The following is a 288,358-nucleotide window of genomic DNA, read 5'->3' as shown; positions in this document are numbered from 1 at the left end:
CTTATTTTCAAGGTACAAATACACTTGACACGAGCAGTTTTTATTGTATTGGTCAACAGAGATTTGCTCACCAACTCTGGCATAGCTTGGACACTAAAATCTGACATTTGTGGCTGAAAATTGCTTCTCCCTTAGAACAAGATAGGATTTTATGAACTATTCAATATTACATTGTCTTTAGGCACCAGAACAGTACTTTCTCAGCAGCACTTTCCATCTCACATAAAACTGACCTTGCTACCCTAATAGCTCCTGAGACCCAAAAGAAAGAGACATAAAGTTTTGAATTTAACAAAAATGCATAGTATTAAAGTTGCACAAATGTTTACATTCTGTGATCATCAGGTATGTGATATTTTAAATTCCACAGATATTGCAGCTATCAAAGGAACATAATTTCAGATCATAACCTAGGATAGTGGCACTGATCTAGGGTCAACAATCCCAACAAATCCATCAAAGCAGTCAGTTGGTTAAAATCCTCTTTTATGGGGAAACTGTTCCTAAAGCTCATTCCTCTGACAGTTAACAACTTTTTCATATTTTCACAGTGTCTATTCACCATGGTATTACATCCAGTCATCTGTGTGCCAACACTGGTCCCAGTATTTCTTTTCTTTTCCAGATGTCTACTGCTTCATTGTCCCTTTCAACATCCCTTTTGTGAACTGATGAAAAGAAGCTCTTTCAGCCTGCTCTTGCAGGAGCAGCTCTCCATTCTACACTTCACCCCAATCATCCTTCTCTGCACCTCTTCCATTTGAATCCATTTTTCTTCTTAAGAATTGTAAAAAATATTTCAGAAGATACCTTTTCAGTGCTCTGTTTGGCAGCAATAGCACTTTCTCCTTTCAGTATACCCTACTTGATGCATTCAATGAGCATTGCAGCTTTCCCAGCTGTACAGAAGAAATTCAGACTCATCCTGCAACTGGCTCTTCTGTTTGTGTGTTCCCACTTCTCTCAGGTCTGAGGATATCGCAATTTCAGCAGTGGCACCTCATTTTCCACTAGCAGTGATTTTCAGGAGTTAACTACTTTTTGTTCCAAAGCTAAGGCAAAATAGTGAGAGTATCCAAGGTTCCACTGATGAACCTTGAAGAGCTCACCTGGTTGCCTTCCAGCAGCCCACTGGTTGCCTTTCAGTGTCCTCACTGTTATTTTCCTTTGTAAATGTCCTCCTTCATATTAGATACATTGTATTAATTCTCAAAGTCTAGCTTAATGAATTGTCAGCACTTGAAAGCATCCTATTAAATGCTTTACTAAGGTCCAGACAAGTGGAACCTACTGCATTTCACTTGGCTAGAGAACTGATTATCAATAAAAGCTATTAAGTAGTCCTACTACAATATACCTTTATAAACTCAACTTCCTTTTTGCTCTATTTTCCATTTGTTTCCACACTTCTAAGTATTCTTCCCACCAGAGGTTGTTCTAAAGCTTTGCACTCCAATACGACAATTAAAGCACTAGCAACTCGTGTTACTCATTTCAGATGTGGCTGTGCATTTGCATTCAATAGTCACACAACTTTGTCCTGATTTTGACAGATCTATTAAAACTTAACTATTTCGAGGCTTAACACAGTCCTTTCAGAATATGATGGAGCCGATAGGGTTCTTCTGATCTTCTTGAGCTTTGCTTCCACATCCAGCAGAGCAGCTTCCATTTCCATATACTCATTCATTCTCATTCATATTGGGTATCTTTGTCTTTGTCCACCTATTCAACACCTTCAATGTTTTCAAAAGGTGAGAAAAATCTATAATTAGTTTCTCCCCTCAGCTGGATTATATCACTCCTACTGTCTTTAGATCATTTGTAGGTCTATATCCAAGCAGCAAAGGAGGGTTGACAGGCTACATCATGAAAACCAAGTATTCTACTTTTCACTAAAATGCATTTAGAAATCTTTCTATCACTGACCTGTAAGATACATGTTGAAAACAGATCAAGTCTTTCTTAATTCCTAAGTGCATGTTGACAAATTCCAGAAATTGAACAGTCTCTTTCCAGATGAAGTAAAATGTTAGGTATTTTGCATTGAACGTGATGCTAAAGTGCTTTCTGAGTGTTTTTCAGTTTTAAACCACACAGCAATCAAACCTTCCCAAAAGATATTATTTTGGTGGAATAAATGTTATCAAGCAACTTTGCTTTAATATCTTCTTTGTTTAGAAAAGAAGAGGGAATAAAAAACACAGCTTTCAAACCACAGAGAAACCGTTGAAAACTTAAAACCACAATACCTAAGAACAGACTGAGCATATGATTACCTAACTCAAAATGTGGTTTAAACTGGGCATCCTACCAAGTTTTTCACAGAAAACCACAGGGAAAATGGAGTATAAGTATCCATGGTTACAATGACCCCACTTGGCACTTGAAGAGATCTTTCTAGAAAGAGCCAGGTAGAAACATTTGTCAGGGTCCTCAGAAGTAGCAAGACTTCTTCCTGTTTTTATACGTTAAAAAAAAAAAAAAGGAAAGATCGAATATAATTTGGTACAGACTGTCCTGAACACAGACTGTGAGATAGAAGTATTTTTAGAATTCCCCTCTTGTATGTTTTTCACAATATTCACTCACTACTGAAAAATAACCTCAGAAATATAGAACCATCTGCTTAAAATAGTGGCAAATTCCTAGAATAGCAAATTCATCTATAAATTGAGTATTTAAGGATTAACATTTTTCTTCCCATGTTCAATTGCACTGAACTCATGAATGGAGAAACAGGATTGTAGACTACAGTTTTAAATGGAAAAGGTTCAAAGTGTAAATTAAGCTAAATTGGAACCATCACTTTTAAGTATTGGACTTCCTATACTCCCATTCTTGTGTTCAGGTGTACCTTGGGGGTGATAATAAACCTACATGCAGACACGGTTTGTTTGGATGGTGCTTTTTCTTTCTTCTCCACTGACACTCGCCTGTTCTCTGTTTGTATGTAGGTTTGGGGAAGATGGTTTTTTCTATGTATCCTGATGCATAACTATGCATACTGAAGCGTGAACAACTGAGCACACATGACCAAATATATTCATGACAACTCAGCTTCTAGATGCTTCTGTGATGTGTACAATAGTCTGGCGAGACAGTGGCAAAAGAGCTGATGTGAGCTCAAATAGTAAATTCTCCTCTCCCTGGCAGGGAGGAACAAAGCAGTTTCACCTTAAGGTCCATGTACAAGCCAAATGCAGTTCTCCTTCTTGTGCAAAAGGAAAAGGTGGGAAGAGATTTTTAATGCCTTTAGTTTTCTAGGGTGCTCATCTTCTACTCTTCATGCTCCTTAAGGATTCTGCCTCAACTTCCCTTGTAGAGGTGAGAGCTCCACAGTTCCTCATTTTGTTGCTGAATTCCCAATTGCCTATGGATCTGACCTGGATCTGGCACTAGCATGCTGCCACTTTTCTGTAGAATTAACCAGAGCACATGCCATGATGTTCATAAAGCCTTTGTTCCAGCCATTATGGAAATCATGGAGATGATGCCTCATTCAGCATAAAGTTTGTCTGAAGTTGCCTGTTCCAATTCCTAAAAATTAATCTAAACCAGCAAGAGGAAAGTATAGCAAGTTCAGTTGTAAGAGATCAGCTCTTTGTATCATGTGACTTTACGTGGTAAGAGATAACCTGAAAATTGGATTTACCTCCCCATTAAATCAGAAAAAAAGGTTCAACATGCCAATAATTTCTTCAAGCAGTTCTCTTCCTTTCAAAAGGCTGGTCACCTAATGACTGAGAAGAAATCCCACTATGTGACTTCAGTGATTATTTACGAAGATTAGGCCCCAAATCCTACCTACTAAATTTTCAAACCAGCAAGAGCAAATATCACTATTTGTAACAAATCAGCTCAAAATAATGAGTGTGTAATATCATGCTCATTTCACTGGCAATTAATGAACAGAGAAAGGAATGTACCTTCCATAAATATTCCTACAGCTTTCCATCTACATCCTTATGTTTGGCTATAAATAAATGGATAGAGCAGGCTGTATATGGGTATTTACTCATGGTATTTCGCCAAGTACTGTATATAGAGGACTTGACAGCAGGACCAAAAGTTTGGTATCATCTAATGGAGATTTTTTTGACTGTTTTAGAAATGTTTGTCATGTTTTCAACAGACATCCCAGCTACTGAGCCAATGCTGTCAATTATATTACCTAAGTGGGAAGGACTGACTCAAAAACATAAGGCGAGTTTCACTCCCGCACATATCTCAATTGCATATGACAAACTTGGTTCCTAACAGTAAAAAAAAAAAAAAAAAAAAATGTTTGGAATTCTAAAGTGAATTTTCAGGGAAATAGTGGCAGGAGAGATCCAAAAGAAACAATGGGAATGCTCATCACTGAATTTGGGTGACTTTCCTACTTGCTGAACCAGGAGAAATTCTGAATTCTAAAACAAGTATTTGAGCTGACATTCAGCACCCACATGTCCAGAATTTACTTCAAAGCTGATGCAATAAAACTAAAACATTTGTGAGCTTCAGATGCCAAACTGAGCTAAACAGGAAGAGTGGTTGCTCCTGCTCTGCTTTCAGTGCCACTTTGTAGACAAGTGGGCGAATGAGGTAAGTAAATTATTTCGACAGGCTCAGGAGCTCACAACATGTGAAAAATAAATGCCTACTATGGCATCCAAAGAAAATAAGTAGAAGAAATGTGAGAAAATGATAAAGAAAACATGGCACATGCTACATCCCAAGCACACAATTCCACAGGCACCATTTCAACAAAATATTGATCAAAAATTGTCAGGGCGGAAACTCAACATCAAAATGTCATTTCCATTGTGTAGCACGAACAGGTTTAATGTAATTAAATATAAAGAGATGTGCTTTGATCCAGATAACTCTGGGCACTGTTAGTAGCAGAGGCATGAGGACATGGTCTGATGGAGGCATTTTGAGTCACAGAATAATTCAGGCTGGAAGGAACCTGTGGATCCCAAGCTAGACCAGGATGCTCAGGACCCTGATCAGTTTATTTGTCTCCAAGTAGCTGAGTCCTGTGTTCACAGGCAGGAGCAGCAATGGCCAGTCCCAAATATAACTGTTTCTAAAGCTATCTACAAGAAAGCATGAAATTTGGCAAATAGTCATGTATGCATGAATAGCTGGACAGGTGTTCTAATTTATCCATACGCTTTTAAGATATAGCATGCTCTTAGCATGGGTTTCCAGAAGCAAATCCTATCCTACCCAAACTGAACTGGAAGTTTATAATGGAAACTTCCTAATGGTTCTTTACAGCATAAAAGAACATAAGAAGCACATCTCATAGCTAAACAGAAATCTATCTAAATACTCTTGAAAGTCAAAATCCTGTCTGGTTATAGGAAAGAAACTGCTTATGATATAATTAGGGAGGCTTTCCTTTGTTTTCATAATTTTGATCTCATTGCAATTCTGGAAAAAACCCCTTCAGCATGTCTCCAGAAATGTTCTGCTATAGAATCATCAAAGATAAACCCTTCAGCTCCAGTGATATGCAAATGATGACATGTTTTTTAAAAGCATTAACGAAGTTGTTCAAAGCATCTTTTTAGTCTACTCTGCTTCCAAACAAACCATAAACTGTCCACATGCAGTGAGATTCGCTAACCCATAAACATAGCCAAATGGAGGAAGATCAGAACCTTAATGAGTTTGGTCCCCTTTGAATTCTAGCTGATCAGTGTCACCAATAATTTCAACAGGCTCTAAATTAAGCACTTTCTGTCTTCAAAGTGCCTTGCAAACATCAACCAATTAATCCCTGCAGGTCTTCTCTGAGGTAGGTAAGTAGGTATTGTTATCCCCATTTTACAGTTGGCTGAACACAGTCAGAGGGTTAAGTGATTTGCTGCAGGCCACAGATGGAGGTGGGATTAAAACACAAGAGTCACTATGATTCTTTTTAGACGATAGCACTTCTTTTTTTTCCCTGCTGACTTTTCTGTGCTGACTTTAGACATATTGGCCTTGTGGTAATACTTAAAGGAAACAAAATAAATTGTCCTTGTTAAAAGCAAGGAAACAGAGAGAAATCTGGGGTTTGTGCTGATAACACTTTTGTTGCCTTATACTGATGTTTTTTCCTACAATTTTTTTCTGATATTTAAGTATCATTCCTTTCATAGGGGGACTTATTTCTGTGGCAATGTAGCATGCTACTAATTGAAAGATATGTCCTGCTCCTTTACAGGTTTTATTTTGTCTTTGTGCTTTCAAATTAGTAAGTTTAGGTGGCACCCTGCCCATAAATTGGGCAGACACTTTCCTTCCAGGATCAGGGTAACAGTTGGTAGGCTTGATCCACTGCAGCACAGGCAGGAAGAAATGGAGAAAGGCAGCTTTGAGAACCAAGAGCAAAGAAAGCCATTAACTGAAACCCAACCCCAGCAAACCGCTTGTAACCATTCTAACAGGCGTAAGATTGATACCTTTCCCACTTCAACAGAAAGATCAGATGGAAAAGGGAGAGTATATCCTTTTCCTCTCTATGTATACAACTTCAGGCCACTTGAAGACCCATTTGTCATTAAGTCAATCCAGTGTATTGTAATAAACTTCTGAGTTTTATCAGGAAACCGCTTTTCATCTAGCAGCCAATCCACAGCATCAGTTCCCTGGAATTCTTTTTAGAATAGAAAAATCCACTACTCAAAGTTGATGCCTTGCAACTCCTGAGCACCTTCTCTGTTAATTTTTCAGATGACACTCCACTTTCAGAAGCCTTCCAGTACAGGAATTGACATGCACAGAGAAAATCAGTAAATATTTGAAAATTATTATTCACTTCCTACTATATAGTACAGTTATTTCAGCCATATTGCTGGTTATGTGTTTTTATTATACACCTTCCCTGAGTCCTGAAAGTATAGCTCCATTAATGCTAAAAAAACCCCAACCAATTTATTAATACATCACTGTAATTAATACATGGTGGTATTCATATATTACACAAAGCAAGGATCATACCTCCTTTGTGTTAGGTGTTGCCCACAGGTAATGGTCTCATCAAAGTTTTATCAGCTGAAAGTTTACTTTATTAAAGGTACTTGTGAAGCCTTCAGATAAAGTAAATCATTTAACATAGGATCATGGTTAAATAAAATGCAATTTACTTTTCTATTTCTGTGGATACTGAATCAAAAGAGTATTTTTACCCTTAGAAACGTTTGTTAGTAACTACCTTGCTCTCACGTGACAATCACTTATGTCACTTTTTAGAAGAAAAATATAGGTTAATGATTCACAACCTGAGGAATTGCAGTCTTAGTACAAGAGTGTAAGAACACGTAGGATTTTGACTCTTAGAAGGCATGTTTTCAGTAATAAAAACATGTATTACACGGGTTAGGAAGAGTCTGATTTTCACAGTAATTCTGTGACCAGAGAAACATGTAACGCAAAACACAAGCTTGGAAATTGCTATTTGCTAGCTCTGTCTCAAGAAGATTTGTAGCTGACTCTGAATTATATGCTCTGCAGAAACAGCTCCCTTCTTTTATCACTTTGTAATCATTAACTTGTCCTCTGTGCAACAATCATTAACTGGTCCTCTGTGCAACAAAGGAAGTTTTCACATGGATTTTCTGATAGGGGAAACAAAAGAGATCATAGATAACAAAGCAGCAGTGTGAATGACAGTTTTAGAGGACCTTCATCCAAACAAGCCTCAGTAACATCTCATCAGATCGGTATCATCCCCAAATTTCCCTCCACTCAGCACTACCATGCTTCAGGGCTAATCCAGTGAACCATTCCTCAGTTCCAAATTTCTTAGGCTACCTATGAACACAAATAACTGAGTGATTGTCCCATATGCCATTGATTAACATAATCAATCTCTACATCATGTATTTTGCTGTTACAGGTCTATCTGTACAGTAAAATTGAGCTGTGGGAACATTTGTCTGCTTGGGGTGTAACTACACTCACAGTTCTGTGCATCCCTCCCCACATGTCAACACACTCCATGCTATCCACCCCAATAAAGAGCAACTCTCAAACTTGTCAAACAGCTCAAGAACTCGCATACAAATAATCTATTCTATTCTATTCTACTTTATTACATGTCTTTTGCTCATCTGCATGCACTGCCACAAATCACCTGCACTGTGAGCATATTTTAATGTCCTGCACTGCACACTTAGAGAAGGAGCAATGTTTAATCATCTATGCCGCTCCAAGATGAGAATACTTCTCCAAAAAAGCACATCTGTCACCCATATGAATTTCTGGCAAGGTAGAAACCAATCTTTTCTTAAAGCTCACCTCCCCTATGTGCGGCTCCGTGTCCTGATTAGTTTTTTAGAGCCTGTTCAATATGCATATTTCTGAAAATGTGGTTCACAGGTTTGCATGTTTAGCAGGCTGGAGAGCCTTTCCAGCACCATATCCCTGCTGAAAACTGCACAGCAATTGCTGGTGCCATGAGCTGGGCATCCTCCATAAGTGAAAAAGATGATTATTTAAACATGATTCTACTCATTTGTATACAAAAATCCCTCATCGGCTCATTTATCTGCCTAATCATCTCATGTTTTGCTGCACATTCTGTGATGACTTGGGGAATCTGTTTGCCTATTTATGTGTCTAAAAAGTAGTGAACGTATGACAGATTCTATATGAAATGAGGAATGAATTGCAATAATTACAATTTTGTTTTAAAAGAAGATTTATGGTATCATAAGGCTAGGGTTAGCATCTAAATATGGAGATTCAGGAGAAGATTTTTTATTTCTATAGAATTTGGTATCCCTCAGATTTTTCTGGATAGAACCACAAAGTAGATACTGAATTTGCTGAACACTGGTATTTCCTGAGTTATAATCAATTACAGTTTGCTTTTAATGCAACTTCTATGTGATATTCCAGACCAGTATATTCATATACTGCTAACAGTATATGAATTACTATCATATCTTACCTACCATGTTTTTAAAGATAAACATTATTTGGCTATTAATCATAACCAAACTCATACTCTCTGTAGTGTGTGTGAAAGAGTTCTAGAGCTGTTAGGGGAAGAGTAAGATAGTAACTCTTGTCAAATACTTGAAAATAATATTTGCATTTGAAACTGGTGTTTTAACTAACTCGGAGCATGTAAACTGGTAACAGGAGCATTTTAGAATAAAACTTTTGTCAGACTTTCACCTTTATCATCCCTTGGGGCTACCGGGGCAATCTGAGCACATTGTTATTACATAAAGAATATTCTCTCCCTTCTTCTTTCTAGTTCAAATTTCAAGTGAAAGAGTAAATCTATATAACTGAATTAATTATTCCCAATATAGTTACTCACTATAACTTTTTGTCGTGAGTTGTGAAATTGAGGGGAGACACACATGACACACTATGCTAATCAAAATCTTTTCTGCAAATTAATTTGCCTGCATGAATATTAACAGTACTGAGACCCCAGAGGTAACCATAAATAAAATCAATTATTCTGTTTTGTTTGTCTCTATATTTGGGTTGATTTTCTCTTGCAAACCTATCCTATGATTGCTATGTATATTCTACATTTATAATCTCAGGGTTTGGGGGTTTATTTGTTGGTTGGGGACTTTTTTTTTTTTTTCCTTTTTTTGCTTTGTTTTTTGTGTTGGTTTTTGTATTTGGTTGGGGGGGGGTTGTAGAGTTTGTTGTTGTTGTTGTTGTTGTTTTCTTTTTATATTATCCAGCTACCTGAAACAGATCATCATCAGACCTCTCAGCCAAACCCACAGGTGCCAGAAAAGTTCAGAGGGCAACCTGCAGCCCACTCACGTTGCAGCCCCTGAAAGGTTGGTGGAACATCTCATCCCTCAGTAGGGACCAGCCCTTGCTTCCTGCCTCATCCAGGAGCCTCTCTCCTCAGCAAGGGGAAAGAGACAACTCTGAGGACAGAGTTGCCTGCATTTTGAATGGTATACAGGACCTCTGCTCTTCCTCCTCCACCACGACTCCGGGACCAGTGACTTCATTCGGAGCCCGCCTGGGTACCCATGGCAACACAGGGCTCTACAACACACTTCAAAGAATGTTCTTGAGGGGAAATTCAAAAGCCCGCTTGTATGAACACATCAGTCAGAGGGGGGCAAATGCCCCCGTGAGGAGCGTGGCCCCCGCGGGCGCGCCGGGCAAGTGCAATTCCCATGCCCGGGGCGGCAGACAAAGAGCGGCCCGAGGCGCCCGCCCGGAGCCCGAGAGCGCGGCGACACCGCCGGGGAGGAGCCAGGCGCGGCTGCCCCGGGGGCGGGGGGGCAGCGCGGCAACTTATAAAAGGCGCGGCCCGCCAGAAGAGCTGGGCGCGTTTGGAGCAGCGGCGAGTGGTGTGACTGAGAGAGGCGCGGCTGCGGCAGCGGCAACAGCCCGAGAGCGCGGAGCCGTCCGATGGCTCTGAGCATGGACAGCAGCCTCGACAGCCTGGATGTAAGTGCCGGGAGCGCGGCCGGCTGCCCATGTGCGCGCTGTTTGCAAACAAAGGTGCCCTCGGCGGAGGCTGCGGGCGGCGGGGGTCGGGACAGCGGAGGGGTCTGCGGGGCGCGGACGGGCAGGGCTCGGCTCTGAGCCCCGGCCGCTGCTGCCTCTGCCTGCAGCGCTTCGGACCTTGGCACAGCTGCGGCCACTGCAAATTCCAGCTGCAGGAGTCTGCTCCTTCCCTGGGGCTCTGCTGCTCTGCCGTCAGTTCAAGTGACATGTGGCACCTTTGTGGACTGAAAAACGCCGGTAGAGCAATTAGCACTACGGGAATGATGAGAGGGGAAGAGGCGATGAAGTTTGGAGCGATCTGACTTCAGAGAATGGCATCCCTTTGCCCTGGTGTGCGCCCAGACCTCGGGCTGCCGGCGGGACTGGGAGCGGCGGCAGCGCCCGCCCGTCCCGCCCGCTCCCCGGGAGAAACTAAGTGGCGTCCCACTCTTCCGGGGGCAGCTCCTCTACCTCGGTTTTGAGGGTAGTTAGGACCAAAAAGGAGATCTCTGGCAAGTTCCAGCTTTAGGCCCGCAGTTAATCCCCGCGTGGAGCCGGTGCCTCCGCGTGTGAAGCGCGGCGGGACCCTCGGGCGCGCCCTGCGCGGAGCTCGGGGGTCCGTGGGACACAGGGCATGATAACAAAAATCTGAAGACCTGAGGAACTGCACATAACCAGATGGCACTCGCCCGCCAGCATTGGTTTTAGCGCGGTGGCCCAAACCGTTGGTGGTTTCCTGACGCGCTTTCATGCCCTCACCAAATTTCGCTTCCTTTTTTCCACCGCTATGCTCACTTGGTCCGTCTGGCTGCAGCCCCGCGCCGGCCGCGCTCACCCCCTGCCCCGCAACCGCAGAGGGTGGGGAACAAAGGGAGGGAACGTGGCCCATCGTGGTGACCCTCCACGGGCTTTTGAGTTCCCCTGATTAAGGTCACCTCTCTCTTTCTTTCTGTCTTTATGGGCTTTGGGGTTTTTTCCCTTGTCTGAGTGTGTGGAGCTGTCAATTGCTTCTCAGCAGGGAATTCTTGCTATTATTTATCCTTTATTACATCAGCCGAGGGTACCTTCTCTATTTCCCCTTGACCCCATCCTCTTAATGAGAAGGGACTTCGGAGCAGCAGCATTTCTAAGTAATTTTTTTTTTTTTATGGTTCTCTATTGTAAGAGTTAAATATGATAGGTCATGCTCTGTGTGGACAGACCTCTCACATCTGGCACTTTCTGGGCTCTCCCATTTGTAGTGTCCATCTGATTGGAGCACTGAAGTGTCCAGAACCTACAATATTTCTGGGAATAGCCATTATCTTTCTTTGCTCTTTCATGCCCTACTCTTAGCAAGATCTTACGCCTCAGAGAAAGACAAAGGAAGTTGTAAAACTTATTCTTATTTGCTGTGTATTTTATATATGCATATGTAAACACTGTATTGGTTTTCAAAAGTTTGCCCATTTGTGATGGTGGAGACTGTTCAGGCAACTTTTCACATATTGTCATATAGAATAAGTTTTTGCAGAGGAGCTAACATCTAATTTTATTTCTTTTTTTTAGCTGTCATCTGGGTTATTAATTGAATTTTCTGAAAATGGCACGGATGAGATTGGTTCGGGTGACTATGGAGACTATGAAGAGCCATGCTTTCAGCATGAGAATGCCGATTTCAACCGGATCTTCTTGCCAACAATCTACTCCATCATCTTCCTAACGGGAATAATCGGCAATGGATTGGTTATTATTGTTATGGGCTACCAGAAGAAGCAAAGAAGCATGACTGATAAATACAGGCTCCACCTCTCTGTGGCTGACCTCCTTTTTGTCATCACCTTGCCATTCTGGTCTGTGGATGCAGCCATAAGCTGGTACTTTGGGAATGTTCTGTGCAAGGCGGTTCATGTCATTTACACAGTCAACCTCTATAGCAGTGTCTTGATTTTGGCCTTCATAAGTTTAGATCGTTACCTGGCGATAGTCCACGCTACCAACAGCCAGCGCCCACGAAAGCTGTTGGCTGAGAAGGTGGTATATGTAGGTGTGTGGCTGCCAGCTTTGCTACTGACAGTGCCCGATATAATCTTTGCCAGTACCAGTGAAGTAGAAGGAAAGTATCTCTGTGATCGCATGTACCCTCATGAAAACTGGCTGATCTCTTTCAGATTCCAGCATATCTTGGTAGGACTTGTCTTGCCTGGTCTAATAATTCTGACTTGCTACTGTATTATCATATCCAAGCTGTCACACTCCAAAGGCCACCAGAAGCGCAAAGCCTTGAAGACCACGGTTATCCTCATCCTTGCCTTCTTTGCCTGCTGGCTGCCATATTATATCGGCATCAGCATCGACACCTTCATCTTGCTGGGAGTCATCAGACACCGCTGCAGCTTGGAGACCATAGTGCATAAATGGATCTCCATTACGGAAGCCCTGGCATTCTTCCACTGCTGCCTGAATCCAATTCTGTATGCCTTCTTGGGTGCCAAATTCAAAACATCAGCTCAAAATGCCTTGACATCAGTAAGCAGAGGATCAAGCCTCAAGATTCTTTCAAAGGGCAAACGTGCAGGACATTCTTCTGTTTCTACAGAGTCTGAGTCTTCGAGTTTCCATTCCAGCTAACGCTGCTCCTTGCCATCATTTTATAAAGAGACACTTTAAAGTTGCGCAAGATTTCAGACAAATAAGACTGACCATAATGTACAGATTTATTTACAGTTGGGATTTTATATTGTTTCTTTTAGTCTCTGTGGAGTTTAATTGACTTATTTATATAAAAAAACCTTTCGTATTGATGACAAACTGTCTAGGCAGGTCCTGTGGACAAGTGGTTGGTTCACAAAACTTTTAGTGACTGTCTGTATGTATAGATGTGTGAACTAAACACTTTGGATTTTAGCAAAGTGACTGTTAAAAGTTTAGAAAATATTTCTCTGTTGTTTATATGTAAATGTTTTTGGTGTTGCTGTTATTCTTAAAAGTTTGGCTGGACATTTTTACCTTACTACAAGCTGTTTGGTTTACAATAGCTTAACTCTGCTGTAGAAATGGCACTTATAACCAAAGCCTCCTCTGTTACATGCTAGGGTTTTTCCCTCCATTCTCAGTAATTGATGGTTTGCAAAATTTTCTGTTCAAGGTAAAATAAAAGTATATGAAAAAAAGTTATTCTGAGTGGTATTTTCATTTCTGGTTGAATTTTTCCCAGTGCTTTTATTTACCATTCTAAATACACAATAATGTCTTAGAAAATTGTAATGCCTTGTGAAAAGCAGGAAAATTAGTTTCAGTAACATTGATTATTCAGCTGACACCTACCTCTGAGTTCCATGTCATGTTTTTTCACCAGAATACATTTATTCCAGTTAACATTATGTTTAGAATTACTTAAACTATCACTTGGAGAACTTTTTTGAGGCAGAATATCTGCAAGTGAAAACGAATCTATTCAAGCAATTGCTAAAGTTTACAGCCCCAGGAGTCAAACTCAGATTGATGCCATGAAGATTTTTTGCCTTTTCTTTTATACCCCTGTTATACCTTTTTTACAACTTCTGTATTCTTAGTGCTTTTTGCCTACATTCTTGGACGTGTTTGTCAAGCTGAGAGACTAAACATTTTAGAAGCTTTGTTAGGTAGAGGATAGTGGGCCCCAGACCCCAAGGTCCTCTCCAGAACACATCTTGTAAACTAAGAACCATCCAGGGGAAGGTTCCTTGGGGAGGGGGGCTCATTCAAGCCTCTCATTGGGGAATTTTTGATTGATATGCTAATTAGTAAAACCTATAATGTTATAACAGATCTTTTGGGGGGGAATTGTGGTGTGCATTTTGGTGCATTTGACCTGGACCTGTGCATCTAAGGATCCTTAAAATAAATACCAAGGTAAAGTCCCTTTTTCCCTTCTAACTGTGTTTGACTCTTGATTTTAAGACCAGGAAAAGGCATCAGGATTACTGCAAGTGCCTAACCTTTATGCCATGCATATAAAGTCAATCAACATTTCTTCTGCCTTTTTCTGTTCTTCTAAATTTAGTTTCACATGTTAATAGTAATCAAAAGTAGTAGAATCAAAGTGATTTTTGACTAGAAATAAAGTTATTCTATTAAAGTGTATTTGCTCTGAAGGAGGTAAGTGGTTTTCCCCTATGGAGCTTTCCCTATCCTGTCTACATCCAGATTTTCTTAAGGTAATATTACAATCTTCATGTTCTTTTTAAAAACACAGAATGTGGGCCAGTTCTTGAAAATATTTTTAGTAGGAATCAGCCAGACTATAGAATTTCCAACGATTAATGCTGAAATCTTAATTGTCTAGTTAGTCATGTCTTCACATTAGCAGAGTGCATTCACAAGTAATGGGATAGCCAAGAGAACAGAGCCATTGAGAGTATTTGTATGTTCTCACATTAAAAAAACAGACACAACGGTTACTTAAATAAAAAAATACATGATAAACAACTTGGAAGTCAAAAAGAGCAAAAAAATAACATCTACTAGTCAGACAGAGCTGAAATAGGCAACATGGATATGGCAGGGGTATTATCCAAATTTTTCACAGGCACAGCACCCTAGTGATTTTGTGGAGCAAGTACCACTATGCTAAACTATACATTAAATTCCATGTTTTATATTAGATATTTTCATAAATACAAGACCCTTCTGTTTTCAACTTCCCTTCTCTCCAGTGAGGAGGCTGCAACCTTGGCTACATCCTGCACTCCTTCCCTTGCAATGACAGTAGTAATCATCTGATTCTGTGTTGAGCTGATTCAGTGCTGAACCAGCACAAAATCTGGCAGAAAAATAGGTAATTTTCCAGCAATTTAGTGAATTGAATGCTTTCTATGAGGAATCCAACAAGTATTACAAAAAGGCAAGATTTTGTAACCTGGAGCCAGCAATGGGAGAGAAAAGGGAGAGAAAAGGGAGAGAAAAGGGAGAGAAAATGAAAAAGACACAGATTTCCCCCCCCACTTCTAGCAACTAAACTTTTAGATCAGTTAACTCTGAGTTTTCATTCAACATAAATTAACAGCAGAAAAGATGCATTCTCAAGAAACAAAAGGTCTCACTTTGATCAAGTTGCTCTTCCTAAACAGGGCTGAGAAATGAGGAAAAGGTGGTATAGGAGCAGAACTCCTTAAATGGTTTATTTTTGTTGTTCATTTGTGTGTTTTCTTAATTTAGTGAGGGTTTCCCTGTGAAGAATTTGCTGTTCTAAATGATTCTGATTTTCAGCCCAGCCCAATCAATCACTGTGATTTAACTGCACTTATACTTACAGGCTATCAACACGCTGCTGCTTATTTGTTGAGGAAATGTTTACAGCCCCCAGCATTAAATTAGATGATTCCCATTATGCTTCAGTCAACCAACTTCTACCTCAAGCAGAGTTAACAGGAAAGAGGGTGCAAGAGAGAATAAACTCAGCAGCCATGTTACTGCCAAAGACCACTGAAAGGACACTAAACAAACAACAGAAAGAATTTGTGTAGAAAATTAATTAGCAAAATTTTAAAAAACTTAAACCCATGCCCCAGAGGGATGATTTTTATAGAACTGCCGTTGTTCTCAGTGGAATTAATGAACCTGTGGATGGAAGATTGTCTTGAAAAGGAGTTGTAAATTCTTTGGGGTTTTGCCTCAGCGAGAAAAATGAGTCAAAAGCCACATGTATATATTTCTAAATAATTTTATATACCTATAAATATGAATATAATATATATTTGCACTGTTTACAGAGCAAATATTTGCAAATTGAATGAAGTTGTCATGAGGAAACATAAAGAAATTATGAATCCAGTTCTGTCTTTTTATGTATGAGTAAGTCAGAGAAAATAAGGCAAATTTCTCTTAAATCCACTGAGCTATTCCAAATATACCATGTTGGTAAAAAATATTAATTTACTCCATTTCAAAACAAAATCACCTTTAAGCTGATTTTTTTATTGAGGCTGTGACTTCTTTGCATCTTTGTGAAGCAAAAGTGGTCCCAGTAAATGCATTTGTCAAAGCCTAAATTCAGTGGAAAAGGTGAATGAACCTAATATTGTAATTTATACATTGGACAAGTCCACACAGATCAAGAATTTTCCAAAGTTTTCAAAGGGACTTTCGAAGTCTTTTTCCAGATTGTTCCTCTCTAGTATACAAAATAATCATGACATTCCTCAAGATACACACAATGCATAGTCTCGGCACTTTCTCGAAGTCATAAAATAATAGCTGTGTCCAAGTAATTTAAAATATGCAACTCAAGACACAGAAGAGAGCACAAATATGAGTTTGGTTACAAATCATTGAGTATTGGTTACAAACCAGTTTAAAATGTTAGTTTAAAATGTAGTTTAAAAGATTTATAATGTATCTACAAAGACTCTTTCCACTGAATTCAGGTGCTATGTATTTTGCTATGGTTGTTGCAATGTGCCAACAGCAATGCTGGACTAAAATATGGATATTCACCTAATACTCTAATGCACACATTTTGAGTGCCTAAGATTATCTGGAAATCCTTTGGATCGTGCAAGGCTAAACCAAGAATAGAACACGTACACAAACTTTTGCTTCCTCTGAAATGTTTTTTGGAAGTAAAGTCAGAACACTTAAAGCAGTGGGGTAAAATGCCATTGTAACCCATTATTTGTGTGGTAATCCATTATTTGTAGGTGTGTTTTTACTCTCATCAGGTGGTACCAAACCCACATCAGAGGAGCAAGTGAAAAGCCTGGGGGGTGCAGTGAGGCTGCCCAAGCGAATGTACAGAGGGCTGTGAGCAGGGGGTAGTTACTGCTCCTTTCTTGGCCAGTTTTATGACATAATCATTATGCAGGGGCTTGAACTTCTATGCATATACATAAATCAAAACAAAATCACCATGAAAATAAAAAGGAAGTAGCAGTAATAACATGGAGCCATTCATGCAAGTGAATGGTTTATCTTACGATGGCTGTGCTGTAGTTGGACAATGTACAAAGTGACCACTTCTAGATGTTTGGTTGAAAAGGCCATTTTTTACATTGTTTGGGAAAGGAAACAGCATGACGAGGAAGTACTTCCTTGATCCAGGCATGCCTTCAAAATTCCCTAACAATGGAGTATTCTCATATTCTCATAGTGCTGAAACTTAGGAAACACTTAAGCAGATAGAGCCCCAGAGGTTTTTGCTCAAAGGATGCCACTCCCTCACTTTATGTTTTGAAAGAGCTATACAGACTCCTTTTCACAGCCATAAATCACATGTCAATTGAAATTACATGAGCACTGGGATTATTGCTTATAAAGAAGGAGCAGATTTCTTAAAATCTTTTCTCTTTAGGAAAAATTTTTCTGTCATTCTTTTAATTTTCTCTGAAAATCTTTGATCTTCAACAGGGTGAAGTGTAAAGAGAATTTGTTTTAACAACAATTCTCTTACTATCTTCCCACCATCCTAGTTCTAACAGGACATACAATAAAACAATGCTATACTTATTGGTTTTGACAGCATATTTTAATAGAAGTTGATTATAAGCATACTTTGTGTTTGCTTATTTATATATATGTAACATAAATATATCTACATGTATATGATGATGTAGATTATAAGCACCATTTTCAGTTGCTGATTCAAGTGATCCAGGCTCCAGCACAGCTACCACTGACTTCAGAGGAGTCAGGGTTCATTACACATGTAGCAGGTATTGATTAAAGCTACTATTTTCTTGAAGGACAGATGGCTTCAGTGACAAACTCCAACTGAATTCAGAGACAGCGGGGTACCTAAAGAATTATGCTTCCTAAAGGGTACAACCTTATAGCCCAAATCAATTACAAATAAAGATTACCAGGTGCTGATTTCAGTTCAGTCAGAGATGTACATGAAATTAAATCTTTCAGTATGGAGCAGGTGGAATTGTTCTGCTGAACATAACAGAAATAAATTTTCAGCAAAATGGTTCTCTCTTACTGAAGGCTTGCAAGCTTTGCACACCCAGCTATCAACAGTCTTGCAGTAATTTGTCTTCAGTAGCACAGTGTTTGAAAGAAATAGGTCAACATTTAAAATAGCCTTGTCTTTTGGAATTCACACCAGGAGCAGATTCTCACCACACAAACATGTCAGAGTAATCAGTAATTATGAGGGATTTTTGAAGGTTTACACTGCAATGAGTTCTTTGGCTTCTGTTCTGGTTTGGTTTTGACTTGGATTTTTTTGCTGTTGGTGCTGCCTTTTGTTCCTCCTGCCCTCTTCTCACAGCTTCTATTCTACTTAACTTTTCCTTTAAAAATATATCTTTATAGAATTGTTAATGGCTCTGTTCTGTTAAGACTACACACAATATCCAGGACAAACAAGAAAAAGTATAAAGAAAGTCTTTGAATAAAAGAAATTACAGCTTTCACAACTGTTTCTATGTCTATGTGTTTCTATGTTTTGGTTTTTTTCCCTTGGGGAAAATATCTAGAATTTAAAATGTGTTTAAAACCACTGATTCTAACAAGCCTGAACATGAGCTCACCAAACAGAGAAATTTTGGTATGCTTTATAGTAGAACACGAAACTGAGACCTGAGTGTCCACAGATCAACTCCACCTCTAAAATTTGTGGGAAGCAAGAGACTAATTCTGGTGTTTTTATAGACATGTTGACATGTTTTATTGTGATAGCAATAGATGTGTCTTGTCAATATTAGGTTCATTGCAAGCCTAAAATCTATTATTCCTGCTCTTTGTGGGAGGAATTACATCTCATAAAAGTGCTAAGGTCACTGTTGGAACTCAGTACAGAATGCATTGATAAGAGAAGCAAGAGTCTAACAAGGATTCAAGAGAAGAAGGGATTATTGTACAAGGGCAAGGTTCATGTTAGATTTAATTTGACAGCAATGGAAATGTAGAGTTCCTGTCCTCCCCTGCCCCTTGGTGTTCACCACCTTCCTTTCCAAGGCCTTTCAGGTCATGCCCTCACTCTGCTTTGCTTGCTCTCTTTCTCTCCAACTCCATGGAGGTGATCCCCTAACAGAGCTTTCCCGCATGGAACTGGGCACTAATAATGCACTGACACAAGGTAACTGAGCTCATTTACTAATCAACAGGACAAAAAGGAGTCCCACACCTCACAGTCCCCTTCCTTCTCTCCTTTACTCTTACCTATGCAGACCCCTCAGCCTCTGCTCTTGTGACTCCTTGGCAAACCAGTTCAGCTCTTGAAGATTGGAGTTTCACAGGAATTTGAAGCAATCTGACTTCCTCTATTAGGAAGATCTTCAGACTCCCTCCCTCCTTTCTTTCCTCCCTCCCTGCTTCTTCTAATCTTTTCACTTGATATCTTCAATACTCTGATTCTAAATCCTGTGGACCTGTTGCCTGCTGTGCATTATCTATTGAATAAGTCACACTTGACTTAATTGATTAAATAGACAGTATCTTGTTTTAAAAATGTATTTTATACCATTTTAATGGAGTTAGCTCAGAAACAGGGCTCATTACACTCAAGATAAAAAAGAAAGCAATCAGATACATGGCTAAGCAAAGAAAGAAAAGTTGTTATTTTTTTCACTTTTTATTTCAGCAGCAATAAGCTCTTAGTTTGAGTCCTGTTTTGTGAAGCCCACCAGCCACAGAAAATGCACAGGAGGAAGTGAATGGATCTCAGCCAGCACAGTGAACTGAATTGTCTCACCAAGAAGTCAAAAATCGGAGCAATTGCAAGACTGAGGGCAGATTCATGCACCTGGGAGCTGTCAGGGGAGCAAAGAAGTGGGACCCCTGCTTTTGAGACCAGTGAGTTGTTAGACCAGCTTCGCTATCTTGTCAAAACTTCCTTAAGTAAACAGCCAAACTGTTAAACAAACACACGAGTTCTCAGGTAGGGGGCAAGAGGTTGAAAAAGTATGGAAAGGACAGATGCCCCTCATTAAGGGAAGTGAGCCCTGTTTGCTCCTTAGGTAAAATACCACTACGTGGCCATGGTCCTGCAGAGCACTTTTCCCTGAAACAAAGCTCAAGAAAGAGGTCTTGAATCAGTGTTTTGAACTAAAGAGATCTGTAATAGATCTCAATGATCAGCCATGTTCTTGACTATATTGCTCATCAGATTTAATGTAGCTATTTAAGACACACAGCAATTTTACATTCATACATAGAGTCCACAGGACTTTTGAATGAGGTGGGTGCTAGTGCGATTTTTAAAAGCAGAATACTTGAAAAGCACAGAGCAGGTCTTTTCCCATTTAACAATCACCAAACAAAAGCCAAAAAACCCACAACAAAGCACTTAGTTAGAGTTTTATGCTGTGATTCTCTCCTTAACCCACCACCTAAGGAAAGCAGCTGCCTCTTAGCATGAAAACTGCTTAGGAAAAAACATTAGATCCCTGCTTCAAAGGCAAACTTAGTTTCACTGAAGAAATGTAGTCAGCCCGGTCATGTTGAAGACTAAATATGCTCGGATTGTATAGTCTGAATGTATGGAGCTATATGGCTCTCCTAATATTCTGCAATAAAGGGGAGAGCCTGGCAACTGCATGAATATTCAGTGTAGAGTATTCACCCGTCCAACAGTTTAGCCATACCCAGCCCAGAGAATAAACAGTCAATGGAGCCACGGATCCTTGAATCTACTCACTCTTTCTTCTTCCTACAAGCTAATATGGAAGGAGGACTAAGAAACTTTGCCCCCTCTTTAAGTACTTTGTGGGGACTCTGTAATAAAAACTGTAACAGATGAAGGATGCAAGATCCTTGGTCTGTGATATTCAAGATGACTCTGCTACCCAGGTGTTTGAAAGAGATCTCATTCATTCATTCATCCAGTTTCAGTAACAATTTTAAAATGAGAACAAATTTTTGTACTCTTCAGAATCCTTTTTTAAATCCTCTGTTCTTAGTAGCACACACTTTACATGTATTCTTTCAGTCGCCAGCCAAACTGGGGCGCATTATGCCCTCTACAAGCCACGTCCTGAGAGGAACATGGGATTGAACTGCTGAGGTGACACTGACTGAGCCCACAGTGGTGCTGTTGGGTGATATTAGCCGAGGTAATATCAATGCAGCCAGGGAAGCAGCTGTGATTACCTGTCCCTTTATCCATCCCGGCTGTCCTGACCACTGGGCTACAGAATTAGTCTCTCTCCGACTTGGTGAATATTTATTTATGTAAAGTTCAACATTTTCAAAAGGACTCACAAGACAAAAGCACCCCATCAAATACAACAGCATGGTGATTAAGCACCTCCCGAGAGACAGTGGCTCTCAGACTGCGAGGAAACCCGAGCTTTTGCCCCGATGTCCCTTGACAAGGGACATTGTTTTTGCAAGAGGGCTCCTCCTCCTGCTCTTCAGTGTTTTGTGTAGGATGAAAATAGCACCTATAGGAGTAAGCACTGTCCTCGGAAAAAGCTGAGAAGTGCTTTGTTTATGACTTCTGCCGGAGGTTAGGCAGATCTACTTTGTCAAGCGGCACTATCCAGTCTGAAATGGTTCTGTGCATTAGCAGCAACAGATATCTGGGTATCAGATCTGCTAGGAATACACAAAAGCTTCTTAAGGTTTATGTTTACATTTAAGTGTCCAAATCATTTGTAGAAACATAATGTGTTGCAGTCTAGCTGTCAGTAAGTGGAGTCTAGAACACTACAGAACTCTGCACCACCTAAAAACCGAGCTGTAGAGGATATTCACACACCAGACAGAAACAGCTACAACGCGTTTTCCTCCACAGTCTTTTCACAAACCACATCAGCGAACGGACAGCTCATCCTAATGAGCTCCTCAGCCACTGAGGTACACTTAATCCTGAATCAGCAAAACCTGATACTAATGCTCAGCTGCTTGAAATGGAATTATTTTCTGATGACTGGACTTAATCCAACCAAAGGTCAGTACAAATAAAAAAATGCTGTCAGCTCAGGACTTAATGATATATTCTTACCTCTGTAGACCTATAATTTCTCTAGATACCTAAGAGGTCATGTCAATCCTAATGTCTCCCAGTTTTATGAATGCAACCATAAGCACCTTTTAAATCAGATTACAAATGATTATTATAACTCTAAATCAAGGGAAAGGCTCACCATTTTCTCTAATTGGAAAGACTAATTTAATTAGAATTATTTTCTTTCCAGATGCTTTGTGGTTGTTCCATTACATTACAATAGATGGTCTGGGTTCATGGAAAAGAAACAGTTAATTGTTTATGACTTGGAAAGGATGAGAAATTGGTTCACATCTGCTGGTGTAGCCACACTTCAGCCACACTCCTATTGTTTCTGAATTGTAGGTATCTTCATATACACTACATGGTGGCTTCATTTCTAATTTAAAGTAGATGAAAAGATGGTGTAAACAGAAAACTTATGCTGTTCTGACATGTTTAAAAGATCTTCCTCGATCTAAAATAGGTAATTGATAAAACCATCAGAAGTGAAAAGTTAATAATTCAAGATTTACAAGTCAGTGGGCACAAAGTAGAAAATGGTAATGTATTCAATATCCTAGCCTGATTTTGTACTGAATTAACATAAATTGACATAGCCTCCAAAGCAAATCTTGTCAACAACCTCACTTTGCCTTATTAAAATCATCATGGTATCTATATTATTTTTGATTTTCAGATTTCCAGATACGAAATAGGCCAAACCTATATTCTGTGTAGCTTTGCTGAATCTAATGTTTAATTATTTATTAGATATCAAATGCATAACATCTGCATAAGAAGGCTGACATATGTTAGGACCTTTGACTTTGATATATTAAAAACTGTCTGCTGAGTTAGGAATCTCTCTATAAATTAATTAGGTAAACATGAATACAGCATTTGTATTCTTCTAAGTCTTTGCTTCCCTAGAGATGAGGATGATGCTTATACAAAGCACACAAGAGTGAATGTATGAGTGGATCCCTTTTGTCTTTGAATTAACAAGGTTCCGCTTTATGCTTTCTTAACTTTTTGGCGGATGGCTTTCACAGTTTAAGGATTTCACAGTCTAAAGGTTAATTCTTTTCTCTTCTCTTAAGTAGTTTCTGAGACTCTGCCAATATTACAGAAAACTACACAGTATAACTTCCTAGATTTTTTTCACTGGTGTAAATTTTGTAGGCGAGGCCTCAAGTAAGAACATACTTCTGGAAACATATGTTTGTCTTCTTAATACATCCATGCAAGCACACAGACACACACCCACAAATCAGACTGATTATACTTTGGGTCATAATCTCTTATTTTGATAGGAAACTTTAATTTCATTTATCTCCACAGCTGTACTTTTGAGTTGGCACCCATCTAAAACTTGCTCCTCCAGCTGTTTGTTATTCTACTATATAATAACAAATAGTTTTTCCTAACATTCTTTAGGAAGCAGAGACTACTGCCTGTACAAAGGTATTTCCTTTTTCTCAGCTAGATAAAAAATGTAGCATTTTTTATAAAATAAGGCAAAGGTCACAGTTGATCTTCTGGTGAAAGTGCAGGTCCATGACAAAGTGTTTTTCTTCCAGAGATCCCTCAGTAGAGAACCAGGGGGGTTTATGATTTTTGTTACAACTTTGCAATAGAACAGGAGTAGTTTCTAGGCAAGTATACAAGGTTGTGCTCATTCTCACCACTCAGAAGTTATAATCTTCTTCCAAATAAGGCTGCCTATAGCAGTTATATCCAAGGAAACTGTGCCAAGAGCATCAAACAGCGTTCTTTGCCTGAGTAGTGCCCATAGTGACATGCATGCAAAAGAACTCTTGCTTTTTCAAAAAGCAATCCTGAATAAAAACTCTTCTCATTCAAGATAGAGGCCTTAAGGAACATCCTGCATGTTAACAAACATCTTCAGATAATGCTGAGTTTGATGCTCATTTCCTAGTTATTCACAGACTCTCTTAAATGGAGCTCTTTCACTTCTGTGGCTTAGCCTAAGGAAATCCTGCAAGAACAATGTGTGACTGAAACACACACAGGTTTCCCAAATGGTAGCAAGACCCATTGATGCTGCTTCAGATAGCACCAAGACAGCAAGTTATAATACAAGCTAAACAAGAAAGGGTCTTGTTTGTATAGGATTGATTTGGGTTCAAGCTTTTTTCCTTTCAATTTGCAGTATATTATGCAAAGTGTCCTTCAGTGAAGAAGTTATTTAGCTGCCAAACTACATTACTTTTCCTCAAGTATTTCAGTAGACAGAATTTCAAAACCACCAATTGCTTACTCCCAAAAAAAGCACTCCCACTTACTCTTTTTAGTAAAGTAGCCTGGAATACACTTGCAGATGCTGAAGATCTGGTAATAGAAAGAGAAATTTTAAATACTCTATCTCTGAAATCAGACACCAGGGTAATGTAACAGTTTTATTAATTAAGGTTGATTCATGCTGTAGAAGATGCCTGGTTTGATGCTCCTGGAATTTGTACAACCTCTAAACACTTACAAAAAGACAACTATACCAAATATTTTACAATTTTCCTGGGACTGCCTCTGTAAACAAAGGAAAATCCTTAGGACCCCTGGATTATCCAGCTTTCCTGCTGAAGTCATCAACAGGGTAGAATTGATTCCATTACATGGACATCCTTCCATTGTACAATAGATTCAGACCATTAAAAATAAATAAAATCTAAAATCTAAATCTACAGCCTTCTTCTTTATTTCTATGGCATTATCCAGTCTCTTCTCCAGTCACAGTCTCATTGGGGCTGTTGCAGGGACCTTCTCTAGCATCCCTACTGGTATTTTATGCTATTGTGTTTCCTGTTTTGTTATTGCCCTTATTGTGCAGTTTCCTTAACAAAGAGGGCACATAACCTTTTTGTGTTCACAGCAGGCATTACACAGCACACAGCACTACCTATGCGTTAGTGGATATTCCTGATGATCTGTCTTCCCCAGAAGATCATTTTGATCAGCCAAGCAACTCCTAAAACACCTTAAAGTCTTGATTATTTTTTCCATTTAATTTGTGAATACACACTATTTCTCCGTTGAGATTATTGAGTCACATGGTTCTAGGAAAGCTGTCTAGGTAGTTCTGACTAATTTTTGCTTCAGATAGATGGGGCTTTTCAGCAGAGTGACTACAGTGGGCCCTGTGTGGTTAACTGATGTGCTGAGCAAGAGTGGTATATTGCAGAGTGAAGTATTGAGCAGGACAGCTAAAACAATGAGTTACTCAGAAAATAGCTGGAATCCACCATGTTTGTTCTTTGCCTTTTTATACATAAAAATTCTCTGGAGGTTATTTGTTCAAACATTAAAACGTATCCACCTTTTAATTCAACTTCACAATCTCACATCTTTAGTTATAAGCCAGTTCTACTTAGAAAGAGCAATGCTCATTTACCCATCAGGCACTTCTAAGCACATCTTTGGATGTTGTTGCTGTTGTATAGCTGAGCTATTTGTCTTAAGTAAAAAAGTGGCATCTGTATGCAATTTCCACTTGGCACCAGTATCTCCTTTTGATGACAGTCTGTACTGTTTCCCTTTCTTCTTCCAGTCACTCCAGCTGCAGGACCCAGATGTCAAACTCAGGAATGTATTTTTTCCCCAGCAGTGTTATCTGATTCTGTTGTTGGCACCTCTGCTCGTGGCTGCTCTGAAGCCGCCTGTGTGCACTTCTTAAGCTTAAAATGCAGACAGTGTTTCTTTATTTATATGCTAAAAGCTTTTCAGTTGCCTTAATTATGGGAACTGAATATTATATATTCATCAGATACACAAACATACAGATTCCATTATTTATGATATTGGTTTCATGACAACTGTTACGCTTCTGTAACCAGAAACAGAGAGGCAAGAAGAAAGCTTCAAAAAGTGCTAATGAGACATCAAAAGTAGTTGCTTACTTTCAATAACTGATCCAAACAAAGAAAGGTAAATATAAAGCTATCAAAGGGTAATTGATGGGAATAAAAAGTAAGGTAGAAAGGAAAAGGCGAAAAAAGAAATGCATTAAAAAGAAGTGAACAGCAAAGAAATGAGGGGAGAATAAAATATGTTAGAACTGTCTAAAAACATTCTGCTACATGTCTCCAAAAAGTGAAGATCTTTAGAAAAGAAGCAAGGCAAAAACTTATTCCAATTAATACCTTTCCGTAATTTCATATTTTTTCTTTCTCCCAGTTTCATGTTTTCCTCTTGGGGATGTTTTGCTGCAGTACTTGATTCTCCATCACAAAGACAAGGTATTTGTCTCCCAGGGGCTTTGCTGTAGCTCACTGCCCTACAGTGACTGGTCAGAAACCAAATGTGTCAGGCAGCTCACATCCTCCTGCAGGCACCTGACAGCACCTGTGTGCTCACTCTGCTGTACTCTATGTGACAAAGGAATTTTCCTGTCCACAGAGCCCTCAAAGAACTAATTTCTCTACCCCTGCATGAATTTTCTCATCTAATGTAATAAATGTAAAAATTTGAGATGGCTTCCACCTTACACAAATAAATAGTACCAATTCCTCTACATTGATGCACGTATAGTCACAAAAACAGCTTATGAAGACAAAAGAATGGTATTTTAACAAACTCCTAGTCAAGAAACTAAGCATTGCTAGGTTAAAAGAACTAACTTGAAAGAAAAGAGAACAGATGCTAAGGGCTAAGATCCTAAGTGGTGAGTAACCCCAGTCAGGTAGATAGACAGACTGAAAAGTTCAGAGATAAGAAAATATTAATATATTTTTATAAATATATATAACTACATAAATATTAATACAGAATTCTATTATTTTGACAGCCCACCTGATTTCTATCTCAATATATCTGTTGGACATTGAACACCGAAGTGATAAACTGCATCCAATTCATGTTTTACAAATTAAAGAACCATGACCAGAAGTATAAGGATTCAAATACCAAGAGAGAACTAGCTTGAAATCCAGGAATATGAAATGTTTACCAGGACTCATCCATTTAAACAATTAATAGATTATATTTTTGTTGCCATTCTGTCTGGCAAAATGCCAACACATGATTCCTTTTCACAACTTATGTGTGTTTATGTGCACCACAGGTGTGGAATGGGTTCTGTATGAGGAACAGAAACCTACACGGGATTCTACAGCTGTAGATAGATAGACAGATAGACCAATCAATTATTGCAGTACACAGAAAATAATAGATGAGAGAGTGTACAACCAGGCTGACATAAAAATGAGGGGGCATCAGGTTCAAGCAGGTACTGCTTCACAGTACATAGCTAAACTGTAGAACTAAAAGATGCTAGAAGTTCATAGGGACACAAAAAGTGGTATCATAAAATTAGTGGAAGAAAATCCAGCCTGGACAATTAAATGCAAAGAGACCATATCTGGCTTCAGAAGTTCTTGCTCTGAAAACTACTGGATGCTGGAGAGCATTCTGGGGAAATAGTACTATATACTTACTGTCTTCTGATGTGCTTTCCTGTACTCTGGTGCTGTCAATGCCAGACAAGACAAACCTTTAGTCTGACCAAGAGAAGTGGGTCTTACATTCAGTTTTTGGAATTTGAAAAGTCCTACTGAAATCAGTTGGATGTCTAAATTCTCATACACTGCAGATCTGAATACCCAGCTTTTTGTAGGAACAATCAAGAGAAAGCGTAACTTACTAAAAGACAGAAAGAGACTTGCTTCTTTTTTTTTTTTTTTTAACAGCTTTAAAGAAAGGTAGTAGTGGAGGGACTGAGCTTGTGAGTTCTGTGGGAGAGGATGAAGCAGTATCATGAGAAAACACAGGAAGCAGGAAGATAATTCTGCTACATTTGGCACTAGACAGAAAGCTAATGAAGCTGAGGCTGATGGCAGAACCACATTCCTGGAATGAGACTGTGGCATGATTGTTGCCCTCCTGCATGGGATAATAGGAGTCAGGGTTTTTTAGTTGAATTCACTTGGACTGTCCAGATTCAGTAACCATGTCACACTTTCAGAATCAATAATTCCAGTGCTCTTACAGAAATGTCCACCTATGCACCCTCAATCACCAGCCCTTTCTGAAAATGTATTCTCAGTGATGTTAGGAACATGCAAAAGCCTCAATTACAGATGAGTTAACTCAAGAGTTATCACAGCTGAGACTAAAACATAGCTGCAGACTGCAGGAGCAGTGTCCATAACTTACAGCATGGAGATCATGACAGGCAGAGGGTTCAACAAGAAGAGGAATGAAAAAATGGTGTATGAAAAAACTGGTGCGTGAAGGTAAATTCTGATATTTTGGTCCTGAAGGTGAAAACAAAGAACAATATTAAGAGTACTGTCAAGCACAGAATACACCAACAGAATACATTTTACCCCAAGAGAAAAAGGACTTCAGTCACAAGTACGTTATCCTTACATCAAAAATATTTGACTTCAGCAGCATGATAATTTCTAATTATTCTTATAGTTCTTCCTACAAATAAACTTACAGACGTGAGGCGCTCCTTGGAGTTTGTGATCGAAGTGTCAGAAACAGCCAGCTACATTTGTAAATGTGGAAACTGAATATGTTGTCATACAGATTGAAAAGGAAAGCATGTATTTTATTACCTATTTTGCATTTAACAGACAAAACTGTGACACCTAATCACAGGTAATAGGGATGGAAGACAAACAAAGACAATGCATTTAGAATGTCTAAGGAAATTGTCACATTCTTCTGTTCACCATAATTTTTTAATACAGCAAGATTTTATACAAGAGGGAGACAAGGTGTCACGTGCCTTCTCTAAGAGCTGGAACAAATTCAGGAAGAGATCAGCTTTGGCCAGCCCTAGGTTATTGTAATTACCTTGTTTGCATTGTGCTTCATCTTCCAGAGGACCATCAGGCAGAGCTGAAGATATGAGAAACTTTCCCCTCAGCAGCTGGAATATACATAACAAGAAACCAGAAGACAAACTGCCAAAGAAAGAGTGGCTTTTCTTTTAGGTCCTGAAGGGAAGATTACTTTCAAGGTACCCACAAATCCTGGAAGGGGATTGCTCCACAGTTATCATTTGTAATTCATCAGACTCGAGCAGCACAGGTTGTACCGTAATGTGTCTGGGATTCCTGAGAGGTAGAGAAGAGTCAAGGCAACTTGATATTGAACAAGCCAGTCTCAGTGTCAGAACATTTACAGGCAGAGAAAGGGAACCCCATGCTAGTTTTGTACGTTAATACAAAATGTATCAGTGCTAATATCTGTCATTACTATTACAACCCTTGGTAAAAGAAGAAATGCATTACAAATTTCATTAACCTGTATGGAGATTGCTGATCTCAGGACAGACCTTGTGTCCAAATGCCAGAGCCTAGAGATGTGTACACAACTGATGACCTAGACAGTGACTGAGGATAACAGAACATTCCCTTGCTAACACTATGTGGGTTTTTCCAGTATGTAATGAAAAATTTGACTCCTAGAGACTTTGTGTTCATCATATTCACTGGAGGTGCACAGCTCAAAGTCACATTTATATTCTTAGAATTAAAATTCTCAAGGGAAGGAATGATTCCCTAAGCTAAGTAGGTCTTCTGTGACATGAAAGAACAAGTCTCCACCTCTTGAAGGATAGATCCTACATATGGAATTGATTTCAGGCACGTAAGATCTGTTAGAAATAAAATCAACATGGGTTGCTTCATGTTCATCATGGTCTGCACTTCAGAGGAGACTGTGACATATTGACTGTGAGTCTTAAAGGGTTAATAAGCAAAGAGGACTGTGGAGTTTGTAAAACATTTTACTTGCCATCTACCAAGATATAAGGATAGAAAATAAGTTAACATGAGCAGTGGCCACTGCAAGAACCTTTGGTATTGACCCCCAAGGTAACAGAAAGATTGAACTCCACAATCTGTACAGTGACACTGGGCTGTAACAAAGTGATGACATTTCCTATGGAATGGATTACAATGTGCAAATAAATTAAGACTTAGAGAGAAAAGTGTGTTAACCCTTTGAGACAATGGTATTATTACTGTCATAATCATCCTGAGCTTGAATTGGACAATAAAAACATTCAATGAAATGAAAGTCTGAGATGGCTCCCAAGCCTCCTTTCTTCTTTTGATAATAGAAAATAAGTACTTTAAAACAGATTTTCTCTGATATATAAGAGAAGACAATCTGTGGCTTCTAGATTATATAAGCAGCTATTTTATTTGGAAGGTCTACCATGAAGGCAACAGCTGTGGACTACACAGATTCAAGTAAATATAGTGAAAAAAGTGGCCTATATTTTAAGAATCTTATATGAGACAGTAGAAGAAGCCACAAGATTTCAGGATCAGACAATAAATGTATTCTTTCAAAATTCTATAAAGGCTTTTTTCTTAGAATTTGAACTCTCATGTGATCATTCCAGTAAAAGCAGTTTGGCATGGGAAACTCTTAGTGGGTACAGCAAAATGGAGAAGTATTTTAGCATAAGGTTTAAAAAAATGGAAACAACCTGAAGTGCCTAAAAGGGAAACATCACTATCATGCAGACAGCATAAGGACCAAAAAAAGCCCCACTATTGCTGTTTTTCTCTTTGCATTTTTTATTATGTTCTTGGAAAACATTACCCAAGCACTTTTTCTGCTGACAGCCAAGCATGATATAATTAGACATAGTCAAGTCAATTTGATATGAGAAAATACAATGAGATTTTCTTCCCCTTTCAGCAACTTCTTCCAGCAATTGAATACCCACATGGAGGAAGGAATACTGCAGATTGCTAATATGCACAGATTTCACGTCAGAGTGTCTACTTCAGCCACTAATTTGGAACTCTGAAGAGACTTACATTTCTCTGACTCCAAAACTGGATTTGTTATGCCATATAATTCCTAACAGGATATTTGATTTTTTTTTTTTTTTTTTGCAGTAGATAGTAAAAGCAATGATTTTAAACGAAAGCAGAACCAAAAAGCTAACACTGTTTCATACAGCTTTCAAATTCACCAGTATACCAGCATTCTGCAGAATAGAAATACGAAGTTATTATATGAGCAATCTTCAGCTGGTCAGTATCCAGCAAATGAAGGAATATTCTTTACCACCAGTATTCAGAATTGATGTTTTCTCAAAACATCTTTGTGATAATGTCCTTTTGCCAATGTTAGAGAAACAGCATCTTTAGGAGCCATGATGTAGGGATGAGTTGCACATGGCAAAATATAAAACTGATAGAGAATGAAGAAAAATAAGCACTTCTTAACTTGAGTGAAATTTAAGGGAACTTGATGTAATTTATAGTTTTAGCTAAACTAGCTCTTCAAAGGTCACAAGCTAAACATTATGGAATCCACAAAGTGACTTGTGTTCACTGAGACTTTGTCTGTAGTCTGTTCTCTAGCTGAGACTAACTCAGGTTTTCTAGAATTTTTTGGCAATGAAAACGATGTCTGTAGGGCAGATGTCTTGAGGAAATAGAGACAAAAGCAATGTGATAGAAGTAATAACAGCAGATGTCCAGAGCAAGCAATTATCCAAAATAAAATTAATTGATTGGAGATCCAGATCTTAAGGCACTGGTTACCTTTAGCCACTTATACCCTGGGAATACTGACAGGTGAGACAAGTATGAATTTTAAAAGTAAACCCTACTATGTAGGTCAGTAGTTTTCCTCTCATAAAAGGTATCTTACACCAATCAATTGAAAGGTTGCTGTTACTCGGTGGCAGCTGACCAAAAAAACATTTCTGCAGAGAAATTTTCAGATTTTTCCTCAAACTGTCAAACTTTTCTACAAAAGTAATTTTACGCTTAATCCTCAACATTATATAAGACAGTGTAGGTACTTTATACCTTTTATAAAACCGATCTTGTTAAGGAACTAATAGGATATGCACCATCTGATCTAGAAGAATCCAGTTTGTTCAGAAGAAATTATGTTATAAACATGCACTCAAATAGCTTTCCATCCTTGAATATCTACTGTAAATTAAGTGCACACAATATGCAATCTTATGAGTCAATTAAACAATCCTTTTATTTTCACAGAAACACTTCTCACAGAAACACTTAATGAATTAATACTACACAATTCTTACTGTCCTCACCCCCTGCTGATATTAGAAGTACTTTCAAATTATCTACTTTCATATTTGCATATGAAAACCTCTTTTGCAGGTACAGGTATGATGACAACACACAAATTTCTGGTTTTACATATGCAAGTATGAGAGCAAACACCGGCATTTACACACAAGTGCCACTCTGAAAACTAGCTTAGGTATTTGGATTTTTGTTATGACATACACTGGCAAATCAGACCAAGGCTTGTCATTCTATCAATTTCATAATTAAAGTATATAGTATTAGTCATGTAACTTATAATTTCTTAAATGCAGATTTTCAGTGGGATTTTTGCAGTAACTAGTGACCAATGCTAATCATAAATCTTGTCTCTGCTTCACAGAACTGTATTTCATTTTGGTAGGATACTTCAGAGGCAAAAAAAAAAGCTTTGCAAACATCTACATTTATCATTGCTAAAAATAAAATATATACACTAACAAAGATATTTAATGATCAAGACTTGCTAAGAATTGTTACAGTGGGGATAATACAGGTGTTGCAGTATCCCCACTGTAACAAAGAATCATATTGTTACAGAAAGCACTTCAGCAGGACTCACACCACGTCTTCTTTTGAAATTGTTTAAGTTATCTTTCTTTGAAAGTATTTCAGACACATTTGTTCTGGAAGAAGTATTGATAATACCAAACAACAAACTTTCTACCAAGTTCACATAACTGAGTCTTTAGATCATGTGCCTTCCATATGATATGAGTCACTGAATTTTTGGATGATGTAAATGCAATCAGAGCATGTTTAATTTCATTTTGGTTTGTTAGAACTACAAAAGAAGAAGGAAGAAACAGCAATTTGCAAGGAGATGGAAAACAAGGCAATATAAATAGAGAAAATAGTTACACTTAATGAGATTTGTTTTCATTGGAACCGCTGCTGGGTTTCACTTTCAAACTACAGAGTTATCTACTTTCATTTGATTAGAAACAATGCTATGCAATCTGAGCTGCTTTGATTCTCTCACCAAATAAAAGAACAAGTGCCTTCACAGTTAAAAAGAGAAAACATTCAATTTAAGGAAATGAAAGAACAAAGAAAGAACCTAGTTACTTTAAATACGAACACGAATACAATTACATCACAGATAGTAAATCACAGTCTGGCAAGGATGCTGGTGTTCTAACACAACCCACAAGAATTTAATAAAATTCACAGGATTACTTTGGAAGAATATAGTTGTGGGGATTTTTTGTAGTAACATCCCTATCTCAATACACTTTTTTTCTTTTTAGTAATTGCTTCTAAACTTTCCTTTTATTGTAGTTTTCCATCATCATCCTTCAGTCTTGCAGTGACTAATGACTTTTCCATCTCTCCCATTGCTGCAGCAGTCCTTGCCATCTTTTTTCCTTCAAACTGTTTCATGTAATTAAGTAATTTAAATTATCAAAGCAATTACTCCCAAATGGAATACAGGTTGACATTTGTTGCTTCTACACCGTGTCTCTTTCCGTCTTGCATTCTCAAAAGCTTATTCCTTTCTCCAGCTGAAAACTCATATAAATAAGATTTTGCTCTTCCTAGAAGCCTTTCCTTGCTTGTACTTCTGTGTTCTCAGATAACCATAGGTACAGCACTATGTCATGGATGCGCTTACACCACCCATATGTCAAACCATGCTATTACATCCCTAAATGTGCATTCCTTCGCCACCTAATTATTACCTTCATCTCCCATTCAAAAACCATTCTAAAAGAGTTACTGCATTTACATGCTTTAAATATCTTAGTAAGCCTAAAGCACCCCCAGAGAGTGAGCCAGAATGCCAAACTGTGCAGACAGCACGGCCCACTGGATTCCATGATTCAACACAACTGCTCATTCAGCCTGAATGAGGGACTCAATCCTCTGCCAGGATACACCATTATCTTAGCAATGGAAGGAAATAAAATTTAAGAACTTACTAAGGACTTCAGAACAGGTTTCAAAATACCAAGTATTAGTTACAATTGAAGTTTTCCCTGTGTGAAGTCTACAAGTTGGGAATTAAAACTGTATCAAGTTATGACAGGTTCAGCCTTGAAGAGTAAATGCTCGGCTGCAGGCTATGGAAGCAGAGTGTCTAGAAGCAGTCTCTAGCAGTCACTGTGGCCACAAATTTGGACCGTATCTAATGGAATCTGATGACAATTCCATACAAACTGTATCTAAGGATCTGTATCTCAAGCATACCACTTCTCACTGGGATTGCATGGTACGTGGCGCTGACTCTGTACTTCTAGTGTATCTGACTTCCCTCCCAAAAAGCAGGAGAATCACTTTGTGAAGCAAAATGGAGGATAACTAGGAAAAAAAAATTGTTTTCACAAATATGTTTCACAAATCATGGCTTAGTAGCAATGACCTGCAACTATGACAGAGTGTGCATATAAATGATTTAAGCTGTCTAGGGATAGTTAATGTTTTTACTAGACAAAATATTCAGTGGTTGCTTTAGTTCAGGCCTAAAGAAGACCTTATACCCTAGAAAGTCCAGCTGTTATTTCACTTAAGTCATTTGTCTACTACATGACATTACTTCTTCATACGAGCCTTGACTTATTTTATGTTCTCTTATTTGCTGTTTCCAACTGTTGTAGATTAACAGAGATCACATGTTAAGTGTGTGGTTACTTTTTATGCACTAAAAGTTAAGTTGTTACTTCATCTTTTACTGGACTTTGAATATATTATTTTTTACACGAATGCTTCAAGCTCTTTGCTAACAAAGTAAGTCTACTGTCAGCGGTAACATGTTAATTCAAGTATATGTATTAACAGGATTCCCAGGCCCTAATAACCATTACTTCCTGCATTCATAATAAAAACAGTGTGAGAAGGCTGTGTTCTCACACATCAAACAAAACTTCAGGACAGCCCAGATTTGCCAACATACTATTTGATACAGCACTAGCACTTTTCTGAGCCTTTCTCAATTATGCACAGAGCTGTTTAGGACACACCAGGTTAAATGCTCATCAGCACTGCTAAACTGTTTGATTTAAATTATTTGTTCCATGTCTTGAGATAACTTTGGAAGTCTTAAAATAAGAGGTTGAACGATGCAAAGTATCTTTTTAAACAGTTTGCCAAACCTTAATGTGTTTCTTTACAACATATGGTATAGCCATTGTTTAAAGGCAGGTTCTCAGCAGTGCACATCTTTCACTACAGGGATCAAAATTGGGGACCCATCTGCTCAGATCTATTAAATTCTCAGTACAGTTTCAAACATTTGCTGAACTGATGACACCTTCAAATATGGCAAGATTTGTATAACATAGGTGAATAACAGGAATATGGTTTCACTTTAAACAAAAACATCTTAAATTGTTGTCAGAGAAAAGAAGAAAGGGAATAAACAGCTGCAGTACTGAATCATGTTAAACACAATGCCAGGGCTGTGTGATACAAGCTCCAAGTTATAAAGCTTTCTTTTTTCCTTTAAACTAAGGAATGTGAAAATAGTAATCACACTGGCTCAACAGAAAAGCACGTTATAGCACAACGAAAAACGTGGAGGTGATCTCTTTTATTAGGGCAACTAAAAATATAAAGAAGTAGTCTTTGAGAAATTTTATTTTAACTTGTTTTATCAGAGATTGTGAGCAGTAAAAAGGAAAATCAAAGGGTTGCCCTGTGTGGTTCCTCTCGGTGAAATAATCAGCTTTGAAGTTATTCTTTGGATAACACAAGACACTGGGTTAAGTCAGGGGCACCTCCTCAGGATTTACTCCCATTTCACACAGCACTGCCAAACATATGTAAATTTTATACCAAACTAAATGTGAAAACATTTATTATACTAAAAACACTATGATTGTTCCCTAAATAACCACACAGCTGAGAAAAAGACAGAGGAAAACACAGGAGAGTAAAATCAAGGAAAATCTAGGGGAAAAGTGTAAAATGAAAGAAAAACTGAACCACTGATTCATCAATATTCTTACACTGGCCCCTCCCTAGCTGGAGTAACATATCACAGTTCACCAAGTCATCAGTTATGACAACTTAGACAGCAAAGGATCTGTACCTATACAGAGAATAAATGAAATCAGATTTGTTGTCAATCTGATAGCCATCGTATTTTGACAGTTATTTATGTTCCTTTAAAGAACATCCCTACTAATGATAATTAAAATGCCCACTATAAGTGAAAATCTTTTTATTTCTTATCTTACATGTTTTTCCTGTTAATTTACTAAATTTATTCTCTAACACAAGGAAAAGAAAAAGTAACAGCTAAGAGAAAGAAACAGAAAAACAAAACAAAAAAGATACAGAGTAAAATGAGAAAAAATACAGATCTCCTCACAGCAGCAGTATCTTGAGCACAGGATTACAAGCATACATACAAGTTCAGACTTTTCTATAGAATTTTTAAACTGAATATATTCTACCTTGTCCCACAGCTTTCCATAGCATCTTGCAACAAAAATCTGCATAGACTGGAATAGCGTGTTGATAAAAGCTAAGGCCTTGCCTAAACTTGCTCATCCAAGTAAGACGAAATACAAATACACATTCAAAGTAGAACAACTACTTTAAAAAAATTCCAAAAATCTAAGCTCTCTCCAAATGGACATTTTTATTCCATAATAAAAACATCCAAGGGTGACAGTAACAAGAAAAACCACAGAAATTGTTTTAATACATGATTTGTCTCCTGTACACAATCTTGGAATCATAGAATGGCTTGGTTTGGAAGGGATCTTAAAGCTCATCTTATTCCAACCCCCTGCCATGGGCTGGGACATTTTTCACTAGACCAGATCACCCATGGCCCCATCCAGCCTGGCCTTGAACACTTCCAGGGATGGGGCATCCACAGCTTCTCTGGGCAACCTGTGCCTGGGCCTCCCCATCATCATAGGGAAGAATTTCTTCAGAACATCTAATCTAAAATCTACCCTCTTCTGGTTTAAAGCCATTCCCCCTTGACCTATCCCTCCAGGCCCTTGTAAGAAGTCCCTCTCTGGTTCTCTTGTAGCCCCTTTAGGTACTGGAAGGGTATCTAAGATCTTCCTAGAACCTTTTCTTCTCAACCCCTTCCTTCCAGTGTGTCCACCACAACACACAGGTTAGTGTCATCAGCAAAATTGCTGGGGGTGCACTCAGTCCCATTATCCATGCTGAACAGCCCCAGTCCTGATGCCAGCCCTGAGGAACAGTGCTCATCACTGGTCTCCACTTGGACATTGAGCCATTGACTGCAACCCTTTGAGTGCAACCAGCCAGCCAATTCCTTATCCACCAAGTGGTCCAGCCATCAGATCCATCTCTCTCCAGTTTAGAGATAAGGATGCTGTGTGGGACAGTGTCCAACTGAGCTTTGCACAAGTTCAGTAGATGACATCAGTTGCTCTGCCTTTATCCACCAAGGCTGTAACCCCGCTGTAGAAGGCCAGCAAATTTGTCAGGCACAGTTTGCCTTTAACGAAAAAAGATCACAGCTCCTCCTCTTTCAGATGGTTCAATGAACACCATATATTTTTGTTCATTGTTCATTTGAGGGCACAAAATATCTGCAAAAGGTGTGAGTTTTTGATGTTGGTACTGTCATTACAGTTTCACCATTGTACTTCCATACAACCTCATTATTAGCAATTGTGGCTTTTGCTAGATGTATATTTATTATCAGGTGACTATTTTAGCATCAAAGTATACTTACTGGATGATTATATTAAATTAATTGAAAAATTATGTTTCTTGATAGCAAATACAATAGGAAAAATATATTGAAAGTTATTATTTACATTTTTAATAATATTTTGCCACTGGCATATGATATAGCAGCTCAGATATGCTGTGGCTTTCCAGTAAAGTAAGCTCAGACAAAACAGCACAAAATTTCTCAAAATAATCTAGGTGAGTGTTAAATGATATGTAGGAATAATACCATGCCAAAATGAAGACACGTATAGGGGGAAGTCAATAAAGAAAAAAATCTAGGTGTCAAATCATATTTGTGGAGTCTATGGAAACCTCATCAAAGTGAACGAGATTTGTATCAAAGGCAGTTTTTGTGATGTCCAAGTGAAATTGAGTGAATGTGCCTGGAAATCTGTGTCTCAACAAGACTAAATAGCTCCATGTGGGGCTGTAAAAGAACAACAATTGACAGCACAGGCTTCAAATCAGGTACTGCAGCTGCCATTTCAGAGCTTGACATGCAGAACAGGATGACCAGTGGATGTCTCTGAAAGGCAGAGAAATTCAGAATGGAACACAGTCTCTCAGTTTTGAATGCTGTCTCTGGATATCAAAAAAAACCCCACTGATGCATAAAAAATACCACAGTAAGTATCCATCTCTGCAACTAATCTAGTGCAATAACTTTTCATGCATTTTGATAGTGGATGGGAGTATCAAGATGGGTCAGATCACTGAAGAATCCTTTTGTCCAATAAAGATCATACCACAGTAGTAAAGAATTTAGGATGCCTTGAGTGCTCAGCCACAGACCCTTCATCTTTCGTAATGTTCTGCTTGTTGAGTGAAGATTTTAATGAAAACAGTATTTCAGAACTTCCTTCCTTTGTGAGTATATGTCCACACCTTAACTTATTTTAACATTGTTTTTGTGTGGGCATTTATTGTATTGCAGAGTATTGCAAATCTGATAGGAGAAAAGCAACGACTGAGCCCAGTATTACTGTATCAGAATGGCTGAAATAATCACACATCCTGGAAAACCTGGGAACTTCTGATCCTACTTTCAGACACAGAATGGATACACAGTTTTTGATTACAGAAAATACTCTTGCAGTCCAACACAAAGCTAAACTTCAGTTGTATTCTCTGATGGACAATCAACATGGCTCATTTCCTGGGCTTTGGGAGAAAAACTGTTTCTTGCACAACCCAGTGAACTGAGAATAATAGGAATTATATGCTTGATGACAGCAGCAACATAGAATCTAAAAAATATCTCAGAAGACTGCACTTTTGAATTAAAGTATGAATGTCATAGGGAGAGCACACAGGATGTTTGATCCCAAAAGGTTTCTTTTAGTACCCTATAAGCTACAGCTGTAGCTGTCACAACCACCCATTACTTGGATAGTTAATTCTCCCCATTCTTACTTCTTTCTCAAAAGATCCCAACAGTTATTAAAAGACAACAAAATTCAGCAATTTATGTTCCAGTCTCCAAAGGAAACAAAGTTATTTTCTTTATCTAAACTTTATTTTATTACAGCTTCTTCTCACGCCTTGTGATGCAAAAAAAAAAAGTGTAATTCATTGGGTTTGTTACTTCATAGGGCATAATTTTTTAGATATAAGGGAAGTACTCCCATTTCTTGGTGTATCTTTTTGAGAAGAGATTTTCTTCTGCTGTCACCATAAACCAAATTATTTAATTGATAAATGATCCATGCTGATTCTACCTCAGTCTGTTAGTACCAGTCCTGAAGTTCAAAAGTGGCTGGCTGCAGCAGAATGGTGGCCTTCACACAACAGGACAGTATGACAACAAATCCATATTCTTGGAAGGTATATTCAATCCCTAACACCTCACCAGCCTCACGTACAAAAACATCTGTCTAATAACTTTGAACTTATTAAGCACTTTCATACTGCTAGCTGGATTCCCATGCATACCTACAGGAAAAACAAAGAAGATTCGACAACTGAGTGTGAGCACAGTTCCTGGCAGCACGCAGCATAGAAGTTGTTCACTCTGAAAAAAGACTTCAAACTTACAATATATACAGTTGTCTGTAGGGACTTACAGTCCTTCCAGAGTTCTTAAAATGACCAATCATATTGACATATATTTTCTTTAACGTTTGCATTTAAAAAAGTAATCCTACCACCAAGAGATTACAGTTTAAGGCATACCCTTTACAGGCAATCCTTTTCAAAATTATTCTTAATATACTTTCCTGTGCTTCTGGTAACTGCAAAAATTGGCTTCATATCAAATGGAATATTGGTCTGATTTAATACAGCATTTCCTGTTTGAATATTTAACTAATTCCATTATTTTCTCCAGGGCTTGAGTTTTCACTGGGAAAGCATGATGCAAGAGCCTCCAGTGAAGGCTGTTTTCGTGCTCATTTCCTGAGTCTGATCTTGACTTCTGAGAGAATTAACCATTTAGTTTAGAGAGCTGCTAACTCTTAAAGTGGTCAAGACATCTGTCTTCACAACTATTTGCTTCACAACCCTCACAGTAGAATTTAGCTGGAATCGTTTGAAAGGTTGTTCCATAAAAGCAAGGACTCCAAATTTCCAAATTATTACAACTGAAATTTCTGACAAATGTTTCTGCATGTAAAAATGAACACTCTGTAAGTATATATGAAAGGAGAAAGAGACTTGGACAACAAACAATACATTTAGCTCTTTAGAAAACAGCAAGGCTCCTTAGGACTGAGCTCATTAATTTTCCCGGAGAGATATGCAATTAAAATGCAGTGAAAGTTAAACACTTCACTCCCTTAGGATCTTTAAAATCCCGGATGAAGCGATATTTAACTAATTCCCACATAAACAGAAATCAGTCATTTGGCAGAACGATGCAATCCGATTGTTGGTCACCAGAATAGATTCGGTCCCCAGCACAGCATTTAATGACGTCATTAGAGAGCTCCCATGTCCCGTCGCTGGGCACACAGGAGCACAGACATCCCCTGGTGTGCGGTTCGAGGGAAGGGGTGCAGTTGGAGGAGCCTCTCACTACCTGCAGCAAGGTTGTGAGGGTGCATTCAGCTTCCAACAAGCACCTTTTGTTTCTCAGAAGCTTGAATATTCTACATATTAGAAACAATATATTCTTTGGGTGTGACCGTCCTCACACATCCTATAAAATCAACGAAATCAGATCCCTCTCTCTGACTTGTATGAAATAAAATTAGACTTGTATGGAAAGATTTACTCTGGAATACCAAGAGTTTTTCTCCCCTTTCCCTGTCTCATTCTTGGTGTCCTGGCTTTGCTGACAGAAATTTCTAAACTGGTGAGCTCACTCTCCCCCTCCTCCTTCCCTTCCTCCTTTCTCCCCCTGCCCTGCCCGTCGGACGGTTTCAATGGGCTCCTGCAGTCATTCGGGCGGACAGCATTCCGTTGCCAGGCAACTCCCTGAAAAGAAGCACATGCTGCTGCGGTGCAGACAGAGCGTGCCCGTCTGCTCCAGTGATGCTGTGGCCTAATTTCTACCTCTCTTGTGCTGGATACAAAAGGGAACATCTCCAGAGTTGAGGGTTAGGGAGTACTGAATTATCTGCACTTTTTTTTGTTGTTTGTTTTTTCCCCACTCTCCTGATCGGGTGCATCCCTTTCCATCTGAGGGCCCCCAGAAGTCATGCATGTCTAATCTGCATGCATGCGTTTGGGACTGCTCCCTGGGCTTGCAGAGTACTGACAACTTTCTGTTAGCTTTTGGCTGAGTTAATAGTACTTATGGAGATCTGTTAAGCTTCCCTGTAGCTCTCCCACAAGGGCAGTTTTGCATGTAAATTCTCAAGGCCATTCATCTTTTCCTACCTGACTCTTTATTGCCTGGTTGGTTGGGTTTTTTTAAAGGCCTCTTTAGGGAATGCAAGTATAGCCTTTCTTATTTTCCCTCCTTTCACCATGCTTTCCTGGGAACAAAGAACAGCAAACTAAGAAATTCCTCTGGTTTGTCCACAGCCTGAAGAAAGATCACTGCTTTATCCGTGGATTTAGTTTTGAACCGCCTAATCTTCTCAAAAGGCAGGCCCATACGTATTCAGATTTGGTGGTTTGAGCTCAGCCCTACAATCACAATCCTCCACTGTCTGTTACAGACAGTATTATCATTAGGTAAAAACTAATGTCAGATAAGAGACAAATTTCCTTACATCTCCTGCTAGCTTCCTTAAATTTCCTGTACCATGTTTTTCATAGGAAGGTTACTTACGCTAGCTGCCTTTTGTCAGTTGTGGTACGAACTCAGCAGCTCACTCAACCTGCAAGCAAACCTGAACCTTAGAGAGAAGCTGCACTGTATTCAGCCTGACAGAATCTAATATTGCTCTGTTGCTCTGGGTATTCCACCAGTCCTCCCCTCACTTCTGGATCAAGTCTGAAGTCCCAGTCCTAATTTACAAATCCCTAATTTGGTTAGTGCACATCTACTTTAAGGGCAGCCAAGAACCCTCATCCACTGATCCCTGGAGTCAGCACTGTACTACAGATTTCTTCTAGCATAGCTACATCAACACAACTGTGACAAAGCATAACCTCCAGCTGACACTGCTGCACCAGTAAATGCCTGGTTCACCCTCCTTTATGCCACCAGGATGCCACATTTGTCAGCTTAGTTTGTGCCTTCAGAAGTGTCCTGGAATTAAACAGGCAAAACCCAGTGGCATGGGAAAACACGGAAAGCACGGATGCCCTGTAACAGATAAGGCCAGGGTTGCTGCCACTGAGCACATTATAAGAGAGGCCCTGTAAGACACAGAGATCCAATAACTCTGTAGAAGAAAGGTTCCAGCCCAAATGTTCCAATTTTTCCTGATGGCACAGTACTTACAGGATAGCAGACACTCTTCACTCCAGTGTACTTAATGTGTGTAGTGCTGTGGATAAGACTCTGCCTATTTTTTTTCTTATATTTTGCTTATCTCCTACACAAAAAATCAGAACTGTTCAACTGTGTGGCAGCAGCAGTAAGCTGAAATGTACTGGCAAAGTCTCGTCCTTTTGGAATAGAAGAGCCCTTTCTTCAGTCCCTGAGAGTGTCACAAACTAGGAAATCACCACATTATTTACAAAATGTTTTGAGACCGTCTGGAAAGAAAGGTGCTATATGCAGGCACAACAATAGTGCGTGAGTCACACACACACAACTTTCAGTATTACACAACTCCTCAAACATCCCTCTTCCCCAAAGCTCTGTATAAGATGAAACACGTGGGACTTTTTCCCTCAAAAACACAACAGCAGTTAAGAAACAACAAAGTGTCTTAATATTACACTAAAAATTCAGACTCCCATTTGAAGTCAATCTGAAGGGGAAAATAATTGCTTCTGCCTATGGCAAAGCTAATGAAAAAATAATAATAAAAATAATTAGGTGATCCCTTGCCAAACAGGTAATGAACTAAAGAATAAAAACACAAGCCAATTTGCCATACAGACACCAACTTCTCACTTATTGTCCAGAGGCAGTCCATGTGTTTTTCTATGTATTTTTGGATCCTGCATCAATTCAAGACGATACTACAGTTTGGCCCACGGCCAGAAACTGGCAAGTGAAATAATGTTCCAGTACATGCACTGTGAACACACAGCTGGCTTCAAAGGGAAATGGACTAATCCTACTTCATTTCCCTTCTTCAGTATGTGTTTAAAGAGCTTTGGTGCGCTGAAGGAAATCGACCAGAATTCATTAGTTCCCTTCTGATTCAGCTCATTGCTGCTGGAAAGGGAAACAAGTCGGAATTGCAGGATCCTACTCAATTTCCTTTTGGAGCAGACTTTAAGCCAATTCTGGTCTCAGTTGTACACACACAGATCTTCACTAATGATGCGTAAGTTCAAATGCAATACCCCTCCAAGCTGGCTAAACATATGAAGACTATGAAGGGAAGAAGAAAAACTAAATTGGAATTCGTACCATGAAGAACTTCTGGCTGAGAATATTCCTGAGAAAGAAACTCAGAAAATTGGGAGAACTTCTAGAAAGAAACATACGAGTAAGGAGAGATAGAAAAACCCAGCTGAGACTAGGAAAAGATCACAATGAAGGAAAAAAGAATAATAATTTTATAAATACATCACATACATTTTCTGCTATCCAATAAAAACTTACAGCAAAATAAAACACTGACTCTAATAGCTAAAGCAAATCCTAGGGATGATTTTGATCCTGTTTGGAGGTGGTTTTGGAAATGGAGACATTTCCAAATGATAAAGAGAAGACAAACCATTTGCTCTGGACAGAAAGTTTTTCCTCCCACTCATCATCAGCTCTCTCAATTTGTCTCTTCAGAGTTCATGTCATATTTTATGAGCCTTCTTAAGGTTCTGGGAAGCAATAGGATTTCAATTATTCCAGACTATATTCCACTCAGTTTAAGGCCACTGCTTTTGAGACAAGATGCCAGAACCAATACTCTTCCAAAGCAAACCTACAATTAACCACCTAAGCAGAAATTGCCTTGTGACAAACAAAGCAGAACAGAAGAAAACTACAGGGTCCATGATGGCACCATGGCTTCACTCGAGTCAAATAAGCACAACATGTAAAAAATCACTTTTTGTAACTGCAGTGAAGACAAAGAAGTATTATTGCTGTAATGAACTGTCTCTTAAGCTTGAATGGTGATACTTTAAATAGTGAGCAGCCTTATGAATTTGGCTTCCCCACTAATTACAAATCCATTAGCTTGAAGCAGTATACTGCAAAGAAAATGGGTCCTGGAATTGAAATTGGCCAAAAAGCCTTTAAATTATCAACACTGTCTCTCATATGGGTGACTCCAAACTCCTTAGGTTTAAGCACATCTTATTGTCTGAAGTTCTAGGGGTGTTTGGGGAGCTCTGTGTGACAAATAAAAAATTTGACTCCTTACCAGTTAGCTGCAGAAATCCAGTACAGATACAATTTATATCCTGCACTAATGGCTTCTCAGCACAGGAAAATGAAGGACAATTAGAGAGCAAGTAATGGCTCAGTGATTCTGTAGAACACTGTATCACCTACAGAGCCAGTTAAAATGAGATTATTTTCCTTTGTGATTCTGTGTCAACCTCGGTTTACAGCTTTAACTTCTATCATTAGACCACAATTTAAGATGTTATTCAACCCACTCTAGAAAAAGCTATATGACATTTATAATTAACAAAGGCTGACAGCTTCATATAGACCCACTGGGATAGACACAGCAATAACAGACAATCTGTTCTCTTTGCATGTACAATTTATTTTCTCACTCCACAGACAAAAGTTGAATGTCCCATCCCTCTTTAGTTGTAGTGAATAGATATTGTGTAGGAAAAAACCAGTCACCACTTATAGATATCATCAAAAACAAATAAATACTTGAAAAAAGACATTTCACAGCTCAAAGTCAAAACCAGTTTATTAGGCATTTCCCTCATTTTTACTGTTTAATCTGCTTTAAAGTACACACCAGTAGATCATACAAAGGCAATTCTAGCTCAATCAGTTCAGCCAGTATTATTTTTTAATCCTTCCTTGTTTGCCACATTCATGTTTCTGTTATTATTATTCTTGTTTGCTAAACTGATTACACTAAATGTTTTCTTTTGCATTGCCTTTGCAAAACCAGCATTCTCCTTCTTCCTACCTGCCCAGTTTTGCTGTCTCTCATAAAGAACCATTTCCTTTTGTTCATGCTCTGCATACATATGACTTAAAGTTCATTTAGTATCACTTCGGAATTCAAATTTCCCTCCATACTGAGTAAATTGTTCTGGAAAAAAAACTATATTGTAAATGTAACTAAGCTCTTAACAGAGATGAGAATTTTGTTTTTACTGTCGGAAATATTTCAGCTTGCAAAACACATTCCAAAAAACCTTCCCTTGATTCCTAATGTAAAGAGCCATGGATTGCTTTTGTGAAAATTAAATTGAAGGGCAGAATGAGAAATGTAGTTCAATAACCCACCCAAGCACAGAGACAGACTTACTATTTACAAATTGGAGTTAGTGTATGCAAGGAGAATTGGGCTCTTGGAGACATAACAGGAAAAGAAATCTTCCTTTGATTTACTTCAGAGATGTCTCTTAGACTTCATCTGGGAGGCAGTGAAATACTGAGGGAGAGAGATTAAATCCAGTGGCAAGAGGTAGAACACAGTGACAGAGGAACACCCATCCCTACTGCCATTCCTTGACAGGTACCAAACGACCATGTTTGTCTGCAAGCAGGATTTAACACACTGTGGAGGCTGACACAGGCTATCCAGTGGAGGAAAAAAGGGAAAGGAAAGCAATCAGGGAGCCAGGAAATATCAAGTCTTCCCACTGTGCACTGCACACAGTGCAAATGCTTGTGCAGACCACCCTGGCCACTGCATGTTGTTTTAGCAACTCATCCTTCTACTTATCCACAATTAGAAAGGAAGGAACAGAGATTGTGGATATCACATGGCCTTACAGTGACCTTGGTAATGGGTTCTCTGGAAATACACGATGGTTACTTCAAGTTACAGACATGGATAGATCTCCTGCATTCATCAACCATACATCCTAGTGCCAATACCTTTTTTTAGACATCACAAACTAAGAAGAGCTAGATGATTCCAGCATAAGAGATTTGCTATCCACAAACTTACTCTCACTAAGAAGCTTAACCTATGACTTTGTCAGTATTATCCCATCCCTTGATTCTTCAAATATAAAATATCACAAACCACTAGCAACATTCCCTCTAAACAATACAGTCTCCTAAGCATGAGGTTTAGAATTTTGACATTTCTAAAAAACCCACATATTTCTCAACTAATTGCCAAATGCATGCTTTAGTAATTGTGCCCAAACCAAGAAAAATGAGTCTTTTAACAGAAAGTCTAGTAACTAAACTCTAAATGAAAAAAGAATGTCTTAAAATTTTCCTCTTCTCTTCAACCTTGGATTAAGCAGGTGTCTATTTACCAGGGATTTAGGAAGACTCCAAATAGAATGCAGCCTATTGTTATGCATTAAAAAAGTGAACTTTCTGTATGAGAATATCCTCACTTGCTTCACTGTACTGTTCAAAATACGTGATATGTATCTACTGAGAAATATGGAGAAATCAACCCACCACAGCTATTAGAAAATGTTGTGCTTGACACTAACCAGTCCAGCTGGCTTCTTTGTTTTCTCAATAGCCTTTGTAGCTTCCTTGAGTTGTTTTCTAAGGTCTTCCTTTGGCTTGTCATGTTTACAGCACTAGGAGAGGAAGAAACAAAGCAATTTTAAAGCTTGTTAAGAAGTACTTAATGTGCTATTAACAGTGACCTTCCCACTCCCAAATCCATTCCTCTTCCTCTACAAAGGGGGTCAAATCTTTCAATTTAAAATCTGAGCACTCTTCGATAGTCAGGTAAGTCACTGAGAAAAGCATTCAAAACTAAGTCCCGAGATGTCATGATCTTCTGGAAAGCTTAGAGCCACATTCTAAGAAAGCAACGAAGAGTCACTCCTTAGCAGGTTGAAATCTACTGATGTATTAGAGTACAACACAACTCTGAGCACTTTCACATCGGCTACAGAAAGTGTTAATCACAGCATTTCCAGTCTCCAATTGCAGAAAGCCCAAGGGCACATCTTCTCAGGATGATTCACCCTATAGACAAACATGCCTTGGCAAACAGCTGTGCCCTACAGGCAACTGCCCACTGGCTCTTCCTCAGCTCTTCATCAGGCTCACTTCAGAGGGAAACCCTTATCAGAGGAAATCACTAACCTTTATCTCTGCTCTATGTTCACCTGAGCATTTCTCACTGTGTTTCAAGTAAGGTCACCAGGTAAACAAACACCAGAGCTTGGTGACCTGGATGACTTTGTCTGGAATGGACAGTGGTGCCTTATAGGAGCAGTTTAGTCTGAGAATGTGGTTTCACACTGAACTTTGGTGTAAATGCAGGTGACCACAGAAGCTGACCTGTCAGACAGTTCTGGGAACAGTCAGTCTCTCCTAGCTCAGTGGCAGAAAAGACTTGTCCCTGGCTCATTGTTAGGTATTCACAAGGGGAAATTTGCAGATCCTCAGATTCTTCATCCACCTGATCTTCTGGGGGTTTTTTCCTATATCTTGATCCTTCAAGTGATAAAAACTGGTACTCAGTTATTGAATCTAATGCTCAGTTTTGCTAACTCTTCCTCCTCAAGGAAGGCAGCTGAAGTTTTAGCTTTGTGCTAGTGTCTGTCTTAAGTTGACAGCAAAAAAAAAAAACCAGCACGCCAGTCTTTGTTAACTGAATAACTGCAACAAAGGAAAAAGTACTGCAAACCTGGAAAACTGACACAGCAAATTGAAAGGTGGACATTTTAAGTATATTTCACAAGGTGTAACTTAGTATCTTTCATATTTTATTTTCCAGTTAGATGGGTTCAAGTGTATAGATCATGAAATCTGGAATGTAACTACAAAAATTTGAAAATCTAACAGACAGACCTTGACAGTCACACAGTCAAATCATATACAGCCGCCAAGGAAAAATAGGAATATCCTCTGCAATACAGTAAAAAGAGTAATCTATCAAGACCTGAGAAACAGAATCTTAAGAAAAAAGCAACCACCACTGCTGTCAGGTAACGTATTTAGTCATTCTGAATGAAGGACAGTTAAAACAAAAACCTGTTATTATGTAGATTTGCATTTTCATTTGTTAAAAGGAGATGGGAGATGCCAGGTTAATCACTATTTTTCTGTTTCTCTGGTACCAGCTGTTAACCATATAATCATAATTTTAGGTCTTGAAAAAACAACAAAATGGGGAGGGGAAAGGCCCACAGTAGCACTACAGAACTACACTGCCAGTTCCGTGTGCACCCCCCACAATTCTGAACACCATGAAGTTTATAAATAGCTGCAAGTTTTGCTCAACAGACAAGAGGAGAGAGGAGGCACAGCAGTGAAGAGTAGCTGCAGTCTGAGTAGAGTGCAGGTCATACTGGTGTCCCCAGCACGGGACAAGGCCACATGTAGGCTGCATATTTTTTAATTACACTAGTTGCTCAGAGATGAAAATTGGGATCATATTCTTCTTACTGTCTCTAGAAGAAAATAAAACCCCACACATTTCCAGAACTCAGGATTGCATCACATAAAACCCTGACACATACGGTTTGCAAAGTGAGGTGTTCAGAATGAAAGCCCAGATCTTACGGAGATGTGAGGAACTTGGTAGTCTGTAAACCCACTGCCTGAAAATTAGAGGAACTTGAATTTCTAGTTATTTAGACCATTCTGAAAATCTCATTTCAATTCTGTAGAAGCTAAGCAACTTCAATCTCAAAAGCTAAATTTATCAGTCTGTTCTGATCAAACTTTAGATTTATCCTATTTCTTACTGACATGTGGGAGCCATCCATAAAGGACCACCAGTACAGACATTTGAATGATAAAAGCTTGTTTTGATTTTTTCCCCAAAATGAAAATGACCATCCTCCCTTTGTACAAAATTCATGAGAAATATCTATAAGTTGAGAACAAATATAAGCAAAGAAAAAAATCTCCCCAAATGAAATGTCAGCAATTAAAAGTAATGTAGAAGAAAGAGTATGACCTTTACAGATATTCAGAATTTTACAGAGTATATAAATTGTATAATATATAACAGATACTCAGAATTTGCTGAATACCTTTGCCAAAATCTTTGTCAAAATAAAATTTGATTTTTCTTATGGTGGTGAATGCAAAGGCTGAAGTCACAGTCTTACAGACCTCTTCTGTAAGCTGAGATAATTTCATTCACTAGAGTGATGTGATTTGAATTAGGTGTGACTTCAGCCTTTGCATTCACCACCATAAAAGGCTTGAACTTCAGCCTTTGCATTCACCACCATAAAAAGCTTGAACTCTACTGACAGAGTGTGCAGAATGACCCACATTACCTTCTGGCTAAGCACAACTTTTAGAAAGCTTTAGCAATTTATCATCACTATATGGTAATGATGACTTTTCTCAGACACAAAAAATTATGGTTTTTATCAATGGTTCATGCCAAACCCAAGTCTTAAAAGAAATCGGCCCAAAGCAGGTGCACCGAGCTGTCAGACCTTGAAATTTGTTTTGAAACCAACCACCTGTTAGTGTAATTGTGTAGCTGTTTTTCCTGGCTTATGGGATTTCAGTTCAGCTGCTGTTCTCATGCTAACGCTTATTTCCTCTAGGAATCAGTCTGTCCATTTACACAAACCTCCAAACTTCTGTGTGACTGTCTTCCCGGTCTGAGCCAATGGGTATATGCAGAATGTCTGATGGAGCACCCTTGACCAATAACACACTTTGTTTACAAAATAGCTCACAATTGCTGTAGGAAAATGCCTCAAAAATAGCATTTAACATCCTCTGTGACACATTTAATCACTTAGTTGACTCGTCTCTGCTCCTTGTTTGTTTCAGACAGCAACAAAGAACACTTACTTTTAACTGGCAATCTCAAAGATCAGACTTAGTGCTGATGCCTGACTCACATCTACTGATAACAGAGCACTGTTCCTGCTGCTGAAACCAAGTCTGAGTCAGGATTCCCATCAAAACTTTCTGTTTCTAAAGGTTTATAACTTCACCAGAAGCTGACTCTGGGTTAGAGGTTAGCAAGGATATGGAACACTTAGCTGACAAAATCTAGAAGAAAAAAATCTGCCCACATGAGAGATAAAAGTGCAAAAATTATCATCAGAAGGACAAGAGCTTCAGATGGTTTTTGTAAATGAGGAATTTCATGTAAGAAAGAACAATGTCCTTGCACTTAAGGGCCCAGCCAGAACTGCATCCCTTTATGCTCCACTTTGCTGTTTTCAGCACCCTTTGGACACCAGCCACCCCAGAAAAAGAACTGGACACTTGAGTGAGAACAATAGATGAGCTGTTCATGAAAAATCTCCTGTGCCAGCCAGTCCCACTCATCTGGCAGCTCCACACTGCCCTCCAGGGAGGGCCATCATGAAACTTAACCATGTTTTCCTCAGTTTCCCACTGGCAGGAGAGAATTCCTTGGGAGTAAACACATAAAGCAAGTAAGAGAAATATAGCTGACATAAACATGAAAACGTGTATATTTCATGACATAAAAAAGAGTACAAAATAAATTACAAAGATTAAATATTCTCTGTGTTCTTATTCATGCACAGATAACTGCTATCCTAATGCCTTTTTCAAGCGCCATATAAAGGAAACAACAAACAATTTATGGATAATAGTTCATAAATATATGCAGCACTGCATGTCCAATGCACACAGATATTTCATCATGTAAGACATGACTACTGGGTTTATGCATTATATTAAATGTGAGCTGTTTGCAGCTATTTAAAATAATTTTGGGACACAAAAACTGTTGACAAGATATCTCCTATTTAAATGTATTGCCCATCCCTGACTGCAGAGCATGTTGTCTTGTGTTTATCAGAAGGAACACTTTCAAAATGCTTTGAGAAACTCAATTGTTATAATTGTCTTAACTTAAAAAGACTACACCTTTGTATAGAGTTCTGTCAAAAGAAATCCTGCTGCTTATCATAAGCACGTACTTCCCCAAAGTTCCTGTTTTTTTAGAAGTTTTATTAATTGCAAATGTTGTTTACTAGAGGAAAACCGTGACTGAAGCTCTAAAACAAAGAGAATAGTTGCAACTTTAATCCTTTCAATAAGCCTTTGTTTCCCATTGACTAAAAACTTCCTAAAGGAAGTAGAGCTGCGAAAATCCAGGAAGGAATTAGATTTGCCAAATTCTGTTCCTACTTGGATCTAGATGCAAAGCCTTTGTTATTCATGGTACAAATGTTTTAGCAAAAAAAGAATGATCAATTACAAAAATACACTTTTGCCAAGGTTGAAATTGTTAATAGTAGAGCTTTTCCTATCACAGAAGGCATACTATGAACTGATATAACTCACAAAATAAATAATATATTAATATTTTAGCTGGTCCTGCATTTTTTTTTCAGCGGGATGTTTTTTTCTTTTTGTTATCTAAGTCAAACTTGGATACTGGCCTTACAATCATACCTAGATAAATAAACAAATATGGAAAGGAAAAAATCAAAGGCAACCTCTTAATTAAATTAAGCATGCTTTGCAGCATCCAAAATAGGAGAAATCTTCAAAATCCATTCCCATGACAACAAGTAATTGCACACAGAAAAGTGTGCTATTGTGGCAATAAAGCTGAATTCCCTGAAGACCTTTCAGAGACACTACCAATTTGTTTTGTATTTTTTTCCCCACATGCTCTTTTTATCTCTGTACCACTTCATGCTCTCTAGATTTTAACTTGCCAAACAAGTAGAGACTAGGTAAATATGTTCTGATTTATTCCATAGGGCAGAGGTCCTTTTAATTTCTTCTCCTGAAATAATTTAAAGGCAATTCTTATCTCCTTCCCACCAACACAGAGCATATTGCAACTTTTGATTTCCTGGCCAATAGTACAGTGGAAGATTAAAGAATATTTGAGCCACCATTTTTGTAAGATACTATGTAAGGACAGGTTGTGGAAAGTGCTGAATACTTTCATCTTCTTGTGGTTTCAGTGAAAATGTTGTTTAGCGTATTTACGTAAAATCAGCTCAGTATTTTGACAGGTCAAAGGTTTGGCCAAGCTTAGCTGGACGGCTGAGTTGGAAAGGCTACATGGTTTCAGTAGCCATCAGCAAGTGTTGTGGTTTAACATCACACCCAGCTCTGTGTGCTGCCGGCTCCCAGCATCCTGACACAGGCTGGGCCTGAGCTTCAGCCTGAGCAGCAGCAAATGCCTCCAGATTCCTAACGAGACAAATTTATGGCTCTGCTTTGGAAACGCCCCCATAACGTTTGTAACTTGAAACACATATAACTAAATCTTGGAATTGCTTTGGTTTAGGATATTACAGGTGCTAAGTCTCAAGGATATATTGGATATAATTATTCACAATGTCTTAAACCTCCCTTTAGGGTTTTCCTTCATATAATAGAGATATGTGGGGTACATCTCCAAAATCACTGAAAAGTGTTTTGATAAGATCAAATTGTAACAGGAGAAAGAAGTGAAGCGAAGAGAAAAAAGAGATTTCTGCATTCCATTTTTCATCACAACAGTTGACAACCCCCTCCCGCCCTTGAAGATAGAAAAGCCAATTTTAATTTAAACTACAAACTGTTGACCAGGCCTCAGCTTGGCTTTGCAATTCACTATATGCCTGAGGGATAAATTATTTAGCATTAGCACATGGTATGTCATGTCTTGTTACTTAAGTGGAGTATGGCCTCCATCCAGCTGCACCCCCGGGGCCCCCCGATTGGCTGTGGGTGATGTCATTTCCATGTGCTAATCCTGGGCCAGGCCCCGGGGGACAGCGCTGGCCGCTCCCCCCAGCCCCTCCGCCCCCCACCCGGGCTCGGCTCCGGCTCTGCTCCCACTCATCGCTCCCAGGTTCACCGCAGGTACTGCCCCCATCGCACGACTGTCGATACCAGTGCAGTGAAACAGAAGGTGTGGCAGATGAGCTGCATCGCCTGCACGTGGTGTTTTGTGTTCTTCAGAGAGGATTTGTAATAAATTTAGTGAGATGGAAATGGGAAATAAATTTTTGCTGCAGATCCAAGCTAAGTGGAGAATTTTGAGAGGTTTATTTATTCAAATATTATTCTTAATTTATTTTTCTATTTTCAGTGTATTACAGATTTTTGCTGAAAAAAACCGTTTCCACACTGCAAGACAAAGGAATCCTGGACAAATGACCTGAGAGCATGAACTCTGCAAAATGCTTCTTCTGGAAGTTTGGCAATGGAATAATTAGCCACAGTGCCCTTTAAATGGCCATATTTTGGGTTCAGTTAACACCCTCATTATATTAAAAGGGCTTTTCCTTCAGAACCACCTTCAGGTTATTTGCCCCAGAGGAAATACTCATGCTATTCACCATTGGAAGGCTCCCAGCACAGAAACAAGGGTCACAGGGCTGGTTTCTTTTGATTTAATTTTACAGCAGTGCCGGCGAAATGCCAAGAATTACAGAGCACTGTGTCGTGCAGATGGTACCGTCTGCTCTCCGTGGTGAGGCGCAAGATTTGCATCTGTCTGTTGGTTCAGGTTAAGGTTGAGCAGTGGTTCTACGTGACAGGTAACAAGAGACACAACTGACACTCTGAGAGAAATCCACGTGCTTTGTTACTGTTACATTAGCATTTAAGCACAGTACACAATACCCCACCATTCGTTTCTTGTGGTAACAATGAAAACTGACAGTGATTTGCCTTCTCTGTCACTGAATCTTAATTCTTTGCAACAGTGCATGAGAAGAAAGGATTTTGTGAAAGCCGTGCGGTCTCATGGTGAAGTGATAATTCTCTGAGACAGAGGAAGAAGGGGAACTTTGCAAGGGGATTCCCACGAGAAGAGATGTTGAACCAGTGCAGTACAAAGCGCTGCAAAATAAACAACTGTAGGACAGGAAATGAAGAACTCTAATCGATACCACAAAAGGGATTAGTTAGTCAAATGTGAAAATTCAAAACTGCAGTTTAAATCAGGACCGCTAACTCTTTCTTGCCCTGCACAAAATAAACAATCTATGACTCTATAGATTCACCAGCTGCATCCAGCTTTGATTTCTGTCATTTCAAAGCTGGCACCTGCAGCCAGCCCTGGCTCAGAACTGTAGCATTGCTTCAAGCACTCAGCTGGAGGGAAACACCTGCATTTGCACTATTGCTCATCCTCTCAAAACTACCAGACCTACTTGTAGCTAACTAATAAACAGCTAATTATAAACAGGGCGATTGGGCAAGGGCTCAGAACTGCTACCAGCGTAAGCACTGGGAAGCCACATTTGCTGGCATAATAGAACAAAAGTGCATTTCGATTTGGCTCCACACTCATTAGCTGGCCACCTCACAGTCCAACATATTTATATGCATATAAATATCTTCAAGGCAGGTGCCAAGAGAATGGTGCCAGTCTCTTTTCAGTGGTGCCCAGCAGCAGGACGAGGAGCACTAGCCATAAACTAAAAAATGAAGTTTCACCTCAACACAAGGTATAATATAACTTCTTTAGGTTGAGGGCGGCAGAGCACTGGAACGGCTGCCCAGGGAGCGTGTGGAGTCTCCCTCTCTGGAGACATTCCACACCCACCTGGACACGTTCCTGTGTCACTGCTCCAGGTAAACCCTGCGTTGGCGGGAGCTTGGACTGAGTGATCTCCAGAGGTCCCTTTCAACCCTAATAATTCTGTGATTCTCGGATATTACCTCTGGCCACACCGTGATGGACTGCGGAGCAGGGCGAGCGAGGACGAAACGCACCCTGCATCAGCCCTGCCCAGCTCCGCAGCGTTCGCCTCAGCATCAGCGCGGGGTTGGAGGCGCCGACACTTGCCAGGACGGCGGCGGCTCCGTGAAAGAACAATTTCTGAGGGGAGCGGGGAGCCGCCGACACTGTCCCAGCCCCGGGGGCAGAGCGGGAAACCGACACGGCCCTCAGCCTGCCCTGAGGGCACCTCGGCAGAGCGCGCGCGGCGAGAGCAGGGCAGCGCGTGCCGGGGGCAGCTCTCGCGATACGCTCGGCCGGTGCCGGGCGGGGCAGGGGCAGGCGCGGAGCTCTCGCGAGAGCCGGGCGCGCGGAAGCGGCGTGGCGTGCGCGGGGCCGTGTCGTGAGGGGCCGTGAGGGACCGCGAGGGCCGTGCCGGCCGCTGCAGGATGCCGAGCGCTGCCGGCCGCGGGCAGGGCCAGGACCGCCGCCCGGAGAACGAGGACTCGTCGGCGGCTGATGTGGGTCTCCGCAGGGAACGTGGCGGGCGCGCTGTCGAGGCTCTCCGGGTGGGGGGGGCTGGGCCCAGGCGGGGTTTGGCCGGCCCGGGGGCACAGCTGCCTTTGGCTTTACTGTGCCGCTCCCCCCTTCGCCAGGCCCAGCCTGTGATTCCCTGAAGAGCTCTGCACCCCCCCCCGAAACACCTGGGCTGCTCCTCCACAGTAGGGAGGGGGCTCCTGCTGGCCTAGCAGGTGCTTCTCCCTTGTACTTGAAGATCACACAGCGGTGCTGAAAGATTGTAGGCCAGTGTTTATTCAAGAAGAAAAAAGTACTAACAATGAGCATCAGTTCATTTTGTTAATGAAGTAGTTTTTGCTTATTATTGCATCAGCAGTAAGGAATTCCAAGTACTGGTGGCTTCCCTAAAGTTACAAATACGCCACGATTCATCAAAAGGAGACAAGCAAAGACCTTCCCCAAATAAAGTATTTAGTAGGAGCTTTGGTTCACGTATTGAATAGAATAAAATAAATAAACCAAGGGGTTTTTATTTGGAAATGCGTGGGTTTAGTTGGGAAAGAAGAACTGTGACATTTTTGGTGAAAATGCTGCCTTTTCCTGTGCCTTACCTGGCAGATTTTGTTAACAGTCAAGCTCCACCGGGCTGTGATGATTACATGTGATCTGCTCGTGTTTGAATATGGGAAGGAAATAGTTAATGTATATACTTACATAGGACTCAGGTCAGGAGTAGGGTCTTTGTAGAGATAATCACACTAACTTTCTGTGAAACAAGTAATGGTCTTCATGCATGGTTGCTGTTGTTGGAATTATTTTTTTCTTTCAGGGAACAATTGTCTTCTCTCTCTTCTGTATCTCTTGTAAGTCCAAAATGCAGGTTTTTAAATATAGCTAATTATTTTGTATTCCCTCAGTTAACTCTGTGACAATTTTGTTCAGGTTTTTTGTGTGTGCTTCTTTGATACGTGTTTCTCACCTCCATTTTAGGATTATGCTAAGGAAAGATACGGAGTGTCATCAATGATACAATCCCAAGAGAAACCAGGTCAGTTGAAAAATGAAAAAAGTTTTTGCAAAAGAGATGGGGTGGGAAAGAAGGAAAAAAGAAGTTATGTGCCAAATACTGTCAGTATTTCCTTGAGAAATCTTTACCAAGCTTTCTTGTTCAAATGCCAGTGGAATTTTTTCGTTTTCTAGGATACATTTGGTACTTGTGAGACACTTGCATTTGGGCTCCATGGCCAGTTTTGGGCTCTACAGAGCAAGGAAGACATAAAAATTTTGGAGCCAGTCCACTGGAGAGCTACCAGATTGCTCAGGGGACTGGAGCACAGGATCTGAGGGAGCTAGGCTTGTTCAGCTTGGAGACAAGGAAGCTGTGGGATGATCTTCTTATAGTTAAAATCTACTTAATGGGAGGGTGTAGGAAAGATAAAGCCAGGCTTTGAAGGTGTGTAGTAATTGGACTGGAGGTCATAGACACGAATCAGAACAGGAAATTGAGATTAGAGGGAAGAAAAAAAAAAATCATGAGTGTGGTTGCATATTGGAGCTGGCTTCCAGATTGAGAGGAATCTCAAGCTTTGCCCTTGCCTGGACCGTGCCTTACACAGCTTGTCAGTTTTGTGTCTGTCCATCACTGCAGACTTTTTTAATTACTAAATTATTATTATTTGTAATGTACTGAGTCCTGAGATGTCAGGCTTTTTCCGTTTTTGGAGTAAGTTCTGCTGTGACTTACTACAGCAGTGCTCTCTCTCTGCGTATGGTCTCCCTGCTTATGCAGCCTTCCATTTCTCCTGTATATGAGCACCAAATCCATTAATACTGGATATTAATATTTATGGCTTTTATCAGTCATACCACTCTGAATTCAGGAAGTCCTGATTTTCTCCTGATGGGGAATTGGGATTCGGAAAAACTTAGTGGCTAGAGAACAAGCTCCCAGGCCAATATCCCAAGAAATATTAATCTTTGTATTAAATTCAGTGCATGAAATGGGAATGAGGGAAAATAACAGACTGGCTTCTTGTAAATTCTTCATAGTAAAATGTAAAACAGCAACATCATCTGTGATTAGGTGATTTTTTTTTCTTCTTTGAATATTTGTTTTGGTTGATCCCCCTTTAGGAAGGGAAATGCAGAATGTAGGGAAGAGGAGCAGTCAACAGAGCACTCACAGGTTGAAAGCAACTGAAGGGGAGCTTTATATAAACAATGTAAAGGGACAGAAAAATCAGCAGAGACTGCATTAACAGTCACTGTTGAATAAAATACATTCTAGCTGCTAGAGAAAGGGAATGGGAGTTGAAATCACATTGGAAGCAGCCCAGCTCCTGTGTTTCCTCTCCCAGATTTGCACCCCAGAGCAAACAACTGTGTGGGGGACCCAAGCTGGCAGATTGAGAGGGCAGATCATGTCCTGCTTTCATGGAGAAATGCCAACTGTCTCATATTCAAAAGAAACACTCAAAAGTACTGGAGAAAAAAATATATTGAGAAGGGAAATTGTGAAAGCAGCAGCAAATTATATGAAAAAGGCTGTGTGTCATATTTAGTTGTGTTGTCCCCTTGACTTTTGATCCTTGTTTAAAAAAAACTTCTCAGTGTATGGACAATGTTGAGTGGGTTTTCCATGGGGCTTAAAATGCAACCTACAGCACTCCTGCTATTCTGTAGTTGTAGAAGGTGGTTATCCAGAACACCAAAATTGGGTAACAATAAAGAACAAAATGCCTATAACAAAGAAACCGAAGATCAGCCTAGTCCCTTCCTTGAGACTAATGCACTTTTATTTACAGATTCAGTAGTTTCTGCCAGGGAGAGCTCTTGCCAAAGGCTTCATGGGAGGGTGAGATGATCGCTTGTCATCAGTAGCTGCACTTGCCTTGGGTGTCTTGGAGTAGCTGCTGCTTGGGACAGGGGGTGGAGGGGGAAGCAGAAATGTTCCTGGCTATCTGAAGTGTATTAAATTTGGTTTTGAAGTCTGTGTGGCTACCTGCCATTTCTAAATCACAGTAACTAATGGTGGTATGAGGTGTGCAGCCCACGCAGCTTCTGGTGACCAGAGCCATCAGACAGCGCAGCACAACCTCAGGTGGGAGCTCAGGGGGAGCTGCTGCAGTGGTGCTGTTCAGCTCACTTGAGCCACACTGTCCAGAGGACACTGGCTGCACCTGGGAACTCACACAGCTTACAGTGATCAGAACAAGTTATTCTTCCTTTCCGAGGAATAACCATATTGTCCTTTTGCCATGCTGATAGATTCTTGTATCTCTGCAGGCAAATTAAATCTCTTTTCTCAGGTTCATAACTTTGTTTCTTCACCCTGCTCTGCTGAGCTCACACATACCTGTGCCTTCTTTCTTGGCCCACGTAAGTCCTCCTTCTGATTATGTTGGCTGCCCTGGCTATCTGATGTTCTTGATTCCCATCATGTCAGGTTTTAAGGTCCTTCCTGCCTGATAGTAAAACTCCATTTTTTGCCATTCCTTTTTTCTCCCTTCAGTCCCGTTATCTCATCTACCTTCCCTGGAAGCTGCTTTCTAATGCTGCTTTTCTAATGCTGCTTTTGATTTTCAGGTTTTTATGTCAAACTTGCCTTCTCTTTTTCAAAATTTTCTGGTATTGTAAAGATACTGGCACTTCACAGAGGCAACAGAAATATTGGTCATAATGTTCAAAATTCCATGATGCAGGATAAATTATCTTAGTAAACAGCTGATGTGACAGGCAGGGAATGGGGTCTGGAGGTGAAAAAGTGTTGTTTTATGTATCCCACACAGCTTTTTGGACTTTTACCCTCTTTTCCCCTGTTTAGAAGAGGTTAGAGTTCTGAGAGAAAAATAAGGGTATTTAGTATGTTGGAAAGAAGAGATTGGGCTGTACATTAAGGAAAAAAAATTACAGCTTCCCCATAAACATGACTCCAAGTGGCAGTAAAGGTGAGATAGCCTGAATACTGAATTGGGGCAGAAAGCGTAATTTCACATTTACAGAGTGTTGTGTTTGAACTTTGTTTAAAATCTTTGTTCCCTTGTCTTCACTGCAACTGTAGCAAAATTAAAAACATCTTTTATTTTTGCACTTAATTTATTGGCAAGAGGGCAGAAAGTGTGAGTACAGCTTGCATTTGCGAAAGAACAAGTAGATGATCATCTGAGAAGTGTTGGAAGGACCTTAAAGGTGAAAGCAAGAAGTTTCATTTCTGTTATGGAAGCGATAAAAATGAACTGAAAGGAATTCAGGTGAAATGGTATACCAAGAGTGCAGAGGGAATATACAGTGCGTTGGTTGGACAAGAGGAAACGAGTGACAAAGACAAATGGTTGCTTACACTCACAAATACAGGCAACATCATGACCTACTGGCATTTTAGAAATGAGAGAGAAAGAAGATGAGATTTGGGAAATGTGGGAGGAGGGAAACGAAGTGGTGTAGTTGCTATATCCAGCTCATTGCAGTGGAGCACATTGACAGGAACAGACGTAGTGGGCACAATGAACATCAGGAAACTCTTTTTTACTGTGAGGGTGACCAAGGATTGGTACAGGTTTGCCCAGGAAGAGTTTCCTGTCTTGGAAATACTAAAAAACCATCAGAACATGATCTTGGACAGCTGGTACTATGTCACCCTGCTTGTGAACGGGGTTCAGTGGGGTGACTTCCAGAGGCTCCTCCTAGCCTCAGTCCATGCTGTGATTCTGTGATCTGCTACTGGAAAAAAAGGCTTTATGATGTCTTCTTGTGGATATTGTTTATTACCCTTTTTATGAAAGGTGAAATGTTTTTTAATAATTAATACAATATAACAACTTTTGTGTTAAATGTGTCTTGTTTACTCTTGGTGAAACATGAACCACTAGGTATCCAAAAGACTTAAAAAAATATTTATCTAATACAAATGGTTCCTGAAACACTAAGGATCCACAAAAGGTGTAACACCTCATTCTGTCTTTATGCTTGTGCCTAGAAAATGTTTTAACGTTTGTAACAATACAGTTTCAAGTTGACTGAGATAAAATTTTAACTGTCTGAATATCACTCTTGGAAATACTGAAGGTTGTGGATTGTGATGGTTGCATGTTTCCTATAGTACAACACTGTTAAAGTTTGAATATCAGTTGCTGGCAAATGATAACATCTTTATTCCCCTTTCTCCCTTCCCCCCCCCACACGTATACACACTTCATGAATATATTTGAGTCAATTTCCTATCCCATTTCTCTGTGCACTTCATTCTGTTCTGGATTTGATATGTGTCTGTGAAGAAAGAACTGCACTGCCCTGACATAAGCTAATAAAAGTTTTAAATCCCCTAAAATCCTCAGTGCAGAATAACAGGCTTGCAGGGCAAGCTGTGACTGGTATTCAGAGACAGAAGGAAGGAGTCCAGAACAGCAGATGGTAACCTGGAGTGGGCAAAAGAGTTTTTTTCCGGAAACTTTGGAAAAGTTCTGGCAGGAGAAGTTTACAGTGGAAGTGTCTTAGCAAATTTAATGTTAATTTGAAACGAGAGAGAAGTCTCTGAGGAAAGAATCATACAACAGAATCATACAAGGAATAGTGGCATGCACCAGCATATTGTCAGTTCATAATGGTTGTGTACAATTTTTAAAGTCCTGATTTATTTAAAAATATTTTCCTTGATTACTTTTTTTTTCCATTTGCTATCCAAAGTCTGTCCTTTCCAAGCCATGCATTCCTGTTGTTATTTAGCTTTGTAGCTTCATTGGATTTGAAGGGTTCTAATCAGTCCTCGCTTTGACAGTGATAGTAGTGCTTGATCAGGTTGTCAAAGAGATTTTCCTAAAATAAATGTTACCCGTTTTACACAGTAATACTCTCGTTGTTCCAAAATGCTGTTGTTTTAATCAAAATAAAACTTTTAAAAGTTATAATGCACATTTATATGTGGTTTCTTTCTGTTCTTTATTTTAAATAATAGTTATTTTATGGTTATATTCATCCTACTTATATAAGGTAGATACAGAGAACAGTCATGTCACCTCTGAGCCTTTGTTTTTCTGGGTTCAACATGGCAGCTTTCACCCTGAAAGTGCAGCAGGGCAGACGTCCCTTAGGCAGCAGAAATTCAGACTAGTAAGTGCGGGTAGTACAGTGAAGTCCTATCAAAACCAGTGTAGTCATTATGGGTTCTGCCATCCGTGAACTACAGTGAGTCTTGCTGTTGGTAAAGTGCAGTTTGACCCTGCTGTATAAGTCAAAAATAAGCTTGAAGTAATTTAAAGCTACTGGATCAAGTACAAGTCACTAAGAAAGGAAATGGGATCTTGTGTGTTTTCAGTAAGTCAATTATGCTGTTGATACAAAAAGTGATGTTTTGGATTTATTATCAATTTTATCAATAGCCATGATAGAAAGTGTATTTGGAGTTTAAAGTGAAAAATGTTTTGCTTTGAAAAAAACAAAACTGTTTTAAAATGTGTGGTTTTTTCTGTAATTCAGATAGAGTTTTGGTTCGCATAAAAGACTTGACAGTGGAGAAGGCTGATGAAGAGGTTTGGGTTCGTGGCAGAATTCACACCAGCAGAGCTAAAGGTGAGAGGCCTCCAGGGTTTTTGGTTTTATTTCCTCATGTCATTAGTACAACCTTAATGTTTGTTGTGCTTTCATGACCTGTTGCTTATGTCTTGCATTCAAGAAAACTTTGCCACCTGGTTACTCAGGGTTGCCTCAATGTTACTTTGACTGGTTATTTTCTTTTTCTACCTCTCTTTTTCCCAAGAGGGAAAAGGAGATTTTGGGTTTAGCTGTGTGGAAATCAGTTATTGTAGTAAAAGTAAATTTTTGTTTTACTGTGTTGCTAAATACCAGATAGACAATTGTAAATAATAGTAATTTTAAAATGTAATTATTCTCTTTAAGGTGTTCATAGTTGTGAGATAAAGCACTTCTAAGCTTCTACACTAAAACATGCTTGTATTATAAATGTATCAGTTGTTACCATATTTCTTCTGCTGCACATGACTATTTTCACCACACCTTTTCTTTGACAGGAAACAAAAATCTGTGTTAAAATTTCAGAATTCTTACTTTCGAATACTGGTATCTAATTATATCAATTTGAACTTCAAATAAGAAGCATCATCTTTCTTTAGCAAGACAAAGGGGAAAAACCCTTTCATAGGTTCTCAGCAGTGTGGGCTGTCACACTTGGCTGTCTGACAGCCATATTTCTTCCCTGGAATCAGAAGTTCCCCCTGGAGACCAGGTTGCCATATGCAAACTTCAATAGGCTTTGGCCTTTGCAGTTGACATCAGATGCTGACAACTGTTGTGCTGGTTTCGGTTATGTTTGGCAGCTCTGTAGATATAAATAACTTGTCTTTCCAAGAACTGAAAAAAAAAAAAAGCATAAAGAAATTATCTTCACAAATGAAACTTAACAGTAGTCTTAAAATTGGGAATGATGCAAATTAGGGGCGAGAATCCAGTACCAAGTATTGTTGAAGATACCAGATTCATATCTCTTTTTGAGAATTCATGTTCTTAAAACATGTCCCTCTTAATGAGTAGTGTCTGTGCTGCAGTTGGTTAAAATAAGGAGCTGCATTCAAATATATACATATGATGCATATTTTAATTTATATTAGAATCTTTAAACTTAAGGAGTCCTCAATAGTTTTGTAATGGAAATGGAAATCTCTCTATTATTTAAAGAAATTGTCAACTCCAAAAGCTGTGAAAGCCTTGGTCATTACGACATGAAGTTGTTCAGACAGGAGACACTCCATCTGCTTTAAATGTTACTAATGTTACTGTCAGGATATGAATTAGAGTATCCTTATGGCTTTTCTTTTGCAATTATTGGAAGAGTTCAGGCTATTAACAGAATTCAGGATATTATAGGCAGGTGTCTATGCGGACCTGGAAAGCAGTGTAAAGTTCTATGGTTGTTGATTGCTGTCTGTGTATGACATTGGTTCATGGTATCTTGCATGATATATATGTTTACTTCAAACACAGTAATATCTCTGTAACAAGGCAGTATTAACTTAAAAGAAGCTGTTGTAATCCTTCACTTTGACCTCACTATTGTTTTTGATGAAACAACACTGCTTATTTTCAAAACTCTTTAACACAACCTGAAGAATGAAAGCAGAAGGAGTTGATCATGGGCATGAATGTCCTGAATTTATTGATGGTGTCTCTTGTTACCGCTTGGTCTGACAACACAGAACAATTCTGACATTCAGGGAGCGCTGCTAGGGAATGCCATATGCTTGTTTACTTAAGCTTTGGGGAAAGAATCTTACAAGAAAAGCAAATGTTTAAGAGTAAAAAGTAATCTTAGTCTTTCCCACACACAACATGGCACTATTCCTACCACTGTGGAAAGGAAAGCCTTGCAGGAAACAGGAGAATCTTTCATAAAAACAAGCTTTAGTTTTTCTCAGAAACTTGAGTTTGACTCCTAAGTAACCAACGTAGCCTTTATTTAACCCTGTCTGGTTCTGACCAATAAACCAAAAAAAATTAATGGGAACAACTGCAGATTCCAGCTGTCTCATATAGCGAGTCACTCATGGAGTCTGATGGAAATTAACTGAAGGATGTGTAAAGAATGGGGTGTTGGGAAATTCTGTGTGTTGTACCAGAATTAAAGTGCACAGGGCCCTGTGGCTTGTATCATAGATTGAATAAATGTTATTTCTGGCCTTATTTTAAAGCCAGCCTAATCTACTGATCACGATTATCGTTGAAAACCCCTTGGGAAGTTGTCTGGGTTTGGCCAGGCAGCTGGGGCTTGTGCAGAATGTTAGACCTGAACTAGATTTTGGGTTATGAATGCATAGGTCTATGAAACATCTGAAAATAAGAATTCCATCAAGATAAATTTAAATACTGGGCCAAGTTTTATAATAAACTGTGTAAAGTCTTCTCTTTGCTGGCAAATGTATGTAACCATCATTTAATTTATATGACCAAAATGTTCTCCTCTTTATACACATTACTTCCTTATATCCTTTTCTTTCATAAGGTTTTGTGTGATTTGGTACTTTTATCCAAGACGAACGATCGATTACTGGTTGTTCTGTGTGCTTACTTTTGATGGAATTCTCCTTTCGGTGTCTTCTCTTACTTGTTCAGGGTCTGAACATTCTATGCATTATACTGTGTCAGATAATTTTAACCAAATTTCTCTTGAAACTTTCATCTTTTGGGCATTCTTGTGGGACATGATATTGTTTTTTTTTTTAATAGGAACTTAGTGTAGTTTACTTTTGAATGTGACTCAAGTTGGTGCTATACTTTTCACCTGAACACCACATAAATGTTTGGAAACACATGGAGAAGATCCCATTGTCCAAATTTTTTCTCACTCAGATGCTTCCTTTTTCCCATCTCTTGATCTGGAAAGGCTTCTAAGCATGAGCTGGATTTGATTATGGCTGGTCTTTTTGATACTTTATTTTGAATGGCTTCAGCTCTCTCAGGAAAAGTTCCCGTCCCTCTTTTAATCTTTGTGACTGTGATATTTTAGCCAGTCCTGAGTGAACTCCATTTGATCACTTATCTTCTGTGTGATTAGAAGTGTTTGTGTCCTGCAAAACATACTCTTCCTTCATGAAAACAGCTACTGTTACTCATGGCAAACACATTTGAGTCCTTTTATAATGCAGATAATGATCAGACTTCCAGTGTTTGGGATTGAGTACAACTGCCAGACTTTTGGATGAGGATCTGAGCAAGCTGGTCTTGGTGAAGATGTCCCTGCTCATTGCCGGGGGGTTGGACTCAATGGCCTTTAAAGGTCTCTTCCAACCCAAACTATTCTATGATCCTATGACAGCAGGTCCCTTCATTATTTCACTGTTTTATAGCTGAGAGATGTCGTAGCAGTCTTCAACTGTGCGGTTTTTGTTTGAACACCTAGTACATCATTGCTGAAACTTTGATCATGTTTTGCTAAATTGTTTGTCACTAAACTCATGGAGACAAATACTATCTTCTAGGAAATACTATATCCAACAGCTCTGTAAGAAATACTGAGATGTCAAAGATGTGAGATATGACTGCCTTATCTGAAGAAACTCAGCCTATCATGTCCTGTGGAAAAATTGTCCTTTCTTTGTTGACTTGCTGAATCTGAAACACAGCCTATATTTTTCTAATTTAAATCTGTTGTTTAATGTTTGCCTGCAAGAAATACATGCATCTGTACCATATTGGATATTGCAGCCTCTGGAATACAGAAATAGTTGTACTCTGTTTTCTGAAAATACGTAATTAATCTTGTTGCATTGTTGTTTGTCGTAGGACAAGATCAGTTATTTCCAATAATTATAATTAATATTTAATAACATTTTGTACTAGTTTCCCATGTTTGCTTTTATTTCCATGAGATTGTGTGTCAAGGGTTCTGCATTTATTTTCTGATACTCTTGAATTATCTGTAGCTATGTGTCAGGAACGGTAATCTGCTTAATTACAAACTGCAGAAAACTGCAACTGGCTTTTTAGTGCCAGTTTTCGAGTTAGGCATGTTTTGGCTTATTGGTTTAGAGTTTGAGTCAACAACAGGGAAGTAACTGTCTATAACAAAACTTCTGGCTTCTTCCTATTCTCACCATTTCAATGGAAATGTTACGGCATTCTGAGTCAGAACTTGGAGTTAAAGTGATCATGGTGCCTTTATCAGATACTGGTACACCAGTTATATGTTTGTTGCTAATTTTTGTCTAGGAAGAAGCATCTAAAATCACCATATTTCCTTAAAACTAAGTTAAGGAATAAATTAGAGATGTGAGAAGCGGTATGAAATGATTGTAACTGTCAGCTAAATAGATTAGAAAGAGCTTTGTTGACTTGGAAACACCCATTTTAAAAGTCAACAAAATGCACTAAGTTCTTTGTACATTATTACTAATTCCTATTAACTTCTTTTTCCCTAAGCTGTTCATGAATAAATTGCTCTTACAGGAATTTTTAATTGGGTCTTTTAGGTTCTTGTCATTCACTAGAATCAATACTCCTTTTGTTCCCCTTCATTCTGAATGTGTGGTGTATTATAGAATGAACATTGTTGGTTTAGTCCTTGTGGTACAAAATCAAGCCTATTTCTCTCAGAGCAGCTTTGTAAAGTGAACTCTGCAGCTTTGATTTGAGAAGATGAGAAAAAACATCTTTAAAAATAATTTAGACTTGAACTTGTTGTGAGCAAAGAAACAAGGAAAAGTATGATACATTTCTTGCAGTTGAAGAAAAAGATACTTTAAAAGTTATGGTTTGTTGTTTTTCTTTTGTCTAAAGACTCTTTATCTTGGAAGGCTTACTGTTATTTTTAGAAAATGTCCATTCAAGTGTTTATAGATGTAAGGCATGATTATTTAATTTATCTCAGTGTTTGTGTGTGTGTGTGTACATGTGCAGCTGAGAAGTTAGAAGCAGCTTTAAGGAGGGGGGGCAGCGATGAATGAGAGAGAGACGCACACTCTTAAGAGCTCTGTTTGTATTTAAGTAGTAAAGTATTTTTTCTCATTCACAAAGACCTCGAGTAACTTGTCCTTAATACACCTGTGTTGTTTCTCTTTGTATTCAGGGAAGCAGTGTTTCTTAGTCCTGCGTCAGCAGCAGTTTAATATCCAGGCTCTTGTGGCTGTGGGACAGCATGCAAGCAAGCAGATGGTAAAGTTTGCTGCCAAGTAAGTAAGCAATTATATCCTGTTGTCAGAGTAAACAATGGTGGGAACCAGGACTCCCAGGGGTTGGGACCATTTTCACACATTAACATCAATGCTTCGTTTGTTTTAAAATGTAGTTATTTAAATTGTCAGCTCTCTATTGCGTTGAATACATTATACTGACAAAAGATAAAATAGAGAACAGGCTTGAAATTCATTCTGAACTGCTGAAGCAGCATTCTCGTGCCATAGACAACCTACATTTTCTTCCAAGCTGGCTAACAAAAAGTCTGGCAAGCTGAGCTTAGTGGGACACTTCATTTGGTGTGTGGTGGTGGTGTGTGTCTGCACATGTTCAGGGTTTTTCTTCTACCAGACATATACAGTGTAGTAATACATTCTACACTTAGAACTGCTGTGAAGAAGTCCCATATTGCAAGTGGCTTACTGAGTTGAAGAAATTAAAAGTAGCTTCCGTGCACTGGGTTACACTTATCTACACTTTATTTTTGGCACTAGAATGTTAATTTTAATTTAAAAAAAATTTGGCAGGGGTGATAGACTTGCCAGTTGAAAAACTGTTTGTTGAAGCAATTTGAATTCAATTATTTGGTTTGTTTTGTTCCTGAAGATAAAGAATTACCTTTCCCTTCTACTTGCCCCAAGATTGTGCTTTCAGGTTGTCCTGTGATAAATATGCTTGTGTGACAAATGTGCTTTATAGTAGAGCTTTTAATAATGTGTATCTACTTGTTCACAAATAGAAATGTGGATCAATTCTGTGCAGTTTATTCGGTGCAGAATATGTTTAACATGTGGCACTTGAGTTGCTTCTGTGTAGTTCTTGGCACTACTCTCATGCCTGGGAAGGGAGCCCCCACTAATTAGCTGCAAAAGTGCTACAGCCTTCAACCTTCAATATGTCAGGGAGGGGAAGGATTCATTATAGTAGAGACTTCCAGAAGCCAAGTTAAGAAGGTTGGGATAATGCTTCTGCTTATGGGGTTCAAGGCAACGGGAAAACAGAACCAGCAGTGTTTGTTGTTTGGCGGTGCTCAGTGCTGGCAGTGCCAGTGTGAAACATGCTGTTCACAGGTGTTTATGAGCCAAAGTGAAGTGTTCTGTTTCTTCATGAAATGATTTGTACTCTCCAGCGCTTGGAATCTTTGAAAAGAATTAAGTGTATAATGTACTTGTTCCCTAATTCATCTCGCTCTAAACTCCCAACAGTCAGTGCCTGTACTTCCTCGAAAAACTTGTGCTACAGAACAGTGGAATAACTCTCAGAGTTGTGATGCACGCTCTTCTATTCTCCAGTTCTCTCCAATATATCTCTCTTTTTTAGTTTTCTTCATGGTTCTTTCCTCCACAGCTGAATTTCTTACACTTCATGATTGGTAGATCTCTTAGTGGTTAGGAGTTCATGAGGTGGAAGTTGATCTTTACTCTTTTTTTCCATATGCTGACTGCCACTTGTAAACCTGCTGTGGTTTTTTATAATTCACTGATCTTTTTTTACTCAATTAGTTTTCTGCCAGATTAGTGATTTAAATTAGGTTATGGAGGTCCAGAGCTAACAAGGAGTGGTAAACGGTAGAAGAGGATATCTGGAAAGAGTAGAGGGTAAAGCTCCTTTCTCTCTGGCAGCAGTGACCTGTTAAACCAGGCAGAAACCTCATCCTTAGGTTCTTCCCAACTCCCTGTCATCTCCCCACTTTCTTGATGAGGCAGACCTGAATTCCTCAGAACAGCCAGACTGATGATATTTATAGTGTTTTGAATTTTCGTTCTGCTTCTTTTTTGGGATAGCATTTGCTAGCTGAATCCTGGTACTTCAGCCTTACTTGCTTTGTAGCATTCGTGTTTTCCTTATTATTTGTGCTTCTGAAATGCTTGCATGCTCATCATCATGTTCTCTGAATGGCGTAACTGTCTCTGTTACAGCCTTCTGGATTTTCTTTTGGGGGTTTGCTTTTGGTTTTTTTAACACCAGTAGCGCAGCCATCTTCTCAGGATTCCTTCCCACCAACAAACCTATTTTATTAATATCCTGCCATGCTCTCACTTTTTCCAGTGTTTGATCTCCTACAATTCTGTCTGCTGTTGTCACTGCAGCTGCCTCTTGTCCTTCAGAGGCTGCTGCTGTTCCTGGCTCCTGAGTGCACGTGGGGTCACTGTGTCAGCAGCACCTGAAGCAGAGTCCCAGTACGTGCCTGTCCTCAGTCGCTTTCCTGCCTCCTTTCACCTGCTTTGGAATGATCTCGTTATTTCTAGCAGATGAGGCTGCGCTTAGGTGTCTAAAAATAACTATCCTGTTTCCCTGCCTTTCTCAGTGTCTTTTTTTATCATCTCATTTCCTACACGTTAAATGAGGAAATACACATTATTGAAGAAAACATTTAACTTAAATATCTTAAATTTCAATTAAATTTTTAAATATTTTCACTGATAGTGCATAAACTATATTTTCCACATGCTATTTTCTCATATTTTCATACTGTGTCCACAACTTTCTTTAAAATGTTTTGTGAAATTCTGGATCTTGAATTTTTAATGTCAGTTGATTAAATAATGAGCATTTTTTTGGTACAGATTTTCATAAATGATAAACAAACCAGTTCCTCTTGTAGATATTGGCACATGGAAACCAAGAACTTTCATAATGTTCTGTGGTCAACAACATTCATAGAATAATTACTTCCATTATCATTAGAATATGAGTTCTTTATAGTGAAAGATACTTTATAGTAGTTTCACTCAGGCTTATAAAGAAATTTCTTTGTGTTAAACCCTGGAAAGTTTCTAGTTGAACTTGCAAAACAAACATAGCGCAGAGCCAGTTGAGATACTGGATTGGCAGCTGTGGAACTGTTCTTCTGTCTTTTATCAGAAAAAAAAAATACAGCCCAGCAAGGGATGCTGCAGAAGAGAAACAGTTAATTGTCTCTTTTAGACAGCAGAGGTGCCAGTTAGTAATTTATCTTAGTAATTTATCAACCTGCTTTTTTCCATCAAGCATTGGGTGTGGCTGGTTTTGGTTTTCTTTCTCCTTTTCCGCATCAGCATTGAGCCTTTCCTGACACCCCACTGCCAGAGCTGATAGAGCACTTGGGAGAGGTGGTTAACAGATTCTAATTTAGCCGCTCAAAAAATTTGCCCTTGCACAGGAAGTAACTTGATGGCTCTTCATAGTAGACTAGAGAGTAAAAATGCAGGAAAGAGATTAAAATGGAGAGGGAAAAAAATATTAACTTGTATGAAAATAATTCACAATGTAGAAAAATATATGTAGTTCTTTAGCTAGATAAATTGGTAATACCAGGAAAACTGCTGAATATTGCAGAATATTTTCTTTATACATTTCTGTTTAATTTTTATATCAGAAGACTGGAAGAAAATGTCAAATTGCAGCTAAGTTTGCTGGTGACACAGAAATTGGACTGGTAAATAGGGATTCAGGAGTGTATAGTAAGCAGGATTCTTTTAGAATAATCACTTCAATGTTCTTCAGTGTGAATTTGTGCCTTTGTGATCATTTGGTCAGATTTTGTGTGTGCTCAGAATTAAAAAATATAAAAGTACAGAGAGAAATGTGAGATTGGGATAGATAACTGACATGACAGGAGCCCATGCAGTTCTCTCAGTTTTGGAAAAGAGGAATAAAATGCCATTAATATAACATGTGCCTGGTTTTAGGCAATTCTGGAATTTTTTGTCCACTTTTGTTGTTTTTCTGTCTGAATACATGTCAAATTGGAAAAGGTTGATGGTGAAGTTGCAAGATGAAATGATACATGGTCAGGCAAATCTGCCTTCTGTGAGACTAAAGAAAACTCTGTTCTCTCCTAAAGAAGCTAGTAAATAATTTAAATCCCAGTCTGATGGTGCCTATGCAGGAAGATTTTCTGCCAGTGGGGTTCTTTACATTGCAGATACAAAGGTATGACAGGATGCAATAAACAGAGGATGAAGTCAGGGGAATTTAGAAGGAAAATAAAGTGTAGGTTTTTTTGTGAAGATTATTAAAAATACATTGTGGATTTTGTTACTTAAAATCTTTAAAAGCAATTTGGCTTCTTTTTTCCCCGGAAGATATCTGGGTTTAACCAAGTGTTAGAATGTTGGTATAGGAAACTGATCATTATATTTTTAGGATGAAGAGAATAAGAATAGGTGTTTGCCTGGCTTTCTTGTATACAATGTCAGTTAATTTCCTTTTAGGGGGCTCCTTGCATACTTGCTATATTTGTGCAGACAGGATTACAGTTGTTCTTGTTGGGTATAAAATGTTTATGTTCTTAATTACTTACAAAATGCACTCATTTTTTGAAAGTAAACCAGTGCCTTCACTTTCACTGGCATTCAGATAAAGGATCATTGATTATTATGTTTTATTACAACTATTTAATATTTTTAATACTGTATTAATATAATTTATGCAGTCTGCTTACAGAAAGGTGTTGAAGAAAAAAACAAGAAGATACCACAATAAGTATAGATGCTATAGAAGAAGTAAAACATTTTCTATTTAAAGTCTATAAATAATCAAGTTTCTTCCTATTCTTCAGACTTTTGACCAAGAAAGTGTTGATTGTGATTCACTTTGGGAGGCCACCGTAGGGTTCAGCTTGCAACATGAAGGTGTTGATGAAAGATGTTGTCATAAAATCTACAAGAATGCAATCCTGTGGTTAAAAGAGAAAGTCTTGGCTAATAGACATGCAGCTAATTAAGAGGGACATAAGGCATGTAGTGGACACTTCAGTAAATATAATGTTGATTTTTTTGAATGTTACACATAAAGTAGTTTTTTATACAGGAAAATGTTTTATTGTTGGATTTTATGAATCTATATACTAAAATAGTTTCTTCTTGGATTAAACAATGTAAAGGTGTCATCTGTCTTTTCTTAATGCCTTATGCATCCTAATTTAGTTTCTACTCTGTGGTAATATTAATTACAGGTATAAATGTTATCCTTAATGGAAATGGTGGTACTTTGCCATGTTTTTCTGCTACTTGTTCACTTTTATTGGTGTTTGGGGGATTTTTGTTACCCAGGGGAATTTTATCAAAAATCACCCAGATTACTTATTCCTGCTGCTGTGGTGAATGTTTTGCTGTAGTTACTGGCATTTTGTTAAAACATCTTGTTTCTTGTTGTGACTTGAACTGAAAATGCTATTTCAGTTACATCCCAGGAACTACCTGTTGGGATCAAAGCAGAACCTTCCAGGTTTCTGTAGTTTATGTTTGATGCAGTGTTAGGCACTTCAGACACTTCCAGCTCTAGGTCTTGCTGAGTATGATTCAAACAGAGCTCAAAACACAAGCTTTTATTTCCATACCAGATTAAATGTGGAGTTTAAATGAGGAAAAGCACATTTTTAAATTATCAAATGAAAGTTTAGAGGAGATGAGGGATGTTTATAAATACAAAGATGGTCACACGCAGTGGGAACCTTCCTAGTGCTTTTGTGTGCCCAGGCAATTACTCGAATATTTGGTTACAGGGACCTACACAGTTAGGAACTCAGTTAAAATACATCTTAAAATTATGGCAAATGTGACGACTAAGGAATGCTACATTTTTAAATATGTTCCAGATCAAGAAACATGTTTTATTTGCAACTCCAGCATAGAGATGGAGAGAAAGCTCATTTTATCCTACGTGCGAAGTTTTAAAGTTGTTATGCAAGTTTGCAAAGCAATATTGCAGTTACAGTGATGTAAAAGTCAGTTTCTTCCTGTATTTTTCATCTGATACCATTTTCCATGTCTTGAATTCCTTGCATGTTCTGATCAGAGCTCTGTACAGACTTCGCTAGCACTTCTTCTTCACGGGTCTACTAATCTTAATTATGAATCCATCATACAACACATTTATATTTAACTATTATTTTCTTTTTCACTGTGCAAGGAGTTTCCTTCGATAAGTTTGAAACATTATTTGCCGTTATTAGTGAGAGGGCTTTTATTCAGGAGAGTAGAAACTGGTATTTTCAGTGAAGACACTGCTAGTCATATCATTAGTGGTGTCTTCTGAACATTTGCCAAAATGTTGACATGGAAAAGGAAGTGGGAAAAACAGATAGAGGAGAACTGTTTAGGGGAAAAAAGTTCACATAAGAGTAAAACTTTAATTCTTTTAAACATTCACACATTGGAAAAGCAAAAGGAATTTATAGTTGTACTTAATGCTGATTTAGCATGATATATTCTCATAGATGATCATGTTCTCTTGCATCCAAAGTGCTGTATTGGTTCCACAGTCTTTTTAAGGACTTCTAAACAGAATCATTTGTTACAGAACGTACTTGGAAGTACTTGGTGTCATTTCAGTTATCCTTTCTCATATTTGTTGCCTCTGCTAAAATAATGGAGACGGAGGCTCACCCATAACTAAGTGGATTCTTATTTAAAGCTTGCTCTCAACCTCTGCTTTGTACAAATTTAGTTGTGATTTGAGCAACTGTAGCTCTTCTAAAGTGTGAATGCACCAGAAGAACACACTGTTCACCAACTTAATGCAGTATATGGAATTACCTAATGGTTAAGTAAGTCAAGCATATGAAGCACCTTGGTCTGTATTAACTTTAGAGCAGCTAATAAGTTCTACCACCTGAAAATATTACCATCAAAAAATAGCGTAACCAGCTAAAATACTCAAATTTGGCTTTTTATTTTTTAGTTAATTGGAATTTACTTATAGTGCCACTGTTAGGTTTTGAGAATTTGATGCTTGAATGTTCCACTGTTACTTGAATATCATCAGATTTTTCAGGATTTTTACTGCCAAGTTAAAAAAGCGCTGGCTTTTTAAAGTTGAGGGTTGTTAATGGCTCTTTGCTTTGCTGGTTTCAGCAATGGCTAACTTGTCTGATGACATCCTCACTCACCTCTTATTATTTGCAGTTAAATTGTGGACCTGATACTTTCCTGCTGTCTAAGGGCTTAGGTGGTCAAGTGATGTACAGAAAGTGCTTTTCAGCTTTCTCAAGGCGGCCTCACAAGTGAAAGATTGGTTGGAACATTAGTTTTCCTAAAAAGTAACATTTTTAGATATTTGGCCTCTTGTAAGCTAAAAGAGAGACAGAGTGAAAATATATTTCCAGTGAGGGTGAGATTATCTGTAGAAAAGTGCTGGTTTGAAGTCCAGTCCCTTAAATGCGTAAATAAAAACTGCTCATCCAAATTCTTTTCTCACCTCTGACTCTTGGGCCTTTTGTTTCTGTTTGCTTATAGCACACATACTTTATATCAAATATTTGAAAGACTTTCAGGATGGTGTGTGGTGTTTTAATGTACTATTAGTGACTGTTAGTGGAGAGCAATTAGGATGTCCCCTGTCACAGAGAAATGACTTTGGAGCATCTTGCATCTTTCAGTAACAAGTCATGTAGTTTAAACAAGCCGAATCAGTTTTGATTTTCCCCTTCAGTTCTAGGCCTTCCCTTCAGTTTGTTGTTGTGCTGGTGAAGACACATCTTGCAGATAATTGCATCAGCTGACACATGGAAGAGTGTCTGTGGCCTACAAAAAGGGCTCTGTCACTTGTCAGTTTATGTATAAACACAGACACACACAGAGAATGGGCAAGCACTGAACTTAATCATAATTCTTTCCCTCACAAGTTTTCCATCCCAGTTTGAATTTATTGTGGCTGGGGATATTTTAGCAAACTCCTTCATTATTCAGTTATTAGATTTAAAAGTAACTCCAGATCCTTAGCTCTGTTCTGTTGTTCAGCAGTCCATACAGTAGATGAATGTCCTGGTGCTCAGTGTGATGTGCTGCAGTGTGCAATGGAACTTACTGAGCTTTCTGCCCTCTCTTTATTGCTAGCATCACCAAAGAGAGCATTGTGGACATAGAAGGCGTTGTGAGGAAAGCATATCAGAAAATCGGAAGTTGTACTCAGCAAGACGTTGAGCTTCATGTTCAAAGGGTAAATTTCTGAGCAAATGGAGCACTGGTTAATTGTTTGATAGATTATCTGTTTAGACTGTCTGTCTGTCTACACATACGAACTTTGTCAGTAAGGAATCCCATGCCAGAGAAATAAACTGCTTTAAACTACAAATTTCAGCATATTATATGTAAAAATTAAACACGTCTGGTTTTAAGATATTTGGAGTTTATATTTTCCTATTTTTATCTGCCATTTGAATTATGAAAATAAAGTATCTCACTAGAACAATTTGGCTAGGAAAGCTTGTAATTCTAGTTTTTGATTCTTAACTGCAGCAGATACTGGAATAAAATGTGCTGCTTTTTAAGTGCAAGTCAGAAGTTTCTTCTTTATCAGAGTTACAATCTTCCCCTCAATACAATGGACTGGAATACATAATTCTCACAGAAATAAACTCTCACTGGCTTACATGGAAGCTTTTGAAATCTAAAGTTCCTGGAGCTTGTGCTGTAGGGGTGGAGGAAGTGTAACTTTATAATTTGTTTAAATAGAAAGCATATTTAAACCTTTATGTAATATCCTTTTTTTTGTAAAGGTTTTTGACTAAACTGTATGCTTACAATACAGCTGAAACACCGTCGCCTCAGGAGGAGAGCACAATGGCTATTATGGCAGTGAGATAAATTTTAGCTAACAGCATTGGGGAAAACCTGCAGATTTTGAAGAAACATTTTTTAGTATGTGTGCAGATTATCCTATGCTTGATTTTTCTGAAAGAACATCAAATTCACTGCTGCTCTATGAGCAATACTAGACCGTAAGGCACAGCAAGGTGGTTTTCATTCTCTGATTGTATTTTAGGTATCTCATAAATTTTTGAATCTGAAACAGCTCTTTCAGCTATATTCAGATGATAAGTAAATAATACATTAACAAGGAGAAGAACAGGATGATCTTGCTGGAACCAGAACCTAAAACTCAGTGAGATTTGGTATATTCGGAGCTGGCATTCAAAAGGCTTGTCCCTCAGGCTCGATTGAACTTGCTCAATTTGGTGCTTCCCAGTAGAAAAAAAAATATACTTTAAATCTTTCAAAGGGAAAGCAAGAACTAAGCACTTCAGTATTGTCAGGAGAATGCACCATGTATCTATCTCAAGTACTGGAATAAAATCACAGCCTTAGAGCGAGCAGCCTATGCAAACACTGTTTCAAGTCTCTGCTAGAAATATCCTTTTGTAAATCACACCTCCTTTTGAGCAGAACCCCATGCTATTTCTGTTCTTTCTCAATTTCAGATCTATGTGATCAGCTCAGCTGAACCCCGACTGCCCTTACAGCTGGATGATGCTGTTCGACCAGAAGTGGAAGGAGAGGAGGTGAAAACTTTGCATCCTCAAGTGCTTTTTATTGTCTTTGTAGCTGAACAAAAGCACGAAAGCCAGGCAACTTCCTTAATGCGGTGATTCTGGGGGTTTGTTAGGCTTGCATTTTACTTCCTTTGTGTATCCAGAAGCGTGTTCAACATCTCTATAGCTTTGATGTCTGCTGAACTGCAGTAGAAGGTCAAAACCAGAGACTTTCCAGTCTTGTGTGTGTCTGCTGCATCCTCATAGTTGGGTTCTGCCTCTGACCTGTGGGGGAAGTTACACCTTAAACTTTGCTATGCTGCCAGTTTGCTGTATGTTCTCTCTAGAATGATATAGAAGTTCTGCTGAACACAGAATTAACCTTTGGTTTTTAGCCAGAGGGTGGTTTTTGTTTTGTTGAAGTTTTGGTTTTGTTTATTTTTTGGATGTATGTGTATTCACCATGTGCTTTTGCACAGGATGGAAGAGCTACTGTAAACCAAGATACAAGACTGGACAACAGAATCATTGATCTGAGGGTAAGGAACATGCAGTGTTGCAGGCTTGGCTTCAAGTGTTTATTCTTCATATTTCTAATCCATGGAACAACAAAAGTCAAGGATTTGATGGAATTGTATTGTTGGCCAGAAGAAAAATGAACATGTTTTGTGGTTTTGCGTGGTATTATGAAAGCACAGGATTTTTGAATCCTAAATGTTCGCCTTTGCTGACATTAATTAAAGAGCATATATTGGTAGTTCAAAGGCAAACACTGACGATTTGACATGTGGCCATGTACATCCAGGCTTTTATCTGCAAAAGTCAAAGGTGACTGAATAGGGACAATTTAGAGACGTTTTTTCTCAGATGTAGTTTTTGTTATCCAAAGCCTGTAAAGAGCTTGGTTTTGAAGTATAAGATGGAAGTTCTGAGTTCTAATGGGCAGTTGAGGTGCTCTAATGCATGTCTTGACAGAGAAATTGTACCAGGCCACGATACCAATCTCATTCTCTTTGTTTCTTCCACAGCAGTCATGTATTTTCCTTTTTTTTTTACATGAAACACCTTTCTTTATCCAGGTCATAGAGACCCAGCCTTCTGTGACCTTCACAGACCTCCCAAATATTTACCATTTCTGATCAGCAGCAAAATACTGTCTACTAAATTACTTACAGAACTTTGATTCTTTTTTAATGAAACAGCAGCTAACACTTAAGTGTGTAAGTAACTAACCATTACTGACTTGAGGCATCCTGGCCTTTTCCCAGGCTTTTTAGCCGTTTCAGGCTCTCCACAATAAAGTTTTAGTCAACATTGACTGAAGACTGTGCTTAGCTCTTTTTTTTTCTTTTTCTTGATATCTAGTACTGCCTTCTAGTTCTTGATAATGGCAGTTTGGCAGTAAATCAATCTTTGCACCTGAGAAATGAAACAAAAAAGTCATTTATTGGAAAATTTGGAAAGGTTCTGGCACTGAGATATTTAAAGCATTTCAACATCTGATCTCCATGTTTCAGCAACTAAAACTACTTGTGCCAATTGTTTTACTTGTACCAAAATTAATTGCTTTTCACTTGACCTTATGTACCATACTGAGTAACTTCAGTTTGTGATTACCTTTGAGGATACTCAGTATCTCATCATATTGGTCTCTTCATCTGTCTTAAATTAAGCTGTTAATGAAAAGAATTCTATACTAATGATTGAAAGTGAAAATCATTTGAAGGATCATCATGTAGTGCTAAGGCAGTGTACTGAATTGAAGGGAGAAATCTGGGATGCTTGAAGTGCAAGCTTTATTTGAACATCTGGTGATGAATAAAAATAACCAGCAGCACTCCAGAGAAACCTAAGAAAATCCATTAAATTGAAGAAACACCTGTATAATAAACTGGAAGGAGCCATGAGCCCCAAAGAGATCAGAGAAATTATACAAAGGGAAATAACATTTAAAAATACTGGGTGAAAATGGCTTGGAGGGTATCCTTGGCTGTAATGTAGTTGAGGGTATCTGCAGAGCAAAGCCTAAGAAGGTAAATAGTAATGGAAAAAGAAGGAAGACTCATGCTAGAATAAACACAAGAGATGGAATGGAAAGGGCTGGACTAAAGTTCTTCTGTCCCTGTACACATCCAGTAGTCTGGCATGACCCTACCAATACTCCTGAAATATCTTTGTCAGTACAGCAACAGGGCATTAGTTGTCAGTATTCTGCCTGGAGGGTGCAGCTGGTGACCTAAGTGGATGTTGCTGTAACCTCTTCTAACTGGTGTGTCCCAACCATTGTTGGGACATCATTTCTTCAGCAATGTCTAGCACCTTGTTTTGAGCTCTGAACCTTAACTCTGTGTTAAGGAGCTGTTTTTCTCCTTAGTTCCAACAGCTGCTGCAGTGTGGTGCTAAACAGCTGTGTCATGCTGAACAGGAATTCAGGTTAGCTTTTGATGGAATTGGTGGAAGGATGAAATGCCCGATCTCAGTACTTCATCCTCTGCATACACCTGTGGCTGGGTGTGATCTGGTCACAGCTTGCCTGTGGTCAGGCTTGGGTATCTGTCTTGCCTTCCTCCTCTGCACAGGAAGAGTTTCTGTCTCAGACTGTGTCACATTTCTGTCTGTCTTTTCTGTTGCACCTTTCATTATTTGTTTCAGAACAAAAGCAGATTCTAAATATGTGTTATTTTAATCTGTTTTCTAAAGGGAGTGCTGAATAAGCAGAAAAGGTATTTAGTGAAGAAAGGGGAAATTTCAGTGAGAACATGTGCATGTAAATATACACATATATAGATGTATATATCCTAAGCATTGTATGTAATGGAATCACAAGAGTAGGAATACAAAGAAACTGAGATAGTAGTAATGGATTTTCAGTGATTTGGTTCCGTAGACTGAAGCTACTGGAGTACAAATGGGGCTTCAAAGAGCCTTTAGTGTTTCAAATGCACAGCATAAGGAGGCATGTCCTAAGGAGGATTGGAAAACATGACGTGTTATCTGAAACCATTGTTCCCATAGCTGTTCCTTCTAGGAAAACCAAGTCACAGGCAACAGGGAAGAAATTTTAACGGAATAGTTCTAACAGATGATGTGATGATCTGTTCCTACTAGTGTGGGAGGGAGTCCAGCCACAGATAAAAGTATCATCTAGTTCTGGTTTCCTCAGTGCCCCAGTTTTTTAAGGAAGAAGGAGGTCACTGAACATCAAAAATAGGGACACTGTTATTTTGAGAAAGATTTAACAAACTAAACGCACAGATCTTGGTTAGGCTCAGACTAAAAAAAGTCCTTTGTATGCAACTAGAATTATTTTTGTCCATAAATGCAGTATGTAAAGTAGTTAAGTAATTAGCTAATTTTAAGTAGTTATTAACGAAGGAGTTAATTGGATGGGGCCAAGTCGTGATAAAGTGGAGCTGTGAAACTCAGTTATTACATGAATGAAAAAAGCTGGATTTCTGAAAATAGCATCACTCCACCCAGCTATGATGTATACCAAGGAAGGTTTGATTGTGATGCAATACAAGGAGTGTAATTAATAATAAGGAAATTACATTAGTGGAGATGAAAGATGCAAAGTATGTTGCAAAGATTGCAAGACTTCCACTCTTGTGTACATGTGAAAGTAGACTGAGTATTGCAGTGAATTATTAACAGTCTTGCATTTTGTTTGCTGAGAAAGATCTCTCAGAAGTGTCTGGTAGTTCGGGGTTTTTTAAGGTTAGGTATGGGAAGTACTTAAATGCCAAGATGCCAAGCTACTGCAGTAGTTGTTATTGTGATGTATGGAGAGAAAATGGTGTTTATTTAGGGCTGAGGGGTTTTGAAAATCATTTCCAAAGAATGATTGCTGGGGAAGAATGAACTTGTTCTTGGTGGGTTAACTCATAAAATACAGATCACACACTTGGAGTAGAAAAGTTGGTGTTTTAGAGAAAAGAGAGCTGGTAAGAAGAAAGAAAAGTCCTTGTATAGACTAGATTTTCTTTCACAAAACCACAGGTGACTGTGAGGAAACCACTGTTGACCTAAGTATCTGTTTTTCACGATGGCTTAATTAAAGTCAAACCACTTGATCGTAGAGATGTTTGATTTACCATTAACTTACCAAAACAGTTTAAAAAGGCAAAGTAGAACCCTGATTCTGTTTTTAAATCTCTACTTTTCTGCTGTTCTTGAGTTTCACTGAAGTATTCGGTGGTGTGTAGACTTCCCATGTCTGTAAAAAGACCTGCAGAAACTGTTATTTCATGAAGTTCTGTGGTAGATGAAAAGCAGTGAAGAAAAGACCTGTGAAACACTGATTTTTGTAGTTTGCTTCTTTGAAATACTGGTTCAGGTTTATCAAGTTTTACATTGTTTAAAATAAACAATGAAGAAACGACCAGTGAAAGAAACACTAATTCTTGGGTTTTACTTCTCAGATTGTCTTTGAAAAAGTCTGAAGAAAAAATCAATTCAGATTCACCCAGGTTTACAATGGACCTGACTGATGTCCTTGCTCTGGCTTATTTTTTATGTTCAGCAGGACTTTTATCTTAATGGTATCTGTCCAAATGTGACTTGAATTATATGCCGTTTGCAGTCCTGTTGCTGCAGTTCTGTCTGCTAATGCCCACCTCATTGAGACCAAAGCAAAGCCATTTTAGGGTCAATATTATTCTGTTTATACTGCTCAGGGTAGAGCATTAACATTAAACTGTATTTTTAGTAGTTTATGGATGTCAGACTGTGTTACGTGATAATCCAGCTGTACACTGATCTTAATGCACTTTTTTTCCAAATACTTGATTACTTCAAGCTTGATTTCATTGTGTTGGATTCAATTTCCTCATTGCAAAAACTGTGTTTTTCCTGACTGGTTCCAAGCGGTAATGAACAAGCAAATGTACAATTTATTTTCTTGTGGGAAGTGATTTGGCAGTGAGTACAGACACAGTCCCAGTCATTTAGACAACAAACTCCATGTTCATATATTCTTATACTGTAAGTAATATTGAAATTTGAATAAAAGCTGACTTCAGTCACTTTGGGGTTAAAAAAATGTTATTTAACAGAAATTCTATTTTCTAGCAAAACCTTCATTTGTCCTATATATAGTAGAGGAATTGCAAAATTAGTTACATTATTTAATGTATGTTACTTAAAAGAATATAGATTACATTATTTAGCCAATTATGTATTTAGTGGTTGCTCCTGGTGGAAGATAGGTAGCTACAGCAGGCAAACAGGAAAGCAAAAATGAGGGGAGAGCAGAACAAATCCTCTAGCTAATGTGTGAGTAAAGAGAACGTTCATAACTCCTCATATCTCTGCGTCGGTCTCACCTCTCTGAGATACAATCACGGTGGTTTGAACTGCCCTCAATTCCACTGAGACACATTTGGTAGCACACGTGCCTGTTGTTCTGACACTGCATCTTGTGCCAAATGAAAAATTATAATTGTTTTTATAATCTTACAGTGCTCAGTTTTATCATTAATATCTTCCTTTGTGGCATCTGAATAATAAACACGCAGGTGAAATTAGAGTTAGGTTATGACTGAAACTTGTACTTCAGCATTGTTCTCCAAACTTTTCTTCTGTTGTCTGTAACAAAGGTGATTATTGAAAATAATGAGTTTTTCTGTAAAATTAATTTTGCGGACTGAGTTAAAACATTAACATTGTTAATGGCAACAGCATTTAAGTCTCATAAGTTTGTTTCTGTTTCTCCTTAACTCTTGAAGGAATATTAACTATCTTTGCCATAGTCTCAGGTAAGATAGTTTGTCAATATGTATGTGGAAGGGTTCATATTGGAGTAAACACTACACAAAAAGAATGCCATGTCAAAATCTTTTTTTAAGACAAAGGTAAAACTCAATTAATTTTGGCAGCTGTCTCTAGTTTGCTGTATTTTACCTAAGTGTGGAAGCTCAATTTGTGACTGTGTTACTTACCGTTGTACCAAACATGCTGCTATATATACCAGCATCTCAGTTACTGAATTATTTTCTTCAAATTAATTTGTTCTCTTTGTGTTCTGAACATCACACCAGTGCAAAGAATGTTACTATATCTGAAAAGTTTTTTCTCCATTTTTAAAATACTTGGAAACTGTAGTGGCACGTAAAACTTTTGAGGCCATTGATACAACTCCATTGCACATTGTCAGATGCAGTTCTTTAGGAGCTTATCTCAGATGTCTTGGTGGTCTGTTTAATTCTTACAAGGGGGCTGCAGTATCACAGATTCCAACAGTTATCCATGTTGGCAGTCTCTGAATGAATGGACACTGAAACTCAGCCACCTTTGGTGAAAGAAGAGTGGTCTTGTCAGATCTAATTTGAGGTATGGAGAATTGCAGCTTGTTCTTGGGCTGTAGTTAAATAAAAGCTTCAGTCTCCAGTTCTGTGAATTTGGCTGGTTTCATAAATGCTGTTTCTAAGTGGCTTAGGAAGACAGAGTCCTTGCCCTGCATCTTCACAAAGGACAGGAGGAGTTGCTGCCTGATGATCCTTTGTTACTGGAGAGCTGTGTTAGGTGTTGACTGGCTGTGTTTCTTGCGCAGTTTTAGGTCAGACCATGTAATTGCTTTCAGACCGGGTTTAGCAACCAGTTTTCTTTTTCCCGGGACTGTTTGACTTAGGACTGTGTTCTCACCTGCTCTGGCATGAAACTACTGTTGGTTCACACCAAATGTAGAAGAGGCACTGTTTCTATCCTGCTTTATGTAAATGTTACGCATCTTCTCTCAGCAATTTTAGATGTGTCTAGTTCATCAAAAACTTTATTGGGAAACTCAAATGTGACTGTTAAAGTTGTCAACTCTATCACCTTTCAAGTAGGAGATGGTTAAGAAAAAAAATCCCTTTGAATCATCCTGGTACTTGGATGTAACACTACCAAATTTTGCCTGTAACTCAGGCAGTCTTGCCATAGGTCTGATTCTGGGAGGCCAATGTGGAAAAAGTGAAAAGGTGAAAAACTTTTAGGGTACTTTTGTAACTGTTGCTCAAAACCTCATTTCCTTCATTTTGAACATTTGGAGTAGCGGCTGTGGTCTATCAGACATGTGGTTTATCAGACAGTGAGAACTGCTATTATTTACTAGTCTCAACCACTTACATGCCTGAAATATTTCATTGGTCAGCTAAAATGGCAAATAACTCCAAACAGCTACAGATCTGCAGTATTATTGCAGTTTTCTCTTTGGGTTTGTTGGTGAAGGGCTATCTTTATCTTGCAGAGATGATGGATGTGGCTTTATTTCAGCGTTTCTACTGACAGTCTGTCTAAATTTGGCTGCTTATATAATTTGTTTTGGTTGGGGGTTTTTTGTTTTGTGGTTTGGTAGGAGTCATGTGAAAAAGCCCACAAAGCCTTTCTTACCCTAACTGAAAAGCTGGGTGAAAGAGAAGTAAACAGTGCTGTGACGCAGGTTGTCGTAAAGAGCTGTTCTCTTGGTCGTTTGCAGGAACTCGTTGGTCTTTCTGTACCCTTTTAGGTTACTCACTGTCACGTTTGAGATGCTGAAAAGCACAAAATCAGATATGGGTTCAGAGCTGATGCCTTGCAGTCTTTGCAGCAGTCACTAAGGTGGCTGTTTATTCTTCATGCCAGAAGTGTTCAGGAACGTTTAGTGTAGCAGCTCAATTGTGTCACATGCATAAACAAAATGATCAATTCAGCTAAATCTGCTTCTGTTTTCAGCTAAATGTACTTTTAAAGTAACGTGAAAAAAAGAACTGCAGTTCATACCAACAGGTGTTATGTGGGCTGCTTAAATGTTGGGAGTTCAAACCTTGGGGTTTGGATGTTTTTGTGGCAGTGTTGTACGTGGTTAACGTGTGGCTGTGTTTTTACATGAAAAATGTTGCATTTGGTAGCCTTTAACAGACAGACATTTCTACCTTACGTAAGTTATTAATGGCTTTGCTTTTATCATGCACTGTGTATTCTGCAGCTGTTCTAGTTTAGTGTGCTGAAAGCTTTTTAATAGATTTAGTGCTTTTATTCAATTTCTTACTATAAAACCTTTATTTGCAGAAGCACATCTCATAAATCAGTTATTTTTTTAAAATGTAGAATTGACCATAGTGCCTCGTTTGTAACTGAATATGCTATAAATTGAAATTAATAATTTCTTTGGTTTCCTTTGCTGTTTCCTTCTGTGTAATAAACAATTAGTGATTTGGACTTTTTGCTGTTTAGGCAGATACAATAATCAGGTATTCTTGAGGGAAGAGATTCATCCTTCCAGCTGTTCAAAAGAAGTAATAGAGTCAGGAAAAACTAACTTAGGATTCATTATTTTATCTTCTTCTTATAGACCTCCACTAGTCAGGCAGTCTTCTGCCTTCAGTCTGGTATTTGTCAGCTTTTCCGAGAAACTCTTATTCGCAAGGGATTTGTGGAAATTCAGACTCCCAAAATCATTTCAGGTATTGTATATGTGATCCGGCTGTTAGAGGTGTGCTTCTTTTCCAGTTGCTCAGTGTACCTATCTGACAAAAATGTAGTAAGTTTTTATTTAAAAAACATAAAGTTTTCTTTCTATCTTAGATACAACGTAGCAAACTTCTAGCAGGTGTTGAGTTGTTCTTTACTCTTCTCCTGACTTGGGCTGTTAAAAGAATGGCAAGAAAAATACTATATATACCTCGTTTATGTAATTGGCAATTAATTGTTTAATCCTGATCACATGCATTATTCTTCCAGTCAGTGTTCTCAGTGTTGAGCACTGCCTTTTCCATTCTCAGTATAAAAAAATACCACTCTAATTTAGATTAAAAGCGGATTCCATCATAAAGATGTAGCAAAAAACATGGTATAAAATATGATGCCATTATATGGCACAATTTGTCACTTCTTTAGCAATGAGAATGTGGCAAAATACAAGGTGGTAGACCTTTTTCTTTTTGACAGTGTGGAATAACAGCTTCAGCCTTAAAGTCTGGAAATGTAGATTTTGCTTCTAGTTCTTTTGGTTTGCTGTATTGTTTTCAAAAGTCCAATGCCTTGATTTACTGACGGGGGTTTTTCTTCTATCTTATTGGTGCTCTTTGAGGTTTTATTGATGCCACTAAGATACATGGCATGGAAAATTAGAGCAGAACATTTGTGTTATTGTGTTATTGTTTGTACATTTATAAAGTGCACACATTTTGCTTACTGAATTTAATGCTTCTGTATTTATATTTTGGAAGGCAGTTCTTGATTGAGATAAAAAATGAGCTTTTTTACAAAATGCATGTAAGCAACTATTCTTTCAACATGAAAATTGTCATTGAACTAGAAGATTGGATGACTTTTTCCTATGGAGACAGTTATATAGTATGAAGTACTAAAAGGCTCCCAAGTAGTTTATTTATGTAGGACCTTTGAGGAAGTGTGCAGTTTGCCTTTGAAAGCAAGCAAGCTTTCAATCATCAAAGGTTGGATGAGACCATATTTTGTAAAATCAGCTAAGTTAAGTCAATGCAATCCTTATTAAACTTACAATTTAAACATCATAACTGTTTTAAGATTGGAGGGTTTAAAAGTTACCTGTGTTAGGCCACTGCACCTGTCATGTCACACGCTGGGAACTGGCAAGGTAAAGTGGTGCAGTTTTGGTAGGTGCTTTGCAGTAAGGAATACAAATGCATGTGATCCTTGTTCCTGTAGCTTTCTGTGAAAATTGCCTCAAACTGAGAAGAAGCTTTATGGCTTTGGCTCATGCCCTCTTGTAAGGCTGGTATTGGCTGTGAGAGATATTTATGCCTTCAGTTAGAGAGGATGGTCCTGGCGAAACAGGATATGCACTTTGATCTTAAGCTCTGCAGTGAACCCCTGGCAGCCTGAGCAGCTGGCAGAGACTGGTTTCCACAAAAATATGGGGGTGCTGGTAGATGTGTTGATACAGACATGTATTCTCTGCTGTTCTCACTCTAAGGTGAAGGTCAGCTGGAACAGTAACGTTTTAAACTACCCCAACTAAATTTGCAGATTTGCAAGGTGTGACAGTCCTGAGCTGCAAAATTTACGTTGGCATGAGTAGATGGATGCAAATATATCCTTTTCCTCTTATATGCTTTGAAGAAAAATCTCTTTCTGATCTTTAAATGTAAGACCAATCATCTATCATTCTACCTCTGTTTTATTTTTTACACGTTTATTTTAATAATTGTTTAATTTTATTTCAATAATTCCTTATTAAAGCACTTGCTTTCCAGCTGCCAGTGAAGGAGGAGCCAATGTGTTTACTGTATCTTACTTCAAAACCAGTGCCTACCTGGCTCAGTCCCCACAGCTGTACAAGCAGATGTGTATATGTGCTGACTTTGAAAAGGTTTTCTGCGTTGGGCCAGGTAAGAAAAGTTTTGCTTTATGCGATGTGTGAAGTGTGCCCTGGTGGCTTTTAGCAGCTGTGGTACAAGTAAGATAACACACACACACACTAAAGCTCTGAATGGTTTCACTTGGTGTAGTTTTACTTGCCAAACACGAATTTCAGCTGAGCCAACTGATGACAGTAAAGTTGACAGAGAAGTTGCTGTACATGTACCAAACAACATTACTTAGAACAAGCTTACTTTTAACTGGGCTGTTAGTTAATAATAAAAAAAATGAATGATTTCTAGTCCCATGCTCTTTCTCAGAAGCTGATAGGACATAGCCTCTTTAGGTGGCAATACAACAGGTTTTCTTCGAAGACCTCAAATGGTTTAAAGATACATAGCCTCTAAATGCTGGAAAACAAGTAAATAACAGTGTATAAAACAAAAAAAAAAATTCCAAGTAATTCAGAAGATCTTAAATTTCATGGTAATCACTAACAGATGAGTCATGGTTTATGGGAAGACGTGTTTATATTAGACTCATGTACCCATCCCAGAAGACACACATGTGTAGAAGTCCATTTCCTGTGAAAAAGGTGGTTTTCAAATCTGAAAGTTCTTGTGTGCTTGCAGACTTGTCTGTTTTTTCCACTTGTGTCTGTGGGTCTAACTGGAAATCCTCTCTATGGGTTGTGTCTGTCTTGTATCCTTTGAGTACTACAGCTGCAGTAATGCTGTCACTGTTATAAATGATGCTCTGAGGCTGCTGGTTTCATTTGTGTCTTTCAGTGAGAATTTTCACGTCTAAAGTCATCATGTCTATCTAATCCAAATGCTAATGATTGCTATTTTTGCAACTGGAATGATAATTTCAGGTCAGTTAGGATTTCTGTTGTTTACTTTTACAGTATTTAGAGCTGAGGACTCCAATACACACAGACACCTGACTGAGTTTGTTGGTCTGGATATTGAAATGGCTTTTAATTATCACTATCATGAAGTGGTAGATGAGATTGCAGATACCTTGGTGCAGATATTCAAGGGGCTTCAGGAAAGGTAATAAGAGCACTTCCTTCTTTTAATGAGCAACTTTCTTTATTTGACATCTCTTGCACTGTGGTATGAAGTAGGCAAGCCTTTTATCCTCAGTTTGTCAGATGATCATTGGCGATCTGATTTACAGCACAACTTCAAAACATATTTTTGCTTTGCTCTCAACTATTTCTTTGTGCCTGACTTTGAAAGTTCACTCAAGCCATAGGCCAGTAAACTACTTTTAGCATCTCCTGGAGTATGCTGGCTTGCACTAAGAAGCTTGCTGTCTGCTGTTGAAAGGACTTCCTAAGAGTAGTGATGCGTCAGTAATTTAGAATGTCCTTCTTTTTGTGCCACTACTGGTGGATTTTTCTATTTCAAAAATTATTTTAATATTTACTATATAAGAAAGTTTTCCTGAATAAAAATTACTGTACCAGCCTGCATTTGTTCCATGATAACACCAAGGATTATTTTCCATTATTCACAGTCTAACTCATTAAAAAGCCAGGCTAGAAGTTTAGAAAGTGGTTTCCATTTGCTTACAAATTAGACTCTTTTGCCAGCAGAAATGCAAATCTTTATCTGTCCAGAGGGAAATTTCTTGTATATATTTGATTATTACTCAGATCAGAAAAGAACCCAGGTAAATACTACAAATCAAAGGTATGATTTCTCAGTGCCTTTACTGTGAAAATTTGACCTAGTCGATTATTTCTTACAAAAGGAATTAAACTGAATAGTGAAATATCAGCATCCTTGAAGTAGATGCATTAACTTTGTTGAAACAATTCATTACAGAATTTCTCCAGAAGTGGCTTTAATACAGTTTTTATATTGCAAGAGGGACCTCTTGTGGCAAAATCACAAAATCATTATTAGGTGCAAGTTCTTGACTATTTTGTATTTGGCTTCTGTTCTTGTTTCTTCATCTATAGATTCCAGACTGAAATTCAGACAGTGAGCAAACAGTTCCCATGTGAGCCATTTAAGTTTTTGGAGCCAACTCTGAGGCTGGAATACCGTGAAGGTGTGGCCATGCTGCGAGAGGCTGGTGTGGAGATGGGTGATGAAGAGGATCTGAGGTACTTGGCAGTACCTTGACTGTGTCAGAGTCTTGGGAAAGTGGTAGTGAAGTGTCATTTTGTACTGTGCACCTGACAGCCCTCAACAAGGAATCACAGCTGTTAGAGGAATAAACAGCGCTTCTGTCCAGATCTCTTGACAAGTAAATGAGTGGATGTGAAAATAGTCCTTTCTTTTAATGTAGGCTATGGGTACAAACTCTGAAATCTGAAAGAAAATAACCGACAACATAAAGTGACAGCAACTTGAACCTTCTAAGGAAAAGAAGTGTTTGTTTGTCCAGCAATTGCAGTCCTTCACGTGAATTGTCACATGTCTTTGAATAGGATTAAACAAAAAAATTCTGCTGCCTTAAGGTCTTTCTTTTAGGTAACACCTTTCCATTTCTTCCTTCCACCTCTCAGGAAAATGATTAAACAATCTTGATAAATTCCCATTAATTTACTGAGAGATGGTTTAATTAGCAGTTTATATATAAACTTTACTAAAGACATTTAATGAATTAAAACATTTCTGTTCTACCCCATAATATATCCAGCATCATTAGGGTAGTGTGTGATTTTAAATTAAATGATCTGTGCATCAAATAAAGTTTCAATCATAAGAGTTTGATGGAGGAAAATTGTTTGCTCAACAACTGTTCATGGTGTTTCTCACTGTGTCATACACAAGATGTATGGCAATAGGAAATAGAGTACACAGTTCTTCCGTAATCACAGTATGGTGACTAGGAAGAAGTTATATTAAGAGCAAGAATATTTTTAGGTACCAGTTACTTTAAGGGATTTCTAGGACCTTAGGTACCAGTTAATTTAAGGGATTTCTAGGACCAATACAAAATATTTAGAAACAAATAAATAGACTTTATTTCTGCAATTTCTGTGTGCACAACCCAGAAAAGTCAGAAACAAGTACTAGATTTTTAAGGGTCAGGGTGCAGCAGCTCTGTAGCTTGTAGTCTTTTGGGCTTTATGAAGTATATAAGCAGTACAAGTTTAAATTACTTCATTTTAATGTTGATAATCTTTTTCAGCACACCTAATGAAAAACTCCTGGGACGCCTGGTAAAGGAAAAGGTAACAATTATTTTAGAATAAATAAATTTGTCACTGAATCTGAAACCTAATGTTGTAGAGTTATGGGATTGATGTAAATACCTACATGTAGACAGTATCTCAGAACACGCAGAAGTTGTGAAGAGTTGGTGATTACCGTTTTTTAATTGTCTGACTGCATTCCCATTTTGGTGCTGTGTATTTCATCTACTGTCAGTTTTGTCTTTGTCATTAATAAGCTGTTTCAAACCATTTTCAATCTTTTATATTTATTTCTATCATATGTTATACTGAGGACACCAAACAGGGTAGTGTGTTCCAAAGCCAGTTCTTAGGAGAATTAAAAAAAATAAAAAGGCAAACCAAATTCTAACAAAATCTATGAGAAGATGAGACCTTTGGGAGGAAAAAAGAAAGTACCTGTTAGAGCAACACATTTTACTGCTCAACATTTGTAAGTTTACACTAGAAGTAGTATTGAAAAACTGAGAAAGAATGCACCACTTTTATTGATAACTTAGACAATATTGTGGGAAGTTATTGGGGAATTCTTAAAAATTTTATTTCAAAGATTCACTGGTTCTGTCTTTCTCTTGTAATTTGTTCTTTGTGTAGTTTTCTCTTGTACTAATTGTTCTAAATTACCTTCTTTCAGTATGACACAGACTTCTATATTCTTGACAAATATCCTCTTGCTGTGAGGCCTTTTTATACAATGCCAGATCCAGCCAACCCTGTAAGTAAAATGCCTTCTTGTTGTCAATGGGGTTTTTTTCCTTTTTTTTTCCTTTTTTTTTTTTTTATTATTCCCTGTAGGGATAACTTGACAATGCAGATAAAGTATATTTATATGACCATAGAATTATTGAATGGTTTAGGTTGGAAGGGACCTTAAAGATCATCTAGTTCCAGCCCCCCTATGATCTGCTGTTACAATTAAAATTCTGATAACAAGATCAGGTCAGGGTTACATGATTTGTCAGATGTTTTCAGTTACTCTTTACTGGTGAAAACATACCAGAAAGAAATGAGCAAAAGCTGCGAGAGCTTTATGAAGAGATCTCCATGGTCAAACACTGCTGTCATCACTGAAAAGTGGCAAAAACATTCTTCCAGGGCAGCAGACACTTTAAGCAGACACTTTAGCAGAAAATAGTCATTTTTAGAGCTTTGGATATCGTAAGTGAAGTTATTGAGAGGTGAATATTTGCAACGTATGCAGTAACTGTAGGTAGGAATTAAACTCCTTTTTGTGTTTCCAGAAAACCTCTAACTCGTATGATATGTTCATGAGAGGGGAGGAGATCTTGTCTGGAGCTCAGAGAATTCATGACCCCCAGCTGCTGACAGAAAGAGCAAAGCATCATGGCATTGGTAACAAGACAGTTTAAAAGAACATAAGTCATGGTTGGATTTGTGTCCTTTAGAGGAAGAATTTGGGGCAGAATTTGTTATATGAGTGGTAAAATCACAGTACTGTCTCATTCTTAATCCATCTAATTCTGTTTAACCATATAGAGTGGGGTATTAAGAAGCTAGTGAGTCTCCCAGCAACACCTTGCTGAATAGTTATTAACAATATTATATAACAGAACTGTTACAGTCATAATTTCTAGATAGCCCTGGACAATTTATATGTTCAGTGAGTAAAACCTCACTGTTAGTTTGTAAATTTTTTGTTATGTTTGTAGTCCTGCAGTCACTTGTCTGTTTGGCTTGGGATTTATTAAGCAGGTGAGAAACCAGTATTTTTCCTTTCTAGATTTGGAGAAAATAAAGGCTTATATTGACTCCTTTCGGTTTGGTGCACCTCCTCACGCAGGTGGTGGAATAGGTAAGTGTCTGGTTTTTATTTAGCCTAACTTATACTGCTCAGTCTCAAGGAGAGCTCAGTATAAAATTCAGAATAGTGACCTTGTTAGGTAAATTAGTGGGGCTGTTTATCCTGGAGAATTTAAGGAGAGAAGCTCAAATGTAAGGATCATCATAAAATAAATAGGCAAAATATTAATGGCACAGTCTGGCAAGTTTAAAAAGGAGGTGATCACAAGCAAGGGTGCCACCTCACTAGCCAGGCACATCACTTTCAAATCTGACCAATGAGGAAAATTTAAGGAAGCAAGAAAAGTGTATTATGTATGGATTTATCAAAGTCACCATCATACCAGCAGCCACTGGTCTCTGTGTATTTGACAAAGCTGTTTTGTAGTGAGGAGAAATAAGTGATTGCTTCTTCTCTTTGGGAGCATGCAACATTTGCAGGTAATCCAATATAATTTAGGCCAGTTAGAAGTGACACCAAGGAAGCTGAAGCTACATCTTTTCTTCAGAGTAGATGGTCCTCGTGGCAAGGTACCAGCCAAACAGGAGATATCACAAGAATTAACCCTGGGTTCAAGCTGTTCCTGGTGGAAACCTTAACGTAGGAGGTGTATGGAAGAACAAGTGTGCATCTGGTTCCACCCCATCATGGCTGGGGTGCTTATAGCCCCATGGATTAGGAAGTTCCATAATGGGAACAGCTCACGCTGTGCTCACACTGCTGTGTGAGGCTAGCTTCAGCTGGGAAGCACCTGCAGCTCCTTAAGGGTTTTGAACAAAGACTGACTGTGTTGCTGGGCTGTTTTCCTCTGTTGTAGGGCTGGAGAGAGTAACCATGCTGTACCTGGGGCTACACAACGTCCGTCAGACCTCCATGTTCCCGAGGGATCCCAAACGCCTGACGCCCTGACAGAAGCTGCTCTGAGAGTTGGGAATGCTCTGCCAGGCAAATAGGATCTGGCTGCAGGCATAGCCCCTGCTGCTGATGAACGTGTATTGATTGATTTGAGCATTATGATATGCAATTAAAAACAAAATTCTCCTTTATTAAGTGCCACAGTAATTTTTTTTATCCTTAGTTGTTTATTTAAAGTAAACTATTTTAATGGATCAAGACTCTTTGTATTGGCAACTGCACATTTTTAATGAAAATGGAATACTTTGAATTAGCATTTTAGTGTCACATTAAATCGTATCATTTTTCTAAACATTTTAATAAATTATGCAATAACCATTTTGCATTTTTAACTTACATCAGCAAGATTGAATATTCTGAAGTACTGGCTCCAAGATAAAGTGACTGGATGCTTGCAGTTTAAAAATCTGGAGAGACCAGGCAGTTGATCATTTACGTGAGTGTCAGGTAGGGAAGCAGGTGAGAACATTCTTAACAAGAAGTCTTCATAAGAAGTTGTTAAAACAGGTTGAAATAAAGCTCACAAAGTAAATTAGATACAAATCTGTCTGGTTTTTTGCTTTGTTTCCTCACAAGATAATAATGAATCAATAAGGCTTTTTTGGTTTGTTTTTTTTTACAGATGTAATAACTGTCTAAAGTTTAAATTTATTTTCTTTCTATCTCCTCCCCCCTTTTTTTTTTTTTTTTTTGAAAGCTGTATAAAATCCATAGGCATGGTCTTTATTTTATGTTACTATTTGAGAATGGTTGCAAGTTTGCACATGCTCATGGAATACATAAGGGAAATACAATATTCTCAGAAAATAAATGGATAGTGAGTTTGAGAGCAGGTCATGTGTTTTCCTGCCTGACCCACCCTCTGGGCTAACAAACAAAACAAGGATTTCATGCACCAAGGAAACAAAACCCAAATTATGTAAGCCACCCTATTTCAGAGGTTTTTTTAATCTATAAATGCTGTGAACAGCCCATATTTGTGCACGTAGAGAAACTGAATGTTTCTGTAAGGCAGAGTACTTCTGAAATTCTTTGTAGACATACTTTTTCTTAGATTATTCACTTACTTGAACTCCTCAATTTGCAGCAGTGCACAAAGCTACTTCTCATCGTCCTCTTCCTCTCAACCCAGAGGATGTTCCTTACATTTGCAGAGGCACCAGTGTATCTGAAACTTCCTTTTGTGGACTGCATCTGAGAGTTGGTTTTCAAATTTAAAACATTTTGTAAGTGTTGCTGCCAAAGACCAAAGGATTAAATTCCTGACTTGGGTACTGCAATAGTTACTCTAATACTCATACATATTTGTAATTCCTGACTTAATTTTTGTTTAACATTTTACATGATCAAGCTTTCAGTAGGAGGTACGGTTTGGATGATTCTGTGTTATTGTTGCTACCTTGATTTTTAAATGTCAGAGAAGTCACATATTGGTTCTGCTACAGAAAGGTCAGTGAGGCTGTGTATAAATTGTATAGAGTTTCACAAAAGGGCAAATCATCTTTGCAGCTGCCATTGAACAAGACTTAATTTTAATGTCTTATGACAAGAGTTCTCCATTAGAAAACAATCATACTAAAGGTCAGGTAAAGTACTGGAAATGTAGAAGTTAAACTTTGTTTAGAAGTCACACAATTCAAGGAATAACACTTTGGAGCTTTGTTTATGAGTCTGTTGTAATTAATTTACTGTGGAATCCTCCCCAAATTATTAACTTGAAAATCTTACATTGTACCCAGTTGTACTTTGCAAAGCTAAGTGGATTATAAACACAGCTCATTGTCACAGACTTAGTACTGATGGATCCAAGTTTCAAAACTGTTGTTTATTTAGCTAAGCCAACTGGAATGAATTTTATTTAATTACTTTTGTTCATACAGAACTGGTAATATATTCCACTTCGGATGTGCATTCTTCTAACCAGGAGCAAAATTACTGACTTAAATTTCCTGTCCACAAAAAAATATCCTGGGTGCTGTTTTTTGCTCTTGATTTGGCAGCAAGTTTTGTGCATACATGCCTGTAACAACTGTGCTTACACCAATTCTGTTAGGAGCTATTTAAACTTAGGCTGTAGCTTGATTTATTCACAGTAACTGCACAAGAACAAGAATTCGGATGGAGGCCCCGATTCTTTTGTATGCTGAATCCTTTCATGCAGCCTTTCTTAGCTAACAGAAAATAATTATGATCATAAATCAAAATGCAAAATGCATTTGTCCTGAATGTCATCTTAACAGGATACTTTAGCGGGAGCTGCACAGTGTTAGAACGTAGTTTGAAACCCTGCAAATAATAATTCCAGACCTTTATGGTGTTTTGATAGGTAGCAACTCTGGTGTAATAGTTCTGGAAAAGTAAAACCTGTACTGTTCTTTATTTCCAGTAACTTGCAGGAAGTTTAGCAGCTTACAACGAGTTCATTGCTGCTGCCTCTCCACCAGGTAAAATGTTTTTGGTTTTGTTTTCTTTCATAATATACAGATGGTAAATACAGTAGTGCAATTTTCTAAACTGGTTTTAAGGAACGTTAAAGCATATTGGTTAGGAGTGGCCAGGGAGTCTGCTCAAAACAAAGCTTCAGTTTGCTTCTGAAGTTGAACTGCACCATTTTCCTGTGAAAACCCATCTGTGTTTGCTGAGCTGTCTGAATCTGCCCAGTGGGAAAGAGGACTCGGGCTGTTCCTTTGGCAGCCGAGTGCATGCCTGGCTCCCCATGGCTGCCCACACCTGCTGGGTAACCCTGGGCAGCACCACACAGATGTTTGCTCCCTGCCCAGTGGGCCAGGGGAGAAGGAAAGGAAAAGCAGGAAAGCTTTGTGCTCTCACCCAGTGCCTGTCAATTCCAGGCATATTGGACACCACTCCATGCAAAATAAAGGGATGGAGGAGAATGCCTTGACAATATCTGTTGTGGAACACCATATGGCTGCCTTGGACTGGTTCATACTGGGGTTCCAGAAACTTCGCTAAATAGATTTTATTTACTGTTTCTTCTTTGGGTAATAGTAGATTTTTTTTTTTTTTTGAGAGAGAGAAATTACCTAGGATGGATTATTTCTTTTAAAACAAGCCTCACAACCAACTTGTGCACATTTTTGCTAGTACGGTCTCAGAAAATATGCAATTTCCTCACCAGAAGCGTTTTAAAAATTACCAAGTTAGTTCTACAAGTCTCTTATTTTCTTTACCATTTTGCAGTTAAGTCTCTGTTCACGGTATGGCAAGCACACCATAACATGAACTAACACTTCTTCAGGAGGCTGCTGGTACTGGTACTTCTGAAAGGGTTTCAAAACTGAAAAAGAGCCCTTAGCTGCTTTAATTACAGCAAAATTCCCAGTTTAGGCAGAGATGAATGACTTTGCAGGTGGCAGAGCAATTCTAAGCAATTTTTCATAGATGTTGAAGTGGTTCCTGCTGGCAGGTGCTGTGTGCCAGCAGCTGCCATTCGGGAATGGCTGTCAGCCATGGCACCGCTTGGCAAATGTTGTCTTCAACCATCCTACAGCGGTGCCAGTGAGGAGCCAAGTGTCCAGACTGTGGCCTAATCCTCACCTAGCTTAATTTACACCCTTACCACCTGGGCCAGTTCTTCAGAAGCCAGAGATGCTGCATGGCGTGGGTCTCCTCAGCGAGCAGCTGCTTAAGTGCCTCCTGCACACAGTGTGGGGATTGCGTCCCTCGGGAATTCCTCAGCAGTGCCCTGGCCACACCAGAGTAGTTTTAACTCCAGCTACCATAGCTGATTTCTTCCTGGGGAAAGCAGTGCCTTGTGGAATCTTCACTGCAGCTACTGTGCTGAAGATGCCCACAGCTGACACCTCCACGCCTATTGTGTTGGTGTCGCCAATATAAGAAGGGCATGTAAGTGTTGGAGCAAGTCTAGAGGAGGGCCATGAAGTTAATGAAAGGAGTAGTGCACCTCACCTGCAAAGACCGGCTGAGAAAGTTGGGGCTGTTCAGCCTGGAGAAGAAAAGGTTGTGTGAGCAACCTATGCAACTCATAGCAACCTTTCAGTATCTGAAGGGGCTACAGAGAAGGTGGAGATGGACTCCTTGTCAAGAGCTGTAGTGACAGGACAAGGGGAATGGAGACAAGCTGAAAAAGGGGAGATTTAAATGAGATATTAGGAAGATATTCTTTATTGTGAGTGTGGTGAGACACTGGAACAGGTTGCTCAGGGAGATTTTGGATTCCCCATCCCTGACAGGGTTCAAGACCAGGTTGGGTGTAAGTCCCTGAGCAACATGGTCTAGTGGGGGGTGTCCCTCACATGGCAGGTGGGTTGAGACTAGATGATCTTTAGGGTCCCTTACAACCCCTTAGCATTCTATGCCTCTGTTTCTCAATGGGAGACGTGGTGCTGCTCTGGCACAGCTCTAAGCCCTCAGCAGCCCTCAGCAGCACTGAGCAGCTCGCTGAGCAGCCCACCAGCCGGTCCCGTTCGCTGTCGCTGAGAGCGCAGTTCAGGGCGGGGCGCTGGTAGCCGCCCTCAGTCCCGCCCGCCCCTCGCCTTTGGCGCGAAAACGGCCGCGGGGGGCGGGGCTCTGCGGCACGGCTGCCGCCGGTTGGCCGGCGCTGTGGGCGCGCGGCCCACGTGGTGCGCGGCGTGGCGCGAACCGCTGCGGGGCCGGCCCGGGACAGCGGCAGCGGCCGGGATGGATTTGGCAGTGGCGGCGGCGGCGGGGGGCGCGGGCGCAGCGTCGCAGCACCAGCAGATCCGCGATGAAGTGGCCGAGAAGTGCCAGAAGTTGTTCCTGGACTTCCTAGAGGAGTGAGTGCCGGGGGCCGAGCCTGGCGGCGGGCGGGCAGGGCCGGCAGCGGGTGGCGGGCCGGCAGCGCCTCACGGAGGGGCCGCCATTTGGTGAGATCCTGTCAGGGCCTGGAGCCCTCTCCCCTTGGCGTTCGGTCAGAAAAGCTCTGCTGTGGTCTGAGGCTCTGCCGGGAGGAACCTGTAGGAAGGCAGCACGGTGTTCTCTTGGTAGGTAAAACCCTTCTTGGAGAGTTTCCGCGGGAGCGTTGCCCAGAGAAGTTGGGATGTCCCATCCCTAGAAGTGTCCAAGGCCAGGTTGGATGAGGCTTTGGGCAACCTGGCCTAGTGGAAGGTGTCCCTGCCCATGGCAGGAGGTTGAAACGAGATGATCTTAAAATCCCTTCTAAACCAAACCATTCTATGATTATTGCTTTTTTAGCTACGTTTGGTCCCTTTTAACAATGTTGTGTCACAGCTGTGTTGAAAACCCTTTCCACGGCTTGGGTGTTACACATTAATACATCTGGCTCACTGCTTTTTGCTTCCTATGGGGCCCATCCGCATCAAATAAGGAAACCATTAGCATCACCCGGAGGAAACAAAACCTTGTTTGCTGGTGCAGAGCCATTGTTAAACCTTAAATAAAATTTTGTCTGGCACTGGGACAACTCTCCTGCTGTATGAAATGTAAACCTGGTGTGTCTGCGCTGGGGTGTGGATAGAGCAGATGTAGCAAGGGGGTGGAAGAAGAAATATTGTTGTAAAAGGGCTTTGCAAGGGGCTGCGGGATGCCTGAATGTGAGTGATCTTTTTCTCTGCCTTTTCTCCTGAATTCAGAAGTATTCAGTTGCTGCCTGGTGACTGTGAAACGTTTTCCTGAATCACTTCTAGGTTCCAGAACAGCGATGGGGAGGTCAAGTACTTGCGAGATGCTGAAGAACTGATCCGGCCGGAGCGGAACACACTGATCGTCAGCTTTGCAGATTTGGAGCAGTTCAATCAGCAACTCTCTACCACTATTCAGGAGGAGTTTTACAGGTAAAATGTAGAGCGGGGTTTTTCCAGGTAAAGCTGAGCTCTCCTGGAGTCTCAGGCTTATAATGTCTTGCTTTTTATGTAAAAAATGAGAGGCATATCTTCTTTCTGCATCCTGAAAACACTTACATGTAGGATTATTCTTTTTTAACTGGCTAAAACCATTTCTCAGTGGATTCCTCTCTGGAAACTATGAGTTAACCAGCTAATTGCATTTATTGTCATAAAGAAGTAAGTGGTCAGTATGAGAATACAGAATAAACTCTAAAATTTCATGCTCTGAAAATGCTTTCTTGAGTTGGTCACTTATTTTGAAGATACATTTCTTAATATAAGTGTAAAGGTGTCATAAAATGAGACTTTAAAAAGTCTATTATCAAACAGTAGTGCAAATAACATTATTGTGTAGTGATCTTACCTTTAGCATATTTAGAGTGGCTTTTTTGGGTTATGAGACATAGCATTAAAAGCCAGAACCTGGAAATCTGATACAAGCCTTTGATGTAATGTAAAGCAGAGAAGGCATTTTGATAGCTTCTGTAAAATTTGAACTTTTTTCCCATATTTCAGGGTTTATCCATACCTCTGTCGAGCAACAAAGACTTTTGCCAGAGACCATGGAAATGTTCCTGCAAACAAGGACTTTTATGTTGCATTCCAGGACCTGCCTACCAGACACAAGTAAGATGATTATTAATTCCAGAAACTTGTGCTGTTTTACTACTGGGCAAAAACATGTCAAAGCACGCTGAAAATGTTTTGGTTGTGTAGTGTGAAATGTGCAGCTGGCCAGTAGAGTTGTGACAAAGTTTCCCGATCTTGTGCAGGATATTTTTTGAAATGGTTTTTCATTTGTGCATCACACTCAGATACTTAGATTCATCATATTTCACAAACAAATGTAACTTCTCTAGTTTAAAAACAACAAAAGAATTAGTATGTGTTGCTTTTGAAGTACCACTGATGTAACTTTTGCATTGGTTTGACCTTTAGTAATAATCTAAAAGTTTACATAAAATCATACAATGAGAGTATATTGCAACGTTTGTTTCTTTTGTTTGTTACAGCAGTTCCTTAGTCAGAGACAGAATGAAAATATATTGTATCTTAGTACCCTGGGCCTAGAATTGTTAATGCAGTAATTTAATCCTTGTGAATTTCTGTTTTAAACAGAATTCGAGAACTGACTTCAGCAAAAATTGGCTCCCTGCTGCGCATCAGTGGGCAGGTGGTTCGTACCCACCCTGTCCATCCAGAGCTGGTCAGTGGAACCTTCCTGTGCCTCGACTGCCAGACAGTGATCAAAGATGTGGAACAGCAATTCAAATACACCCAGCCAAACATCTGCAGGAACCCAGTCTGTGCCAACAGAAGGAGATTCCTGCTGGACACAAACAAATCAATATTTGTTGATTTCCAAAAGGTACAGGGGTGATGTTGGGGGGTGATGACAATCAATGATGTTCCTATGGTGGTTGGAAGGTGTTGTTTGTACTGCTACACATTGAAGACAGTTAATTTTTGTTCTGTCAACATCAAGAAAAGACCTCAAGAAAAGGCAGAATTTCTGCAAAAGGTTTCTTCCTGTCTCTGGAAGACTTATGTTTAAGAATGGGAAATTATTAATAGTATCAAACCAGTTTTGTTGTGCGACATTAATTGTCTTAAGTAATCCACTGACGCCCCACATATACAAGCCAGAGTTAGTCTCATGTTGCCAGTACATCATGTGTAGTTGTTTTGTACAAGAACAAAAAGAGGTGTCTGTTGGTATCTGCGGCATTTTACTCTTCCGGGTTGATTTACTCTCCCACATCCTCAGCACTTTACATCCCACAATTGTATTTTATGTGAGCCATAATAACTGAAATTCGCTTTTCAGAATTGTCATTGTGGCCCTTGTACATCCTCTTAAGTTGCACCAAGACTCCTTAGATGCTGATTAGGGAAGGGATTTTTGGTTGTTTGTCATGTTGTAAGAGGGATTGACATGGATGGCAGCAATCAGATGCTATTTAACCCATCTTTTGAAGTAGTTTCAGCTCTGGTGACATTTGCTCAGTGTTGAACCTTCTCTCCCTGCCAGGTGCGCATTCAGGAGACGCAGGGTGAGCTGCCGCGCGGCAGCATTCCGCGGAGTGTGGAGGTGATCCTGCGCGCAGAGGCCGTGGAATCTGCTCAGGCAGGTGACAAATGTGACTTCACCGGCTCACTGATTGTCGTGCCTGATGTGTCCCAGCTCTCTACACCAGGTTTGTTGCTACACATGACCTTGATGAGATGTCCTTCCCACTCGTGCTGGGAGCTGCTGTCCTGACTCCTGTTTCACTGGCAGGGTTGCGCGCAGAAACCAGCTCCCGGTTGACAGGGACGGAGGGCTATGAAACCGAAGGTATCCGGGGACTGCGCGCCCTCGGAGTACGGGAGCTCTCCTATAAGCTCGTCTTTCTGGCTTGTTATGTTGCACCAACAAATCCACGGGTGAGTCTGGAGAGAAAGATTTAAAGGTGTTGGTGATTTCTGTTCTGGGTGGTTTCCCCTCCAGTTAGGGAGCAGGAATGGGTAAAGCTTTAAATGTCCGTGTGTGCAACCTTCCTGTGTGTGTTTGACTGTCTTTGTATTTTCATTGAATTTACATAGCAAGATTCTTTTCTTGTCTTTGTCACTCATAGCATTTTTCACAGATGTGATTATTCGCCAATGTTACAATTTGTTCTAAACAGCTGACTGGCCCTTGTATTTCCATTCAGCTTACATTCATTTCTGCAGCATTTCCTTTCCTTCCAGGAAATCCCATTGCTGTGTTTTGTCACAGGCAAAACAGGGATCCTTTTTGTTCCCTCTAGTTTATCAAGTGACATTGTGGGATGTTACTGCAACACAATGAGTAATACTGACTGTGTCTGGGTTTTGGCATGGTGAGGCACTGTAGTCTATCATTCTGCTAACAGCTTCACTATCACATAGGATAAAAAGAGTATCTGTTATGTTCTGGGAGTAGAAATTTCTGGCCCCTATTTCAGAGCCGCAAAAGACTTTGGAAGTTCCAGTTAATGTAAGAATGCTTACGAAGACAATTTTAGTCAAAGGAAGTCATATTGGTTTTACTCTTTTTAATCTCTGTACAAGCAACTCACTTGGGATTTTCTCACTAACTGAAGTTACACCATTGGTTTTGCCTGCTAGGAAATTGGCTATTGTTTTTTGAAAGGTATAAAGTGATGAGCTTACTTAGCCTAAGGGCAGCTTTTTAGAATGTGTTCCTCCCATCCAGCTTACAGAGCAAGTTTTTGTGACCTGTCTGCAGTGCTCACATTCATTAGTGATCCTGTTATTACTTTTATTACTGTTTTACTTCCTTTGTTCAGTTTGGTGGGAAAGAGCTCCGAGATGAAGAACAGACTGCAGAAAGCATTAAAAACCAAATGTCTGTGAAAGAGTGGGAAAAGGTTTTTGAAATGAGCCAAGATAAGAACCTTTACCATAATCTGTGCACCAGCCTCTTCCCCACTATCCATGGTAAGAATCCGTTTGCGGCCTCAGAGAGGGGAAATTTCACTTGTGTAAATATTAATTCCTTTTGCTGTCTCTGTAGTGTCATTTTGGGAAAGGTTGAAAGCCCTGTGCCAACTACTATAAACTTTCCTCCTCAGCACTGGTTGTGCTAAAAAAAGAGAATCTGTTCCCTGACTGTTTGTGGTGTTTAATCATTAAGGCCTGCAAGCCCAGTCAGAAGGGTTGGGTTTGATGTCGGGTGTTCTGCTACTGAACTCTACAGGTTTTGGTGGATGTTTAGCAAATAGGTGAATTCTGAGCAGATGTGCCCAAGTGCTCAAAAATTCTAGTAGGGTGAAGTTTTTTTAATAGGAAAAATGTGGTGTTTTCTTTGGATGTTTAGTTTAATGTCTTTTCTGGGGCAGGTAACGATGAAGTAAAACGTGGGGTCCTGCTGATGCTCTTTGGAGGAGTTCCCAAGACCACTTCAGAAGGCACTTCTTTGCGTGGGGACATCAATGTTTGTGTTGTTGGTGATCCAAGTACAGCCAAGAGTCAGTTTCTAAAGTAAGATTAAAACCCAGTATTTAAATATTGTCCAGTGTGACTAGAGCTATAAATGTGCACTCTGCCTTTTGCTGTATTAAACAGAGGAAAAGGAAGTAAAATATTTGAGAATAATTCCCAGAGCTTGTGTGGATGTGGTTGAAGTATTTGAACAGGGCTGAAGCAAACTCAACATAGGAATTTCCAAATACTTTCAAAATACATTGATATTAAAAATACAAATTAATTGCTCCTTTTAAAATATCAGAGATAGATAAAATACTGGGGTTTTTATTACTCTTTTCCACAGGCATGTGGATGAGTTCAGTCCCCGTGCTGTGTACACCAGTGGCAAAGCCTCCAGTGCCGCGGGTCTGACGGCGGCTGTGGTGAAAGATGAGGAGTCCCACGAATTTGTCATTGAAGCTGGAGCACTGATGCTGGCAGATAACGTGAGTCTGGGAAGGGGAGAGTTTCCTGCATCACAAGAATGGGTTGGATTAATGACAGAGAGTCCTAAATTGTCTTAATGATCTTTATTTGTTCCAAATTGAATCTGGGTCACTTATTTTCATTCTTCTGCTGCAGGGGGTTTGTTGCATTGATGAATTTGACAAGATGGATGTGCGGGATCAAGTAGCCATTCATGAGGCGATGGAACAGCAGACAATATCCATTACTAAAGCTGGAGTGAAGGTAGCTTGCACTACACCTCTGTGTAGTCTGTAGCATCACCTGACTGTTTGTTACATGTACTGATGTAGCCTCACCTGGCAGATTTTCATGTCACCTCTGCAGCTGCCTCACTGTGGCAGGACAGAAATCACTTGTTGCAAAGTTTTTGTGGCACATACCCAAAAAAGGCCAGAAATGTTACTGAGAGTTAAAAAGAGATAGTAGTGGACAGGAAACAGAAAATGGGAAAAACCTAACCTTGAAGCAACCCCAAAAAAGGTTACAGAATTGTGTGTGTTTGTAGAAGTGTGTGTTTGTGCTGCTAAAAACAGGATATTGTGAAAAGCAGTTTTAAGGGCTTGTTTCAGTATTGTTGGCAAGAATGGGACAATGTTAAAATATTGATCATCAGATTGTGTCTTGGAGCAGAGACCTGGTTAGAAAGGGTTTGTTAGTGGAGTTTGGGTGCTTTTGAGGAGCAATTGTTGTAATACCTCCATTGAAGTCTATCTAAAAGATGTTATGCTGACCTGTTTGGATTGCAATGAGTTGGTTTAGGAAGTGGTCGCAGTTACAATTTTTTTTAATTTATTTTTTCCCTTTGTCAGGCTACTCTGAATGCCAGGACCTCCATTTTGGCTGCAGCAAACCCAGTTGGTGGCCGCTATGACAGATCCAAGTCACTGAAACAGAACATCAACCTGTCAGCTCCCATCATGTCCCGCTTTGATCTCTTCTTCATCCTTGTAGATGAATGTAATGAGGTAACTTCAAGGAATTATAGAATAGTTTGTGTAGAAAAGATGCCTGGAGGTCTCTAGTCTAACCTCATGCTCAGACAGATTTGCAACAGTTTGCCAAGCCTTGGCCTGGTGAGTTTTGCATTTCTCCAAGGACGAAGATTCTGCAGTCTCTCCAGGCCCCTGCAATGCTTGACAACTCTCATATGTTCAAATAATAATAACTTCTATATCTAATCAGAATTTCTCATGGTCCAGTTCACGTGGGTTGCCTCTTATCTGAGAACTGTTTGGCTCCGTCACATCTATGCTGGCCATTGAAGCAGTTGCTTTCCTTTCAAGCTGAACAGACCTGGCTCTTCCAGCCTTTCATACATCATGTTCTCCTGCCCTCTGACCATCTTGGTGGCCCTCTGCAATTATAAGTGAAGCAAATCTCATGAGAGTGTCTTGCTTCTGCTTTTTTGCACTGTCTGTGCAGCTAAAAGCTGGCAGTACAAATTTGAACATGCTCTGTTGAATACGAGGACACTGCCTTTTCATCCTGCAGTGGTTTGACCTGCAAACTTAACACCATTAGTCATTTTTACAAATGGCTGGTCACTAAGGCTGAGACTGCTGCCACCTGTCTATGTGGCATTTGCCTTGGGAGCGCATGAGATCCAGAGGTTATTGTTGGTTCAGCCACTGTTCTGCTCAGAGTGATTATCTAATTGAGAATGGGCTGGTGAGAGAGACAGAGCAGGCTGAAAAGGAAGAAAGCAGTTCCCACGCTACAAAGTGGTGCTTTCTGCCTGTTCTGTGGCTAACTTGTAACCCAGGAGAGTTCCAAGAGGTCATAAATCCTAAAACTGCCTTTTATCCCTGCTCTGCTGTGTTTCCTTGTATTAAAAACCCCCAGGGCATTCTCCTGGGCCTTCTGGCAGAACGTTGGGCTTCTGGAAAGACTAGCTCTGCCATGAGGATCACAAGTGAGCAAGGGGAATGGGAAGGAAGAATAGAACTGTTGTTTTGCTCTTTGGCTGATGCTGTGCAAGTGATCTGACAGAGCCCCAATATCCAGGTGATAGATTACGCCATCGCCAGGCGCATCGTGGATCTGCATTCCAGAGTGGAGGAGTCTGTTGATCGCGTCTATTCCTTGGATGATATCCGAAGGTATCTGCTGTTTGCACGGCAGTTTAAACCAAAGGTAATTTTAAGTAGACTGTGGAACAGTTGTTCTGTCTAAGCCAAAGGAACAGTCACTCTGCCGTAGGCTTTTCTCCAGCAAATGTCAAAACACTTGGGGTAGTGTTCTCTCAAGGAAGGAGCCATAAACTCATGTTACTACCTAGAAACAGAGCGTATTTTGGAGCCTGGTACTCTTAAACTCCAGAAACGCAGAAGCTGAGACTGTTGTAATCAGTGGCAGTTCTTAACCTTTGTCTAGAACAACTGAGGGGCCATTTCATAGCTTTGTCATACCTCATGGGCATGAGTTATTTGACATGGCTGCTGCAGTTTTTTGTATTTTATAGACTTACGACTTAATCAGTTTTTGTATCTTTTTTTTGAAAGGGTATTGTGCCTCAATATTTCTTTGCTTTTTGGTAAAATACAGAACATGGGAAACTGGTCTTACTACAGATTTTGTTGGGGTCTATCCAAGTAGCAGCTTGGATGGGCTGTGTGTTGGATTTTTCAGAAGTCTATAACAGAGCAATCTAGTAGGGACAGACATGGATTATGCCTGGAAACAAGCCAGTGGAACAGAAAAATAGAAATTGTTTAAAAATCTGCTGTAAAATAATTAATGCAGCTATATACTTATTGTAATATCATTATCCTTGGTAAGTGTGATCATTATTACAACATAATTTCAACATAATGTGATTGTCATTATACTTATGTAGAGTACGTGTTATTCCACATAAGCATAGAATATTTCAGATAAAAGCAGTAACCAGTACAGAAAAGGCTGGGACCTGCCAATCTAATGCAAGAAGAGAAAACTTTAGTACTCTGACCACTGAAACTACTTTTTGCTGCCACACAGATATCCAAGGAGTCTGAGGACTTCATAGTGGAGCAGTACAAGCGGCTGCGGCAGCGCGATGGCTCTGGAGTGACCAAGTCATCTTGGAGGATCACAGTGAGGCAGCTGGAGAGCATGATCCGCCTGTCTGAGGCCATGGCCAGGATGCACTGCTGTGATGAGGTAGCAGGGTCTTGATGGAAGTTTGTGTAAATGTTTATGGAAATGTGTGGGAGTTCTGCATTTGCTGTTTGACTCTGGTATTGGACATAGTCTTGTGGGTGAGGAGGAGAGCTTGGGTCATGGCCGTACTCAGTCTGAATTTGTATGCCAGAAACACTATTTTTAAGAGATGACTTGTAAAACTGAGGTCATCTGGTCCAAACTGGGAACTTGCATAATTTTATATCACAGTTGTGTCAGCACTCTCAGCCTCCTACCTATCAAATCATGATAGTCACCTACTACTGTTAGCCAGGGCTGTCAGCAGTCTCTTTCCTGATCTTTCATAGTTTGTAATCTCTTGGCTCTCTTCCATTTGCAGTCTAAAAAGCCAAAGTTCATCAAAGTATCTGGACCACCCCAGGAGTATCTGTGTGTATGATCTGGGCTCCTACTCATATGAGCCACTGCTGAAAAGCACATTGTGTTCTGGCTGTTGACTGTAGTGTGATTACTGCCTGTCTAGTCCCTGCTTTAAAACCCAGCAGCCTTTTGAAATGTTGATTAGAGGCTGTGTGACATGTGCAGGGATGGAACCTTGCTCACTGGTTGTGTAAGGACACCCTTTGGGTTCTTTTAAATTAAATTTAGCTTATAAAGAAACAAGATAGCTTTTAGCTTATGGCTCAGGTACAGATGATTTTTCCAGTTTTTGCTTTTCAGTTCTGGAGGAGAGTATCATTAATTACATCTCTCTTTCTTTCATATTGTCTCTGTTCAGACCCATTTCTTTCATGTTTCTTGCTCCACTGATCTTTCTCCCAAATGTTCTTGGCTTAGTAAAAATTTTATCGACTCCACATGATTGCTAAACCCTGAAAGATTAATCAGCCTGCTTTTCCCTCCATAACCTTGCATGACCTTGGAATGCTTGTAGTGGGATATAATTTAACTTGCCCAGTCTTTACTGCTTAGGATTCATCAGGTGAGATGTGTAGAAAAGCCCTTTATCAGGGTTAGAGATGAGTTTCTGGAGCTGATGGAAAACTAGAAGAGCCCCTGTGCCTATTTAACTGTGCCTAAGTATTTTCAAATCTTCCTCAGGTTCACCCAAAACATGTGAAGGAAGCTTTCAGGCTTTTAAATAAGTCCATCATTAGAGTTGAGACTCCTGACATCAATTTAGACCAAGATGATGAACAGCAAATGGAGGATCAAGAGGACCAAGATGGAGTCAATGGTAAATTATTTACGGAGTATTTTTTCAAAGGGGAAAGTCCTTCCAGCCTTTACAGCTTACCTTGTTGGAGTTTGTGCTTCTCTTCCGTTTCTCGCCTGTCTCATCTAATGAGCTCTAGAAATCTTGGCTCCTGTTCTTAACTCTCTTGCTTCTTCAGCCTCCTTCACCAGCTCACCTGGTTGGTCAATGCAAGGCTTTTCAGTGGCTCAGAGTATTAAATAGCTAAAAGATGTTGCAGCTTTAAACCTGGGCATGTGTCCAAACAGGTGAGGCAGAAGCTCCAGCTGGGGTCAATGGTCTTGTGAATGGGATCAATGGCCATTCTGAGGATGTGAACAAGGATGCTGCACCCAAAGCTTCTCTCAAGCTGGGCTTCTCTGAGTACCGACGAATTTCTAATCTCCTGGTGCTGCACCTCAGGAAAGCAGAAGAAGGTAAGAATTTGTTTATTAAAAAGAAGGCAAACCCCAAGTTCAGGGAGCAATTGTTACTGCATCTCTTGCTGTTGCACATGGGATTTTCACTTCTGTGAGACAACAAACTTGTGAGGTCAGGTGTGGACCTGTGCTCATGTGACAATACTACATCTGCTGATGCAAGTATGACTTCTCGGAGTTTCTAGTTCTGTTATCTAAATCATTTGTCAAAACCCGTTAAGCTGGGGAGGAAGTCAACAGAGCAGAGCCAGAAGAGGATTTGTAGCACACAATGGTGTAACCAAGCTACAAGAGTCTGCAACAGTGAAAACTGGAGCAGGAGCTTTAATGCATGCCAGCAACCACATCCTGTCTTAAGCAAATGGCTGGATTAGTTCTTCAGAAGCTAAAATATTTCAGTTGCAATGAGGCTACTCCTGCAATGAAAGGCAGCAGTTGTCTCTTAGCAGATACTAAAGCTACAAAGCTTTTGGAAGGGTGTGGGGATGACAGTGTCTGTTCAAATGCTGACTACATGTAGAAGGATGACTCCTCTGGCTTTGTGTGACAGTGATTTTTCTTTAGCCCTTAGAGGAAGGTATGTGAGTCCTTGCCACTGGTTTTCTTGAAGCTGAAAGCTGATGGGATTTGGAAGCCACTTGGGTGCATAGAACTGAAAGCTTCCATTCTCAATCTAATTATCTCCAATTAAACCATGACCCAACACCCTCCTGTGAAAAATATGGTGCTTTAAGAAAAAAACCCCTAAAGTCTGATGTTTCCTAAATATTTTAAAAAGCATGTTTCTCTCTTCAGCATTGTAAATGTTAATGTATAAATCCTTTTCTTGTTTGGTTTAAGTGCTATTTTACTGCTGCTGAGTTTATGCAAATTATTTTCTCTGCAGAAGAGGACGATGCAGCACTAAAGAGGAGTGAACTTATTAATTGGTATCTGAAGGAAATTGAATCTGAAATTGAATCTGAAGAAGAACTAATAAATAAAAAGAAGATCATAGAGAGGGTCATTCACCGACTTACACATTATGTATGTATGGAGATGTGTGGATAGTGAAAAAGGGTTTTAACTTACATAGGGCAATGTTTCATTTTTAATGGAATATATTCCTGTTTGGAGAAATCGGTTTTGTTCTTCCATGATATTGACTGATGCAGTATAAATGCCTTCTTTGTGTTACTGTAATTGCAGAAAAAACACTGAAATAAATTAGAGATGTGTATAAGTAAAAGGTCAAAGTTCTATACTATGTCACTATAGAAGTGTGATATTTTTCTGTATTTCTATAATGTTAGTTATACATTAGGATACAGAAATACAATTAACACTTGTATTCAATTGTTAGCCTTGAGTCAGAGGGGTATGAGGGCGTTTTGGAGGAAAAACTATGACAAAATAAACTACTTTACACTTTTAAAGACACAAACCCACTAGATTGGAAAGCACGAGGCTGGAAAGTTCCCAGAAAGGATACAACATAGAAGAGATTTCCTCTGAATGCTGTTGTTAAGAATCTGTTAGAGGGAGTTCACAGTTGAAAGGGTTAAGTAATTAATAAGAGGTCCTACCAATATAAAAATGCCTTTCAAAGAGTAGAAACAAACCTCTCTGCCCTTGTTTTAACACAAATCTTTGTCTGTTACAGGACCACATTCTGATTGAACTGTCCCAGTCAGGACTGAGAGGATCCAGTGAAGAGGAGACTTTTGATGATGATCCATACCTGGTTGTCAACCCAAACTATCTGCTGGAAGACTGAGGGCTGAGAATGGGATTCTGGAACTGACTGGTTACAAGTTGGAAAATGGATTCTTTTCTTGCAGGGGTTGCTGTATGGCTAATTGCTTAAATTCCTATGAACGTTCCAGAGAGTGGTCAGTAATGTGTGATTTCTCATTTACACTGAATATACCTGGAAAGCTTTTGAAGACATGACACACAGATATTAGTTTCACTGTTAACTCTGAATTTCAGTGCCATCATCTGGATGCAGAGGAGAATCATCCAATAGCTTTTTTCACCATCAGGCTATGTAGATGTTTCTGTTTTAAATAAGATTAATTTTAATTGTTCTTCTGTTGCATTTAATAGACATTTTATGCTACAGCTTTTTACTGTTTTTCTTCTTAACATAAAAGCTCACTAAACATAAATAAAAGCACATTAATATTTGGAGATGTTTGAGGGTGGATTTGTTGTTACTCACGTGTGAGATTGCTGTTTTCTATGCCTGTAATTTGAGGCTGAAAAAAATAGTGATCTAAATGCTTAATGTCTTAAGGAAGATCAAATTTCCTGGATGACAGATGCTCTTTTTCAAGAAGTTTTTTTAACTTTCAGTAATAGACAATGAGAAACTGATTGCTTCTCTTTCTTTTTAGATGGGCTAAAGATGCGCAGGCTCCTGTTGCATATGTAAAGTAGAAAATTGCAAATAGCCAAGCCCAAAGCAAAGCTTTAAGTCAGCAGGGCAGAAACCCCAACCTTGATGAAGGTCTTGACTTGTAAGTGAATTGAAAACTGCCACTATTTTGGAGGGATTTTTAAGACTATATTTGTAAACCTGTTTGTAGATTTTTCTATATGACAACTTGGCTTAGATTTCTGTTCTCAATTTTTTACTGTAAACTCTGGGATTATTAAATAATCTATTAAGAATTGAAAATACCTGAATATTTGTCTTGTTGACTTGACGCTAGCACCTAAGAAACATTTGTAATAGCATGAAAGATGGCAAAGTTACATATTTTAATTAGAAATAGTGTGAAATAACTATTTCTGAAGGAGGCTCAGAAATGGAGCTGGTTTGTAAGACAGTATTCTTTTTCCTGTTAGTCTCTCCCAGCTTTGGAGAGATACACCTTGGTCTTACTAAGCATATCATTAAAGATAACACTTGTATTTAAGGAGTGGAGGGAATCATAAATATTTGTCATCAGCACTACCCCGTCACTGGGCACTAACTCCAACTGCAGTTCCTTCTCCACTCATTTCTTTCCTAAACCACATTTTGGCAAATAACTGCATTTCATTATTTCATTTTAAAAAGCCACCCAGCTGCAACAACATTTTCATGTTATTCTATATTGCTCCTTTACTTTCAAAATTAGGATAGGAAGATGTTGGGCCTTCATTATGCGTTTCCCCCTCCCCTCCTCTGAATCTTTGTTTGAAAATAAATACACTTCATGTAGGAGAAAGTATGTTTTCTGCTTCTTTCCCCAGTTCTGTAGGCTGAGAGGGGTTTTCTCTGAGTTAATGCAGCTGTACTGAAAAGTAAGCACCAGGTGGTGCTCTAGGGTTCCTGTTCAGACTTGCTATTCAGACATCAGAGTGAAAGGAACTTCTTTGGAGCAGTCAGCACAATGTTACGGCGAGCTGTTTAGGGCTTCCTGAAAAAAAAATCATCTGGGAATGAAATAACATCAAAGTACACAAATTACAATCTCTATATAAGGTTTGAGTAACAGCAAATGTTGAGAGATGTCTTCTGCTGTAACTTAAAGATCAGTATTGCTTGACAGCAAGAACTTGCCCAGATGATTCCAGGTACACTTTAGACAAAATTCTAGTTATTAAAGGAAATGAACTCTGAGATGGACCCACCATTTCACTGTAGGTATGTAGGATTTTGTATTTAGTTGATTTAAAAATGTTCTCAGCTCTTCAGTTTTGCTGTATTGAAATGTAGAAGAGCTGAGTTACCTCTGCCCTGCAGCAGTTCAGGTGGGTCACCTGAATGTGTCCACCCAGCCAGGAGAGCAGTGTTTTCAGGGCTGAAGGAGGGAGTGCTTTGGAAAGCAAAGAAATGAGACTCAGATTCCTGGGATGTTATTAGGTAGGAGGAAGCTCACTGTTGCTGCTGCCTGAATTCACCTAAGAGTCACTTTTCCAGCTGGGTGAGGTACCACATCTCAGATTTCCTTTATCCACTCAGGAATTAGAGAGCAAACGTGCCTCCTGCTGCCCTCCATGCCCTAAGCCGTGGACCCAGCCCCAGCCATGCAGATAACTCTGCTATGGTTGTTTTTTGCACCCAGAGCTGTGCTGGGATTCTTCTAAAGCTGAAAAAGGCCAAAAGGAGAAGGAAAGTTTATCTCCTTATTTCATCTTCCTCTAAATGGAAGGCAATATTAGCAAATGTCAACTGATATTTAAGCCTAAAGGGAAACGTGAGCATCTCAGAAAATGTTTTCACGTTACCTTTCTCTAACTGAGTGAGAGTGTTTTTTGTGTTCATCCATTTGCCTGTTTATCTACTGATTGGAAGTCCTGGTCTGTTATTCCCATGTCAGCTAGTTCAGGGAACCTTATCTGTGGAGCAGACAATTTCAGTTAAATATTACTTCTGCTAGAGTATAAGTAGTGTGGAATAACTGTTTCTGAAGCCAGGTTCAGAAATGGACCTGATTTGTAAGACAGTCATCTTTCTCTTGGCGTCTCTCAGCCTTGGGATAGATGGGGAATTTGCTCGGAATTTTATCACCATTGCTGGGCCTCTACCCAGTGAGCTGGCAGAGAGATTGGGTCTGCAGGACCAGGTCCTGCCCAAGGACCAGCAGGGCCCTGGCATGGCTGCAGCACAGTGCCAGCCAGACCTTGTGGCTTCCGAGCTGCCCCGGTACTTCTCCCCGCTCCGTGAGCTCGGGGTGACGCACTACAAAGTCCTCCTGCCGTGGGCTCGCCTTCTTCCCGAGGGGAACGCCACGAAGGCGGATGGAGCCCAGGTGTGGTGCTACCGGCAGCTGCTGGAGGCCCTGGCTGCTGCAGGCCTCAGAGCCGTGCTGGTTCTGCACCAGGGGCGAGTGCCCGGCGCCGTGGCCGCGCAGGCCAGCGGGAGGAATGGCAGGGCTTTTAACAAGCTTTTTGTGGAGTATGCAGAGTTCAGCTTCCATGCCTTTGGGGACCTGGTGGATGCATGGCTCTCCTTCAGTGATCTGCCAGAGGTCCTTCAAAGCCTGCCCTACAATGACCCCCAGGAACAAGTCCAGGCTGTGGCTGCTGCTCATGAAGGATTTTACACTACTCTCCATGAGATGATCTCACCAGTGGGTAAGGAGAGCAGGGAGAGGGGTTTTTCAATATGACTCATAAATATTTCATGATGGAATTAAATGGCAACTGCTACATGCAGTCTCTGTGTAGATATTTTTGTGTTCCTTTTTCTGACCTGCAGAGGAAGGACTAAAACCTTTCTGAAATGTACCTGAAAGTGTGAAAAAACAAGGCACAAGAAGTCTTCTATGCGATAATAACTGTGAGGAAGTCTGCAATGTCCTTTGTTTGACTTTCCTTGTTGCAGATCCTGGGGTTTACAGTAATTAAATCCCAAATCTACTGGTGTTACACAGAGCAACAGAATTTCACCTCTTCCATGATGGGTACCTGGGATTTTCCGAGCAGCTGTCACCTTGGGTCTGCCTTCTTTGGCCTTGGAATTGTTCTGTCCCAGACAGACAACCAGTAGAGCTGGCTGAGTCACCATTTCTTTTCCCAAATTTTTAATTCTTGCATTTGTCAGGAATACTTTGTTGTACAGTTCACACTATCTGGTGATAGCCCTTGGAAGTTGCCCATCTTCCCTCCTGCATCTCCTGTCCCTCCAAGTTCCTGCCACCCCAGCATCTCAGAAGCATTCAGTATAGAATGGATTTAAAAAATTTGAAAACTGTAGAACCATCACAAAGGCATGAAAATTTGAATGGTGCCTTTGAATTTCTACCTTCTTCAGCTCTCCATTGAAACCACAATGGGTATTCTAAAATCAACTACCTGGAGCACTGTCTGATGTTCCACAGCTTCAACAATTTAAAACTGGTTTTAAAATAACTTCAGTAAACTGAAATTTTATTTGTCCTTAATATGTTACTAGCAGACTGCCTCTTTCTCTCTCAAGGTGGAAAGCTGTCCATTGCTTTGGAAATAAGCACTGTCCAAGACATGACTCCATCAGAATTGCTTTCAGTTTCTCTTCAGGTGACACCTTGAGGAAATATTTCCAAAATTATATAAATTTGCCTTGATGTATGGGATCAAATGACTTGTTGCAAGTTAAATAAGATTTTAGCAGGTTGATCAGTTGAACAGTTTGGTAAGCTTTAATTATTGGATTAGTCTGATTATGTGAAACTTGCTGATTTAAAAATTGTTTCAGCATCCTTTCTTGGCTGGTAGGCACTGATTAAGCTACATGGAGACAAATTTGTTCTCATAATTGACAATTTTAGCAATATACTTGCTAAATGACAAGGCGTCTCCAAAAAGTGTACCTGTTACCATTTTCTTTGCAGGTGTACTTAATGCACCACCAAATATATCAATACTTTATCTTAATTAGCTGCTATTTAAAACATCTGCTGATTTTGTTAAATCCCAGTCTGAGCTGTGCTAAAAGTGATGCAGTTTCACAGAGATGGCACAACACGAGGAGAATATAATCTCTACAAAGGCAATGACATCCTTTCTTAAAGATCCAGTTCCCTGTTCATAGCTGTCCTCACCCAGAGGATGTTGATGTAGGATACAGTGCACAGATGACACTGTGGGGTTTTTTGCTTAATCCTTCAAACCTTAGAACCAGGTCAAGCAACATTGTAGGTGTGACATTGCAAGGATTTAAGCAAGGTGTGGTTTGTAGAGAGAGCAAAGAAGTTGTTTTAGATGAGCTGATGAAACTAGAAGAGAACCTTGGACTGAAAAACAAACTGAAATCTTATCAGTTTTCTTCCAACTTCATCAGCTGGTTTAATAAGAGAATGCAGTCTGTTCCTTTAAGGTTGTTGACTTCTAGTGGGAAAACCCTCGTGATATGGAATGATTAAAGATTTCTGAAGTGGACTTTCAACCAAGGGTTATTGATAAAGCCTACCTGAACCACACAGTTTAAAAGGTTTCTCTGATTAATCATAAACATAATCTTACTAATTAAGAAATTAACTGTAAATCATTAATATTAAATTCATAAAATAGAATTTAATTTAGTTTAACTTCTTCTTTTTTTAGTAAGAGACACGCAAAACACATCTTCCCATACAGTATCCAGTTTGGGCTCATTATATTGTCCAGGGCTCCCATGCAGCTGTATGGCTTCTTACTCCCGAAATATGTCTTTATCAAACCTTACACAGTTTTATGTATTTTTAATGTAGTACTTCAAAAAAAACCCCATTTTCCTCCAGCATGATTCTTTTCTTTTTCTTGTTTCCAGGATTCAGTAGACTTTGTGTCTCTTAGCCTTCAGTACCATTGTGGAAATGAAACAGATTTCTACAAGAAATTGAGTGAATTCCAGGTAATGTTATGCACAGCATTAGAATTATAGCAGCAAACAACAGGACATAAATAGGAGCAGAATTTCATGTGCTGTGATGCATGTCTAAACAGTTCTGACTTTCTGTGAGCTACACTAGGAAGCAGCTGCAAAGTGCTCATTTCTCTGTTGTTACTCTGACTTAAAAACAGTTGATGGAAAGTGCTGGAAAGGATTATCTTGGTCAATGCTTATTATTGCTGCATTAACAACTGGAATGGCAGAATTCTTTTGTCCAGGACTGAAAAACCTTCTCTCTCGCATGCTAAGTGTTTGATAAGCTGTTAGGCCAATACCTGTACACTGAAAGATATTAAACTCTAGCATGGGCTCTACAACGGTGCTACCAAACTTCACATTCCTCATCAGCAGAGGCAGTGCTAGAAATGTTGCTGAGGGTGAGTTTATTAACGGATTAGATCTCATGGCAGCACCAACATCAGTGATGCTGTAGGCTGGTACCTATTATTACATAAATTAACCTCTGATAGTTTTTTGCATTCTTAAAATCCATAAGCACAGAGTCTTCCAGCATCTGGGTAGCAGGATAAGGAGCTGCCCATGTAAAATGCAAAAAATGCCAAGAACGTGGTTTTACTAGATGGCTGATGCTTCTCTTCATACTGCTCCCTGATTTCTGGTTTTGCAGAGTGTCTGGAAGGACAAAGACATCTTGGTTTTTAGTCTAAAGGTCCTTGATTGTGCTTCCGTGGAAGAGAATCCTTTCATACCAGCAGCTGCCATTGTCACAGGTGAGTGATGTTTCAAGAAGGAGGAGAGTTTTTTATTTAAAATCTGCATGATAACTTATGGCGGAAATTCCAAATCATCCAATCTAGGCTGCTGCTATTAGATAAAATAACTTTATGGTTTTTTATAGCCTTATTGGAAAATTAAGGGTGGATGGTGAACGTTGAGGGAGCAGAAGCAGGAAATCTTCCCCAAATCTTTTTGTCATTTTCATCAGCCTCAAGTTGCAGTGGGAGAGGTTTAGGTTGGATATTAGGAAAAATTTCTTCACTGAAAGGGTTGTCAAGCACTGTTACAGGCTGCCCAGGAAAGTGGGGGAGTCACCATCCCCTGTAGGAACTTAAAACACATGCAGATGTGTCACTTGGGGACATGGTTTAGTGTTGGATTGGCATGGTTGGCAATTCTGGAGTCACCATCCCCATAGGGCTTTAAAAGAAACATAGATGTGGCACTTAGGGACATGGTTTAGTGTTGTTTGGCAGTGCTGGGTTATCAGTTGGACTTGATGATCTTAGAGGTATTTTCCAACCTAAGTGATTCTATGATGCTGTGATTATTTTTTAATATGCATTTTTAAGTTTAATTAAAAACTCAATACATTTGACCTGAGAAAAATAGCTATTAGTTATGAAGTGCACCTTGTTTCTCAAGGTGTAATTGCACAAACAGGGTCATGCAGTCCATGACATCTAAGTTATGACTACACCCCTCACTTACCATTTGTTTGTTTTCAGCTATTAATAAAGAAGAAGCACGTATGGTTGGGTGTGATGTTAATGATTTCTTGGACTACTTCTCTGAGGTTTTGAGGTACTACAATCAAATACCGTAATACTATATAACACTACAAAAATGTACAGTAATAAACAGCATCCTCTAGAAACCTATGTGCAGGGAGAGACAAGACATTTTAGTGGTAAAGTCTGCTGTTAGTTGCTGAAGGGGCTGCAAAGGGCTGTCTTTCTGCTGAGCCAGTCTCTTCCAATTACTTGCAATCCTCTATCCTGCTACTAATCCTATAATGTAATCCTCTCTACTCTCTCATCCTTGGTTACCCAAATTGCACCTTCAAGCCAATAATTACAAGTACATATTTCAAGCCTTCTGCTTTTTTCAAGAGCAAAGTGGTTATAAATAAACAAATCCAATAGAGAATTTCCTAGGGGAGAAGCCAACTGAGCTTATGGAAACGTGGGAGATCTCATTGTGCAGGGAGATGCTAAGGATTACAGTAGCAGGATTGACTAGTTTTAGCTTATCCTATGGAAACTCATGAAGCAGTTGTAGCAAGGGAAATTGCTGCTCACTGCAAGGATTTTGTTGGCACCTCTGGCCTAACTAATAAATTATGAGACTCTCTGTGCAAAGAGCTGTTCTGCGGTTACACCACTGCCCTCCACCTTCGTGTCCCAGCTGGGAGACAGCAGGGTTGGATTGATCAGATGTCAAAGGAGCTATAGGTGACTAATGTGACCTGAATGGGAACCACATGATTCCTTTATACTCCATGTTTGCAAGTTCTATGGCACATGCATCTACCTTGGAGATTTTAACTTCTATTTATTCTATTTCCAGCGAAACAAATACTTTGCAGGAAAATCTAGATGCTGTTCTTGCCCCTCGGTCCTCCTATCAAACAGTCTGGGAAATGTTTGCTGAACAGTCTGAATCGGAGAGGGATTCTTTCCTGCAAGATGTTTTCCCACGTGGTTTCCTCTGGGGCATATCCACAGGTGCCTTTAACATCGAAGGAGCTTGGGCAGAGGATGGGAAAGGAGAAAGCATCTGGGATCAGTTTGGGCATGGGGGCCATGTCCACATGAACCAAACAGCAGACGTGGCATGTGACAGCTACTATAAAACCAGCTATGACATTTACCTGCTTAGGGGTCTTCACCCCCAGCTGTACAAATTTTCTTTATCCTGGTCTAGAATTTTCCCTGCTGGCACCAACGAGACCATCAATTCCAAGGGTGTTGATTATTACAGCCGATTAATTGACCAGTTGTTAGACTCTAACATTGAGCCCATGGTGACTCTCTTCCACTGGGACCTGCCCCAAGCTCTGCAGGCTCTTGGTGGCTGGCAGAATGAAAGTATCATAGATGCTTTTGTGAGCTACGCAGACTTCTGCTTTTCCACGTTCGGGGATCGGGTCAAGCTCTGGATTACATTCCATGAGCCCTGGGTTATCAGCTACGCTGGCTATGGCACTGGAGAGCATCCTCCAGGAATCACTGACCCGGGAGCAGCATCTTACAAGGTAGGGGCACAGGAATAATTGGGATCCTGCAGCTACTCTTGGTGGGTTGTTTTCCTCTGATGGTTCTGTGCTTTAACTATGTTCAAGCCTAAAGTGGTCTCTGAGACAACAATGTGGTTGTTGGATCTACGATACTTGTTAAAAATGGGTTAGTTAACAGAGGCTAGGTGTTATTACTTCATTTTTCTATTCTGAAAGCTGGTGTTGATGGATAGTTAGATTCTTTTGCTTATTCCAAAACTTCCTACACTCCTTGTCTATCATTGTTTTGTCAAGGTGTTTTCTTTTGGATGGAGAGGACATTTTCACGTGGCAATAAACCCAATGCTTAAGAGTTTCTATGCAATGCAGTCTGACACATTTTCCTCTGCTTTCTGCTCCCAGGTTGCTCACACAATTCTCAAGGCTCATGCCAAGGTCTGGCACCTGTATAACAGCAAATACCGTTCTCAGCAACTGGGAAAGGTGGGGCTGGTGCTGAACTCGGACTGGGCTGAACCCAAGACTCCAACCAGCTCCGAGGATGTGAGGGCATCTGAGAGGTACCTGCAGTTCATGCTTGGCTGGTTTGCTCACCCCATATTTGTTAATGGTGATTACCCAGATATGCTGAAGGCTCAGATCCAGGAAGTGAACCAGCAGTGCTCCACAACAGTCGCACAGCTGCCTGTGTTTACGGAGGAGGAGAAGTCCTGGGTGAAAGGGACTGCAGATTTCTTTGGCCTTTCCCATTACACTTCCCGCCTGGTCAGTGCCGGGGCTAATGGGATGTGCACACCAGGCTATGAGAGCATTGGGAACTTCTCCTTGCATGTAGATCCTTCCTGGCCACAGGCTGCCTCTTCTTGGATCCATGTGGTCCCTTGGGGATTAAGAAGGCTGCTGAAGTTCGTATCCCAGGAATACACCGGGTCAAAGATCCCAATATACATAGCAGGGAGTGGTGTGCCGACAGGAGACACCGGGGATCTTCTCAACGACACCCTGCGAGTGGATTATTTCCGCCAGTACATCGATGAGGCCCTGAAGGGTATGGAGAAATCAAATTATTTTATTTTTTTTTAATCATGGCAAGTAGTTATTCTAGCCCTTCCATGGTGGTTAACTTTAAAACGTCACCACTTGCACAGTGATGTGATGTCAGCTGCCTGTTGTGTAGGTAATGAGTGTGACTTTATATACTTAAGCCTCTCTGGTGTCCAGATACGGAACTCTCCATTCTCTTTAGATGTTGGAATGCATTTTTCATATTTATGGATTAATGTAGCCTGGACCCTAAGGTCAGTCCCTCTGTGAGAACACTGGTTTTTTATATACTCCTGCTCCCCTGGAGATGATTGGCCTGCAGGCTCTTGCATGAAGACATCTCATAAATTGGGGCTGAACTGCCTCTACCGATTAATCGGATCTAACTGGCAGCAAGCACTTCAGACTGAAAATATCTCCATAAAATTTCTACCTCAATCATTTTGAGAATGTTTAAGTTATGCTTGTAGAATGTTCAAGTTACGCTTGTATCTTTGCAAGATGTGTATTGTTTGACATAAAAATAGTGTTAGTGGCAAGTTCTGGACAAGCATAGAGAGCTGAGATTTCAAATAGAGATTTGACTGATGCTCTCTAGATAGACTAAACAATACTGTCGGGAAAACATTAAATATGATGCATTAAATATGTTGGTGATCAGTGTGTACTGAAGATCAGCATTTGATCTTCTTGATGTAGATCTCAACATACTGCTAGAAGTGTTGAAAGAGCTACAGAAAACACAATTTAGCATTGCTGTTATGTCTCATCAGAAGTAAAGAGGATGGACTGCACATAGGAGTGAACTTTTTTTGAATGAGAGAGATTTCGTGCGTTTTTTTGTAGGCAATGTGAGGAGGGATGCTGGACTTGCCTCTGCTGGTATTGGGTACACTGTTCTGCTAAAAGAAGCTCTCCTGTGCTCAGGGAATATAGACAAGCTCTAAATACCTGCAATGTTTCACTTCAATTACAGTGTTAAATCTAAAAGTGCACCATACATCTAAATTGATGAAATCTGCTTGAAAACAAGAACACAGGGAAGGGATACCAGTGGCACAAGTGTCCTGTACTCAGATACCTCTTGAGTAATACTTCTTTTCTCACACATTTCTATCACTAAGCATATCACCAGCTCCTATTACTGTGCTGACTGCTTTTTCTGCCAGATATTCTTAATTGTTTGGGAGGTTTTTCTAGCCTTTAAAACCGTTTGTAAGTGCTTGGCTTGTCATACATATCCTTGGCTGTGCTGCTTCTGTTGTGCTGAGCTGTGTTCAGGAAATGTTCAGGTGGGTAATTACAGTGTCTCGTTGTTTCTGTGGCAGCGGTGAAGCTGGATGCTGTTGATGTTCGGTCCTACATTGCTCGATCCCTGCTTGATGGCTTTGAGGGCCCAGTGGGATACAGCCTAAAATTTGGGCTGCATCACGTGAACTTTGAAGATAGCAACAGACCAAGGACTCCCAAGGCATCTGCTTACTTCTATTCCAGTGTTATTGAAAAGAATGGTTTTCCATCCAAAGCCTTGGGCAGATCTTCTGCACCAGTGGTGTTTGACCGACCTGTGCCATCAAAGCTGCCTAATTTACCAGCATCAGAAGTTCCCTCCAAAGCAAAGGTTGTCTGGCAGAAGTTTTCATCCCAGACTGCTCATGAAAGAGACATGTACTTTTATGGGACATTCCCAGAGGATTTTACATGGGGTGTGTCTTCCTCTGCCTACCAGATAGAGGGAGGTTGGGATGCCGATGGCAAAGGACCCAGCATTTGGGATAACTTCACCCATGTCCCAGGGAATATAAACAATAATGATACTGGAGATATAGCTTGTGATAGCTACAACAAGGTGGAGGAAGATATTTACCTGCTGAGAGCCTTAGGGGTAAAGAATTACCGTTTTTCCCTGTCCTGGCCTCGAATTTTCCCCACTGGAAGGAACAACTCAATCAACAGCCACGGAGTTGACTACTACAACCGTCTCATTGATGGACTGGTTGCAAACAACATCACTCCAATTGTCACTCTCTACCACTGGGACCTGCCACAAGCTCTTCAGGACATTGGTGGCTGGGAGAGTGATGAGCTGATTGACCTGTTTGACAGCTTTGCTGACTTCTGTTTCCGGACCTTTGGGGACAGGGTGAAGTTCTGGATTACGTTCAATGAACCCAACATCATTGCCTGGCTGGGCTATGGCCTCGGGACATTCCCACCCAGTGTCAAGGACCCTGGCAGTGCTCCCTACAGGGTTGCCCACATCTTACTGAAAGCTCATGCCAGGGCCTACCACACCTACGATGACAAATACAGAGCAAGTCAGGCAGGGGTCATTGCCCTGTGCCCCTTCATTAGCTGGGCTGAGCCGAAGACACCAAGCGACCCCAGGGACATTGAAGCTGCTGACAGGTACCTGCAGTTTTTGGTGGGTTGGTTCACACACCCAATTTTCAAAAATGGGGACTACCCCGAGGTCATGAAGTGGAAAGTTGGGAACAGGAGTGAGCTCCAGAACCTGCCGTCGTCGCGCCTGCCGGTTTTCACCGAGGAGGAGCGTGAATACATCCGGGGCACAGCAGATGTCTTTTGCTTCAACACATACTCCTCCAAAATTGTAACCCATTCAACAACACGTCTGAAGCCCTTCTCTTACGAGTATGACCAGGAGCTTTCAAAAACAGTTGACAGCTCCTGGCCTTCCTCAGCTCTCAGTGACCATCGGGCTGTGGCCTGGGGTCTGAGGAGGCTACTGAACTGGATCAAAGAGGAATATGGAAACCCCCCAATATATATCATTGAGAATGGAGTGGGGGTAAAGACCAAATCGGATGTTAATGACAATGCCAGGATATTTTACTACAAAACATACATTGATGAAGCTTTAAAAGGTACCAGAATTTTCTTTTGTTCTGTTGGTGTTGTGTGTCTCCTCTCTAGATTTCTGGTTATTTTAGTTCTTTGAAGAGTACTTTTTAAAAGCGATTGATATCAGTTTTTAAATAGTCTGAACACAATATAAGCATAGTGCTTGTTTTTATTATCTCCTTTGCATGGTTGTGCTTTGTTTCCTCCAACAAGAAGATACTCTTAATGATCTTAGTTGACCAGTGCCACCTGTATGTAACTAGGAGCCTGTATGTGCTTGTGTGTGAATTCTGTAGGATTCATTTAAAGTGTGATTATGCCACTGATGCTCCTCCATTTATTTTCTGGTCTTTCAGCTTACAAGGTAGATGGTGTTAATCTGAAAGGATACAATGTTTGGTCTCTGATGGATAACTTTGAATGGGTGGATGGTTATGATCCAAAATTTGGATTGCACCAGATTGATTTTGACAACCCCAACAGGCCAAGAACGCCAAAGCGCTCTGCTGTGTACTATGCAGAAATCATCCGCAATAACGGCATCCCACTGCCCAAGGAAGAGGAATTTTTGTATGGAGAGTTTCCAGACAACTTCTGGTGGAGCGTAGCAACTGCAGCTTACCAGGTCAGGAAACTGATATGGGCTCCTGAAGTATCTGTGGAGAGTTAACTCATTGTGTGGCACCACAAAGAATAACAGGCTGAATTCTTTGCTAGGCCAAGACATAAATTTGGGTTTGCTAACAATATCTCCCCCATTTTCAATTACAGATTGAAGGAGGATGGAGAGCAGATGGGAAAGGACTTAGCATTTGGGACAAATATTCCCACACTCCCTTGAGAATTGGCAATGATGCAACTGGAGATGTAGCTTGTGACAGCTACCACAAGATTGAGGAGGATGTGGAAATGCTGAAAAGCCTCAAGGTGTCTCACTATCGTTTTTCAATCTCCTGGTCCCGTGTCCTCCCAGATGGGACCACCAGATACATCAATGAAATGGGACTGAACTACTATGAAAGGCTGATCGATGCCCTTCTGGCAGCCAACATTATGCCTCAGGTAACTAAACCCAGTAACTTTCAGGTAACTAAAAAACAGTAAACCCCAAATCTGATGCTCGGAGTAACATGTGTGTTTCCTCAGAGCAACATGTGTGTTTCTGTCCATACCCTTCTCCACACAGAAATTGTTTTTCATGGTTTTTCATTTCATTTTGTGAAGAAACATGGGTTATTGAATAAGCAAAAGGAACTTGGAATGTAGGGATATGTTGAAATTACTCCCCAGAAAGACCACAGTAACCTTATTGTTGGCTGTTTCCAATTGCCTTCTCATCCCTCATGTGCTTGGAAATAGATTCCACAGGAACCTATGCAGGGTTCTTTCCAGACACTGAGGTGAGACTGACTAACATAGTTCCCAGGATCTTCCTTCTTGCCTTTCTTAGAGATGGATGTAACTTTGTTCTTTTCCTGGGAGTCAGGAAGCTCCACTGGTCGGTGTTGTTTGTCACATACAATGGATGGTGACCTCACCCCTGCATCAATCAGCTCTTCTAGCACTGTTGAGTGACTATGAGCTGTCCTCATACCTCTGCACCAGCCCAGACAGGTGTTCTAGTGGATTGTATTGCACCTGAGAATCAGTGCAGGTGCAGCAGTCCTTGACTGATGAGTTCTTGCTGTCACAAGGTGGTTTTTGGTAAAAGGTTCCATCTTCATTAGGCAGTCCCTAAAGAAACTGGCAAAAAGGTATTTTACTGAGTGCATGAGTGATTGCTACAACATCAAACTACGTTAGGAACAGGTAACTGTAGATCAAAGCACAGTTTATTTGTGTTCATGAATGAGTCTGAGTTACTGCAAGAATGACTGGTGGAGTCCCTTGTCCTGCTGTCTTTCCACACAGGTAACTCTTTATCACTGGGACCTCCCACAGGCGCTGCAGGACGTCGGTGGGTGGGAGAATGATACTATAGTTCAGAGGTTTAAGGAATATGCTGAGGTCCTTTTCCAGAGGCTGGGAGATAAAGTGAAATTTTGGATAACCCTCAATGAACCCTACAACACTGCATATCTTGGCTATGGTGTTGGCACAGCTGCTCCAGGTAAGACTGCTGGGCACAACCTCACAGCCTTCACAGCACTGTCAGCACAATTGTTTTATGCTGCAGCAGAGAAGCTGCTTGGGGCTTGCAAAGGTAGAACAAGGAAGACGGTGTGGTGTGGACAGATTGGATTGCTGTGGTCCTTTCTCTCTGCCTGTCACCTCCAAGACCCATCCTCCTTCTTCCACTCTTCTACTCCACCCCTCCTCTGCAGCCTCTAGATTACACTTGTTGCCCAGAGTAGACCTCATTTCCAAAACACCTCTGGGGACTGTGGAGAAGAGTTAGGGCTGGAGGAGGACACAGCTTAGCAGCAGGGTAGAACCAAGAGCAGGGGATGTGAGCTAACCTGAACACACAGCTTTCTGCTCTCCATAGTGGCAGCAGCAGCCTGTTGCCAGGACTGGCAGCCCATGTCCCGCTCCTGAGGGAGGAGGGGGCGATGCAGGGTCCTCCTTGCACAGCCTTCCCATGGCAGCTGCTCCTTCAGCTGCCTGTGCCAAGCACTGATCCCAGCCCAGGGCTGGGCTCGGGGCACCAGGTGTTGCATGTTCATTCCTTTACCAGGGGCAGTTCTGGGTGCCCCGAGGTTGTGTTAACCTGGGAGGCAGCCATGAGAGGGCTGGGAAGTGCTGTCCACTGCCTGTGCTGTCCCTGTCCCTGCAGGCATCTCCGTTCGGCCAGGGCGCGCTCCCTACGTGGTGGGACACAACCTGATCAAGGCACATGCAGAGGTCTGGCACCTCTACAACGAGACCTACCGGGCCAAGCAGGGAGGGCTCATCTCCATCACCATCAACTCTGACTGGGCAGAACCACGCAACCCGCACAACCAGGAGGATGTGGAAGCTGCCAGACGATTCTTGCAGGTACAGAGACCCCTGGTCATAGCTCTCTCCCTGCTGCTCCTGGTCACACCCCCTCTCCAGGTGCTGGATGTGCCCAGAGCCTAGGTCAGCATCTCATTGAAATAAAAGGATGAGGCAGAGGCATCACTGCATGGAAATGTATGTAGCCTCTTATGAGGGCTGATCAAGAATGCAACAGAAATGAGACAAAATATGGTTGCAGTGACAAAAGCTTATTAAATTTACTCCTGTTATATTGGCATCCATCCTTGGGTATCTCCGTGTGCCTGTTCGTTATAAATTCAGGTATCACCTATAAAGCAGCACATGACAGAGGAATGGCTAAATCCCATGTTTTGATATATGATTTATCCTCCCTTATTTCCTGGTTTAGTTTTTTCTAGGGTGGTTTGCTCATCCCATTTTCAAAAATGGTGATTATAATGAAGTGATGAAAAGAAGGATTCGGGAACGAAGTCTGGCTCAGGGCCTGAGCAAGTCCCGGTAAGAGCCCAGGCACACACCTGCTTTTGTTTCACTAACTGTGCTGAAACCTGCTTTTCTTATAGAAATGATACATTTCAATGATTCTATTCCAATGTTACTGTACAAAAGCTTATTATATCCTCACAGAAAAATTCTAGTGTACATTTTCATAGAACCACAGAATGGTTTGTGTTGGAACCTTAAAAATCACTTCATTCCAATCTAGGCAGGGGGGCTTTGCCTATTCCCTGTCTTTACCTCTTTTGCAAACTAAATTTACTAATGTAATGTATCTTTGGGGTAATAAATTGTCAGCTCAGTGACACAGTAACTGCCCTGCATTAGACACAGTACTTTACCTGATGCCTGTGGTAAATTTGTTTAACTTTTCTTAAAACTATGTAGTAAACTCATTGGTCCCTCTCAATTACATTCTAATTTTCCATTCCCAGTTCCCACTTTCTCTCCTTGTGCTTGTGGTGCTGGTACCAGGGATCCCAGCAGTACCCATGGAGTGTGTGCAAAGTGTATTCTCTGTTTTCTCTTGCAGACTTCCAGAATTTACTGAGAGTGAAAAACAAAGAATTAAAGGCACATATGACTACTTTGGTCTAAATCATTATACCACAGTTTTAACATACAACCTAAACTATCCTAAGGGTGTTATATCATATGACTCTGATAGGTAAGAGATGAATGTAAATTATTGGTCAAGTAAAATCTGCACACCTGGAGCCTGGGTCAACTGACAAGTATAAAATTTATAGCAAATAAAGCTCTGAGATAGGTGTTTTAAGCTGTTATAACCAATACCAGGAAAAATATATCCAAACAGTACCTGTGGTGCTTTTATTTTCACAAAAGTCCAGCAATAGCCCTTTTTTTTTACAGACATGAGATGATAAACAATATTTATCATATTTCCTGCCCCCAGTCTGCAGTTTGAACTGTGTTATCCTGGTTTATGGATATTGATCCATTTGCTGTTTAACAGATTTAGGTCCCCCACTGCACTGGATAAATGTAAGTTCAAACCCTAAATCACTTCATGGTTAAGTATGCCTAAGTCAAGATTTTAAATTTATATACTAATTTCTTTCCCCAGCTTCAAAAGATAAACAGTAGGCGTTTACTAGTGTTTCTAATGACAATTCAGGTAATGGTGGGACCACACAGAGGTGAAATTATCTAATGTTTAGCCCTTTAGGACAGTGGGTTGTCTTTCATTCCTGCACATAGGTGTAAAGGGCAATTTTGTGTGCTCAAGCACTCTATTATGTCTTGAAAAGTAGAAATGGTGTTGTAGCATACAAAGGTTTGGAACCAACAGCACATCCTCAGCCACAGCTGATTTACACAGCGTATAACTGTAAAGCAAAGCATGAGAAGTGGTTTTCAGGCTTGTGAGCACCAGCAGCACCTCAGCCCTGGGCATGGAGGTGCCTGGCACATGGGACTGGCCCTGAGCAGTGTCCTTCTCCACAGGGGCACAGCCACAGTGACCGACCGCAGCTGGCTGAACTCTGGTTCCATCTGGCTGAAGGTGACACCCTTTGGATTCAGGAAGATCCTCAGGTGGATAAAGGAAGAGTACAACAACCCTCCCATTTATGTGACCGAAAATGGGGTCTCGGAAAGGGGAGCCTTTCAATTCAATGACACTTGGAGAATGCATTACTATCGGACCTACATTAATGAGGCACTGAAAGGTAAGAGTGATTATTGACATCTGGTCAACCAAAGCTCTAGAGAGCAGCAGTGGCTTTGCCATAAGACTGATGTGTGTAAAGCAAGTTTTGAAGAGCTGAAAGGCCACTGCCATCACACTTGCAAGTTACACAGTCACATGGGCTTACCGAATCCACTACCAACAGCCTTTGGGTTTACCAAAAACTGCCCCATGGATAGTCACAACTGTGCCAGGAAAGATGATCTAAAGGAAGAACAAACTGTGGGTTTAGTGGGGTAACCTGCAGGTTCTTTGATTTGCTGCACCTGGTGAGACAAGGTACTACTACCTGATAAACTCCTATTTTAGCTTCTAGTCTGACTACTGCTGTGTCTAAAAACTGCATCTTTGTTAAAAAACCGTAAAAACCCAACCCCCAAACTGGTTTCAGTTACAGCAGTGGTCAAACAACTTCAGGAAAGGGCTTTTTCAGTTTGCTTTTCTGACATACTGGGAACTGCCAGCCAGGTGTTCAGGAAGTGCTCATTTACTGCCTTGTAGCAGCAAGGCCCCACATACAGTAGTTTAAGCAATGGTTGCATTTTGATGGCTTTTCTTCTCTGTTCCTAAACCTTTGTTTCTTGAACAAAAACTTTGATTTTTGAAGCAGAGAAAAGCAGCGCCCACTCCTGGGCACTGAGTGAACTACCCTGGCTGCTTGTTGGCTGTAACTTGGCAGCTGAGCTACCTCAAAGCCGCTGAGCCAAGTCAACACAGGAAAGAGATGGGAATAGGGAGAACAAAACCAATGAGGCTAAAGTGGCAATAACCTCACTGGGGGCTAAGTGTGGATGTGCTGGAGCACCTTCCTGCCCTGGCTGGCTGAGGGGTGACCACCAATCTGCTCTCTCTTCTCTCTTCTCTGCCTGCAGCCGTTGCACTCGACGGTGTCGACTTACGGGGCTACACTGCGTGGACACTGATGGATAACTTCGAGTGGGCAGTGGGGTATCAGGAAAAGTTTGGGCTCTACCACGTAAATTTCTCAGACCCTGCCTTGCCACGGCGCCCCAAGGCCTCAGCCAAGTATTACTCACAGATCATAAACTGCAATGGGTTTCCAGACCCAGCAACAGGCCCACATCCCTGTCTGGAACAGGAGCCAGAAGGTAAGTGACGCAGCAGAAATGATGCTTTTGTGTTCGCATCTGATCCTAAAAGAGTTCCATAATCTTAAGGTCTTTAGAGACACCACCATTTTCTGCAATATTATTTTTAAGGACTCCAATCAATGTCACTTCCCTATGCAACACCAGACCAACAACACAATCTTGTGCAAGAGCACCTTAACACGCCGGTCTCCAAAATGTAGCAAAAGCTATTCCATTAGACTTTTCTCTAACAGAACTGCCCAAGATGCTTTCCAAACTGCACACATTCAATACTCCCACAAGATTGTTTAGAAAAAGTTTTGAATGCTTTATACAAATCCTTGTTTTGGGTAAGGCTTTGGAAATACCGATTCTTTTGTGATTTGTGTCTTCTCAACTGGAGCAGTACAATGAACAGCCACCAGTGTTAGTGTGGGGGTTTGGGAATGAGAATACTCACCTGTACTACCAGGAATTACACTATCAGCCTCAGCTGTGCATTTACTCTGAGCTGAAATTGGTTCAACCCCTGATTCCCCAGAATTACGGCCCCTGCCAGAATACTGGACAGCACTGCTGAAAGCCTGGTGGAGGCAGGAAGCAGCAGTGCCCACACCTGCATGGAACAGGTCCCCCAGGCTCTGTCCTAACACTTTCTCATTGTTTTCCTGTTCAGTGACACCAACAGAGCCCACTCCGGGAGCAGCTGACAGCGTGAGCTTTTTGGGATTGGAATTGACATCCCAGAATGCAGAAATAGCACTCTATGTGCTTTTTGCTCTTTCTGCAGTTGGAGCATTGGGCTTCGCTCTTTTTGCATACAAATATGGAAAATCATCCAAAAGATCCCATAAACAATCACATATGGAACTTAGTAATAAAATGTAACATTTCCACCTGATAAAATGTTTGTTTGGTTTGTTTTTTCTTAAAAAAAAAGGTCTATACCACCAGGAAACCAGTGCTTGCAGTATTGCAGCTATCTTGCCTCAGAGATGGCTCCCCAGCATTTTGTTGTTTGCTTTCCAATTTAAAAAGGGGGAGGAAAATTATTTTTCTATGTTAACTGTCTCTTTTGTCCATGGGCATTATTGATTTGATTTCTTAAAGACCAAAGTAAAATTGCTTGTTGCTATCTGCATATAAGGATTCTCAACTTCAGCTGGCATCTGTCCTTGCTTCATCATCATCAATCAACAGTTCTGAAAGGAACCTGTGGAAGTTCTCTGCTTCTTAGACTTTACAGATTGGATTTTCACCCCTCTTTTCCTTTACTTCATGTACAACAAAGTCATTTTAACTGGAACAAAATGTTTGTCTGCTGTATTTTAAATTTCAGTGCATGGCCCTGCTTGCTTCCTTGTGACACCAGAACGTCAGAGGAACTTCACAAGACACTTACGTTTTCTGGAAAATAGTTTATTGAGTGCTTAGGGAATTAAAAACTACAAGGTTTTGCTTGCAGTTGCAGAAGCAAGAAGAAAGTTAAACATAAATTAGTTATCTGATTTGCTACTTATAGTGCTTCTGAAACCCTCATTTTAAACAGTCATTGTCTACCATGACCTTTATATTAATATATCTGGCCCTTAAATTCATATAGCAGAATATTTATAGATTAAAAAGTGCCTTTCTATGGCAGAGGGCAATATTTACGAAAGCTGATGGAGATTTTCAGTCTTTTTACTAGGTTTCACCTACACCCACTTGATTTTTCTGACATAGGTGACTTTATTCCATAATCCACCACAGGAATGAGAATTAAGTAATTCTGTCAGTGTAGAGTAAGCCCCACTTGTCCAGAAGCTTTAGTTGACTTAGATCAAATAAGAGAAGAAAAAAAAAAAAAAAAGCAGCCAAATAGTAACTGCAGTTACCCAAAACTACATTTGTTGCGTAGAATTTCCATTCCAAGTATTGTTTTCATCTTCTCCATCATCTTGAGTCCTCAGTCTGTATATTTTGCCTTCTTTTTTGAAGTCTTCCCCCCGCTTTTCCACGACTCGTTTCCTCACTGCTTGCCTAGGGCACAAAGAACAGTGAGGTTTGACAGTTTCCTCAGTAATAATTACACAAGAGAAGCAGCAAATGCAATAAACACAAATCATGCATCCTTCCTTCTCTTATCCTCAATAATAGTTTTCTTCAGCCTTTTGTTTCCTTGGAAAGCAATACCCGGGTGAAAATTTGTCACTTAGAAGTCAGACAGAGTTGGCAGACTCTCATTTTCCCTGTCATTGAAGCAATATGTTGCTGCTTCACCAGAAACAGCTGAGCAGCTCTCCTGGTACATGGGAGATCTCATTCTTTAGGCAACACAAAACCTGTCAAAACCAGACTTCATCTGCTTGTGTTTCTTGTACAACCATACTGACACAGTTTGGTATCTCATTTTCAACATTTTTATCTTCCAAACAGGATCAGCTGAAGTGAAGCTCACCTTTGTAGTTACAGCTAAATTCCCTATTCATAAATGACTGCAAGACAATGCTTTCTCTACTGTGTAATTACAAGTTCAGTTCCCCACCACAAGATTAGAGCAATTGCAGCAAGTAGCTTGAGAAATAGCTGCATTAAACAGTTTGCCTTACCTGCTTTGCTCCACGCTGCCTGACGCTGAGGGAGCTGAGTGGTCTTGCTGATGAGCTGATCTCCCAGAGGGCTGTGAGGGGGGTGGGCTCGTAAACAGAAAGTTGCTAATGAATCTCCAAACCGCTAAAAGGGGGTAAAGGATTGTGCCCAAGAACTTCCACAGATCACTGCCTGAAGCCTGAACGACAGAAGTAGCAGGTCTTCCTGCCTGTCATGAACACACAAAGCAAACTTGTTAGGCATTAAAGTTGTGCTCTTGTAGACAGAGTATTTCACACATAATTTTGAAGTAGCTCAGCAGACAAAAAAGAACAACTTTGGTTACACATTAGACAAGTGTCACCATTTACCTACTTCAGAAAAACTTCTCCAAATCAGTCTTGACAAAAACTAAAGTAGTTTTGCCATCTGTTTAGACAAAATTCCCAAATTCAAACCAAATACTATAATGGCTGACTGACAGCAAATATCCAGCTACTGTACTGCTGTTTGCAAGACAAAGAAAAATCAAACAAACCAAAACCCAACACCTACCGGCAGCAATACTACTGAAGCACTGGGTGCTAACTCCAGTTCCAGTAACTTCTTTGCATAATCTTCTTTGGTAAACTCCCTCCTGGGAAACATTGTTGCCAGTGAAAAATTGCCATAAGTGTTACCAACCGTCTGTCAAACACATAAAGAAAACATTTTATTTATATTATAACTGTTCATTTTCAAACTACTGCAGATTTGCCAGCTGAATATACCTTAACAAGAGTTCTATATCAAACTATCAATCATCCTCAGAGTAGGATATGAAAAATCCCTCATTTCTATCTCTTACTAACGATACACTGCAGCAACACAAAGGCAGTTGGTGGCACTGGAGAAGGCTGCTACAAAATTCCCTTCAAACAACAAGGAAAGGAGTTGATGACAACTGCCACAATCAACAACTACTTGATGTTCACCAAGTCATAATCTGCACATAGCTGAGAAACAAAATGCCCATTTACCTGTGCAGCAAACTGCCTGGCTTCTTCTAGCCGTGCTTCAGATGGGAACTGGTTAGTGAAGGAAGATCCATCGGGGAGGCGGAACTGGATCCTGGCTATTGCACTGCAGGACAGGTACTGGGGTCAGTCAGGACATGAACACTTACAGACAAAGGCTCTGGGCCTTTAGCTTGGTCGTACTGAAATGTGGGAGAGAGAGACAGTCATCCTGCTCAGGGCAGTGCAGATGGGTTGTAAGATTGAATTCACAGTGGATAACCACCTGCTAGCTTCTCACAATGCATCTCTTCCATAACTCCATATAAGGACTCCATAGGTTCGGACAATTCTTGAACCAGCAGTGCTGGGCAAAGCAGGAGACAGCTCTGACATGGGCAGCTGATGGCCCCAGCCCAGCCTTGCTGAATCCAAGCCATCCACACGAACAGCCCTGCAGCTGCATCAGCACCGCTCCCCACTAGTGCTGACATTGTTCTGCCCAGGCATTATCTTTCACATTCTCACCTTATCTAGTCCCCCACCAAGCTCCATTATACTGGTATTTAAATCAAAGTTCAGACACAAAAAGCTCTTATCTAACTAAAATAACACAGGAGAAAAGGTGGTTAGTGTTTCATGATCAGGAATGTCAAAAGGATAAAAGCTATCAAAGAACACAGTGGTCATGTAAATAGCTACTTTTAATGTCACTATTTAAACAGCTCAACACAGCAACACGTTGTCAAGAGATTAGGAGATATATTAACTCTCTTTAAAAAGTTTCTTTACCTCTCTCCCCCAAAATACACACTTGTGTCTCTACTGCAACTCACCTTCTCTCCCTTTGAGCTGCCTCTTTTCTGGCCTCTATTTCAGCCTGTTTAGCCTGAAGAGCTGCAGCTTTTGCAGCTTCTGCTTCTTCCTTCGATTTTGCAAAGCGAGCTGCCCTCTCAGCACGATCCTGTGGAAGGATCAAAGGGAAACCTTAATTGTTAACATATCTTGTTGCTTAACAGTCATTAAAACAGACAGCTATGATCCATACTCATGAACCAACTGCACAGATACAAGCAGACCATATGGAGAAAAAGACAGTAGAACTGCAAAGAATTATTCACTGCCAAACTGCACAGTCTCGTGTCATTAGCCAAGATGGCTCTTCTCACTGAGTCACTTCCCACAACTAGTTGTTAATAGATGATCTTCCCATGCAAGCTTAACACTCCAGGGAAGATAAAGGCAAAAATCTTCTGACAAGTTACATGACTGCAATTCTAAGAGTTCTACACCAAAACTTAATAATGAGGAAGAATTTCACTTGTTATCAACCATTTACATCCATATACAGGCACACATATATACAAACTTAGAAAATAATCCTCCTCACCATTTTGAGAGCAGTCCTCTTGTGTACGTTCTACAGTTAAATACTCCCTGTGCTTCTCCTTTAGTACCATGCCTAAATTGCAATTATTTTTATGTCTATATGATAATTCTCAACTAGGCTCAAGCAATATGACAGAAATGTTTGTTCAGATAGAAAAGAATTGTGAAAATGAAAGCAGAAGTTTCATCTTATACATAGAAAATGCTACATAAACCCCAAACTAAAATTGTTACTATACAAGGCCACAGGATTCCAAATGGAAAAGTGAACAATCTTTCAAAGCTTCGTCAAATGAGAAAATTTATCATTTTTGTACACTGTGTGAGAGAGAAGCAGCAAGCTCTCTTCCAAAGTGCAAAATTTACCATTGCAATCTGTTGCCTTATGCGCTCTCTAGCAGCCTTCTCTTCTGCTTTTTCTCTGTTCCTTTCCTCCAACATACGTTTGGTCAATTCTTCTTCCTGTCGCCTTTTGTACTCCAACATTTCTTTACCAGTTTTCCTTCTTTCAATTTCTTTCTTAATTTCTTTCTGAATAGAGAGAGATAAAAATTGGACCACAAAATTGTCTTGGGCAAGAGAGAAGACTGAAGTATATTTGTTTAAGAAGCAATTAAACATTTATTCAAATAAGGGCATAAAGAAAAAACCTGCAAGGGGTTTTACATTTTTGTGTTACCTGTTCTTCTTCTTTCCTTTTCTCTTCTCGTCTTTCTTCAAGCTTTTTTGTTAACCTAAATTTAAGAATGTAGTGAGAAGTGTTATAATTGCAGTATTTTCAAATGTTAATGAAGCATTTGCAAACCCAGAAGAAGAGAACACATGAAAATGAGCTGTAGCACACTGCTAATACCTTGTGTACCAGCAGTGATTCATTCACATGTGGGTGCACCATCCATGCAAAGGGCAGTGGTGACTTCACCACCTCCTTTCCCATTCAATAGTTGTTCTAACATGTTCCTTTTGTCCTTTTTCCACCCAGTAAATGAAGAATCCTACATATTCTTACTGTTGAACCAACTTATGAAGACGTACAATAATGTATGATCTGTGGTAACAGAAACACTAAATCTCAATCTCTTAGCTATTTAAGCCATCTGGTTTCTTCTGCACATCACTTCCTAAAATGGAACACAAGTAATATATAGCCCTGACATAGATGCACATGCATCTGTTCCAACTATCTAGAAAAAATGCCTCAGAATAAGGACTGACTTAAAAGAACAGAACTTAAATTTGTAAATACAGATTGACAATAAAATCACAACATATTTGAAGTCTGGGGAAAGGGCAGGCATGACCCAACATGAAAAGTCAGATAATCAGAAAAATGTTTGTATGGCAGCTGTTTTCTTAAAAAGAAAGTGGTAATTACCACAGAGCTTGGTCTCTTTTTCCCCCTTGCAAAAAATGCTGCAGATAAATTATGCCATGTTTGTATGTAAGATGAATGCATTTTTAAAAAAGGAACAATGATAATTATATTAAAATATTGACTGTATTGTCTTATCAGTGATAAGTAAAAATTATCCCTCTTGTCCCATAACTTCAGAAGAAAACTGAAATAAAGCATGAAAAGGCTTTAAAATATATTTTAGCAGTATAAATATTCCTATTTGCTAAATATGTGTTACAGTTTAAGACAGGATATTTCAAATAGTATCAGTCTTACTAAAAACAAGTTTATAAACAATATCCTGTATTTAAAGACAATGAATGAAAGGAATTAATCATGTTTTGAACCTGGTGTTTCTGATCATCATACTTCAAAAAACTAAACTCAACTCATTACTGTTCACAGATCAAAGCACGAGTCTCAGAATAGGATTCCTTTGACGTTTCCAATATCCCCAAACTACAGCCATCAAATCAATCAGAAGAAGAAGAAATAAGATGATCTCTAGACAAAACCTAGGTTGGCATTTTATTACACCAATTTCCAGTGCTTTCCGTTCAATGTTTCAATTCATTCAAGAACTTGCAGCAAACATATAATCTCTAGTGAAGTTATATCAAAGGTGAACATATACAGTTTTCCAAATTACCTATTTCTTTCAAAGTACATGAAAAATGAGATGAATTAAAAACCTCATTTAGTATCAGCCCTAGAATTGTCACAGACATCTAATAAAAAATAAGACCACATAAATCTTTGCCAGATGACAACAGATTAAGCACCAAAATCCTGTAATTATACATGTTTCTTAAGAAAACTCAAAACCAACCCAAAACCCAACAAAACTGCCTCCTGAGAAACAAATACAACACATTAAGAAGTCTGCAAAACAAGACTTGCCTTTCTACTTTGAGTGTAAGATCATTCACAGGCTGAGCATCATTCACTTGCTCATCTGCAGAATTAGTTGCTTCCTGGCTTGCTTGACCTGAATTTGCTTCATCTTCAAGGGATTTACAAGAAAGCAATGCATAAGAAAAAAAGAAAAGGTGTATTTCTTGTCATAAGAATTATTAGGCTCATTGTTAGTCAAAATTTACAGCAACTGGGATATTTCAAGGAGATATGAGGTTCTGCTACATAGATTCCCCCCTTCAACTATTTGGTTTCAGGTTACTAACCCAAAAGAACTTTTTAATTTAATCCTTTTTCAGGAAAGCATACACAATTTTTATTGAGTTATAAACCATAGATTCCTCACTTATGAAAACTAAGTAGAACGACAAGTTATCTTTCCCTCTAGACTTGAACAAAGCATTCTCGAATATCCAAGTTTTTCCTCAATGAGTCTGCTCAATATATTGCCTTTTATGTACCATCATGTAACAACTTAAGAAAAACCAGTTCCAAAGCAAATGAGGTGGCATTTGTGTCAAAACACTAACCATTACCAGCAGAAAATGTTATTGTCTCAGGCGTAACAGACTGAGGAGAGTCACAAACCCCTGCTGCTCTGGGTTCTGCACTTTCTGGAGCACCATCAGACTGAGGGGAGGGACAGGGAACAGATGACTGACTGCCATTTTCCAAAGGCCGCCCTTTCCCTGTGTGCATCTAAGAAATTGGGAACAGAAACAATGGAGCCTATGAAAGTTCAAATTTTTTCCACAGGTTCAAATATCAAGACTGAATTATTATTGAGGAATCAGTCCTATTGAAAACATAAAACTAGAATTACCACATGTTGTTGAGTACGGTGCAGTCATGCATTTCATTTTTCTAATTTTAGTCTTCCACTTGAAATCAAAGTGATAAAGCTATCTACACTTATTTTATATTCTATAGCATAATTTTATAAATCTACATTACAGAACAATATTCCAAAACCACATATGAGCTTAAGAGTAAACCCCTTAAAGGTGAGTTGTCACATTTTGTCATTTCAGTTTAGAGTTCTTGACACATTTCTTCAATGCTGTGGGTTTACACAGACAACCTAAACCAAACAAAAATGAATGCAGCACTTGTGCACAGTGCTTCCAACCTGTGTACCGAATTCAAGGCAGCAGATTTTATTGTTGGAAGGACAGAACCCGTAACTCACACTTCCCAAAGGCACAAGCTAAGGGCCAGGGCCATCACTGTCCTGAGCACACCCAAGTCCATCTGGAAGATCCAGTGTGTCAGCAAGCATTACCTGTTTGACTTTATGGATTCTGGTAACCAGCTCTTCCACAGAAACGCTGCCAGCAATAACTTCCAAAGGGATTCCATTGTCTCCTATAAAAAAACTGGATGGGACGCACACTACGGGATCTGCACAGCGACAGTTAAGGGCAATGAATGACAGAGGCTGACAGAGTAACTGTACAGGCCAAAGCAGACATGCTTCCTACAGGAGCTTCTAGCCCAATACTCTTATCTCCAACTGGTCACCAGTAGTCAGGGCCAAGAGAGGAAGGAAAAAAAAAAAAGATGCTGGCAAATCTTACATGCAACTGGATAGTATTTCTTCTTTTCTCTGTACTGATTTCAGTCAAAATATTTTTCCTCAACTCTTCTGGCAACTGATTATGCTTTGATTTGAGAATGATTTTGTTTTAGTGTCAGACATCTTAAATAGACAGTAATGAAATCTCCACAGCATGATGGAAATCCAAGTTAAGATACCGAATTCCCAGCATCACACAGAATTAAGGACCTGTAAGCAGTGACCTACTTAAGGAAGGCAGGGGTTTGCCTGACTTCACACCTGTGTATGTGACAGAACCCAGGCCACTCTGCTTGTTCCTCCTCCTCTGCACCTGTGAGCCCCAGCTCATAATTGAAAGCATTTTTTGTTTGTTTTCTAATGCTGATTAGTAGGACCAACAGGTTATTTTCATTACATAAAGATTGAGATAATTTTCTATTTAGAGAATTACATAGGATTAACATAAAAAAAACCTAGTTTGTTCACTTTCTCTAATAACTGAAAGCAAGTTGAATACACAGATGGTATCTATTAACTACACAGTTCATTGCATGGTTTTGTGCCAAAATAAGTATTTTCAGTAACATTGCTTGTAAGTATTTGTCTTAAGAACGGTATTAACTTGTAAAGAGCAATTATCTGTAATCATAATGTAGCATGTAAACGGATCTCAAAGGATACAAATTTGAGAAAACTGCAGGCATGCTTCACTGTTTAAAAGAAAAGATTCATTTAGGAGGAGCAATCATTTTGCAACAACTTCAGATTAAGTCTTTCATCATAAAAATAACTGTCCTACAAAACTATTTAAATACTTGAGAGAACACTAAAAGCAAATTTGCATTGCATCTTATCATTAACATTCTGCAAAAGTGTTGACATGGTGACAATCCTTGGTTATCACAGTTGACTACATAAGAATTAGGAAAGCAGTGCTAAGAGGCAATTCAGGAAAAAGAAATCTAGTCTATTGAGCACAAATAATGTAGTAAAACTAATAAAAAGTCTATAGAGCATTTCAAAATAATACCATTTGGGGAAATGTCAATGCACTCTGTGCACATGGACTGGAACACAAACATAACAAAAATAGCTGAGTAATTTACCCAGGAACTTAAATGCTTCTCTATTCTATGTGTTACAATGGAGGCAAACACAATTTCTCTGGGGCTTTACAGATTTTTATCTTTCTAAATTCATGAAAGGTTTAAAATTCATTATGTAACTTGGCAAATCAAGAACTGCCTCTAGCAGTTGCATTTTTATTCCAGCATTTTTAATAGCATTTTTGTGTCTCTTCCTGTTGAGAAAGGGCAACTTCAAGGATTCTATTAGTAGTACTGGAATACAGTCTGAAATACACAGTGAGTAGGTGCAGAACACAACAATAATTTTTGACATTTTCTCAGGCTCTGGTGACTTCAGGACTACTGAATTCACTTCTATTCTGGAACCCTGTGTTTAGACTATCTCCTAATCAGGGTGAGGACTTCAAAAGCCTTTTACTCTCATTATCATCAATGAAAGATTGTATAAGGGATAGAATTAGAATCAAACCTTTTGGTGTCGATTTTAATAGCAACAAAACCATCTGATGCAGCTTCAGTCACCTTCTCATCTTCCCACCTTGCAGCCATCTCAGTAGATTGTTCATCTTCTCCTGCAAGACACAGCACACATGAGTTAAACCCACCATGAATTGCTGTTTCTGTCCTGAAACTGATTGCTTCAATCACTTGGAATCACTTTTGTAAGACACTCTGGGGATTATTTTCAAGTCAATTTATAATGGGCTTTTTTTGTCATCTGGAGACAATTCACTCCAGCTTGTTCACCTCGATAACATGTCAAAACTATCCTCTGTTTGCCCCTCGTTATAAATTTAATTACGTATTAGTACATCAGCTGCTAGTAGGTAAACTATGTTCTCCACTTCTTGTAACACATAATTCGGCAGGTAAGGTTTCACAGTTTGACAGTGTTAAAAAGATGCCCAAACCAAGAGACATTTATTTGCAGATTATTTGTAACTTAGTTTTGTATGCCAGTTCCTGACATGAACAGTAACAGGAGGGGAGGAAAAAGAGTGAGGAGCACAGAGGAACAAGAATAACAAGACCAGAGGAACTACTTGGGTAAGAGAAGCTGAGAAGGTGTTCAGGAGCCACAGATTCAGAGGTGTTATTTTAATCAGATGAAACATATCAATCATACATTTATCTTCCAAAGCACCAGTTTAGTGAGCATCTGGGTTAATAAATAGATTCTGATGAGTATTAACCATCTTTCAACAAGTACACTGGCCTGCAACCATTTCTTTATCTTCAATCTGTATTACTTCCTAGCAGCTTGGAATAGACTGCAGTCTTGATGAAGAATCTGAGTCACAAGTATAGAAGTATAGTAGTCCATTATTCAGTGACAACAACAAACCACTTGTTTGTTTCATCCCAATTGCCATTCCATGCAATATTTTTGACTTGTTAAAGATCAGGAATTATATGTGGAATCTCCCAGTGAAGTGCTACTGTCTGGTCACAAGGACCCTCACAGGGGCGTGTATCAAAAATACAATTTTGAAAAAGTGTTTTTCAACCGTATGTCTCAATTTTTCCCTGGAATTACTGGAGCAAGTAAGAAAGTACCTACCTCTATTATTATTATTCTGCGTAAGCAAGCAAATATTTATGCTATTTTATGTGGGAACCTTTCCTCTTGCTTTAAGTGCAGTGCTTCCAAGTGTGGTCAATGGATGCAGCTGTTGTGCCCAGAGCAGCTCGGCCTCCTCTCGTTTCCAAACGCTCACAGGCAGACAGCTGCTTCACCACACACTTTTTCAAAAGGACATGTGCTCATCCGATTAGGCTACTAAAAATATCTAAATTATTGCCTAACACTAACTTTTCCACACAAACAACTGCTGGAGAAAAAAGAATGCTGAAAGACACAAACAGGTCAGAGACTGCTCACAGTACACTCTGAGAGATGACTGAATGAAAATGCTGATAGCTCACATTTTATAAAGCTCTGTGCCATGATGCACTGATTAATATTGTGACTACCCACTGAACAGTTGCTTATTCTCATACATTTTTTGTTTTGATAACCCTTTCTCATTTAGAGGCTACGGTTCATTTATTACAGTTTTGTAGTAGTAATTATATCCTGAAATCAAAACTGCCTGGTCACAAGAAAAACATCAGAAAAGTCAAGAGGTCAAGCACAGCAGAACTTGACATAATTCATAATTCTGCTAAACACTGAGCCAGCACAACAGCCTCAAAATTCTAGTTCCCAAAACTCTCGGATTTCTTGTTTCTCAAACAAAAATATCACTTTATTTCACTTAGTGGAATGATCTATAAACAATTCACAGTCACACTTCCTCATCTCTTAAAGCTGATCAGGTAAATTTATATAGGGAAAATATCAATAATTTCTCAAGTGATTCATACACTGGACAAGACTCTTTTTCTGCAATAATTTCTTTCCTGTACAAGGAACTTACTCAAAACCATCACAAGTTGTCAGAAGACTTTAATTCCCTTATTCCTCAGCACGCAGTCATCAGGGAAGTGTTTTCCTTTCAGAAGGAGACAGATAAGAGCAACTGACTTTTCCATGTCCAACATTTCATAACTACTCAGTAAGAATAGGACTGCCATTATGGAAATGCCAGGAAGCCAGGACATTAAACCGTTCGCCTCCTCCTCCTCCTTTGCGTCATTTCCCTTATTTAACTTGAAAAGTGCCTTGATACATCTTGGCTACAAATAACTAACAGCTTATGAGTGCAAACAGCTTATGAGTGCAAATCACCATTTTGTAAAAAAATTATTAAGTTAATAAAGTCATAAACAAAGGGAGGAGGATTGCTACAAACGTTATTAAAAAGAAACAAACATTTTTGCTTAAAGCTTTTTATTGTCACACATACACCCCTTCATTTTTTCACTCTGCAAAGCACTTTTTATGAGTGGCCTGGTATTTTCATGATCAGAACATGTCTAACTTTCTTATAGAACTCAGTCAGAATAGAGGAGGTTTCGTATCAAATGAACTATTAACTTTAGTTTAGTGCCTCAAAAACAAAAGGCTTTTTTTAACTCTGTAGGCTACAAAATCATCTAGAGAACAGCTACCAACAAGATACCAGAGAATCATAACATATGCTGGGTTGGAAGGGACCCACCAGGATCATCAAGTCCAACTCCTGGCCCTGCACATGACACCCCAAAAATCCCACCCTGTGCTGAGAGTGTTTTCCAAATTCTCCCTAAACTCCTCCCTGAGGAGCCTGTTCCATTGCCCAACACGCTCTGGGGAAAGAACCTTTTCCTGATATCCAGCCTACACCTCCCCTGACACAACTTCACACCACTCCCTGGGGCACCTGCATTGCCAGTCCTGTTTCACTATCAGGAATGGTCTCCCTGTGCAGCAACACAGGGAAATTGCTGCTGGCAATTAATTGATGCCACAAAGTAACTCGTCTGTTCCCTAAACACAGCTCCTTCTCCTGGTGCATTCAGAGGCCTCTAACATCTCACCTTAACACTTCAAACCAGTTTCCTAAGGCAGACACGCTTCGCCTCATGCTCTCTGAAGAGAATGGAGCAATCCCTTTTATTGTAACTTCCCATGAGTTCAAGGGGATCTTTGATACACTTACACCATCCCATCACCAGAATGTGCCATGAAGGTTTTAAACACTAAGCTCAAAAATGCTGGGATTATACCTGCAAGCAAAAACGCTTAAGGAGAAACCTGCTTGAACAATGTGCACTTACAGTCACAAACGCCACCTCATTTTTAAGATAAATAACCACATTATTCCTTGCTTGACTAGAAAATATTTCTGGAAGCAGAAAGAATAATCCACTTCTTCATTTTCTAGTGAAAATGTCAGTGAAGTGCAGAGGAGAGGGAAAGAAGGACAGGCAGATGGTGGCAGAAACCAAACACAGATGGACATATCAGAATTTCCTAATTTTTGTCAACTGTACCTAATAGCTATCCTCCACAATGGCCACCCCAAAATGATAGTTAACTTATATTTTCAATTTCTCTCACTAATTTTTTTTCCTTTAGTCATTTTTTGTCCCCTAGATGTTATTAGATGGAGTGTACAGAACCAAACACTGCAGAAAGCCTGTTCTCCAGCTGCTTTCAAATGCCTGTCTCCAATGGGAACTGTGGAGTGTAAAGGCTCAAAGTTACCATCATGGTGCAGTTTGAAACATATTTCTGCCCAAACAACAAACCCAGTCTCTGCTAACACAAAACCAGACTATTCTTTCAGCACTCCACATCCTTCAAACACGGCTGCTTCCACACACAGCAAGAAAGTTCTTGGGCTTCCCAACTCCCTTTCCCAGCACATGTAATAGAACTGTTTCATGATCAGCTCTGCCACAGGTCAGCTGCCCTGATCCCACGGTGCCCATGGTGGACCAGATGTTGGCAGAACTCTCCAACTCTTCCACTTCAGAGATGTGGCTGGCTAAAGTCACACTCTCCCTTTTCCAGGACTTGTAAGAACAAACAAAACAAATCCTCACAGCACACCACAATGACAAAACTAGGTTACATCCCTGCAACCATAAATATACCTCCCCTGTATATCTACATATTCCAATATCCACAAGATCAACATCAGCATCTAACAGGCCCCATTTTGTGCACAATTTTTGTTTCATAAAAAATACTGGACATGAGTTACAACATGCATTTCTCAGCCCCTGATATATGTATCAAGTTGAAACTACGCAGAGGCCCACCAAAGTCCCTCTGTCACTGCCCTCCTCAGCTGGGCAGGGGAGAGTATGTAATGGAAGGCTCATAGGAAGAGATAAGGGCAAGGAGAGATCACTCACCTGCTACCATCGCAGGCAAAACAGATCTGACTTGGGGAAAAATTTATTTAACTTATTACCAATCAAAAGTCAGAGCAGGATCATGAGAAATAAAAAAAAAAAAATCTTCTCCCCACCCTTCCTGCAATCAGTTCCTCACACCTTGTCTCTGTTGCTCCTTCCTCCTAAGGGGTTGAACTCCTCACACTCCTCCAGCGTGGGGTCCCTCCCAAATTCTGCAAGGTGACTCTTTCCCACGGGCTGTGGTTCTTCATGAACTGCTCCACCCCATCCCTTACTCCAACACCAACACAGCTCAGTCTGTGGTCTGACAAGACCTTGATTTCTCTCAGTATGTTTACTATCCAGCAGAAAATGCTGTTCTCCAAGTACATAGAGAGTTGTGTCAGCAAAGGAATTTAACTGCACTTTTCTGTTTACATCCCCTTTGGGAGTGAACTTCTTGAAGCCACGCAAGTCCCACAGTTCAACAGTTCTTAAGAGAACAACACTAAGCCACACGTTTAACATTGCTGTTGCTTCATGAGACACCCGAAAAACTTCAAGCCACGAGAACTTGAAACAGTAAAAGCTTAAGAAACAACACACACTGAGATACACAAAACCCCAAAAATAAGTTAAAGAGCCTGTCTAATCACAGATTATCACAGTTTCAGTCATGTTGGAAAAGACTCGATGTGAGACCATCGAGTCCAACCTATGACCAAACACCACCGTGTCAACCAGACCACGGCACAGAGTGCCACGTCCAGGCTTTCCTGGAACACCCCCAGGAACCTCACCGCCTCCCTGGGCAGCCCGTCCCAATGTCTAATCACCCGTTCTGGGAAGAAATTCCTCCCAGTGCCCAACCTAAGCCTCCTCTGGCGCAGTTTAACACTATGTCCTCCTTCCCATCTCTTTTTCAGACAGAAAGGCAGTGTACATGAGACGATGTGAATTCCTACAGGTTCCAATTACATTGTTATGAAACACGCACTGTCGGTACGAGGAAAGGAAACAAAACACACCAAACAGCCCCGAGAGCTGCACGGGCGACAACCCAGTACAGAAGGGCAGAACGAAGGGGAAAGCGACACATCGGACGGGCGATTCCGCTCCACTACACGGGCGGGCGGGGGCCGGACACCGATACCGCGGGCTGGGGCTGACACAGCACAAATCCCGCTCGGCGGGAGGGGCAGCGGGCGGGACACAGTTGGGAAGGCGCTGCTGGGGCCTGCCCGCGGGAGCAGCGGGCGGCCCCGGGACGTACCGTACCTGCCACGAACACGACGAAGACGGAGCTTCGCTCCTTGGCGGCGGCGATGGCGGCGGGGACGGAGCCGCCGAACCACATCGTGGGACCGCCGGCACCCGCCGCCCTCAGCGACAGCGGCACTGCGCCTGCGCCGCCGCCGCGCCAACCGCCCCCCGCGCGCCTGCGCGCGCCGCCCGGCGCCACCCCCCTGATTGGCGGCCGCCCGCGGCACGCGCCCCTCCTGCCCCCCCTCCCCGATCGTGCGCGGGGGGGTGGTGGCGGGTCCCGCCCCCCCCTCAGCCCGGCGCCATCTTGGTGCCTCAGCGAATGCTCCGCGTCCTTCCGCAGCTGGGCATCGTCCCGTGAGCTGTCCCGCTGGGAAACGGGCTCGGGGCGTCAGGAGAGGCGGTGGGAGCTGCGACTGCTTAGCCTAGAGAAGAGAGGGCTGAGAGGGGATCTCGTTAATACAAGTCCTGCGAGGAGCGGCTGAGGGGGCGGCTCAGCCTGGAGAAAAGCAGGCTCGGGGAACCTTATCGCTCTCTACAACACCCTGGCAGGAAGGTGTAGCCAGGTGTGCGTCGGGCTCTTCTCCCACGGAATCAGCGACAGAACGATAGGACACAGTCTTAAGCTGTGTCAGGGCAGCTTCAGGTTGAACATCAGGAAGAGTCTCTTCACAGAAGGGATGGCTGGGCATTGGAACAGCCTGCCCAGGGAGGTGGTGGAGTCACCGTCCCTTGAGGTGTTCAAGGAAAGACTGGAGGTGGCACCCAGTGCCATGGTCTGGTTGACAAGTTTGACTCGATGATCTCGGAGGTCTTTTCTAACCCAGTTGACTCTGTGATTCCGTATTGCAGAACAAATACCTCATATAGAATATAAGTATCTCATAGGCAGGTGCCAAGAGGATGGTGCCAGACTCTTTTCAGGGGTGCCCAGCAACAGGATGAGAAGTAATGGCCATAAACTAAAGCACGAGGAGTTTCACCTCAACATGAGGAAGACCTTCTTTGCATCGAGGGTGCTGGAAACACTGGAACAGGCTGCCCAGGGAGGGTGTGGAGTCACCCTCTTTGGAGATTAAATTCCAAATCCACCTGGACATGTTCCTGTATCACTTGCTCCAGGTGACCATGCCTTGGCAGGGGGCTTGTACTGGGTGATCTCCACAGATCCCTTCCAACCCAAAAGATTCCATGATTCTGTGAGGCAGCTGCCAGAGAAAGGGGCACCTCTTGCACCCGGGGCTGTGGGGACAGATGGCCACAGCCACCCCTGCCCCAGCGCCCACCCTGGGGGAGGCAAGGGTGTGACTGGGGGAAAAGTGATGGAGGAAATGACAGAAATCCATGTTAAATAGGACAAAACTAGAGTGTGGTGTGCAGAGATCCTTAATGAGAGGCAGGAGGTGAAGCCAGGACATCCTCTGTGCTCGCAGGCTTTGTCAGGGACTGGCACAGCACAGCCAGCAAGGCAGAAGGACTCTTTGACAGACATTTCACAGCAAGGAGGACAGGACAGTTTATGTCAAGCGCTCTGATGATAACATTTTGGACAGAACACTGCACTTGAGCTTTTTTAAAACACCATTAGGACTGCGACTGTGTGTCCTGGGTAACTTGCTGAGGCAGGTACCCAAACACTGAAAGGCTGAAAACCACACAGTCTCTCAGTCTGGAAAGCTTTCACTGTTGAACCTTGTATAATAACAACTAAAAGACCCTACAAACTTACAATGAAAAGGAAGCAAATCAGTGTTGACAACAGTATACAAAATCTGTATATATAAAATATATATATTTATATATATATAAAATATATATTTATATATATATAAAATAAAATACCTCTCCCAAGATGCAGCATGTGGAAATCGTGTCGCAGTAATGCTCACTGGGTAAGCTTTGCATGTGTGTTGTGCCTCTGCAAGTCTCTTAAAGAAATACCATCACAACATGATTCTGAGATGTTGGGGTTTTGTGTTTTGGTTTTTTTTTTTTGTATATTTTTGTATTTTGTTCCTTCATGATACAAAACAGATTTAAGGGCAATGCCAAAGGTTGGATAGTATCAAACTATGAATTTGTTTTTGGAGATGAACACACATCTCTGTTACATGAGTGCATGTGTAGAGGAGGAGGTTAGGTTTTAAGGTGTATCGTAAACTCCCTGATAAATTTGAATGTGCTGCACTAATTGTCTTGGTATTTCCAGCAACTGTAGTTTGCATTTATTGCATTGGATTTGGAATCCTAAGTTGGAAGCTGAGCTTCATGAGAAGGGTGAGTGAAATGTTGAACACTGTATATTTTGAAAATTGTTTTGCAAATACAATTTTCAAACTCTCTGACACCACTTGAAGCAAGGAAGAAAAAGGGCCTACTATTGACTGGATATGTACTTTTTGTGAAGGTGTATAATCCTTTATGTCCTCAGGAACTATTTATATTACATTCTCAAATGTGGAATTATCCCGCTGTAGGGTCACTGAGTTGCTGCTTTTGGATGTGCCTTTGCTGTTAATATGAGAGCCTTTAGCACAGGTGTGTCTGGAGACAGCAAAGGTCTGCAGTTTGTGGGCCTAGGAAAAAGGAGGGTGACTAGTAAGTTTAAAGTTTTATTGAGAAATAAGAAAAAATAATTTGACAGCTGGAGCACCACCTGGGATTCCGTTCTTTGAAGGGGGTTGTCTTGTGTGTTTTCAGTTGTTGGCATGGGAAACAAAGTAATTCACATTCTAAGAGAATAATTTTTTATCCCCAAAACCAGGACACATCCATCTGGATTAAAATGGAAAGTGTCTTTATTAGGGAGTTCCTATTTTAAATTGCACTGTTGCTTCACCCTAAATCAGTGGTTCATTAACAAATCAAAGTTAACAATTTAAGCCAAGTAAAAAGTCAAAAAATCTGAGCAATTGTGGAATCAAAGTCTGGTGTATTTCCCAGTTGTATAAATCAGTGTGATAGACTATCAGAGCACACTTAGTAATGGTGTTTCTTAGAGTAACTACTTTGGAAAACCAAAGAAGGGCAAAGCTAATTAACCCTACAACTAGGGCAAAAGTTAGGATATTAGAAAAAAGCAGAATGCCTGTTGTCTCCCTCTCAAGTTCAAACTGAGGCCTCTGTAATTCAAGTATGATGTACAATATTGCTTGTAAATAATCTTTTTCAACTGTCAGGTAATTTTGGAAGATCAAATGTAACAGATCCCTTGGTGTTGAAGTCAGTCCATACCCCAGCCAGTGCTGAGCGTGCATTCCACCTCTGCTCAGCTGCGTCTGAAACATTGCACTGCTGTCAGCACCGGGGAGCGTCATCAATCCCCAGGCTAATTCAGATTCCCAGTTAACTGGGGCACAGGAACTGAATTAAGAATAAACCTCGCTGTTAAGCATTATTCACAGCAACACAGTTTATTTTTATAACTTATTCCAGTTTTAAAAGCATATAACTGCCAGCAACACACAGGTTGTCCTTTACAGCTCTTTGGTTTACAGCACCAGGGTTATCTGACATTCAGGTTTCTCTTCCCAAGTGCAGGCACAGTCCATTACAGTTGCATGCGTCCCATATAGCGACTCAGCTCATGAGCTTTACCAGTGAGACTGGAAAATGGAAAAATAGCAGCAAACACTTAAGTGTTTTGTCCTGGACCAAATTTTAATGCTTAATCATCTCTTCAGCAAGATCCACTTTCAACCCAACAAATTTTGACAAACATCGCAAAACGTCAAGTAGTTGCAAGCAGGATAAAAAATCTTGCAGTGAGGGGCTGCTGAACTGAGTCAGAGCCAAACTCCAGCCCTGCGAGTCTGAGGACACAAGGCAGACGCTGAAGTAAGAGGAGGCTCATACACGTGGTAAGAACTTAATTGCACACATTTTTAAGTAATCAAGTAATTTACACTGAAGGTTTCAGATGTGAATGGTGTTAGGTTCCAGAATAAGATAATTTACAGGGACTTAATTTTCAGAATGTTCTGGAAATCAGGCCCTTTTAAGGGTTCTGGTCTACACCCAAGACAGGAAGCTTCCAAAATGAAGTCACAATAACATTGTGCACTTTTAAGTTTATACTTACTGACATCAATAGCCAAAACTACCCAAAACATTTTAACTGTGAATAGGGGTAGGACATTGAGAAGAGGCAGTGCATCAACCTTCATGAAAACCAAGCTGTAGAAACATTGACGGGATTGAAATAATTCCTTTCATAGTTAGAAATATATAAAAATTCCAGCTACAATAATTTTTCATGACCAATAATTTAAAAGTGTTTTGGTCAGTTTTCTCCAAAGCTTCATCTAAACATTCTTTGCTTCAGGGCTAAATACAGGAACTTAAAGCCTGCACCAGTTTTCTGTGGAAAAAATATATTACAGAGCTAAAAAGTATTTATAGAAGTCAGTTGTAATTTTGACTCCCTTTCAAGCATCCAAACAAGTTAGTACAAGGTTAACCCAAAACAACAAACAAATCAAATGTGACATTTTAAGGCACAAATGAGTGTCATAGGATGAGAATATAACTATTCATTCCACTTTGAGAGGGAACTGGATTGCAGTAAGATAGGAAATGGATATAGAGCTGTCAAATAATGCAAAGAAGAAAGTTCTTCCTGTGAAAGGTGTGTCGTGTACCCAAGTACTTTATTGGATTCACTGAGCTACACAGTTCTTCTGGTGCTTTGATAAAACCCCATCTGCAAACAGCTGCCCTGTACCACCCACATCTTGAAACGTCATTTAGGGGTCGTTGCAGGTGGAGACACACAAGCACTACAGTTTCTGTACACCACAGCACAGGGTTTCTTTCTTCACAGAGGCTCTGCTCCTTTTGATGTCATTTTTCTAAGCGTATGTGTGTGTGAAAGAAAAATATTTCATATTAGAACAGGTCACATTTGCTCAGGGAAGAATCTCAGGGAAGATGCAAGGTGCTTGTTCCCAACCAGTCCTGCCTTAGCAAAACACTCCAGGCATGTGTGGGCTGCAAGGACGTTCTAGGGTGTGCTGGAATGATCCACCCAGTTCCAGCATCAGGCCCATGTGGTTTGGGGAGTCCTCAAAGTATGGGGCTTAAATTTGTTTTCTTAAGTTTTAATTATCTTTTTGACTGTGATATCACAAATGATACTAAATGTTCACTGTTCAGGGAGGAGTTTTACAATATAAGTGTGTTAATTAAAAATTAAAATAGTAGCTTTTGGTGGAGTAGGTAATGGCTGCATTTGTTCAGCTTTTCTGCTTATTTGTCCAGTGCTTTTCCGTAGTTCTAAAAGTTAAGATATTCTCAGTAAAACAAAAAACCATATTATATCGCTGCAATGTAAGTCCCTACTTAATTCATTTTGCCACTATTTGCTTTAAAAATGGCTTTAATGATAAATGAGAGGAAGCTCAAATACACTGGAGTGCTAGAAGATTTGTTGAGAACATGAGAATGTATTTTACATACATCTGTTTCATGCATAAAGTGCTTATTTGCTTTGTAGACTATGATCCAAATCCATGGAACAAATGCAGTTCCAGGAGTTTTGCACAGTCCCTGGGCTTGTGTGGTTTAAGGAACCAAAAGGGACAGAAGGGCGAAGGCCAGGAAGGTATAAACTGTCTCAGTTAGATGAGTTTGTATTCTGTTTGCTTACTAGAGAAAGTATGAAATAGCACAAATCCAGGAATAAACATGACTGTGAAGTGGAAATATTTTAATACTTTGCCCACTGTAGACAGCAGAAGCCTCTGACAGTGCCAAAGTCCTGTTAATTGTATCTGTGTGGCTCATATCGGCACATCCAGATAAAAAAATGAATGCAACTGTCCCTGTTTAACACAGAATAAAACAGAAAGGATGGCCGGCCTGGAAATAATCAGATTCTGAATTAGAATACAACTGGCTTACTCTATGTTTTAATTTTTTCTTCTAGGGAAATTTGCATTCACGTTTACAACTTACTTGATAAAAATCAGATATTTTCTGGGCCTTGTTCCTAATCCCTGTATCCCTCCCTTCCCATTGTTTGGGCTGCATTCTCCATGCTTACCTCACATTACCTTTCCTTCTCTGTTTATTATGAGGAAAGTTTATGAAATGCAGCAAGGCATGCAACAGCCTTGGAAAGGGTTCAACTTGATGGAAGATTTAGTGCTTGGGTCACCTGGAACAGATGGAAGCTCTCAGCTACTGACTACCCTTCTACATCTGGGAAAAATCTTGTTATGGAATGAGTTAACTACCGGAGGCAGCTGCTTTGCTGGGCTGAGATACCTGTCCCTACAGCCTTTTAATCTCTTAGCTACTTTACCAGGATTAAACCATAATCTTCAACTAGCATGGAAATCAGCAAGAGGCAGTGACAGAATGCAGGCAGTAGCCCCATTACCTCTGTGCTGTTCAGAGGAGGAGGGGGAATTGATAAACTGGGGCTTTTACCAGCTTTGGGTTAGGGTGCAGTGAACTGCAGCAGTCCAGCCCAAGGAGGAGCAAGAAATACATCCTCAGTCAAGCACAACTTGCATGCCAAGTACCATCCTTTTAGAAAAGCAGACTGGAATAGGTAGATTTGTCTTTTATCTGGGGACTTGAAGCTGAACATCCTCCCCTTTGTTTTAGGGGAGCATCTAAGTTTACCTTTAGTCATGTTAATACTGGTTGCTACAGCATTTCACAGAATCAAGTCCCATAAACCTTATTTATTAGGCTACGTTATTCCCAGGCAGATCAGTTTCCGAAGTTTTTCACCAAGTACTTCATCACTGTTTGGGTGTTCGGGGATAGAATAATTTGTATAAAAAATGAAAATTAATGCTGGTTTAGGCACCTTAATTCTTCACCTTTACCCCCTGTAAAACATTTTCAAACACAACATTTACCTTGAGTTTCTTCTTTCAGAAGTTACAAATGCACAAAATGATAGCCTTATGAAGTGACCAAGTAGTTGCTTGTCTACACAGCAGATCAGTTCCTGAGCTAAAAATAAAAAATCAGGAGCAGTCCCTTACAGCATCTGATTAATTTCTCTTTTTTACTTATATAGGGAAATGTTTAAGTATTATGAAGGACAGGATAACATAAATGCCAGTTGAGGAACAGCAGGTGGTTTTTTAAGAGGCTCTAATATTTGTGGGTTTAAGTTCTTTTCTCACATTTGAAAGGATCCCAGCTATTAGTATGAGTTCATCCCCGTTTCAGAAGACTCCTAGAAGCTTAAACAAGTGCACTGAAAAAGTTTGTGTTTGTAAACATTTATTCTTTTGAACTGAAAAAGGCTTGCATCAGCACACATTGTACAGACTTGCAAATTACACAAGTTGAAAAAAGTTTTGTTTCATTTATGTGCAATGAATCTTTAATGTCCAGTGAGCATCTGCAAATGATGAAAACTTAAACCATTAAAAAGGTTTCCAGCACTTATCAAACACAATTATCTTAGCGTGAAAAGGAAGAGAAAGAGACCCATACTGGTGGGAACACAATTAAAGTGCAAACATTTTGTCACTTGTATGAAGATACATAAAGTTTCTTCACACTTTTGCTAAAAAGAAATATTAAAATGTGATTCAGTGAACACGTAACCTATTCATATTCCCCTTTTAGTAATTATTAAACTTGCTGGATCAGAAGCAAATTCTTCAAGGGTACAAACTTGTAATTTCTTTTGACATTGTTTGAATGTATTGCAAAAGAAAATAACCACCTAAGGAGTTAGCTAGTAAAATGATATTCTTTAAAAAAAAATAGAAAAAGAAGAAAAGTAAGAGAAAGAAAAAAAAGAAGAAAAAGGGAAAAAAAGAAAAAAAGGAAAAAAAAAGAAAAAACCCATAAGGGACAAAGAACAGGTTAACTTGAAGATCTTGGGTAGTTTGCTAGAAAATGAATACAATTCCTTGAGAATGGTTCTCTTTTCCCCTCCACCAATCCTCAGGTTCCTGCCTTGGAATGGACAGCTGTGTGCTGGCTGTGAAAAGGGATTATAAAATACAAATCTGCATATGGATTTTTATGAACATCTGCTGTACAATAGAGCTTTGGATCTGATACAAGATTTCAAAAATATAAAACAAAACTACTATAAAAGTAGGGGGCATTTCAGCAGCATTCCTTACAGAAAGCTGCTTGTCGCAAAGATGATTCCTTGCTATTGTCTGGAATTAACTCTGTAAATTTTTTTCTTCATCTTGCTGGATTCACTGGGCTATTTATTCTTCAATGGCAAATGTCCTGTGACAAAACATCCCAGGAGTCTCTATGAAGAGAACAGAAACCCCATGACATCAAACCAATCAAGGAGGGAGGACATGGCAGTAGTAAAGGCCGAGTGTCCAGCGGTGTAACTGCTACTGCGAGCTGGCCCTCTCCAGGACGTGGAAGTCGTAGTGCTTCTTGCTGGTTCTCAGGCGGAACTTGCTCACTGAGGTACTGCTCTGTCTCTTGAGCGCGCTCTGTGCGGCCGCCATGGTGGGGAAGGTGGCCAGAACCGTGTAGGTGGACGCCAAGTCCCCGGCCCGGGGTGGCTCTGTGCCCCCACTGCCGTCCCCAGCGCCGCAGAACCGCCGCTGCTGCGTCTGCAGGCACTGGGAATCCCTCAGCCACCGGATCTTGGCACCCACTTTCAACAGTTCCCCAAAGAGTTTCTCTGCTTCCATACGAGTTATGCCTTCTGGCAGTTCAGTAATTTCTAGAACTTTTCCCACAACTGAAAGAAGAAAAACAGTGAATCTAAATTGGTCATTGCACTTAATGATACAACACCCACAGTGGAAAATGACTTATTTCATACTTGTATTTCCAGTTGGCTGATACCAAATCTGCTTTGCCTTCCTCATATTCTGGAGAGCCTTTGGTCTCACAGTTAGCACTGCTTACAAATACAATTTGCTTATTTGTACAAGCGTCCAAATAAAAGCAGGAAATACAAAAAGGGTCCTCAGAACAAAGAGGGGAAAATAAGAAAATCATCAACAACTCATTTTACTGCAGGTTTGAGAACTCACTATAGCATCTCGCTGGCCTTGCCTGGTAACTCTTCACACATCACCATGCCAAAAAAACTAGTCTGTCTTCTCTCCAAAAAAATCCTCTCCACTAAATCATTAGAAAAAATGGATTTATCTGTAACTTTCTTTGAAGAGCTGACAGTAGATAACACTTGCAGCAAAAATTCCTTCCAGTAAAGGTATGAAGATAGATGCCATCAGATTTTATTTGAATGACATCTTTACCAATTCCAAGGCGCTGATCTGTAGATCTCCTAGTATGTCCCCCAAATCCATGTGTTAATATATATTAGAAAGGGAAAAACTTAAAAAAAAAAAAAGCAACTCCAAAAAGCACAAACTAATTTGTGGTTTATGTCAAATTTCACTTGTTATACCAGTAAAAGGAAGCAGGAGTGTGTATAATTAATATTTAATGTAACAATATCATAGAACTTAGGTCCAGTAAACTGACAAACTTGATCTTTCTTTTAGTACTCTGCAATCCTGAACTTCTCTGGTCTTCTCTCCAGCCTTCAAAGCTACACTTCTCCCATTTAACCTCCCTTTCCTCCTCTCTCCAGATCGTGTCTGCCTCTCCCTCCTTATGTTTCCAGTGTTTGCCATGTCTGTTCCTGTGCAATTACTCTTCACTCTGGCCCTTCTCACCTGTGCTTTTCTTGTACATTCCCAGCCCATCACCATAATTCATTTTTCTGGAGGACTGTGTCGGTCAGAAATTCCATACCTGGTTCTCCTGCACCGAGATCTGCTGAAGCAGCCTTCTTTGCTGTTTTTTTTCCCCTGTTCCCATGTCTGTTTCCAGGCTGACACTGGAAAGATTGACATAAAGGGTGTACTTCAGTAACAATCCATCTTAAAATTTCTAGTCAGCTCAGTGAAAAGCAGTGCAGAGGAATGTCTGGAAAAATAACCTGCACTACCACGGGACAGAGAAGGTCTTCCCATCCAGTTTTAGTTATTGCATTTTATAATCCTACAGTCAGGCACATTCAATCCTTCACTACAGAAGAAAGAGAGGCAATGATGGGGGGAAAAAAAAAATCACCTTAAATCATCTTGGAAGAACATGCCCCTGCCCTAGTCATCACATCCTCTAGCTGGCATTGGGTAGAACTGAGCAAGGTAGAGGCAGACGGGGTCTGCGTGTCCCAAAAATTATATGGACGGGAAGACTTTTCAACTTTGCTAACACCAATATTTTGGGTTTGTTTTTCTTATAAGGAACAAACCCACTCTTTGTTCAGAAATTACTGCATGTGTTTTGTATTTTTTTAGAAATGGTTACTTGAATAAAAGAAAATCCTTTTAGCAAAGGGTCCCCTTTAGATTTTTGGAATTAGCTATAGTGAATTGCTTAAAATAAAAAAATCCATTATCTACATTGTGCCTAAAAGCCAAAGTTCAGATAAATGTTTCTCACTTTTTTTTAATACAACAAACAAGAACAATGGGGAGTATAGACACAGAATAAAACTTATTGCAAAGCAAGCACCTTCCACTCAATTACTCTGCAAGTGCAGTAACACATTCCCCTATTCAAGATGGTTGTAATGGTAGTCTTGAATTGTTTTTTTTTCATTGTTGCCGTGAGATTGTTCTCTTTTAATACCTGTTGGCTTGTTACTTGTCCACGTAACAAAGATGGATTGTACTGCAGGGGTTGGCCAAGCAATGGGTATCTGGCATCTCCTTAAAGAGAAAGGTAATTAGAAGCGTTTTTCTGTTACAGGAAATCTTCCTCCAAGTCCCTCTCACACTGAGTATGTTACACAGAAGAGAAAGCAGAATTGCTGTGCACAAAGCTGAGTGTCTGGCTGGGCTAACTCAGAGCTGCCCTGATTCCATCAGTGTCAGTCAGCCACGTCCTGATCCCAAGGTGAAAAGGTACAAGCTTTTTGGTATTTAGGGATTACACTCAAAGTTTTTCTTCACTGCAGTCTTAGATAAGTCCTTTTGTTTCAAAATGAGCTTAATAAGTCTAAAGCTCCTCTCAGCATGCTAATTTAGTCATTTTCATGGTTATAGCCCTGATTAGAGCCAGGTCTCTCTTCACACTCCTATATGTTACAAGGATCCACAAAGACAATGCACTAGACAATGCACTTTCAGTGATCACAGCAGATTGAGGGAGCTAAGAGGTGTGCTTCAAACAGGCCACCTGGAATTTTTATATCATCAGAATACAAAGCAATGACAAAGATTGTGCAACAGGTAAGACAAAGACAAGAAAATAAGGTTCTCTTTATCAATAAGAGAGACATACAGAATTTTCTGTAAGTTTTGATTTAAAGTAAATCTTTCTGTAAAACGGACTTGTTAATTTTGAGTTTGGTAATTTTACCAGGATGCTTTTACTCACTGACAAAGGGGGTTTATATAATTTTTTTAAACATTATCTACTATCCCATCTCAGTGAAAACTCCCCATTTTCTGTCTTTCTGTTGACATGGCAGCAGAGGATTGAAAATTCTTCTACAAGGAATTTTTTGTGTCTTTGGCTGGGTCCTATCTGAAATACTAACTGAGGTACAGTCCTGGCTAGAGGCTCTATCCCATCATGCTTGTTGTTCTACAGAGGAATGAAGAATACATGCTTAGGCAGTGGTTTGATTCAGTGCATTATCAACTAATGATTTATGCTTAAGACTTGCAGCTAAATTCTAGCAAACATTTTATTAATATTTTCAATGCTGAAATGGGAAACTTAACAGTATGAGAAAGTCAATGTGTTATGGAAACTCACACTAATGAGATGAAAAGCCTTTGAAGATATGGGGGACAGTATCAGTACAGAGTGATAAGGTGAAATTTTAAATGATGCTTGACTAAATAATTTTGGTGATTCTGCTTCAATAGCAATACTCCTAAAGTGAGCCATGCTCATCAGAAAATCCTCATACAGCTTCTATTATAAAACATTCACATAGAAACCACACACACATTTTAGTTAACTAAAAACATACCTTGTCCAGGGACAAAAGGTCTAGAAAACTGGGACACAATAGAAAGAGATGTCAGTGTGGGACGGATGTTCTTCATGTTTGACAGCTGGGCTGGTGCTGGTGATTGGGCCGGTGAGGTGACAGGGCTGCCCAGTTGAGGACTATGCTGCAACTGGAATAAATGACATGTTAGGGTTTGAACAGGCTGAACAGCACCCACAGCCTTCAAAGACTTAAATGAAGTTAAAATAGCTCTATTAAGTATCATCAGACCAAGATTTTTATTCCCCAGAAAGAACTTTTGAAAAAATACAGAATTTATGCATATTTTAAGTCATCCTGGAGAAGCAAACCAGCGGCTCCTACCTGTGCAGCACCGTCTAAAGTGCTGAGTTCCGTGGCCTTGTGCCCGCGGGGGTGATCACAGTAGTACTTGCCGGGTTTCCTCTGCGGAGGTGACGGGTTCCGCGGCGCGGCACTGCCGGGCACGTTGAGCTGCATCATTACCACCCCCCCGGCGGGCGGTGGCGCTGCGGCTGCAACACAAGGAGCCACAGGGCACAGTCAGCACTCCCGGCACGGTTCGCTTAGCACAACACACAGGAAAAGGGGAAGTAACACAAGGATTGTGCTAAACAAGTTTTGCTAAAGAAGCTGCTCATTCTAGAAAACTGGAGCAGTATCTTCTGTACAATTACATTGCCACTATCAGCTACATCTGCAGTAGTTAACTTGGAGAGGGCTTCCCAGAACAAAAGATAGTGGAACCACTGAAACTCATTGCTGAGGATATTTCTGAAAGAAATCACTATTTCTTAGTAGGTGACAGTATTCAGCATTCACTGCAGCTTCTGTCAGAGTCATGTGTTGCAGAATGTGATATTAAGCGAAAATATTTAAAAACAGAAGTTTCCTAGTTAGTTTTACATGATGTACAGCAATGCACTCAAAATGTTTTCTCTGATAGGATGACATATATCAGAAAGGCCTGGGATCAACCTTTAGTCTAGGCACGCTTACCCTCACTTACAAGTTCTCTCTAGGAATGCTTTTCTGGGCAGATACTGCAAACTGAACCCAACACCCTGTCCCACTTGGGTACTGCAGTAGCCACAGAAACACCAGAGGCAGGGGAGAACACCTGAACATCCAGGACTGTTCCACAAGGTTTCATGCCAGGAGCTGTGAGGAGAGGCTGCCCAAGAGACAAAACATCTCCCCTCTCTGCCCCAGGTAATTTATATAATGTCCTTTTTATTTGTAAATGGTTGTTTGCAATTTCTTTCTCTGCTCTACCCACTGTTTACAGCATTTCTCAGAAACCACAATTAAAACACAGGGTTTAAACATTATTTAATCATCCATCTTTAAAGCAGCATTCTGCAATTTTCTCAATTTATTGCCACATCAGAGCATCAGTGAGGAGCAGTTAGATACAGATTATAAAATGCATTCATCTGGTGTTTTTCATAATGGACTATTGTTGTCACTACCCCTGGGCTCCACAAAAAGAGACTTCTTCAAAAATTAAACCTAACAATGTAGAATAAGGAACGCACAACATTAAAACTACGTTAGCTTTTGTAAATTGTATTTGGAAGTATTTATGATATGGGTAACTGAATTATTAATGTTTTCACATCTATACTTTCTTTTTAATGGCAAGAAGTTTTACCCATGTGTTACAGATTGCAACTGAAGCATCAGATATCTGGCCAGCTTTAGCAGAGTATATAAGTTAAGGAGTCCCTGCAAGAGCCACCTTGTGAATATTTCTGTTTTATTGCACAGCAGAATAAAATACAAGTCTGTTTATGACTGCTACATAATCAGAATAATATACAACACAACAGTTTTCCACTGGTAAAGCCATAAACTTATCTAGTCCCTATGTGTAAACCTGGGACACCTATACACCTATATACCCACTACATTTAACACACAAAAATGGGTTTCATTTTACTATTCTATGCATATATTTATATGCATTATAAATTATAATCATTTACATCTTACCGGTTTATATACAGTATTTCATTCTGCAACACTCTAGCATACTCTTTTTGACTTAGCTCTGTTCTGTGAGAACAGAACACCCAACAATAAACATATTTGTCTTTTGAAACATTTACAGCACCATCTCTACAAGAGTGTCAATCTGAAATGCAATTTAAACTGCAAAAGAAAACTTTATACATTCAGAAAACCTTGTTTTTTCTTTTGCTTCTAGTGCCCCAGCATTTCAGTAAATGAAAATAAATGGAGTTATTTTCCTAAACAAGCATCCTGACAAAATGAAGTGTCACACAGTGCATAAGTCAGTTTGCAGACACTTTATGACCTGACATATCCCATGAGAGGGGACATGCAGAAATCCTTCAAAGCCTCCCCAGATTTACAGTCTGGTCCCCTGTAACACAACTCTGCTACTTGTCTGTGCACCTACCTGCTCATTGGCCCAGCCTCAGAGGCCTTGATTCAGCATCTCAGTGCCTTTACTTATTGAAAAGTGCAGGTTTTGATTTGTTCTCTCAGAATTTGCTCCCCCCCTCATAGTGGGCTTCCTCCTTCCTGAAATTTCCTTAAACCACAGTTTACAGGTCTGAACTAGGCCATGAAAACTGCACAAAACCAGCACTTTCAGCATAGATTGGGAAGGCAGAAAAACAAACTAGTGCAAGGCTCACTTTATACATTCTGAAATTACAATCTTCCAGAATTAAAGACAAATTTGAAGCAAAATGGAAACAAAACCAAACCTGCCCACAAACTGCTAATCCAGCTATCTTGCCACTTAACTGCACGCTATCTATTTACTAATAAACAGGTTCTAAAAATGCCTTAGAGATAAATGTTTGTAAGAACACCACATCTGTAGCAGAATGTAGGTCATTGATCTAGGGTTGTTTAATCTAGTGCTTGCTTGCAAAATACTGAGATAGCAGAGTTTGAGATTATCCCTTTTTTACCAACCAAGCCTCTAATGTATCAAATTCCCTACTGGTAAAATAAAGACAGTGCCACTGTGGTCACAGGATTGTTCCGTAATCTCTTGTTTGGAGGCTAACTCTAGTGCTCTTATTTTCCTGACCAGTCCATCAATTTTATGGTTAGACCTTCAGAGTTTTAAGTGTTTGGATATTAACATTTATAAAGGTTTCATGGATTGACAAGCTCTATGTCAACACTGCTTTCAAACACATTGAGGCTTCTATTTACACACCTTTTAAAAATTACCCAAGTATTTTGTAGATCAAAACATTCTGAACCTAAGTGTTTCTGCTGAGTAACATTTACCTGCTGAAGGTGGCCTCCAGGCCACCCCCATGCAGCCATTGTTTCACTTAAGTTCCACATTATCATTTTAAAAGATACAATAATAGCAATTCAGATGAAGAATTTAAAAATCAGAGATGGCACTCAAGTTGCAGTTGTTCTAGCAGTTAGCCATGAAACCAGTCTGAAAATTTACAGTAAGTTCTAGACAGAATGGCTTAGATGAAAATCCCAATAAAATATACCTTTTTTTGGCTGCATGATGGAAAGACCAGTGGGTGAACTTTTACATGATGAGGGTGGAGACACTATGCTGTAGTGCACAATGGAAGCAGCCTGCTGTGGCTTTGACTTGGATGAAGGTGGCAATAATGTAGGAGGTGATGGCTTCTGACTTGAATGGTTGCTATAAACTATGAAAGTAAAAGCAGTAAATAAGGCTGCCATAAAAACAAAACCACCTCACACAGCTTTGAAGTACTTTCGACTTTCCAGCAGGTCACAAAGCTACCCCAGAACGCTGAGTTTCCAAACTCCCCTCAAGACCTCTTAAGAAAATCACTGCTCCTACTCTGTTAACTGATATCTAGACCGGTTCTTGAGTAGAAGAACCAAGTAGGCTCCTTCAAATATGTACCTCACTCCTTCTGTCAAATAGAAACCCAAATTTCAAATTTTTCAGACCTATCTGGTTATTCAGGAAAGGATGGAAGTGATTCTGCTGCCAATGGCCAACGTATGGTTCCCATGTCTGTCTCAACTCACCAGTAGACATGCAAGGCATTATGATGTATGTTATTGGATTTTAAGAAAGTAACTTGAGATATTTCAAAGATAAAAAAATTTGACATTTCAAATTAAACTGCCTCAAGGTTAAAAATGGAAAATAAATTCAAAAATGAAACAAAAGAGGAAATAGAATACAGCAGTTAATTCTAAATCCTAAATTCTAAATCTAAATCTAAAAACCCTTAATAGCAAATATCCAATCACCCAGCATAATAATTGGTAGACATTTTTTAAGCTTATCAATAGACACTTTATTCCAACCTGCACACTGCTGTCCTTGAAGCTGCTGAGAGTTGCATGGCGATGATGTTCTAGGAAACTGTATCTGCTCTGATCCAGGAGGCTGCAGATATCCTACGGATGAACTGTAATAACAAAAAAGGAACATGACTAACAGGCATTTATGCTACACTCATTTAATCACGACTTCTGCGTTTGCTGTCTACATGTACTGCAAATCACTGAGCTTTTGTTAATTTAAAATCAGTAATATTCCCACCTACCCCTGAATTCACTCATTCTTCAGAAGACTGAAGTTTCACACCTCTTCCTTAGCAAAAACACATGCCCTGCCTACACTGAGAAGCTGTACTAATTCACCTCTTTTGAAATACTGTTTTTGTGTCCATAGCTCTGTATCAGCATAAAGATATGCAGAATAATAATAATAAAAAGACAATTTGTTGTCTTGCTCACTTAAGCAGGATTGGGTCTCAGCTAAGTGAATACCCACAGCCCCTGCCATGAGATTTGGGGATGCAGACCCTCAGCTGTGGGCTGGTCCTGGGCAGCTGGTTCAGCACACCAAAGCATACAGCTCTGCTCCAGGGTCCACTGACACAGCCCAGAGAGGAGAGGGCTTTTCCAGCGGGGGGTGGGAGAAGGAACATGACTCCAGGGGATAAACAGCCATTCAGTTGTTTGCAAACTGTAGGAAAAGGATGACTTTAGAAGTTTATTTATGCCAGGTAGTTTTTCAGGGTAATCGGGGGAAAAACAGGTAACACACATAGATTCTATTATACCACTAATGCTCAGCCAGAACATCAGGTTGGTGGACCATAATCAGAACAGTGCTTATAGAATCCTGTACTAACAGATAAACATTCTGAGAAAAAATCAATTCCTTCAAATTGTGGGAAAAAAAAGTAGGTTTAATCCTCTTGGACCTACTGTTTTTACCTATGTTGTCAAAACTTTGTTCCATCCTTTGTCCCATAGTTCACTTATATAATTTTAAGATTCCCTTCCATTAAAGCAGACAAAATCAAGTGAAAACTAACACAGATGCTCTCACACAGCTTCTGATCTGCCTACTGATTCTAGTTTTCAGCAGTGACCTGTAGGTTTGACACTTTCAGCTCCTGCAGAACAGCATTCTGCTTTCCTTGTTCAAGTGTTGCAGCATAACTATTCTGATGAAAGCAAGATGCTGTCATTAGTTGCTAGTTTGATCTGAATTCATAATAAATGAGAGGCACATTCTAAATTACACAAAAGATCAAGCAATCAAACTTAATTCAAAAGAAGTCTGGGATTATGCCTACCTGTGACTTCACTGAATCTCAAATATAATAACTACAGAAAAGGATTAAAAAGCCTTCAGATACAGAGAACAAGAATTCAGATTTAAGCAAGTGAAGCCATGTGGCGATGACAAATACTACTGAAGTCTCTGCACTCTCAAAAGGATGAACAAGCTTCATACTGTTGCGGCTTGTTTAAAAGCTTCCAGGTATTTTTAAATGCTGCTCATTTCTAAGTTCAAAAAACTAGGGAAAGAAAAATTTGTAGCAAGCATTAATCCTAATGAATTCTCCTAGGTACTTGCCTATCTGTTCTCAAATAGACTTTGGGCTTTGGGGACACAGATGTATATTCAGGGAGGGCTGTACATGCAGACCAAATTGCTGCTACCAAGGTAGGTGAAAAAAAAAGAAAAGAAAAAAGCTTATTTATCAAACAAAAACCAAGTTTCTATACTTGTTTCATAGCCAGCTTGGTGCCAGCAGGCCTCATCTACAACACAAAGCAAGCTAAGCTTTTTCCATACAAAGTTCCAAAAAAGAAGTCACTCTTTTTCTGGAATTCCAATTATTTTTCCTCTACACATTATTAATGTAATATCTTTGACAAAACCAGTGAATATAGATAGCCATCTTAAATATTACTGCAGAAAGACTGAGCTGCTGAACACACTGGTGTTTCATGGGTAAGAAAAGGAATGCAGAAAATTTAAGAGATGGAACTGCGGTAAAGTATTGCTGGAAGTGCTATGGAGACAACGTTTTCCAGTCCAACAAGTATGTCACAGTTAAAGCAGTATGGGTTGTTTCACTTAATTGCATACGAGCAAAAATAAAGAGAGTGCCTGTAAGTCTGCCTTTGAAACAATAGCTTTAATATCTGCATTACTAAAAGCAGATCCTGTCAGTTCTTACAAAGCCACTAAGCCCAGCTGCTAAGAAATCAAGTATCACTTAAACTCACCTTAGATTATTCTGTTGACCTGATGGAATGACACTGTAGTAGACTGGCATTCCTGTGGTGGGCAGTCCTTGACTGGACTGACTGGGAATTATGACAGGCTGCTGATATGTCTGCTGGGGCACTGCTTGGGAACCTTGAGGCACCGAAACCTGCAATGGGCAACACAGTAAGAGCTTCTGCAGACCATGTTTCTTTCTGACTCTTGACCATCACCCAGTTGATACAGGACTTTAAAAAAAACCAGCAGGAACTGAAAGATCCCTTGGAGTTCTCAAAATCCAGAAGAATAGTGGTAACAGTAGTTAAAATAACAATATTAAAAAAATTATTTAAATCTTCTTCCCCCAAAATGGAGATGTTGGCTCCAAGGGACTCCATGAATCAACAAGATATTTTCTCTACATGAGAAAGTGGGGTGGTGGGAAGGAAATGTTCTGAGCTTTTCTTCCCCACCCTCTGAATTGGGGAAGGAAACCTTATGAACTTTTCTTCCCCACCCTCTGAAACGCAACTGACCCAGCACTTGGCTTTCAACAGGACTAGAACTTGTGCACTTGTGACAGACTTTCTTCTCACTTCAGTTGTGGGTTTGTATTGTTTAACTTCTATCCCCAAAGTCACTTTGACACCTGCTTGCAGCTTTCTACCATTTCTACCACAAAGCAATGGACTTAAAGAAAACCCCAACACTCAAACCCACAGAAGAGTCATTGGAAAGTTTTGAATACATTACCCACCTGATAAGATGGCACTGAGGGATATGGAACAATCACACCTTGAATTTGATTCCCAATGTTGTTGTGTTGGCCACTGACTAGATTTTGATTCTGAGACTGCTGAACTCCAACTAAACCCTGGTAGTTTTGCTGCTGGTTGGGCAAAATCTGGTAACCTGAAATTATACATTTAAATCTTACTTTGAAATAATGAACACATTTTAAGCACAGTTGCCTATGTGAAAATACATATGTAGCATTTTCCAATGGCTTGTTTAATCTGGCAACTTCACAACAGTTGAACTTATCATGCATATAAAAAGAAGCCAACATTAAAATTAATAGATTTATTCATCTAGATTCAGCATGAAATACTATCCATACTGTTTGCAAGGCTGCTCTCACATGCACTATTCACTTACACTCTGGGTTACATGCATTAACACCTTGATTTGACAGGTGAAAGCTGAAAGCACTTGAACAAAGCATGCTAGACAGGATCAAACCCAATTCATTGTCTGGTATTGTGAACAAGGCCATTCCAGGTACTTTAGTTTGTAAATTCTACATATGCAAAATTCAGCTTGTACCTGAGGTGCCCCAGGGGTCAGAGCATCATGACTGCAATTCAAAACTAAATCGGACTTCAGGAAAATTTGCATAAGGCATGTGTGCAAATCTTCCAAAGGGGCCATTTCTACTGAAATCTGTAATGCTAAAACCAACTGGGGACTGAGAAAAATCTTCCAAGTTCAAGTCACGTTGGTACATAGTGGAAGACATTTTATAGTCAAAATTATCTTAAGGATACAAAGAAAGATTTTCATGTTCACTCCTCTATAGTGTGTCTAAAACAATTTGTTATTGCTTAAACTGGTATCCTCTCCTATCTTTCAAAAATTGCCTAAAAAACCCCACACCACCCCAAAACCCCAACCAAACCATCCCAAGCATGAGTGCCAAACAGGAAATCTGTGCATTTATAAAGTCCAACCTAAACCCCCCTTTTCCTCTTTTTTCAAAAAGCATATAGCAGGTAACTGCTACCATGATCCAAACACATGCAGAACACAAGTTCTTTTTGTCATGTTCTATCATACAAGTGTGCACTACTTACCACGTCAGCAAAACCCCATCACAGTCAGTGTTTCTGAGACAAAGCCAGTTATCCCTCCAGAATAACAAAACTGGGCTTGTCAAGATGCACTGACGGCAAGAAGAGTCTGTGTTTGAGTTGGACACATTCACAGCCCACTGACCTTGACATTCCCCATGCTCCCTACCTTGGCATGGAACTATAATAGAGCAAATTTAGCTGCAAAACTCACTTGGGTTTTCTTTAAACTCTGCTAAAAAAAGGCTTGGTCTATTCTGAAAGTAATTCAGTTAACATAAAACACCTTTTTGTGAGCAGCACCCACCGATGTTCATTGATTTCATCCATGCGGGGTACAATGAACATTGTGCACTAACAGCCTCAGCAGGCTCTCTATAGAAATTGCAACAATGAACACTAAAAGAAGACTGTTAATATAATCAAATATTGCTTCAGAAAATTAAAGGGAAGAAGGTTCAGTTTGTTAAAACCAAGACAGCTATTCATTAGAAACACACAACACTATAAATATTTTCAGAAGACTAGACAAAACTTCAGAACAATACACGGTTGAAGTAGGATTAGTACTTAGAATTTTTAATAACTTAAGTTTGAACTGTGCACAAAATGCCCTTCATATCTGTAATAAACAAGATGCTTCAACATACTTTGTTGCAAAATGATCTATGGCCCCTAAAAAGCAGCAGAATGAGAAGTTGTGGTGTTGACAGACCCAATCAGTGCACCTGCAGTCTGAACCCCTCATGTCCCAGAAATTGTAATGGACCTGTGAGTAGTTCTGCAGCCTTTTCTGGCACTTCCAAAGACAGACACAATCAATTCTGCAAGCAGAGGGAACTGGAACAATACAAATTGGCTGCCACGAAGGTTCCCCACAGCGTTCCAAAGAATGCTCTATTTTTAGCTGCAATTTCACCTCTGCATAGAGTGGGCTGACAGAAATGCAACACTCAGCACAAACCCCACACCTGCCACAGCAGATTGTCCCATTACACAGAAATACTCTGAAACTGGAGGTAAAAAAAGGAGCAGGTTTCTTAATATTTCCATAATTCAAAAGAAATCGCAGTTAATATAAGAAAGTTAACTTACAGAATATAGAGATACATTTTCTGAATAATGCATTAGGAGTGAGAAACAGTGTTCATTCAAGAACAGAAAAGCAAGTACAACCACTTGGTTAACAAGCAGGGAGTTGATGAGCTTGGTTATAACTATTAAACTACAGCTACTGTTATAACTGGAGTAGTCTTATTCCCTGCTGTGAAGCAGAAGGCAGTTGATGTTCCTACAGGAACTGTAGTTCAGATAAGATTTTTAAACAACCTGTAGTTAGGCCTCATGGTAACGGGGCTCACATTATCATGGCAATCAGAAATGCCTTTTTCTTAAGTAGAGTTTTCTCCTCCCAACATCTTTTGGGCAATGAAAGCATTTTTATTAAAAGTGAACCCCCCCAAGTATTTCACCTGAAACCCCTTTAAAAAGGAAGCCAGGAAGCAGCTGAAAAAGAGACCGGTTCACTGTGAGAAATGTAAACCTCTCAGACAGTGTTACGGCCCCGAATCCAACAGCTCATCAATAGTCAGGCCACTCCTCAACATTAGACCAGAAGTGGCTCCAGTTGCCATGCTCTCAGAAGCTGTCATCTTTTATCTGAATTTGTGTTTGCAAAGTTATTTCGTAGTTAGTAACCACTTTCTGAAATGAATAAACCCCATGGCTTTTATGTAATGCAAGATTTGTAACTCTCATTTTTGCCCAGGCACTTTGCTGTATGAGCCAAGTAACATGGTGCCTTTGGCTCAGAACCACACATTGCTAATAAGCATCAACCACTTCAGGTGTAGCTTTGTGTCAAATTAATACAAATATCAGTGGTTTAAAGTAAATTAAAAGAGAGAGAATTTTCAAATACACCATCTTATGAGGTGTTTCCAGAACAGATAACATGACATGGAACCATCTATTTCTAAAATGCTGATTCAAATTTGCCTATAAAGCATTAAATGAGCCAGCAAAGGCCAGAGAGCAGTTGGGAGATTTTCAGTTAAACACTAATTATGCAGTTTCTGGTAAGATCCTTCATTCTCCATTAGTGCTGGTAAACACCAAGTAACCAAACACTGAATAGAATTATTGGCTGGACTATCCCCATACTACATAAACATGATCCCTTGATGTCAGAGTGCAGGTACAAAACACATGACCAAAGCAGTAAAGCAGCTGTCTGCACAGCTTGCTTATTTTATTTCTTTCAGGACAGAGAGGGAGTTTATCTGCTGACACTTTTCACCCGCAGGCAGTGAAATGCAATTAAAATATAAAGAACTAAAAACATACAAGAAAGGAACTTACCTAATAGCAACCCGTTCATCCCTTTGCATCTTATCACCCATGCTTTCCAATTCAGACTGGTTTGTTTGGGTACAAATGTACAGTGAGCTCTCTGAGTTAGGGAGTTTGTGTGCTATTCACACAGGGTGTCCCTGCAGTGGGAAGTAATCCCCCTTGAGCCTCAGACTTTTTGCTATTAAGTAGTCTAGGTATTAAAAATTCTGAGGAAGGAAAGCAGGTTGTGTAATACAGTTGGGTAACACATCTCTAACACCAGTGGATAACACAAGTTGCAAAACCAAGAAATTGCTTCTCCTTTGAAAAAAATCTTTGTGAACTGCACCCTGAATAACCCCAACAAGTGTTGCTACTATTGGAGCACTTCCTAGAAGAAGTGCAGAAGAGGAGCTATCCCTCTGACATTCTACTTCATAGGACATAAATAAATCCAGTTAATATTTGTAAAAGCTAATCTTTCATCCTGTTTCTGTAGAGCAACACATATTTGGGGCAGGGGGAGGAATTAAAAAAGACCTTCCTGAAGGAAACTCAGAAGGATGTTACGTATTCAACTAAGAGCTGGTATAAAAGCCTGGTCTTTAAGGATCTCTGCCTCCAAACATCACTAGTTACTTCTGAAAGTTTTGACCATGAGTCAAGACATTACTGAGAAGTAAATTTGTTTCAGGAATACAAATCTTATTGAAGAAGTCATAACAATATTTAGACAGATTGTCAGAATAATGGTAGCTACAGTTAAAATTTGTAAGGGAAAAAAGACAACAAGAAAGGAAGGAGATGGAAATGAAGCTTGCTAACATTCACAGAAAGGTAACTCAGTTGAAAAGTCTTTACTAAAATAGGTAACCACGTAAGTCTCATTACATATTCCATCCAATACCCTGATATCTTTAATCATAGGACAGAAAGACAGAGTAAAACAGTATCACCAATATCTTCTGCACAGCACTCTTTTCATGCCACAGCATCTAAGATTAGTATCTTCAGCTTAGAACTTTCAGTTCAGGTACATCTCTGCAATGTTACATCATTTAAAGGTACTAATTCATCTTACTTTGCAAGTTACTCAAGTTATTAGTTACTAAGTTACAATTTTTTTAAATTATTAACTTCTAAATTTTAAAAATCCTGTAATTAAAGTTACAGCATGAGCCACTCAAAGGAATGGCTCAAATGCCAAGTTTCATGCACGAGTGACTCAAATTTTTCCACCTTAAGTTAGTTATGCTTTGTATTCTACATCTGAACTTCTATTTGATTTGAAATTTTACAGCAAAGTAAGTTTAAAAGGAAAAAGCAGGAGAAAAACCACGTGAAGTGTTCTAATGAAATGCTGGAAGAGTTGAACAAACCTGTCTGCTGGCCAGGCTGTGGCAGGGCCTGGTTCTGCTGCGTGCTGTAATGGACAGAAACAGGGCGGTACTGTTGGCTGGAGTGCGGGTACTGGTTGGGGGTACAGTAACAAGGTGGCATCTGAAAAGGAACAATCAGAGGTTTACTACCTGCATGCAGCTCTAGAGAAGGCAGACATCTAAATGCAAAATGCATAAAACAAAGATCCAAAACTTATTAAAAGGTGCAATGGATGTTAAATAGTTCAGCGATTCAAAAATCACTTATACTACATAAATACCCTCTTTAACAGCCACTTTCTCTACTTTCCTTGTAAAAAGAACACTCCAATTTCCACCAAGAGGCATTTGAGAGACAAGAAAACTATGCAGAACATGAGTTTTACCAGCTGCAAGTAAATAGGAAAACCTGTGTGATTGTTGCTCCTCAAGTAAATGGAAGTCATTCATTACAAAACACATACCCCAGAAAAACCCCAACCCCTGAACAAAAGCACAGAGCTGCAGTTCTGCAGGGAGCCCCAGACCACATGAAAAGGTCCCGAGTAGAAGAGCAGAGTCAGTTTTTCACTGCAGCTTTCGGGAGGCTGGAAGGAGCCGTGGTACCTGTGGCACGGGCTGCTGCACGTATCCCTGCTGCGGGAGCACGGGCTGCGCCACGGGGTGGCCGGGGCCCGAGTAGGCCGGGGCAGGCGCGGGCTGTGCCGAGGGCGCTGCGGCGGGGGCGGCAGTGAGGATGTAGCCGGGCTGCTGCGGCGCCTGCAGCACCACGCTGGGCTGGAACAGCGCCGGGGCAGGCTCGGCGCCTTCGGCCGGGGGCTGCCGCGCGAGGCTCAGGTGGCTGAACTGCGATCCCAGGCTGTCTTGCTGCAGTCGTGGGAAAAACAGGAAAAAATACATTTGCAAATGCACATTCAAGGAAAAAGAAATAAAATAGCCAAATACCTCAGTAAGTTTCAGACAGCATGTCTCACATTACTGTGCATTAGCAACGGCAGCCAAAGAACAACGGCAAAGAAGATGGAACAGTAGCAAATTATCTTCAGGGCTGACAGCAGGAGAGAACATCCCATGTTCAGACTTCACTATTTTCACTGCAAATATTTTGCCTTTTGGATTACATCTGCCTTTATCTACTTATAGTGAGAATCCATTTGTCAAAAAGAAAGTTCAGAATTTGTGTCACTACCATTTTCTGACTGGACTCCAAAACTTGAGTGAAAACATCTAACCCCAGTTAAAATAGCAGGATGCATTAGTACTGCTGAAGTAAATTTTTGGTTTTGAGAGCTTAACGTAATAAGTTTCCAATCCTGAGTTACAAGGTACATTCCTCTAACTTAGTTATTATTCTACATGCAAAGATTAATTATCTTTTCATCTGAAACCAAGTAACAACAGAGAAAAATGTGTTCCAGTGGTTACCCTCTATCTGTGTTTTATTAACATCTGAAAGGATGCCACTGATTGCACTGAGCACTGCAGGAGTCCTGTGGAATCTGAAACTTCTGTTACTGTAACCCCAAGCTCCTTCTCTTTACAAGCAATTCAGCATCAAATTAGCAACATCCTGAAAATTAGAAGTGATCACTAACTAGTATTGCTTTTTTTTTTCTTTTTTTGCTAAACAGGAAGATTTGGTTCATATTTCAAAAGTGGACTCTCCAAACATGCAGGAACATTAAAATTATTTCAAGACCACTTGATTTTCTCTTAGATCATCCTGAAGATAGAAATTAATCAAGAAAAAGTATGTGCAAGCTCCATCTTTTGCTGATTAGCTACATTCACATTTTATGATGTATTTTTTTAGTTTCCAAGCTAAAGATATTAATTACTGCCGGAAATATGAATTTGCACCTAAAACTTTATTTAGAATAAATACCTTTAGTATGTATTTAGTACATCTTTAAAAACCTTATTTCCATTAGATAATAATCTCACTTTGGTATTTCATTCCTTAATGGTGCCTATTAAATGCAACTATAATGCTTTTCTACTTTGGATTTTACATTCTGCTTTTCCAAATCCTGAGTTTAGGGAGGAGATTCTGCATGTGAGTTTATCTTAGCTCTAAATGTGTCTGAAGGATAAACCCAAGCCATACCACACTGATTTCTGTTACATTACTAGCGTGTAAATTCTGATCTGGTCAGTTTGTCCTGCAGTGACATGTATGGTACAAGCAGGATTAAACCCTGGAACATGGCATTCCCAATAAATGGAGAAAGCACACTCTCCTGATGCCAACTACAGAGGTGTTACACTTGGATTGCAATCCAAGACTGTCAATCCTTTTCATTATGTTACATAAGCTACCATCAGCAGGAATACATTTTTGAAACTGCCAGGGCACTTAGTATTTGAACCCATTTCCTGAATGTGAAATGCTTTGAAATTACTACAAACCTGGAAGGAGTTTCCTTCTCTGCTTTAGCGCCTTCTCAAACTCTCAACTTCAGAAATGACATCCCTATTGACTTCAGCTAAAACTGTATTTATTATAAGACATTTCTGATTAATGTTGAAAATTAGCTATTGAACACTGTGGTGAGTTAACCTGGGCTGGCTCCTAAGTGCCCACCAAGCCACTCCATCCCTCCTCTAATCCTTAGCAATACAGGGGGAAAAAATATGATGAAAGGCTTATGGGTCAAGAAAAGGTCAGGAAGATCATTCACCAATTACCATTACAGGCAAAACAGATGCAACTTGGGGAAGATTAAATTTATTTATACCAATTAATAACAGAGTAGGATAGTGAGAAATAAAAACAAAACTAAAACCAGCTTCCCTCAACCCCACTGCTTCTTCCCAGACTCAACTTCACTCCCAAATCTTCTACCTCCTCCTCCAAGTATCACAAGGGATGGAGAATGGGGCTTGTGATTGGTTCCCGGTCATGTCTCTACTGCTTCTTCCTCCTCACTCTTCTGCTCCAGCGTGCGGTCCCACCCATGGGATACCTTCACAAACCTCTTCAGTGTGGGTTCTTCCCACAGGCTGAAGTCCTTCAGGAGTGGAGTGACCTAGTGTGAGTCCTACCAGAAAACCTGCTCCTGAAGGGCTCCTCTCCATGAGCTACAGCTCCTGCCAGGAGCCCACTCCTAAAGGCTCCAGCTTCCTTCAGAGCACCTGTGCCTGCTCCACTGTGGGATGCTCCAAGGGCTGCAGGGTGGATATCTACTCCACCATGGTCCTTCATGGGCTTCAAGGGGAGAATCTGCTTCACAAGAGTCTCCTCCCCAGGCTGCAGGCTCTGCTCCAGGTCCTGGAGCTCCTCCTTGCTTTCCTCCCTCTGGCCTCGACTTCTGCAGTTGTTTCTCCCTCCTGTCCCTCACACCCTCTTCCAAGCACACTCAGAGGTGCCACCAGTGTGAAGGACTGACTCAGCTTGGGCTATGCAGTGTCAGCCCTGGAGCTGCCTGAAGTCGTCTCCATCCAATGTGGGGGCAGCTCCCAGTCTCTTCTGCCAGGAGCCATCCCTGCAGCTCCCTGTTCCAAAACCTTGCCACGTAAACTCAACACAAACACGCACTCAGCAGAGTATCAGAGCAGACTTTGACCTGGACTCTAGTTCAGATTCTCCCTTGGATAACAATTCCCTTTTTCTAAGTTTCAGTTTCACTTTGTGTGGCTTTTTTTTTTCCCTGGTTTTTGGTAGACTAAGATATTTCATTTCCAGCTTCTACTTATTAAACAATGGATACTAGAGAAATGGGAGTGTTGAAAGTTCTAGCAAAGAGGCTACAAAAAGGTAATCTCAGAAAATCAGAACAGCTGATCCCTCAGAATGTATTAAGGTTCAGCAAAAGAGCGAGCAGACAAGGAAACAATACGAAACAATGGAAAGAGGTTAATCCAGAGACACAAAAAGATACTGACTGGCTAACAAAACAGCACTGAAAAACTTCCCTTACAAAGGGAAATAATGTATCTCTAAATATAAAGATATATAGATACAGCCTTAATTCCATCTATTCCTTCTGAATTTAAAATGTTCCTGTCTTGGGCACTCAGGTGATGTGTCACTGTGCTTGAGAGCCAGCCACTACCCTGGTATCACACAGCACTTAAAACAGCCAAGCAAAGGTCAGCAGCCACCAGACATGAGCCTATGCAGGGAGCAGAGAAGAGAAGGTGTAATACCACAGAGTATTGCTGTGCAGAGGAGGCTGGCAGGAGCGGGGGTGGGTACGACACTGCAGAGTACTGGACAGGCTGGGAGGAAGGCTGCAGAGCCCGCAGAGGCTGCAGAAATAACAGGGTTATGAACAAGGTTAACACCAGAGTAAGAGAAGTGAAAACAAGTCTTTTGTAACAGAAACAAGCAACTCCAGAAGAGCAACTCACTCCACTCAGAAACAGAATGGATACTTCTTTTTTCCTAAGCTTAAGACTGCATAGAATGAAAACAGAAGTAACACTGAATAATCTCAGTCTCCCAAAAGACTGCTTTATTTGTAATACACTATATTAGCTATGTCACCAAATTGCTTCTATTTAACATTTAGTGTTTCCTTTAGAGAGACTAAAAACTCCTCATGCATCTTAAACACAAGCTCTTTCAAAGCTTCTAAAGGCAGAATGAATTTACTACTAACCATAGATTCAAACATACTACTTTCATTTATTCAACAGTACTAAAATATTTTCTCTAGATAGCTATCATTGCTGATAATATTTCAGGCAGGTTTAATTCCAGCATCCATTGAGAAGGTAATCAGAGAATTAGTACAGAACTCGTGAAGAAAACTGCAAATATTACATACACACTTCTGTGAACTAGGAAGAGTACAAATGAGACCTTTTTCAAAACAGACCAGCTCTACTGTGGTATACCCAGCTATCTGAACAGGTTTAAACAGGGAAAACAAACAAAGGTAAAGGTTTAAGTGAAGTTCTATAAGTAACTTTTTGTTAAAATTTAAGAACCATCTGAAAATACCGCAGGAGACTACAGCCAGTACCTTGGTGCCTGAAATAGTTGCTGTGGAGAGGGAGAACCCTCCCTTCTCCTGCCCATACATTTTGCTTTTCTTCTCCTTCTAGGGCTGGGGCAGTCTTTAATCTGGCCTATTTTACCACACTCTTGTACAAGACAAGGATAAAACACATCCTGTACTCGTGTGTGTGGTTTTCTGAACAGAACAGGCCAAAGTGCTACTAATGAGATGTTCATGCTGTACCAGTCCTAAGCTACTCCTTCTGTGCCATGACTCCTGCTTGTGCTGTACACCCAGGAATTCATCTGGCTGAGAAACAACCCTAAGACAAGAAACCCAAGGTTCCAGTTGGATTAACTCCCTTCCCAGCTGCCGACTATATTGCTCTTAGTGCCCACGTAACTCCACAGTGCAATTAGGGATGAAGGTCCAGAACCTCTTGTTCTTGATAACAGAATATTTTCATACTAAAATTCCTCAGTATTTTTAAGAAAAGGCTGCCTGCCATGCTCAGGTTTGAGCAGAGCTGATAGTTCTGAGGACTGGGAGGGAAAGAGCCCAGTTACCCTTATCTGTGTGACTGTTCTTCACATGCACTGCAGCAGAATAAATAACCCCCTGCCCCTGATCTCAGAGCTGAGAGCCCAGCCCCAGTGTCCCTGGGCATGTGTTTGACAAGTGCACCTGTGAGAGGACGGGGTTTGCTCCGGGCTGGTGCTGGGCTGGGCTGGGCAGGGCTGGCTGAGGTGCAGCTCCAGGCACTTGGGTCCTAACAGGCTGCTGAGGCAGGGGAGGATTGTACACAACCGGAGTGCCATCGGGATTGAGGAACGGCTGACCTGCCAAGGGGAAAGAGAACAAACACAACCAGTTGCACCATCTAAGCTGGGAGAAAATAGACAAATGTATTTATAGCAGGCAAAATGAATAAAATAATAAAATAGAAAAATAAGTGAAGTCATACTATTTTATACGACAGATTCATGCCAAATGCCCACAACTACATTTATAACAGCAATGACTCCATGCAGCAAAAACCCAAACCATTTAAGCTAAACAAAGATACCCCAGTCTTTACTTAGTGAACACAGATAAATATTACTTATATCCTACTCATCTTGAAACTTGATTTTTAATCAAGTACATCTAATATGACAGGAGTAATAAAAGAAAACCCTACTAAAAATACTGTTTTAAGGATCTTTTAAAAATTAAATCTCCTTTAGTCAATTTGAACACCAATCAGAACACAGGAGAGCTTAAAGGCAAATATTTTTTGAAAATTACATAAAGTAATAGCTGCCCTGGTATTCCCATGACTGCTAATGAGATTACTGATAAAGGACTCTCTTCTCCTATATTCTTAGATTAATTGGCTTTTAGCTTTCAAAATAAATAGTATTATTCTCCTATTTAATAATTTGCAACCTCAATATTACAGCAATGGGCCAGTGAAAAATAATTTAAAAATAAACTCCATAAAAGTAAATTATAAAAAACCAGTGATTTCTTTTTGCGCCTGGGTTGGAAAAAACCCAAACAAATGGAAGGAACAAGAGCCCGGCTGGCGAGGACCTGTGCCTTCCTGCTTATTGACATGTGTCCTGCACTGGCTTATTCTGATGCTTAAAGGGCTCAATACTAATGTAAATTTTTCTCTCCTCTGATTTAAAGATATTCTTGTCCTTTCCAGAAAGGTATAAACTGAGCCTAAAGCCTTTGCACCCTGTCAAAGCAGACTAATGCTCCTCCAGACTTCTTGGTCCCATAATATTTAAATAAAACTGCCCAACATAAAGAGGGTAACAGTTACTGAAGAAAGGACCGAGAAATTCATGGCAGACACAGAGGGAGCATGAACAGACCTGCAAAAATAAGCTGCAGCAGCTGGACTGCAGCTCATCAGGTGATACTCAACTGAGCTTAACAGATTTCTCTTTAACACTCAAGAATTGGGAATGTTCACATGAACAGGGAGTCAGATTTTCTTATTTCCTTCTACCACTTCCTGCTAATCACCAGAGCTTCACTTGTTTCTTGGAGTGTCTGGATAAGAACTGTCTCTTCCTAATTCCCATCTTCAGCCAGTGAGAAGAATGGCTCTGCTGCCCCAAGGGCACAGAATCCTCTGTCAGAAACTTTGAGGAACCAATCTCTGCTTTTGGAACTCTGGCTGGCATTGGAACAATAAAGCCAGAGGAACAATTACAGAATACAACGATTCGAGTACATTGGGAATTGAAGTTTATCTGCACCTAAATGTTCCTTGTTTTCAAAGTGTTCTTCATCTTATATTCAAAGCTTATAAGACATTAACATAATTATAAAAGACTATTAATGAACTTATCTCTAAGATGACAAATACATTCTCCTCCAAATCCAATGGCTATCTATGAAAATTAGGTCCTACAGCAACTCATTTGTAACCAAATTTTTAGCAATTGATTCATATTAAGGAAAAAGAGGAATTTATCTATTTCAATGTTACACCTTCTAGTTAAAGAAATTGTTTACTACATGATCATTTTAACAACCCCAATGAGAAAGTTTGCTTAAAACATCACATGTAGTTATATTCAAACATAATCAAGTCCATCTACAGAATGATGGTAAATATATCCTGAAGTATTTTCTTTTCTACCATGAAAACTAATCATTATACTAAAATTAAAACATATAATTTCTTAAAATTATGATGTTTTACATAAAAGGTAAATTAAAATTTTCAGGATTTCTTAATTTCTACAAGATGCAAAAGTTTGCCCAGAGAATGCTAACTCATTATTTAATCCAGACAGGCTATTACAGATCTCCTTGCATCTACATTATGAAGTATCAATTTCCTAACTACTTACTAAAAAATATCAGTATTGGCCAATTACACCAACACTGATTTAATCCTGTTTTAAAGTGGCAAGAAGAAGTTAAGAAACAGCATTTCATCCTGTGCTTCTTTCTTTCACTTGTGTTAACTCAGCCTTGAGCATAGAGATGAGAGTATGTTACATCAAAAAAAATGAAGGATGATAAATTCTTTCAAGTCAAATCCTTTCTCAGGCTCTCTCCCCTCATTGAAACTGTTTTATAGTAGCACTGGAAAAGACTTTTTCCTCTCCTGAAAAAAGCTGAAACAACTAATTTAAGTTATTCTGTGTTCTGGATACTAAATCGTATGATTTTCATATTTTGTGCAAGTCACTCATGAAAATTTTACATGTAAGTTAAAACTCTTCTAGAGAAAATCATGTGAGTTTACTCATTCCTTTGATCCTCCAGTCATGCTTCCTTGTTAAATTAAGTGCATTGAACAAACACAACCACATTAAAAAACAAAGAGAAAAATAAAGGACAAAGGACAATACTGACACGAAGTCTTATGCAAACACTCGTGCATTTTTTTCCAAGCTCCCCAGTGTAACAGAGATACCCCCAAGCATGTACCAACCTGTTTGAGGGTTGACCAGCACACTGCCAGGCGGGATGCCCGCTGCTTCCAAGGGAAGCAGAAAGAAGCTACTGCTAGCAGCAGGTGCCACTTGCCCGCTCATGCCACCATCAAAGGAAAGAGAGTTAGTAGAGCTGACAGTTGGATACACGGCAGGCGTGCCAGGAGAGGGCTGGCTTAGAGCTGGCACTGGAAGAGGCTGCTGGCTGTGAGAGAGAGAACCCGTGGAGGACCCTACACTACTAGAAGACTCTGAACCTAGGAAAGGAGTAACGAGAAACTGGTTTTACCTGGAGACAGTAACATCATGCTCACTTTAAAATACACACCTGTAAGTGCTCACCCTGATAGCTCAGCATTAAGCCCACCATTCAACAGCAGCCTTGTCAATGGACTCCCCCTCCATCTCCCCTGGAATACCATTACAAGGTCCCTTCTGTGAACCAAGGGTCAGTTCAGCACTGCTTTGCACTGCAAAGTGAGGCTTTCATATCTAGCTCTGGTTTTCTGGCCAGAAAATGAGTATTTGTACCTCCAGAATTCACGGAGGTGATTGCTCACTACTCCAAAATTCTGGATTGGATGCACTGAGGCAGTGAACACCCAGCCCTAGTTCCTGCAGCTGTGCAGGTGAGGGCAGTGCAGGGAATGCACTGCAGGGCCCCGGTGTCCCTGTGGATTTGCCAGCTAAAGCCTCATGCTCTGCACACACAGCCTGCATGAAAGCAAGGACCAGTTTCTTTCCACTACTGGGGGTCAGATCTTCTCCGACTCACCTGTTGGACAATTTGCATTACACTACAACCTGCAACACTATTTCCTTCCTCCTCTGACAATTTGCAGGCTGAAATCAAGAATACAGCTAGAAAAACTGAGGGTAATATGGTAGCTTTAGCTCGGCTTTATGCAACAATTCAAATTTCAAAGGAGTATGAAATAGCCAATTGAAAGCAATAATCATTTTACAGATATGAATTACTATAAACATTGCAAGGCAGTGGAGAACCAGACCCTGAGCTTCCTGAAAGCCAAGGCACGCAGCTAAAAGAAATGTTCCAAAAATCCAGTGTGGAGAGGTCTGTGGAACTGCTGTTCCCAGGTCACTCTACATCTGGAGCTTTAGATATACAGTTTATCAAAGACTTAATAAGAAGTATATGATACTTGCAGTACTTGGAAACAGAATATAGTTGTTTAAATTTAAAAACTCCTCATTAGCAGCCTCAATACAATCTAGAAGAAAAAGCAAGATGCAAGAAGCACTCTGATGGAATTTATCTACTGCTTTGCAGTCCTCCATAAAAGTTGCTAATTGTAACCCTTCTACGTGTGCTTATGAAGAGAGCACAGCTTGAGGCATTGGCCTTTTTTATTGAATGAAGTGAAATCAAAGCTATTAATTGTAAACTGGGCGAGACAGCACATCCCAGCTCTGTAAAACCATCATTGCCTGAGCAGAGTTACTTGGATTCGTTTCCAAGTGTATTCACTTCTAGATTATGCAGAGAAGTGAGGTTGAAGCCATTATAACAAGAGCCAATTACATCCCTGAACAAAGTGAACAAACCCAAACTCAACATGTGCCAAAACACCACAACCTGGAACTGCACGAAGCAACAACCATCAAGGTGGGCATTCCAAACCTGGAATGTTAACTCTCAGAATGCCAAAATAAGGTTTCCAGCAAAAATTTTAAGAATCCATTTATGTTCTTGAAATTTAGCCAACAAAGACTTCTAAGAATGTATTTTATTGTCAGGTTGCAGTTTCTTTTCAAGCTGTGCCAAATAGCATCACTGCACTGCTAAATGGAGTAACTCTGTATGATGGCACAATTTTACAGCAGAAGTACCTTGAAATGGTTTTGGTTTTTTTAGACAAGTATACAATGGACAAATAGAATTTGTTACTGTTTTTCTGCATTAAGATATAGCAGCGTGGCCATATATCTAAAAGGTAGTGGTGGTTTAAGGAAAAGCAAAAAATTTAAATACATACTCATTAGAAACCAGTTTTATAAATAAGATCAAAGCCAATATTAATAAGGCAAGCAATTATATTCTGCTTTTTTACAGTTCTACTTCAAATTCTGAAGCAGCCTACTGGTAACCCACCCACACACTACAAACCTCAAAATTCTCCACAGATTAGCAAGTGGATCAAATAATGTTGGCATTTAAATACAAATATTTACTAAATTTCATTTTTGACCCAGAGAAGATTCATTCCCATATCTTCTGAGATTTTGTTTTCACATTAATTACAAATTAACACACCTTTGAAACCCAGACTCTTAGGAGTTTTTTCCCCAACATTTTTGAGTCTTAAACAGTACACTTCATTCCACTGACCTCATTTCTCAGCAATCTAAAAATTAAGCATTTTAGCCATATTCACTTAACAAAAGAAAGAGAACACAATATAAATAACTACCAATTCATAGACTTCAGTGCTGTTTTATCTGAGCTAGTAGGATAGCAGTGCACAGTTTCCTAAGACCATGCAATGCAGCTTTACCCCACTAGAACTGAAGAGCTGAACTCCAAGTATTTTATACAAAAATATTTGTGGTAAAAAACGTTTTCAAACCCTTTGTATGAGATGAAATGCATTAAACTTTAAGCCAGCTACAACACACTTGAAAATTCTCCTTCTAAAGCCAGAAGTGTTCACCTCATTTATTACATTATGGATCTAGGGCTGGGTCTGTAGGTGTTCCATGTGTGCAGTCCCCGTATCCCGAAGGAATGGGATGCACGGAGCCTCCCCACCCAGAACACCTGCAGTGCACACCCAGCTCAGCCTCCAGTGCCTGCCCTGAGGCTGCTGTACCTGTCTTGGACAGCCTGCCCGTGCTCTTGCTGCTGCCAGAGCTGTCCCCGCGGGTCAGCACCGAGATGCCGCTGAAGCTGCTGGCCTTGGTGACCGCGGGCTTCAGGTTGCGCAGGGAGCTGTCGGAGTCGGTGCTGCTCCAGGGCCGCGGCTCGCAGTACCTCAGCTCGGTCTCAGTGCTGCTCTGGTGGCTGTTGGCCGATCTCCCCGATGCCTCCTTATTGATTCTGCAAGTTACAAACTGAACCTTTAGCACAAGCAGCACTTGCAAAATAAGGGAAAAGGGAAAAAAAAAGAAAACAAAGAACAGAAAGAAAGGGTAAATGCATGCAGAATACTTTGGGTTTTGTTTGTTTAAAAGGAAGCATCAAATACCTAAGTATCTGTCGTCTTTGTTGTGTACTATTAGTTTCTTCCTCCTGGATTCTGTTGACATTTTAATAAGATAGCTTAATATTTATTAAGAAAATAGGAAGACAAAACAGAGTTAAACAGCAAATTTTCTTACCTTTTATCAGTGAAATAATTCTCTTGGGAACACAGGGACTGAGGGGCAAAGAAGTGCAGAAATTAATATGAATGGCATCTCGAACCCGTACTACAAAACACATACCAATCTGGAGCCTTGTGCATTATACACAGACTTTTACAGCACCCTCTTTATATTATGCTGCCTGAGAAACTTTATCTCTTGGTGAACAATATCCATAAGGAAACAAGACTATATAAAAAGGCCCTTGTGCAGGAAATCAAAGTCAGCATCAGGATAGTTACAATGCTGGTCAGTTGGCTTCTATCAGACTTTTTCTGAAGTTACAATTCTTCCCTTGGGCTTTCTGTCACTTGCAGCTGGTGTGTGATTCCCAGAGCTGTCACAGCACCTGAGCTGCCTTGTCTTCTGCTGGGAAGGGTGGAGGGGAAGAGGCCACTGCTGCTGCAGTAACTGCTCACTGCTTTGGGTACCAGTCTGGGTATGCTACAGAGCACACAGAACAGAACCAAAAAGGCTGCTCCTGACTCAGATTATGTTGTCCTTGACTGTAATTACCAACAGCTGGCACAAAGCTTCTAAGGTACCATTTACATGGTAAATTAAGATGCAAAAGGAAAATATAATTTTATATCCAGAAGTCCATTCTTCTTGTTTGTAACTAAGGTGAACAAAAAAATTAAATTAGCCTCTCAAGAGCTCATTACTCTCTTCAGAACAAGAATCTGGTTTTGGATGTGCAAGAGCTACAGATAAATGTCAGAAGTGGATTATTAAAAGTAACACACATTTTTTAAGAAATATTTGCTTTGTTTTACTCAATATAATCACTACTTGCAATTGAATTGTAGCCTACAATGTTGTCCTGCATGGTATCTCCAGTCAGGAGATTAGACCATGAGATTCCTGACTGGAATTTCACATATGGGACCTCAAATCATTTTACTGTGACCACTCATAAGATGTGCTTGCTAAAGATACAAGTGAGAAAAGAGTTTTTTGGTTTTTTAATTTGCTTGGGTTTTTTCTCCTTTCAGTTATTGCTCTGAGCAACAACTGAAATAATTGCAGTACCAAAACTCTGTAACTTAAATTGCAGTGGGGAACAAAACAATGCAAAGGGGGGAAATGCACTGTACTAGATAATGCTAGAGAACACTCCTAAATAATTCTTGGGTTGAGTTTCACACAGCAGCAATTAGAGAAAACAGAAGATTTCTCAGTAACTGCAGTATCATTTAAAACTCACTCAGGCCACGCTCTCTTATCTGCTTAGTGTCATTCAGGAACAAAGTTTCCTGGAAAGCCACCTCTGCATGTATGTGTGTGAAGGATTCATAGCAAACAGTGACAGATTGCTTTTGATACATACATCTTGTGCAAATATCCTTTCTCTAGCTCTCTGATATTCTTCTTCACGTTCTTCTATGGATTTACTTCTTCTGTCATCTTTTAATCGTATTCTCATCTAAATTAAGTGGTACAGTGTCACTTTACACAGGAAAGCAGTAAGAATGCACAGTCAAATACAGCACTTGGAAAGAATAAGCTGTGTGTGCTTTACCTGGTTGTCATCTTTGTCTAAACTAGAGTTATCTCTCTTAAGGATGTACCGCTTCTGGAAGTCATCGCTCTTCTCATCCTTTATATGCTCACAAAACTTTTGGTCAGGTCTGAGAAAAGTCATTACAAAGAAAACGTTTATGGCTTTGCAAACACATGCTGTACATACAGTGGAACAAACTGAAGTATACTCAAGATTAATTTTAAATATACTTAATATTCTAACTGAAAGAATAATTTTGACTGTCCAGGCAATGGAAAAGATGAGGTGCACAGGGGTGCACCTCAGGACAAGTCCTGTCCTGAGGCATAACAAACCTGCTTTTAAAAACTTCTTCTTCCTTCAAAGGAACTGAAGCTGCAACTTTTGCTGCAACTCCCAATTAAGGTGGGGGCAAACCACATGCCCTTGGGGAATCAGAAGTGCTCTGGAATCCCAACTGGTGCCATGCAATGGATATTGGGCATGCATGGAAGTGAAGACAGGTGTTTGCTGCTAGAGCCGCAATACCTCAGAGTTCATTTCAAGGAAAAACAGAAGAAAGAAGGTAGAGGAGAAAGCACTGAAACTTAGAAACTGCTAAAACGAAATTAAGTAGAAATGAGTAAGAGAAGAACAATATAATGCAGGCAAGCAAGAGTTTCACACAGTCATAGGGAGAGAGTGAAGCAACAAATTACAAATATTGCTTTGGTATTTTATCTACTTTCTGAAAGAAAAAGTAGTATTTTGCAAATCCTTGTTATTAAAGAGAGATACCAAGTATCTGAATAATAGAACTACTGCTATCATAAGTGAAAAGCTCAGACAATCAGGAAATATTTGTCTAATAGAGGACAGAATAAATGTATGCTCTTCTCTATTTCTGTTATATATCATTACCCAGGACTCCTGGATGGAGTCAGGGGAGCTTTTCCTATGAAACAGCCAGCCCTGCCTATTGGGTACTGGATGCCCAAATATAATTAGCAGGCATTTCAGAGAACCTTTAGACTGTCTTACCTCTTTCTTTTAAAGGTCTCTGAATTTACTGCCCTGCAATCACCAACTCCCACTCCACTGAGACGTGCCAGTGTGCACTGGGTGGTTGATGTCAGTAACATCCCTGCTCGGCGAGGGAGCCGCGAACCTGCCTATGAGGAAAAGGTAAGTTTGGCTTTATTCCACATGGAGCAGATCTCCAAGGTTTTCTTTCTAAATTCTTATTTTATATCCAAGGCGATTTAAAATAAGAATATTGAAAACATCAAGAATCTTTATGTCTGCAGGTTAGATGAAATGCCTGCTAATTAGTAACTACACCTACAGGGGCTTCCAGAGGCCACAAGCTATTTAAATATGGTCTAAAAAGATTTTAAAAGCATAAAAATTAAATGATCTTTTATTAGTTCTTATTCCACAGTTGAAGTGCTAGACTGAAGCTTCAGCCTAGAGATACTGGTAGATGCAAAGGCAACAGATTTGAAATGTTTGGCTTTCTAGGTCAATTTAGACATAGATTGTACAGCCAAAGCAAAACCACATATATAAATAATGTAAGTATTCAACATATATTTAGGCTCTACATATTTTTCTAAAAACTTTTGAGGAGAAACTGTTTACTTAAGTGGAATTTCAGTGTGGCATATCATTTCAGTTCTACTGACTCTAAAATAGGGTGGATAATTGGATTTTTTTTCTCCCAAAGCTCTAAAGACTGTACCTAGAGACTGAGATTAGGATGCAGGCACTGTAAACTCCTGTTTTCATGTTCAAAACCAACAAAAAACAGTGTCAGGCAAATGCTTTAAGTTAAAACTAGAAACTAGGTGGCATAAATACGTCAACACATTAGACCTTCATCTTTTTGAGAGAGAATGAAGAGACAGAGCAAGTGCAGAGGACAGAGAGAACAGCTGGGTCCCTTGAATGAAAACCTCAATTCTGCACAGCTTTCAGAGTTGCTGTGGCCCCAGTGCTACCTCCTCTGCAATACGGATTTTCCTGGGGGTTTCTTCAAGAACTTCCCAGCCCTCACAGTAAAGCAGCACACCGTGGCTTGTTAACCTGGTTGACATTTCCACTGATGTTTGTCTTCCCTGCTACCTTTATTTGTAAGGCCATGAGAGATCTGTAAGCAACATTATTTCAACTTCAACAGCTGAATTTTCCCAGTAGAATTTTACAATAAAAAAGCCAAAGTTGTGCAAGTCCCCTCCCTTTACCAAATCAGAAATGACCCTGTTCTAAGATAAGGGCTGGCTCTGCTTTCCAAAAGAAACAAAGAATGTACTTTGTACACTTTACTGGTGTAAATATTTAAACAAATAAACAGTTGCTATAAATTTGTATTCCACAGAAACAAAGTTAGCAATGCATCTCTGCCAGAAAAGCAACCAAAATTCTTAACTTAGAGATAACATCCTTTTTTCCCCAAAAGAATTCAAACATGAAACATCACATTATTACACAGCAGAACATGAACAGTAAAGAGCTCTCAACTACCTCTCCTTGATGCCTGTTCCCAGTGAGGAAACAGACCTCACCTGCTACAGCATCACTGCCTCACACATCCCAGGCATTAGAGCTATGCATCAAAAGGGGTTTTCAAGGCTTTGACACTTACATTCTTGTATTGCTAGTTTTATTTACTATGACTGACTTCCCACTCTGGTCCACGTTGTGCTCTAATCCAAAGTAAGCAGCTACCCTGTGCAACAGCATTCTATGGTAAGATGTCATTGGGGGAAACTTTTTTCTTGGTACTCTGGAAGAAAGGAATAGTAGCTTTATTAAATAAACAGGAACACTCTTGAATTCTTTTTTCCTATGAGAGTACAGTACTTACTCATTATTACCAATGAAATCTAAAATTTCCTGTTCTAATTTCAGCAGCATCATTCTGTCCCTGAAAATAAAAACACAGCAACTCACATATGAGACACTCCAATAACTGCGGTTGTATTCATCTTAAGAATACACAGATCAGAGCTGTGATCAAGGGATGATGGCAGACTGGAAATAGGACCACCAGGTGTCAAATGCAGTATTTTTAGGACAAAGTATTCTTTTTTTCCTATATTGTATTGAACCTTCCTAGAGAAACATGCTGTTCTGCTCTCGCATATCAGAGTACACAGATCCTCCATGAAGTCTCTGCCCAAGAGGCTCAGCAGGAAGTGCAGTCAAGGAGAAGACAGGATCCAGGAGGAGAAGCAGTGCTGAGGTTGTTCCTTGTTGGTTGGTGTGGGCAGAGGGGATGTGCAGAGGCCTCGGCTGGCCCTTGGATTGTGAAGGACATCAAGGGATCACTGAGAAAGTGATGGGGCACATCACCAACAACCAAGGGCTTAAAGCTGGCACATGTGGCAACATGCTGACATATCAGAAATACCAAAAGCTAAAACTCAAGGTGGTAGAAAGGAACACTGCTCTTGAAACTGCTTGCACTGGTTCTAATAAACTGTTAAGTTGCAATGAAATGCACTGATGCTCAGTTCATAATCTGTGCACATCAATTAACCAAGCTTCCCAGGCACTGTGCCTGGAAACCCATGGAGATCTTCACCTACAATTCCTTACTTCCACTGTGATACTTCATGACTTCAAACAGGAACCACCTATGAGTCTCACAGAGGTCTGTGCTTTCTAATTTTACTCTATAGGACTATGGCTTTGGCCATATTGTGGCTCATTTCATGTTTTTTCCCAATAAAATGGAATCCAAATAAATTATCACATTGGAAGTCCTAACTATGATATGAATGAATAACAAATAGCAGTGAAACAGCTTTTGTAGCAGAGCACAATTGCACCAAGTTAATTTCTTGCCTTGTGCTACAGCCACAAACCCAGCACAGAACCCATGAGGGCAAGAACAAACAAGGCAGACAGGGACACACTGCAAACCTCAGAGCAACAGAACCAGGTCAGCTCTGTTGCTAACCAATGATGGACTTGGATTAGGTCAGATTTGGTTTCTGATATGCAGAATGAAAATCTCTAGCTACAGTTATATGGTACAGCTAAAAAAATGCCTTTATCTATAAATTCAGTGCAAGACAGATTAGAGTCAGAGAAGACAGTTTGGTCTCTAACAAGCAGGTGCTAAGACAGTACAAGGTTTAGAGACAATGTATTGAAGTCCCTTCAGGGAGAGACTGCACACAGACTGAACACATTATTTGCATATTAAACATTAAAAGCATTTAAATCATTTCAATGTCCTGAACCTCTGCTCAAAAAGCAAACCAATTACAGGGGTGTTTTAGACAGTCTGTGCAACAGAATCTCACCCTGAATAACTGACATGGAGGGTTAGACATTTAAGAGGGGGAAAAAATAAAACCACAAACAAAAAAATAGGTAGTGTGACACCTCAGGCAACAAGAGGAAAGAAAAACGTAAAGAAAGCTGACATTATTGATTCTTACCTGGGATTGTTTTTTAATGTATTTACTAAAAATTCATGAAGATCTATACCAGTGGAATCTGTATACTCCTGGCTGGAATCTACGGGTGAGGGAGAAGAGAGCAAAATTACATTCTGAAGAAGCTTTTTTCCAATTATTGCTAAACATACTCTATATAGATCAATACTATATAACCATTAAGTACATTATTGCCAAAATTGAATGTTTCCAGTTTCCAGGCAAAAGGCCCACAAGTCAAAAACAAAACAGAAAATGCCTCCCACTATCCCCTAATTCAAGAGTAATACAGAAGCAGAGGTTTCAGTAACACCACCAATCTATTAACAACTGGCTGTATGTTGTGAAGCAGTTTATCACCTTGAGAGACCTGATTTCCATCAGCCTGCCACATTTTCTCACTATCATACACTGCAGTGTTGTGTACACACCTGTGGAGCAGCAGCCTATCTACTGAACTACTGCATGTTGCCCAAAGAAATTTTGCAGTTCAGAATGTAACAGTTTAACCTTCACCAGGTGGTGCTTTGTACTACTAAAAATCCTTGTTCTGTTGGGCTTTGTTTTCACAGCATCATGTTTAGATGTTTTCAAAAAGAAGTCTCAACCTTCCCCCTCCTTTCCTGTTCCAGTGAAAGTATTCAGTTACATACTATCCTCTAAAATCTGTCCCTGAAAGAAATTATTTAACCCCAAATCTTCCCTTGCATGAGCACCTTCTAGTTCCAGGCACTAGAATTCAAACCAACAGATGTTGGAACAGTATTTTTGGAATTGATTTCTTCCAAGAACTACTTATGTGTTAACCTAGTCTTAACTGAGTTAGGCACAACTCAAACTTATGCCCAGGTCCCAGCTCTTCCAGCTGCCCAGAATGTAAATGAAATCAAGTAAGTCTGAGCATTTATGGTTTGGAATTCTTTCGATTCTGAGGAGGAAAAGGCAAAAAAAAGGCTATGCCTGGTAAAAACATCAAGATTCAATAATTATTTACTTCAATTTTTCTAATTTGCAAGTGAGCAACGATTTAGTTATAATTACTAGAACTGATGGTAAGATTCCATAATTTTCTATTTTGGCACATCCTATATTGGGAAGTAATTAACCTTTAGAGGAGACAGTGGTTGAATTCAGAACAGCCACCTCCACCACAGGCATTCTATCACTTAGCTCTCAACTCCCCGTCATTACCTGCTGGGTATTTGGGGGTGGTGTTTAAGGCATCATTTCAAAGTCTGAGATTTATAAATGCAGGTAAAGTCCACCATCCCAGTGCTTTTTATTTCACAAATACCTGGCTGCCAGCTGGGACAAGCTGCACTGAAATTCCACATGAGGAATGCCTTATGGAATTGTGGGACATGAAATGGACAAGTGCCACTTGTCTCAAAAAGAGTTCCAGCTCTAAAGGTATTTCCTATACTCTGTCTCATCCAAGATATTTAGGTAAACATTCTGGATATTTAAAGCAAGAGCTGTCAAATGATTTGCCAACTTAAATGCATAAAGTCCTCTACCTGTAGGAACCATTATGTAGCATGGACAAAACAAAATTATGTCATTGATTTCACAGCTCTCTTTCAGATTAAAATCCAAATATTTTCAGCACATAGACTGTAACTTCAATCCAGAATGCAGGAATATTTAAGTGAAAACATAATACTTGTCCTTTTTATTTATGTAGTTCTACCCTTACTCCAAAACTTTATAGAAAAAAATCTAGATACTATCAAAAGTAAAATAAACAAAGGAGAACATTGACTCCTGTTGAATGAGGATCAGAAAAAGTACAAAGGAAACTGTGCCACTCACTTCAGTTTCACAAGTCCTGTAACAACAAAGCCTAGGAATAGGACAGGAGCTTCCACTAACTTGTGAAGTCAACTTAAAGAACCCTTGGACAAAACTGAGACAACACAGCTGTTTTTATGCTGCTCTGTACAGCCAGACAGGATAGAAAGGAAAAGCATTTGCTGGAGTGTTGGATGCAGTCTCAAAAGCTGTCTTTCCTTTGGAACCAATTCCTTCTCCAGCTCAAAGGTGTCTGATCTATTTACTTCATTTGCAAAAAAAATTTAAAAAAATAAAGCAATGTTTATGCAACAAAGACCTGGAAGCAGAACTGTATTTTCATATGTTCTTCATCTATACAGTGTATTGAAAAGCACAGGGAGAGATAGCAAACCTCTTGATAACATTTTTCTGGACAGTTTATCACTGGATTTTTCCTTTTCTGATTCATCTTTTGCAGGTTTTTCTTCTTTTTCAAAAGACTGTGACAACTGGATCTGAATTTTCTCCTGTCAAAAAGCAAAAATTAGTCACCACACAAATGATTTCAAACAATACCTGCAGGAGAAGTGTTCTGTACTATATTACCTGCAAAATAATGAAGTAAAAAAAAAATTGTCTACATATTCTGATTCCACATGTGCTCCATGTGGCCACACAACAAAATTATTTATCAATAAATCAGAAAGTACAGAGAAGGCATAGAAAGGACCACACACATTTTAGAATTCACACACACTTCCAGGCCCTGAATGCTATTGCAAAATGAGTTCAAAGTATCTTCTCCATACACATAAGAAAATATTCCGGTTTTTCAGGTGTATAAATTTTATACTGTCTCTATATTTTTAAGTCATGTCTCATCCACAATACTTTTTTCCTCCCCATTCTTCACAGTTCTTTTACTATAAAAGCTTGTTTCAAGTTTTGATTTGGTTCATACCAAGAAAAAATAAAACAAACAAAAAATTTGATTCTAAGACAGACCAGCATTTCTAGATCCACAAAAAAAGGGAAACATTTACAGTACAATATATCAAGGCAAAGTTTGCAAACCTGTCATCAAGGCTTAGTTTCATAACTTCCTGTGTATTTTGATAGAGTAGCTTTGTGTGCAATCATCTCAAAATTCATGGTTTCATACCAGTAGGTGAACCATTATAAAACCTGTTTCTCAAATACAGCAAAAAGTTTCCCTCTGAAATTAGTGACATAATGGTCCCCTAAATACCCTGAACAGTGCAAGACTGCAGTTTGTTTTTCATGGCTCTTCACTCTTTCTGGAGGTTGCCAGTGAAGGACCAACACATTTCAGACAGCCAGACCTGAGGAGTTTGGGAGCAATAGAGTCACTGTGCCTGAGGGACTTCCACAGGAGCAGTGGCCAAGTCCTGTCAGAGCCAGACTCCCCTGTCACGTTTCAACTGCCTCAAATGTCAATTCTGCTCCCCCAGATGCCAGCTGAGTCCATGCTGTCACCTCCACATTCCCAAGAACATCTTATCCTTCCCAATCCAGAGAACTGCCCCTCAACCACTCTTGCCTATCCCTCTTCTGCCCTGCACCTTAATCCTTTCCCACACAAGTCCTCACTCTTCCCTCAAGCCCATTCTCACCCACATCCAGGCCCCTGCTCTAAGCTCTGCTCTTGTGTCATTGCACAGCCTTGATCTCACCCATGGAATGCAGCCAGAGTTAAATTTAGCCAGGATCCACCAGGCTGGAGCCTGTTCACGTGCCCAGCCCGCAGCCACTCTTGCCTGTGCTGGCACAACAGGAGCGCTGCAGCACCCAGGCTGTGCTCCAACAGTGGTTCCCATCTGCAGCTTTGGGGCAACAGCCTTTTCAAATGAGGGAAAAAACCCCAAGAGTTTTACCAGCTCTCCCTTTCACTATGACTTTTCCCCACACTAAATGTTCCAATTAAACTTCCTAATTCATGAACACCCACTAAACAGCATCTCAGTGTGAATGAAGACTTCTCAGCTTTGGACAGTGGCTATAACCACATCTGATAAATACCATCCCCAGTCACCAGCAAGGAACTGTCTCATCTGATTCTTTCCTAGTCTTGAGAATTCACTTGGCTACAAACTTTAAGGAGACCAGAACCAGTCTTTGCATTCCTTACCTCATAAACCTGGGTCTAATTCAAATGACCAATTTATTTGTCACTATAAAATGCACTACACTTACCATTCACCAAGTAGCTGTGTAACCTTTATTCAAGAAAGAAATGTTTTTTCTTATTAAGAAATTATTCCTGACTTGGATTCACCAATGTGTTACCCTCCGTGTTACAACACCAACAACGAAAACAAAACTATCAGTAAATTAAGGAAAATTTCATCATCTGATGTTTATTCACCAGGAAAGTGACTGCCAACTTCTAAACTCATTCCAAGTAATGCATACAGCAATAGTTTAGTCAAAGGATCTCAGCAAGTAATCATTTTCATACTTCCTTCCCCAATGAGAGCTAAAAAAAGGAATCACCATCTGAACAGCCAGTTCTGCTACTACCACCAGCTCTACTTAAAAGTGTGATACACCAGAACTGGGTACCAAAGGGCACTTTCTTGTGATTTCATGCTATAAAAACTGTAGCATCTAATTAAATATGACCTACTTGACTGGAAAGCTGCTGAAAAATCTTTTAACTTCTCTTCCCCTATAAAACTCTCTTAATCCCACCCTGTTTGCAGCAGGTCTCTGCTGGCATTTGGACTGAACAGACTCCTTGCCCTAACTCAGATCACCCATCCCAAGCCCTCACTGTAGAAGAGGAAATTATCATCAAATTTTGATTAAACAAGGAAAAGCCAAACAAACACCCCAAACCATCAAAACCTGATAAATCCCACCACCTAAACACATTTGGGAAAAAGGTAAGAATATTTCTGAAAGCCCTACAGCCTGAGACTGGGCTTTTTACCAGGAAAACCAACATAAGTCAATAGATACTAACATTACAGCCCTTTGCCTTCTCCCCTCACTTCCTCTCCATCAGGTTATTTTACTTTGCTTACAAAGATCAACGTTTTGAAGGTTTATTTACTTGTTACCCATAATAACAACTGTCATTCATATGAAAACAACTCTTCCTTAAAAAAGGCTGAACTGGATCACCCTTTACTAGTGCTTGTACTTTGTATTGGAGCATAAGAGTCAGAACAACCTGATGTTTACACAACTGATGGCAAGAGAATATAGAATTAGTGTTACAAAGATAAAAGATCAAACATACCACAGTTATGTTCTTCCTCTCACAATAAATTTGTAAGCTTGTATTTCACAGCACCTTTTAGTAAAGGGCTGCCAGTGCTTTTTAACAAGGATTAAAAATATGCAAGGCTCTTATCTAGGTTTCTCAGGAAGAACCAGTATCCTGTTTCATGTTGCAATTGAAAATAGAAACACAGATCAGAAAATAAATTGATCTGCTTGAGACAATTTCTTTGGTCTGTCACCCTCTTCCATCAAAGCCTTCTGAGGAGAAACAGCCAGTGGTGCCAAGAGTGCCTTGGCTAAGTGCCTCCTACACCAACCTGTGTCAGGAATTTCACCCTGCTGGAGCTGCTGGTGTGAAGGGGGGACTGATGAACAGTCACAGACAAGACCATGGAGTTATCCCCAAACTCACACCAGTCCCTAGTTGAGTACATATATTTTTCATCCTATCAAGACTAACACTTCTTAATAATCAAAAATTGGGATTCTTCAAATATCAGCAGCAACATTATCCTGAATTTAATTCTTACTGTGTCTTAAAATCCATATTAAGTATTAACACAAAACTGGAAGCCACATTTTAGTTGCAATCACGGGTACAACAGAGCAGTGAGGGGAAGGGGAGGGGAAGCATCAGAGGCGATTCCCCTGCTGCCAGAGACACCTGTGCAAGGCATGCTCTTCCTTCTCTGAGCCACTGGAGCTCCCACACATGCCAAGCACAATTAATGCTTCAGAGTGTGGGGTTGGAGGCAGCCAGCAGCTGGCTGGCACTGATGAAGAACTCTTCCATGCTTTCCCTAAGATTGTTTGGGAAAGGAGGCCAAATGGGTGAAGAAACTGCCTGTGTGAGTTGTTACAGAGGGTCATGGGGGACCTGTGCCCCACAGGATGTGCACTCCAGCACCAGAACTTGTAAGAGATTCCCACTTCTAACTCTCCAACACATTTCTCCACCCTCCAGGGAAGAACTAAATTTGTTCTTGCAGTCATTTCTCTGCACAGCTATTGGGATTCATAAGCCATTTCTTCTACATTACTGCTTCTAAAGAAAACTCACAGCTAGCTCTAATTTTGTTCTTAAGGCAATCTGCTTTATGGTATTCCTTTTGTACAAACTTACATTACCACACAATTCAGTTCATTCTGCAGAACCAGCCTTGACATCCCTTCTACTGCTGTAGGGATTCCTTTCAAGAGCCACCTGGCAGCACACAGCTAAGGACAGATTCCCAGAGGACTTGGCCACAAATGCCACCTGAGGAGAACATTTCTCATAAATGTCTGACTTTAAACCATTCAACACATGGTCTTGTGTAGTGCTGGAGGTTGGAAAATCCTAATGCCTCTTATGTTGGAAATACACCATATGGATGAACAGGCCACCAGATCAGGCTTCTGTCTTCCTGTAATTCGCCACAGTGACTGAGAAAATTAAACCCCACTGTTTCAGACTGCACAGCTCAGCTTGACCAGATCTCTCAGTCTATTTTGTTATCTTATGGGAAACATTACAAAAGGATTGTAAATCATTGTAAACATCAATAGCTCTTCTGTTGGCTTTTAATCTTTTTACTCTGCAACCTATTCTAGAATATGACTTAGATTTTCATTAAAGTAGCAGGGCCAGTTTCTGAATTCCTCTAGTAAACACTCAACTTCTGGTGTATTAGTGAAAGCCTACAAAAATACTATTTTCTTATTTTTCCAAAGGAATAAAAAAAATACCAAACCTAGGTACTCTATGTTTCAATCTCAAAAAATTTTAATTAGCTTGACAAAAACCTACATGAGCTCTCAATGTCCATCCTTCCCCAGAACTGAATTACCACCCCTCCAGCAAAATCCCCTCACAGCCTGCTTTCTACTGCTTCCTTCTTAACCAAAGTGAGAGTTTTCATGAAAGCACAGTTTAGAAGCTTTTCAATAACAGCAAAAGCCTATTTCTGTTCTGATAGGCATGAAAAAAACCAGCATTTTGATGGCCCTCACTCATACACAGAACTAAAGCCAGCAGTAGGGTTTTGCTCTGAAAATACAGACTGGTATGGAGGTAAAATCAGGAAACTTGGATTTTGTTTAAATTCTCTAAAGTAATTTTACATATTTTGTTCAGCATGTAGGAACTTCTTTAAGTGTGTTGTATCATTTTTATAGATTAATTCAGACATACCTCAGGCAGATATTACAGACCTACCAGCAATTTGGACTAATATGCAGGAATTCAGTTACAACACCAGAAATCACAACTGTTTCCATTTCCAAAATATATCAAGCCAATAAATTATGCTCCATACTAATCACAATGTTTCTGTCTTACTGATTGCAGACAGCACTTAAGCAGTTTAAGAGTCCTTCAAGTGCACTGTAGGACTAAAAAGTTTAAGAAACTGACAAAGCCCCTCTTTCTGTCCACAGATATCAACTAGTAGAGCTCAGAAAAACAAAGCAGCAAATTCTGCCTCTGATATTATCACCTCTATTATATCTGTACTTAAAAAAAAAAATTAAAACCACATGGTGTCCACATATTTAAAGAATACCCAATAGATTTTCTTTTGAACAACAAGTTACTTGAAATTGTTCCAGAAACTTCAGTAAGGTGATTTTTACCTGGAGGTCCTGTGATATTTCAGCTGTGGGAGGTGGTGGATATTCTTCACATACAGCAAGGCTCCGAACTAACTTTAACTTTGTGTTTGACTAAAGGAAAGTATGTAAAATTAAAAACTATGGCTTATAAAAGATTATATAAATATACCATAAGCCTTTATTTTTTCATTCATTATATGAAAAACAAAATGGCTGAAAACTGCATTTTTAAAGTTTTCAACAGAATAAATAATTCCCTTTAGGATGAAAATACCCAAGCAATTGCAGATTTTGAAGGCACTACCAGCACAATAGAGCACATCTAATGAAAAGTAAATAAAATGTTGGGAAATAGTTTCTCTCCATAACAATAAAAAGCCACCAAAAATATAAAGGCAAATCACAAAAGCAGACAACTAGGCAAGACAAAAATCCAACAGAATAAAACGAAGCTACAATGCCAAAAAATAAAACTAAAGGCACTTTCCACAAAGTAACGAAGCTGCACCAAGCATGAAGGGCTCCCTTCGCATGCCAGCACACCGGGCTACTGTACCTTGGACCTTTTGGCTGTCTGTCCAAAGGACTGCGCTGGCCGCTGGCGTCAGGCACAACAGAGAAGGGTTACATTAAACTCAGTGGCACAAGTTTGTTAATGCAAAAGTCTGTACAAGAGAAAGCTTTGACAGTTAGCACTGGCACGGGCAGATCTGTGAAAGGAACAGCAGGTGCTTTTGGCTGACGGACTAGGCACTCTCCCACTTTCGTCAGGCTTGTCCTTGATTTCCCTTCTTCATTTATCAACAATAGACATTAGAGCACTTTAACAGGAACCAAACATTATCCTTGTTCAGTGGGATCCAAGCAGTTTACTCTCACAGCCAGCTCCCTACACTTTCAATTCTTGTTTCCTAATTTCCTTGGCAACATGACATGGTTTTTATAAATTTTCTTCCTATTCCTGAAACCTACCTGGAAGAATGATATTAAAAAAAGAAAAGCATTGCCTCTACCACGGGAAGAGATAACCAATTATGACCTATCATAAGCAGCTTAAGACATATGGGGTTTTTTCCTTTCATTTTGGGACCTCTAAAAGTATATTTCAAAATGGGCTACTGATCTTTTTTTTTTCTTTCATTTAGTAACTTATTATGCAATAATTTGCCTTTTTCTCCCCAAAGCCCTTCTTCTGTTAATTTGTTCCTTAAAAAAATAAAAATTACCAGGCTTTTACTACAGTATGCATAGCTGAAAGGTACATTTGAATCAACAAAAGCATTTAATGATTTTGTTAACTGCATAGTTAAAACTAACTAAACCCCCAGTGCCAGTAGCACAAGAATAGAAACATTTAGAGTGGCATCACATAATTTAAGTACTGGTTTCCCTGAAGAACTAAAACTGATGAATAGACAAGCTTTTAACAGAACTGGTTTTAGTGAGCACAAGCCCAATATTTGTAAGGAGAAATTAACATCATTAATGTAATTTCAAATGTTGTTTAATGGACAATATTTCCTCCTTTTAAAAGGAAAATAAATAGAAACTCCATTGGAAAACTCCATGAATGCAGCTCTCCTTGCCTTAGCTCACAGGAGATGTCTATCAAGTGCCTGAACTTCTTAGCAGGACATACAACATTGCTAAAAAGAACACCTCACCTACAGCAAAGAGCTCTGCCACGTAAAGGCAGAACTGCTTTTTCTCTCATTTTCCTCAAGTCCCACATGTCTATTTTGGATGTTGCACCAGCTTAGCTGAGGAGCAGCAGAAGGGGAGCTCATTTAAGCTCATTTCACTATGTAACAGCATTTAAAATAGCTGCACTGAAAACTAACTGAACTCATCAGCAGCTTTTTAAAGGAAACTTGCTGAGATTTTGAGCAGAGAAGACAGTTCAAATGCTTCCATACCTGGAACCATACAGAGACTTTGAGTTTTTCTGTTGCCTGCAAGATGTTTTTTCCTTTCCATCATCTCCTCTGAAAGCATTCCTTGCATGCTGAAAGCTGGCACTGCATATCCCTGAAAAAGCTTCTGTTACACCAAGCTACTAGATGTCAAAAACTGGATGATTTCCCAAGCTCCTATCAATTACTCCAGCTTCAATTAGCTGGTGTGTTCAAAACAAACAGTGCACATTTCAAGTCAAATCAGGACTGTCAGTGGTCCTCAGTTCACTGTCAAGAGGCAAAATAATCTATACTTGAGCAATTGCCTATCTTTTGCAAAATTTTGGAAGCTTTGAAGCCAGTATATAAGCCAAAAGAATATATGGAAACAAACACCCCAGATCCAGCATTTCATAGGACACAAGGGGGAATTCAACCCAGTTATACAGTATATCGAACTAGTGCTCTCTAATTAGGTAAGTCACACACATTTCAGTTATTTTTAAGAGTGATTTGGAAAAAAAAGAGAAGAAATTGTTGCTGGGACTAAACCAACACCAACAATATTGGGGAGAACTGGGGGGGCCACTGTAGACGGGAGGCTTTCCCTTACAGATACTTACAAGTATCACCCCACCCATCATATTCAAACTTTTCATCTAGAAACAACTGCCCTGTACAACACTCCTGGGATAGGTGTGGATTCCTGGCTTTCCTGTATGACTTTAAAGATGTCAAAACACGAAATCCGAGCCCGCAAACCCCAGCTGTAACTGTGAGCAGTAAGCACCACACAGGGGTCAGGTGAGAAGCTCTGGAACAAAGCTGGTACAGCCGGACTGCAGGCACAGCTCAGCTGAGGACGGCCTAGAAATCCAAACCCCAAAGTCCTCTGGTACCACCAGCAACTGCACTCTCAGAGCTTGAAGATGGGTGGGTACAATCCAATGATTGCTTTCTTGGACAAAACCACACTGACAGAGAATGACACCACTTCTACTGGAATTCCAGGAAGTAGGTAGCCAATGCACATTGGAGCTGTTAATGCACATTTTCTCTCTTTTCAGGCCCATCAATTTCATCTCTGTCCTAATTTCTCTGCATATACTAAGTTTTGCGCCTACAGAGCATCTTTATGTTCCCCATTTGTGAAAAAGAATTTCTAGCTAGTTTAGAATATGCAATCCTTGGTGAGTGCAAATTAGGCAATTTCTTTATATTTGCAGTTCTCAAAGACTTTTACTGCCTTGAGAAAACACTGTGTTAATGAAAGCCCTATTTATAGTCATTATGGGCATGATTTCAAGACAGTGTTTAAAAGCAAGTATTCCAAAGAATTGCATATTGAAAATAATGATTAGGTTCTTACCTTTGATAAAACCCCACAAACACAACTTTTAAGACCAACTGCTATGCTACATTTCCAACTGCAAAATAAAAAGGAAAGTACGATAGCATTTATCAAAAACATAAATATCCAGGTTTGCAGTAGGAGTATTTGCCTACTTTATTTTTTCCTAAGTACCTCACCAGATCACGTATACTAAATGCAAAGTAAAGATCTGGAGCTGTTACATGCCTTCCTCTGTCATCACTGTGCTGTCTAAACAAGCTGGATAAAAACAGGTCAGGCACAAGATGGCAAACTCAGACGTGTGAAAGGTTTTGTGAGAAGGGGCTCTATTTCTGAAGTACCATTTGGGCATTTCTGAGGATAGGCACAACATGACAAACCTGAACAAAGAGTGTTCTAAGGACATTCAGTTTTTTACCTTTCTGCAAAATTAGGTCTCAGTTTTAAATCCAGTCAAGTGTTACAGTCCCAAGGACCATGGATAGCTTTGGAATGCTGAGGGGAAGAACAGTGTGGCCCATGATTACTTGCTGTCCTGCAATAGTGAGCAGTGACAGCAATTTTCCATGACACAGTAGAGGATGACTGATGGAAAAATAGTTTCACCCTTGGACATGGAGGCAGCTCAACAGTCAGAGAATCTGCCTGATTATTTATCTATTCAAAAGTATTACATCACATATTTTGGAGACAAAGACAGGTAAAGCCTGACAAGACCAAAACAGCTGGGGAGGAAGCAAAAAAAGGCTTCAGAGAACTTTACCTGAGAAACAAGGGAGAGAAGCCCAAGGTTTGTGCTAGTATGGAAGGAAGATACTTGTAGAAAGAGAGATGTCAAGTTGCTAAGTAAAAAAATATCTAATTCCCCCAAAGGACAAGGGTATCTGCTTAATTAGCATAAAACAAAATCAGAATGATACACACTTAACACAATGTTTGCCTTGCCCTTATCATACAGTAGATGCATACAACTCTGCGCTCATGCCATGAGGCTTTTCTGGGTTTTAAAAGAGAAATCTTCCTAATAATAAGCATAAGTTACTATCTTGCAGGATAAATCCAGGATCTTTAATTTGTTGCAAATATTTCCTGCTGCTTTGTCGTTACAGTGGATGACACTGCCTGTCTCACCACCCAGAGACAGAGGCAACACAGAGCCTGTATTCAAGCTAATTCTGAATTCATTTGTTGTCACCTGGCCTGGATAAGATGAACAGGTAGGAGACAACAGTGACTGGTGAGCCAAAACCTTTTTCATCACAAAACCCACCATAGTGCTGACATGCACATGACTTCTGTAAAGTACTTCTCATAACAGTGCCTCTTGTCTGCAGTGCCATTTAAATGACACTTGAACCTCACTGCAAATATGCCAATTTAGAAATGAACTCTGTATCAATTACACTACTTTTGCACTGCTTAAAGAAATTGGGAGTGCTGGCCATATACTCTGATCAGGTATTTTCCTCTTTCACATTGTACCTCCAACAGCAGATACAGCAGCAAATCAGTTACTAATGCACAACCTCAAAATAATCTGGAATTTACCACCACAGTTACATTTCAAAATATAATCATCAGTTTCTGGAACTGTGCAGTTCCAGAATTCAACCCATATCAAGTTTAGACAGAGGAAAATTCATAGCCTGTTTCTTTCTTGGCTGTAAAGAAGTCAAAAATGAAGTGATAACTGTACTCAGGAGTGTGACTATAGTTTGTCAGTAGGTACCAAACCTATTCTGCTCGTAGGAAGGAAAGCCAAACACAACTCCCATGCAACCCCCACGCCCAACCCATCCTCTGATGCACTCAATTAGTAAGCAGAAGTACACAACAAATTCCAGTAAGTTTCTCATAATCTTTTCTAACATTTCTCAGCAATTTCTTTCCTCTTTTTCCCACCACCACAATAACATTTAACCTGCACTTAATGACAAGTACTGTGTCCACTGAAATTTCATCAAACTGTTTAACCATCCGTTAGTTAAAAACTTGCTGACTGCTACTGTTCCACAAGGGTTTTCTAGTATGGACAACCCCAAACTTTTGTTTTGTATTTTAGCATAAAACATGCTTTAAATGAGAAATTCTCAAATATAAGACATATATTTGCAGTGGCAGCCTCCACAGTACAAGTGACATTAACTTCTACTGATTTCAGTTGTTGCAAGGTGCTTGCTCACAGTAGCCAGGTTCACCTGGTAACTCACTGTCTTCCTGCCACTCCAGAAATCTGCATCCTCAGCCTCAGTTTTTAATTAAACTGCTCATGTAACACCAATGCTCTGATTCTGATGGAGACTCCTGGACACCACGCTAAATGCACTGACAGCAAAGCTGTTTCCATCCAACAGCCTTCACCACACAGTGTCCAGTTCATTTTGTGGATGTGAGATAATTATTTCAGAGAGCAGCTCTTGCTCCTGCACAAGCACCTAACCAAGCAATCAACCCCCTGCCAAACCCCCAGCCTCTGGCAGCACTGGCAGGTTCATTCCTCTGCACTCTGACAAGACAGCAGCAGTTGTTTGCAGGAAGGCTTATTTCTTATTTGCCACTTGAGTCCCACAGAAGTTTCCTACACTAAAATTCGTTAAATGAGAAAATGTGAATGAGATTTTTCCAAATTACTGAACTGTATGAAAATAACGAAACCTTAGATTAAGTTTTAAGCTCGCTACTAGAATATTCCATTAATTAAAGAAAATACCAGCTCAGCTATAATATCTCCCAGCTTTCCAGTAGCAGTTATTTCTCGTGCTACAGGAGAAGTATTTCATTTCAAGGATTTATTTTTTCCATAAAATTATCTTTTTACACTGATGCCAGCCTTAATAAAGCCAGCAGATATTAAAGTGTAAAACTATTGTTATTGCAGTGGTCTACAAGATTTATCTGGAGGCAATTTAACATAGCAGATAAAGCTTACTTCACTCAGTGGAATATTGAATTGTTAGTCTTGAACAAAACTACTCCCCAAAGAACCTTCTACTCAAATCTCAATAACAAGAATCTAATAAGCTACTGTCTTGTTTTTGCAACGCACAAGAGAATCCCTCAGATCCCAATCAGGATTTCTAGAAAAAATTGTTTAGTATTAACCCACAGACACAAAATACCTATAGACAACTACAGCTTTTGCCAAACACAAACTTCTGTGTTTCATTTTACAAATCTGGCCTGTTTTGTAGGTTGTGTCAGAAGTCTTCAGTTGTCTTCCTGAACTCCTCACCTCATGTGAGCTGCTTACAGTCCTCAGTGACCAGGTGGGAAGCCTGAGCCAGGAGCGAGCTCTCTTGTCCCACACCTCAATCTCAGAGGTACTAAATCTGCTGCCACAAATTCCTAACCTTTCCTTATCAGTGCATTCTCCATTGACACAAGGTATTTTCACACTATTTGCTTTGCCTCCTTCTCACTTGAAATGTGATGCCACAACTTATAGGTACTTCTCCCACCTGCAAAGGCCACCCATTTATTTACATGCCTCAGCTTTCCTACCTAAAAGTCATGTACCAAAGCTGTGAAGCAGTGAAGATCAGAGAGAGAAAGGTGTAGGGAGTCCCTGCTGCCCACCAAGGCAGGATGATGCTCACCAGCTCATTCTGCCACTCCTGTGGGGTTTCTGCAGGTGGCTGGGGCAGCACCCAGACCTGCTGTCCTCAGCTCAGGATTCCTCTGACTCCTGGGGATTTGGATTACCTACACCTGATTACTTCAGCCTTCTGCTGAACAGCTCTGCTGGAAAATCTAGACCTGAGCCACCTGTAAAGTGCTACAGCTCAAGAGCCAGGCTGAGCTGCAGCACCTTGTTCAAAGCAGCAACACTCAGCACACACAGCCCAGCTTCAAACTCTGTCAGGATTCAGCAACAGCAAAAGCCAGTCTGAGTTTGTTCCTTGTTCTGCTACAATGAAAGACTTCACACATGCATTCAGGGAAACACAAACACAGGCAAATTGTCTGGTTCCCAGCAAAACCACTCATCTACTTCAAAGAATTAAAAATGACTGAGTCATATTTACATGAGTATAAACAGAGAAGTGGGGCAAAAGAGGAGAGAGGAAGCAATAATCATCATGCTTGCTTCCCTAACACCAGCCAAGTTTCCTCACTGCACCAAAGAAACATATAAGAGGATCAAGAGAATGGAGAACAACAAGACACAGACTTATTTAACATGATATACTAGTGAAAAACAAAGTGAAAAGCTTCTTACCGGCATATTGTTTTTGTTATCAGGACAATTTTCATCCTTTTCCACTTGAATCTGTTCCCGACTTCCTGATTTTTTAAGGTTTTCAACTGGGTCTGTATCTTTAAATTCAGCTTCTGAACCCTTCATTGCATCAGTTTCATCTTTTATAGTAAGAATATCAGACATCCTCATTAGAAAAGGTTATTTTAAAATTCTACAAGAAATATGGAACCTTTAGGACAAAAAAAAAAGTGGATTATTGAGTAATTTAAAATTAGTTAAAAACCCCACACATACCTAAACAGCTACCCAAAATAAACATGATTTTGCTACAAAAAGGATCCCCCCCCACCCTCTGCTATGACACTTTTTCCTGTCTTGTATTAGAGGGAGTGATTTCTTTTTAACCACTTTTATCAGTGGCCTGTAACAGCAGACATCTAGACAAACAAGAATTAAGAGCTACACTGTTGGATAACATGCACAGATTTTTCCCTTCCACATTTTAAAAATGAACAGCTGGACATTCAGATACTCCAAATCAAACTAGGCTCCAACAGAAACAAGGGATGATTTTCTCAAAGGAAAAGAAAATTACATATAGATTTATTTTAAAAGGGTTGAAAGTAAATAGATGAATCATAATGCACTAAGTGTGCAAACATTCATAAATTTCATGAACTTTTAAAGTTTCCTTGTTGACAGGTAAGAACTGGACAAGTTCTGAATGCAAGAATTATCTTTCTTACAAACTGTAGCAAAACTAGTCTTAATAAAATTAAGCATTCTCTCAAAAGCAACAAAAAAGAAACAATTTGGAAATTAGGATAATAACTATGATCAGCAATTACAATTTATGATAATAACAACTTAAAATACTATATAAAGATAACTAATGATTAAACTCCAAATTTTCCATAGGAAATAAGAAACACAACTCTTTGTCATTACTCAGCTACAGTGCAAGATGTAAAACCAAGGATTTTCCATTTCCTAAAAGAAATAAAGATCTGAATGCCTAAAGTCCTTCATAAGAAACAAATAACAATCCAATAATGTTATGGAAAAGCTTAGTATTTGATTTAGTACCTGATATGTCCTAGAGTTTGGGGATTGTGGTCTCCCACAAAAATAAAATAGAATAATCCGAAGATCCTTTTCACAGTTGTCAGCCAAGATGTCAGTTGTGATGAACCATCTGGAATCTGGCAGGAGGAGTCCCATGTCCTTATCCCCAGTGTAGAGTCCTGGACAGAACTATTTTGTCTTGAATCAGCAAGAACATCCCTTTTGAAAGCCTGAAAATCAACAAAGGAAATGCATTATACTTTTATTTGCTGTGGGAGGGGAGATGGAACATGACATCTAAAAGCTTAAATAGTCATTTTAAGAAAAAAAACCAAAAAGAAAGAAGAAACCAGCATTTGTCATATCCATCCTGCTTGCATTATCAACCATCAGTAACAGTTTCATTGGACTTCCAAGACATTTCTGCATTACAAAGTTAACAAGTAGTCATAATAAACATTTTGTTGGCATTCCTGGAGAAACTCTGTTTCTATAAACAAGCAGGTATCTTTCCAAGGAGTCTGAAACATGCAGCCCAGCAGGTGTGGAGGAGTAACAGGCCAGGAAGGCTCACAAATCCCTGTCAGCAGAACAGCGTTTTTCTCTTTGTTGGAGTTATCATCTACGAGCACAAGCCATAAGCCATATTTTGGGCAACTGGAATTACAGAAGACAGCTTTACTTTATTCAACAAAATAACTGCCCTGGAATGAGGACTTACACATTTTTGCAAAACTGATAATTTTCCATCTTTCCTCTTGTTCAGATTTGAGAAATAAGTAGCAGCAGCACCCCCAAGGAAGCATTTGAAGCCAAAGCCAGAGCTCTAAGAGCAAAGCCAGTGTAGCCCTGAGAACACCTTTCAGTGCCCAGCTCCTCCCACGCTCCCTTGCAGGGGAGATTAAAGCCTGGCTACAACCACTTCTCCAGAGCTGAAGAAAAACAGTTTGTAAGAGATGAGATACTACAGACATATGGAGTACTAAAATTTGCTGCAAAGTATGGAAAAAAAAGATAAAAGATGGGCTGTGATTCAGGCCTGTAAGAGACCCTATTTACTGAATCTAATGGAGGGGAAAGGATTACAGATGAAAGAACAAATTGGAAATAAAAACATGCAAAAATGCAGCGAAGGATATCCAGCATTGTTTGGTTGTTGAGGTGGTTTTTCCAGATAATCCAGATGGTGATACAAGATTTATTAAGAAGTTCAGAACCTTTATTGTAAACAAAACTTGAACAGAGATGCTGTTTCACTTTGTTGACTGATATGTGATTTGTACAGTATTTAGATAAATGTTAAAAAATATTACAGGCTGAAACCAGCAAAAAACAAAACCCAAAACATTTATGTCCAGTTGGAAATATAATACTGCAAAGTAAGTGTAATTTAATTGCTACTCCCTACACAAGGCACAAACATAGTAATTGTAATCAACATCTCCAAGTTTTTCTTTAATTCTATCAAATACATCAACAGCTCCTGTCCCTTTGCAACACCATTTTAAAAAACAAGTATTGGCATACTCAGTTACTAAAACTCCTTCTGCAAACATACTTGCTTGCCTAGGTCAATCCAGGAAACTGATGCACTAAGAAAAGTTCTTATATTTCCTCTGACAAACTAAGAAAAAAAAATTAGTTTATAACTTGTTCTGAACAGATTTTCCCCTGCAGATAGATTTAAAGCCTGCAGATTTGGTGCTATGTATCCTACAGTCAGAGAGACAGAACTGAGGAAAAGCTGTGGAGTTCCAATTCACATGAAAAATATCTCAATTTTGGGTTCATAGAATGGAGCTATTTTGAGTCAACTGGAATCACCATATGTGCATCCATAAGTAAATGCCAAACTCTGTGCTTCACATTAGCAGCAAAACACACAGAATAGGAAATTGAATCTTTGCTTACCTGATTATTTTTTAATAACAGCAGCCATATCATTGAGATTGGTAATGCAACCTTGTGTTTGTGATCCACAGCTGTGAGTTCAAGTACTTGGATAACATTCTGTCCCTGAAGTTTCCTCTAATTCAGCAAATTTTCATAGCTGAGATAATCTGGTTCTAGTTTCTAAACTTGCACAGATTGGATTAAAAAAGATATAAAGAATTTTATGTGGGGGAACAAATCACAGCCCATCCTTATGAATCCCACCTCTTTCACCTCGCCATATAGCTGGATGTTAATTTCTTGTGTCCCATGTAGGACAGGAAAAAGGAAAAAAAAAAAAAAAAGAAGCAGGAAGGCAGTCCTTAGGAGCTGCTCTGTTCTTTGGAGAGAAAATAGGGTCTGGTATGCAAACTGATTAATTGACACCAAATCCCAACACTGCCTATAGACTAGATTGCAATACAGACCAACATAGTGTTTGCAGATTTTAAAAGGACAGACACAATGAGGTTCTGCCCTAAAATTATCCACAGTTGAAAGGACTGAATATTAGGGGCAGAGCATTAGCTGGGTTTGTAATTAAAAGTTCAAACAGCTCACAAAACATCTCATAAGAAAACTTACCAACTTTAGTATCTTTTATAGGTGAAAAAAACAAACACCTACTTTAGTAGACAGGAAGTAAAAGGATTTGCATGTAAGAGTGGAGGACAAAATGTCATACCTATGTTCTTCACCCTCAGGACTGCTGTCCCTATCTAAACACTCAGTATTGACATGTATGTTCTTCTCCATCATATTAGCAACATTATACCCCAGTAATCATCCTCAAGTCCAGTAATCCTCATTCTGACAAGTAGTCACCACTTTGTCTATGCAACTATTCTCCCTTTTCAGAGGGAAAAGTGTTATTATCAGCTGTGAGATGGATGTCCAGTACCACACAGGCATGAGCTTTTCAGTCAGCAGATCATAAAATTAGTCAATGCTGTGCTCTTACTGCTTTTTTCGCACAGCCTAAAGGATAAGTCATAAAAACCCCCAACTTATTAAACAAAGTCATTCCTGAGTTTTATGACGGCAGCCTCCTGAATCTTGATACATGAAAAACCACTGGGTGCCTCGTTTTGGGTTCTGACTTGAAAATCACCATATGTAAATCCACTAAATTGACTTGTAATGAGTAGAGATATTTCTGGCAATAGGATCTACTCAACTTAATCCAATTTCTCTAATAGGCATCAAGAGTTCCAGCTCCTTCTTGCTGGCAGTGTAGATGGAGATAGGAGGCTTTACTCTGCCCATGACAGAGGAAATCAATTTTTTTCTTTTAAAAAGAAGGTAAAAGACAGAATGTGGGGGTTTTTTCTTAATTAATGATATCATTGTTGTCAGAAGACTCCAGGAATGGCTGTCAAAATAACTTGTATCAATCAAATTCAGGGCAGGAAATTGGATTAGAAGGGTGGGGGTGAAAAAATCTACGTTCAACACACAAAGTGGACACACTGTCAGCGGAAAGGTAAAATGAAAACTTATTTCTTAAACAAGCTTCTGTTGACTGATATGTCAACAGAATTCCTGCAACCAACAAACACTGGCCTCTTCTCACAACTTCCACAGCAGCTTTGTGCAGCAACTCCCTCCATAGCTCAAGTAGAAGAACCAGTGGATGAATCCTACAAAGTCTGTGGGAAAAGTTTTGCCTTGCCCCTGGCATAACAGTGGTACAAATCTTTCTTGGATGTGAAATTGCTTTACTTTTTTTTGAGAAAAGTCAGGACTTTTCCTAGAAAAACTGGACATTTAAAGACTCATACAAGAGACTTGCCACAACAAGAGCTTTTTCCAGCTGTTTTTCACCTCAATTGTATAAACAAATATATATGAACATCATAACCTCAGAGTTCCTGTGACTATAACAAACACCAACTCTCCCCACCAACTGAAAACACCTAAAGTTATAAATGTTTCTTTGTTAGGATGAAAGAGGAAAATGTTTATGCCTTAAAGCAGAAAGGTACCAATCAAAATGATCTTAATAAAAACTATGGGTATAACTAAAAAAATTACTGCATCCATCTACTGCTTAATCCCTGAGGACCACTACCTACACACAGCTCTTGGTAACAATTAATTTTGGCAAATCAGACTGATGTCTCAGACACCCAAATCAAGGGAGAACTCACTGCTGCCATAAAGTGGAGCTCTTGCTTCTTCCTTCTGCTCCCTACAGCCTCTGCCCAAGGTCTCCAGGTGTGGTCCCACCTCCACCTCTCCACCAGCTCTGGTGTTTGCCGAACTTTTCCATGGTGTGGTTCCTTGAGAAGTGACCCAGAACCATGAAGCTCTTTGGCTGGGGCAGGTTCTGTTGGGCTGAGGAGCTATGGGGGTGCACAGGACATTTATGTGAGCCCTGGGCAGCAGGAACAGAGCCCCAGGAGGAACAGCAGCAGCTGTACAGCTCTTTCTGCAGGGGTCACTTACAGCTCTGCCCCAGTAGTTCCAATGAAGATACAAACAGCACCAGCCCAACTCAACTAAAGCTATGAGAAGGTGCAGATTCATGATATTATCTAGTAACAGAGCCTGTAGATGAATCCTGAGACAAAAAGTGGACAACCTGACCAACATGTATATTTGGAACAAATTAGTCCTTCCTGGGAAACTTTTGTTGAGACAGAGGTGGGAAAAGGACTGAAGGAAAGTGCCTGAGGTGATAAAGGACAGGAAAGGAGAAAAAACAAACAAAAGCAACCCCACACAACCTTGAAAATCCTGACTTGGAGAGCAAGGGAGGATTCCAGAGGGAGCAACAATTCTCCTGCCCACAAACAGACCAGGCTGTGCTCACGGATGATCCAGGCTGTGCTCATGGATGATCCACGAGCCATAAGCCAGGGACTGCAACCAAAATTTTGCTCTCCCTCATAACTAGAGCCTCAGTGGCCCAGGCTGTTAAAATGTACCACACAGCATCTGTAAAAATATAGCAGCTGATATTAAGATTCCCATTAATTTAACAGAAAATTCAAAGCAGCTTTGTACAATTATCAGAAATATAAACTGAAATTACGCAGAGGCAGCTGTTCCCTTTTTCCAGAAAAGCCAACACACACCTGCTTTCTGCATGTTATCTTATGTCTAAAGTTTGAGACCCATAAAGTAACCAACTAGGGAGCAAAGAGTCCTGGCCTGCCTACTGAACTATGATATTGTGCAGGTCTGGTCTTAATTATAACAACTATTAGAAACAAACAAATGAGAAATTGGTCCACTTTTGAAGCACGAATCAATATGATTCCCTAGTCTTGTTTACTGGTTAATTCTACACAAGTGAATCCATGCTGCAGTGATTTAAATACACTTAAATAAAAGATTTATGCTTTTCTTGATGATGCTATTTACACAGATTTTAAAGTTCTATATTAATCAGTTAACAACTAAATGCTATTTACTCCATTAGCACTAGAAGATACTTCTTACTTGATTCAATTTACCAAGCTACTTAGTAATCAGATTATCAAGGAAAGAGTATGATAAATCACAATACAGAAGCATAACATGCAGTTATTCTACCTCTTCCAAAATTAATTAGGGACTGAATGCATCTCACTGTCTGTGCAAGTTATGTCCTACTACCAAGTGTAGACATCATTAAAACATTAACTGAACAGAAATAGCACCAAATGCACCAGAAGACATTTGCAGACAAATGTCTTTCTCAATAAAGTTTCCTCCAATTTGGGAGGAAAATCCCACAACTGTGAACCAAATAAAAGGCTCTCCCAGGTTTGCTCTGGTTCATCTTGCTGCAATTTTACAAAAGTGATCTGCTCTCCTATTTACTGTCCTGCCCCTCTGTCAGAGGTGCTGCTCCAGCAGCAGAGCACAGGTTCACACTCCCTCCCTCCAGCTGGGCCCTGAGCTGCCAGGGACCGTCACTGGTGGCACCCCTGGGACCAAGGCACCACCACCCTGCCTCCCCTCGCTGGCTGCTGCACAGCTAACAGCCTGCAGAGAGGAAGGAAAGGCAAAGACGGCCTTAAAGCACCAGAATATACCTGCCAGACATCCATTCCAGACCTACACACACCTCAGCACACAGGGTATTATTTGGACAACAATAATGCTGAACATCAGAAACAAAAACTGAAACTTGCTCCCAGTCTTCTTATACACCTCCTTTACTGGGACATTTTGCATGCTATAACCTCTCAAGCACTTTTAAAGAGCAATATAGTGCCCTTCTTTTTCACACTCAGGGCCTAAGATAGGACACTTCCACTGCTCATAAGACAGTTGACAGGCTTCTAAAGAGGACACCTTTCACAGGAATAGGCATGTGAGAAGCCAAGGTGTATTATTAGCAACTATCCTTCCCCCTCCTTTTATATTTTAAATTCTGAGCAATACTCTAAGGCTCTTTAATCCTGCCTCACCTTCTCCTGTGAGTTCACTCTTGAATGCAATAGAAACACTGAGCTGACAGTGACAAAGAATAACAAGATAATTCCTTCAGGAATGTAGTTGCATAAATGAGAATAAGATATTAACAACAAGCAAGTCTAGAGCAGTCTTTTATTCTACATATTGATAGGAAACTACAGTATTCAAATACTTGTGGAGATCAGGAGTTTGTTGTCATTTGTTATCCATAAACTCAAAAAATAAATCTTGAAATGTACCCTGAAAAAACTCTGCCACTACACAATGCTTCTTCAGAGTACTCTAGTCCCCAGGAGGGTCAGCTGTTCCATTCTGCACAAAGCATTCTCCTGTCAGTTTCCTTCTTGCACTTCACTTTGGACTTTTAGGATACAAACCATCAGAGCCAAGTACATCAAAGGAAGTAAACACCTTTGGTTTCCTCCCGGAAAATGAAACAGTTCTCTGGATGTAGCTCCTGCTACAGTGCAACATGACAAAGGGGTCTTGTAAGGTGCTTCCAGCTTGCTATTAAATCTGGCAGACTACAGGCACTGTTCTTTTAACCATTTAGAAAAAGAAAAGGTTGGGCATACTAGGATACTACCTAAGGAAAAAAAAAATCCCACTACAATCCTTGTTTTGACTAGAGGAGCTACCCAACATGAAGCACAATGAAAGTCCAAGTTGCTGGGTTTCTGATGAAATGACAGTTCTAGCATTGAACAATCTGTAGTGGATGAAAACCAACCTGGCTAACATTCACACAGTGTTATTATAAAACAGCTCTGTGGCTAGGCCACCCTCATTAAGGGAACCAAAATAGTCTTAAATGGTTCATATACTATTTAAAGTTGTAGCTCCATTAGGATCTATTCTCACTCTTTTTTTCACAGCTTTAGAGAGAGAAGGAAAAAAAAAAAATTCCCAGACAGACTTCAGAACAGTTCACTAAACTCTATTTTTATATAATTGTCTCCTGGCAAGCATCTGCACAGGGCAACATACGTTGGCAGACAAAAGCCATTTCAGCTTGAAAACTATTAGAGCATTAACCTTTCCAAAATGCCATACCTCAGAGAGAGCAAAGCAGTAGGTTAGTGGAAAATCCATCTGTTGAACGGCTAAGCCTCTCCTCCCCCAAAAGAACACGCCTGTCCAAAGGCATGAGAAAAGAACTATTTAGAAATGCTTATGAAATACAGCATGACATATCTTTAGCTTTTGCTAGCATAGTTCTGTTGGCTTGGGAGGGCAAAAATGAATGCCCTTCTCACATGACATTGCTGTACCAGCAAAAGCTCTGTAGAAACAACTATGCTGACGAAGATTTTGGTGGCTTAGCTTTCATCATTCAGGAAAACCCAACTGACAGCAGAAAAACTCCTCCTGGCTCTTGAGCTGTGTCTAGGGCTGACATTCAGAAAATTGTGTCCATGTGCCCACACCAGCACCCACCCACAACTTCCAGCCATTTTATCCTACAAGCAATCCCCGAATCCGCCCTTCCTATCCTCATGTTGCTCATATTGCATGGTCACCCATCATTCTTTATCAGCTCCTTTTGACATCTTGCATATTTTTTCCCCACAAATTTTTTGCTCACTTTTAACTATACCTTTAGAAAGCTTCCAACAGTTCCAGGAGATGCACACTGTAATACCACATAGCACAAAAGTCTGCATCACCATATAATCTGTTTAATATTTATCTGTATGTAACCTATTTAATACCTTTAAGTCACACAGTCAGCCAGATCACGGGCCCAGACCCAAAGTATCTACCTGTTTTCAACTATCAAAAAACAATAGTTGCCCTATTCAAAACAATCCTTAAAAACTGAAGAAGAATCATCTGTTATTACATCATTCTCTGAAGCCTCATTTCTAGTGTTAAGGTCTTAAAATGGAATAAGAAGAGTAACAATATGCTTTTTTTGTGTCAATTGGAAATCAATAGTTTGGGAAAAAATAATTGGTTCTCTCTTTATAAGGCTGTCGATGCTTGCTAAAGGTCAGAGGTTTTATAGCACAATAAAGTATAAGTACAGCCTGAGCTGTTTACAGTTGCCTTAAAAGAACTTTAAATAAAAAAAATCAGAAACTTGTTTTGTATTACCCAACTGCAAACTAACCAAAGGTATCTTCAATAATCTTTTAAGCTCGGCATTGATTAATTTTGGTATATTAGAAACAGGACAGAAGTAAGAGAACATAAATATTTTAAGTTCATTGTAAAAAAATTACCTTGCTACTCAAAACACTTCATAGAAAACGTGAGATCAAATAAAGTCATGCCATCTACAAGTCCCCAGATGATAGAGTAGCGAACTAAAACCTCAAAATAGTCAGATTGATTTTTTTCCCCCCAGTTATTTTAGGCAAATGAACTGAAGCATTGCCTGTGACTATTTCCAGTAGAGATCCTCCAAATAGCAGCTTTCTTAAAAGATACAAATCTCCATTTCATTTAGAAAACAGCCATCCAGAACTGCACACAGCAGCTAACAATTTTCTGTACATAAATCAGGTTTCATTCTTAGAATATCTTAGTTAACATTTGTCCATCATATTTCCATCAGTAACATGAAAAAGTGTCTCTAAAACTGACACAAATTTCCACAGAGGGTGGTAGGAACAGACTCCTGCAGTTACCAGGCCAGGTTAAAGATTCTGCTTAGGGCCCTAAAATACTCAAGATTATGCAAAGGATTTAGTTTTCAAAAAAGTTAAGAAGCAAAAGCTTCAACTCTTTAACCCTTTCTTTCCATCTTATAACAAAATTCACTAACTTGGTAAATTACTGTACCATTATGGTCTTTCCCTGCATAAAATAAAGACAAAAATCACCAAAGCAAGAGAAACATGACAAAACTTTCCCTGGAGCACTATCAATACTCTCACCTATGTCCTGTTGCCATAGCTTCACAAACACCACACCAATCACCACCATACACACAAACATCTTTTGGCTGCTTCAAAATCTGGTGATGACAAACATCATGTAAAAACATCAGAATATCAAAACTGTCTTCCTTACAAGCTTTAATCCTCTAGCAGTGTATTTTTGCTTAGATTCTAACAAAGCCACAGCAGGTCTGATGTCAGCAGTTCTGATAATGCAGAAACTTGATAAAAATTAAATGACTGATCTTCATGGAATCAAATGCAATCAATTTAACAGCCATCCAAAATTACTTGTTATCTCAACAAAAATACATTTGGTCCACAACACAAGACAGTCATCAACATCCTGCACGGGAAGAAAAGAAACATTTTCACATAGCCTACTATAAATACTGTTGCTGTTTTGGTTTGAAACCTATTTTTCAGTTCAAAACTTATCTTTATATAAAAAAATTAAGCTTACTTGTAGTTCCTCGTTGGAATGGAGATAACAGTAACACTTTAAAAAATGCACTATAAAAAAAATTTAGGCATCTCCCCCATTTCTGCTACCTTGGGAAATTGTTTTAGCAGAGATATTTATAACGGTTTTCCAATCACAGCACAAATAAAATACCCAGTAAACAAAAATTAACAAGAATGCTATTATCAAATGAGGAGATATAAGAAAAAAATATTTTTCAAGTCAATGTTTAAAGAAGGAAGAGATTTAGGGATGCTAATGATCTCTGCTAATTGATTAGGCCTAGGACGGCTTTTGTGGAAAAAGGGAAACCAAACGAAAACTACAATTTGTCTTGAGGCCTTTCATTCTTCTCCTCTCCGACAGCGTTTTCGATGCCCTATTCCAGGATTCACATACCTGCATGCTATCGGCATTTTGCTCCATTATTCAGCCCCCGGGGCCGTGCTCTCCATCCCCCCCGGTCAAGGCTCAGCGTGCGCCCGTGGAGCGGCCGCCGGCGGCTGCGGCGGCGCTGCCCGAAGCTCGGAGACAATGGGAAGCCACAGCTGGGAGCCGCGCTGGCACTGGCACTGTCACCCAGCACCGCCACCCAGGGAGCTCCTCCTCGGCAATTCACAACCTCCCGAAGCTCTCCGGGTGCTAGAAGATGGCTGGACAGATTTTAATCACTTTCTCCATTAATAGTCAGACTACTCTAAAATGAAAGTTTTTACACTACACTGCGAGAATTTTGATGTGACAAAGAAGCAGGACAAAACCCTTCGTACTGTAAAGATATTAATTTCCTCTCGAGACAGTTTTATTTCTTCACTTTGGCATTGTGAACACAACACAAAAAGTCATCAGTAAGTTAGTCCACAGTGCCAGCAGATAAACACACTTGTCACTGGCAGTATGAATGCTATGATAATTTTCTGGACTGGCACACAACCACTATCAGAAACCAAATATGGAAGAAAAACGTCTTCTAAACAGAGGGGTAAAACAAAGCCAGTTATATGATAATTATCGTACTTCCAAAAGCAGTGCCCAGACGAGGAGTCTGCAGTTCTGTTGCTTGTGAGAAACCTCTATCCCTACCCAGCTGCAGCATCACCCCCGTGCTCAGCAGCACTGCTGCACACTGATAATCATAATCCCCTTTCTGGACTCTCCTGAGACCTCTCAGAGGGATCCTGCACACCAAGTTAGGCTGCAAGGAGAATGGGGCAGTATTTTTAATCTGCAGGCTCCAGAGAGGGGAATTACAATCTTGGGAGGCTGCAATTCCTGACAAACAGGAGATCAGTATCCCATATATTTAAGTGACAAGATTAAAAAACATGTATATAGACACACTAATTTCTACAATGTAACAAACATAGGAAATAAAAAATCTGTAACAACCATGGGAAGATTTAGACCTGTCACAGACTGCAGCAGTCTCAGTATTAAAATAGATTTTTATAAATATAAAATATAAATATGTATCATATATAAGTATATAAAAACTTCTTTTGATATCAAGACTGCTGCAGTTTGTAACAGATCCCAATCTTTCTATACTTGCTATTCTCTTCTTCTGCCACCTCTGTACTCCATACTTCACTCCTTCTGCCCACACATGGCAGTGTCACACACTCCACACATCTTGGCTGTCATTCTTGACCAGCAAGATCATATGGGGGGGAAAAAAGTCAATCTTTTTGATTTAGCTGAAGACAGCAGCTCTTGGAATTCCTGTTTTTCTCTTGTGCACTGAGTTCAGTGTAACTGCTGGCTATGCCCCTCCTCTACACACCAGTTCCCACCTCAGCACACACCCCCACCATCCCAAACTCAAGGAAAATAACACACAAAAGGCATAATTACGGGGGGCCCTTGCTATTTTTGCAGAGGTTCCAGCTGGTCTGCAATGGGAGCATTATTTCTCACGGAAAAGGCTTCCTCAGCAGGATGCTAGACAAGAAAATTACTTTTATTTTCCTAATTGTATAATGACTTCCAAAGAGGTGATCACCTATGTGCACAAGCCATTCATTGCAGGGTCCATACTCTGAATGCTGCCAAAGAGAATAGTTTTCAGTTTCTGAACACATTATACAGATTACATTAATGTCAGAATAATCTTCTAAGCAGTCTCCTCACACCACACTAGAAAAAATGTGTCTGTGTGCATGTCTAGCTACACTGTTATAATCAGATTTGGTATTCACATACACCATGGCAGAGCACCTAAGACTGTTTTTATAATCAATAAGATCAGCAACAAGATGAAGTTAGCCCCAAACAGGAAACAAAGTAGTACCCAATGGAGAAAGAACCGAGCAATGAACTATTGTTATACTCTGCACTGCTCCTTGGAACATTTTTGCTAATTTTTCTAGAACGCTCACACCCACACATTATAAAGAGTTGGGCCTTCTCTAAGTCCTATCCTGGAGACTCATCCTACAGGAGAGGAAATATGGGTCTGGGTTTACTTTCTAATAAGCAAAACCTTTTTATCCCCTACACACATGTATTGGTCTGCTCTATGTGATGGATTAAAAATTGGAATAGCATTCATTACCTGAAATGTTCCTGTATGAGAAATGTACTTTATAAATGCCCATATGATGTTGTGCATTCAGCTCTATGACTGCCTTTATACAAAGATCATGCCATGTGCAAATGAACATAGGCATAACATGTTAACATATGTGAAACAGGGTAATCATTTGAATGAAATATCATAAAAATAATGCTGTAATTTCCCCCTTAAATTAGTCATGATACATCATCAATATGCTTAAGAGCAGTAAAAACTTATATCCTGGAAACAGGAGTTGGAGCACTCAGGGCTAGTTTACAACTGCAACCCTGACTTAGCTGACTAAGTTAACTAAAAACATGTAAATTGTATCTCTATTACCAAACACACACAATTACATTTGCTGAAATACCATCTAAGAATAGGCATCATAAGCTTAGAAACAGATAAGCAAATAAAAAGTTTCAATTAAATTTAAATTTCAAAGCCACACCACAGATCAAACATACAAGACAGGTATTCAAGAGATAAATGAGAAACAGTCTAGAAAGCAATCAGGCGCTTGCCAAAGGAGAAAGGATTCTAGACCCAAGAAAAAAAGTGAAGATACGCAACACCACCTCTCCAAAACCATTTTCCTGACAATACCCTCTGTCATAGTTGTACTTAAAACTGCAGTATGAATAAGTGATGGAAATTAATCTTTATTTTTTTAAACTCCTAACAAACTTACACAACTCAGTAAGAGGCAAAAGGGCACCATCAAGTGTCTGCAAACCAGCGTCTGACTCAGAGTAGGAAAGACTGGACTGTCCTGAAAGAAATTTTCTTTAAAACTTGAAAAGGAGTATTGACACAGAGACAGAAATCCAAACTGTTAAAAGGGCTCTGCTACATAGGATATACTTGGGAAGCAGATGTTCCCAGCTCTGCAATATCCAGACACTTGAGGCACAAGGACCCTATTCCCCCAAAACCACTCCCAGCAAGACTTACAGGACTGAAAAGGCAGGACACAAACTCCTGGAGAAGGACACACACACTGAAATGTTCTAACTAACAACAGCCTTTCCTTTTAGAAGAAAAAAAAAGGTGAGAAAGAAAATTAGTTCTTTGAAGATTCATAAAGAACAAGATAAAAAGCAAGCCTCTGGAACCAACCAGAAGACATTTTAAAAAGTTTGAGACATTAAAAGCTTAAAAAATGCTAGAATGGGTATTTCAACTTCTTATCCCAATTCCAAAATGAAGTTTATCTATAAACCTAAAGGAAATAGAGCAGCTTTTCTTGGTTATGTGAGAAAGGGAGACATTTACAGAGTTTGTCCAATTTATATGAACTTAACAGAAGCATCATGTGAAACCATATCCTGACTATTCCAAGTTCCATCCACTTGACTGATTTTGAGTTTGTCTCTTCTGAACTGCTAGTAACTCTAACATTTGATTGAACAGAAATATATTCATCTATACCCTTAGAGAAATTGTCTAACTCCAGATTGGTCATGAATGCCTATTCTGTATTTAGTTCATATCATCTCCCTGTAAAAACCTCTCACTTCCAAGAAAGCAGAAACATGCACTGCAATTTCATTCCTTTGCACCATAAACACAGCTTAGACAGCATAGTGATGAAGCTGAAATAAACATCTTTCTCTGGTGGTTTTATTTTTCTTCTAGGAAATAAAATACATCCTCACTCTTACTAGTATAAATGAAACAATTTTACTGCTGTTTAGATACTAGTCACCATTTAGCCATGGTTACTGGATGATGATAAAGTGTTGTCCAAGTCTAAATACAGGAGACTTCAAGCTAAATCCTGAAATATAAACAATGCCCAAACACTGACTGTGCAAAGCCAGTCTTAAAGACTAAATGCAATTACTTTTCAAATATGTTCTGGACAATGGATACCAAATGGGTGAGTATCTGTCTGGTGGATCTGTTTGTAGGGCTGATTGCTGATCAAAGATTAACTTACTGTTAATTAAAAAGTCTAGAGTAACAGTACAAAAGCAAGATGAAAAAAATATTTCTAGGATTCACAGAATTCAGTATTAAAGATTGCTCTACGAGTACTCATTATAGCAATCTATTGAAAAATACCAAATGTATCTCTGAGTGTAAGTAAACTTTTGGTGTTAGCTGGAGTAAAAAATTCTGAATAATTAAATAGGAGTAACATTCACATGACCACACTTTAAAAAGGATAAAACGACCAATCAAATCTGGCATCTCTCAAAGTTCATAAAAAATTTGGGATCAATTAAAGAAACCAAAAGATATATTCTGTCCAATTCTTCACCTCTTGAACAAGGCAACTCTACTCCCCTTCTTACTTAAGCAGTGAGAACGACTTAAGAAAAAGCAAATTCTAGTAGAAAATGAACCTAGAGTATTGAGGTAGCCATTGATTCCATTAGCTATGGTCTTTAAAGTCATGCTTAGTGAAGCAAAAAACAACGCCCACGCCACCAAACCTTTTCCTCTAGAAAGCACATTAGAACACATTTAAAAAACCTGTATTTCTAATTTTCTGTGTGCTAGATAATTGTGTTCATACAATTTCTTTCCACAAGAAAAGGAAATGTTACCAGTAGACGCTCTGGCCTATCTCCATAATTTGAAGTAAGAACCATTCAGATTATATTCAACCACAGACTGATTTTTCACATCTTCAGAAAACATTGCTGCTTAATAAATGAAAACCAAAGTATTGCTTCTGCAGTTTAAGCAAACAACTGAGTAATGGCTCATGCTAAACCAAGGAGTGAGTATATTACAGAGCAAGACTAAAGATCAGTTACTTGGTTTTGTCAGGTGTTTTATCACTGTAATTTCTGTCCTTCCACCCTCACTTGTTCCTATTACTAACTATTCTCATTCACTCTTCCTTCTAAAAACTGGGTGTATAACCCTTTCAAGAACCTTCACATTTTCTCTACAATCTAACTTACTTTGTTGTTAACAAAAGTAAAAGAAAATGAAGGGATTATAAGTTTAGTCTCAAGATGATAAATTCATGCACACCTAACGAACACACCATGTCTGGTTTTGCATTCATATCTTGATATTAACTTCTTCCTGAACTGCAGTTTAAATTCAAACTCTTCTAGACCTTCTGTTTTATACAGTCTCATCTAAATGCCAGGCATTAGATAAGCAGAGTATTAAGCTACTCACAGGTTGGAGTTTAAGGTCATCCTCACTGTCTGAAAGCAAAAGCTGTAATATACTCTCACCCACATGAGGTTCATTGTGTTTTGGTTTTTTAATGAAAAAGCAACTGTTTGAACACAAAATAATATCCCTGAAAAATTTCCTCTGAGCTTCTCCATAAGTGATCCCATAAGTGGACTGACATAGTGGGCCAGGCATATGTAGGTTCCACATGCTGAACAGGAATTCTTTAAAACCACAGGATCTGCCTTAGGAGCAACAGTCAGAACAAACTTGTGTTGTCTCACTGGACGTATTTTTTTCATTTTCCTTCCAATATTTATTCCCCCGTAACAAAACCTGATCTTCATAAAGTTTATGATATGCAAATACTCCTTTGGAATATACTGATTTTGAAGCCATGTTGTCCAAAACCCATGAGCAATTCCTATGGATCTGTCACACTTGGCAGGGGATGGGAAAGTTGAGGGGGTGTGAAATCAACTCCGTTTCTGGTACAGACACTATAAAGCAACCAAAAAAAGCAAAAGGTTTGTCTATCCCAGGAAAAAATGACCAGTAGTTTTGTGAACACAAAAATGAGAACAGAGAACTGTAAGAACCTGTTTATACTAAACCAGGGTTATTTTCTGCAAAGGGACAGCTGAAATACAAGTTCCCAAATAATAAAGTCTACCCCCGAAATAACAAAAACTCAAACTCACGTTTACAAAATTCCATGTTTGGGTAGCACAACAAATTGTGTTATCATCCCAAAAATTCTAAACAATTAGAGCATGGGAACAGGGCTTCAGTGCCAGGTGCTTAAAAGCAAGAAAAGAGGAGAGGAGACTTCAATTTAAATAATGGTGAGCAATTAATTCAGTTGTAATCCCACATTTCAATTCCAATCCTCAAGCACCTCAGAGGCAAAAGACTAAGGAACACACTGGTTTAAACCAAGGGAGATGTGACAGTCTTAACAAATCTGTATTTTTCAAATGAAGTTGGACTACAGCTTGCCAATTTACCAGAAGTCTTCATTATTCTCTGGAACTCTGAATCTGAAAATTACAACAGGTCAAGAGATAAGAGATAAGGCAGATTTTCTCAGAGCAGGTATGTCTTATCTTCCACCCACATTGGAGGGAATGAGAGTAACTGCAGGGTTGAACCAAACAAGTGGCAGTGCAGCAGGGAAGCAGGATCTGAATACATGGAACAGAGGGAAGCTTTTCCCTTGCTTCATGACCAGAGAAGGGATTTGAAAAGAAGGGTATTTTTAATGTTGTTTTTCAATTAATTTTTGTCTCTGGGAAAAATAAAACCCAGCTTATCGGTTTTCCTCCTCAATTTTGTTCTAAAAGTAAATCTTCTGAGATAAATATGATCAACCTAAAGCAGTAAGTGCCGCAGTTGAGACTTGTGTTAGCTGTGGCATTAGCACTTTCAAGGACTTTGTTAACACCACCCTTACACCCTTAGTCCTGCCCCAAATTCGGCTAATGGCAACTTCATAAGCACCATCTTTTTAAATCCCAAAGTGCTTAAGGTTAAACAAGATCTGACTTTTAATGTAGAATTCAGCAGGGGGAAGGAGAAAGGAGAGAGGAGGGAGAGGGGAGGAGAGAGGTGGGAGGAAAGAGAGAGAGGAGCTCCTAAGAACACTACAAGTCAACATGAGATTTTGCACTTTCTTGCATATCTGTACAGCCAAGCATCTCTACTCAGATGATATAATGGCATCATCAGACCCTAAAGGGACTTTAAACAAAATCAGCATCATATTTAATTATCTATGACTAGTTAGGGAAAAAAAAAGAGAAGATAATAATTTTCAATTAATGTCACATAAAAGGAAATCATTATTTTTTAAACAGTTAGGGCTGGGACCTGGAGTTGTCACTTGAGATGCAGCCTGCAACAATACAGGTTGGCTAGTGGGCTTTGCTAGATAAACAAAAGCTTTTTCATAGATGCAACACTAATTTTCAGAATGTTGCTAGGGCAACAGCAGACTGTAACAAGAATTTCTGAATAACGAGCAGGTGGCAATATACAAAGATCTTAGATTCCTGACTAAATTATTTATATGCAATCCGGAACAGTGAGATTTTGAAAAGCAATAGCCTTATTCCACCACCACAAATGGAAATACCCTGTCTAGAACATTTATTAGAATTCTAGACATGTATCTTGTTTTTGCTTTTACCATGATATGTAAAGCAAGATCACTAGTCTCACACCTCCAGCATAAAGAAGCAAAACCAGTTATTTTGCATAAAATACACAATGTAAAAAAATAGTTTTTCTAAGCCAAAGCCAAATCTAACTTTCTACCCAAGATTCTCCTTGTACAGATTCAATAATTCCAGAGGGACAGGAACAAATCCTGGCAATTATGAAGTAAGGACCAGACTAACAAAAGAGAACTGGACATGCTTTATCCATCATGCACATCCATAGCAGGAATTTTGCCAGATGTAAAATGTTATGGGAGGAAGCCTTATGGGCAGTCTAGAGTCTACACTTGAAAAGCAATGGCAGCAAGATTTGGCAAAATTTTTGGTAATTTATAACTTTCAACTCTGCTAAGTCATTATACTACTAACAAATTCCATCATGTGGCTTTCCAAGTTTCTGATTAGCTGGTCAGCAAAGGCCTGGCTATCTGGACAAGGCCAGCTGTAACATTATTGTTTTGCTGAATATGACAGAAAATAACTATTTTAACTTATTCTAAGACTGAACTGTTTCTCCCTGTGAGTTCACTAAGACACTGTAATATATGCAAAAATCACAAACCTGATCTACCTTTAAGGCTTTTTGTTGAAGGTCTCTGTTTTAAATACCAAAAAATAGTACAATCTGTAGTTATTTTCACCAAAGTTCCCAGTTTTCAGAGATTACCAGAGTCCATGTATTGAGATATAAATTCACATGCCACAAGATAACTGTAAATGGATGTTCATTCATAAACTACAGAGCTCTTTTACAAGTAGCTGACATTATCAGAAAAACTTTCCAAAACACAGTAGAAGATGGATAATCTAATTACTTTATTATATTTGATTGATAAATACTCCTAATTCTCCATTAAGCCACTCACAAGAAAGACATCAAGGTGTTGGTGTGTGCCCAGAGAAGGAACAGAGCTGGGGAGGGTCTGGAGCACAAGTCCTGTGAGCAGTGGCTGAGGGAGCTGGGGGTGTTCAGCCTGGAGGAGGCTCAGGAGAGGCCTCATCACCCTATAAATCCCTAACAGAAAGCTGTGGTATGGTAGGGGTCAGTCTCTTCTCCCAAGTAACAAGACCCAGGACAAGAGGAAATGGCCTCAAGCTGCTGGGGAGGTTTAGGACAGATACCAGGAAAAACTTCTTCATGGAAAGTGTCAAGAACTGGAACAGCCTTCCTGTGGAAGTGATAGAGACACCACCTCTGGAAATACTTAAAAGATGTGCAGATGTGGCACTTGGAGCCATGGTTTAGTGGTGGGCTTGGCAGTGCTGAGGGAACTTTACGATCTTAGAGGTCTTTTCCAACCTAAATGATTCCATGATTCTGTTATTTACTGTATGCAATTGTTTCAGTTTATCTGATTTCAAACTAATGTGCATTAATTTGAGGACAAGACGTGAACAAGCCACACATCAAATTGTGTTGTCATCATGTGTGACAGCTGTACAGGCCTGAACGCCCCACAGACATCTAGAACGAGGTTTTAAACTGAAGTTCATCCAGTGAGATTTCACAGTTTTACACCTGGTCAAGTTTTACCAGCAAAGTCTTCCATGTCAGCAAAGCTTCTTGAGTGAGGTTATAGCTAAAGTGATTCCAGAAGAATGTCCAGTGGAGACAGCCTAACTCACAGAAGATTAAAGTATTAGATTCTTACAGCTGGTCTTCTTGCATTGTTTATAAATGAGCTTCTGTCCTCCCCAGCAGCTTCAGTCTACACAGATTTAACAACCAGGGCTGAGCAGTTCCCTGCATTGCAGTTGAATTCTGTAAATTCCTTTGTTCCACTTTCTGGTCAGAGAGACGTAAGAACACAATTGCCTCACTAATATGATGCCTCATGGAACAGCTGCTTAAGCATGATTTTAGATCTCAAAACTGAGGATCCTGGCAACAAGGCAAAGTAGAGTAAAATGAGCATCTTGCTACTTCCTTATGAACACTTCTGAAAGCACATTCATCATCATCATCAGATCAGCAGCTTAATTGCTGGGACACAGGCAAATGGGAGACAGAGAACTGATTCCTCCTCAGGCAGCATCACATTCTGCTACCACGGAACTCATGCCTTGCAAAGATATTTCATCTTCTTAAGCAGCAGGATGGTCAGTCAAGCAAGCAATGCTAACACTTACTCTAAGTACCAATTGCTGCGATGGCACAGGTTCCTTTCTCATGGTGTGATCACTGAAACAAGAAACTTACCTGAACCAAACACTGTATCTCTCCTTGGGGGGGGGGGGGGGGGGGGGAGGAGGGGGGAGAAGAAACAAACTTAATCAAAATTTGTTTTACAGTATGATGGATTTTTTTTTTTTAAATTTAAGAAAAGTATAAACGTAGGACAAATACTGCCATCACTAAGTTTATATTCTTGAGGATTTTTGTATCTCAAAGTTTAGATGAGAAACTAATGCAGTACATTAGAACTTAGTAAATTTGAGAAGCTTTCTGGAAAACTGGTTTTTGGACAAGTATAAAGGCATGAGAAAATTAAAAAATAAGCACCATTGTTTCCTTCAAAAATACTTCAAAGGCTACAGGTCTGAGCAAGTGCAAATGTGACAGGAGAAAAAATGCAAATTCCAGATGCACTGTTCCCGAGCTGAACACAGGCACTAACACCCAATTCTGGCGGCAGAGAGGTTTTGAAAGCTTAAAAGAACAGGAAAGAAAATCTTTCTGGAAATCAGATTTTTCACATTTGAAGGGTGTTCGTTTACAACCTGTATTATGGTTTGCCTAACATATTCTGGAAGTGTGAGCAGACCGGAAGGTCAGGGCTACAGCCTTTCTCTGTGGGACCAAAGATGGGGTAAGGAAAGGAGATGGTTTAAAGAGACAGCAAATTTTAACACTGCTCTACTACTGAACAAGAATCTTATTAATGTAGTCAGAATATTTAAGCAAAGGATTATTAATAGAATATATATTAATAATTATTAGAATCCTGCATTTCTCTGACCAAAAGGCTTTACTTTATAGGCAATTCAGGATAGGAACTTTGACATAGTCTTAGGCTACAACAATCCAGGGATTGAGGATAATCAGGCTGTCCTTGACATATCATTTCCTTATAAAGACATACAACACACAGTTATATTATAATTTATTGACATGTTTTAATACATATTATGTAGCATTTAACAAGGTTATGCGTGTAAGGAATCATCTGTAAAATACCTATGGAACTTGATCTCCCTAAGGCACAGGGAAAAGAAGCTGGGAAAGGAAGAAAGCCCTTTAATATGAATAACCACAAATTTAGCTGGAAGAATAAATGCAGAGGAAGGGAAAAAAACCCACAACAACCAAACAACAACTCAGAAACAGACAAAACCAAAAATAAAATCCACTCCCAAATACACTGACCAACCAAAAGGTAAGCCTTGGAAGTCAGAAGTTAACAATCTGAGTCAGAACTTTCTAACAAAAGGTTCATTATCCATATAAACAGAAAAAGAACAAGTACAACAGAAAACCACTACAGCACATCTGAAACTGAATTTGAAAGAGTACATTCAAAGGAAAAATAAGATTCAGAAAGTAAGTGCTGAAGACACCATACCCACTAACTACAGAAAATTAGAAGCCTCCCATCAGATCACAACTCCCAAAGACGAGGATTTTTTTTCAACAGTACAAAATACATGCTGGTATCATTTGATGTTGCAATAAAAAGCACAGAACTAAATATAAGGAAAAATAACTGTATGCCTGATTTCAATACAAATTTAAAAGGAAAGAATGAATTAAAGGTATCAAAGTCAATGGAAAATGAGTTGACAGAAAAACATTGCAGCAGAGATTGTGCCAAATAGGTCTATTTAATAAAGTAATAGTTCCTAGGAAAAATAAATGGAGTAGGCCTAATCTATTTGAATTACATGTAGTATCATAGAGGAAACTGATAAAGCAGAGACAACAAAGCTTAACAAAATTCAAATTTTAAAGATGTAACTACCATTCAATTTATTCTCAGAAAAGCTACAGAAGTGCCATTCCAATAAAGCCCTGGTAAAGCCTTATATGGAAAATGGTATTTGCACTGATAAAAACTTGTATGGAAAACTTAATTTCATGTGGCTGCAGTAGATAACAGATGGGTAGAAGAGCTACTTAATCTAGAGGAAAACTTTGCCACAAACCCATGTGTCTGTAAGTTTTCCACAGTCAACCAGGCTGGAGGCCAGTAGATATCAGAACCAGATTTTACAAGTGCTGTTCAGCATGCAAGAAGATAACTAGCAATTTAATTAACATTAAGATAAAGTTTGACACAGTTATGAAAGCATAAGTCCTTCTTCTGTAAGAAGAAGGACTGGACTAAATGACCCAGAATCTCTCCTTTCAGTCTTCAGGCACATTCAGGCAGTGTACAGTGCATTGAGTTGCATCCTTTCCACAAACATTCTATTATATTACTGCTATTTAATACCAAGGTACCTGGGTGGCCTAGATTCAGTGGGAACCAACTGGAATCTTTTTGTTCATCAGACTTTACTTTCAAAAGCCTTAGGATCAAGAATTTTTCCTTAAAATTGAAAGAAACTGGAAAAAGCCCACTTACTTGTACTTTATTTCTAAAGATTTCAAATAATAATTTAAAATCAACTTTATGTCCTCCCACGTTTTATATGGGAATCTGTCTTATAACATCAAATATATGTGAGAATCCATCTTTCTTATAGAAGTCATGCCTACATCTAGCCTATATATCTCAAAGACAGTTCAAAAGTTTTAGAGTCACTGTCATTATAAACAGGTAACTGCAGCATATGCAGACATGAATAAAATAAGGATATAGAAAACAACTCCTGATACTGCAAACAGCAGAGTCCTAAGGTTAATAAGTTATGAGCAGGATTAAAGCTGAGCCTGTTCACGTCATGCACAAGGACTTTCTTACTGCTCATATCAAGAGCAGTCAGTCCATCAGATACACACCCCCAGCCTGGGCAGGCGTGACACAGACCTGCAGGACACTCGGCTGCCTTTCTGGAGCATGCAGACACAAAGTATTTAGATGGACAGCTAAGAACCCCATCAGATCCCTGTGATCTCAGTCAAGCAACAGGCTTTAGAATTGTCACCACTGATCTAAACCATGCCTGAATTCACACATTGTCTGACCAGAGCTGAAAAATCTTCTCAAGGTCTCCCATCCCCAATTATTCCACATGTTAAAAATGGGCTAAACTGTTTCTTGCTTAGAAGTAGTCTATATTTGATTGCATACTGGAAAACAGGACAAGAAAAAGAGTTACTGAAAGAATACCTACACATCTATATTTCTTGATTTTTATGGAACATTACAATTTTTAGCCTTCACACTGCTATGGACCAATGAAGAGAGACACAAACCCAGTTTCTAACACTGTCCAATATTTCAGCAGAAAAGGACAGATAAAAAGCTGATTGTGTTCCGAGTTGGGACAGCTTCCACTACTATTTTGATATGCAGGTCTTAATAAGGACTACTGCTCTTTGTGCTTTTCAAATCAAACTTTGCAGTGTCAGGAAATACAAGATTATGTACCAACTAATGGGATGTCATCCTGGTGAATGATGAACAGCCAACTGTTGGAATATCATACATTGCATTAACTGAGCTAGCCCAGTACCATCATTTATTCTTTTCATATTACTGTTTTAAGAATTTAGTCTAATGGTAGCATTTGAAGCTCAGAAATCTTCCTCAAAACATGGTATTATTTATTCTTCTGTATTTAATTCATTACTAGGTAAGGTCAGTCTGGACTCAGTTGCTTCTCCCAGAAACAAGAATGTCCACATAAAAACAGGTGTTCCTCTCCAGAAGCCAATATTTGAAACTAGATGGAAACAAAACATTCCCACATGAAGTAATAGGATGAAAATCATAACATTTTTATAAGTTAACACAATGGTTTGTGTGAAAGATTCATATCATTTTGTTAGACCACAAGTCTAACCAGACTGCAGTAGCATTCCTACACCAGCTTCCATGAAGTCACTTAACAGCTTTCCGAGTACTGGGAGTCCTTTTCCTCCTCTAATCCATACCACAAGGATGACATCTCAGAGCAATACTGGCACTGCTTTGTGGTACAACTTTAAACCTTTGAAAGAGCAGTTTATTTTTCCATGACAATAATGCAATGTGCAACCAAAGACGCAGCTAGCAGCCTTTATAAAGATTAAGTGCAATGAAAATACATTAAAGATCACTTTGATGTGCTTAAAACAAAGAAGAAACCACAACACCTAAACTAAGAGACTAATTATTTGTAATCTTCATTAGGAGTGAAAATTAAGGGCTCATTACAGTCAATTCTAACAGTAAAAATACTATCAGCAGATACTCTGAGTATCTAATTGTCATTTTACCAGTTTCTGCCACTAAAGTATATGCAACACTCACTAACACAAGGAAATTATTCAGTTTCCCTTGGTTTTCCCTTGGAAAGCCATTAGGAAAAAGTTCTTGTTCAGGAATAGTCTGACTTCCCAAGTGGAAGAAGGATAAGGACCCATCAACTGAAAAAGGCAAACCAGGTTTATTTTTAGTCTAAGTACTGCCAGCGTGTGTAGCTTTGCTAACCAATCCAGCTACTTCTGAGGGAAGACAGAAACCGGTGAGGGCTCAGCTCTTGCTTTAAGTTATGGAATAGATTTAATGGATTACAAAAGAAAGGGAGAAAATTATTCTAATCGGAGCAGCAAGCTGTACTCTTTTTGAACACGTGCAGAGCACATTGAACTGAAATGGAGCTCTTCATCCAAAAGATCGAGGGATTCACAATGCTTTAAAGGAAAAAGGCTTTTTTTCCTGTACCTTCTGTTGAAATGCTTCAAATCTTGCTGTGATAACATGGACAAGAATTCCTCACAAACTGATTTACTCATTTTGCTACTGCCTCATTTGGGTACAAAAACTGAACATTTGATCCATTCCAGCAATTTTCCAATGCCTCTCAAAACTCCTGCTGTATCTCCACAAGAACAAACCAAATTCTTCCGAGTTCACTTAGAACATAAAAACAGATGGAAATCTGCCTGTGGATCCAGCATTGGTCAATGATGCAACTGCTCCCAGCTTCTCAGCACCAGCAGGAGGTTTTGATGCCCCAAGCTCTGACAGGAGAAAGGACTGTGAGAACACTCCTCAATCTGCTGTTGGCAGAAGCACTCGAAGTAGTACGAACTTCACTCACCAGCTGCACACCAACAGCCTTTTCCAGATTCAGCTGCACTAAAGAAGTCACTGATCTCACTTCCAGTCACCATTTCCTCCATCTGCCAGTTAAACTGCTCCTCCAAGTCTCCCAATAGATGTTTCAATTTGATAAAATAAGAGACCCACATCTTACATAGCTAGAAGTTCGGAAAGTGCTCCCAGTAACAGCTCATTAAACAGAGCAGAGGAGGTGGCAGAGGGCAGGAACAAAAAGCCAAGGATATGGCACCACGATGGTCTCTTTCACAGCAGCAGGTATTGCAAGGACTGCATCTATTTATGTCTTGCTTCACTTAACATAAATTAAAATGCTTTAGTTGGATACCTACAGCAACCTATCACACCTCACTTGGCTGGGAACAATTCTTAGGACAACTGTGTTAGGTTAACTGCTAACCAATTACACAGAACATTTTCTAGAAAAATACAAAATTCGGTCCTGGATTTTTGCTAAACCAGATCCAGAGATGACATCTTTTATATTTATGCCTTTTAGAGGTTATTTTTTGACCCAGAGATGCAAGTTATCCAAAACTGTGCTGTCAAAATGAAGGAGCAACTATTTAGTCACAGCTTTTAAGGTATTTATGACATTTGTCCTGACAAGCTTCAGCCTTCAGACAATTCTATACACAGTTGGACAAAGACCTTTCATTCATGGCAGTACAAACTTGCTAACAAACCTGAGGAGGGGGCAGAGAAGTTAAGAGTATAAAATAAACACAGGACAGAATTCCATTTTATACACAAATTCAAGTTACAGATTTAAGAATAATAAGAATTATTGGGAAGGAGAGTAAAGAACAAAAATTCGGCAGCAGATGAAAAAAGACAGGTGGACAATGTAGTATATAATTGTTTATGCAGAAACCAATGACAGCTAAGAGGTAATGCCCCATTTCCTTACAGAGATCCAAGATAAAGAGTAGAAAGAAACCCTGGAATAAGCACCCCACAGCCATCTCAAATCTACACTTTGCTTCAGCAGTCTGGATCTGAACATACAATAACCAAATATTCTTGGAAACTTAATTCTATATATTGGAGAAAAGTGCATATCATAAAATGACACATTGACAGGATTCTCATAATACATACATTAAACTGCAGGAGACTAACTTATGCACAAGAGTAGCAGTGCAGGCTGTTCTGTAATTAAGGCTGCTGCCCTTCATAAATCTGTTTCCAGACATTATTTCCTCTAAAAGACTCCTTCAACAAGTTATGAAATCGAAATAAGATTATAGGCAGGCCCAAAGTGCCGTTTCTCCATCAATATTTAATCACAATCTGTTGCTGACTTACCATCTCACAGAAACAGAGCTTTCCAACACGATTTACAAAATCTCCTGACATTGTTATGCAGCACATTGGTCCATCACCTCAAAGAAAAGTCAAGGAGGATACACAAAGAACCACATAACCCCAACTTTAACGGGCTCCCATAGATGCTACCTATCAGCCAGAGTAAGCACCACATTAAGGCACTCGCATTGATTCTTCTTGCCTAAAGAATACGGTGTGAATGACCTTATTATTCAGGTCTTCACTGCCCAACGACTCCTCTTTCCATCACTAAAAGGCTCAATGTGGAATGCAGCGTTTAAGGAAAGCCTTTCTAGCTGGCCATTCCTAGGTGGGATTGGCACGGGAAAACTGCCACTAAAAGCCCGACTGGGCTCAACACCTCTGCAGTCCTTCAGCCCAGTGATGCCAGGATTACAGGATATTCTCCCACTCCTATTGAAAGCTCATTAGTTGTCACACCCATGAATTACAGCACTTCGTATTTACTGGCTGCTGCTTAACTCTCTTCGTATCTTTGCAATGAGAATCCGAGTACGCTGAAAAATTTCAGATCCAAATCACTTCAACTAATCAGGACATCCAAGGTGGTTCATATTTTTATCCAGGTAGTAAAAGTTAGAGCATAGAGTTGTCTAGCTCACCAAAACTGAACCATGCAGTCAATATATACTAAAAGATTTTATAAAATGGACTGTATGCCACCTTATAGCCAATTCAAAGTTTACATTGCTCCGTTACCTGACAACTCACTCTTAAGAGAACACAGTGTCGAAAGGCCGATTTTCCCCAAAGTGTCCAAAAAATGCAACTGTATCAGCTACTTTTAAAAGCCTGGAATGCAGCACCTTGAAACCTTAAACACATAAAGGTCTTTAAAAAGATGTGGTGCTACATGTCTTAGTCAAATTAACCCTGGGGGGAAGTAGTAATGTGAAAGTGGCGATACAAAGACATGAACTTGAATTAACAGAGGCCACTGTAGCAAACTGACAGCACCTTTTAACTGAATAAACCCCCAAACCATGGCATTTGGGTTGTACCCAGAGCTGAGCCTAGAGCACTTGACCTAAACCATTCAGCTGGTTTGAAGCACGGACAGACTTTAAGAAAGTAATACAAAATAAAGACTATGGTGTAAGGCAAATATACTGAAATATGAGAAGAAATGAAAGCCAAAAACTTAACCTAAGTTAAAAGAAGAAAAAAGGCATAGGCAGAATTACATTTAAGATGAGGAAGAGCAAAGTAGTCTCCTCAACTTTTCCTTTATTCCTCTTAACATAAAAAATTAAAATAGAAACAGACAACCACTGCAGCAGATTTAGTGACTGACCCTTCCCAAATCTTTAACAAATAGTTTCTGCAACACTGCTAACAAACCTAACCCAGTACACTTCACACCCCTCAATATTACTGGTATTTAGTCAAATCTATCTTTACTGACGAGAAAAGTACTAGTTGATAGCAATTTACAGCTTTGTAAAATAAAGAGTGGCCAGGCAGTGCAGTTACAAATACTACGTTTTTAAACTTCCAAGATTTAAAAGGACACAAGTCTTAACATTACCTTTGTCATTGGGACTCCTGTAAATTGAGGAGTACAAGCAGTAAGTTACTTAATTTCTACAAAATACTCACACCCTTGACATCACAGTATTTACTGTAAAACAAAGGCTTAATATTAGCTGCATGCCAAGCCAATGGAAGACTGTCAAAGAAAATGTGTTTCCATTGCCATTTCTTTCTCTTGAATAGCAAATTCTTTGGACAAAATATTTTGAAAAATAATCAGAACTTCATTTTACCTTTCACTTCAACAGCAAATACATATTTCTAATCTAACATTCACAAGACATACTGCCCTGTAAGATTGCTGCTTAATATTCCGGCAAAAAGCATGTCTCAAATACATTACTCCCTGTGGAAGACAAGACATGAGAAAGCAACCCCATTAAAAACTGCAGGTTAATGCCTCAATGCAAAAAGGCCAGTGCAAGAGAAAAATCCCAACACACTCCCTATTCTGCTTTAGGCACACAAGATCTCCTCGGTTTCAGGTTAATAAGAAAGGGCCATCAAAATTTAAAATAAAAACTATTAGCAAAACCACTCCAAGATAGCAAACACTATGGTAGATTGTACTATCTGCCAATGCACCCTAGGCAAAGTGTGCACCACTGTTTTTGTTTTTTTTCCATCACCTTCCTAATCCAGCTTTCTATGGACATCACACAAATCCACCAACACGTAGGATGTGTGCAAATCTCTCCACGTGAATAATCTGAATAATTCTTAGACCCCCATGTAAGAAACAGCTATTCCTCACTTCTTTTTCTATCTCGTTCCGTCTTCCTCATAAAGTGAAACCCTTCTTCGGTGCTGAAAACTCATTTAAAAACGTTTTTAAAAGAGATGGTAAAAACCAGGCTGTGACGTAGTTTGCTCTCGAGTCTACTTACACTTTATATTATAATATCGTAGATAGACCCACATGCAGAATTATCCAACATGCGGCAGAAATTTTTAAAAAATTAATACATAATAGATGAACAGCCCTGTGTCCCGCTCCGGCCAGCCCTGCCTATATTAGGGAAGGGGAAGGGCCGGGCTCACCCCGCCGGACCGCGACCCCCGGCCGGGCTGGACCCACCGGCCCCGCGGCCGCGCCCCCCCTCCCTCAGCGCTGCCCCCGCTCTGCGCACTGCGGGCGCGGCCCCCCCTCCTCCCTCAGCGCACTACGACCCCCGCCCGCGGGAGCGCCTTCCCCAGCGGCGTCCCGGGCTCCTCACCGCGGCGGAGCGCTCCTTCCCGGGCTCGTACCCGGACTCCTTCTCAGGACACCGCGCCCGGCGGGCGGCGGCTCCTCACACACGAGGGGCGCCGAACCCAGCGCTGAGCGCCGCCCGGGTTCCTCCTGCTGCTGCCGCGGCGGGGAGAGAGGCCCCACCCCCTGGACAGCCGCCACCAATGGTTGCGCGGAACGCTAATGATGGACGACAGTTCGGGCCAATAAGCGTTGCGGCGCCCTCACCCCCGGTGCTGCCGCGGAGTGGTGCCGCTCGGCGCTTACGCGAGGACGAGCCCGCCCGGAAGACGGCGGCCAATTGGAGGGCGCGGCCGCATTGACAGACAGCCGCGAGCACCAGTGAGAGCGGCGCCCCGGCACCGCAAGGCCCGCCCGCTGCGTGCAGCCCATGGCCGCGGGCACACGGAATGAGCCCGCGGCACTGGCAGTGCGGGGTTCCAGCGGCCTCCGATCCCTATCCTGGCCGCTCTCCCTTCATCCGCGCCTGAGTTGCTCTCTTGCTCCCGAGCGTGTGGTGTATCCCGAGCAGCAGTGCCTCGGCTCCACTGGGTTCCCGCGCCAGCGCTCCCGGAGCCTCACGGCGCCCGCATCCTGGCGGGGCAGGCTGGGAGCTGTAGTCAGGGCTTGCCCGCGCAACCTCTCGGCCTCCCGGCCCCTTGCCCCGGCTTTCACCGCTCTTCCTAAGCCGGAGAGCCGACGGCACTGCCCTTTCCAGCCCGGCCCTTAGCGCCATCCTCGGCTCCCTCCGTTCCCAGCCTGCTTCCCCCTTCCCGCCCCTTCTCAGTCCGCTCGCTCCAGCGGAGTAGGGGCCGATACGAGGCACGGCCGGGAGGGAAGATGATTTTTAACTCGCTCCTGGGGAAGCGGGGCGGGGGGTAGAAGGGCGGCGAGGACAGAAAAAATAAGGAAAAAGCGGTCCCCGGGCCCGAAAGCGCTTCCCTTCCGTGACCCCTGGTCATGCGTCACTTCCCGGCGGCCGTTTGAGCGCGGAGCCCGCGGCCGTGAGGGGGTCCCCGGGGTGGGACGCGCTCGGGGTCGGTCGCCAGCCGGGAACGAGCTGCCAGGTGCCTCCTGTTCGTCCCCAGGCCGTGTCTGTGACAAGTTTCACTTCTTGCTGTTGCTGCTGCTGGCTCATCGCATCGTGCGCTCAGGTACTTCTGCGATTGCAGCTGCAGGGACTTGCGTAAGTAGAATAAAAAACTTGCCCCCAGGCAGGTATTGAGGCGTGCGCTTCCCTCCAGCGCGGTCCAGCGGCCTGTGGAAAAACTGTTCTGTGCTGAAGAACTGTGTGATGTCCTTTGCTCCGTCTGATTGCTTTCTCTTGTAGTATTCTTTAAAACGCTGTGTTCTGATGGGTAGATTTTCAATTCTTTATTATCCCACTGGTGGCTCCTCAGTACAAGAAAGGCAAGGAGTTACTGGAGAGGGTCCAGCAGAGGCCACAAAGGTGATGAGGGGTCTGGAGCATCTCTTATGAGGAAAGACTGCAGGAGCTGGGCCTGTTTAATCTGGAGAAGAGAAGACTGAGAGAGGATCTCATTAATGCACATTAATATTTCCAAGGCGGCTACCAAGAGGATGGTGCCAGACTGTTTTCAGTAGTGCCCAGTGACAGGATGAGGAGTAATGGCCATAAAATAAAACACAAGTTCCACCTCAGCATGAGGGAGAACTTCTTTACAAAGATGTCAGAGTACTGGAATAGCTGCCCAGAAAGGTTGTGGATTCTCCCTGTCTGGAGACATTCCGAGGCCACCTGGATGCATTCCTGTATCACCTGCTCCAGGTGAGCCTGCCTGGGTAGGGGAGTTGGATGGGATGATCTCCAGAGGTCCCTTCTAATGCCAAAACTTCTGTGATTCTGTGAAATAGTTGATTAATCAATCAACCAAGATGTTCTTAGAGCTTTGAATTCCCTATTAAGTTTTATTGAACACACAGTCATGGAGCAGTTAAGGCCATCAAGAGGAAATTTATGAAGCAAAACTCTTAGTGGAAAGACTCATTTGTCTTAGGCATCTGCTGCTGTGCTGCATTAAAAGGCTATACTTAGTGGCCGTTAAAAATAAGCAGTGGGTTTATATTATGTAATCAGCTTGTGTTGACAAACAGCTATTGGAAAACTTAAAGTAGTCCTTGAACTTATCATCAGTCTTGCACCCAACTTTCCAATAAAGAAACAGCCCCAGGGGTAAGATCCTCAACAAGCTGGGTCTCAGTTGCTGCCTCTGGAAGGATAAGGGCCTATAGTGAAATGCAGTATAGCGGGAGCAGTGATTAGAAAGAAATTCGAGGTTGGGTTTTTTCAAATTGTAATTTGTTTTACTATTATTTGCACTGCCCTTATCCCTCAGTAGCTACTTACTTTTCTAGATCATTTATGATTGATTGAACATGATAGAAGTTGGAGCAGATTACTTGGAAATACTGCTAATGTTGTTGCTCTCATGTTTGAACTGTCTGATTGCTTGAACTAAAAAAAAAAGTTTCAGTGCAATTTTTTTGTGTGGCAGCTCAATTTTCTTGAAAGTTTGAGAGACTTTCTCAAAAGTTTTCCTGGAAATTAGGAAATTATAGTTACTGTACAAATATGTTATGAAATTCATTCTGTTTCAATTCAGTTTTGAAAAATAGTGGGAATTGCACTGCATCAAGTAGTTAATATGTACATTGTTGTAGAGCCCTTTCAAAAAAACTTCATCAGACTGGAAAAATGGGAATCACCTTTACAAAGCACATGGTGACTCCCACCAAATAAATGCATTTATCCTGGTGTTCACAGGTTCTGCACTTCTTAATTTTTTACTGATTTTTTTTTATGCCTTATGAATGAATCATGAAGTAGGTCCATGAATCTTCCTCATCCCTGCTTTTAAAAGCTGGGATCATTTACCACTATCTAGTCCTGAGATACTTAAGCAATAGTTACTGGGTTTAGTAACTCAGTTGTTTTATCCTTCATCTCCTTTAAAACACTTAAGTAAATCCAGAATTTGGGGTTTTTAACTCATGAAACTTGTGCAGCTGAATGAAGTCTCTCAATGAAAAGCTAGGTCTCCACACAAAACCTTTCAGGTCTATTTTGTCTGAAAAAAATGAACATCCAGAACTTGTGATGTGGAGATGTGGGAAGGTCGATGTGATCTGTATTACAGCTCATTAGGGACACAGAAAAAAAAATGAAAACTTGTAGTTAGAGAATACAGGCGCTAGTCTTACTCTCTCTCCTTACATCTTCTAAATCTGCAGTGAGTGGAACAACAAACTGGTCTTCTGCTACACTGACTAAATTCTTTTTTAAAACAGACTATTTTTATTTCTTGACATTACTACAGTGTGTATATAAATGCTCTGTCTCAAAACATGAATGACCACCACTGCCACAGTCACTGTATATGTTGTTTTAATAGTTATTGTTCACCACGTGTGGAGTTCTTTAATTATTCACCTAGTCTATAATTATTTACCATTCATTTATATAATTATTCACCTAGAGAAAAAAACTAAACAAAAACTTGTACGTATCTGGTAGTTAGTGTTTTCTGTTTTGCTGCTAAGATCTCAAAAGTCAGTTCTAACCTTGATAATGACTGATGCAGAAATATTTTTCATGGTAGTATTGCTATGTACTGGTGATTCGTGCGCCTCCTCTAATTCAGATTTATGCTCCTGAAACTGCATGGTTCCTATTCAGTGTTTCATTGAAAGGATCTTGTCATGATCTCGTTCAACAGAAAGTTAATTATGTTAACATTTCATTCTCATATTGTCACTCACAACAAGCTATGTAGAGAGCTGATCAGGAGTACATCATTATCTCTGCATTTATAGAAAGGAAAATTATCACAGAAAATGAGTCACGAATTTTCTTTAGAGGTGAATCTCAGAACTGAGTGTTGAACAGGTTTGTTGGGCCCACCAATCCTGCAGTGTTCTTGTTGAAGCTCAGCTCTACAGAAATGTTTAGTGTTTGTTTGTTTGTTTGCCAGCAGTCTTGAAGTACCTTAATCAACTTTTAAAATTAAAAAAAAAATACTCAGTGGAAAATATTGTGATGGAACTGGAGTGGTTATGATTGTTTTCCCAACAGATAGAGTTGAAACATTTTGTTTGCTCAGCTGAGAGCTGAAGCAGGTATTTACTGGAGCCTTATGAATCTTTTGCTGTGAAATGCTTCTCTTGGGCGCACAGGGGCTTTCCATCTTCTGTTAAGCAAAGCTCTGTGGTGGACATGCATGAAAGAGCCTGGTACTCATCACAGTACTTGTATCTGCTGCTGAATGTTCCAGAGGCCCAAGGTACAGGAATACTGTTTCTGTGAAGATATATCAAAGATTCCACTTATGAAAATGGGGGACAAAATTGCCATGGTCAATACAATGCTTATGTCCCAAGTTACATGTGTTGATCAGTATTTTAAATTCACTATTCTTCCCTCATTGCCCAGCAGAATGGTATGTCAGAATGGTTGTGGTTAAACACCCCCTCTTTGTAGAAGTGGTAATAGAGGCCCAAGAAGGAATGCCTGGAAGTTCCAGTGTTACCCTCTTCAATTCTTCCATGATGAGAATGTCATGGAACTTGCCTGGAGGCTCATCCACAGCATTTTCTTTACATTCCCCTGAATGCCTGATGTGTATCCTGATAGACGTGCCTGTAATTCATCCTGTAACCAAGAAAAGCACTTATTCATTTTCTGTCTGCCTGAATGTCATTAGCCTGACTGCCAATGCCAGTGACAGATCTGCCAAAATCCTCATTTTTCTGGAATTCTACAACAGTTTAGTGGATTTCCAGAACATTCAGGTCCTGTTCCCAGAACATTCAGGTCCTGTTCCCTGTCCTTTTCCCTCTCCTATCACTATCAAAAAATCTGCACCCAATTCAGAATTTTGCTGTCAAACCTGGTGGTACTACTAAGAGTCCAGGAAGCCTATTTTAGCTGACATTCTTTGTTCCTGTGGTAATCCTGCTCCTTACACAGGCTGTGAATCCAAAATAATTAGGTAATGTTTTGATGTAAAGGTTTTAGTCTTTCTTTGTGTTCAGTTAGTGCACTGCAACTGAGCTTTATAAACTTTTGTTTGCTTGTTTAAACTCTATTGAAGTTAAAAGAGAACAAAAGTGAGTATTTCTGCTCTGACCCTGTCCCTTGAACAAAAATGAATGAGGAATCCCCATTTTTAATCTTAAGCACACTATGAAAATTTGTATTGATTAGTTCTTTGGTTTAAATTTAATTTCCCTGAGAAAAAAACAATTTCCTTACAGGTTTTTCTTTTATTTTTTTCTTCTTTTTTTTTTTACTTCCCCCAAAGTGGGCTTATTTACCCTTTTTTTTCCGACTTAATTTTTAGAATTAAAAATCTTAAAGGACTGTTAGTTCCATCATCAGAAGGTTAAATAACCTATCTTTTTCCTAGAACTCTCCTGAAAAATATTTACTAAAAGAATTATATTTTGATGTCCATGAGTAAGCTTGATTTGAATGGCAAATAACTTTCATTCATGAATAGGGTATTTGCTTAAATAATTATTTTATAGTGTAGAGGAAGAGACAAATGCTGACCTCATCATCCTGGAATAGTTAGAATATTTTATTGAGACTGAGGTGAGGGACTCTTCCTCCATCATCTGCACAATTTTATACTTTCCAGAGAGAATTCTCAAAACTCAAGAGAAGTTGTGTAGATATTGATTATTTCAAGATGAAGTGATCAGTATTGTTCTGTGAAGCTTTATTCTGTATTCTCGTGAGTAAGACGACATCTTTCTCTTTTGTTTCCCTCAGGTTCAGCATGGCCAATGCTCTTCAGGAAACACCTTCACTTGAAGCTTCTCAGTTAGAGGATGTTAATGCTAAGCTGTCCTTCCTACCTGAAAGACTGAGAAAGAAGCTGCTTCCTTTTCAGGAAAAAGGCATCATATTTGCGCTTCAGAGAAGTGGCAGGTAAAATTATTGTATTCAACTTACTGTATCACATGCCAAAAATAATTACTTCAGGTAAAGATCAATTAATTTTTACAGAGGTTATTCTATAGCAGCAGTCTTAGGTGAGTTATGTTACAGAAATCTTTTATAAGCTGTAAGGTAACATTGTTTAAAATGAGTTATGGGGTTTTTTTCTGCAGAGGATGAAGAAATGTTTATTAATGCATTATGCAAAAGAGAATTGTAGTATCAAAGTTCTTGTGTGAAAGGAGGTTGATATCAGTAGGACCATCATTTTTGTTATGTTAATAAAGAATTCTTAAAATAAGTTAATTCACATTTGATTCTTTAGTTCTTAATGGCGTGGTAGAGCTGTTAAGGGAATGACTAACAGATCCTGATGCATCTGTGTGGTTTTCTATTTTAAACTTGGTACAATTCTGGTGTGTAATCAGGGTGTTCTGGAGCTCACTGAGCTGCAGCAGCAGAGCAGAAGCAGCCTTGCAGAGTGCTCAGTTAGCCAGTGCAGCAGCTGATGGAGTAGACATTCAACAATTAAGTACCTGGTAAATCAAAATCACAGTTTATACCGCAGAGCCCGGAAATATTTTGCTGAGTAAGAGCCTGTTACTGAGTTACAGGGTCAAAAAGGAGGGGGGAAATGCTATTTCCACATTTATAAATTTTAGGAAATGTGGGCAATTGCAGCCTAAAGCTGTGAAACTACTGTATGCTGTTCTTTTGGAAAGGAATGATGTTGGGGAGGTCTGGCACAAATGGAATTACTGTAGCCTGTGTGGAAAAGATGGATGAAATTAGTTCCTGATTATTTCAGCATCTTGCTGAGAAGGAGAGGCTTGGGGCTTAAGGGGGTTGCTTGCCAATGTTTGTGATTATTTTCAGGGGAAAAGAAATGTGCGTCTTTTCCTCCAAAGGTGAAAAATTGGAAAGGAAATATTTATCATCAGTTCTTGCAATTATATGGAACTTTCAATCAATTAAAATTTCCTGTGAGTTTTTTCGTTTTGATTCTATTCCTTTGGCCAAAACCCTTTAGCACTGCTGTCTCAGGGAATGAACAAACCATCTGTTTTATACTGCCAGTTTCAGTGGCAGAAGAGAAAGATGACTCCAGCCATTCACATGAGAGCCTGAGATTTGATATGCTTTATGCTGAATTGGCATTAACTTCTCTGTGACCACCAGCCATATCAGGCACTTTCTTGCTGCACAGACTGAGAATGAATGGATATGATTTTAATGGATAGCTAAGGTTTTGGTAGAATAGACAGCAAAGCCTATGTTAGAGTTGAATTTAATAAATCCAAAGCCCTTGGCTGCCATTGAATATGCAATTGAGGTGTATGTTTATATATACAAACAGTGAAATAAGGGAAGCCATTAAAATTAAAGAAACTGTACATTTAATTAGTGTAGGCTAATGGATGTATTTGAAAGTGGCATAATCTTTTACAGGCTGTTATATAATATAGAGGTTCCTTGGTAAGCAGCTTAGCTACAGGACTGGATAAATTTTTATCAGATGTTTCTTTCTTCTTTTTGCTAAAGTAGTAACAATTGCCTGCAATAAGTATTCAAAAAGGTTTGGCATACCTAGTCTAATGACTCTCTCAAGGAGGGAATTTTATTTTTTTTCATTAAGGTTATGGGTTTATGTTGGGTTTTTTCTTTAAGTCTTTCACTAACAAGAGTTTTGCATAACCCAGCACTGATGGTTTTCATGTGGCATGGATATGGAAAAATGTTCATCATGATTGCAAGAAATCTCATTCCTTGGCACAGCAAATTCTATGTGTAAGCTGGGTCAAACTGAGGAATTGTGTGCACACTCTCAGCCAGCTTCTATCTGAAGTAAAAAGTGTTAAGTCAAACTTTCCCAAGGAGTATTTTTTAAATCTGTCCCTTGCTCGTGTGGATCTATTTCTCTTCCTGTCCCAAAACAGGGAACAAGAGCCTCTGGTGCTTGTAGCTGAATTTTCTTATTAGTTTGTCAACCCTTGCCTCACACAAGTCTTTCCCTTTTGTGTACTCCATAATGATTTAAACCTTCTTTCAGTATTCCTAGTGGTACATTTTCTGTAGAAGTGTCTTTTCTAGTTTTAAAAATATATAAGCATAGGACTTGAAGTGAGCAATATAAGCATCTCTGCTCATCTTTTTTCTTCCCCCAGGCTATGCACTCCCTTCACAGTCATCACTTAATCCATGCTTTGCTGGAGTGATAGGAAACTGGTGTAGAGCAAGTGTTGGCTGAAGAGATTCAATTAATATCATCTTAGATTAGACAAGCACCCAGCATGAAAAGGAACTTATTATTAGAACAAACTCTTATTTTTTGCATGGAAGGGGCTGGGAGTGAGCTATTAATTCCCTTGTCTCTTCCCAAAGCATAAAATAAATATGCTGTTGTGGTTTGTACTTTCGGTTCATTGGTAAATGAATCAAAGGCTTTTCCAGTAGATGCTCCAAAGGCATTACCTCATTTAATGGAGACTGCCTAACACTTTACTAGGAAATGACAATTCTAGAGCCAGCAAGACAGTGTGTGGTTCAACATAAGATACCTTTTGTCTCACAAACATGCCTTAGAGGTAAATAACTGACTGGCTGCTTATTCCTTACTAGAGATTATTCTTCAGAAATGCACTTTGGAATGGCTGCCTAGGGATGGATACAATATATAGTCTTTATTTGTAGCCTCAAACATTAATGTGCACAAAAGGTGGGTGCACACAACTTATGTCCATGAAGACTATTTTATTTTTATGATTTTCTTCCAGTGAAGGTGTAAGCTACTTTTAAAACCAGCAATAATATGTATTTATTTATTTTTGTGTGCTTTAAACTGCCTCTTAAATAAAAACTAACCGACTTGTCCCTTCCAGGAATGTGAACTGTTAGCAACACGCTTAGGAAATACTGAGGGTTATTGGGGTCAGATGTACGTGTGCTACTGGGAGGTGGAAATGAGCAATTCTGTTTGCTCTCTGCTGCTTATTAGTCATGGTTTGGGCAGATGTGGACAAATCTCCATTTCCTCAGAACTCAGGGTAGAACTGAGGGGTCACCAGCTGTTAATGAAGAGGTGGCAGTGTTGAAGCACAATATTCTGGAAGAAGTGGTAGCAGTTTGGATAAAATATCCAAGATTCAGTGATATATGAGCAAATTACTCAATAGTACTGATAAGGATTGTATTCAGTCTCATTTGAGCTCACGTCTCTTTGAATATTACTGATTTTTACTGCTTCTGTTCCTTAATGTCATACTTGGAAAGTCACAATTCTTTTTACCATGTGTTCTTGTTTTATATCCTCTCTTGATGAAAGTGTGTGATGTCTGTCTAGTAATGCAAACAATTTGTTCACCTGAATACTCTGTAAAAGAGGCATGCTGTTGTTTGAAATTTAGCTCTTGTACTACTGGATATCACTAAATGCTTTATCAAGTTTTGTAATAAAAACTGTCAGTATGTGATTTGCAAGCATCATTATTTAGCACTGCTTGTCTTGTAGATGGTATCTGTAAAAGATGCCTTCGGACACAGATATATTTCTTTCTAGGCGTGTTGGCAGAACAATTTGTTTAAGCTGGATGCAAAAGAGGACTTGGAGATATTTACTACTCATAAAACAAGCTTTTCCATTATAGTATTATACACATTATAATTGTGTGTTCAAACTATTGTAACTTGGGGTGATCTTGTTTCCTGTATAAGCTTGAGAGGTAATACATTAATTTATATATTCAGGAGCATATGATTTTTAATTTCCCATACATGCTGGCTTAATGTTGTTAGACACAGTAAAAAAAGTAAATGACCATGGATGGCAATATCAGGATATGCAGAGTTCATATCTGCCATTAAGAGCTATCACTTTTAATGAAAAGGCAATTGTTTTGTTAGGCAGTCCCTATCTAGAGTAAGAAAAGGTTGTATAGTGTTTAATATTTTTTTGGATAATAGTCTACAGAGAACCATTATGGCAGTGAAATTATTAGAGAATGGAATGTAAATGTCCTCTGTTATAGTATTGAGTCAGTTGCCTACACTTCAAAATAGTACTTTTTCCCATTGACTATGTCTCTGATTTCTAGCAAGTTACACAGGAGGAACACATAGTTAATTCTTTTTTAATTAAAACAGACTTTTACCTCAAAGATTATCAGTCTTTGTAGAAATTATTCCCCTCTCCCATCCCCAAAGTAGACCAAAAAACCAAAGATTCAAATCATAATTTCATCAAAGTTTATAAACACAGTTGAAAGATTCTTCTCTGGAAAGGCATAGTATATACAATCTGCTGAGGTTTTAGTAGTTGGGCCACAGAAATGTGCAGGAAGCCAAAAGAAATGTTTAGAATTCCCATGCACAGCCCTTTGTAGGATGAGGAATTTCTGATAGAAGTCCTATTTAAATTCTTACACAAATTTCTTTAACTTTCTGGGATGTATTATCCATTGAGGAGTATGAAAGGTATAATTTCCATTTGAGTTGGTTGTCCAAGGGAATGATAGTTTTACATTTTGGAAGCTGATAGAATAAGAGAAAATCTGTTCAGTCCATGGACTCCCATGCATATTTTAGTTTGTGCTACAGCAGTAGGCCCTTTTGTCTTACACTTTTCTGTAACTATTTTTCACTTCCACTCTCATTGTTACCATTATTACTGAGGTTGCTTCTGGGTTTTATGTTGTCTATTTATCTTTCTTTCTCCTTCTGTACAATGCAATTGGTGCTTTCTGCCTTGTATTGCCTTTCTAAGTTACCAGAGCTTTTGTTTCACTTTTGCTTTTATCTTTACTATTTTTGATCCATGATTACTGATTGATTTGCTCTTTCAGTGTATTTCTATTCTTCAGGTTTTTATCTCTGATAGTAGTTAAGAATAAGAAAATAGATTTGTCTTTCAATCCCATTTTGAAGCCCTAAGCCTAGTTCCATGTCTACATATCTCTTACTGTATATATATAATTTTTCTGTCCTTTGTTTAAAAGGTCATAGGTTTCTGCAAGTTGATGTTGTGATTAAATGCAGGACCAACTGCTTTTTACCATTGTCTAATTTGGTTTTTTTCAGAATCAGCTGCATGGTTTAAAAGAACACTTAAAAAATACTTTGCAAGCTAATGTTGAATTTTCCCCAAGTATCAGTTCTTAGTATTTCTCTTCTGGGAGATAAGGCATAGTTATTTTCAGCTGAGTTTTACTTTACTGTTTTCATTTCTGTTATAAATTCTCACAACACCACAGTCTTAGTTTACTGAATATCTTAGTTTAACCTAAACAAGAAGCACATAATTTCATTTACACAGTGAAAACATTGGCCATTAATTTCTAAAGGAAGAAAAATGTAACAAATACTTGACATGAAGAGTTCATATATTATGGAGCTATAGCTGTTTGATAATTATCAGTGTATTATCAGTATTTATACTGATAATTATCCATATTTATGGGGAACATCTGTAAGGAGAATTTTTCTTCAAGTTTTATTCATGTTGGGCCATTTTGTGCTTGATAAGTTGCTGAAAAGTTTAATGAGCATTCTGGCTATTTCCTTGTAAGCACAGAACAGTGACTGCCATTCTTAGATGCTGCAGGTAAGGATGTAGAACTTGTGTAAGCCCCAAACAGAATATCCTGTAATGACTCCAGGTTTTGTAGTATCATTTCTGAGAGTCTGCAGTTAGTTTGAATTCTTGTTATTACACTCATGACCAATTTGATCTTAAGATGGGGAGTTCAGAGTTAAACATGAAGATCATCACAAACAGGCAAGATGAAGTTAATTGTGCTCTCTTTTGGGAATTCTACTTATTCTGTCTGGTTTTGTCACACTGATTTCAATAAAAGCCAGATTTCTTAAATTTGCATGTTAGAAAAAGAAATTACCTTCATATTTGTTGTTACTTTTTTTTTTTTTTTAGGTCATGTCTAGGAATATTTCTTTAACTGTTTCATTTTTATGTTAATCTGTGCTTGGTGGCACACAGCATCAAGTGCCATCAACAAGTGTTTCCATTATTTGTAGAACTTGAGGTCAGAGATCAGACTGGAACAAAAATAATTGTAACTTTTTTTGTGGTTTCTGTCTCTAGTCTCAGTAGTTTGTAGTTAGCCTGAGAGGGCTGTTTGAAACAAGGCATAAATCTCTTGCTAGACCAAGAAAGAAATAATCTTTTATTTCAATATATTCGGCAACTCAGATGTTTAAAATTACTATAATTTTGTGATGAGTGGGGGTCCTTAAACCTGCATTGTAACAGGTGAGCACAGAAATAATCTCTGGGGAAAAAGAATGGGATGGCTATTTAGTGAATATGGACAGCATCAAACAGTTAATACATTTCAGCTCTGGGAGTTGGAGAAAGGTTTCATTTTTTTAAAGACGTTGGTTTGTAGTGATTCAGAGTACATTTCACATTTGAGAAGTGCCAAGGAAGAGAGGGATGAATAAATGAAGATGCTAGCTCACAGAATGAGATTCAAATGCAGGAAGTATGAATGAGAGACTGAGCCAAATTCTGCAGAGCTTTCATAGCCAGGGAAGCTTGTTTGGAAGTGATGCTGGAGGAACTGGGAAGCAGTTCAAATAGAACAAAAAATGCATTGTCAGTAAGTGAATGTAGGATATAATTCAGGAGACAAACGATGTGGGGTAAAAAAAAAAAAAAAAAAAAAAGACTTAGCAGAAAAAATCCAATGGTAGAAATATGAGAATTTACCTGGGTTTAAATGTGGACTTGTAGCAGCAGGAATAGAGAAGAAAATGCAGATTTTAGAAATGCAGGGCACAATTTGTTAGAATGGAAGAGGAGGACTGAAAGAGATAAAGGCTACAAGTGTAGTTTAGTAGGTTGTCAACAGTGATAGAGGGAGGGGAAAGAGGAAATGAGTTGGTGTTGTGTGCAGGGAAAGTTTGCAGCAGTCCATGATGAAAAGTTGGTGTATTTAACCACAAGCACCAGGGAGAGGACAAATGGGAGGGAGCAGTTCTGAGTGTGAGACAAGTGACTTTAACGAGAATGAATAGAAGTAAGATCTTAAACGAGTATGAGTCACATTCTGACTGACTTAATGCAAGTTGGAAGAGATAGGCAGAGGGGAAAACTGCCCCAGATCACCAGGGAATGCAGAGTTTATTGGGAAAGTACTGATAAGTAAATTTCATTGAAAGCCATTAGACTGCATGCTAAGGAAGATTTCTGCTGCTCACACGTATTTCAGTCATGCTAGTTAACAGCCAGGTTAACGTTTGCAGCCTAGATTATCAGTAGCTGAAATTAGTTGACACTGTTCTGTTCTCTTGCATTGAGTCAGCTGCTGAACCCATTTGTGTCTGAAGCCAGTGACTGAATAGGTAAACAGTTTTCGCTATCACTATTAAGTGTCTTCTTGGCTGGAGGTTTTTCCACTTAACAGTTCCATTAATGTATTCTAAAAACATATTGGCGTGTCTGAGCTTAACCTTCAACTTGACTGCTTTGTTATGTGTTATTCCACACAACTTTGCCAAAGCTAGAATACCAGAACATGTGGTCTGAGAGCTTTCAAATACTAATAAAACATTTTAGGTGGGTTTTTCAGTCACATGTCGAAGAGTGTTAGAGAAAAGCCTAAGACACCACAACCATTCTCCTCTAGGCTCCTTTTCAGAATCATTAACAATGCAGATGTGGCAATTTGGTGCATCTTACGTTAAATCAAAGGCTGGGATTTTATTACTTTGGGATTTTTTAAATACCTAGTATAGTTCAGGAGCAAGGGTAAGATCTATCTTACATCTTCTGGAGCACTATTTTTGGTGAAACACCCTTGATTATTTCTGCAAGGGAGTCAGCTCTCTTTGTTCTAGTTTTAGGACTGCGTGCTGTGATTACTGACACACAAATGTAATGGTTGTTTGCGCAGTTTTATATAAAAATGTTCTAAGTTCAGATTCCTTAAATAACCCTTGGTTAAGTTGTTAGTGCTGAAGTGTTGGCTTGTGAGTAGGAGGTAAATTATATGTTGTAGTGTTATATAAAACTGACTCACATGAGTAGGTGAGAATCCCAAGAATATCAGGACACCCACACCAGTGAAAGAAAGACTCGAGCTTCCTCTGTACAACATGTTCCAAAGCCTGCATTAACAAGAAACAGCTTTAATTTGCTTGAGTAGTAACAAAAATTTTCAGTGTTTTAAAAAATGAAGTGCTACTGCTTTGACTGTTTGCCTTGGAAAACGCATTTGAAAGGGAAGGAGTTTGTTCTGAAAAGCTACCTGTAGTTCTAAGTGGTTTTTCCTGGATAAATAGCTGCTGAAAATCAATCAAGAAGTTAAATTATCCCTACAAGCAAGCAACAGATGTACTGGATTGCTGTACCCCTTTAGTTTTTAATCTGCCATGTAAGGAAGCACAGCTCTCTAGAGAGGATATTATTGCAAATATTTCTATCATTACAAGAAACCTCTAACACCAGCTGTTTGACTTGGTAGGATCCTTGGTTGTACAGACCTTAATCCCAGTGTGTTGTTAATCAATATTCCTCCAAGAGTAAAGTTCAAAATGAGATTCTTTTTCTTCGCAAAAATACCTTGCTGCAGTAGCCATAATTAATATAAGAAACTTCAGCTGTATTGTTTGCATGGTTAATAGTGCTGACATTTCGAAAAGGGTGACCTGAATGTAACCCAGACATACAGAAATAGAAATGATTTTCATTTAAATGTTTGGTCTTCCCTGAAACTCAGTTTATAAAACTGTGTTAGCATTAACCTCCTTCTGATACAGACTATTTTTTTGTGGCTCTATGACATATTCCTCATGAGTTTAGCCTCAGTTTCCTTCTGTTTCTCCAATGAACTCATCTGCATGAAATTTTAAAAGATCTGCTTGTCCTTCTGCTTTGCAAAGTTGGTTCCAATCTTCTTGACATCAACACAGCCAGGAACTCTTTCTGTGTTTTTTGAAGTTTGATAAATTATTCTTTCTGTCCTTTAGAGGCAGAGCTTTCCTGATAGAGCTTTCAGAGGGCTCTTTCAGGAGTTTTGGGTTTCTTTCTTAGTTCTTTCACCTGTTCTTTTGCTTACTTCAGGTTTCTCTCCAAGGTTTGCTGTAGTAAGAATGTGTAAATGCACCTTTGCTTGGTGCTTGATACCTTTACAACGTATCAAGCACTTAGCCTATTCCGATAGTGCTGGAAGTCTGTTTCTGGGGTTCTGACTCATCCAGCTTTGGGTGGTCCCTTCAACTACGGGATCCTCTACATCCAGAAGAAAGCTAGGGTTTGTGTACAACCTCAGGTGCTTGTGTTTGTTCTCTTTAGTGACCAGCAGTAGGGTTTTGGACCTGTGTGCACCTGAGGTGCACCAGCACAGCAGACCTTGCTCTCTGCAGGCGTGTTCGCTCACCAGGGTACATCCTCACTCAAAGCTCTTTGTGTTTGCTTGAAAAAAGAAAAATGTAGTTTTATTTTCAAGCTAATACACCTCAAAATGCTGGGGCTGTTTTAATCTAGTGGGGGCCCAAACTATGGTTCCCTTCTATTTATGAAAGATCCTACTGTGTCCAAAGGCCATTGCTAACCCTACACCGTAAAAGGGTTATGAATAGTAGGAAGGTTGTAGCAGCATGTGCAGTGCATCCCAATGAGGTTCTACTGCTTTCTGCTAGGAAAAAATAGGAGATTTCCTTGATGAATGGACAGAGATTCAAACACAAGCCACAGGATTCGCTCTGAAGAAGGGAAACATTTAAAGATTAGATGGGAAAGAATCTAAAAGAATTTGCCATTGACTAGTGCTTTTTTGCACAGTTGGACTTTGCTGCTGAGAGTAAGTGCAACTGAGACATCTCAAATGATTTTTTTTTCCGTGCTTTTCTGAAACTTTTGACCATGTGGGCTGAGCTTATAACAGGATATGAATCTGCGTATCATAGCTCTGATTTATATTCTTGGATAGAACTATTATTAAGGTGTCATATGAACAGATGGGATATGAATGATGAAGCTCAGATTGGGTAACCAGCAGTTGAGAGGAAATGACTAATTGAACTTCAGAGAACAAGAAGTCTGTCTTCTTGCAGTCAAAATATGTGAAACAAAAATACATATTTGTCCCTTCAATGTAGTTGAAGATCTGTTTCTTCTGCTTTGACAGCATGGAACCTTTATGTCCATGTTGGCAGCTTGTCTGACTGCAATAATATAGAGCATACTGAAGTTTGTTTTAAATAGAGGCAGCATATTTTTAAGATTATGTAAAGTATTGCTTTTTAGCAGCTTAGTGCAACTAACTATTAGGTATCTTGTTAAGTTTTGTGTGATGTGGGCTATAAAGATGGGGAAGTTCTTTAAAGTTCTAATTGTTGTGATTATGAACTGGAAAGATTTCATGATTTTCCTCTCAGTAATATAAGCTGGTTTTCATTGCCCTAGAATCCAATGAAAAAAATTTGGACTTCTTATCTTTTGTAACTACATTAAGCAGGCATCTTTAGGATTCTTATTTTAAAACTGTGAAAGCTACACAAAAGAATGCTTTAAAATGCATTATTTATATATATATATATATATAAAATAAATGGAATATCCTCCATTTCTACTTATATTAGTTTTATTTCACTTCTACCTGTATCATAAACTCAATCTTGTGTGTCATGTCAAAATTTTGTCACGTGTGAGTGTCAATAATGTTAATTAATTGGCATAAATTAGCAATTTAAAAACTGTAGCTTTTCAGGAATTTGAGTCTGAGCAGTGTGGATCCAAGCAGTGATTCATGTCACTAACTGTATAATCACAGAGGACTTTACACATTCAGATAACTCTTAACTGGAGCTTTAAAACCAATTTAGTGCACTCGATTGATCTCAATCTGTGATGTGTCTGGTCGAATTTTAAATGCTGGAAAATGGATGGATTGCAAGTACAGGAAGAAAATCCCAACTACTTACAACAAAGCAATTTCATCATTGGGCAGGAGAAGAGAGCGAATACTTACTAGCAAAATATCACTAGACATAACCAGCTTTAAGCATAGGGGTGTTTCTGTGTCTCTGTTTCTATTGGTACTGCAGAAATGAGGAAGAAAAACTCTTGATCACTTAATGTAATCTCTGTTTGCAGAGTTATTGTGGGTAAAGTGATGGCAGCTACTTCGTACTTCATTTACCAGCAACAAAATGATGAGTTTCTATAAAAGTCATCAACTTGTTGCTGCTACATAAGAAGTTTAACTTAGGACATATTCAGTGGAAGTTAATAGACATGAAAACAGGAGATACTCTATAACATCAAGGATTTTATGAGTACAGTCTGAAAATGAGTGCAAAAAGAAAAACAGAACAATTTCTTATTCGTCAGCAGATAAAGCCATCAATGTTTAAGTGGCTACAGTTCACTCTAATGAAGAAATTAGCTTTATGGAAGAAGTGTTCCTGTGGTTGACACACTTAAAGTTAGTGGGTTTTTATTTGCTATTCAGCTTCTAATTGTCAGAGCCATTTGTAAATCACTCTGGATTTCTTCATTTTTGCTTGTTATTGTGAAAGGAAGAAGGAGCATCCAATCAGTTCGCCTATGTCAAAGAACAGTGCAATAGGATCTTACCTATTCTCACTTTGTTTTCTGTGTGTCTGAACTGGCATAATTAACATGTCACTATTTATGCAATTCTACTAAAATTTAAGTTGATATTACTGAGAAATACTGTATTTATCAGCAGATGTTGGCAAGAAACACTTTTATTCCTGTCCTCTTTACCACATTTTCTTGCTACCAGATGCAGCTTGGTTATTGCTATATTTGTACTTCTGCTCTTATTCTTATAATAAATAATCTTTATTGTTGAGGAAGATCTGTGGCTTATTCTTGAGCTGTCTCTGCTCTGTAGCTGTTAGCTGTAGTCTTACTCATTTGCTGCGTTTTTGTAAGGAGTACTACTGCAACAGTAGGTTATTGTGCATTCCAATTGATTTCAGGCCTCAAACTGTTTTTTAAAAACATGATTAATGTACTGAAAGCAGTTGGCCTCAAAGAATCTGCAAAAAAGAAAGACTTGTTTTGTAAACTTCAGTTCAAGCAATTAACAATGAGTATTGAATGGAAAAAAAAATCTGTCTTTGAGCAAAAACTGACATTATTTTAAAATTAGAATTGTGTGTTAGTCATCTGCAAATAAATGTCTTTGCCCAGCTGCAAATCACAGACATTAAGGCCCCACAATCATGAGTTGCCACTAAAAATAATTCTCTTCCTGCTTTTTTTTTGTTTTGTAAATCTGTGAAGACTTGGGGTCTTTGTTTTGTTACATTTTCTTCCTTTGTTTTCATTGCTCCATCCCTAACATCTGGGGGTGGGGCGTAAGTTGCAAAGCAATTGCAAATAGATAGTTTGTTGCTTGTAAAAAATGAAGTTGTGTAAGAATTAATTTTTAATTAGTTTTTTACCTCAGTTGAAAGAAACTGCTGAAATTAGTAGACATTGCTATTTATGCTGGCAGGCAGAGTGAGCAAACAGCAGTATACTCTGTTTCTGAAAATATCAAACATTTTATCTTTTTTTGGCCAGCTACACTAACTTCAGAGTAGCCACCACTAAAAAAGCAGTTCTGCATTACTTGGAAAGAATTTTCTGGATCAAAATACAGAATGCTTGTATCTTGGTTTGTTAAATTTTGTTAAAGACACTAAGACCTGGAAGATCTTTCCCATTTTTTCATGGAAGGAACATTATGTTTGAGTTACCTGGTGCAATATGGAATATGGAATCACAAATGGGTAAAATGCCTTTAAGAAATGCATGTCAAAGATGGTATTTAATGTTTACAAAATGTAAATGTGCTGAACAGAATTTACTATTTATGACTGGGGACTTGGAGTTGTCATTGTCTTTACACAGAGTGGCATTGCCAAGTGACTCCAAAATGGGCAAAAAATCAAATTCATTTTCTAATACTTTAGCTGGTACAATTGTTGGGGGAGAGAGAGTATCTGCTTCTATTTAAAAACAAATGTGACAGGTCTGGAAAGCACATTTTTAAAATCAATCTGACATATAGATAATCCTTAATCATGAAGCAGCAAAAACATTGCTGTTTCTGAAAGACAGAAGAAAATTGAAGATGCACTTCTTGCCTTGGAAGTGTCTCTTATGATTACAATTAATCTATCCCTGGACCTAAGCAGAAATTCAGTTTTGCAATTGCAAGTTCTGCAGTAATGCCAGCAAATTCAATAAATATTTTTAAAATAATTGTCATACTTATTTTCAGTTCATACCAAATTCACTTTCTGTAGGTGATATCTGGAGGAATGAAGTCACCTTTTTTCCTTTCATTGGTTCAGTAAATCCAGAATTTAAATTTATAGTAAACAATTTGTAAGTACTGTTTTATGTATTATATTTAGTATTAATTTCTGCTTCCCCTCCCCCCCCCATTTTTGTTTCTTATTTAGGTGTATGATTGCTGATGAGGTAAGTGATGTTCCTGTTCCTCTAACACCATTTTTTTGTGTTGTTAATGCACTTTGTGCAGATGTGACTTTTTTTGTTTGAGAGTTGTGGGCAGAAAGGCTGGTAATGAAGGAATCCTAATTCCTGTGATAGTCAGCAGATATCCTGAAAATGCCTAAGTGAGGAAAAAATTGAAACCTGACAGAAGTTTAGAAGAATCCTTGAGAAAACTTAAAAGGCTAATTTTAATTGTAGGTTAAATCTCTGGTATTATTACATTTTAAAAACACTGACTCTGTTGGGTTTTTTTTAGAGTCCTTTATAATTGCATAGCTAGCTATTTTTAATGGATTATTAGACATTCCTGGCCCAGGGAGATTTTTAACAGATATGGTTTCCAAAGGTGAATTTTTTAAAGTGCACTAATCAAGTAGCAATAGTAAAATTCATTGTGTCCATGCACTTGAAAATATATATTATGTTCCATTTAAGGGAAATCTGAGTCCAGCATTTCTTCCCAGAGAGAAAACATTTTTGTAATAACGTTCTTGATGTGTTGTCAGTATAAAACCTTTCTGAAAAAGAGAATTGCTATAGTCTCCCAATTCTAATCTGCGTTTTCTTGACACACTAGGAAGGAGAGGGAGATGGATTATTGGTATTTAAGCATCTCCTCATACTATAAAAATCTCATTACATCTGGAGATTAACTATACTGGCACAGAATGTGAAATATCTGAGAACTGTGGAGAATACAGAAGTATTCAGGGGAAGAGGAAAGGGGAGCTTGGGAAAAATCAAAATATCAGCAGTAGCTATTTTTTTATTAAAACAGTTTGTTTCCCTCCTTGAACTAGACAATGAACTGTGCATAATTATGTTAGCAATAAAAAGTCCTGGAATATACATTTATTCAAAAGAAATAATGTATATTTTATAATGACGAGAGGTGTGGCACTGGAGGAAGTATTGTGCACTGGTATGTATCCTGTGCTTTTTGACCTATCTCTAAAATAAGAAAATGTTGGTAAAATTAAATAGCAGTATTGTGAGCTTGTATGCAAAAAGAAATTATCAACGAAAACTCAAGATCAGAGAATTACTGTATGTATCCCTGGAGTGTGTAACTATGTAAGGATTAAAGTAAGATAATAAGAGTATTTTTTGTGAGGTATTCTACAAATATATTTCTGTTTTTTCTCAGAGTGGGGACAGACGAAGTTCTTCCCCAGAATTACAGCTTTACTGTCATCCATTTCAATGCTGGAGAAAGATGGGTTTAAATCAAAACCCAAGACTATCATATTTTCTACAGTTTTTCTAGGGTCTCACATTCTTGTGACCTAGCCTGGTGATCAGCTCTGTGGGATCTACATCCAGCCATGGGTGTGCTGATGCCAAGAGTGCTGCTTTTATTCCATATTCATTTCAACTCAGTGCCTGCATTATCACCAGGGACTGCACAGCCTGAGGGAGGGAGACAGCCATGGCAGCAAACGAGAAATGAATGTTATTTAGTTGGTTTTTTTTGTTTTCATTTGGATTTGTTTTCAGATTAACTAAGAACTACTGGTGACACAAGGGGAGATTGCAGGAAAATTTTAAGGAAAACTTGGCAATTTTGAATGAAAACTGAGTATCACAGTAGCTTTCCTATTATTTTCTTTCTAGTAATAGTAGAAAAATTCACTGTTTTCTTTTGTACTTGGGAAATCTCTTCATTATATCATTACATCAGTCCATTTAGACACAACCCTGGAGATGTAAATTGTTGTTTTATGTCTCGCTACTGTGAGTAGTTAGACAGCAGCAAATCCACTCAAATATCCACTGGACTCCATGAAAAACCTGCACAGAGTATTTTAAGGCCCATGTCTGCTTTGATGTTTAACAGGAGTTGGGAACTATCTCTTGCCATGTGAACAAGTAGAGAAAATAGCTGCATTCTTTGATAAAATCTTGAAGGTGGGTTGGTATTTTTTAAACAAAACCCTAAATTCTGAATCTTATAATCATCTGTTGCCATGATTATTCACAGATGGGAGCATTCCCACCTTGACGGTATGAAGCAAGTACTTTCCTGTTACATATAAATCTGTTTGTTGAATCTTCCCCTTGCCTGTACATCTGAATTCTCACTGTCTGGGCTTTCTCATCTGTGTTACAGGCCCAAGAGAAATGATCAGCTCTGGTGAATCAGAGCATTAGTTTCTTTTTGTTGACCCTCTGGGTCAAATCCAGCGCTCTTCCCACAGGTCCTTGTTCTTCACTTGCCTATGAAATTGAGGACAAAGTTGTTTTTATTGTAAGAAGGCATCTTATATATTTCTTTCCTTTGCATAGTCTTTAAAAAATGGTTTTGGTAGCTTCACAAGTTAAAGAGTTTGATCTTTTTAGTATACCCTATTAAGACCCTGAACTGAAAATCTTCTGAAATGAATGGAAGTGCTTCTTCTGACTTTGATGAGCTAACCAGATATAACACATGTATTAATCTGTTTAGCTAGAAACATCTTGTTTCATAAAGTATGATCTGTGGTAACAAAGTGATAATTAAATACATACTATACAACTAGCTCTTTGCCTGGGTTTCCTTTATTTGGTTCTGTCTTTGCAAATTCTTTTGGGCTTTTCTGAATGGAATATGCTTTCTGAGCAGAGACTTCTGGTTTTGATGTTGTTCTTTTCCCTTTTCTTTTCTCAGATGGGGCTAGGCAAAACAATTCAAGCAATTGCCATTTCATATTACTATAAAAATGAATGGCCTCTCTTAATTGTGGTGCCTTCCTCTCTGAGATACCCTTGGGTGGATGAGATGGAGAAGTGGATTCCAGAACTCTCTCCAGACGACATTAGCATCATTCAGAACAAAACTGATATTGGGTGAGTAAAGTTTGTTACTCTTCTGCAGTAAGGCTTGCTCACTACTCCTGGCTCAAGCAGAGCCACCCTTTGGGGTATCAGATACACCCTCTGGGATATCAGCCACTCCTCCCAGTTTTGTGTTATTGTATTATAGCAGTTACTCATTTTCTTTGAAGTTGAGAGATCTGCTTTTTGCAAAGTAGCAAATGCCTTTCTGCTGAAAATTAGATTACTTCAGTGTGTCTCAGATAGAACAAGTTATTTCTCAACTCTAATGAATTCATTAGCTTCTGTAAAACATTTTTGGAGAACTTCTGGTGTACATTACAAAATAAGGAAGTAATTACTGTTAGAATTCCATTTAGCACGCTGAGAAAATTTGTAAGTTCAAATAAGTAATCCCTAAATAACTGAAAAGGTCATCATGACCTACACTTTCTATCTTTAGACTTAATAGCATGAATTCATCAGAGAGCCTATGTCTTGGGTGTTATTAGAATAACTCTCCTATTACCCTGAATTGCAAGGGTGTTTTTAGTCTGCTGTAAATGACTTGGTTGATTTTATGGTAATGTTTAGATGTTGTTCTAAAACTTGGGTGTGAGGGAGACTGATCTTCATGTTTTCTGGGAGTATCAGAGAGTGACTTGACTGCCAAGATGTGCTGCTTGGAACCTTCCTGGTAACCACAGAAATCCAACTGAAAATGCATTTTGAAAGCTTCATTGAAGGGTAATTCCTACTGATAGTCAAAATTTAAGTTGATCACAGGAATATGGAAACTAAAATTAGCACCTTTTAAGGTATTTATCTAAAAGGCACTCAGAGCTTATAGGCTGGATGCGGGAAGGGGAAATGTGGACTGGGGAAAATTATGGGAAAATTAAATGGCAAATGAAATTCTGTTCTTTTAAGATTTTTTTTAAAGGAGTAGACCTTAACCATTATTATTTACTTTTATTCAAAAAAAAAAGGAAAGATGAAAACTTGGGTTTCTGCTTATTTAACTCCCAGGAGGCTGCCTAGCTCTGAGGTTGCTGTTGAACTAATTGATATTTTAACATTAAAAAGTGTTTTATGCATTTGTAAGAAAATGCAAAAATACAGCTGCCAAATTAGCATTTCGTTAAATTCTGCTTCCATATGTTAAGCTTTGATTTCTCTCAGTTTAATACTTTGCTTTTCTTCAAAACTTCAAGAATTAAGTTTACTGCTTGAGTGTTGTTTAACTTCTTGATTAAACCAGGTTAAAATATACTTAGACATCAATTTAGGTTCATAATTTCTGGCCAAATTTGAAAATGGAAGTTTCTTGAATAAATTAGTTCCACTAAAAGAAATAAGTTTATTTGTAATTTTTTAAATGTACCCTTCAGAAAGGGTAAGGGAAAATCGTGCTTTCCTGGTTGCTACATTTATCTGTACAGTGACAGCCAGAATCTGCAGTGCCCGCAGTGCCAGTGCTCAAACCACTGCCCTTTCCATATCCAGGAGCATGAATGTGTAGGTGCGTTTACTATTTTTCCTGTTAAATCATCAAGGAAGCTTCAGCTTCAGCTTGCTTGGTTTCTTGATCTCTTGCTGCTGAAGAACAAGCAGAAATGATGCCAGCAGAGCAGTGGTGTCTGACAGATGGGCATACCAGCTATGACCCTCATTCTGATGACTTGTGTGTCTAACAGCTGTAAGAGTTTCTGTGCTGCTCAAAGGCTTCTGAAGGGCCACAGTGCTCTCTAGTGATTTTAAAATCAATTAATGCCTTGGACCTGTATATGTCTTTAAATTTGTTATAAATAGTTCATTTTCAATTACATACCAATTTTTCATCTTGTGCCATGTTGACTCCCTGCTTCCAGTGTTTTTGTTTTCTTCATGTTCTGTTTAAGCAAAAAAGCTGGGTAACAGCTCTGACAGGAAGCTGTGAGGTTCAGCCCAGACTGTACTTTCACAGTGCCCAAATACTCAGGGACAGTCTGGTTAATCCTCTCAGGCTGCTGGTGAGGGGACTCTTCGTACCCAGAGCAGTAGAAAGCTTGCACAGAGACATCATTACTTCAGGTGTTTGGGTGCTGATAAAGACCTTGGCTTGTGTGTAACTTCTTGTGCAGGAAGTGGGTTTGTCCTATGACGTACTCTGTAAGGAGCACATGGTGAAGCAATGCAGCCAGATAATAAAATTCCTTTGAAATGCAATGTGTGTCTTCTGAAAACGATTATGAATTATGTGTTTGATAAGTGTGAGATATTTTAAACACCAAAAGCTGTTGCTGTTAGCCTCACAGCCCACTTGTCAATCAATCCAAAAGGAGATATACATGCCTTCTGAGATTAGTTTTTATAATCTCTCTCTTATATTAATTGTCCTGCAATGAAAACTTGCTAAGAAAACTTTTGGATTTTCTTTTTCAGGAGAATATCAACAAGCAGAGTAACCATTCTGGGGTATGGGCTGTTGACATCTGATGCACAGACTTTGGTAGACACTTTGTACAGGCAGAACTTTAAGGTGGTTGTGATTGATGAATCACACTACATGAAATCCAGAAATGCTACCCGCAGCAAGATTTTACTGCCAATTGTGCAGAAAGCTCTCAGAGCTGTTCTCCTTACTGGAACTCCTGCTCTAGGAAGACCTGAAGAGGTATTTGACGTGTTGTGCTTGGTTTTGGTTTTGGTTTTGGTTTTGAGGATGGTATCAGTAATAGATGAAGAGTCTTTTAGTTTTCTTGAATATATTCAATTACATGCATTGTGACATCAAAAGGTGCACTAGCTGCATCAGGGAGGACAAGTATAAGAAACTAAACCAATGTCTTTTTGTTTGAGTTGACTTTACAAACTTGTTTCAAGCTTGTGCACAGGTGACTTGAGACAGTGTTTCTTGTAAGAAATTAATCTTGTATGTTACAGACTGATTGCTGGGTGAAATAGAAAATAGAGCTTAAGGAGAGAACTGCTTGTTTCTCCTGTCTAGGGGAGGCTTTGGTAGACAAGGTCTTGTATTAAATCTTCTACTTTATCATCTGATAAAGAAAGCCCTTAGTTTATCACTGGTCTTTTGAATATTCACTTAAGTGGAACAAAATATAGTCTGTACTTGTTGCACATCCAGAGTGACAAATTTTCCTTTGAAGGAAGCTCAGCTTATGGAATTAGGGAGGAGCAGAGAGGTAACAAAAACCCTCTTGGGTTTTATACTGAACCCAAGACAACTGTCTTTATTTATCAAATGTAGGGGAAAATGGAATATAAGAGCTGATCTGTATTCAGGGAAATTAAAAGAGCTAAATAAATAATATTTTATGCTTCAGAATTCCTCACTGTGTAAACAGAATTTATGACAAGACCCTTTATGAATTTAATTTGTTAAGAGAGGTGATAACTTGAGAAAGATACCCATGGTATGGAAAAGGGCTTGGTATATCATGAGTACTTACTTAAAACTTTAAAACAAATGTTTATGGGTGGGGATAATTATTAAAACTTCCTGTACAAAGACACTGCAACCAACCCTGGACAAAGATACAAAGTGTAATACCTTTATATAGTACATTGATACTGAGACCAGTATCATTGTTAAAGGTCTTTAAAGGGAATTCCATACAGGCTGTCCTTGATTACAGCGATGAGATCGAAATTCATGAACGAATGGAATATAATTTGAGACTTTTTTTTTTAGTGATACTGAGGTTCTGCTGTGGCTTATAAGGCAGCATATAAAAAGCATTAAATGTCTTTAATCAGTTTTGTGTCATAAGCAGAATCCTTGTATAAAGTCTTTGAATGTATGGAAAATGATCCCAGAAGCCAGGAAGCTTTGACAGTATAACAGCTTGTAAAGTAGGATTCTTCCTGCTTAAGGTCATCTAAACTGGTATTTACCTCCTGCTACTCAGCAGGGAAAAAAGCTGTGAAATTTCTGGTTTGTATTGATATTGTCCATCTTTTGAAGTAAAACTTAAAAATTGAGTAGGTTTTTCATGTATTTTAAGAAGCAGACCACTCATGCAATACCTGCATTGAAGCTTTGCAGAAGCCCATGTGCCTGGCAAATGATAAAAATTGTTATTTTGGGGAATAACTTAATCTCATCCATGTCTTCTTGTTCAATGTGAATCTTTTCCAAGCTGTCAGTGCTGTTACAGTGCTCTATTCTTTGAGGGCTTCCCATAACTCTCCTCTCCGAAGACTCCTGTATCCTATGGAATTCCTTTTGTATGTGGGCCAAGCTGTGTGGTTTTTGTGCAAATATTAAATGTAAACTTAACACAAAAATCATATGTTAATTGTTTCTGAATAGTCTTAAATTTGCATGCAACTTTTAATTTTTCACTGTTGCTATTTTATTTTTTATACAGCTCTTCATGCAGATTGAGGCACTGTTTCCAAGAAGGTTTGGGACTTGGAATGAATATGCTAAAAAATACTGTGATGCTCGTGTCAGGTATTACTGCACTTGCTTATTTACATTCTTATGAGTGTCTTTGATTTTTCTTGTCATGCCAAGTGAGACAATCAGTAGGCAGTACCTCTACTGCTATATCACACCATCATGCTTGGAAAACCAGGGTCAGGTACCATCTCCATCAAAGAGGATTGGGAAAAGGATGGCACTGATTAAATAAATTAATTAAAGCTATTAAAGTCTGAAATAAATTTGAAGTGCCAGCATTCTGTTAAGTAAAATTATTTATACATTTACTGTTGTTAGTATGAGTTGTGGAGGTTTTACCTTCAGAACTGGAGTTTTCAACTCTGAGTCTTAAGCCCGTGGTCATGTAATAATTTATACCTCTCTTTATTATGGGGTCCCTGTCTTTTTGCTGCCTCACCACACTTGAGTGGGAAACAAAGTCCAGTACTTGTTTCTGTATTTCACAGGCTGGCTGTCTTAGCTAAAAATTTCATATATGCAACTTTGCATGTATTCAGAATAACAGATCTTTGTCAGCTAAATTGGCTAGCATTTAGATTTAATTTTTACAGTAATAATTACATGGTTTCATTTTCATAAAACTTGTTTTTCTCCCTCCATCATATGCACTTTATCAGTATTGAACTTCAAATAACATGGAAGAGCACTGTCTAATTTTCAGACAGAGAAATGCTATTTTTTCCATGGTGTTTTGACTGAATGCATCTGTAATTTTCACACCACAAGTGCGCGTGGGTACAGCATGGTTAGCTACTCAATCATAGATGATTATCTTATTTTTGGAATACCATAAATGTAATAAAAATCAAGTTCAGGGTTTGGCAAGCTTTCAATGAATAACTTTTTCTTCATGACTTGGCTGGAACAAAACATCCTGTGGTAATAAACTTGATAGGATTATTTTATCCAGCACTTTCCGTGAAAATATGGGTGGTATTTCCTTAGGTGTCCATGGACACCTGTTTTAAAGATGAGATCCAAACTATTTCTGTGAGGTTTAGCCTGCCATTTCTGTCATATCCCCGATGCTGAAGGTGGAGGAAGGAGGCTTTTCTAAGGACAGACATATAAATAGACTAAGGAAGGGATATGAGCAAAAGATTTTGCTGTCTTCCATCAGTGCCATTCCCGCTTCACCAGTGCAGAAGTAACTCTCTCAGCCCCATTCCCAAATTATTACAGTCAGCTAATTCAGCTAATTAGAACACTGTTGGTAAAGTCAGTAAGGCTTAAAAATCTCTAAATGATTGTGGGGGTTTTTGTGGCTGTTTGGTCTTTTAATAAAAATTACATGCTTGTAACACACTCTTCTGGCCCTGGAAAATGCTACCTGGGCTTTTCTCCAAGACTGTCATGTTCTTTATTTTATTGTCTCCTGGTAATTCTGACAGAGAAAAGCTGCTGTTCCTGCTGCAACACTTCCTCAAAAACAGCAAAGCAAGGAAAGAACAAGGAAGACTTGAGTTAATAAATTCTTTCTCTTTTCAGCCTTTAGCTTCTTAATGTGAAACCTTCTTCCTCTATTTAACCATGCTCATTAAATAGTATTACTTTTAAAGATGCTTTTAAAGCTTTTAAAGCTTAAGCTTTAAATCCTGTCTCTGGCAGTAACTGAGAAGGAATTCTTAGGGAGGGAAGAAAGGAATATTGATAGTGATATTTGCCTTTTTCATGATGGCTTTCCTGTCTGTAATATAATAAAGAATATTCTCAAGGTGGTATATTCTTCTCATTAGTCCATCGAAACAGGAGTTCCAAAATTAAACCTGAAACTTCTGCTTCCTGTGGACAGTGAAGTGTGGGAAGTTGGGAATAGACAGAGGATTGTGTGCAGGTGATGGGCAGTAACTCCTGCAGACAGTGGTGGCTGCTGGGAAGTTGAAGCACACTTTCATATCCAATAGTGTGATTTAAAATTAATTATATACTGATTCTACTGAATTTGGAAGATCTCATGTTTACATTCTGTATTGATCTATCATTTTCAGGTTTTTTGGTAAAAGAAGGCAATGGGACTGTAGAGGAGCTTCAAACTTAGAGGAACTACATCAGCTTTTAAGTGAAATAATGATCAGAAGACTGAAGAATGATGTCCTAACTCAGTTGCCTCCCAAAGTCAGGCAACGCATTCCATTTGACCTCCCTCAAACTGCAGCAAAGGTAAATTTTCCATTTTTGATGAAAACACATTTGTTAGTAAATGGAAGTATCTTCATATGGATTTTTATGTATGCATGTGTATTATGTGTAGTTACAAAGATTGTGTGAGTATAAAGCAGAGTATCTCTGTTACTGTTTTTAAAATATAATACAACACTCATACAGCAATTTTTTTTGCATCAATGATAAAATTTGTTCTATTTCTAGTACAATCTTCTTTTCTCTCTTCTTTTACTGTAGATTTTGAATCCTACAGTTGCTTTTAGCCAAATTTGATAGAGTTCTCCGAAGTTCCTAAACATTTTACACTTGAAGCGTAGCTGTTGAGGTAGAACATGCTTTGTACTCTCTGTCTAACCACTGATCTCTTCTGCCAATTAGAATCTGAATGCCACTTTTGCAGAGTGGGAGAAATTAATGAGAAGTCTGAGTTCAGATGCCACTGAAAGCCACTTTTCTCAAGTCATGAATCTGATCACACGCATGTATAAGGAAACAGCCATTGCCAAGGTGAGCCTGCAAGTCTTCCCTTAATATCCTTAAACTACCCAGTGTGTGTTTTTAACCTCATAAAATTGGTTTTATTGGCCAGAACACGAGATGAGGTTATTCAGTTTGTTTTATAATCATGGCATGGAGAAGCACTCTCTTTTTCCGCTGTATGTTTATGGAATAGGCAGAACCCCATTACAATGAAAAAAGAAGTCTAAAAACTGCTGCAGAGTGTATTGCATTAACTGTTGATCACTGATAGATTTTGTTATTAACTGCCATCATTGCTTTAATAGCTTTTGTAAAAGATACTGAAAATTACATTTGACACAAAAGAATTCTATGAATGCTTAAATAGAGCAATATTTTATGATTATGATATCATGAACATATCAGAATTACTCTTTCAGTTTTGATATATGGCTTTATTTGTGTGTGGATGCAGAAGTTCTGATTAACTATTACCTTGTCTGTTTGAAATATGTTTGTTTTTCTCAAATATGGATTAAAACGTCAGATAATGACGTCTGAATCAAAAGGAGTTTATCTACATCTTAATCTGGAAGAAGTGCCATGTAATTATATGGTATTGTGAGGATAAATGTGGGTTTTTTTTCTCTCTCTGAGGTAGTGAGTTATGTTTCTCAAAGACATCGTTGTGGTATTTTTTTAAACAAAATTAATCTGAATCATTTGATTCTTAGCAATGTCAGTGTTTGATAAAGCCTTACATGGATAACAAAAGATACAGAAATTTACCTTTTCATGTTACAAGGACTTGAAAGACATGAAAATAAAAACTGTCTTTTTGAACATTTTGTGTGTCTCACTAATGAAAACACTCTCTTACGGCAGGCAGGAGCAGTCAAGGACTACATCAAAATGATGCTTGACAATGACAAACTGAAGTTTCTCGTCTTTGCCCATCACCTGAGCATGTTGCAAGCCTGCACAGAGGCAGTTATAGAGAGCAAGGTAAAGCCTGAACAAATGTGCACACAAATCTAACCTCACTTAAACAAATGGCTATCAGCTGTGTTTGAATTCAGCCAACTGCACACGAGTACAGGAATGGAAGGATTTTATGTACATATGGATCAGTGCCACTGCATTAAAAGGGATCATGTGGTTCTGAAAACTGGTTTGTGGTTAAGGATGATGTAAACACACTTGTATCTGGTATGACTTTATTATTATTATTAAATCAATATTGTAGGAAGTTGTTTTCCAAATTTTTCTACCACTCTGTTTTTTGGGACGTTTAACAGTACGCTATCATTTCACCTAAATGTTTAATTCAAAGCAGTAAAAATATTTGAAAACAGCTTTCACCTTATTTTGATCATGGACTCTTAATTAGTGTTAGTGAATGGTGGCTAACTTTGCTATTTTATATTGTTACTCTTTTTTAACATTTTAAAAAATGGTGTCAGGGAAATGCCAGATTCTTCTGTTTAATATTTCATTTCAAGATCCCATGTTCATTCTATCTTCTACTTTTGCAAACAGGGAAACAAAGTCTACACCTCTCTAGACAGAGACTTAATTTTAAGTCAAAGGGCAAAAGATGTATTCTGATCCCCATGACAGGAATAGAACAGTCCTTTTCATAATTTTATTGGGGGACAGGGAGGGATTGGGTCTGAAAACAGATGCTGATGATGTCATTTAGTCTCTGTTTGGATGTTACAGGCTCGCTACATCCGAATAGATGGGAGTGTTCCCTCTGCAGAGAGGATTCACCTCGTCAATCAGTTTCAGAAGGACCCTGAAACCCGGGTTGCTATTTTGAGTATTCAGGCAGCTGGTCAGGTAGGGCAAAAAAGAAAGCATGTGAAATAATATACTTAAAGAATATAGCTACTGAAATCATTGATGACTGAAGTGATTTACTGAAGGTAATTTATCTTCGTGCAATTTGTCCTTTGTAGACCTTGTGTTCATTTCTTTGCACTAATCATGTTAACTGTTCTAAGCCTCTATTGAATTTACTTGAGCAAAATGATGATAAGCAGCAGCATCTCATTCTTGAATAATTAGAAAAACTTAATTTCTTTAAAAGCACTAGATTAATAAGAAATAGATGTTATTCCATGATGAAAAGCAGTGTGCAGTCTTTGCACAATACTGAAGTATTTTTTGAATCTGAAGCCCAAGGAAGAAATTGGTATAATATGGCCATCTGCTGTCGAGGACCACCCTGACCACCCTCTTATTTCCATACTAAAATGTCCTGTACAACCTTTAGCTTTCTTTTGCTTCAGATAATCTGTTGTTTGTGTGTGGAATCTTTTTTTTTAAAATGCATCTCCTTACTCTCCTTAGGGTTTAACATTCACTGCTGCCACTCACGTTGTGTTTGCTGAATTATATTGGGATCCAGGCCATATTAAACAAGCAGAAGACAGAGCACACCGCATTGGGCAGTGCAGCTCTGTGAACGTTCACTTCCTGATTGCCAAAGGAACCATGGATACCCTCATGTGGGCAATGCTGAACCGCAAGGTGGGTGCGCAGTGGGGCCGAGGGGTCAGGGTTCTCTGGGGATCAGGTTGCACTTCAGTGCCACAAAAGTCTTGTTTATCTAAAACACGCTCCTACTCTAAGACAAATTGATACACCTACAATTACTAATCATCAAAATGTCCATGTTTGTTCTGACTTAGTCTTTTCTAGGTTTTTGCTCTTCATTCAAGATGCAACGATAATGAGTCTTTGCCAAGGTGCATGGGATGGTTCATACCCACAGGAGATGGTTGTTTTATCTTCTGGCTTTTTATTGCTGTTGTGGTTCAATTTTAAGGCATTCAGGCATTCTGCTCACTCATAACAGCTAGAATTTGTTGTGGGTTGTTTTTCCTTAATTGAATGAATGTTGTGCCTAAACTAAGCTTCCTTTTTGAGAGGCAGAGGCATTCTTTTTCGGTAGATCCAAGATTATACAGATCTTTTCTTCTGTTGCCATTTTCCACAAGTATCACCCAACTGTTGTTAGCAGTCATTGAATCATAGAATGGTTTAGGTTGGAAGGGTCCTTAAAGCTCATCCTGGCATGGGCAGGGACACCTTCCACTATCCCAGGTTGCTTCAAGCCCTGTGCAACCTGGCATTAGACACTTCCAGTGATGGGGTAACCACAGCTTCTTAGGGCAACCTGTGCCAAAGCCTCACCACTTTCACAGGGTAGAATTTCTTCCTAATATCGAATCTAAACCTGCTCTCTGTGACTTGAAAGCTAGGAGTAGTTCCAGTCTGCTTTTTTTCCTTCCTTGGAGAATCTTTGAGAGTTCACAGAACTGAGAAAAATCATTTGGCTGTTTTGCTTCAGTGACCCCTTTGTAGCCTTTGTGCCCATTCATTAGTGTCGTGTGTTGATAACTGAGGTGTGTTGGTGTTCTGGCAGCTCTTGCTTTCTGGTGTTGCCAGCAGTGTCAATGCAGAAGGAACTGCCTTTCAAACACCAGGTGCCAGAGCCATTTGAGACTGTGATTACACAGGGTTTATCCTGATGCCAGTGCCAGCCTATAGCTGTAGTTCTTGCATTTGGCTGGTCCTGTAGTGTCGTGGTTCAGTTGGGCTGGGTCCATAAGTTACTGTAGTGACAAACTGGTGACCATTTGTTTGCCAGTATATTACTCTCCTGCTGAAAAATAGTCACTGCTTAAATAATCTGGGAACTGCCAACTGTGTTTGACGTTCAGCTGGAGAAGGAAATTCTGTATTCAATGTCCTGTAGGTACCTCTGAAAGAATCTGTCAGTCTGGTGCATTATGAATCTCCTTAAACATGGCATGGATGGGGCTTAGTAATTCAACAACAGTTTACCTTACAGGTCACTAAATAATTCTGCCTTTGTTTGTCTCCACATGCCGAGCAAAACATGTTAAGACTGCTAGAGATGTACACAGTGTATATATTCTCTTTTATCTTCAATAAATACTGACATTTTGTGTCACTGGTTCACTGGTTGTAGTGTGCTAAATACAGCACTCACCATTATTGTCTTCCTGCAGGCCAAAGTCACAGGCAGCACTTTGAATGGCAAGAAAGAGAAAATGCAGGCTGAAGAAGGTGATAAGGACAAATGGGACTTTCTCAGTTTTGCTGAGACCTGGACCCCAAATGAAATTCTAGAAGGTCCCCAAAATGAACTTTTATTTACACATGTAAGACTTGAACCTTTGTCTTTTCTGTTTTCTTTCATTTAAAAAAAATTGTAACAGTCATTTGCTTCAGCTTTTTGTGCAGTTCAGAGTTTACTAACAGAGAAACACCAAACAAGTAGGAAAAACTAAATTCCATTTTAAAACTTACGTGAAGCTGGGAAAAGTGATCTGCTGGGTATAAATGTCATCTACATCTTCTGCTGGGTCCTTATGTTCAGGTGACTGAGCCGTCCTCAGAGTCAGATAAGACCAAGTAATTTCTGTTCAAATGATGTCTTCATTAACTGTGCTGAATTAATTGGACTAATATTTAAAACAGTGTTTGAAAGCCTTTCCTTGTAATGGGCATCTTCAAAAAAGGCACATAGCTTACCAGTTCTATGTCTCTGCCTTCTGGTAGTGCCATTTCAGAATTTTCAGGAGAATATTGAAAATACTTTTCTAAAATCCGGAGAGCAATGTTGAATTGCTTTTTCTGTTCACTGTTTGTTCTTAAAGTTATCTTTTGTTAAAGATATCTTTTGTTAACAGTTTCTGATGCAGTCATAAGTGGGGTTTAGAGGCCTTTTCCAGCCTAAATGTTTCTGTGATTCTGTGTTCCTTTCCTCTTCCCTAGTTTGAAAAGGACAAACAGCATGACATACGTTCCTTCTTTTCCCCCAAATCCTCCACGGAGAAGAAACGCAAAAGATTTTCTGGTGATGAATTGTTACGTAATGATTCAGAATCTTCTGCTGTCACAAAAGAGGATGCAGAGAAGAGTGATGAAAACCTGGATTCCACAAGGATAAGTGAGGTGGATACAATTTGTCATGAAGATACTTGCAAACATGAAGCCAAAAGAGCAAGGAGCATAAGTGGATCTACCCCAGTCAGCTCCAGCAATAAAAAGAAAACATCTTTGACTGGAAAAAAGCCCTCTTTGTTTTCAGAAAAAAACAATGAACTCCATCCTTGTGGCTTAACTAATTCAAGTGAAAGTACAGCTTTAAATAAAGTTTGGCACTGCAGTGCTTGCACTTACATTAACAATGATCTGCTGCCTTACTGTGAAATGTGCCATTGCCCCCAGAGCAGGGATGGTGAGTAAGGGGTGCTGCAGAGAAAAAGATGCATTTTTCATTTCAGTTGTGATCAGGCTCAGAAAATACAATCTTTTTGAACCTATGACTACACAGAGGTCCAGGAAAATATGAAGAATTGTGTCTTTACATGAACAAATACCCCTCAAGTGATCCTCCTTAGTCTTGCTTTCCCCAAGGATCTTTTACATGAATCTAACTTGAAACAAGTGAAAAATTCCCATAAAAAGTTAACAGGATATAAATTCCATAAGGATGAATATATCCTCTGTTTCCTTTGCAGCAAATTTTCCTCTCCTCTTCTTTGAGGTTTATGGTTATTCTGAATACAATTAAACAGCAAAATTTTTCTTTACCTTTCAAAACTAATCAATGTGGTATTGGTGTTTTATTAACTTGAGCATTGCATATTTGTCATGAGAGACATTATCTGGAAAATATGGCTTTTCTTGCTCCAACAGTTCACAATAGATTTCTTTTACTAAATTTATTTAAGCTATCTGGAAAATTAATGAAACATTTTTATAAATCTATGCCCATATTTGTCATTTCAGTTGCAAAGGCTCTTTTTACTTGCTTATTTATTTATTTAAATCTCTATGCATGCTCAAGTAAGGACAACTTCTGAGTTTCACAGCTATAAATCAATGCCTGGAAAGCTACTTTGTGTGTTTATGGTATACAATAACTGTATATAATATAGAATTGCTATCTGCATTATTTATTATATAAATATTTTGACATTAATTCGGGTGCACAGGATTACGTAAATGAAAAGCTTTGTTCCATGTGTTTGTTCTCTTAATATTAAAGTTAGCTCTAGCTTCCTAAGTGATTGCACCATAATAATATTAGAGAACAAAATGCCATTTCTTTGTATTTCAGTGCCATGGTCCTGTCTCAGATGTGTTATTAGGTACCTGCCAGGTAACACAAATCATCGCTTTTCTTGTTTCTTTGTATGTAGGTGAGAGAAATGGTGAAGCTCTCAGGAGCCAGAGTGAGGAAGGAGTGTCAGAGGAGCCCAGGAGAGATGAAGACAGAGCAGAAGGCAGTGCTGAAGACAGAAGAGGACATTTGGGGGAAATGGGGGCACAGCAATCTTTTGAAATCAGAGAACAGGAAACTCTGGGGACTGAAAAGGAAGAAAGCGAAAAAGAGTGTGGAGAAGGTAAAGTGGGACTCTGAAAGAACAGTTCTATCCCATTGTGAAACTGAATTAAATGCCTCTGGCATGAAAAACAGCTTTTAAATAAAAACCTACATCTTTGAAACACAGAAGTACAAGCACCAGCACGGGACTTTATCATTCTAGCCTGAGCCATTTGTTGAGTTTTGATGCTGGATAAGCCCAGCCTTTCCACACAGGTCCTGGTGCAAACCAGAGCTGACTGACTTCAGGACTGTGTCAAACCAGCAGCTGGGAATCTGGATGGTTTTACTGGAACTGAGGACAGACACAGGCAAAACAGTTGATGGGTCATTCAGGAGAAACAGAAAAATGAAATACACAAATACCTTAATAGTTTGCTGCTTGAGCTCTGCATCTTAGGTTGTTCTGGAATTAGATACATATTTAATATTATTTCTAATGTCAGAGTAGAATGAATGAAGAAAAATCTTTAATGCTACCATTTTTTCTGTTGTAGATAAATCAGACACATTCCAAATATATGATGGGCTTATGTTTTGTGCAAGCAGGAATACTGATAGAATCCACCTCTATACAAAGGTAAACCTGAAGCATGCATGGTTATTGTCATTTTAAAATTACAAAGGAAAATGCCCTCTGAAATGTTTCTGTATGTTTTCATTTGTTATGCTTTATGTAAAAGCATCAATATTTTTGTATTAGCTGAAATACAAAAATAAGGTAGTTTAACATTCTAGTTCTTTTTCTCAATGAAATTAAGTAATAATTCCCTAGATACATAACTTTCAGCACTTCTCTTGGCTTACAAAATTGGGCTAATACATGAAATCATCTGTTACAAATGCCAGTAACAGTCGTTTAAAATTCCTTTTTATTATTACAGTGTCTTATCACAAAATAACTTGAATAGAATAACATTCAAAATTCAAATAAAAAATGACAGTAAATCCTGACACACTAAGTAAATAAGCTATTGCCACCACATTTTCAGAAAGATCAACATTAGTGCTGTGTGTAAGTCAGTAACAGCCTGAATAAAGCACGTTGTTGTTAATCTGCAGTGGTGATTGGGTACAGAAAGCGGTAGTTGGGAATTTTCCCAGTCATTCAAGAGGATGTCAGGACTTGCCAGTTTCCTCTTTCAAGTGATAGGAAAGTTCACTGGGAAGATTTCTTCAAATTACTGAGTGAATCAGTGTATTCAGGTGCCACTAAAGCAGCACGGATAGCTGAAGGTAAGTCTTTGGGATGAGACATTTTTATTAGGCTGATGCAGCTGGGAAAAAGTCAGAAAGAGTCAAAAAGTCCTCTTGTATCTGAAAACTTGTTAAATGTACTTACAATGTATGTACATTGTACTATGGGATTAGTTTCATTTTGCCAGATACTGCGTAAGATCTGCTGAATGGTGAGACATTGGGGAATTCTGCTTTAACTCCTTCTCTCAAATGTTTGTGAATCATCAATAAGTTCCTTGACCAGATGTACCCACTGGGACAACTTATTCCTTTAAAAATTAAGTGGAGAACTTCTTCAGACATTAAAAAGAAGTAAGATAAATAATGTTCAAGAATTCATACTTTAAATTGTAATGAAGTGACATTCTCCTACCTACAATCATTCATTTCCCTTAGAATTCAGTCAAGAGGATTGTAATTTCAGTTTAATATAAGGTGTGTCTGAACTATTTGCAAAGAAAAATATCTGATCTATTAAAAGGTAAAATGTTCTGCCTTGTTACTTTTAGGTAGATTAATATGAATCATCTTTCTTGCATTCGTGCTGTTATCTCTGTGCCTTATTGTTGGTTCTGGAAAAATTTGACCTTGAGGGACTAAATTTAGTAGGAAGGGAGGAGAATTCACTTGAAACAGATTACTTTTTCTACATTGTGCTACACTGCATCTGTAAACAAAACTTTGCTTGTTTCACCTAGGATGGTGAACCACTGAATCATAATTTCATTCCATTGGACGTACAGCTGGATAACTGGGAAGACTTACCAGAGACTTTCCAGAATAAAAAAAATCGTGCACTGGTAAGAACAAGTTCTACTGGCACAGCAATATAATATTAAGTGTAGAGGAAATTGTCTTTTAAAAAAAATAAATGCAGAATACTTCCAGGCCTTGGGATATAGGCACAGTTTCATCAGAGCAATCTTATAGATGTTGATGTGAACATGAATTAGGCTGTCTGTTACTCTGGCAAATTATTGTGCCTCCTCTTCACATTGCAGTAGAAGGAATCAACCAGGCATCATTTCATTTCTCATTTACAGAATTAGTTCCTAACTTTCATAAGTCAACAAAATAACTTCTTAAAGGTTATGAATTAAATGGTGCACACTCTAAATAAGAATGTTCTAGGTTGTATCAGAGCTGGAGGTCTGAGCAGGCCTCCACTCTCACTCTCCCTTCGGTCTTCTAAGAGTTTTCAAAGTAGTGTCAGGCACAGCTCTATGCAGACATTCAGTTAATTTAGGAATAAAGATCCCATTCATAATGGGGTTTGAGAAGAACACTGCAAACCCAAGTACTCAAGTAAGGAAATCCAGATTTAAACTGGATGGGAAATATTATCTGCTTAAGTTAAAATCTGATTTTCCAAACTAAAAACCATCAGGTGGAAACAAAACTGATTCAAGAAGGCTGGAACTTAAATTTGTAGGAGAGATGCCTGACTGATTCAACCAGCTGTTGTGTGAAGCAGCTACTGAATGGGTTCCACAGATGGAGGGGTGAGGGTTTGAAGAGTTACCTGAAGGCACATCTCTGATTGTAGGAGCTGTTTCCAGCCAGTGTAGAATGCACTAATCCATGGCACTGTTCTGCTGTAATTAGCTCTGTGCAAAGTCTGTCCTGGTGCTGACAGTCATGTTCTCTGCCAGATCCTGAGGTTTGTGAAAGAATGGACTCACCTCACAGCAATGAAACAGAAGATAGTCAGAAAAAGTGGTCAAATATTCTGTAGTCCCATTCATGCTGCAGAGGAGTTGTCTAAAAAGCAGTCAGTGGGCAGCAGCACAAAGAGGTATGTGGGGTTTGGTTTTAATTCCTCCTACTAATTACTGCAGAAAGTTCGATTTTGCATCATTCCTCAGTGTTGTCACTGCTGTGCACAAAACATGCCATGCAAACCATCTAAAACCTTCTTATTCCCCTCAGTCCCTACTGTTAAATTCCTGAGGGTGACTATTTTGGCTGTAGGTAAGAATTAAGTAAATAAATAGTTTGTAAGTCCAGTAATATAAGCAGAAGGGTAGTAAGTGTTTGTTAACCTCTTGCCTGATTGTGTCCTACCATAAAGTGTAGGAAAAATCTGTGAATGGTATAGAAAACCTACCAGGACTTACAGCAGGTAGGTAAGGTTGTGTGTAGGGTTTGGCAGGTGTTCAGTACAGAGAGATGTACTCAGGAGAAGTTGTCTGAATAGTGGTTTCTGTGAACCAATTTTAAGTTTTTTACCTAAAAGCAGTTGTGTTTTACAGGGTTTCACATGAAAATAAAGAAGGGAGATCAAACATAACTAATGGAGCAAGGAGTCCTCCAGAGCTTGTAAAGTTTCCTGGATTATCCAGAGTGTCACTGAGACTTCACCTAACTGAAACAAAATGCCTTTCAGGTTTCACTGTCAGGCAGTTTCAAATTGCTGTCATTTTTTAATTGTATACACAAACCAAGTTACGTGTTTGCCGGTTAAGAATTTGGTTTTAGAAAGATACTTCATTTAGTATAAAAGTATATGAAAGTACATTTTCCCAAATTTTATTCACTTCTCATCCAGAAAATGAGGAATGTTTGAAGAGAATATGCTGTCCCAATCTTGCTGTACCGCAGAGTGGATGTTGTTGGAGGGAGATTGTTCCCTTTGCTGACAGGATTTGTCACTCTCAGGTATGTGACCAGGGAGGATGTGGCAGCAGCCTCGCTCTCCAAGGCCAGCAGCAGCGGGGGCAGTGTTCGCCTCATCTCCAAAGAGATGGGAGCTTCTCTGGACAAAGGAGGTGCTGCTACTGAACCATCCACGAAGTAGGTTTATTAATCATCCTACTGCATTAAGTTCTTTTGCCCCTTTTTTTTTATGGTACTAAAATTACTTGCTGTGTCTGCTTCGCTGAAGTACAGTAGTTAGATAAGAAACTTGCTGTAGTGCTAATGAGCTCTGTTTTATTCTTACAACAATTTAGATTTCATCTGTTGTCTGCTGACAGAGCTGCTAATTAACTGAGTCTGACTAAAGCAAAACAAGAGAATAGTTACATGATTCAGAGAAAAGAATGTTAGCTCACCCCTCCTGTGAGGTCAACATCAAATTGGGGACACAAAATTTGCTTCTCTTTTGCCTCAGAATTTTAAAAAAGGGAGCAATGAAGTGAAAATTCCAAACAGAAATTGCCCTTTGAAAAATTTTTCTTAAACAAGCACTGTGTATCCTACTTTGTTTTGGGTAGGAAATTGATAGGCAGCCATGGAAATTGTAGAGAAACCAGGATCTTTCCTTTATTACTTCTGTTAAAGAGGGGGCTGAAACATTTTAGTTTTGTATGTGTACGTGCCTGTGGCCATTTCTTTATGAATACAGCATTATTTCAGCTAATAATTGAGTGTAGTAATAGGTGCAGAAGAAAAATCTGCCTTGTTATATTGTCAAATTTTGTTTAAATGGAAATGTAAACCAAGTAAAGGATTTGCACTATGCAGGTGTCAATCTGAGCAAGGTATTATTACAACTACAGTGATTTTTCAGAACATAAAAGATATCTAATGGAAATACACAGTGCATAAACCCCCTCTTGAACTGGGCTGCTGAATACCTCCTTTACCCACAGCTGTATTTCATTCTGCCAACAGGTTGCTTTCAGAAACTAGAAATGATCCCTCAGCCCTTCCTCCAGGGCAGACTGACCCCGGAGGCTCCTCCCTATCCAAAGGGTATCTGCAGGCCCTGGACAGCCAGGGGACCCCGCTGTGTCTCAGCTGCCAGCAGCCAACAGCGCAGCCCCAGCCCGGCTGCCCGGCCCGCGCCTGGGACACGCGCTTCTGCTGCCACGCCTGCCAGGAGGACTTCTCCATCCGCTCCAGCCAGAGCTACCTCCGCTCCAAGGTGTTCCAGATCGAGCACGGGGTGTGCCAGTGCTGCCAGCACAACGCCCAGGAGCTTTATCTCAGCATCAGGGATGCACCCAGGAGCCAGAGGAAGCAGCTTCTGGAGACTTCTTGGATGTCTCACCTTCCCCTTGGGCAGGTGATGGTTCTGGAGTTTCAGCAGTAACATCTGGTCTGTGTACAGAGAGTTCAAAGACAGCCAAAAATGTTCTTACAGATTTAAGATAGAAAGGTAACCTAGCACCAACAACAGAACAAGACAAAAGAAGTCCTTAAGAACAATCAAATTAACTAAATCCCATTGTCTTCTAACTAATGGGCACAGGCATGAGAGCTCTGATTCTGTAGGGGTACATGTACAGCCAGGGCTGGGTGGAAGTATGTCAGCTACTTACAGCTGTTACTTTGTGCAGTGGGAGTAACTAAAAAATGCCAAGGCTGGCTTTCTTTATCTTGATGAAAACTATAGCTAGCTACTTCCCAGAATTTCCTTGTTCCTCCAGTAGGATGCCCACGTAGTTGAGGAGTGTCTCACCCCTGCCGTGTCCTTTGTGTGCTGCAGCTGAATGAGATGATCCGGAGCCCGGCGGAAGGGCAGTTCTGGCAGGTGGACCACATCCAGCCCGTGTACAGTGGAGGAGGACAGTGCTCCCTGGAGAACCTTCAGACCCTGTGCACAGCCTGCCACAGGGAGGTCAGTGTGTGGAGCTGGGAATCCCAGGCCTCTCGCAGGCAACAGTGGAGGGAAACTGCACTTAGGCTCCTCCTCAGCCCTGTTCCCTCCTGCTGCAGAACCCTAGTGCTCACAGCCTCTCCCTCCCATACAGCCAAGGTGGAAAGGCAGCATTAAACTATTGATATGACAGTTTCCTTCGGATTTGGGAAAATGTTGCCTTAAAATGCAAATGTTTATTATTATGCTATCTACTGTAAAGTTAGACTGGAGCTTAACTGTGAGCTAATGCTTTCTGTTGCCAAGTATCAGTATGAACAGACCTGTCTCTCTCTTTTGCAGAGAACTGCAAAACAGGCCAAGGAAAGAAGCCAGCTGAAGAGAAAGTCTTTAGCTACAAAGTATGGCTGTGATATCACCAAATTTTTGGTGAAGAAGTAAAATGCACAATACATTCAGGTACATTGTAACCCTGAAACCAATATAGTTACAGTTTTGCACTGATTTAACAGAAATCTATCAAGGAATTAAACCGAAGAAACCATTTGCAACAGTGATTGTCAGAGTGCATCCAAAGTACTTGAGCATCATGGTTTTTTATGGCCCTGCTTTAAAGCTGAATTTCTGTGCATAACTTTAATGCCATTTTGAGGAATTATGGTTTCTCTTGCAGGGTAGTTAGGCCTGCAAGAATTTAAGGAAGTTCTGTTGAAACTGCTGGTGGCGTTACAGGGTTCAATTGTATTGGGAACATCATGGACCAAGAAGATGTCTTAGTTTTAATTCTTTTTGTTTTTTACACACCAAAACCACAGAATAACATACAGCAATTATGAAAAAAACTAGCAGGAGTGAGTGATTTGTCTCCTCTAATTCTGCTCACCCACTGAAGGCGGACTCTTGCCATGGACCTGACTTACAGGACTTTGGCATTTAGAACTGATGTCAGTTGAATTCTGTTTTTACTTAAACCAGCTTGTATTAAAATGTTACTCAGGATAGGAAACATTAAATATTAGCAATTATGTCCTCAAAGGCAGTTCCTGGGAAATGCTACAGTCAAATTCTCCTTAACGAGATTGCAGAGATGCTGGTAATTTTGTACTGCTTACCTGGCTTGCTTTACAGTTAAATAAATACAGTTCTTTCTCCTGGTGATTTTTTTTTAATGCTCTGTCTCTCCTCACCCCTTGAATGCTGCAAGGCAGTTGTAAGCTCATAAAGCAGAGCTGTACACAGCACGTCACCATCACAGTGCAGGGCTGCAGTTTCAACTACAGCTAGTTAAAATAAGGTGAAAAGCTTTCTGAGTTATCCTTCTGAGAAAGATCTTAAAGTTACAACTCTTGAACAGAGAAAAAGACTGTTTAAGACAAGGTAGTTGCGTAAGTGCACCATTTTCTACAGTCAGACTAAGAGGACTTTAGCTGTGTTAATGATGTTTGTGGTGTCTGAGTAGGATAAAGGAATTATCTCTCCAGCAGTTTAAATGACCAGGTAGGAATAGCCTGATAATCAAGTGAGAGAGACGTTCAAATTTATACAGCCTTTACAGGCGTCCACATTGCAGTGTAAGATTTCATTAAAGGAGGAAACCAAGAGTATTGGGGAAGAAGCTTAACCTAAATTTTACTTCATCAGGAATTGCCTGGTATAATTTCTTTTAAAGAAGCCACACAGTTAAACAGCAGCTACATGCATCTTTATCTTGCTTACCCATTGCCAGAGAGATTTGTGTGAGGTAACACACAAAAAGCCTGGAAATCAAATGACAAGATTTTCCCTGAAGAAAGTTAACTCTTCTTCATCCTGAAAAATGTATTTCTACTTCATAGAACTTTATGTGACGAAAAGAGTCTGATCCCTGTCCCCTCAAAGAAGTTTTAGAGTAACACCTGGGCTCCTACAACTAATAGCAAAACTCAACTCTGTACTCACTGTAGTCACACTGTAGTCACAATGTCCTTCCTGGTTCAAAGCATGCAAGGAGGGTGTGGAAAAGCACAGGAATACTGAGAGCCAACAGCAAGTTCATATTTATTGAGTAATGTCCACAATACTGTAGCTGTTTGTACATTTGTAAAGTAACGCTGATCTTCTGCTGATTCTCATTCAAACAGGTGAAGGTCACTGTAAAGCAACATTGGCACATGTGGGGTGAGGGGCCAGAGGTGACAGAGCTGTCCCCTCCTCTCCCATCGCTGACAGGGAGTGCAGGCAAATGGCCTCTGTAACCACCACTGAGTTGCTCACAGTGAAACAGCCCCAGGTGTCATTTCCATACAGCTTTGGCCCTTGCACACAGGGAAGGGTATAAAGTATCCCCACCCCTCAGTGATCCACTGCCAGCTGTCACTCAGGCTCACTGTCCACTTAGTTCTGTCTGGGAGAAGTGATGAGATCTGTTTGGACAACCAATGCCAGGAGAGCTTAGCATGAACTAGAGAGTCAACTGTACACTTTAAATAAAAATAAGGATATTTTAGAAGTACTTGAAACAGTGATTAACCAAAAAATACTGGGCTCTGTGATTATGATTAGTAATAAATATAAATTACTTAATGTTTATATATAGCAATTTAAGTAGACTAATGTCACTCGATAAAGTCTGATCCTGAAGTGTAAAGCAGCACATTCTGCATGAATTTCAACATGAATATTTGCACACAGCCCATTCAGGTCCATAATTAAGCTAATGCAAAAAAAGGAAAATATGCTCCCTTTGGACAGAGAGTTTGAAACCATTCCTGAAGCCATTCCAAACCTCCGACATGAGCTGCTACAGCCACCCCTCACGGCGGCCAATCCAAGTCCTAGGGCAGCAGCGCTCCCTCTGCAGTGCACGCCCGTCCCTCCGCAGCGCTCCCTGCCCGCGGCAATGATGAGTCCCCCGCCGCTCGGGAGGGCCCGGCAGGAGCGGGCCGTGTCAGAAGAAGGTGGTGTCCGCCGAGAAGGCTCCCGCCAGCCGGAAATCCTCGCGGGTCAGCACGCTGTACATGCGCTGCGGCAGCGCCTTGGAGTAGGGGGCGGGCCGGGGCACGGAGGTGCGCAGGATCACCTCCCGGCCCGTGGGCGGGGGGAACTCCGACTGCACCCCCTGCCTGCGCTCCTCCTGCGAGCCCGAGCGCCGCAGCTCCTCCTCCAGAGGCGGCACGGCGGGGACCTGCGGCAAGAGCACAGCGACAGTGACAGGGCGGGCTGCTGCCTAACACTGGCACTCAGAAAACTGTTCTCAAGAGGCACAGAGGAAGATTATAAATGGGGAACACATCAAGAGGCTTTATGTGTACACAGAGCAAAGCATTAATGGGATGCTAGGAAATAAAGCGAACGTAACCAGATGGAAGAACCCTCGTGTGGATGGTGAAGCTCTGCCTAGATGTTTTGGCAGTGTGAAGCAAGGGTTGTGACTGAAGGGAATGGCCCCTTCTCAGCTCCCTCTGGCTACAGGAGGCCAAGGCAGCCTCCCTTTCAAAATCATCAGTGCCACTCCTGCAGTCCTGGCAGTCACCTGCCTTTTCAGACTCCAGCACTGCTGCAGGATGGGCTTTTCATGGCCAGAGAGCCTTGCTGAAATCACACTGCAGAGCGAGTGAGACGCTGCACAAGCCCCATGGCTGCTCATTGCCTCAGAGCTAGGCAGGAGCAACGCTGATGCCTGGATACTGGAAGAAGGGTTGGCATGCCCAAATAAACATTCCCTCAATTACATATACCTATGGAAACACACACCCCTACCAAAACCCTAACAGGGTCCTTCCTAATTCAAGCATGTACAACTCTACATTGGCAATGTCACTGAGCTGTGGCAGAAGCCACTGGCTGCCCCTCGCTGCTGCCCCTCTGCTCCCAACCCTCTCCCAGGAGCAGGAGGACCCAGCCCCGCTTGGATCTGCATGCTGTGCCACAGAACCCACCAGGGACAAGTACCACGTGTTCCCACAAGAACAGCTCGAGGAAACCAACAGAGGATGTTCCCTGTGCTACACTTTACACAGTTACCCTGCTTCTTTTCCAAATATCTGTGTCCAAAAAGTTCCGTATCTTCAGGAAGTACTAGTGTTGGGGATGCAGCATCCAGCTAATTGTCCATCACTACTTTCCCCCCAAAAAAACAAACAAGTGGTGGCAACAGAGAAGAATATAAAGGCATGGCCAGATATTTCAGCATCAGAAAACATCAATACTCCTTTGAAGAAATATTTTTTTTTGGTTGGGTTTTTTAGTTTTGAGAGGGTTTTAGTTTGTTGGGTTTTTTTTTAATTAAACATTTCTCTCTCTTTTCACTACATGTTATTAGGCTCTAAAAATAAAGTGTGAATGCAGAAAAACCATTCTGGAAACACAAAGTTATTTTTATGCTCAACATGTGAACACCAGTACAGACTAAATCTGGCTGCTGCACTCTATCTACCAGAAGGTTCAGCTCTATGCAGAGAAGATGAGAGGGAAAGGAGGGACAAAGTTGGTTACCTCATCAGGAGATTCAGTCAGCTTGGAAAGGGATGAGAAAAGAACCAGTGATGAAAGACAGAAACAAAGGCAAGTCAGAGGTGACTTACAAGAGGTTAGGAGGAGACTGTAGGTTTAAGAGACATCATGCACTCAACTTCCAAGAACATGCACTGGCTATCAGAATTTTCCTGAGAAAACTCGAGAACAGAACACATTATACACAGCTCACAGAGGAGTCCAGGTTGAAAAGGTAATGAACAAGGAATTCATTCCACTTCTATTTACCAAACATGAATTATTTCTACTGAAATAACTCATGGCAGGTTAAACAGAAAGGGGGATTTGTAGCAAGTTGGTTCCTGTCCTACTAAGAATCTTAACACTGACCATCTACTAGGGGGGAATACCTGTAATCCTGCTTTAGTTACTGGTGTTTCAAACAAACAAAACCCTAGAAATTTGCACATACCCTAGGGCTAGAAACTTACTCAGTTTTGAAAACACTGCCTCTGTCTAAAGAGGCAAGTGCATACATGTGCAGATGCAGCACAGTCTTGGGCTTTACAGGGGAGTCTGTGAGGGTGGCTGGTTGGCAGGTTCAGATTTGCAACCACATTTTCCCTAGAGACTGGAAGAATATAAGAAATGGCCCAATTTTCATTCCTCAGAATAACCATGGTCTGTTTTCAGAATGGTCCTTTTTATGCTGAGTTGCAAAATAAAGATTATTACAAAAGCATCGATCCCTTTAAAGTGTTTAACACCCAATCACAACATTTTTCCAGCAATTATTTCCAAATGGGATTTCAGGCTGCTACCTCATTATTAACACTGTAGTTAAATTTGAGTTAGAAAATCTGATGCTATGAACAGGTGTAATTCTGATAGAAACTGAAGGCTGACTGCAGTCCATGAGGTTTGGAAATCAATACTTTCAGGCTAATTATTCCAAAAAGTGCTTAAGAGAAAAAGGCAACATTTACATCAGTATCAGGAAGGGAAGGGTCTCCAGAAAACAGATGCAACAGTTGCAATAGGTAAACTGAATGTAGAGTCCCACTGAAAAAGAACTGAAACTTCCTAAGCATGCTGGTTTCCACAGAAGAAATCTCAAGTATTCCAAGCATAAGCCTCAGTTTAAGAAGTTACTCCATAACAGGTAATATTATGACCAGTTTCTCTACATTTCTATGTCAAACAATCAACACTTGATCTTGCTGAGATAAGGCAGAAATTTGTGCCGTAACAGCATTACTGACGTTACCATTTCAAGTACATCAAGCATTACTGACACCTCTATCTACCCAGCTGGCTTCAATTGCTTAACATCCCAGCTCACTCACTCTTCTTTGGTCTTGCAAGGTTCTGTTATTGCCAAAATCATGTTGAACATCACAGAAAACACCTCAAGCACACTTATGACAATACATGCAGATATGCAGACAAAATACACTGGCACCATATGATAACTCATTGCCTCATTCTGGTTAAATCAGAAGTGTCTGCAGAGCGACCCAGAGCTCTCTCTTACCCTCTGAGCATTCACAAAGAGCTTGTGAATGATGCTGCCAGCAGGTCCTCTTCCTGCACCAACAACTGACACTTCTGGCTGCTCCAGGAGACTGTTTACAAATCTGATGGAACAAATGATTGAAAAGGAAAAGGGATGTTTAAACCTCAGCCAGATCAAGTGTGCTGATCTAAACCTAGAGCTGCTTCCTGTGCCAAGGCCTTCACCAAGGATCATTTGCTTGGGGTGAGAACTGGCAGATTCTCTTGGTTCTCTATTCTGAAAGTTTACGGAAAAAATTCTCCTCTCAATTACCTAAGAATGGAACCCAGGCTCCTAAAGCAGATGTATAAAATCAGCATGAAAGCCTCCATGGTGTTGGCCATGCAGAAGTATTCACAATGTGACAATTTTCTTTAGCACAAAGACATTGCTTTGGTCAGACACCACATCTCTGAACTCCCAACACGTACTGCACGAATGTCATCTCTCCCTCCCAGCACAGCAGCAAGAAGTTAACTTGGGTTTTATAACATATTAGTCACCTTGAGCAGCAAGTAAATAATCTGACAGCAGGTAGTGATGCAAGGCAGCATGCCTTGTCACTTCCCATTCAGAGCTCCTCGGTGATATGTTTCATATCAGTAAGGAGACAAGAAAACAACCGTGGAAGGGGCTATTTCATTCCATAATATTTATAGAAAATACTAAATTTCTAGTCCTAATTTTACTGCTATGGTAACAGAGTTCATCAAATATACTTTTTATATACGCACACAAAAAAAAAAAGTTAGTCCCCAGTACTGTCAAGATAAAACCAAATTCTATTAAAAAAACATGGATCAAATGTTTCCAAAGAGATGCTTAACTGGAGGAGCACTGAGGGTACCCACACACATCATCTCTAGGTAGTCCAGTGACAGGGATACCCAAATATGATTCCTAAGTATTTCTTTATTGTCACCATTTCTATCAGTCCTAAGTTTTGAAAGCACAAACAAGAGCATCAGAGGAAAAACAAAACAACACAGTGAAAAATAAGAATTGAAAAAAAACCAGTCACCTTTGTAGATCTTCTTTCTCCTCTTCATTTTCACATTTCTCTACCCCAAATTTTGCTTTGAGAGATCTTGCCCTGGCAATGATGGCTTCCACACTCATAATCTGAGCGATGATTTCCTGCAAGAGTTTAATAAAAGAGAAAATTTAAAAGTTGTCCTTTTAACATTCCCATGAACACTGCAAAAGTCTATCAAGATTTCAGCCACAGCCACTCCAAAAACCTTACTTCCAACTTCTTGTCCTCTGGACTGGGGAAACGTAGCACTTTGCTGGAATGGGATATTATCTGCTTTATAATCTTCTTAACTGAAGATATATCTTCTAGTGCTTCTATTGTAAGGAAAGAAACAAAGTTGTAATTATTGCAGCACTGTTCCCCCTTACAGATCTTAGTAATTCATTAAACATTATTTACCTTCATCCTTTACCTTGAGTACAGCTGCATGGATGATGCAAGGCAGAAGATGCCTTGCAAGGTCAGCCGGTTTCTGAACTGCGAGGTAATGAAGCACCTGCAACATTAGAAAATTTAGTATTTTAGTGATCAAAACTACTTCCCAAAGATAAGATTAACTAGGAAAGATTAATTCACAAGAATGGAACACCACTGTAAGACACGACTTGAGAGGCAGTTTTACATGAATCCTCCCAACAGGTTAGAATGAAACTAAAAATAACTGTATTAGGAAACAAAAATGTTCCTAGCACATATGCAGGTAAAAATCTGGTTTATTCTAAGAATAAGTCGAATAATTCGAAGAAATACCTAAAGTAACATTAGGTACTTTTAGGTACTTCAAACACCCTCCTGTACAGCAGCAAGAATTTCCAGTCAACCCTAAGCCATGCACGAAACAGTTCAGTAACTCCAAAAACACAGTGCAAGGATCTGTCAGTGTTTAAATGCTGCAAGGGGAAGAAGGAAGGGCTGCAGGGAGCATCACAGCCCAGACTGGCACCAGCCCAGAGCTTTCACCTTCTCAGCCTCCCTGGTGTCATCGAAGAGCCTCTTCTGCCTCCGTGCCGGGACTGGCTTTGCCGTCTCCCAGGCCTCCACCCACATGTTGCTGGGAATCTTCATCCGGGCACTCAGCTCGCCCTTAATGACTTTATTCCCCTTCTCATCAACCACCTCCTCCTCGATGTAGTCCCGAGGCGAGTACCACCTCACAAAATCCTCCAGACAACAGCCAGGATTAGCTGCCTACAGGGAGGAGAGGACAGAAAAATTGTTCCTGGAAAATCCTATGGACACATGACAGCCTGGGTAGGAGGGCAATATGGTTTAGTGGGTAGAGCACAGAATAAGAAAACTCAGGGAATTCTTCTGTCCACAGTCACCAAACTGTACAGCAGGACAGAGGGAATAAGGCATAAACCAAGACAGTGGCAAGGGGTAAAACCCACATCATCAGCAACAAAAAAAAAAAAACCTTCTCATCACCCACAAAATACACATTCACCAGTTATTTCAGGCAAGCTCTAAATTAGGCTGTTAAGATTCTACCTGGCACCTGACACATGCAATAAATAGGAATTTTCACTAAGCTTATCCCATTAAAGACTGAAAGAATCACTGGGCTGCCTAAGTATGTTTTCAGCACTGACACTGACTTTCCATCTTTTAACACTCCAGTGATAAAATTCCCCTTTTCTTCCTCTTTTAAAAAGGAACTTTAAAAATCTTCCCCAAACAAAAATAACTTCATTTTTTGTAGATGCAATATCACCACAGTTAACTACATCCATAGGTCCAGAACATAAAAAGAATCCCAGTTTTCCATCTGAGGTACCTACGAAGAGTATACTTGTGCTTCAAATTATGGTTCTGTAGTTTTACTTTGAGATTTTAGATTTCTTGCACCATATAAATAAAACTTCTACATATACCTCATATGCCATGAGTCACTGTTAATAAACTGATTACCGTTATAAATACTCTAACTGTACAGCACATTATATCCTTTTACCATAAACACTGCAATAATCAAAAAGATACTTATAGCTATTACAGAATCTCCAATCTTTTTAGTGTTGAGCTCCTGTGATGAGAGCAGTGGATGTGCTCTTAGCTCCCTCTGCAGAGCTCAGACAAGAAATGGAACAAATTACCAAAAACCACAGCTAGTCCAGTCCCAACCTGGAAGAGCTGCTTTAATTCACAACTCATCAACTGTATGTTTGATGTGTTTTTTCCCTTCCCACAGACATTGTGTAAGCTTACTGGGATGTTACAGCATAACAGACCACATCGTCATAGATTTTGAAATGTGCCGAGAGTTTTACCAGTACATTTTTATTTTCAACTTGAAACTAATTGGAAGCTGTTTTGTGGAAAAAAAAAAAAACAACTTAGAAACCTTCAGAAGTGTCCAACACAAGCAAGAGAGACGGTTTAATTAAGAAGAAAGCAATCTACTCTCCCAGAAGTGTCCAAGCAGTGCTACCTTGAAGGACTCCATGTCTGAGAGCAGGCAGGCGCTCTGCATGCGCGCCCGCAGGTGAGCGCCCTCTGCGGACGTCCCCAGCTTTGCCAGCACCTCCGACTGCTCCTCCAGCAGGTCCTCAGTCATGGGGGCTGGCTCCTGTGACATGGGAACACACAGGGTTACAAACAGCCTCTCCTGGACTCAGCCCTTAGCAAGGGAGAAGGAGCAGGAAGCTCCCTCTCACCACAAGTTCATTCTGCTTCATTTGTACTCAAAGGAAATTATCACAACTTTCTACTGCTTTAGCAGTTCAGCCTCAAGTTGTGCATCTGAAGAGAACACTAACAAAGAGAAACTAAACAGAAAATAACCTGAGAATGAAGTAACAATATAAGGATATGTCGTTAAAATGCCAAAATCCAAGCAAAATACAGGAGGTGTTTGACTGGTACAATTTTGCTGAGATGGATGAAAATCTACCCAAAGCAATGCAGAATTTTTGCTGTTGATACTGTCAGCACACAATTAATTGAGAACACTTTGCCTGACTACTCTCTGCTCATATGTTTTACCCAAGCAAAGCAACATTAATTAGAAATAATTTCTCTCAGGAGAATGAAAACCACTGCATTCTTTGTGCATAGCTGATTTCAAACTACTTTCTGTGACAGCACCACTTCCTATTTCATCCCTAGTCACTCTGGAGGAAAGCCTGTTGATGTCAGGTAACATTTCTAGTTGTTTGATGATAAACCTGCTTTAGAAAATGGCACCAAAACTGATGACTATGGCCTTTTAGATGCAAGCTGAGAAATTATAAAAAACACAAATACAGCAGCAAAACTGATCCAGTACTCTGCAAAGTCAGGCAGAAATCTCTGTGGTGGAAGGACCACAGCAGTTCCTGTTTTATAGGAAAGAAAGTAAGGAGGGGATGGAAGATGCCTCAAGAACTGGAAATAAAAAGAACCCCAAACTCAACCAAACTCTCAAGTAAAACAAAGACCATGTGAAATTAGTAGCCTCATTAAGTTTTAAAAATTAAAAACGAGGTCTTAGGTCAAGGACACTCAGCAATTTTAGCAACAGACAAGGCTGTAACCTGCAAGCTATTGGCAGTTTCACAATCCTAGGTATGAGCCACATTCTGTGTATTCTATTGCACATCTGGCTCGGCTCCTGCTCCCTCACCTGTGTTATCGGAACGTAGAGAGGCTCTCCTGGATGTAGCAGCATCAGTTTTCCATGTGGATGCAGACGACCTTCTGGTTTTAAGTTTACAGCTTCTTTGCTGCCTTCTTTTGCTCCTTTCTTGCCATTTTCCTGTCCATTTCCTTTAAGATCTTCTGTGTCACTGAGACATTCAAAATACTCCTCTTCACTGTCACTCCACGATTCCCAAGACTTGCCAAATTCTTTTTCCTTGTCAGGGTTATCTCCAGAGTGGTCTCCTCCTTTTGCACCATCACCAGAAGCACCACCAGGTGAACGATCAGACACGCTCCCCCTTTTCCCCTCATCTCTTGCTTTCTTCCTTTCAATGCAACAATTTAACATCTAACAAGTTAAAGGAACAGAAAAAAAATTGTTTAGCAATTATTTCCCTTATGGAGACAATCATACAGAAAAACTTGCAGAGTCACAGAAAAGGTCTTACAATCCTAAAAGATAACAATTCCACTGAACTTGTTGCCATAAAAATTTTCTCAAAAATTAATTCCACACCCAAAAAATACAAGCACAAATAAATCTACAACAACAATATATTTAGCTAATAATTGCTGTAATTTTGACAGTTTCCTTAGGAGAAAAATCATTCTTAAATTTGGGATATTTACCTGAAGTTTCTGATGCAGTAAACAACATCTCAGATCTGGAGAGCCATTAGCTAATCTAACAAAAGGTAGAAGTGTAACCATTATCAATGATAAAGTTAAATCTTTCACACACATGTGGTCTTAAATCACATGAAATCTAAAAGAGTGACAAATACCCACACTGAACCCACTCCCACCATTTCAACTATACTGCTCTTCTATTGTCTCAGTAGACAAGCCCAGAATTTAAATTACATGTATTTCCCAGGAGTCATTTCAGGAGCTCAGAGATCACTCACACTAGTGTGAAACACCCTGCATTTCCTGGTCAGTTTTCCAATTGGAAGTTGAAAAAGTAACTGCTTTCAAACATGAATTAAGCATCTTTGACTGTACTTTTAAAACTGCAATGATACAGTGGAGTGACTGCTATATATTTCAGCTTCTATTTTATCTGCTAGTGTACCCATTTTAAAGTACAAACTAGTGATTAAATGACCAGTCTGTCACATTAACAGAAAACCCCAAACCCAACCAAAATACCGCAACCCTAAAAGTAGGGTATCTTATTGCTCTACCTCATCTTGAGAGAGCCCTTGGTTTGGTCTGCCACAAACTCTGCTGCAGCAGACATAACCTGGAAGGGCTGGAATATCTGCAAAGGCCATTGCACCAGCAGGAACTTGGAAAAGCGTCCTTAGAAGAAAGGTGAAACTACACCACACTAACTTTTTTCCCCCACCCTCACTCACACAGTGGAGTGAATCTCCAAACTGAGCTTCCCCAGGCATCTTGTAGTTTTCAAAGGAGGACACAGATGCTTTTCCCTACTCCCTGCCCTTTTTTGCCTTAAGGAAGCAGGCTAATAAAAACAGAGACAGCATTTGCAATTAAAAACCCTCCAAAACTGTCTGTTTCAAAGTCACAGTGACCTCACTCAGTTCCTGGAACAAAGAACATTTTCTTTGACAAAGGAGCAACAAGAACAACAAATCTTACCCTGGAATAAGGTAGTTGTTCTCCCATCTGTAACGCATTTCCAGCACAAACTCTTGCCAAAGATGTGCCACTCCTTTGACTCCTCCATGGTAGAAGTTTATCATACAAAGGCATAAAGCTAATTTGTATGTCAGACTGTCAGATGGAGCAGACTTAAACTGACTGAAGAGATTCTAGGGAAGAAATAAAAGAAAGCAAGAAATACAGAAAAAATGGCATTTTTTTCCAAAATCATGTGATCTCTTTCCTGTTTGCCAGTGGAAGCAGTTAAGCAACATTTTAAGCTTAAAAGATACCAAAAACTACAGTCTTTGGAAGAAAAAAGGAATTACAAGGAAATGAAAATCATCACTATTTCTGCCTAGAGATTCCACAAAGATAAATTCCTCTTTCAAAAAGTTACATATTACAAGATGTAGGGCAAGCACAGCAAAGTCTTTATGAACACACTCTCAAAATTGCTTTCTCTTGTGTCACTCAGCAAAACTTACATAATCTTCATTCTCTGGAGGAGGATTGTTTCCTGCTGAAGTGCTGGCTCTGTTTTCAAACCCATCTGCGAGTTTGTCAGCAGCATCAGGAAATAAGAACTTGAAGAAAAAAACATTAACCTTCCATCAGTACGGTTTTCCTGCTTTTCCCACTTTCTCCATAAACCTACTGCTGGCTTCATACCAGCACTCCCTATAATTAAAACTGTTGGCAGAGTTCAGAGATCAGTTTTAGCTCACTTACAGTACACAGACTTGTAACAACTCGGGCTGTCTCAAGAAGCTGATAAATGCAGTTCAAATACTGGAACTGACATCAGATATCTTTAAATCTGCCACAGGCTATAAACCAAATGCATCAGTGGCAGCATGAAGTCCATGGGCTCTCTGAAGAACCCCATGTGCATGGACAGCTCACTCACCAGGAGAATGGTGTTCAGCACGTCATTGTTCAAAGGAGACTCATCCACACCTCTGTGCTTGCGGATCTTTTTCTTGGCACTGTGAACCATGTTTGTCACTGATAATTTGGGGATTGGGACTGGTGCTGGCTCTGTGAGCTTCGACAGCGCGTGGGTGATATCAGCAACCTCTAGCAAATGAAAGAAAAGCAATCAGAACAAAATCAAACACTAGACCATGTCTCTTTAAAAGTTCACCTGCCTTATTCACAGCCTATTTACCTTGTATTGAACTTTAACCCTTGTGAACCAGAGCTACACCTCATCTGGCAGGTACCATGCCTGACATTCACGGTTCTTGGCAAATACAAGCAGCAAAAGGAGGTCACAAATGAGTCACAGACTGTCCTTGATTTAGTTCACCAAATAAAGTGTAGACTGAGCTGGCTGCAGACAGTGCCTGCTACCTGCTGTAGTAGCACTGCTACTGTGGAGTTACCAACAGAGTATCCCAAAAGCCTGCTGAAGACTCAGTGTTTAAACCTTGTTCTTACATCATATAAATAAACACACTGCAGGTAACAAAGACTGCTCAAGCATATGCTAAAGCTTTAGATAAATCTTAAATAAATCCTGTATTAATCACTGACCTCATATAGTGTAAGCACAATTCTGTTTTAGAGTCCTCAGGGAAATTTCTCAAATCAAAAGACTGGGTTTTTTTCAGAGTTGCTGCTGGTGAACTTTAGATTGTCTCTTACAATAAACTGAATTAATACTGTTATAAGGAGAGCAGACAACTATAAGTGAATAATTAGATATAAGTGAATAATTAGCAGCAGCCTGAAAAAGCTCATCCTGGCAAACACTTCAGGAAAACTAGAGCTAAGAATGGCTAAAGAAACTGCATGTCAAGCACTATGAGTAATACACACACACTCCTCAATCTAACACCTTTTTAAGCTCTCTAGCAAGCTCCTTCAAAACTAAGATCAAGTATAACCAAGGAAAATACATTGATACAGGCTATATTTGGAGGGAAGAAGAGGTGACAAGCAGCAGCAAGGAGGTGAAGGTTCACTATATACAGCAAGAAAAGCAAAAGAGAGGGACAGAGACATCAAAAAGATGGCAGTATTTATATGGTTGGGATAAAGTCTGACTTGTTGGTCAGATAATTTGGGGAGTTTTCATTGTTTTTTTCCTTAAAATGGAGAAGATGAGAGCAAAGCCTTTCAAACAGATTAAAGGCTGTCTAAACTGGTTGTTACATATGTACTAAAGAGTACATCAAAAAGGAGAAAAAAATCGAAAAAACCAAAAATACATAAAGCTATACAAATAGATCTGATGCGTCCTCAAAACCAACTCTTGTACATTCTAGTAAAATTTTAAGCTTTTATATTCCTGTAAAAAGAAACAGCCCCAACTATAACAGAGGCAATTGCCCCTCTGGATGCTAAACTTGTCTAGAATTCATGAGAAATTTCACCACGTAGCCCTGGCCAGAAAATTCCCAGGAGTATTACAGAGAATGTGCAAGAGTTATAAACACCAATCTGAAGTCAAGATAAGGGTACAGGGAAGGTAAAATAACACAAACCAATTAAATACAAATAACAAAAATCAACTGGATTTTAGTTTTACCTCTTCCTTCCTCCTCAAATGCAGGCCTTCCAAGTATCTCATCAGTTGACTCCTTCCGACGGCAAAGCTTGAAGAATTCAGTAAGGAAGTCACCTGTATGAGGAACAAAGCTTCTGAACTCAGCCAAAAATCTCACTGAACAATGAGCCAACACTCAAAATTATGCCCCAAGGACAGTAATTTTTATCTTTTCATCTGAAAGAACATCTGATAATTTGTTCTGAAGCACAAATATCTTAAACCACACAATTAAAGTTTAGGTGAATGCACACCCAGGCAGCTCTGGGCCATCTCTCCAGAGCACAGCTCTGTCTGCAGTTTAATCCACTTCTTCACCCAAAGCAGATGAAACTTGGAAAGTTCTAAAGCCCTCTTCCCCACAGGCTTAAAGGCAGGGACAGACAAGAGAGCACAGCTCTCCAGAAGTACTAATCCTCCCTGTCAGACAGGTTGATTGAACTAAGGAGATGAATACATGCAGAACACAATAAAATGGGAAGATTCTAGTAAATCTAAAGTTTCTTAGAACACAGAGAAAATTCTTCATCTCTGGAACCTGGTGAAATAACAACAGCAATGAATTTCACCGTACACAGACACAGAGTAAACTACAACAGAAACTTAAGTATTTGCAAAGCTTGTGTTCTTGAAAAAGAAGCCCAAAATACTGTCCACTCAAAAAAATAAGGGGAGTGAGGAAACAGAGGCCATCAGGTAATCAGCAATTAAACTCTA

General features: G+C 39.7%; 8 protein-coding genes and 1 long non-coding RNA gene across 27 annotated transcripts in view; 6 read left to right on the top strand and 3 right to left on the bottom strand.

Annotated features, from left to right (window-relative positions):
* Window positions 1-10,283: 10,283 nt before the first annotated feature.
* On the top strand, window positions 10,284-13,617 carry CXCR4 (C-X-C motif chemokine receptor 4). The gene is made up of 2 exons (XM_048310206.1): window positions 10,284-10,422; window positions 12,010-13,617. The coding sequence occupies exons 1-2, from the start codon at window positions 10,384-10,386 to the stop codon at window positions 13,069-13,071; spliced, it is 1,101 nt and encodes a 366-aa protein (XP_048166163.1). The 5' UTR covers window positions 10,284-10,383; the 3' UTR covers window positions 13,072-13,617.
* Window positions 13,618-55,689: 42,072 nt separating this feature from the next.
* Window positions 55,690-93,506, top strand: DARS1 (aspartyl-tRNA synthetase 1). The gene is made up of 16 exons (XM_048309108.1): window positions 55,690-55,840; window positions 56,829-56,886; window positions 62,310-62,402; window positions 67,408-67,510; window positions 75,335-75,437; window positions 76,699-76,779; window positions 77,229-77,288; window positions 85,061-85,172; window positions 86,946-87,080; window positions 87,959-88,106; window positions 89,024-89,170; window positions 90,205-90,247; window positions 90,882-90,962; window positions 91,489-91,600; window positions 91,989-92,060; window positions 92,866-93,506. The coding sequence occupies exons 1-16, from the start codon at window positions 55,769-55,771 to the stop codon at window positions 92,955-92,957; spliced, it is 1,512 nt and encodes a 503-aa protein (XP_048165065.1). The 5' UTR covers window positions 55,690-55,768; the 3' UTR covers window positions 92,958-93,506.
* A 4,077-nt stretch (window positions 93,507-97,583) lies between these two features.
* MCM6 (minichromosome maintenance complex component 6) lies at window positions 97,584-110,239 on the top strand. The gene is made up of 17 exons (XM_048309107.1): window positions 97,584-97,741; window positions 98,612-98,758; window positions 99,326-99,436; window positions 99,929-100,178; window positions 100,842-101,007; window positions 101,091-101,236; window positions 102,124-102,274; window positions 102,676-102,817; window positions 103,107-103,248; window positions 103,385-103,492; window positions 104,080-104,235; window positions 105,275-105,403; window positions 106,250-106,411; window positions 107,495-107,630; window positions 107,897-108,064; window positions 108,954-109,093; window positions 109,710-110,239. The coding sequence occupies exons 1-17, from the start codon at window positions 97,626-97,628 to the stop codon at window positions 109,821-109,823; spliced, it is 2,484 nt and encodes an 827-aa protein (XP_048165064.1). The 5' UTR covers window positions 97,584-97,625; the 3' UTR covers window positions 109,824-110,239.
* Window positions 110,240-112,464: 2,225 nt separating this feature from the next.
* LCT (lactase) lies at window positions 112,465-129,435 on the top strand. The gene is made up of 17 exons (XM_048310235.1): window positions 112,465-113,116; window positions 113,961-114,040; window positions 115,272-115,355; window positions 116,023-116,125; window positions 116,861-116,936; window positions 117,645-118,389; window positions 118,774-119,419; window positions 120,744-122,303; window positions 122,637-122,905; window positions 123,052-123,342; window positions 124,192-124,390; window positions 125,057-125,259; window positions 125,633-125,742; window positions 126,275-126,409; window positions 127,210-127,433; window positions 128,326-128,562; window positions 129,221-129,435. Exons 1-17 carry the CDS (start codon window positions 112,465-112,467, stop codon window positions 129,430-129,432), a joined length of 5,826 nt encoding a protein of 1,941 aa, XP_048166192.1. The 3' UTR covers window positions 129,433-129,435.
* A 512-nt stretch (window positions 129,436-129,947) lies between these two features.
* On the bottom strand, window positions 129,948-144,645 carry UBXN4 (UBX domain protein 4). The gene is made up of 13 exons (XM_048309827.1): window positions 144,505-144,645; window positions 138,926-139,028; window positions 138,050-138,078; window positions 137,093-137,211; window positions 136,341-136,509; window positions 135,796-135,898; window positions 134,179-134,233; window positions 133,866-134,030; window positions 132,947-133,074; window positions 132,135-132,237; window positions 131,671-131,802; window positions 131,136-131,344; window positions 129,948-130,566 (listed from the first exon to the last, which is right to left on the bottom strand). The coding sequence occupies exons 1-13, from the start codon at window positions 144,581-144,583 to the stop codon at window positions 130,428-130,430; spliced, it is 1,533 nt and encodes a 510-aa protein (XP_048165784.1). The 5' UTR covers window positions 144,584-144,645; the 3' UTR covers window positions 129,948-130,427.
* A 1,604-nt stretch (window positions 144,646-146,249) lies between these two features.
* On the top strand, window positions 146,250-147,886 carry LOC125328269. Its single transcript, XR_007204639.1, has 2 exons — window positions 146,250-146,766; window positions 147,669-147,886. It is a non-coding gene; the product is annotated as an uncharacterized LOC125328269 (long non-coding RNA).
* Window positions 147,887-151,717: 3,831 nt separating this feature from the next.
* Window positions 151,718-231,410, bottom strand: R3HDM1 (R3H domain containing 1). Of its 13 annotated transcripts, none has more exons than XM_048308605.1 (28): window positions 231,265-231,410; window positions 202,365-202,573; window positions 201,297-201,507; window positions 194,385-194,426; window positions 193,850-193,939; window positions 188,400-188,514; window positions 186,218-186,296; window positions 184,633-184,692; window positions 184,411-184,551; window positions 181,806-181,914; window positions 181,614-181,709; window positions 180,260-180,297; window positions 180,127-180,177; window positions 179,752-179,978; window positions 176,920-177,177; window positions 174,159-174,313; window positions 172,678-172,779; window positions 169,135-169,395; window positions 168,529-168,649; window positions 163,723-163,877; window positions 162,986-163,134; window positions 160,757-160,860; window positions 159,952-160,119; window positions 156,797-156,966; window positions 156,452-156,602; window positions 155,098-155,177; window positions 154,213-154,297; window positions 151,718-153,184 (listed from the first exon to the last, which is right to left on the bottom strand). In XM_048308605.1, exons 3-28 carry the CDS (start codon window positions 201,465-201,467, stop codon window positions 152,826-152,828), a joined length of 3,537 nt encoding a protein of 1,178 aa, XP_048164562.1. In that variant the 5' UTR covers window positions 201,468-201,507; window positions 202,365-202,573; window positions 231,265-231,410; the 3' UTR covers window positions 151,718-152,825. The 13 variants fall into 13 exon arrangements, with proteins under 13 accessions (XP_048164562.1, XP_048164565.1, XP_048164563.1 ...); XM_048308608.1 differs by having other exon boundaries at window positions 155,098-155,174; XM_048308606.1 differs by lacking the exon at window positions 231,265-231,410 and adding an exon at window positions 212,433-212,526.
* Window positions 231,411-231,671: 261 nt separating this feature from the next.
* On the top strand, window positions 231,672-273,970 carry ZRANB3 (zinc finger RANBP2-type containing 3). 5 transcript variants are annotated; one of them, XM_048309186.1, is made up of 21 exons: window positions 231,674-232,432; window positions 237,073-237,231; window positions 250,681-250,699; window positions 253,383-253,561; window positions 255,953-256,184; window positions 257,902-257,987; window positions 259,967-260,138; window positions 260,520-260,648; window positions 261,486-261,605; window positions 262,323-262,442; window positions 262,956-263,135; window positions 264,644-264,796; window positions 265,413-265,878; window positions 266,846-267,049; window positions 267,528-267,610; window positions 268,968-269,069; window positions 269,922-270,064; window positions 270,928-271,062; window positions 271,885-272,278; window positions 272,702-272,833; window positions 273,155-273,970. In XM_048309186.1, the coding sequence occupies exons 2-21, from the start codon at window positions 237,080-237,082 to the stop codon at window positions 273,251-273,253; spliced, it is 3,300 nt and encodes a 1,099-aa protein (XP_048165143.1). In that variant the 5' UTR covers window positions 231,674-232,432; window positions 237,073-237,079; the 3' UTR covers window positions 273,254-273,970. The 5 variants fall into 5 exon arrangements, with proteins under 5 accessions (XP_048165146.1, XP_048165143.1, XP_048165142.1 ...); XM_048309185.1 differs by having other exon boundaries at window positions 231,674-232,464; XM_048309188.1 differs by lacking the exon at window positions 231,674-232,432 and adding an exon at window positions 252,573-252,643 and having other exon boundaries at window positions 237,180-237,231.
* An 860-nt stretch (window positions 273,971-274,830) lies between these two features.
* RAB3GAP1 (RAB3 GTPase activating protein catalytic subunit 1) overlaps window positions 274,831-288,358 on the bottom strand; it is a 22,982-nt gene continuing 9,454 nt past the window's right edge. The window contains exons 12-25 of one of the 3 annotated variants that reach the window (XM_048309190.1): window positions 287,624-287,716; window positions 285,998-286,167; window positions 285,576-285,674; window positions 285,085-285,257; window positions 284,107-284,161; window positions 283,460-283,825; window positions 282,287-282,424; window positions 280,816-281,043; window positions 280,255-280,351; window positions 280,066-280,169; window positions 279,841-279,956; window positions 278,799-278,901; window positions 277,286-277,306; window positions 274,831-275,975 (exon numbers count right to left, since the gene is read on the bottom strand). In XM_048309190.1, the coding sequence (XP_048165147.1) occupies window positions 275,739-275,975; window positions 277,286-277,306; window positions 278,799-278,901; window positions 279,841-279,956; window positions 280,066-280,169; window positions 280,255-280,351; window positions 280,816-281,043; window positions 282,287-282,424; window positions 283,460-283,825; window positions 284,107-284,161; window positions 285,085-285,257; window positions 285,576-285,674; window positions 285,998-286,167; window positions 287,624-287,716 (2,000 nt within the window). In that variant the 3' untranslated portion in view covers window positions 274,831-275,738. Of the gene's footprint in view, window positions 275,976-277,285; window positions 277,307-278,798; window positions 278,902-279,840; window positions 279,957-280,065; window positions 280,170-280,254; window positions 280,352-280,815; window positions 281,044-282,286; window positions 282,425-283,459; window positions 283,826-284,106; window positions 284,162-285,084; window positions 285,258-285,575; window positions 285,675-285,997; window positions 286,168-287,623; window positions 287,717-288,358 lie in introns of those variants that run through there. The other 2 variants (XM_048309191.1, XM_048309192.1) reach the window with 2 other exon arrangements.

The sequence above is a fragment of the Corvus hawaiiensis genome, chromosome 7 (assembly GCF_020740725.1).
Source record: "Corvus hawaiiensis isolate bCorHaw1 chromosome 7, bCorHaw1.pri.cur, whole genome shotgun sequence".
Classification (NCBI taxonomy): Eukaryota; Metazoa; Chordata; class Aves; order Passeriformes; family Corvidae; genus Corvus; species Corvus hawaiiensis.
Note: the sequence above shows the minus strand (reverse complement) of the source record. Positions and strands in the feature narration are given on the sequence as shown.

Coding starts and splice junctions, on each gene's coding strand:
- CXCR4 (XM_048310206.1), top strand. CDS start 10,384: ATGGCTCTGAGCATGGACAGCAGCCTCGACAGCCTGGAT. Junction 10,423..12,009: donor GCAGCCTCGACAGCCTGGAT/GTAAGTGCCGGG, acceptor TCTTTTTTTTAG/CTGTCATCTGGGTTATTAAT.
- ZRANB3 (XM_048309186.1), top strand. CDS start 237,080: ATGGCCAATGCTCTTCAGGAAACACCTTCACTTGAAGCTTCTCAGTTA. Junction 257,988..259,966: donor TACTGTGATGCTCGTGTCAG/GTATTACTGCAC, acceptor TATCATTTTCAG/GTTTTTTGGTAAAAGAAGGC. Junction 260,139..260,519: donor TCCCTCAAACTGCAGCAAAG/GTAAATTTTCCA, acceptor TCTGCCAATTAG/AATCTGAATGCCACTTTTGC.
- R3HDM1 (XM_048308605.1), bottom strand. CDS start 201,467: ATGAGGATGTCTGATATTCTTACTATAAAAGATGAAACTGATGCAATG. Junction 179,979..180,126: donor CAAAGACGACAGATACTTAG/GTATTTGATGCT, acceptor TGTAACTTGCAG/AATCAATAAGGAGGCATCGG. Junction 156,967..159,951: donor CATCATGCAGCCAAAAAAAG/GTATATTTTATT, acceptor CTTGTGTTGCAG/CCGCAGCGCCACCGCCCGCC.
- LCT (XM_048310235.1), top strand. CDS start 112,465: ATGGACCTGATTTGTAAGACAGTCATCTTTCTCTTGGCGTCTCTCAGC. Junction 116,937..117,644: donor TACTTCTCTGAGGTTTTGAG/GTACTACAATCA, acceptor CATGTTTGCAAG/TTCTATGGCACATGCATCTA. Junction 122,304..122,636: donor CATTGATGAAGCTTTAAAAG/GTACCAGAATTT, acceptor CTGGTCTTTCAG/CTTACAAGGTAGATGGTGTT.
- DARS1 (XM_048309108.1), top strand. CDS start 55,769: ATGCCGAGCGCTGCCGGCCGCGGGCAGGGCCAGGACCGCCGCCCGGAG. Junction 75,438..76,698: donor TTGAGCTTCATGTTCAAAGG/GTAAATTTCTGA, acceptor TCTCAATTTCAG/ATCTATGTGATCAGCTCAGC. Junction 92,061..92,865: donor TCACGCAGGTGGTGGAATAG/GTAAGTGTCTGG, acceptor CCTCTGTTGTAG/GGCTGGAGAGAGTAACCATG.
- UBXN4 (XM_048309827.1), bottom strand. CDS start 144,583: ATGTGGTTCGGCGGCTCCGTCCCCGCCGCCATCGCCGCCGCCAAGGAG. Junction 134,031..134,178: donor AAAGGAAAGAAGAAGAACAG/GTAACACAAAAA, acceptor CTCTCTATTCAG/AAAGAAATTAAGAAAGAAAT. Junction 130,567..131,135: donor GGCAGCGTGGAGCAAAGCAG/GTAAGGCAAACT, acceptor TTTGTGCCCTAG/GCAAGCAGTGAGGAAACGAG.
- MCM6 (XM_048309107.1), top strand. CDS start 97,626: ATGGATTTGGCAGTGGCGGCGGCGGCGGGGGGCGCGGGCGCAGCGTCG. Junction 106,412..107,494: donor GGATGCACTGCTGTGATGAG/GTAGCAGGGTCT, acceptor AATCTTCCTCAG/GTTCACCCAAAACATGTGAA. Junction 108,065..108,953: donor CCTCAGGAAAGCAGAAGAAG/GTAAGAATTTGT, acceptor TTTTCTCTGCAG/AAGAGGACGATGCAGCACTA.